We start from the raw sequence: 257,500 nt of genomic DNA on the forward strand, positions 1-257,500 counted from the left end.
GGAATAAATTCCCTTTCTTTAAGTCGTAACTTGCAAATATTAGAAGTTATGATGAAAATGACTAATATTTGTTATAATATATATGTATCAAATTTCAAACACCCCCTCCCTCAAGAAAACGACCCCAAAAAAATGAAAAGCAAAAAAAAAAAAATTGATTCGATGGAAAAATTACCGAGCACCCAAACCACTAGGCCACTCAGGCATGTAAGTTTAAAGGTTTAACGTTTGACAGGCTGCTAAATCTCAGGGTAAATATTTTATCCATTTTCAACAAGAGGGCCACCTTAAACCAAATTTCCTCAAACGGACTTATATACAGTCATAATCAAGTAACACAATTTCAGTGTTTTATTTCTGGTTTAGGGTGGCCTTTTGCAACAGTTTGCAATTTTGTAGGCCCATTGCGTTACATCTACTATATACTCTATATAATCACAGTGATGTTTATGCTTATCAAATAAAGAAACTATCAACATATAGATATCTTTATAAAGTAATTTGGGTAAACACTAGTATAAACTGACATTGTATAGTAGAATATTTGTAAAAATGATGTTCAAGAAAAAGGTATTTATGTAGGCGAAATTGCATACCAAGTGCGCTATACCCCTTTATACCTCCATTACACCAAGCATATTACGGAAACGCTTTTGAAATATCAAAAACGGCTTGGAAATCTATTTAGGAACAAAAAATCTTATCCAGAAGAGACAGAAGTATATCAGAATTTAATTATGAATTGTTAAATAACCTATTATGTAACAGAGAATTGCTGAAGAAATGGAAATTAGTAGAAAATGATTTTTGTGTTTTTTGCAGAGATGTTAAAGAAAACAATGAACATCTTATCTTAAAATGTAAAAATGTTTCTCATATATGGGGCATTGTTAAACAAGTTTTAGAATTTGATATATCATGAAAAACAATTGTGATAGGATTTTACTATGAAAACAATGAAAAGACACTCTTTTTGAATAGCATAATATCTCTCATTGCCTGTAAAATATACAAGTATAAAATGTACTGCAGGTATGACTTTTTCTGATATGAAACCTCTAAAAAATATCTGTATATGCACATTTTTAATTATGCTTCGATGTGAATTTATTTTTAACAATTTGAATTGATTACAAACAACTATATTTCTATATCAAATAAAATTTGTAATAAACCTTTTATATACTGGTACTTTGCAAAAAGTTCCCACTATGAGGAGGGGTCCTGTCCTCCTGTAGTGCTGCCATGGGGGTTGTAATATGAACTTTTGAATTGGTTAACCTCTCATATGGCAGTTTCAGGTTCTGTATGTACATATACTGTTGTGTTGTTGTTTTTTCCCATAAAAATAACAACCTTTTTTGCTATAACATGTTAATGAATTTTGTTATATAACAGATGCATATATTATATGGTGTGTGTTTGTATAAGTGTGAGTATGTATATATGTTTGTGTTTGTATATGTAGATATCTATATGTAAAAATTTATATATATGTATATGTATGCCTATGCCTATATACATCTAATCCAGGGGCCCCCTGGTACCCTAGGTAAAGATTATAAGGGGGTCTCAGCGGAGACTTTACCCTGAAATATTAATGTATTTTGGAATTAATGACTGGTATGGGGAAAAAATATGTTGACAGAGTTCACAATCAGTGGTCAAGGACATTTCTTCACATAATTTTTACATGACTATGCATTAAAATGGCTACAGCTCCCCGGTGTTAATTATATTTGTGTGTCATGCAGTCTTTACAAATACTGCAAAACTGAAATATTGCTCATTTTAAAAGAATAGAAAAAATAATTCTACCACATAAATGAATGTGCGCATATTTATTCAATTATTGCGCACAGTAGTTGATTTCATGCATGCGACAATTCAATTATTGCGTGCAATATAACTGAATTGATGATATCTTCAAATAATTAAAGATATGTTCAGTTATCTGAGTTTATGTTAATCTGGCGCTCCATTGGTATTCATTGTGTAAAATGCATTTGTAAAAGCCACGTCATTTAGCGATATACATATGTACCAGGTTTCTTCTCTATGATCTAAAATAAAATTCTGATGAAATTTTTAAACCAAACATGTCAAAAATACTGTAGCGGAGTGCAGAATGTCTTAAATGCATGCACGGTGCAGTTAGGTGCTTGGATAATCCCAAGATACTCACCGTACGTAGTATAGAGTTGTAGGACTCGGAGACGGAGAACGTCGTCTCTGGCCGGGGTCCGTGTCACAACTGATTGCAGGGTGCCTGGGATACTGGGATGACCAGTACTCATATATTGATCACAAGGTCAGATTACTGACCTCTGCTTAGTATTAAAATACACAGGTAATTTGAAGTTATAGCCTGTTTCTGAAAAATCACGATATATTTAGCTATACTACAATACCAATAATTAGTATGCCAAATTGAAGATTCTATTTAATAAGAGAAGTGGACGGAGACATACATGTAGCTTACATCAGAGATACATTGTATTTATATGTCTTTGCCTACATCAGAGATACATTGCATTTATATGTCTTTGCCTACATCAGAGATACATTGTATTTATGTCTTTGCCTACATCAGAGATACATTGTATTTATGTCTTTGCCTACATCAGAGATACATTGTATTTATGTCTTTGCCTACATCAGAGATACATTGTATTTATGTCTTTGCCTACATCAGAGATACATTGTATTTATGTCTTTGCCTACATCAGAGATACATTGTATTTAGGTGTATTTGCCTACATCAGAGATACATTGTATTTATATGTCTTTGCCTACATCAGAGATGCATTGTATTTAGGTGTATTTGCCTACATCAGAGATACATTGTGTTTATATGTCTTTGCCTACATCAGCGATACATTGTATTTACATGTCTTTGCCTATATCCACTAGCCTGTCCACTATAGGATGTAAGCTGCGCCTGTCGACTTCTCTAAAGAGAATAAGGAGATCCTTGATTCAGTTTTATTATTTATTTATTTTTAATTTAGCTGTTGTCTCTATTTTCCGGACTTCTGTAACTACTTGCTCTAGAAACAAAAAATTAAAACTAATCGTGTATATACATACACATACATGTATGATACATGTCACGGAGTGACGGATATAACATTCTTAAATAGGCCTAGACATTCAACGGAACCGTCTTTTATTAGGTATACGGACGGAAAGTCACAGGATAAAAAGTCACAAAATCGGTAGGACAAAAAGTCGCAGGACAAAAAAATTACTTTTGATCAGAAAAGAAAAAAAAGACAAATTCATTCTGTTATGAAATATAGAATGCTGATATTCATACCAATCTTTGTAAATGCATGAATAAAATGATGGTTTTCTTGTTCTTTGACTTCACCATTTATCTAATATTCACAGATTACCAAAACTTGTTTTTACACCATAACTTTGAACCACCTTTATTACCCTGCACGAGTCCCATTTTTGGAATGATGATTGGCTTAGCAAATGAGACTCCATATATACTTTTACGCTAACAATTACTGGTACATAGAACCCAAATGCATGTATAGTTTCTTAAACTTTACAAAAAGAACAGATTCAAATATACATGTATATCAAAATCAATATTTTCTTATAAACTGACTTTTTGTCCTGTGATATTTTGTCCTACTTTCATAAAATTTCTTATTGTGACTTTTTGTCCATGGTCATTTTGTCCATGATCTTTTGTCTGTGACTTTTTGTCCTGTGACTTTCTGTCCTACATTCTTTTATTATATCGTCCTTTCCTTTGCGATAGGTGCGATGTCGCGTCTTGAAGCATGACTTCCGTACCGCATTTTCAAATACATAATGTAGAATATAGACCCATGGAGACAAATTATGATGGAAAATGATAAATGATATTGCATTAGAATGTTTTATCGTTTAAAAAACAATGATAATTTCCTACGACCCCTATGTTTGACTAGACATGATAAGAGTGAGATATGGACCCAATGTGCAGGTATACATTGGCAGTGGCGGATTTAGGGGGTGGGGAGGGGGGTCGTGGTTTCTTGTTTAGAAAAAACGATAAAAGAAGCAATAATTTCTACCACTCCCGGAGAAATCAATGACAAAATCTTTTGATTTCTTGAATTACTTTATTGGGAGAACTTATTAATTTTTTCCAAAAACCCTTAAAATTTGCGTCATTTTACAAGTTTCACCTTATCAAAATGATAGAAAATAGTACAAATGACTCAAAAATAGGATACTTATTTCAAGTCCTATAAAATCTGTAAAATCCAGGAGCTTTCGCCCCCTGGGCCCCCACCCCACTGGGGGCCTCAAGGCGGTAACAGGTCGTTCCGGCCCCAAAACTAATCCGTCCCCTAGTCGTTCCGTCCTCAAGTCGTTCCGTCCCTAGTTGATCCGGCCCCAGTCAATCCGGCCCCCAGGTTTATAAAGCTTTTACTGTCTTCTTATTTACAGTTAATGCTATAATTTTCATCCAAACATCAATATGATTATATTGTTTGTAGTGATTATAATCATGATTTAGATTAAAGATTTGTTTGTAACATGTACATGTGCGTGACGTGTACGTTATCTGTTTGGAACACTACGGATGCAGACACTTAAGAGTTCTAGAATTCGTATTTCTTTATATCTTTTTTTTTTTCAATTTGTAAGTGATAATTGCTATATGTTAAAGCAATACAAGCTGTAATTAACTGGCGGTACTTTAAACTAACACAATAGTCTGCACCAATATTAACACCTATCGGTATGACTAATATAATACAACAATTATTGACTAATATAATCCTCATGCCTACACATTTCATTTGTTTTAAAATATTACATCATGTAAATTTTGAGTATTAAAAGTATGAGGAAATAATAAATAGCAAACGTGCCACTCAAATGAAATTTTGATAATGAATTAATTGTGAATAAAATTGTCTATGTTATTCTATTTGATCTTTTATTTTGAATTAATTTAACTTGTATTGCTTTAAATGAAATTTGATGAATTGATACATTTTTTATTCATCATATTAAACAATGTTTCATCATTTATAAAACATAAATGTACTTCCCACCCCATTACATAGATTATAAACAGAAAATATCTATAAAACGTATATGGGGACGGACTGACTACGGTAATTGTGGCCGGAATGACTTGTGGCCGGAATGACTTGGGGCCGGATCGACAGGGGCCGGATTGACCTTAGGGCCGGATTGACCGACATTCCCTCAAGGCGGTCCCCACATTCCCTGCCTCATAAAGTGCCCCCCCCCCCCCCCCCCCCCCCTCTCGTAACCGCAATTCCTGGATCCGCCCCTGATTGGGGCCAGCATGTCAAGTTAAACATTGACTGATGAATGTCCAGGCCCTGAGATTTGCTCATATTGTGTCAAACCCTGTGCTGAGATTAGTCTGGCTGCGCCAGACTAGTAGTGCTGAGTGCCAACATTAAAATCCGGAATTGCAAAGCGTAAAATGAATATCATTTTCACATTTATAACAACCATACGTCTTTCCGGTGTGAAGTTTCGTTTGGTTTGTAATGTTTAGTTGACTAACAATGATTTCTTGTTCAGATTGCCCACCAATTGTTTTAAACAAAATGATTGATCACTGGAAAGCAAGGAAATGGAGTATAGAACAATTATCTAGTCAAATCACAAAGAAGTTATCGTGCAAGCTTTGCCCAAAGAAAAATCAAAGTATATACACAATTCAACAATCTAATGAAGTTTTAAAATCAATCATTCAATGTTAAATCTTAGGTGACCTGCCTGTCAAGAAATTAAAAGAGTATGTCTTAATATGTTTTACGACACAACTGTCAGATCGAGCCAAATACAACTTGTCGAAGTTAACTTCAAACCCTAATCATGCTGACCATTTTTAAATTAATGGATAATATTAAGGGGCAGTTGAAATATTTCTCCACCCCGCATTAGCTAAAAATAGACGCTACTAAGATTAAATATCAGTCTAGTGTCTTGCAGTTTCTTTCCTCTCATTATGCCTCGACCTTTAACTGACAGATGTATATTTAAATAGAAGAAAGAGAGGGAAAAAAAGCAAATTTCAGAATTGAAATGCCCTTTGGGGTTTTAAGTCACCCGAATCGTTTGATATTGTGACTGATGGTAGTCCATTGTCAACTTCTTTGAAAGTACATGGCCACTTTTCATTTGGTACGGAGCATCTTTTGGATAAGGAGAACTAAAATTGTGAATTTCAGTTATTGCATCTTTTAGGCCTGAGGGGTGCAGGGCTCGAAATTAACATATGCCTGTCAGTCTGTGACTTGTTAAAAGTCTGACGGACTGACTGACATTTGTTTTAGTCAGTCCGATGGGACTGGTTAATTTTCTAAAGTATCATTTTGGAAAATATACTTAATATGAAATTTTATACACATTTGGCATGCTTCGATCTGTTGATATCAGACGAATCTGATTCGTAAATATAAATCCCACATTTAAGTGTTACAACATTGTCTGAGGCATATTGAGTTAAATTTCATTTTAATAACATTAACGAAATATGTTTAATTATTTCTTGAAAACTCTGTTGGACCACCTAACCAGAGTTTCAGGGGTTATTATTACTAAGGTTTGAATTGTTGCATTTTTTCCCTTTCTGGTACCATATTTTTGAAAAAGCAGAGAGAGATTATCTAACAACTCCATACAGCTGCATAATTCTAATATTATTGCAAAAAAAAAAAATAGAGATGGGGGTTTATGAGGCTAAACTTCCACTGAAGCCATTTATGCAAGGGGTATCATCCTCACATGCCAAACATTGACATTGTAGATTTATTTGAGACACAGTGTCCTCATGAAAACATCACACTGGAAGAATTCTTTTCATGGAGACAAAATGATGTTGATAATAACAATCCACTTCGTAATTATAAACCCGAGGAATTCTCATGCTACATAGATTACAAATACATGAAAGACATATCACCGATGGAACATATGAAGGTTAGGAAATATAGAATACTAAATACAAGATGAATAGGTGGGGAGAATCCTGTCAAGAATCAGAAATACTTTTTTTCAGAATTGAGAAAATAAAAGCTAAAATGCTTGAACTTCAAATTTTCTGAAAACACATTTGACTTTTTCTTGACAATGTGTGGACTTTATTCTTTTAGTTAAAGATTTAAATATTGGAAAATTGATTTTACATTCAATGTTTATGTATCTGAATAATCGGGTTACTTCTACAAATTCTCGGTTTCCAGACATCACAGTGGAAATGTAAATAAATTTTTTTGTAGGCTGTGGACTGGGGAGTGTTCGGATTTCCAGATCGAGATGGAAGAGATAGCACTATCTGGATCGGAACAGAAGGATGTTATACAAATTGTCACTATGACTCGTACGGATTTAATCTAGTAGCACAAATTCAGGGAAAGTATGTATGTTAACCAATGGTATAGGTAATGCCCAAATTTTTCCAACTTTTAGAATTTATTTTCTTCAAAATGATGTATCTCTCTGTCTTAGCCTCTCAATGTCTTCTACTCTTAGGAAGAGATGGATTTTGTATCCTCCTTGGGAAAGTTCCTATCTGTATCCTACCAGAATTCCATATGAAGAATCCAGTGTTTTCAGTGAAGTGAATGTTAAAAATCCAGATTTTGAACGACATCCTCTGTTCAAGGTATTTTATGAAGCAAGAAATCTATTAACGATGATCTAATAACCATAAAATTTAACATTCTGCTCCTTTGACAGAGTTTTTTTCCTTGGCATCTGTTTGTCTGGAGAAAATTTCACATTATCTTTTTTTTCAGAAACTACGAAATAATTTTATTCCTAACATGGCACAAAGCATTTTATGTTAAGGGAATTGTGGTATATACGATGCCTTTTCCAAGTGAAGATGATTAAGAAATAATTAATGGAAATTATGTTTGGTGTTTAAAAAAAGCACTGAATCAGAAAAAACCCTAATATTTGTATTAAATTCGTCATACAATGATAATTCAAGATTATTTTTATGCCCCCTTTCAAAGAAGAGGGGCATACTGTGGAATCATTAGAATTCGTGGTGGCTCAATTTTCGTGGAATTCATGGGTATCCCTCACCCACAAATTTACATCCTCAATGAATAAAGACAAAGCAAACACTCCAGAGTTATTTTTCTTACAAATATATATAAATCCACGAAATTACGTCCCTACGAACCTGTAAAAATTCATAAATCCACGAAAATTGGCCCCCACAAATTTAAATGATTCTACAGTATTGGTTTTCACCTGTCGGTCGGTCGGTAGATCACATGTTGTCCGCTCAATATCTTGAGAACCATTTAATTGATGATAATGATATTTCATATGTGGGTTGGTTATGAGTAGAAGAGTACCCCTATTGATTTTGAGGTCACATGGTCAAAGGTCAAACTGGACATAGGAATATACTGACCACTCAATGTCTAGAGAACCCTTTGCTTGACAGATCTCAAACTTGGTATACTGGTACATCTTCAGGAGAAGATGACCCCTATTGATTTTGAGGTCACATGGTCAAAGGTCAAGAGTCAAACTGGACATAGGAATATACTGTCCGTTCAATATCTTGAGAACCCTGTGCTTGACAGACATCAAACTTGGTACACTGGTACATCTTCAGGAGAAGATGACCCCTATAGATTTTGAGGTCACATGTTTAAAGGTCAAGGGTCAAACTGGACATTGGAATATACTGTCCGCTCAATATCTTAAGAACCCTTTGTTTGACAGATATAAAACTTGCTACAATGGTACATCTTCAGGCGAAAATGACCCTTATTGATTTTGAGGTCACATGGTCAAAGGTCAAGGGTCAAACTGGACATAGGAATATACTGTCCATTCAATATCTTGAGAACCCTGTGCTTGACAGACATCAAACTTGGTACACTGGTACATCTTCAGGAGAAGATGACCCCTATTGACTTTGAGGTCAAAGGTCAAGGGTCAAACTGGACATAGTAATATACTGTCCACTCAATATCTTGAGAACCCTTTGCTTGATAGACACCAAACTTGGTTCACTGGTACAGCATAAGGAGTAGATGACCCCTATTGATTTTTAGGTCACATGGTCAATCCACTCTTGACATAGGAAGATATTGTTTGCTCAATATTTTGAATTGATGATGCTACTATCAATTAAATGGTGTGTGTGTATAACCCTTTTCAATTTTGCATCATGGGGGGGCATATGTGTTTTCCAAAATCTCTTGTTATCATAAGTTCCAGGACCAGGACAGAACCATAATGGGGGTTCAGATACATATTTATGCCCCCTTCAAAGAAGAAGGGCAGATTGCTTTGCACCTGTCGATCGGTAGACCAGATGTTGTCCGCTCAATATCTTGAGAACCATTCACTTCATTGTAATGATATTTCATACGTGGGTTGGTTATGAGTAGAAGAGAACCCCTATTGATTTTTCAGGTCAAAAGGTCAATCTACTCTGGACATAGGAAGACACTGTCCGCTCAATATCTTGAGTACCCTTTGCTTGACAGACATCAAACTTGGTACACTGGTGCATCTTCAGGAGAAGATGACCCCTAATGATTTTGAGGTCACATGGTCAAAGGTCAAGGGTTAAAGTGGACATAGGAATATACAGTCCGCTCTATATCTTGAGAACCCTTTGCTTGACAGACATCAAACTTGGTACACTGGTACACCGTAAGGAGTAGATTACCCCTATTGATTTTGAAGTCACTTGGTCAAAGGTCAAGGGTTAAACTGGACATAGTAATATATTGTCTCCTATGTTTTAAGAATCATTTGCTTGATTGACACCAAACTTGGTACACTGGTACAGCATAAGGAGTAGATAACCCCTATTGATTTTTAGGTCACATGGTCAATCCACTCTTGACACAGGAAGATATTGTCTGCTCAATATTTTGAAATGGTTTGGCACTACTATCATTTACTAAATGATGCATGTGTATAACCCTATTTAATTTTGCAGCATGGGGGGCTACATTTTTACAAACATTTCGTGTAAAATTAGATGTTGCAGGAACAACAAGCAGGTCTTCCGTTCAATTCACCAATAGAAGACAAAGTGCAAACAGAGGGAATATGGTCTTTTTGAACATTAAAAGTGGTTTAAAGGGCCCATGGGATCATTTCCTCTTCAGTAAAGCTTATTGCAAGAAAATGTACGTTTTTTTTTTTGTTCTGTTGAAGACCCAAGTCAGTATGAAGCAATTACTAAGGTATATGATTAAAACTTTCTACAAAACAACAATATAGTTTTGAATCTGACCGATATCTTTTAACCTTGATCATGTAATTTCCAGCCATTATAAGCATCACTATAATAAATAACATCATTAACACCGATACTCAGATAGGAATCTTTTTTATGGGCCATTTTACATGAAAAGTTCATTTTAATCACCAATTGATTGTTTTCGTCAGCCAATTGCTGACGGCCAACTTCAACCTAAATCACTGCAAACCACTAGGGTGCAGTATGTCAGATGAGTATGGAAGTATCCCTATGTAGTGTACATTCAGTTTTATACAACCTGGGGTTAGAGCAGGATCACAATATGAAATGTTTTACACGGAATAAAGCAACTGATCAGGAGAGTCATGTGACCCGTGGGCCTGCTGTGTGGTGTATATGTACTTTACACTAAAACTTTTTGATGAGACTACAAATATATGCAGGTGTATGGATGACTGTCCAACCGTAACATTTCCTTATAGTATGGTTTCTCTGAAAGTGTATGTCATTACAAATTCCAAAGATCTTATTGGGACCTACTGATTTTGATATTTGGACCCAAAAATTTATATAGGATTTACATTTTCAGTAAAAGATAATTATGATGAAGTTCTGGGAACGAACAATTTTGATTCATTTATAAATGTGATTCATTATATCTATGAAGTTGATAAAATGATGCTTCACGCTGGTATACTTCATGAAGCGCAGAATTTATTTTTTGATTAGCTTTGTCTCTCAGTGTGGTTTCATCATCAGGTTTTTGACAAAGGACTAAGACCATGTTTAGCTATATCGGCCCTGTGGTGTGTTAAAAAATAAAGCAGAATTAATTGAAATAAAATTGTTATCATTTGATAATATAATCTTTATACCATCGCGACGTGCCAAGATTTCCCCGCCAAAACGTCAGCTTGTGGAATTCTATACAAGACAAAACCGGTATCGGTCTGGTTTTCTGCAGAAATCTCCACTTTTTTCAAATTTAGTCATATAATTCATATAAAACACGACCTTCGATCCAGAAACTGACTGTAGTCTATCAAAATCTATCAATACAAATAAATTTTGCACGAACGATTTTTTGGATCGAAAGGTGTGCTGTTGATGAATATCAACTTTGAATTAAATCGAGAGCAATACGGAATTATTTATTTTTGTGAGAGTTGTGGGTATTTTATTAATTATGTTGCTTTGAAAAATTAAAACAACATACTTATGTGGAGTCTACATCATTTCCATGCAGAATACACCCCTATGTGGTGTTTTTATCAAAAGCTATAGAATTTTGATGCGTAAACAAACGAATCTGCTGTCCGACAAATCGGACCTTCAATGCTATAGAACGTTTTTATTTAGACGACACCAACAGAATTACTAAGATCAAAATGAAAAGAATTTATAGAACATGCATTGATATAACTAAAACTATTGCCAATATATCGAAAGTATAACGTTAACTAGGGCAAGTAAAAATATAAAAGATTTTTAAGGGTGTGACGTCATAGATGTGGCTTAGTGGTAGTGAGCCCGTCCTTCAATCGGGAGATCCGGGTTCAATTCCTACCCGTGTCAAATTTTTTTTTTTTTAAATCATACTGTTAACTACATTTTTCTTGGCGTTATTGAAAAATTAATTTCTTTCAAGACACTGAAGATGAAATTATACCTGAATACAAATAAAAATAACAATCACAGAACACCAAGGAAATATGCAAGGATTACAGATTACATTTTTAAAATTCATTGAAAAAAAACAAACCAAAATACTTTATTTTCGGACTTGATTTTATTTCAAAGAATGAACCAGCAAAAGATAATGGAAAGGAAAGTTTTTCCAATGCATCTAATGTACAGAAGAAAAGTCAGAAAAAATGTTAATCCATTAGCTATTCTGTCATTTCCTGCAGAGTAAGAACTTTCTTGTTGAAACCACCACATGCTATATTGTGTAGCAAGTGTAGACATGTGTGTCAGTAAATTCACATCCAACAAAATTGTCACAATCAATCTCGGCCACTTCCTGAGACAAAGTCTCTACAGAGAATTTCAATACCTCTCGACAGAACCAGGCCTGGGGTAATGGTAATTAAATGACAACCAGTTTCAATGTAATGGGGGTGTAATGGACCATTTTTGCATTACAAGTAATGGTAATGTAATGCATACTGTACTGTACATTATTTTTCATTACATTTACACTACTTCAAATATTTGATGATATTTCGAAGATTTAGAATAATTCATTTTATTAGTGATTGACTGAAGCATTTGAAACATTGATGACAATCAAATGCAATGAATAACTTAATAGATATGTTTCCTAACATTGCTGAATATTTTGTGTTCTTATGTTAATGTATAATTAAAAATCATAATACAGAAATAATTTTTCTGCCATTTCTTTAATATCTGACAGTATGTTATGTAAATGTGTAATGTAAATTCACTCTCAAGTAATGTAATACATTATATTTCAAAATAGGAGTAATGGTAATGTGAAATTTTCTAGGTAATGTAAGGCGTTACATTGCTATGTAATTGACCTCAAGCCTGGATAGAACACCTTCTCATGCATATATGCAAGTGCCTTGGACCCAACTTGTCATTTCCTCTTTTGCAAGATTTTCAGCATTTCTTCATAGAGATCATAATTCCAACTGCAAGGTGTCCAAGATGATGAATTCAGACCTGACCAGTGTTTTTGACAATTTGATAACTTTTGACTCTACACTTTTCATCATTCAAAAAGTACATTATGACATTCATAATTCAACCTGCAGATTTTCATTTGAATCATCAAATATGAATTCTTCCAAATAATAACCAACCCCCCCCCCCCCAAAAAAAACCACTTTAAAAACCTCCACAGGTATATTTCAAATGACATAGAAGTGCCATGGGTTAATAAGGGTTAAACTTTAGAGTCGACATGTTTCTTCCAAGCAATATAGTCTTGTTTGGATCCAGTTTTTCCAGTTCTGATATAACTGCCTGATACTGTACAATGTAGGTGTCAATCTGGTCCCCCTATTGTGGGAATCTGTTTCCACATAACTGCTGTATAATCTGGTACCTTGCTATTGGCAGGCACAACAAGGAAGCTATTCCTTCAGTGATGTCCAACACTTATCCGCATGTGTCACTGATGCCACTATCATTGATGAGTAGGAATATGGATTCTTGTCAATCTGATTCATGTCACCCTTGCCATCAATTTTTGCTGTACATATTATATCATCCTGAAATTCAAATTACTCCAGTATTATATCATTATCAAAACTATATCATAAATGAAAGGTGAAGATAACAAACAGTGATCAATCTCATAACTCCTACAAGCAATACAAAATAGATAGTTGGGCAAACACGAACCCCTGTATTATAATAATATTCATATAAAAGTTGTACTTTCATGCCCTCATGTATTTTCATTGATACAGAATTCAGAAAAATTACATTTATGTATTCGGTGGGAGATTGACATGTCTCCAACTAAACAATAGAGGACAGTTTAGTTACATGTACATTTCTGCATAAATAATTATATACACAAACATTTCATTTCAATTTGATTCCCCATCTAATAATTTTTGTTGTAGCTAATTTTGATATATTACATGTATCTTACTTCACAATTATCAGCAAATTCACAAAATATTTTTATCTTTCATGCTCTTTCTTGTGGTAGATGTATGGAAAAATTTAATATTCAATAATATAAAGGAGATAAGCTAACAAAAAAATATATGCTTAAATCATGGTAGTACCCATGAAATTCAACATTCTCTGAGTGATTCTATATCTAATCCCAATGCAGGCATGTAAGTTGTAAGTGTAATTGTTGAAATTAAGTTTGACATGTTTACAATTTATCTTGAAATAAGGCATATTTAAATTATAAAACCAAACTGTTCTTATGATTTTCCTGGCTTAATGGTGCTTTTAAGTATTTAAAAATTATTGAATGTAAAAATCATTCCGACTTTTCTAATCCATGTTTCTGCGTAAGGCCAAAAAATATTTTTTTGTTAATATTGGTTTCCACTTTCCCGACTACCCTAATTAAAACTTTCTGTTGACCCTAACACAATTTTTTCTATTCTCACAGATTTTGCAAATGTCATCACTACAACAAGAATATATTTATTGACTAATATGAAGTTATTTATTATGCACTAATACCAGACAGATTCCAAACCACAGAAACAGTTTTTGTTTACAGTAAATTGAAGAAATGTATCGATTCATCATATAACTTTTATTTGATTACTAAATAATCACTAAGTTAAGTTTAAACATAGTAGAATACTCATTCGAAAATTATTCAACCTATAACCCCCCACAGGCCTACATGTTACCCCAGAGACATATACCATTATGGAAATATACATCTATATACAATTATATGTCTCTTTAACCTATACAAATACTTTTTAGACCATACAATGATACATGGAAAGTTCAAAGTGTGAAGTGAGTCAAACATCATGTAAGAAAATTCAAATAGACCCGAGAAGGTCATGCACTTGGAATTGAAAATGGCATGATCGTGAAACAGCTGATTTTTCTGATCAGCTGATATACATACAATTTTAAATCTTAACAATATATAATTATAATAGATAAACAATAAATATATGTTGACAACAGTTAACAGATTTGTTGTGGGATTTCCAACAGCCCAATGCGTGAATATTATGAGTTTATGTCAACACACCACAGGCGCACCATACTATTCGTTCCATGCGACTTGTTTATTATTTTTAAGAGCAATTGGTACACCTATTTGGTTATACAGTTTAACGAGTAGAGGTGAAGTATATTCATATTTCTAAAACTTACGTTGAAATGCGATGAGTACATCCTCTGCAACTTCCACGAACAGCACAAACAGGCTAACGGCGCGGCGTGTGAAAATGGCCGAATGAAGGCAGGATTGAAAAATATGGTGTGCCATTCGGGCTATAAGTAAAATAACCTTATTGCGTATTTTGAAAGAAAATTTCTTTTTCAAGATCTTATTATATATTAAACAGCTCATTGCATAATTATGTTTTACAATACGTTACCACTTCTAATAATATATAGCGACGTTGTATGACGCAATCTTACAAAGTAGAGCAAATTATAGGATTTATACTAGTAATGTAAACCTAAAAATAGTGTTCTTTCACGAACTCTACATATAAAAACCAGTACATTATAGGAAAAGAACATGTTAGAGAATATTTCTAACAAAAAATTATTCACTTTGGACGTTAGGCCGAATTTTGATAAACATGGTCTTAGTCCTTTGGTTCTACAATACACAATCATTTAGTGTTCCAACCAAGTATGCTGGTGGATCTCTAGATTTTTGTAGATTATTCCAGTATATTTTTATATACTCAGAGATTTCATATATAAAGAGTCATATTAGTCATACAGATGTTTTATTGAAGTAAATTCGTATAACAATTACAGAAAGCAAACCCGTACATAGTGACACTGGATCCGGGACAAGTATTGTATGTTCCTCCTCAATGGTGGCACTATGTGGAAAGTCTGGAGGATTCCATCAGCATCAACACATGGATCGATATAGTAAGAATACAACACATGGATTATCATTGATATAGTAAGAATACAACACATGGATTGAGAGATAGTAAAAATACAACACACGGATTGAGAGATAGTAAAAATACAACACATGGATTGATATAGTAAGAATACAACACATGGATTATCATTGAGATAGTAGAAAAACACATGGGTTGAGATATAGTAAGGAAACACATGAATTGAGAGATAGTAAGGAAACACATGGATTGAGATATAGTAAGGAAACATGGATTGAGAGATAGTAAGGAAACACATGAATTGAGAGATAGTAAGAAAACACAGGATTGAGATATAGTAAGGAAACATGGATTGAGAGATAGTAAGAAAATACATGGATTGAGAGATAGTAAAAATAAAACATGACTTGATATAGTAAGAATACAACACATGGATTAAGAGATAGTAAAAATACAACACATGGATTGAGAGATGGTAAGAAAACATGGATTGAGAGATAGTAAAAATAAAACACATGACTTGATATAGTAAGAATAAAATACATGGATTGAGAGATAGTAAGAAAACAACACATGGATTGAGAGATAGTAAGAATACAACACATGGATTGAGAGATAGTAAGAATACAACACATGGATTGAGAGATAGTAAGAATAAAACACATGGATTGGGATGGGAAGAGTAGTGGTCACATTGCACTCATTTTATCAATAGCATTACTCTATTTCAACAAGACATGTCCTCTGAGATTGAATATTTATATAGCACAGTTTCACTAAATTCAATCTGAAAACTTATCACATTGTTTTGGAAATAATATATGAATCATATGTGAAGTTGTGTTCATAGCAATTTCCTAATCCGGTTATGTAAAATGTTATGAAGAATTAACTGTATTTGTGGTAAAAATTCACTAAAGTGCATGATGCATTGCAGTCGGAGGACTCAGAGAGCCGCGTCTCCGAGGCTGTGACAAGGTGTCTCGTTTCATTACTGCTGGAGGCCAGACAACAGCTGAATCAAGTCCCTACAGCAGATGACACCTGGATAAACCCAGGAGAAGTCAGTCGATTCAATTTTGATCAAGTTATTTTGATTCTTTAAAATGTTTCACAAACTTACGAGGACAATGTTTCACAAACTTACGAGGACAATCGTTACAGATTGACAAGTGCACAACCATTCATTTGCTAAAAAATTATCTACAGCAAAAGTAAGCAGTTGTCCAGATCATGTAACAAACTCCGACTTCCATTTATAAGTCAAAATTTCAATCACCTGTAAGATGTTCATTACTTTTGAACTGAAACTCTTAACTTGGAGACACTAGAGATTTAATGAAACAAAATTGAATGACAATTCTTATCTTGGTATGATTGACTGCTCAATCATTTCTTTGCAATATTCAGATTTTGACTTAAGCTTAAGATGTTTCATGATCCTGGGACCAGATTTATGGTGTATTATGGGCACGGCTAAGTAAAAGTAATTTTTTTCCCCAGGAAATTCTGCCTCTTGATGCAAACATCCAGCTCCTTCAATTCGCTCTGACAAGTAGTTACCATAGAGATGCAGACAAAGAGACAAATAACCAGGAGAAGTTGTGTAAAGCTCTTCAGAACATACCTGTTAGAAACAAAGACACAACTCTCAAAGGGAAAAGAAAATGGATTGGAAATACGGAAACTGAGAATTGTAAATCAACCAGAATGTGTGTACATGATAAGGGAGACAATTCAGACACTGTAAACTTCAAGGAGAAATTGTGTTCGCATGATGTGGATGTACAGAGCAGCCAAGGTGAAGACATTCCTTACATTGTTATGGTTGAAAGAGAAAACAAAGACGAAGAGAAAGAGACAAGCGTGAAACATCAAACCACCGACTTGTGTAGGTCCTCTTTGGAGACGTGCTCAAGTCATTCTACTGCAACATTGTTTGAAAAACTTGTCAAAAGTGTATTACATCCAAAAGTGATAGAAGCAACAGTAAAAGAGCTAAATCAGTAATAATACCTTTGTTTTTTTGTTCCAGTAATTTCCTGTTTATAATACAAGAGGTCCATGTGCCACAAAATTTGCCCTAGTCACTTCACTGTTAATATTAAATGACCCTTCACCAAGAGAAGTTTCATATTGCACTCATCTCATGATGAATGCATGTTATGACAAAATAATTTGTTAATTTGAACACTTCCTGCAAGAAATCTGTAGATCTATTTTTAGATCTTTAAATCTGGCTTGAACATAAATGTCCAAACAAACTGGAGGCTATCCTAAATATAGATTGTTAAAGATTGTTAAATGAGCAGTAGCTTTTTTTTTTTTTAGAATACTTTTACCAATTTTCATTGCATCTTCTTTCTTATATGAAATTTCTGTTCTCTGCCTCATCCTGGTCCCAAAGTTCAAACAAATCTGACAAAGAGCAGACACTCAGTCGGTAACCTTTTAGAGCTCATCGAACTGAAAACGAATGAGCTTTTCCGATTAATTTGTGTATTGTTTATTGTGGGCATCAGTGTCAACGTTTTACCAAATGTTGCTCAAAGCATCCTTTAGGATTCAAGTTTGTTCAAATATAGAACCATGTCTTTTTTCAAGAGAAAATAGTTAGGAAATATTGTGGAAATGGGGTGGGCTTCTCTTGAACACTAGATCTAGAATTACATAGCTCACACCAAGACATCATCTTATAACATGGATTCAAGTTTTTTCAAAATGATGGCTCCATGGGAAACCACTTTTCTCAGGAACAGCAACCTTAGACAGCTGAAATTTAATATGTGGTCAATCTCAGTATAGATACAAATTTAGTTTCACTGTCATCACGGTTGACTTATTCAACAAAAATTTTACAACTGGTTTATTGAACTTCTTTAATTCTTATACTTTGTTTCGTCTGTAGTCCTGTGTATTCTTTTTATTGTCAATGCTCCATATAATTGTGATCAAGTTCAACTTTTGTCATGTGCAAGACTGAGCTTGTAGATACTCTATGGGCCACATCTTTTGTTTGATTTGATACTTCACATGTAGCTTTGTTATTAAGAGAGGAAGAATCCTATTAATTGAGGGGTCAAAATGGGACTCCATAGAAAAATCTTGTAGACACTCATTGCAAGGCCATATGCCTTGTCTTGTGCAGCTCTAGTTTAGTATTTTTTACCTTCATATGTAAATGAAACAAGCACTTTGTATAAATATTGCCTAGCATTCCCAACTAACCCCAAGCCCACGGGTCATTACACGAACACAGGTCATCACATTAACAATCACATGAACACAGGTCATCATACGAACACAGGTCATCACACCAACAGGTCATCACATGAACAAACACAGGTCATCACACGAACATGATTCATCACACAAACACAGGTAATTACATGAACACGGGTCATCACACGAACACAGGTCATCACATGAACAATCACACGAACACGGGTCATCATACGAACACGGGTCATCACACCAACAGGTCATCACATGAACAAACACAGGTCATCACACGAACACGGGTCATCACATGAACAATCACATGAACACAGGTCATCACACAAACACAGGTCATCATACGAACACGGGTCATTACACGAACACGGGTCATTACACGAACACGGGTCATCATATGAATAATCACACGAACACAGGTCATCACATGAACAATCACACGAACACGGGTCATCACACCAACAATCATATGAACAATCACACGAACAGTCCCGTTACTGTATCCCCTCTCAAAATGAATGGCGAGGGAATACTGAAAACTTTTTTGTACCACGTAACTAATCTCGGGTACATTTGACATGAGCATCCTTGGGTAAATGTGAACCAATGTTCAAATGAAGGGCAACTAATGCTTCTCGAGGTTTTATGATGAATTGAAACGCAACTTGATCTCAGTGGACATGGCATTGGTAAATGTATGGGAATATATAACATAAGATAAATCAGGATAAATCTTGAAACCATTTACTGGCAGAGATTGATAATTTATAAGCTTAATATTACAATCATTATATTAGGTACACTTCAGAAATAGCTTTCTATTTTGAAAATGTATACCAGGGTATGAACTACAGTGTTACCACTTTATGAAAAGTACGCCGCCACGACATGTTGCATTTCATACCCTCGTGTATTTTCAAAAACGAAATTCATTTTCTTACGTTTACATTCTACTTTCATTGCTGTCAGAATTCTCAGCTGTTAGGATAGAAATATATTTATTTAATAATTCCGTATTCATTTCCACATGGCTTTCCCATTGCTGCACATCCATCAGGAAATGCCCATTATTACAATTTGTAAGAAAACATCAAAGGCAAAATCATTGGAAATGTAGATATTGTACAATACACAGATATTCCTTCTGACATACCAACCTTCACTTCCTATATTCATTTAACAAGAGGTCAATGAGCCACAACACTTCCCGGTACCTTACTCATACAGATCACAGGATGCTTAAACTGAAAAGCTTCAAACATCGTGGCTAAACAATTTTCACAAACCTTGTGGCTCTTGAGAAAATTTTCAAAAATAATTCTTGCATGAGACTTTAAATCTCTCCCTGCCCTTTACCTTTTTGTCAAAATATGGTGCAGCTTTAGTTCAAATTTTGGTCATGGGAGCCTCAACAAGGGTTCTTAAGATTATATATAAGAAAACAAGCAATAAAAGTTTGTCTGTATTTTTGGAAATACTTTCAATAGCATTAAAACTACAATATAGAAAAACAATATTTAAGCATAACCCTACACATACACGAGATCTGTCAGAATGTTTAAGACAGCCACAAAGTCATTCTAAACAGAGTTGGAATAGTGTACAAGCATTCTGAAACATTTTTATACAACTTGTAGCTGCATAATGGCAGGTTTTAAACAACATGACTATTGAAGGTGAGTCGGGTGTGTTGTGACCATAGACCTTTCTCATTGATATAAATAAATTTAGAGAAATCATTTCCTATCAAACTGTAGTAAAATAAAGAAAATGCACACCCAAAATATGAAATACTCATGCATGGAAATGATACAATGAATAGGTTGGTAACAAAGACTGTCAGTAAGTTTAAAACCTTTTAACAATTTCCACCAATCTCTGTTGTCACTGACATCTTACAACTAGAGAGTGGTTGTCTAGGGTTACAGGAAGTAAAAGACTGTCAATAGTTATACAATTGATCTGTGTATCAAACAAAGCTGGGTTGAAATAAAAGCCTGAGGATCAGGTGTCCTTATGAGGTGAGTTTTTTTTATGTGAAGTGTGACATTGGGTCCTCAGTCCTCCTCTGTGTCCTTATGAGGTGAGTTTTTTTATGTGAAGTGTGACATTGGGTCCTCAGTCCTCCTCTGTGTCCTTATGAGGTGAGTTTTTTTATGTGAAGTGTGACATTGGGTCCTTAGTCCTCCTCTGTGTCCTTATGAGGTGAGTTTTTTTATGTGAAGTGTGACATTGGGTCCTCAGTTCTCCTCTGTGTCCTTATGAGGTGAGTTTTTTTATGTGAAGTGTGACATTGGGTCCTCAGTCCTCCTCTGTTTTAACCTCCAGGCTTCCATCTCCTCCTCGGTAGGTGCCACATTTTCATACATACTGTTGTAGGGTCGCTTGCGCTCGTCCAGAGATAGTAGGTGATTTGCTCGCTTCTGGTGCTCTTCTTCTTTTATTAGTGCCTGAAAAACCAATGTAACATTATTAAAAACAAACGAAAGGATTTTACCAATAAAACCCATGTGTATGTATATCAAATTCCGAAATAAGGTCACCATGACCTACTTTTGGTTCAGGACACAAACATTTATTGCATCTACAAATTTCATGTTCCCAGGTCCAATAGAATGATCCAGTGGAAACACTAATGCAAGAATTTGTTTTTCTGAGAAAATTCTTATTACCTTATTACAAACTTACCTCTCTCAGTTTCCTCTCTTTAACCTTCTCTTCGTCCTCAGATTCTGAGTCACTACTACTGCTACTTTTGCTTTTCTTTTTGTGTTTCCTCTTCTTCTTCTTCTTTTTCTTCTTTTTCTTTTCACTTGAAAGTTTTTCTTGATATTCCTGTAATAAAAGGAAAATGTTCAGTGAGCATCATTTCAAATCTCAAAGACTCTGATCATGCTAATGATAAAAATTCTGCAGATTTTCACAGCCAAACTCTGACACAGATGAACCTCGGTATCTCGAACATCGATATCTCGAATACCATGGATATGTTCAGGTTAGTTGGAAATCCCAATTATATTTTCTTTATGTAGTTTCACCTCGATATCTCGAACCCTCATCAATCTCGACGTTTTTTCTTGGCCCCATTGAGTCTGAGATGACGAGGTTTGACTGTACATAAAATTTTAATGATATTTCTGAACATGATTCTGAAATCATATACCTAAAACTTCATAAAGAACCCTGAAACCAGAAACTATTACATGGAAACTCAATCCACTATATTTTGTTTAATTGTATTTAATAGTGTAAGGCCTGATTAAAATCAATTTCCCTTAGGGAACATTATTTATAAAGTTTTGATTTTTTTTTTAATGAGAGGGATATCTATTTACCCTAACAAAAAAGTAGAATTACAAGGCTACTTCATTAAATGTACACTGTACTTGGCTTGAATATACATGTACATGTATCATTCAGAATACCAGTGGATCTTTTAACAAGATTTCCATGAGCCACATCATTCAGCTGAGTAGTAGCATCTTCCAACTGGAAACCTTTAAATCTCCATCATGACTTAACTATGGGTCCAGGAAATTGCTTCAACTAAGATTATTGGTGGCTCTAAAGAGAGCTTTTATAGAAATTTCCATCCATTTCTTCATCAAAACTCGGGAATCTATGTAATGGTTGTCCAATTGCCCGTAGCAAGTGAAATCTCGTTTCTAGCAAATAAAACTCCAGACATACATGCCTGATTGTGCAAGTGAACATCTAAGTTAGAAATTAAAATGACATCTTACAAATTCAATTCTTTATTCTATAATTTCATCATATGTTTGTGCTTTGGAAAATCCATGGTAGCATTTCCACCTAAGTGATTAAGTCATACCAAATATAATCGGCCCTCCCACACACGACTTATCCTAACCATGGCTTCATAACATTATTAAGACTGAAGAAGCATGGTTTCTCTCTTTCATCTTTGTGTATGTATATTAGAAGAAAAATCAGACTGAAAATAACAACAAACATTAAACTTACGAAATAGGTAGTATTCAGTCACATATTTTTCTCTGATAAGTTTTGAGTAATATTCATTTTCTAAAGTTTACGAATTTTGGGTAACCTGTATATTTGACATTTACAGTTTGAATTCACTTGCCCTTGAAAATTAACGTCTATCCCAGAAAGATTTATACCCTGCTGTTACAGCAGGGGATAAATCTTTCTGGGATAGACGTTAATTGTATTTAATAGTGTAAGGCCTGATTAAAATGATCTAACACTGGGGAATTCTATTTAGAAATTTTTTTACAACTGACTCATTTTTGACACTATACTGTAACTTTCATATAGTCTCATTGCTTTTACAAGGTCATTGTTATTGGACGAAGTCAAATGGAAAGGAAATTCTGATATTCCCTGTGAGCATATGTTACCCAATTTAATTGACACATGTAGGGACACTGTCTTGTGAGTATGTGGTAAACAATTTCACTGTTACATGTAGGAATACTGTCTTGTGAGTATGTGGTAAACAATTTCACTGTCACATGTAGTAATATTGTCTTGTGAGTATGTGGTAAACAATATCACTGTCACATGTAGTAATATTGTCTTGTAAGCATGTGGTAAACAATTTCAGTGACACATGTAGGGACAATCGGATCACGTGCTCACCCTTTTCCATAAACAGTAAGAAGACTTTGACGTGGATTGGCGAAGGGTTACATCAAATTGATGCATTTCTTCGCTGGAAGCGTGCCTGTGGATGAGGTTAAAAGGCCAAAACCGAAACCCTGTGGTAAACAATTTCCCTGTCACATGTAGGGACACTCTTGTGAGTATGTGGTAAACAATTTCACTGTCACACGTAGGAATACTGTCTTGTGAGTATGTGGTAAACAATTTCATTGTCACATGTAGGAATACTGTCTTGTGAGTATGTGGTAAACAATTTTAAACACACATAGGGATACTTTCTTTTGAGCATGTGGTAAACAATTTCACTGTCACATGTAGGGATACTGTCTTGCGCAAATGTCACTGGAGAGAACAATGAAAGTTCTGCTTTATATTAGACCCCTACCTGTATAGGTGAAGATAATGAACAGTAATCAATCTCGTACCTGTAACAGTGATTTGGGGGGTTCCTCCTCTTCCTCCTCTCTCTCCTCCTCGCCATTCGTTATTGATGGGATGATGTCTGTGCTAGAGGCCTCTATACCCGCTACTCCTGTGCAATAGGACTCCTTCACTAAGTTGTGGCAACATTTATAGCCCCACCGACCATGTTTCCAATAGGAGCCCCAAACAGACTGAATTCAAATAATTATTTAACACATCGTTATCTTCATTATCATGACAAGTTTAAATTAATGAAACATGCAAAGCTTTCGAAATGGTAATAAGTTTTAAATCAATTGAAATATACCAGCCGATATACACCCTAAATTTCTTGTATGAAAGCAATATTAATTTGCCCGAAAATTGGTTGGAAATAATATCATTGTTTGTCAAACAAGAATGCATTTCAAAGTCCACAATTGACCTAAAATTTCCCCATTTTATTATACTTTATTTAACATGTTCTCACTGTGTGGTTATTTATGTACACATCCTCTTCATACTTAGATCTGACCACTGGTTTTTCATTCCCTTTAATTACGGAGCCATGTCGGGAATATTCCACATAATCTTCCTACAAAACAAGACACATTACAAGTTACTTAATGTACAGATATGTAATACTCCAAGCTAATCACATTACAAGTTACTTAATGTACAGATATGTAATACTCCAAGCTAATCACATTACAAGTTACTTAATGTACAGATATGTAATACTCCAAGCTAATCACAATACAAGTTACTTAATGTACAGATATGTAATACTCCAAGCTAATCACAATACAAGTTACTTAATGTACAGATATGTAATACTCCAAGCTAATCACATTACAAGTTACTTAATGTACAGATATGTAATACTCCAAGCTAATCACATTACAAGTTACTTAATGTACAGATATGTAATACTCCAAGCTAATCACAATACAAGTTACTTAATGTACAGATATGTAATACTCCAAGCTAATCACAATACAAGTTACTTAATGTACAGATATGTAATACTCCAAGCTAATCACATTACAAGTTACTTAATGTACAGATATGTAATACTCCAAGCTAATCACAATACAAGTTACTTAATGTACAGATATGTAATACTCCAAGCTAATCACATTACAAGTTACTTAATGTACATATATGTAATACTCCAAGCTAATCACAATACAAGTTACTTAATGTACAGATATGTAATACTCCAAGCTAATCACATTACAAGTTACTTAATGTACAGATATGTAATACTCCAAGCTAATCTGATATAAAAATCTCCATTTGATCCTCCCACTGAAATTCAATACCTTTATCAGCAGGTTTGATAATCTAAAAACATTTTTCAAAACGCTGGGTTAAACCTTAAAATGAATGATTTTTCACATAGAGGTGTGAAAAGACAAAATATCTACTTCTCATCAATTAGTTTTGTCTTGTGTCAACACAATACAAATACTCTTTAGTGATTAATTTCATTCATTTTCTCTAACACCAGAAATCACTTTCATAAATTTACAATTTCAATTTGGAGCTGGTTTGGAACAAATCAATCTCCAAAGTAGACTTTAAACTTTATTGTAAAACCTTCAAACAAAATGAAAAGCTGTGTACCAATATTTAGTTCAAAGACAGAGCCAGTGCTTGCAGTTGATTTGAATTTTTCTAGATGCTGTGCATCTGCATTTGAATGTGCCAAGCTTAACATGGCCAATGCAAACCACACAAATTTTAAACATGTCACTCTTTTCTTTGAGGGCATATTAATCCAAAAGCCTAAGTTTGCCTTAGAAAGATCATAAAGTTCATGATAAGTAATTTCAAATAAAAGATTCACAATGCACCAAAATTTTGGGGTGACTGTTTGTATCATAACCCCAATTGAAGCTTTGTAATTTTAATTGATCACACGTTTTTCACTGTAAACAATTTAGTTCTCACAATCTTGCAATTTTGATTGCATGTATTTTTCAAAATTTGCGATGTGTAACAGGTCTGTGCAAGAGAATTTTAATGTGACACTGAAAAGGGTTTGTGAACGAGAGAATGGAAACAAGAAAACGTACTGTCTGTGCCAGTAACAGCTGTTTGGGTGGAGCTTGTAAGTGTTCCTCTCCTCCATACTTGTCCAGAATACTATCTTTAGCACTAGATTTAAAGTCCTCTTTCCTCTTCCGTACTTCCTTTGACAGTAATTCCAATTTGGTTGGATCTGCTTGCAAGTGGACATCAGTTCCATGTTCATATGCTTCCCAGGCAAAAACTGGAATGGTGAATAAATATGGATTACAGTTCACAAATCCAATGGGATATGAGAGTTCACTGGTCTCCCTAAATGAAAGACCTGAATCATCTCGAGATGTGCAGCATGTTTCTTACAATTTAATTCTGCATTTGATTGATACAGATTTTGAATCATATATTAGTATTACCGTATAAGTATAACCATTAACTAGAATAATCTTACCATGATGAGGTTTAAAAGTAACATTCTTTTTGATACTGACTGATGACATTTATGTACACGAAATACTTGTACCACTATAATAATAATGTTAAAGCAACTCTAAAACATACTGTATACAAATAATCCTGTCATATATCTGATAAATAATCAAACATTAGCGAACTGCTAAAGGACTGCATGTCAGAAATTTAATTACATGGCTTTTGATATGATGAATATCTATGGCCAGTTGTATGTGAGGGGGTATTCCCTGTGTTTGTTGACAGTACACTTTTAAACAATGATTGATGTCTGGTTTTCAGGGGTGGCCAGCATTATGAGAATTTTTGTATAAGAAATACATAAAACTTTTGTGGAGACTAAAAATCAGCTGATTTCAAGGGTTACTGGTTTCAGAGATTCCAAGACACTAGTAATTATCTCTCAACAGATATAGTACACAATTACTGACATTTTTAGGTCAATGTAATGCTTTCGCTACCTGAGAAGTATTCTGGGCTCAGTGAATATTGTATTTCAAGGGTAGCTAAAGCATCGTATTGACCGAGAAAATGTCAACAACTGTTTTATTATATGATTAAATAATTCAGAGCATCAAAACCGGCTAGTAGAGCTTACAAATTGATACTTTGTATGCCATCTTTGTTTACAGCTGAAGTGCAAGATCTATTCCAAAGTGACTATTTGAGACAAAAGTTTTCATCTGACAAACATAAAATACAATTGTAATAATTAATTACTGTATGTCAATATGGGAATTCCAGATTAATTAATTACATAGTGGTCTTCTAGAATCTGTATTCTTTTACTAAGGTTTACCTTGCTTTGTCGCAAATTTATGTGCGTCTCCTGAGAATCTGACAAAGTTGTCTCCAGCATACTTTTGTCTGTAAAATTAAATAACATCCAAAATCAGGAGAATCTTTTTAAAAGAGTTCCTTTAAAACTTTACAAAAATAACAGCTACAAATTCAAAGAAAATACAATTACAAAAGGTAATCAATGTACTACTTTATAATATTACATGTACTAAAAGCTACTACATGTCAACCCAATAATAAATTTGGTCTTTGACAGAAAATGTCTTATAAAGAGCACTGCTACAACATGATACATCTGTTAAGAAGTGTACCTTGAAACAACAGTCTGAATGCTAGCTACTACATGTACTTGTGAATTTTAAAAACAATAGAGGGAGCATTGTTACACCACAACCTACATTTGTACACTGTATACAGTGGGAAATATGTCACTGGGCAAATCCAAGAGACTGGGCAAAACTGTTTTCTCATTTAAATTTTTTTTAAAAACAAATGTGTCTGGGCAAATTTAAAACAGGGACCCAGACAAAACTATCTGCGCGTGTAGAAGGACAAAAATAACACAGGGCAAAAATAGCACGGCAAAAATAACACAGGGCAAAAATAACCCTGTAGTACACTAGACGAAATGATTTACTCAACTTAAGATTGATTAATTTCATCAATAAAGTATTCAACAAGGCACAAATTTAAAGCTGTATACATGATGTATTCTAGAATACATATGTCTTCAAGCTGATAAAAGTATAAAATTGATATGCAGGCCAATATCCTTTACTTTTGTATAAATGAGGGGCAATGATTAACTGACAAGTCAAACAAATGATGATAAAATATAAATGAGGGACAATGATTAACTCACAAGTTAGACAACTGATGATACAATATAATATTAGTGAGGTCAGAACCCCTACCCCAGGGATCATGAAATTTACAATTTTGGTAGAGGCCTTCCTGTTCTACATCACTAGACATTTAGTTTCTTTTACATGTGTGTGGTTTTTGAAAACTGGTCAATTTTGGGCAGTTTTTGCCCTGCCCTTAAGGCCCCAGGGGTGCAGGAATCCTGAAATTCAATTCATGTCCCCCTTGTTCCAAATATATTTCATACCAAATTTGAAAAGAATTGGAATGATAATTATCAAGAAGTTAAAAATGTCTATTGTTCACACATTTCATAACTGACCATTTTGGCCCCACTCTGATACCAAAACCCCTACCCTTGGGATCACCAAATTTAGAATTATGGTAAAGGACTACCTGTTCTTTCTAAATATCTATTTACTTTCAATTTAGTATCAATAGCACTAAAAAAGATAAGTGTTTTTCACATAAACACTATATAGTGTACAATATAAATGAGGGACAATGATTAACTGACAGGTCAGACAACTGATGATACAGAGGGACAATGATTAACTGACAGGTCAGACAACTGATGATACAGAGGGACAATGATTAACTGACAAGTCAGACAACTGATGATACAGAGGGACAATGATTAACTGACAGGTCAGACAACTGATGATACAGAGGGACAATGATTAACTGACAGGTCAGACAACTGATGATACAGAGGGACAATGATTAACTGACAAGTCAGACAACTGATGATACAGAGGGACAATGATTCACTGACAGGTCAGACAACTGATGATACAGAGGGACAATGATTAACTGACAGGTCAGACAACTGATGTTACAGAGGGACAATGATTAACTGACAGGTCAGACAACTGATGATACAGAGGGACAATGATTAACTGACAGGTCAGACAACTGATGTTACAGAGGGACAATGATTAACTGACAGGTCAGACAACTGATATTACAGAGGGACAATGATTAACTGACAGGTCAGACAACTGATGATACAGAGGGACAATGATTAACTGACAGGACAGACAACTGATGATACAATATAAATGGAATATATTTGTACACTTACTCCATCTCTATGTTTCCTGTGTTTTTGTACGGATTCTCCCTCATAGATCGGGTTTTGGGATCATAGAAAGCTGAATTAGGATCCAAGTTGTACAGGTACTGTAGGCAAAAGAAACACAGTCACATACTCTAGAAACACAGTCACATAAACATAGGCTAGAAACAGTCACATAAACATAGGCTAGAAACAATGTCACATAAACATAGGCTAGAAACACAGTCACATAAAAACATAGGCTAGAAACACAGTCACATAAACATAGGCTAGAAACACAGTCACAGAAACATTGGCAAGAAAAACAGTCACACATTCTTTGCTTTTATTATTGCAGCATATGTCTACTTTTTGGACGTTAAACTCAAAATCAGAATATTCTTAAATTACTCTGACAAACATAATTTAACTACTATATGTTTCACACTATATCAATAATATGGAATTGCCTTTTCTGCTCAATATATGAATGACTTACTTTGGTTGTGTGTTCTCTGATTAAAGCGAGATAAATATTTGAATGTGTATGCATGACTTACTTTGGCTGTGTCTTCTCTGATTCGAAGATTCCTGACTGTAATTCGCTGTTTTGTCTCAAATTTCTGACCAGGCATGTCTACATCATCTGCATATTTATCTTCATCTTCACTGTCACCTTGTGACTGTAAAAGTCAAGGACGAAATCATCGTTAACAACAAGAGGCCCATAGTCATAGCCCAAGTACCAGGGAAATATTCACCCAAATATAGGCCTTAGTCATAGTCCAAGTACCAGGGAACTATTTACCTAAATATAGGCCTTAGTCATAGCCCAAGTACCAAGGAACTATTTACCCAAATATAGGCCTTAGTCATAGCCCAAGTACCAGGGAACTATTTACCTAAATATAGGCCTTAGCCATAGCCCAAGTACCAAGGAACTATTTACCCAAATATAGGCCTTAGTCATAGCCCAAGTACCAGGAAACTATTTACCCAAATATAGGCCTTAATTATATCCCAATTACCAGGGAACTATTTAATACCCAAATATAGGCCTTAGTCATAGTCCAATTACCAAGAAACTATTTTCCTAAATATAGGCCTTAGTCATAGTCCAAGTACCAGGGAACTATGTATCCAACTAACTAAAATCAATGACAGCAATATATTTGTGTTGTAAAAGTTTACTATATTACAAATTATTCATAATTGTATTGAGATAAATTAGACATGTCTTTCCTTTCAATATTTACAGGTACATCTTAATCTTTTAATCTTTATTTTGCAAAATATACCACTACTTTTTGTTCATCACATGAGCAATTCATAATCCAACAAGAAAAGTCAATGAATTTTGTTCCACTCCTCTGGGCCTTTTGTAGTGGGAGAATGTTTCAAATACTACTTCATGAATTATATGCATGTTAAATTGTAATCCAAGAATAATTCACACGTACATGTACATACAAGTGACTAGAGAAAACTTGAAATCCATAGGACAAACAATAAAACTTCGAAAGTTTGAGTTTTTTGAAAATCTGGAAATCAGTGCTTCTATCGAGCAACGTTAGGTTTTAATGTATAATATGATATAATAACTCTGTTTATACCAAGGGAGGATAATAAAATTTAGAATTTTGGCTCACAGAGTAATATTCACTGTACTTAGTGTTAAGATTTTATTGAATTCGTCTGATATATGAATAAAGAAATTAAATATTTTCCTTTGCATTTATCTATTTTGCTACTTCTGGGTTATTGTAGTTCATAGTAAACAGAGAATCTAATTCGTGACAAATAAAATTGTATTGTAAACATTTTGAAGGTGTCCAATTATAATACAGCATGAGAGGGGTGAGCTTCTCACTCCTAAAGTTCTCAATACAAACTGAAAAAGTAGTAATTCTAGGTGATTCCCCACACAAATCAGTAAAGCCATAAAGCATGATGTCAATTGTGTACAATTCCACTACACTAAATCAAACAAAGTAAAATAACGGTTAATCAAAACAGCATCAACCAGTAACTGAATAGTCATAATCTGAGAATTCTTTAATATTTATTCAAATTTGTATCTCAGCAGTTAAATCCTTGTACCAGTAATGGTGAAAGTGAAGGTGGGGGGGGGGGGGGGGGGGGGGGGGGGGGGAATAGACATACCTTTTCAGCAGATTCTTTTCCTTCCAAAAAGTTTGCTTCTTTTAACATTCGCTTTGCCTTAAAACAAAATTACATGTGCATTACTTACTGTATAACATTTCCCATAATAACCCAAACATGTTATATCTTGGACAGTACATTTTATTTATATAATGTTCAATCTACATTAATACTACTAATAATTTAGGCAACTTACCAAAATGACAAGGTTATCTATGTCAAATTTCCATAATAATTATGAGTTTAGACTTGTACATTTCCAACTAGACACAAACTCAGCAGATGCAGAAAGCAGACCCTAAGTTTACTTTGTGTTTGCTCTATCAAAATTTGGTTCTGCTTTGTTTTTGAAGTCTGCTATAGACCAAATTCAGCAGACCCAGTCATGTCTGTTTTGTGCAGTGTCAGATAGGAGATGAATAATAGTTTTTAGAAAAACTGACAGAAACATTGCAAATGACCTTTTAGAAATGCTCTTCCTATCCCCACTAACCTCCTCCAGACGACTGTATTCTTCATGGACCTTCCTCTGGTGATCTTCCACATCAACACCTGCTGCATGATCTCGTTTACCCTCATAATCAAAATTCAAAGTCGGGGTTATGTGCTCATCTGGAGCTATGTTGTCTCCTGTAAATTTTGCACCGACCTTCCTTGGCCTCTGAAAGACAAGAGTATCGCTCATGCTACAAAATATGGTCGTCTAATACATTCAGAAATCCAACAGTAATCAAAGAAAGATCAAATCCAAACAAAAAATTCTTTGGTTAAAAATGGTCTGGACAGTAGACACTTTCTCTAACATTAGAAAGTGTTGATAAAATCTTAGTTTTAAGATGGCTTTGTTGAATATCAAGATGAAAAATTTCTATCAAATAAAGTATAACTTGAGAAGAAGATTCATCTATATCTATGCAGTACAACAATATACTGTGTTAATATTATTACAGGTTAATTTCTTTACCTCTAAACAGTCTTTCTTTTTGTGAGTCATAGCTCCACAATTTTCACAAGCTCCTTTCCTGAATTTTGTTGCTATGGGACCCTATAATGTACAGTATGAATTTTACACAAAAATGCATGGAACATACCTTTCACGGCGTTTGAATTGTTGAGATGAGGGTATATCTTTTATTAAGAAATACTGTGGAATTATCATATTTCTCGGTTGTAGCACCTGAGAAATATGATAATTATTGTAAATTCTGTGGGTACCCCCATCCAATGAATTTAAAACCCCGGGAAAAAATACTTAGATGTGCATAAAATGTTTCAAATTGCATCCCCCTCCCTGAAAAATACAGTAAAATTTTCACAATCCTTAAAAACTGACTACCATAGAATTGAATGAATTTCAAAGAAAAGCTTTACAAAATGCAACAAATCTTACCTCCTTGAGACCTTTTTTGTACCATGTGTTTCTATCTTCATATGTTTTCAATTTATCTTCTTGTATTCTTTGATGCTTTAGTGTTGCATGTGTTGCTTGGTAATACCAAGGTGCCTGCATTATATACTGAGGAATATGGGGGTTGATTTCTCTGCAGAAAACAAATGTATAATATGATATGTTATATGATATTATGGAATATACTGTAACTGTATCAGTTTTAGTGTGAACGATATTTCGAGGAATTTAAGACTTTGCTTGTTTATCTTGGATTCGATTTAACGATTTTTGCAACTATACCAAACATTTTGCAATGTATTTGATTTAGTGAAAAGTCTCTTCCACTAAAAGAACTGATAAAATACACAACATGTGTATTTAATGCATTTAGCCAATTACAGTATCATATAATTTTTTTCATCATAAATTTTTGCATATTTTGACTTATCATATTTCTCAAACTTTGAGAAATTGATTTGAATTTAACTGATTTTATGATTCATCAAATTCAGAACAATGTAACAGTTCTGTATTTTTAACTTTTAGGTTAACTTTGTTATTTTTGGTGAAGAGCGTGGATGTTACTGACTTTCCCTCCTCATCAGTCATAGCTGGCGCTGTTCCAGCTTTCCTCATCTCCTCCAGTTCCTTCTGTTTACGCCAGTCCTCCCGCGACTTCTTCTTCGGTTCATCCTGTTCCTCCGATTTTGTCTTTTTGGCAACCACCGAGGGTGGTAAGTTGATTGAAAACGACATGATGCTAGGTAAGGATCCTATTTCAATAAGAATAGAGAGTATAAAATTTGAACATTAATATGAAATTCTTGTCATCATGAAATCTAAACTTACAACTTCCCCCTCCTTCAAACTGGGTCATAACAGAGTTGTTATTAATAGTATTGATATGTTGAATGGCAAATTTTTTTTTAATGAAAATCAAAAATCTATTTAGTTTTTGTATTAACTTATCAGATTAAAGAATCAATACCACAAGTTTTCAATTTAATTTCACTTACATGAAATTATGCATGATTTTTACAAAAACCCATCGTGAATATTTAATGTTATTATATTGACTTAATTTGATTACATATTGCATATACTAAATATCCATTAAAGCTATCCTGATAATGTACATGCAATACTGAGAAAACAAACAATATTTTTTAAATGTCTTCTGAGCAAGGTCATACACTAGATGAATTGAGACGATCATAGTGTGAGAATAAGCAGATGTTGTTACTGCTGCACGAATGTTACCAGTTTATTGCATTAAAGGGACTGACTCACGATTTTACCCAAAATTTTGTTTTTCACTTTCAATGATCAAAATCTACTGTCTAATGTGTTTGAAAGATTTTACATGAAAATTAAGGTTATACATCATCACAGAAGCTCATTTTAGAGAGTTTATTATTTGTTTTGTAAACAAAGATTGCGGTATGCTATTGTTTACAAAATTTCAAAAGAAATGGATATTGATCTAAGTATTATTATATCTTTCACATTTCAAGCATTTTTGGGGTGAAATGTGTCATCTAAAAGTTAAAATTTGTTACTATGCAAAATTAAGATGCATTATATTGCAAAATCAATATTTCACTTGTTTGTTTGTTTACATAAAAAGACTCGAGTCTTTGTTTACATAACACATATTCAAGGCTAAAATATTACTTTTATTCTTGCATTCAGAAGGTCAAAATTTTGGCTGTCAACATTAAATGAGCTATATTTCTAATGTTTAACATCAAAAATGAAAAATATTTTTATCAAAAATCGTGAACCAGTCCCTTTAATAATGATTCAAATATTTCTAGTGTAATAATCAACAAAATGCACAGACTTGTATCATTTTCTTTAATATTAAGATCAAACAAGGCCATGCACAGAATTTGCACAGCAATAACATGTGCATTTAATTCCACCCAATCTTATAAAAGAATCACAGAAAAATTCTGAGTGCATGACCTTGTGCAAGATCATTTTAAGTGTAAATTTGATATTCACAGTCCATGTGACATCATCATTATGACATTATGTAGTGCATCTACTTAAATCATTCGACATCTGTGTTAACCCTATCAAATAAAATAAAACAAAGACCACACAAAGTACAGGCTATACGAACGCAAGACCTGTGACATTAGCATATGAAACATTATTCTCTTTAGAGAAGTCGAGAGGCATAGCCTTCATCGACTTCTCTTCGCAAGCATTCATGTTTTGATTCTGGAAAACGTGTAAATGCCGGAGTCGGTGACGGTTTATACTTCGACCGACGTTTCGACTCTGATGTGCCTGGATTTACGCAATAGACAACTTGTTTTCAAACATTTAACAGTAATGCACAAAACTGTCACAAGGAAATCAAAACTTACTTGCTTTTAATCCATTTTCATCATGTCCCCTGTCCCGGGTTTACGTTAACTGGTCTTGGGAGCTGTCACAATAGGGGACCAGTTAAGAGAAAAGCAGGTAACTTGACGTAATCAGAGTTGTGATTCAAACTCGGGACAGGGGCATGTTAAAAATGGATTAAAAGCAAGTAAGTTTTGATTTCCTTGTGACAGTTTTGTGTAATTACTGTTAAATGTTTGAATGCAAGTTGTCTATTGCGTAAATCCAGACACACTTGAGTCGAAACGTCGGTCGAAGCATAAACCGTCACCAACTCCGGCATTTACACGTTTTCCAGAATCAAAACATGAATGCTTGCGAAGAGAAGTCGATGAAGGCTATGCCTCTCGACTTCTCTATAGAGAATAATGAAACATATATGTCTTATAGTGCTACAGACCTCCCCCTCATCATTCACTTCTTTTCAAAGTCAGGGTTACAGAAAAAACCAGAGTTTTGAGGGGAATAACTACTGTTTTCTAGTGTAACCTGGTTGCGACATTACTCTTGTAACCCTGATTCTGAGTAGTTGTATCTTTACTACAGTAACCTTGTATTCTAGTGTAACCTGATTACAAAATTGTCACTCTGGGAAAATGAGGGTTTAGCCAGATTGTGTCAAAACCCTGTGCTCCTTGGCCCATATCCATGTTATTAAATTAGAAAGAACTATGAATTACAAGACTATTTGAAATTTCCAATTGCGAAAGTAGTACGCTCTAGATTAACAAAACTAAGAATATCTGCCCACCCTTTAGAAATTGAAACTGGTAGATATTCAAAACCATGTATTCCAAAAGAATGTCGTTTTTGTCAGTTTTGTAAAACTACTGTTGAAGATGAGTTACATTTTTTATATGACTGCTTCATGTATAAAGATATAAGAAAGAAATATTACCCTTTGAACATCTACAATTCAGACGATGATATATCAAAGGAAAACCATTGTAAAGTACTATGCAATCCTGTCAATGTAGTTCATGCTAGAAGGTTTTGTGAATTTTTACATGAATGTTTTGAATTGCGCACCAAAAGTAGAGTGCTATAACTACATTTAATTTATGTAATATGCAATACTATATTGCATACATAGTCTAATATCACAGGTACATATCAAATATATACTTGTATTTACATATATGTAAATGAACTGTTAGTAATTAGTTTATTGCCATTATATATCTCATATTGTGTAACATGATTGTATGACAACATGCTTGGTGAATCAATAAATAATTGAATTGAATTGAAAGTTATAAATATTCCAGTATATGTGCATTCTGTATACCTATATACCTGTATCTTTCACACTCTTAAAAATCAGAATGTAAGATCCTGGTTCTGTTTAATTCATAAATCCTTTTTCTGTTATCTCACGTCGTTTTAAAGACGACATGTAATATTATTTTTGTTTTTCGAGACCGCTTATAGCATTGATAAACTATTTCCGCTCAAATTAATTTACAAAACGTAAAAAGAATATTTAAATTCACATACGTATAATCGTAAAATTTCTTTAAAAACTTACAATTTTAGTATTAGTTACATTTACGCTAAAAATTCAATAGAAAATAGAATACTTTTGTGCAGATATTAGATATTCGTTTTGTTTCGAGAGATACCGTATTCTCAAAACTAGTATGCACTGTTTATGGTTACAGCCAGGTGAAAACGTCGACTTTTGAGAAAATATTTAATTTTTTAATAATTATTCACGAAGCAATTGCTTCTAAGGTAAGGAAACACGAATATAAGATAACTATTTATTTATAGATGAGATATGGTGTTTAATGTTTCTTCACTAAACTGGTTTGCTGGTAGGAAATTTGTGGTGTTTACTTGCTCTGACAAGTTCTTCACACAGCGCAGAGAGGCCCTGAAGATAAATGACAAAAAATTGAAAATTTATCTGGTAAAGTGTGTCTTAATATCTCATTATATGAATGCTTGACTTATCAGTTTTTTCCCAACTGAGATCAATTACAATTCTAGATTTTAAAAAATCAAATTAGAGATCTATTTGTTCACTGCAGCACGGGTGCATACAATAACCGGAATGACACTATAAAAACCGGAATGACGCCTTTATTATTATGTTTAAGTGTCAGTTGCACTGAAAATGATATATAAGAATATGTGGAGTAGTTTTAATAAAATATTGAATCCATATAAAAATAACAGATATATTAGATTTAAAATGTGTGATAGGCACCCTGTGAATTTTTATGCCCCCACCACAAAGTGGTTGGGGTTTTACCCTTCTCCATCCTTCCATAGACACTTAGTTTTCTGGACCTTTTTCTAAATGCCTTGAGATAGTGAATCGATTTTTATATGCAGGTGCATATTGATGAGTTACAAATCAAGTTTGAGTTTTGTTCCAGTTCATTGATTTTTGATGGAGTTGTGTCCCTTTAGCGTAGAAAAATTACTGTCCTAATGCGACTCAGTTTTCCAGACTTTTTTTTCTAAACACCTTGAGATATTGATTTGATTTTTTTAGTATTCAGGTGTGTATTGATGAATTACAGATCAAGTTTGAATTTTGTTCTAGTTAATTGATTTTTTATGGAGTTGTGCACCTATTATGAAGTATGTATTTATTTTATGGCTGTTAAAACATGTAAAGGATTGTTGTGGAGTAAAATTCTTCTCATTGTACTCAATGCATGTGACATGCAGTCTGAATACCGCATTCAATGCTATACTTTGATGGATTAAATTTCCTACATTTGACTTTAATACAGGCGGGGGCATCCGTTTTGTGCTGACACATCTAGCTTTTATTTCTATTTGTTAATTAAACAAATTGATTTTTATTTCATTCCTGTTACAAATTGGAATCAAACTTAATAAGTTTTTAAATAATTTCATGAATAGCTATTTGCCAAGAAATAGACAAGCAAGAAACAAGGCATCTCTACAAACCAAGAGGTTTCCGTCCATTCTGCTCCCCACAAGGACTCTTTAGGAGTACTGGCTTGTGAAAATGAAAACAAGGAAACGAAATTGAAATGAAACCAATCATTTGCAACTCATGATCAATCTAATTAAAATCAGATCCTATTATATGCTCGCAATAGCTACAATAGGATCTGACATAACCCCATAGGGGATTATACATCCACAGGAATTTTCGCTTGGAATATTCATGAGAACTATCAGCCAGTCAGATTGTGCAATACAGACAATGATGGCTATTTAGGCAGTTCCCAACAATTTGTAAACGAGTTGCAGTAATACCTCCCCCACGAAGTTAATTCCACACTATGAAATTGTATGTAATCTCACATAAAGAATTTTAAACTTTCGCAACAATGCCTAATCTATTCCATTCATACAAACAACAAAATGTAAAATATGAAATACACCCAAATTAAATTAATTTGTGAATTGCAATTTATGTACGAATATAAAGTTCACATAAACACACCCTTAGTCGGGTTACGTCAGATCTTTCGCAGAGTATACGGCACAGATTGAACTCGTGACCTTTATTCTTAGGCATTTATAAGTATCTTTTGTTTAATGCTGTCTACTGCAATTTGCACACAGACATTGTAAAATGGATGAAGTGGACTCACCTTTCCTACGAAAGAAGAAATCACAGCAGAAGCAGTCAGACAATCGCTTCCAATCAGAATTACAGATGAAACTTCAACAGCGCCGAAGTGATGGTTTAACATATGGTCTGACTAGTGAAGAAAGCGACAGCCTTGTGGATGATGATGATGGTGATAGTGATGAAGGTAGGCAGGTTTATATTGGACCTATATCTAATCTATATAATTCATTGAAATTAATGTCTGGTGATAGTATGGAAATCAACATGTGATGGTAGGATGAAAAGTAGTACCAATGTGTATGTATGTATATATACAGGGATTTATCTAGCTTTTATATGTTATTACCCATTTCATATTTAAGGGGAATTTCAGAGAATTCAATCATGATCTTCCTCCAGGGGAGGGGAGGGGGACATTCTCAGATCATAATATCTAAAAATAGACACATCAATTGATTGATTACTGAATCTTGTCTATATTGCAAGAATTTGATAATTATAGAAAAATACTTAGAATATACATGTATAAAATGATTTTTGTTAAAATTCCCATACATTTTAATGTAGTTTCTACATTTCAAGGGGAATTTTTACCTGTGGAAGGGGAAATATTCATTTGTTTTCAGAGGGGGAAAGGTACCCTTTACCGGTAGTAAAAAGAATCTCAATAAATCCCTGGTATATATATATATATATATAAAATCAAAAAATAAACTTTTATCTATTCTAGGTATCGGGATAGAATAAAGTCAAAAAATAAAATCCAATACTCAAACTTTTATCTATAGATAAAAGTTTGAGTATTGGATTTTATTTTTTTACTTTATTTTACCCCGATACCAAGAAAAAAGAATTTATTGAATATATATATATATACATATATATATATATATATATATATATATACACACACATGTATATATGTATATATACTAAAGCCAACTTTTTAAAGATGTCAGACATATGAAATCAACATCAGAAAATTGTGAATTTTTATTAAACAGCATGATAAAAATACATGAAAACTGGTTAGAATGACAAAGTTTTAGTTTCAACAGTTTCTGAAACTGATGCTTTATAAATATATAAAAATTGATTTGCGGATATCAAGTAGTATAGATAATCAAGTATTTATAGAAAATATAAACCTTTTCCATATCAAATAATTATCAGATTTCTTATTATAACAAGTGAATAAAATTCCTCCAAATGATTCATTTCTATCATGCACAATGAAATAAAGATTTTGCAAAAATCTGTCATCACATGAGGATGGAGCTACCTTCCATGTCCATGCATCCTTTGAATAACAACAAACGTCACATGATTTGGACATATTTGTATTGAGGAGCCCCCTCTACTATAAGTTTACTAAGTATGAGGAAAATTCACTGACTTTGTAGTATTACAACTCTCATTGCTTTCCATCTAGTTTTATTTTTTACATAATCTGCTGTCATTCATGTCAGAGCCATTTTGGACCAAGGAATGGTTTCTTTGGATGACATTCCTTTCTTTGGTTACTGAATACATTGGATAAGTGTATTTTTGCAGTGTGAACATTGCATGTGCTCTTGTTAGTTTCAAGAAATTGAATTCTTATATTTTTTTTATAGCAACAAATGAGCGATGAATGGTACATGTAAAACGGCATCAATAATGCTTCAATATCACGAAAATAAAAAAAAATTCTCATTTACAGTAAAGTTACACTAAACATTGAAGAATAGATATTCTTAGTCTATACTTTATATACTGTTTGTATGTTAGTGATGTAATTAAATTTGTATTTCACAGAAATTCTTGCACAACACAGAAGAAATTTGTCTAACCGAAAACAAACAAACAGGCCAGGTTCTGCAAAAAGAAGAACTCCTACATTTCAAGACACTAATGATATAAGTTTGGGTGATACTATTAGGCCTGGACAAAGTGGGAACAGGTTTATGAAACAGCAAGGACAGCAGCATCAAAATGAGAGTATTCCTGCCCTCAACACGAGCGGGAAAGGAAGAACCTCCCCAGGGATGCCGTCATTAACATCTCCCAAGCTTTCTCCAAAAGACAGCAGAAGTCTAACTGATGCTTTTGGTGGGAAAAGGTCACCAAGTCCCAAGTATGGAGCCCAACCCATGTCTCAAGAGGATATCATATTTGGCAGGAAGACTCCAACTAATGACCCAAGGTAAATCTGTTCTGTTGTTGTTTAAAAGCACAAATTTTCACATGGGGCATTTATTGGCCCAGTGAATTTGAAAAAATTCATAGTGGATGATTTTCAATTTTTGGCAAATAAAGTGCTAGGAATGTGCAACATTGAGTACAGGTCTGTGATTATGTCCTAAGTTTTATTAGGAGTTTTTACATTATGACATCACAAATTAGATCATTATAGCCATTTGTCAAATCTTCTCTCAATACATGCATGTACATGTATATAGGCAAATGGTAAAATAGTTTTCAGAATTTTGTATCTAGAGTACAACAGGCAGTCGGATATTTAGATATGCCTATTGTAAGAATTGTAATTTATACTTGATACAGAGCATCGAGAACTGCACTCATATCTAAATTCTTGTAATGTAATATCAATATTCAATTACCATAAAATTATGAACTTTACAATTTTCATGACCTAGCTGGCCTGGATTTCTCAAATGAAACTTAAGTCAAAACTTAAGTCTGAGATTTTGCTCAAATAAAAGAAAACTCATTGACAAACTTAAGTTTAAGATTTTTTTCGAGAAATCCAGGCCTGCTCTTCCATATATGAACTCCTGTGAAAAAATACTCCATAGGGAATATCTAATTTATATCTATAATTAAAATTTGGGACAAGTGGACATACATTTGAAATGGAAATTAACTATTATTTGCTATTTTAAACATATTAAATGTTTGCAAAAAATTTCAAAATATATTTTGAAATTCTGGTTCAAGTTTAAGAAGTTATGATAGTGCCTGTAACAGTTTTGTATATAGAGGGTGGGGGGGTATCCTGCCTTCCCTTTGGATGAAAATTTGTAACGAAAAAGTCATTTGTGTCATTTTGGTGTTTTCAACCCCCTCTCCTTGCGCAGAAAAGATATCTAGTGTTGCGCCCTCTATCTGTGAATATTTTCTGGATGCACCCTGGCTTGCTTGTATATACCTGTATGCATTCTGAATGTACAAGTTATCATAGTTATAAGAAAACATCTGGTTTCTGATATTTTAGTTTAATCAATTTGTGTGACTTTTCTCATTAACATATGAACATAGTACATGTTATTTATATTATTGTTAATTTCATGTGTAGACGTCAGAGTCCCACAGACAATAAGCCATGGCAGCCACCAAATTTTCGTAAAACCCCAGCCACAGAGCAGTTAGAAAACAGATCCCCATCTCCAGGTGAGTGAGGGCATCTTCCTCAGGAACAGATTTCTAAATTTATTTCTAAAAGAGAAAAATTTATATGAATTTCTTTATATTAAATTTATTTATCAACAACACAACAGGTTTACAAGGTAGGAGAACCCCATCTCAAGAGCCATTTCTCCAGAGTATAGATGAGAAGGAGAAGACACCAAGAAAGGGCAGGTTCCCGAGCCCTAAAGAACGCAGTCCCAAAGGTGGTCTACCCAGTCCAAAGGAACGATTCTCCAAATCAGACAGGAAATCACCAAAGTAGAGATATATTACACTAATCTTATACCATAGTAGCGTGTATTAATATTCAATTCACTGATAAATTGTTATCAGTTTATAGTGTAACAGTTTACCATTAATCAATATAGTTTAAATGCATCTGTACTATCCCCCTAAACGATACTGGTGCCGGTGGCCTAGTGGTTCGGCTGTCAGACTCTCGACCGAAAGGTCGTGGGTTCAAGTCCTGGCCGCAGCAGGGCCGACGTGTCCTTGGGAAAGGCACTTCACACGAATTTCCTCACTCCACCCAAGTGTAAAAGGGGTACCTGGCTATAGACAGTGAAAGATATTGTTAGAATGTTAGTGCTCTAGCGCCTGTAATGGCAGCTTGAACTGTAAGCTTCCCAGGAGGCTGAGTAAGTTCTAGATTGATATAAGGTCTGCCGGGGTAATAATGTATTGTAAAGCGCTTTGAGCAGCATATGCTGGAAAAGCGCTATAGACTGATCACTTCAATATCTTTCAGACCAGACTTCACTGCCCAACCTTGAAATAATCAGATGTGTTTTATACACACATTGATCAAGTTTCATTCATCAGATCTGAGACTTCACTGCCCAACCTTGAAATAATCAGATGTGTTTTATACACACACTGATCAAGTTTCATTCATCAGATCTGAGACTTCACTGCCCAACCTTAAAGGAATCAGATGTATTTTGTGCAATGTCTTGCATTAAAGGGACATGGACACAATTTTGGTACCAAAAATTATTTCGATATTTCGTTAATAGTATGATAGTACCTTGTATTTGATTCGTGTAAAACATACCAACAAACCTATAAATTTCAAAAACTGACACAAAAGTGTATTTCAGACATCTAAAGTTTTCATTTTCAAAACAAGACACAGGCCCTGTTTATCTTTGTATGTCATGTGACTCAACTACAAAGCTTCAGTGAAAAAATTTTTACAATGAAAATGTTTTCTTCTTTATTCTTTGTACTTGCTCTCTAAATTGATTTATCGTTAATGTATGATATAAGAAAATGAACTATAAACTGAATATTTGTTAAATTTATTTTTAAAAAACAATATGTAATAGGGGCCTCTCTATAGACGATTCTCCTCGACTGGATGATGTACCTAAAGCCCGACCAAGACACAAGACCGACATATTTGGGAAAACAGACCCGGTAGATGTGGATCTGGAGACGGATTCCCCGTCTGTTAGCAGATTTCACAGGGGGGCTCCAGGTGGCAGAAAATCCCCCTCACAAGTAAGACATGATGATAAGAGTGCTGCTCAAAGAAAATATTTACATCCCCAATGTTTTTGTCTTTGATATCTTTACAAATTGTAATGTTATCCTTGTGCATTTCCTCGTGAATGTGCTGCAGTTGTAAACAATGCACATATGATTCTTGATAAATAAGTGAAGTACGTCTATTTTAATGACTGGGAATTTTAACAGAAATTAAAGTAGAATGTAAATATAAGAACAAATCTCACGAGCATACAGTGCAACACTTCATGCCGGCATACTTTTCATTAAGCACCATTGTGTTACAGGAAGTGTGCTGTGAAATGTTGCCATTCATACTCTCATGTGTTTTCAAAAACGAATTTTATTTCGTAAGCATATCTTGTTACAAATGAGTAGATTCCTAATTATGGCTTCAAACCCAATGCTTTTTAGCTCACCTTACTAATGTGAGCTCTTCTAATCAAAAATTTTCTGCTCAACCATTTGGCCCTCAGATTTAAACATTCTTCTATTTCTATGAATTCAGCTAATTTCCAATTTGATAAGTTGAAGATTTTTCACACTTTCTTTAAAGTTATAATAGCTCTCAATCTGAAAATTTTATTTTGTTATAAAAATGTGCTATTACAATAGTTTTGTATGTAACATTAATCATAGTCATAAATCAAAATTAAGTTTAAGATTTTATCAAAATAAAGATTTAGGTTTTATTGAATATATAGCATTATAAAGAAATCAATTTTTGTATGGGAAGACAATAATGTAATTTTACTTCATTCAGAGCCTCTGGATAGGTTTATTAACACAAATATTATTGTGGATTTACAGTAAGTGTGAACGAAACATATCAGCAAGTACATGACCTGCTCCAGATATAGTTCATTGGAAAGTCCCCGAGTGATTTTAAAGAGCTCTTTTGATTGGTCGATTAAATTATAGGTAGGCGTTCCTAAGTATTTGGCATTATATTATCTCGTGCTTAACAAGTGTAAGTTTCACTATTTGATTTCGATGTAAGTTGCACCATACGTAACATGAGATTCAATATCGGTTTTGATTTGACATAAAGTGAAAGTAATGGGATATCTTATAAAGAAAAAAATATAAGATGTCTTATAAAAGATACAAGATATCTTGTAAACTTTAGAAGATATAACTTTTATCAGATACCTTATAAATTTTATCTTTTAAACAGGAATAAGTGTGCCATACTTATAATCCATCGCAGTATTGATAGGTATGGGAGGGGGCATGAAAGGAATTTGAAATAAAAAGGCGGGATACAGGGTTAAAAAGGCAGGCTCCGATATGTAAAGAAAAGACAGGATAGCAGTATCCCAGAATTCAAATAGTGTTGAATATTTGGGGGGGGGGGACTGGATCGAAAATGCTGCGAGAAAAGACAGGATCCACAGTTGCCTCTATATCCCAATAAAAATTGAAAGGATACTCCCTTAAATTCCTGTAGATACTTGTCAGTTTTAAGTGATCAGAAATTTCAGTACATGTTTCTATAGGCAATTTTGTCCGTTTAAGAACAATGCTTTTGTTTTGTTGAGACAACATTCGCAGTTTCCATATCATTATTTTTAAATAAATCTCTCAGAGGATATTTTCGAAATCTTACAAAGCATTGGATAAGGGCGAGATCAAAAGATTGATGTCAGAAAAATTTCTAAATTCAAATAGTTAGGGGGAAGAGGGGTTAAAAACTGGTAAGTTTCTGTCATCCGACATCGATTACACTTTAGTGGGAAAAAAAGACAACTGACTTTAAAACCACATAATAATACATTTTAATAAACATTTTATAGTTTCAATGTACACTTTCATTTGTTTTACTTGTTAATCAATTAGTTTCAACATACTTCATATTTAGTTTTGTATTGGGGGGGGGGGGGGGGGTGTGTCTTGGTGAGAACTATGCGACTTCAGTTTTCTCAAACATTGAACATTTGATCTCGCCCCTAAAATAATTTGACAGATTAAGTAATATGATCAATAGATATTCTACTTGGAGAAAACATTTATTTTCAACACATGGCAATTGGATGCTTTGATGTCTTTTATTATTATATATACCCACATTTTCATAAGAAATTCGGAAGTAACCATCGATCGCTAGATACTGTTAATTGAATGAACAACTGCAAGTTCTGTGAATTCTAGCAAAACCTATATTCCCCAAACCATCCCTTTCCTGTAACACATTTGATATTAAAGAAATTCAGCATTTCGTTAGCATTAGACGCGCCTTCTATAACGTCATAATAAACCACAGCAAAGGTTGATTGTTAGTGTTGCGTTACTGGCGTACCTTTGAACCTATATCGCTGGTCCACCCCTAACTGCATGTCCATGATTGCGATTACCCGTTGTACGAATGACACTCGCTTCGTCTAAAAAATATATACAGTATATAAATATAGATATATATAACTGACTCGGCCTAAATTGTAATAAAATCAGTAGCAAAGAAGTATTCCAAAACTTCGTTCGTGTTCAGACCACAGGGGCTCGTCATGAATTGACCCTCTCTATTCTATATTTACATTTATTTGTAAATATAGAATAGACGATGTCAAATTTTAAAAAGACAAAAATTTCGTGACGAGCCCCTGTGTTCAGATGAAATATGCTTCTCTTGGGTTTTGTTTGCAGTTTCTTAAAGTCGTTTCCCAAAAAATTTCTTGCAGCTCTACAAATTAAAGACACCGATGGTACATTGTCAGGGGTACAAATATTTCTTCTTAATAAATTTTGTCTGATTTCTCTATTAGATACACTTGATTTCTTTTTAATTTCATACTCGATAAACAGAAGTACATCCGGTGTGAGCTTCGTTGGCGACACTTTCAGTGCAAGAGTTCCATGATTGACAATTTTATAACGTGGCCTTTGTGACGCCTAATTTCTTACTGATTTTACCATAAAATAAACTCTCGGCATGTAATTTTAAAATCAACGTCATTGTTTTAGTTGGTATTGGTTTTCCCTTTTCGCAGAGTCTCTTCCATTGTGCTAAAAGATTATGCAATGACACATTAGTGTAAAGACACGTATGCCCATCTAAAATTATTTTTATTCCCGCCCCTTAAAATATTGGTCCAATCGCAGTGATTGCTCTTTCCTTGATGCATCATCATTGACAGATTTGTTTTGAAATCAACTATCCCAGACGGAGAATGAACTTGAGAAGCTGAGTCGTTCACACTTAATGTAAATTCACAGTAATATTATTTTCAACAAAAGTTTATAAACCTTATTTTTTCTCTCATTGAAATAGTAAATCACAATTTTGCAACAAAAATTTTCGACACTAAAAATGAGAGCTAATATTACTTTAAAAATTGTCAAAAGTGTCATCTTTTAGGCAGTTTATCACCTTGAAATTATAAGCATAATCTTGTGGGGAAAATATTCGTGATATTTGTGCAAAAATTTGTTGCCTCAAACCTGTCACAATGTTTATGCATAAATTGTATATGTTGGCAAATTGAATTCACAAATGCAATCATGTTTTGTTTTTTCTTGATGTAAATTCTTTCATCATACATGCATAAAATCAGTTGCCATTGAACGTTGGTCTACAACATGCATGTATTATTGTACATAATTTATGTATATATTTTAATTCCAGATTGGGAGAAAAACTCCAACAAATTTAGATGACAGGAAAACTCCAACAAACTTTGATGGTAGGAAGACTCCAACAAACTTCGATGGCAGGAAGACTCCAACAAAATTTGATGGCAGGAAGACTCCAACAAAATTAGATGGAAGAAAAACACCAACAGATAGAGATTCTTACAGAAATCATGAGAGAGAGACAAAACCACAACCCACAAGGAACACATCACTTCTGGATATGCTCAACGACGATTTCGATTCCTCAAAAAGTAAAAAGAAAGAAGAACGGAAACCAAAACTATTGTCACAGACCCCCCAAGAACCTCAAGAGAGGGAGGATAGTATTAGGGATGATATTCTAGGGGATAAAATAAACAGGGCCAAGCACAGACAGACCAAATCAGCCAATCTGGACAATAGAGACATTGGAAATAGAGACACCATGACTGCAGGAAAGAAAAGGACGGACAAGGAGAAAATGATACCTGATGATAGTTCATTGTGTGAAGAGTTTGACAAAGATCCTCTGGGAAGGTCGTTTACTGAACCAGAAAAACAAGCTAAGCAAGTGTCACTTTCTGTTTCTAATGTAGATAGTGATTGGACAATTTGTCTCTCTCTGTTTCTATTGTAGATTGTGATTGGACAATTTGTCTCTCTCTGTTTCTATTGTAGATAGTGATTGGACAATTTGTCTCTCTCTCTGTTTCTATTGTAGATAGTGATTGGACAATTTGTCACTCTCTGTTTCTAATGTAGATAGTGATTGGACAATTTGTCTCTCTCTGTTTCTAATGTAGATAGTAATTGGACAATTTGTCGCTCTCTGTTTCTAATGTAGATAGTGGTTGGACAATTTGTCACTTTTTGATTCTAATGTAGATAGTGACTGGACAATTTGTCACTCTATGTTTCTAATGTAGATAGTGATTGGACAATTTGTCTCTCTCTGTTTCTATTGTAGATAGTGACTGGACAATTTGTCACTCTCTGTTTCTATTGTAGATAGTGACTGGACAATTTGTCACTCTCTGTTTCTATTGTAGGTAGTGATTGGACAATTTGTCACTCTCTGTTTCTAATGTAGATAGTGATTGGACAATTCGTCACTCTCTGTTTCTTATGTAGATAGTGATTGGACAATTCGTCACTCTCTGTTTCTTATGTAGATAGTGATTAGACAATTTGTCTCTCTCTCTGTTTCTAATGTAGATAGTGATTGGACAATTTGTCACTCTGTTTCGAATGTAGATAGTGATTGGACAATTTGTCACTCTCTGTTTCTAATGTAGATAGTGATTGGACAAGCTAAATCCTACATATATTTTAAAGTACATTCAAACAAGATACATCTAAATCTATAAATTCACAAAAATAAAGTTTATGAAATTTGTTATGTGTAAACAAAAGGAACAGGGGATCGATATTGTTCTTTGTCATTTCCAGTCAACAATAATTCTAGGTTATTAAAGTGTTCAGATGTCTGCAAGCCATTTTTTAAATGATGCATTTTACTTTTATAGGCCAGGTAAACGTTCAACAGAAAGCAAAAAGTCAAATGATATAATAGATAAGGTGGCTCAAGAACAAAACAAACCTGACTCAGGCACGATGAAGTCCACAGATACCAACAGATCTCTCAGAAAGTAAGTCCTGCAAGTGTGGAAAATGTTTATGGAGAGGCAAGCACAGATATGCATCAATATTTTCAATGTTATTTTGTACAATTGTTTTGATGGGACAAAAATAAAGGTGAACGAGAATTTACACATCAATAAATCCAAAAACTTGATGAATTCATATTCGCCTGAAAACAAATAATGTAGTGTGGGAAAACTGTTAAAATTTCTGAAATTGTTAATTTAGTGAATGAATTGGAATTATAAGAATCTAACATTCTTTTTGAAGAATTTATTAATGGGTAAACTCTGGATATTTTACACAGTTAGTGAGTAAAATGTCCAGAGTGTACACATCAATAAATTTTTCAGAAAGAATCATCCTATATCAAATGAAACAAGTTGCATTGGAATGAAATTATTTTGAATGTGTAGATAATTGTGTAGCGTTTTTTTAGTACATGCATTACAATGAATCCCATGAAGGCTCTTGTGAGTTAAAGGAATGGTAACTTAATTTCTTTGCCAGAACTGACAAGGAACACCGCCCCAAGCCACGATACACAATTCCTGGTACCCCCACTAGTCAGGGCACCCTCTCAGAAATGTCATTCAATGACACCATGTCCATCCGCCAAGCGGTGTATGAGGAGTGGAGGAAAGAGAAGATGAAATCAGCGAAGAAAGAGAAAGCAGAGCACGAAAAGAAAAAGCAGGAAGAAGTGAAGAAAAAGGAAGAGGTCATTAATTTCTGTTGTCATTAAAAAAAAAAATTCTTAATTACAATATATGTAACTGCAAAATTACTCATTACTACTTACTGGGTGAAAAGATTGCATTTCTCCAAATAATTACTTATAGATTAGACTGATCATTGGAATAAGCTGACTCCCTTAGGCTACATTTCACTGCAAAGTTATATATTCTAGGTAAAAACAATGCATAATTTTCTTCAAATAAAAAGTAATTCATGATGAATTCTTTCATAAGCATTGTAGGTGGAACAGTAATGATATGTAACTTTGAGGACATTGTGTATGGTTTGAGTGAATAAACTACTCATTCTATAACTGTATATTTATCATACTGAGTTGGTCATATCACTCATACTGGTTACATGTACTGCTTAATTCATAGGCTTAGGGAGGGAACACTTTGTTTAAAAAAAAAAGATGAGACAGAGATGGGGAGAGTCTATGGAATTACATATATGATTAACATTTTACAAGTATGTTTAGTCAATATCAGTTAAAATTTCTTATGGGAAGATCTTTTCATTGGTACAAAGTTTTGACCATGTAACCTTGAAATTGACCTCTGATCTATTTGAAATAATTCACTAAAATGAATTCCACTTTGTTGTAATCTGGGAGCATCAGTGTTTAACAAACATATCTTGTTTCTTGCCCATTTAGGTTTTGTATAACTTTGTTCTACTGATATACATGATTTATGTCATACTGTTTTACTAAATTATATATTGGTGGTTGTATTTTTAGGAGAAAAAAGAAAAGAAGCTTGAAAATGAGAGTTCCTACAAGACATGGAAGGAATCAAAAGAGGACACATATGTCAAAAAAATCAGAGAGGATAGACAGAAAGAAAGAGAAAAGAAGGAAAAGGAGGAGGAAGAAATCCAGAAGAAAAAAAGAGATGCTGAAAAGGTATATTGTTTGGGTTAACAGAATTCCTCTTATGGAATTGTGGTATATACATGTAGTATATTTCACAAAGATTAGATGAAGTAGATGTAAAATCATGTTGTTTAACATGAAGGTAGTGAGGTATTTTCCTTTTATAAATACCTTCATGTTAAAAAATACATGTATGTCTGAGAAACAAAGGTTGTTAACTTAAAATGTTGTAATTGTCTTCGACCATTGAATACTTGCTTGTTTGATTCAAGGTCATGACACACCTTTCAGTTTTAGATAACAACATACCAAGTTTGAAGTTATTTCAAGCATAGAAAGCAAAGTTATGCCCCTGACATGATTTAATCTTCTTCCTTTGTAACATTACTTTGTTGACCGGTCACAGTGGTTTGCTTCATGAGTGGGGAGACTGTGTGTTGTTATGGGTCAGAATATACCCTGTGACCAGCAGAAATCAATCACAAAAAGTCAAAAGATTTAACGATTTATATACATTTATTGGAAGAAAAATATATCAATAAACAAATCACTAATTTAGAATAGGTATACAAAATCAGAGTATGGTGCTGGTTTAAAGCCGAGCTGAACTCCCAAACAAAAATGTAAACTGTCACAAATTGGCTGTTAAATTATCAATCCAATCAGTCCCCAGATGTAAATTTCAGTCTTATAGAATGCTTAACGAGTCTGAACATGTGCTTATGAGTGCCAATATCACAAAATTTACAGTGTATTTATACAAAATTGAAGTTCCCAGAGCTTTTGTTTTTATGACTCAAATAATCAGTGACAAACATCATTCTAAAAATAGAACATCTCAAATCTTTTCTAGGTGTTAATCAAGTACAAATTATTAGACAACAGTGTTCAAGGCCTACACGTACCTTATCCGCATCAAGCCTAAGACATTAAAATAAGTGTTGGCTGCTCCTTTGCCAAACTCTTGGCATCTAGAAATGAGTTACAGCCTTGAGCCCCATGCATAGGTTTATTTGTGGCACTTCACTTACAAACTGGTGGCACCCTGATATAAGTGAAAAATTCTGTAAGGGACATAAAACAATACATATGTAGTAGGCATATAGACATTTGTATAATGCATGTAGTTCTCAAAACAAAACTATTTCTTACTCTGAATAGGAGCTAGTATATCAAATGTAACACAGTTATTCACATCATTATGTAACACATTGTCATGCTCTTCAAAAAGAAAACTGAATGAGGATGCATTTTATTACTTTTTATTAAAGACTTTTCAAATATGGAAAGAGGAGAAGGATGAAGAAATAAAAGAAAAGCTGAGGAGGAAGAGAGAAGAGGAAAGAGAAAAGCAGTATGAAGAAGAAGAAAAGAAAAGAGAGAAAGAAAAGGAAAACCAGACAGCTTTAAGAGGATGGTATGTTTGTCTTTGTTATATAGCCCAGCAGAAGTCAGTTAAGAGATCTACTAGTGGGAAAACACTCACTGTTTAAAAACTGAAAGGAGAATACCGGTACATTTATTTGCGATGACTTTATTTTGTGATTTACCAGTGATAAACTGGTTTGGAGTGACAAATGTTCACAACCAAGATAATCTTAAACAAATGTAGAAAAACATTAAAGAACTGGGTCATGGCGAGAAATATTCGCTCACAACCAAGATAATCTTAAACAAATGAAGAAAAACATTAAAGAACTGGGTCATGGCAAGAAATATTCGCGACGACCCGGTTCTCTTGAACCTTTTGAAAATTTCTAGTACATGAATAAGAGATGGCTTACAGTATCAATAGGGACAGTGAGAATACTTACGGACAATTATAAATTTGTAGAAAATAAAACCACCATACACAGAATATCTATGGGCAATGAGAAATCTGTAGACAATGGTAATTTCTATGGATAATTATAGACTGTAAATGTATCATATTTAGTATGTACGATATTTGGTGGAAATTGATTTTTCAACAAGGAAGCCAAGATTTGATTTAGAGTTTTTTAAAACTGCTATAAGAATATATATGTACACAAGGCATTTAGTGATGCACTTTATTTACGAAAGGTGCTAGATAGAATACACAGCCAAATGTAATTTATTATAATACATTTACGGTATTAGGAACAAAGGGAAAGCCATACAGACAATATCTATGAATAATGAGAAATTTATAGAGATAAAGAGAAAACTGTATGATATAGAATATAAAAGAAAATGATAAAACATTAAAGAGAGTAACTAGAGAATGTATGAAAACCATATACAAAATCATGCACATGAGAAAATAATTTAGAAGATTTGTAGGGACCCAAAGAAACTATACAGATATTCTAACTATACAGACAGCGAGGAATACTCTGAACAATGAGAAATTGTGTAGGGGTTTATCTAAGGAAACTTGTACAGATATTATCCTGGAACAAATGAAATGTCAAATTCTTCAACCAGTAGAGTCAGTGAAAAACACAGCTCACGGGAAATTCTGGTATCATATCAAACCTTCTAGTTTGTTCCTAGATGGACTTTAACTATGTGGATAAATGTTAATTGCTACAAATGAGACTTAATTTCTAGACAACTGATACAAATCAGCTTTATATTCCAAGAACTTGGATTATGATTGTACATGTAAGTCAGATCATGAACACAGCTTTCAAACAGTCATTGTCAGTGTACATCTGGTGAATATAGTCCAATCCTCAAAATTTAGCTTTATTTGAATTGAAATTATGACATTTGTGAACAGGAAAAACAAGAAAGAAGTGGTGTTAAAAGAAAAGGAGAAGGAGGAGAAAAAGAAAAAACTTTCCACTCTTACTGAACAGGAGAAATTGAAAAGAGAGCAGGAAAGAGAGGCAGAGAAACTGTACGAAAAATGGCTGAGGAGAAAGGTAAGACTATATTGAAGCTATCATGGTGCTATTCCAGTTGAAAGAATTGTGTGTATATGATTGGCTGAATACTCAAGTAACACTGGCCAATGGGGTCCATTCTTCTGTTGTGTTTTAATGTGGTCTTGTGTGTTATAAGAATCTTTAAAACACATTTTTTTTGTAGGATGATCAGAAAAGAAAAGATAAAAGTCGGAGATATGGATCAACAGAGGACATTGAATTCCGTCCAGCATGGAGTCCAGCGAGTAAAACGATACCTTTCGGAAGATAAAATCACACAACCATGATGAAATCATTGATTTGTCACCAGTTGAAATGAATAATAGCTTGTCAGAGGAAGTGCTGATGACCCATTTGTAGTCTAGAATTCAGAAATAGTTGGAAAATACCTGTATCTACATGTACTAAACTAGATATGTAGAGGGTAGGATTGAATGGAGCTAAAAACAATTTACATTGCTCATGCACCCAATATTTCCAAAACTTGTGAATGCTGTCCGTCCTAATTGGATTTTTAATAGTTGTTTTGTTTCCTTCTGTTATATGCCATATTTGTATTGTGCATACATTGTATTTATTAGTCATAGTTCATGCATGCCATAAGAACTACACATGCATTTTCCTGATCAAAATTTGGACATGTATTGAAATCACCATGACCTGAATTCAACTGATCAATATGCCCTGAATTCAACTGATCATAATGCCCTGAATTCAATTGATCACCGTGCCCTGAATTTAACTGATCAATATGCCCTGAATTCAACTGATCACCATGTTTTGAATTCAACTGATCATCATGTTTTGAATTCAACTAATAAAGTTTCCGTCTCTAAATGATATGTGTTAAGTATTCTCATACAGCATTGTATTGTTCACCTTTTGGTCCCAGGAGCAGTGTAGGGACTGCACTATAGGACTGCAAAATATATTCCAAAATAATTTTGTTTAAAAGAATACAAGACTACAGTTTGCCAAAACAGAATGCAAAACTTCCCATCTGTACATTTGAATTGATTCATAACATGTCCTCACATAGTTGGACTAAAAGGGTCACAGAATTTTACAGATGTTGTAGGAAAGTATTTTCTGCATCTTTTTCTCAAGAGAGCTATACATGCTAACATCTTTGTGTAACTTTGATTCAAGGGGTTTTTTTTATGCCATGGTCCCAGGAGGCCAGTTAATGGAGTCCCTATAGGGGTGTAAGGATTTACCTGAGGAACATAGGTACACAATCTTCTAAAGAACAACAGAAGAGATAACAAAGGCTACATTCTGCAACTTAGCAGACATCCTTTTTGGTTTTTTTACTGGTATAACATGATGAAAGGCTTATTTAGGTATCCTCTGTGTTTCTAGTATAACATGATGAAGGGCTTATTTAGGTATCCTCTGTGTTTCTAGTATAACATGATGAAAGGCTTATTTAGGTATCCTCTGTGTTTCTAGTATAACATGATGAAAGGCTAATTTAGGTATCCTCTGTGTTTCTAGTATAACATGATGAAGGGCTTATTTAGGTATCATCAATGTTACTGGTATAACATGATGAAGGGCTTATTTAGGTGTCCTCAATGTTACTGGTATAACATGATGAAGGGCTTATTTAGGTATCCTCTTTGGGTTTTTTTTACTGGTATAACATGATGAAGGGGCTTATTTTAAGGACTCCAAATCTTTGATGAATGATATCTTTGTGAGCATTGTGGCCTGTTTGTGTCATGAGGCAAAGGTTAGGAATTTCATTTTTAAAAACTTTTAAGAATTTATAGTTTTACCCAATAATTCTCATAATGTGTTGTATGTTGAATTGTGATATCATACATATTAAACAGTTCATTTGAGAGTCGGAAAAGTTTGTAGAGAATAAATGTAAGAAAAAATTTATTACATGTACTTCATTTTTTTTTTTTTACTTTTGAGTTATGTACATAATTTTTTTAATGATCAAATTGTTATTATGAAAATATTGTAAGCATTGAATAGATGTTTAAAGATGTTTTTTGTTTCACATCCCTTATTTTTGAGATGACATGCCACAAATTTAGTCAGAGGCTTCCTCTCCGAGGAATACAAGTTCAGCTAGTTTGTATTTCAGCTGGATTAGTGCACCTCAACCTACTTTAGAGCTAAAAGTAGGTCCAATAGTTTTACTGATTTTTTGGTGTTATCGATACAGGTATTACCCTGAAATATAGTCACAACCTTCCTCCCAGAGAAATACAGATTCAGTTTGCATGTTGAACTCTGGGTAAACCAGTCGCATTTAAGCAAGCTTCACTTACACCTCTGTCAATGCCTGGAATCATGTAACAATATATACTACTCCAAATTTGATAAGGATCACTAGGTTATATGTGTGTAATTTACCACTAACATAACAAAAGACATAAATTTGACTCAGAAACGTGTTTACTCAGGTTATGAATGAAAATTCATGAACGGCATGAACTTTTATCAATACGGAATGCTTGAAATCTGATAACAACACCAAAAGGCATTTCATTACAAAAAGTTAACAGCAAACCAGAGAAAGAATTACACAGTTTTGGGGGATAGTCCATCATTACACTTAGTCAATGAAGTGTCAATACCGGGTATGTCCTCCCCTTGCATCAATGACGGCTTGACAACGTCGAGCCATGCTGTCAATAAGCACCCGGATGTTTCCAGTGGGAAGGTTCTTCCACGAGGGCGTTTCCGAGCTCTGCCAAAGTCGTGGGTTGCACTACGGCGTGAAAGGGCAACCTGCAGCATGTTCCAGACATGCTCAATCGGGTTCAAGTCCGGCGAGCGCGCTGGCCAGTCCATACGGACAAGTGTCTCCTGCTGAAGGTACTGCTCCACCACCCTGGCGCGATGAGGACGGGCGTTATCATCCATCAGGATGAACTCAGGTCCAACAGCACCAGCGTAGTGTCTGGCGTAAACATCGAGGATCTCATCCTCTCTCCAGGACATGAAGATCTGTTCTTCCATCCCTGCTGATTCCACCCCAGACCATGATGGAACCACCACCATAACGGTCATGTTCACTGGTGTTGGCATCATGGAAACGTTCACGTTGTCGTCGCCACACTCGGTGCCTCCTGTCTGTAAAGTCCAAACAATACCTGGACTCATCGGTGAACAGAACTTGAACCCAATCGTTCTGTGTGCAAGTGACATGATCTTCAGCCCAGTCCAATCGCTCCCGCCGGTGTCGAACAGTCAGAGGGACTCAAACACATGCCCTTCTCAAGTTGAGGCCTGCATTGTGAAGCCGATTCCGTATCGTCTGAGTGGACACATTCACCCCCGGGTTATACTCTTCACCCCCTGAAGAGCCACAAATAGTCTTGGCATTGGGTTGTCGACCTCTGACGACCACCCCCATGTCGGTGTGCTGCTTTACCAAAAGTTTGCTGTCGGTTCCAGGTCCTGTTTACAACACTCTGGCTGACGTTTAGTGCATTTGCAACGTCACGTTGTGAATAGCCAGCGTCAAACATTCCAATACATCTGCCCAGTTGTTCTGTCGTCAGGCGACGCCTTACACGTTGAGGGGGCATTGTGTTGATAAACGTAGTGTAAACACTCAAGTGAGTTTGAAATTTTAGAAAGAATCAGACACCGATGCCCGAGTGAAAATCATGCAATGGTAGCAAAAGCATAAACTGTGATGAGAAACGCATTTCCCATGGCATGAAATGCACGTGCAAGTTTGTTGAGGACGTTTTTGATTTCACTTGGTCACAATATTGCCAGTTATGCAGTTATTAATTTTTAAACAGAAAAATATCTATGATCCTTATCAAATTTTGAGTAGTATACATGTATAATCACATGATATAAACAGTCATTCTCATTTCCTTTCCCTTTAAAAGTTCTGGCAACAGGTGATATATCAGGCTCTATTCATATCCCACTGGCACTTTGTTCAGCACATTTTTACCATTTAGCTGTTTGTCTCTTATTTTACAAGTTTTATCATATTTTGTACAGCCTTTCTTACTTTTGATTCCACGTGTATGTCCTACATTCATACATATAGTACCAAGTAGTTCCAAATTTAGGATTAGAAAACAGCGATTTTAAACAATTTACAGTAAGCATCAATTTAAATGCACCAAAAACATTTCATAATATGACTAAATATTTAGTCCAAAACATAAATGTTGGATATTAGAAACTTTTACAAGATTTCTGTAAATTGAGCGTTGACAAAGGTGTAGTGTGAGTAGTGCACATAACTCGAGGTAGAGAAAGGGTCAAGTGACTTCAGTGACCAGTCTCACTATAAATCAGGTATAACTTTAGAACCAAAACTGATAGACACGGAGTCTTCAGAAATGCTAAAAGGATGTTTTGACCTACAAACTAGTATCTCCAGTGATCTTGACCTTGATCTTTTTTGATCTACTGATAGAGAGATGAAATCTTTAGATGTGATAAAAGAACTCGACCTTGATTATAAATGCTTGTATTTCTTTAGAACTGGGACTGATGGGGACATGGGATCATCAGAAATGATGAGAGGATGTTGTGACCTACAAACTAGGATCAAGGTCAGCGACAGGAAACAAGGGATTTTTTAAAATCAATTAAGGTCTTTGTGATCCAGATTTTTTAAATGAACTTAAAATTGGCAATTAAGCGAGAAAAATAGTAGTACTGAGAAAAAAAACCCTTTTATACAGCCATTACTTCGTTTGGGAAACTTTATAATCAGTATACATGTATTATAATCATATGCTGTTTATTCGAGAAATCAAAGAATTTTGTAACCCATATTATGACCCCACGTAAGCCAAACGGTGTCACAGCTTAACCCAACTTGAATCAACACAACACAGGGATGCTATATATTTCTTAATACATGTATATTCATACCTTATCTCAAATTTTAACCCTACACTAATCCCATGGTACATATTTTTTCTTCTAAAAAACAGATTTTCAAATTTTGGCCCTTACAATTTCTCATGTAAAAGTTTGAATATGTGTTATGACCCAAACCTACCCCAGGGTTGATTTGAAGAAACTTTAATCGGCACTACATGGGGATGCTGGGTGCTTGCAATTTTAACTACCCGGGGATGCTGGATGCTTGCAATTATAATGAATAATGATATAAGACTAATGATGACCCAACTACCTTTAAAGGTTTATTCTCATCTTAATCTTTGATCCCTTAAATCATTGAGCCCCAGCCCCCCCCCCCCCCTTGAAGGCCAGAATTTGAATCAAAATGAGACAGTACTACCTAAGGATTCCTGCATACCTATCAATGTTGACTGATTATGACATGGCTATATTCATAAATTCCCATCTATAATCCAATGTGCATGGCATGTACTATTTAAGGAGAGAAGCTAGTTAGCAGAAAGGCCTAGTCTCCAGTCCGTTTGATTATAATTCAATAAAAAATATGATTAAAACAAACAAATGCGCGTCTGAATCTTGATAAATACGGTTGGGGATATCTGACAGAAATGAAAGAATGTAACTATGTATAAGAAATGTTACTTTTGAAAATACATAAAGGTGTGAACTGCAATGTTTCACGCTGGGATACTTTTCAATGCGCTTAATTTGTAAAAAGTAATTAAGCTGGTGTGACGTGTTACAGCAGAACATGATTGTTTCTTTATTAAATGACAAGCACACAAACACACACACACCACACACACACAAACACACACATGCATCTTCTCATAATTATATGTCATACAAAATAGTGATTTTTCCTCATTTTATATTCATTAAATACTTGAAAGATTTTGTTTTGTGCACACCTCAGGTACACCATTTGTTAACTAAATTAAGATGAATGTGCTGATGTCATAATGCTTCACAGTAAAACGCATGGAGAAGGATAATTCATACCCTCATCAAGTAGGACCCAGGGTCACCCCATTTTAGTATGACCCCAGCTAGGTCACCCTATTTTCTACACAGTTTACTGCGCTATAAAAATAGTCCAACATAAAAGTGAAAGTACAATGCAAATAATGTGTAAACTGCACACTACCAAAGGAAATTGAATATTGAGCAAGTCATTATTGATCATAATGTCATCAATTCTTAACAAAAAAAGTCTAATTCTAAAAATGATAATTCACTGTTATCTGCATCCCCCAATTTTTTCCAAGTACAAGAATATGGTATAAACCTAGCTTATAATAAATACAATGCAGTGAAATTGAACTTGGAATATCATATCGTTTTATTTATTTGCAATTTATTTACAGGTAATTATAAGCTAATGTTGTACCTGGAGGGTGACCTCTGGTCATCGAATGATTTCAAACATGAAAATTATGTTACTATGTATTATCTTTCATGATGCTAGTACAACAGTGTCAATGTGAAATGTTTAGCTCACCTGAGCCAAAAAATAAAATGAGCGTTTTTGATCATTTGTCTATCCGTTTGTTGAATCTTCTTATTTACTGGGCATATTTTCACCAAACCTTAAGTAAGGATCAAATTTATGTTCAGATGGTCCATGGGTATTTTTGGACATAGAAGGAGATTGGTCATTTGGTCACTCTACCTCTTACTTGGCTATGTATTTGAAATAAAAAGTAGAAATATAAACAAGGGTGACCTAAGGTCATCCATACTCCGAGATGTCGGTTACCTCAAAACACCTTCCTATCATTTTTTTCATTAGTGACCAGAGGGAACTCTTGCATGACCATTTTAACAATGGGTGACCAGAAGTAACTCTTATATGACCATTACATCAATAGGTGACAAGAGGAATTGCTTATATGATCATTACATCAATAGTCGACCAGAAGAATAACCTTTATTTGACCATTACATCAATGGGTGACCAGAGAGAACTCTTATACGATTATTACACCAATGGGTGACCAGGCATAACCATTATTACCATTACATCTATGGGTGACCAGAGGTAACCCTTATTTGACCATTATATCAATGGGTGACCCGTGGTAACCATTATAGGATCATAATATTATAATGGTGACCACAGTTAACCTTTGCAGAACCATTAATCATTGGGTTGGGAACAATTCCCCATCGATATGGTTTCACTAAAGCATATTTTTTTTTAGGTTTTACATAATGAATTTATTCGTATTCAAACAAAGAAAATCATTCCGCCAGGAAAAGAAATATACACTGTACATTGATAATAATGATAGTAATTATCAAACATGAGAAAAACACAGAAAAGTAGAAAAAATCTAATAAAAGGATTCATAATAGAATGTAAATTGGACCATGTCTACCTGCCGAAAGATTTGTGCTTCGACAATGACAAAGTCATGCAGAAAGTAGGCAAATTTACTCCAGGTCCTAGTTGACATATAGAGTGAGAATGAGGACAATCAAGAGGTATAAGAGTTTGAAAACAAATTTAATCCATATCAGAACACCATGAACATACATAATACGTTTGTAAAGTACAAAAAAAACACCTTTAATATCACATTTCTATCTTCATAATTTACAGAATGTCTATCTTTTAAATCCCATAAATCTGAGAATGCGGTCCCTCCATGTTCTCCGCGGTCTCACCACACGGGATTCTTCTGCAGGAGAAAGTCCCGTGTTGCAGAGGAAACTACACGGTAAAGGCCTTGGTTTCACGGGCTTGGTCTTCTCTTCTTTGTTCTTGGTGGAATCCTGGGTATCGGGTGCAAGTTTAAAGGTTTCTATACTCGATAGAAACAGCTTTCGGGGAATAAACTTTTGTATTTTCCCTATTTCTAATGCTGTACGCTCCCCAGGTTTATCCAGTCCACTTTTGACTGGCTTGGTTTTCTGTTTTAACTCTTGTAATTTAACAGGATTCTGTAAACACTAATTTTTCATTTCCTGGTTCGCATCTGAAGTGTTCACATTTTTTGTTTCTACCAGAAGACTGCCGCCATCCTGGTCTAGTTTCTGGACTGTTACATCTTGAAGAACTATTGCACATGCCTTTTCGACAATGCTCAGGATATATGCTGCAACATCCTCTGATTTTATATCAAGTTCGTCGCCATTGATCTCGGGAACAGAATGTGTGATTTGTCCATTCTCTGCATTCGGTATTACCCGTCAGCTCTCAATGGTTGTTTTGACTTCAGACTCTTTCTCCAGCACTGCCTCTTCAGTTCCCATGCTTGTTTCGAACACACTCTTCTTTATTTTCATCGGTTTGTGTAACTGTGTGAAATATTCATCATCAGCCCATGACGGCAGGAATGATGAAACATTTGCATTAGCAGCTTTTAGGATTTCAATTTTCGCGATGGTGTCCTTAACCTGTTCATAAGGTACAAAGTCATTTTTCAAACCATTGTCGTCTGCCAAAGAACGGAAACCATTTCCAGAAATCTTTTGATTTTCCATTTGCATCACTCTTAGAGGTACTCCAAGCAAGCTCACAGTATGTTTATGTTTAGTCGCAAGGGTGAATGAGTTACGTCGTACGCATTATGACGTGTTGTATATTGTGACGTTATAATTCGGTGACATTTAAGAAATCAGATTTACTCTGAAAGATGAACATACACTTTCACCCCTTTCTTGCCCTGCTTTTCACTCACAAAGCACATCCTTAGTGTTATTTGTAATTACGGTAAATGTTTAATATCAACCATTCTAATTTTTCATTTCATGTAAGTTGCTTAGAGACACCCTGGACATTGCAAAGGATATAACGAAGTTGATTAAAGAATCTCCAAGAAGGATGATTTTTAATACATTAAAAAATGCCCAAAATCTAGAGAAAACGTGAGCGGGAATAAGGGTTTTGTGTCCCACAAGATGGACAATAAAAGCCGACACATTTTTGAACAGTTTGTCAAACTATGAAATTCTAAGAAATGTTTGGGATGAAAGCCTCCAATACGTGCGTGAGGTAGAAATGAGAAACAGAATTAGGGGAGTGGCTGCTTATACATGTATGTGCAGGTTTGATTTCTTCTTTGGGTGTTTACTGAGTGAAAAACATTTACGTTATAGTGATAATTTGGCAAGGGCTCTGCAGGCTCCAAATCTCTCGGCGAGTGATGGTCAAAAACTGGCATCAACGACAATGAGTGCTTTGCAAAGTCTCCGAGATGAGACAATCATCACTCAGTTTTACGGGGAAGTTGTTGAAAAAGCAAAACAGATGAACATCGATGATCCTGTTCTTCCTAAAAAACGCAAAATTCCTCGTAAACTTGATTATGGGACAGCAACACATACTTTTTCATCGTGTTCAGATATGTATAGGAAAGATTTCTACGATGAATTAGATCTGCTTTTAGCTAGATTTGACCAACCAGGTTACAAAGCTTATGTTAATCTTGAAAACCTCGTAATTAAGGCTTACACAGGTCAAACGTTTGAAGAAGAATTCAATTTTGTCACGACCCTATATGATACAGATTTGAAGCCAAAGGATTTTCACTGCCAGCTTATAATGTCAAAGACTGTTTTGCCAAAAGACTTTATGCCAGATATACCAAGTGTGGTTGAATTTTTCAGACATTCAAATGAAAAAAGTCTGTTTGCCGAGATCCTCAAAATTCTCAAACTAATTTTGGTACTTCCTGCAACTAACGCTACCAGTGAGCGCTCATTCAGCGCCTTGAAAGGATTGAAAATATCACTGAGATCAACAATGAGCCAAATACGAACAAACAATTTGCTTTTATTGCATGTTCATAAAAATGAGACTGATGAAATGAATCCAGAAAAAATAGTTGAGGAGTTCGTAAGTGAAAGTGAACACAGACTGGCGATTTTTGGAAAGTTTACCGAGTACTAAATACATTATGACTCAGAAATGATTGATAACGAAATGATAAAGATATAAAAAAAAAAAAAAAAAAAAAAAAAAAGAGTTTTAAAAATCCTTAACCCCCCCCTCCAAAAAAAAAAACCCAAACAAAACTTAAAATTAAAGTTGAGGGGTTTTCTGGGAAACTAATTAGATTCTATGTACATAATTAGATTTATGTACATGACGTACACCTCAATGCTTGCACATATTTATGCAGTTATCTTTTTACTAATGGTTTTGTCGATATCACTTTTTTGTCGTAAATTACTTTGGTGTGGTGCCCCCCAAAATGAAATTGCTTCCTACGGGCCTGCAAAGCACATCCTTAGTGTTATTTGTAATTACGGTAAATGTTTAATATCAAACATTCTAATTTTTCATCTCATGAAAATGAATTCTTGAATTAAAGTAATGACCATTGGGATAAAAAAGCACTAAATACTAAAGCAGCACCCATATCACATGAGCTTTCACCTCGGGTGAGCTTTAAATAAAAGAGAGTAAAGGGTTTGTTCACGAACGCCCCATGCTTATTGATAAAATCTCAAGATCTAAATTCTTCATATGAACATTTAATTTTTTGTAGGACTTGAAAGTTTGTTGTGAAAGGGAGAAATTGGGAATCTAGTGAAGGCTTCATCTAACAACGCATTTAATTTCTCTCAGGTGAAAATAACCAAAACAAATGTTCAATATAATAATAATTTTTTCTTTGTATGAGAATACGAAAAACAATACATGTTTACTTATACACACGGGTGCAAATTTTGCATACATGCAAAATTTGCACCCTGCGAGTAAATCAGCGCATGTAAACGGGGCTTTAGTCAATAAAATTTCCGGCATGTAGACGATTATATTGCGATGACGATGACAAGTTGTAAAGAAGACGAGGAAATGTTAATTTCATGAGTACAGCAAATGAAATAAGTATAAATGATATCTTTTCTTGAATTCAACAAAAGCAAAATGAGTTTCTGATCTAAAAAAATTAATGTGATTTTTAGCTCTTCTGAGCCGAAGGCTCAAAGAGCTAATCATATGGCCATATGTCTGGCGTGCGGTGTGGTCAACTTTTTTGGGAAAAGGGCTATATCTCAAGAACCCCTTGGACAATTTTTGTCAAATTTGTCACAGGGTATTCTTGCCCCAAGGGCTTTCATTTGTACTAAAACTAGGGTTGTGACCCTTTAACAAGGGGAGATAATTAGGAAAATGCAAACAAAAGTAGTGGTTGCTAAAAAATCTTCGTCTGAAGAACCACTGGGCAAATTATCACCAAACTTATGCATAAGGATGAGGATAGGTTGTAGATAAAAAAAAATTGTTCAAGGCATCATCCTGGAGCAAAGGGTGTGGTCTCAAGGTCACTTCAAAGTTGACCTTAAATTTTGTTTTGTTAAAACTTTGATATTTTGCTTAGTATAAGGACTAGGATCATCAAATTTTGTCAGTTGATGCATCTTAGGACCTAATATCATGTTGTCTCAAAAGTAGGTCATGGTGACCTACTTTTTGAATTTCTCAGGTAATTATTATTAAATGGATTTTGATGCATATCTTGGACACTTTTGAACCTATGATCATCAAAAGTTGTCAGTTGATGGATCATGGGACTTTAAAGTGCGTCATGTAAAAAGTATGTCACCATGACCTACTTTCTGAATTTTATGGCTAATCATTTATGAATACCTTTTAGGTTGTTATTTCAGATACTGAGAGGTTTAGAATCATCAAACCTTGTAAGTTGATGCATCTAGAGGCCTCGAAATATATATATATATATATATATATATATATATATATATATATATATATAAAAGGTAGGTCACAGTGACCTACTTTTTGAATTTTGCAGACATTAAAATTTCACATTTTCAATTTTAGATGCATATTTTGGACACTATGAAAGCTAGGTTCATCAAACTTTGTCAGTGATGCATCTTGAATCTTCATAGTTTGTTGACCAAAAAGTAGGTCACCGTGATCTACTTTTGGAATTTGACGGCTATATTTTGATATTTCTGAAACTATTTGACTTACAATTATCAAACTTTGTCAGTTGATGCATGTTGAGTCTTCAGAGTGTGTTGACTAAAAAGTAGGTCATCGTGACCTATTTTTGGATTTTGACGGCTATATTTGAATATTTCAGATACTATTTGACTTACAATCATCAAACTTTGTCAGTTGATGGGTCTTGAGTCTTCAGAGTGTGTCGACCAAAAAGTAGGTCACTGTGACCTACTTTTGGAATTTGATGTTTATATCTGAATATTTCAGATACTATTTGACTTCAGTTATCAAACTTTGTCGGTTGATGCATCTCGAGTCTTTGGAGTGTGTCGACCAAAAAGTACATGTAGGTCACTGTGGCCTTCTTTTGGAATTTGACGGCTATATTTTAATACTATTTGACTTGTCAGTTGATGCATCTTGAGTCTTCGGTGTGTCGACCAAAAGTAGGTCACCGTGACCTATTTTTGGACAGTTACATTTAAATTTTCAGGTACTATTTGACTTAACATCATCAAACTTTGTTAATTGATGAATCTTGGTTAGTGAGAATGTTTGCCTGTTCTACAATGTATCCGAAGAGCGATTTAGGCCCATGGGCCTCTTGTTATTTATCGTTTTATAATACATGAATGTAGGTAGTCTAATTGTAAAACAATGGTTGTTCAAAATTTCATAGCTAAATCGGTATAAAAATTGAGCGAATAGACCAGTCAGGCTTGGTACAAATTCTATCGAGAATAGATATATAAAGGGGGCGGGTTCATGTATTGAAATTAGGGGGCGCCACTTCATCAGGGAGGGGGTCTGGGACAACCTTAATCAAGACCCAAAAGCTCAGGCCGGACTGCATGGATTTTATAAGGCTCTAAATATGTCTCTTATGTACGTCATTTTTACTATTTTCTGTATCTTTTGAAACGAAATATAAGTTCTCCCAATAAAAGTAACAGTACATCAAAACATCTTATCATTTTGTCTCCCAGAGAGTGGGGAAAATGGTTGCTTCTTTTATCGTTTATTATTTTTCCTATAAATAGAGTCCTTAAGATTTAGAATTCAATAATCAGGTTAATTAGCAAGATTTGACTCCAGCGCTTTGACTTTTTTCTATTGATCATAATGAAACACTAGTACTAATTGTAACGGGGGCCGTCACATGTGTCCCCCAAACGTCCCCATTACACTTTGTTTGATGGAGTTCTATTGAAAATTGCAATATACACAGCATTACTTTCACTTGATACTATGCCGTCAATTTAGCTTTCTTTTTTCTTTCTTTTTGTTTTGTTTTCTTTTTTGTTTTGTCAAACACTGAACTTTTCATCGCACCTCTTAGCAATAAACGATGTAAATTCGTTTGTCATTTAAATTAATTCCTTTTGAAGGGGTGTTTTTTCTTGGTAGTTATCCTATAAAACTTAATGCAGACGATTAAAATATACTAAATACATTTTCTAGATCCGCGCCTGGACAATGTCAATTACATGTACATGTATATTGAATCTGTATCTTATGTAATTTTTCTGTTGAAATCTGGGTTGGTTTTTGTTTTTATTTTATTTTTTCTGTGTGATTCAATATTTTGAAAGTATTTTTTTATTTATTAAAATCAAACTTTTAATGTATTATTAAACAGCTCGACCTGCATTGGGTTACGTAGCATTACGGGGTGAAGGTGGGAACTAACCCCACACTTTTTTCGACATCGTTCTTTTCCCGCTATCATTACTGGGAAAGTTGTATGGAGCGCCAAATTAACATAAACTCAAACAATTGAAGATATCTTCAATTATTTGAAGATATCATCAATTCACATATTGCTCTCTTTAATTGAATTAATGCGCGCATTAAATCAATTATTGCTCTCATCAATTGAATTAATGCGCGCATCAATGGAATTAATGAGAGCAATAATTGATTTAATGCGCGCATTAATTCAATTATTGCTCTCTTCAATTCAATTGATGAGAGCACCAATTGAATTAATGAGAGCAATAATAGATTTGATGCGCGCATTAATTCAATTATTGCTCTCTTCAATTCAATTGATGAGAGCATCAATTTCGTAGAAATATTGCTCGCAATAATTGATTTAGAGCTCGGTATAAATAATTTGATGATCTCTTTAATTCAATTGAAGATATCTTTAATTATTTACAATGCTTTTGTGTAAGGAATTGATGCGCGCATCAATTCTTTTAAAGAGAGCAACAATTCAATTAAAGAGATCATTAATTCAATTGTGGATATGTTGAATTGAAGATATCTTTAATTATTTAGTTGCTCTCTCTAAAAGAATTATTGCTCTCTTCAAATGAATTAAAGATATCATTAATTCAATTGAAGAAAGCAATAATTGAATTAATGCGCGCATTAAATCCATTATTGCTCTCATCAAATGAATTAATGCGAGCATCAATTCAATTATTGCTCTCATCAATTGATTTAATGCGCGCATTATATCAATTATTGCTCTCTTTAATTGAATTGTAGCGCGCATCAATTCAATTGTTGATATCATTAATTCATTTGAAGAGATCATTAATTCAATTAAAGCGCGCATCAATTCAGCAGAAGAATTAATGCTATCATCAATTCATTTAATGCACGCAATAATTCAGAATTGAAGATATCATTAATTATTTTAAGAGATCGTTAATTAAATTGTTGCGCGCATCAAATGAATTGATGATATCTTCAAATAATTGAAGATATCTTCAATTATTTGAGTTTATGTTAATTTGGCGCTCCATAAAGTTGGCCATTCTTAAAGTTCAATTTATAGGCTGGTTCCTGACCCTTTTTAAATAGTAGTAGTATAGTGTAAATATGATCATCAGATTAACCGATGTAGTGGAAATATGATCATCAGATTAACCGATGTAGTGGAAATATGATCATCAGATTAACCGATGAATTGAAATAAAGGATCAACCCTTCTCCCCTTTCCACAAAAACTTAGGATTTAAAAAGGTTTTATTTCATTTCTAAATTTTGCAAGTTAAGAATTTTTAGACAATTGTGAAACCCACTTCTTCTCCGGCTGCCCCCCCCCCCCCTCCCCAAAGATGCAATACAACGTGTCTGATTATATATCATCACATGATTTCTCCGGGTGTCTATCTGTTGTTGTTTTTATAGATTGCTTCTAAAATTCTCGGGATTCATTGTATTACAACTTGGACAGAAATAATCATTAAATACGGCTCTAATCCGCCCCCTTTCCCCAACCCTACCACATGACGAAATTCTTGACAACATTTTACGATACTCAATGTAATGATCAAGTTTGACATTAGTTCTGGTGCAATCCATGTACGTACAGCTTGATGGCGTGGCACACACCGCATTTTTTGTCTTCTAATTATAGAATGCCTCACAATGCGAAATGAATAGTGCAAAGGTCTCGACATTTAAAATTATAGTCGGAAATTTTACATACACCATGGGTGGTCATAAAAATATAACTGATAAACTCTTGTCAAAAAAATGAATAGATCAAAAAAAGACGTCACTTTTTATTAGAACATACACCTGTCCCGCAAAAACGCATGCGACTTCTTCAGTCTTATATCATAGAATGCTCGTGCCAGCCCATAATCAAGTTATAATTCGTATATAGAATAGGATTTATTTCCAAATTAGGGCGCTCTCGGGCATACAGCATACGTGATTGTTAACACTTCAATGTGCAATGTTTATTTTTAAAAAATGATGATAAAAAGAAAACAAACAAGAGCAAAATATGCACTATTAGTATGAGCAATGTTCGTACATGAGACGTTTGAACATGATAATACTTATTTGTATTACATGCAAGTACCACCGTGTATCCTAATGCAAAGCAGTCAGAAATACACAAAGGGGGAAAATAAATTAATTTTTTTTTTATATATATATATACTCAGTACAACAGTGTATCACTCTTGTCATCAATGTAGTTTATCGATACTTGTCGTTATTGCGTATTATTTGTTTATGTAATATATGTCTCTTGCGTCGAAAATTCGAGTTTTAAATAACCAACAGTGTCGTGGCCTTTTCGGTGCTTTTATATATATATATATATATATATATATATATATATATACATGTAGATATATAACAACACTACATGTAATAATAGTAAAGGTAGTATAAGTACATATAATACTCCACTGTAATGCAAAAGATACCACGGGACGGTGCATTGGTACTAGGTCAACATGTCATGTTTATAATGAGTGTATATGTGCAAATATGGTTTCATATGGTTCACACATAATATACAGTAATACTTGTAGTATGAGCTTAGACAATGTACATAACATGAGACATTACTTGATGTAATATATGTAAGTACTACCGTGTATCCTAATGCAAAACGCAAAACAGTCAGAAATGTACACAGGAAGAAAATAATAACAATATATGCAATGACACATACTAATAGTAAAAGGCACGTTGTACAAGTACATATGATTGACTGTAATGCAAAAGATACTACGGGACGGTGCATTGGTACTAAGTCAACATGTCATGTTTACAAGGAGTGCATAATTATGTATAAACATATTGGTTTGAACTTTCACATGCTTCATTTTATATTGCTTCTTTAATCAAATCGCAACGGGCTACAAGTACATCAGTATTTTCACAATTGAGTAACCATATTAATCTATTCATGTTGTAAAGACTGGGAAAATGTTCACATTGTTGTTTTATAATTTTATACATGTTCTGCCTGAGTGAGTTATAAGTTGAACATTCAAAAATTAGATGAATTTCATCACCAATTTTAGAAGAAGAACACTTTGTACAAAATCTTAAATGTCTAGGGATTCCTGAATAACGACCTCGTTCTACTGGTAAATTGTGCGCTGATGTACGTAATCTTGCAAGTGCTTTACGTTGTGCAGGTGGTAAGAGAGTGTTAAGTAGTTTTCAAAAACAAAATTAGTAACATAAGTTTCAAGTTTTCCATATTGTAAACTTCTGATATATCCCCATTCTTTCAAATAATGATGGCATAACAATTCCTTACATTTTTTCTCAAAAATTGATAGGTTACTGATTGCAATATGATTGTTTCTAATTCCAACAATTCCAAATAACTTTTGTACCACACCATACCACGACTACGATTTTAATGTACAAGCATTATGCTTACTTTGCATGTATGCAGCATTTAGTAGAGGAAAAGAAGTACCCAGATTTTCTAATCTGTTTACTTATTTTATTATATTTTTCACTACATCAAAATGTAGTGGAAACCTGCCAAGTTCGGATAGTGTTGCAAAGTTTGAGCTTTTTCTATGAAGACCTAGAATAAATTTACAGAATTTCACATGGAGGTTTTCACATTTTAATTTAGAGTAAAAATCATAAAAGGAGATATCATTGCGATTGAAAAAAGAAGGGCGATTAAAAATTCCCCAAATCTCACTGCCATAGAGTAAAATTGGCTTGATTGTGTGATCAAAGACATGAAGGGATGTTTTAATGCTAGGTTGTAATGATAAAAAATCTTTTTGTAATTTGAAATACGCTTTCATTGCCTTTTTGTACAGATCCTCTTGAGCATTAGAAAAATTTCCAGCTGTATTGAAATATATTCCCAAATATTTGTAAGAGGGGACACACTGTATTTCCCTTTTCTCCAAAATAAAATTTTGCTTGAGAAATCTTCCTGCCTTGTTAAAAATTAAAACTTTAGTTTTATCAATATTGACTTTCAAGCACCAATCAGAACAAATTTTTTGCAAGGTTACATTGTAAGCCAACTGCTGAGTGTGACAGTAATATTACATCATCTGCATACATTAAACAGTGTATTATTTTATTGTTTAGAACTATTGGGTCACTTGCATTTTTCAAGTACTCTGGTAAGTCATTGATAAATATATTAAACAAGTTGGGACTGAGGTTGTCTCCCTGTTTTACACCGAGTTTAATTTTGAAAAAGTCTGTATGATGACTTTTTATCTTAATGTATGATTTACTATTATTGTACATATTTTTAATAAGCATATAAAATTGGGTTCCAACACATAATTTGAGTAGTTTGTATTTGATACCCGAGTGTATGACAGTATCAAATGCTTTCTAAAATCTACAAAACAAGCATATACTCGCCCCTCTTTATCATGGAAATAAGTTTCAATGATATTTTTAAGAACAAACATGTGGTCTGATGTCCTTGCAGATTTTGTGAAACCAATTCATTAATTATTTTATGCTTTTCAAGAAATTTGTCTAGCCTCCTATTGAGGATACCATTTAATAATTTACCTAATGCACTAGTTATGGTTATTCCACGATAATTGTTTGGGTCGTGAGCATCACCAGACTTATGTAGTAAAGTTATAATACCAGATGACCATCGATTAGGATAAATACCTCCCAATAAACAGCTATCAAATAGTTTATGCAAGCTATCGATAAGTGCGGTTTGTCCATGTTTCAGAATGTGATTACCGTAGTTATTCTATCTAATCCCGGAGTTTTGTTACATTTTAATTTACATATTGTTTCAGAGATTTCTGTTTTAGAAATCCGAAAGTCTAATTCATTAAAGCATGCTTTATATTCAAGTTTAGATACTTGTTCATCCAAACTAGCAATACGAGATTTGAAAGAATCTGTAACAGTATTTAACATAATAAAATGGTGTAGCCAATCTTTAAAAGATATTTGGGATCCTTTGTCATCCACTTTCTCATCTGAGAGTTTATAATATCAAAGGCACACACACACGCATACATCTTATCATATGTCATATAAAAATAGTGTTTTTCCTCATTTTATATACATTAAATACTTGGAAGGTTTTGTTTTGTGCACGCCTTGGGTACACCATTTGTAAACCAAATCAAGATGAATGTGCTGACGTCATGATGCTTCACAGTATCTAGAGTGAGAATGAGGACAATCAAGAAGTATAACAGTTTGAAAACAAATTTAATCCATATCAGAACACCATCAACATACATAATACACATCAGAAACACCGTGAACATACATAATACACATCAGAAACACCATGAACATACATAATACACATCAGAACACCATGAACATGCATAATACACACCAGAACACCATGAACATACATAATACATTTGTAAAGTACCAACATATCAGAACACCATGAACATACATAATACACATCAGAACACCATGAACATACATAATACGTTTGTAAAGTACCGAAAAATCCTTTAAAATCACGTTTCTATCTTCTTCTTTTTTTTAGAATGTCTATTTTTTAAATCCCAAAAATCTGAGAATGCGGTCCCTCCATGTTCTCTGCGGTCTCACCACTCGGGGTTCTTCCGCAGGAGAAAGTCCCGTGGCGCAGAGAAAACTACACGGTAAAGGCCTTGGTTTCACGGGCTTGGTCTTCTCTTCTTTGTTCTTGGTGGGATCCTGGGATTCTGGTGCAAGTTTAAAGGTTTCTATACTGGATAGAAACAGCTTTCGGGGAATAAACTTTTGTATTTTCCCTGTTTCTAATGCAGTAAGCTCCCCAGGTTTGTTCAGTCCACTTTTGACTGGCTTGGTTTTATCTTTTAACTCTAGTAATTTAACAGTTTTCTGTAAACGCTCATTTTCCATTTCCTGGCTCGCATCTGAAGTGTTCACATTTTTTGTTTCTGTCATAACACCGCCGTCATCCTGGTCTAGTTTCTGAACTGTATCTTGAAAAACTATTGCACATGCCTTTTCGACAATGTTCCGGATATATGCTGCAACATCCTCTGATTTTATATCAAGTTCTTTGCCACTGATCTCAGGAACAGAATGTGTGATTTGTCCATTCTCTGCATTCGGTATTGCCCGTCCGCTCTCAACGGTTGCCTTGTCTTCTGACTCTTTCTCCGGCACTGCCTCTCCAGTTTCCATGCTTGTGTCAAATATATTTCTCTTCTTTATTTTCTTCGGTTTGTGTAACTGTATGAAATATTCATCATCAGCCCATGACGGCAGGAATGATGAAACATTTGCATTAGCAGCTTTTAGGATTTCAATTTTCGCGATGGTGTCCTTAACTTGTTCATAAGGTACAGAGTCATTTTTAAAATCATTGTCGTCTGTCATAGAACGGAAAACATTTCCAGAAATCATCTTCTTTTGATTTTCCATTTGCATCACTCTTAGAGGTACTTCAAGCAAGCTCACAGTATGTTTATGTTTAGTCGCAAGGGTGAATGAGTTACGTCGTACACATTATGACGTGCTGTACATTGTGACGCAAACTCCCCGTCGAGGCCTCATTACGTCATCTACGAATATACCTCTCCTATGTGACGCACCACAATATACAGATTTGTATATTGTGAGTCCACGATTATCACGCAGACAAATTACACTAAAGAAGTAGTTCGCAGTTAAAAGTTTGAAGATAATAATATTAAGAGCATTAATATAAAAGTATGGATTTTATTTTAAACATAAAATGATCAAAATATCATTAAAAAGTAAGGAGACTTTGTTCAAATTATTGTGTAAAGTAATGAACTTGATGTTTACGTTCTTGTTTTGAGAGTTGTTTACGTTTGACGTTATGTTTTTTCGTCATTCTACAGTGACGTCACAGTATACGCGGCCTAAGAAATCGCTATCCCATAATGCCTAAGTGGAAGAGTTTGGTTTGTGAGCAAACGAACTCTGGTGGAAGTTTGCATTGTGACGTTATAATTCGGTGACGTTCAAGAAATCGGATAATCTCTGAAAGATGAACATACACTTTCACCCCTTTCTTGCCCTGCTTTTCAATCACAAAGCACATCCTTAGTGTTATTTGTAATTACGGTAAATGTTTGATATCAACCTAGCCTGCAGTCCGAGGCCTTCCGATGTTCAAAGACTTCTTTGAACATCGGAAGGCCTCTGGTACCAGGCTCATGAAAATGAAGTAATGACCATTGAAATTAAAAAAGAAAAAAAGGTACTAAATACTAAAGCAGCACACATAGCACATGGGCTTTCACCTCAATTGAGCTTTTAAAAAAAAAACGAGGGTCAAGGGTTTGTTCACGAACGCGCCATAGAACAAGTTTATTGATAAATTTTCATAAGAAATAAAGTATTTATATGAATACAAATTCAAATGGTTTATTGACTTTTAAAAAACACGAGGCGTACATCATAATACATGTATTTAATTTTCTATAGGACTTGAAAGTGTGTTGTAAAGGGAGAAATTGGGTATCTAGTGTAGGGTTCTAGATATCTAAAAACGCATTTGATTCAAGAACTGTCAGGTAAAATTAACGAAAACAAATGTTTGATATAATATAAAACCAATACAAAGTTTGCAAATGGTCTCAGTAAAGCATTTAAGAGATTTTTTTTTTCCGTGTTCGTATCTATGAAAACGCTAAAGGATCTCTTCTTCCCAAACATTCAACAGAACGATTAGAAATTATTCAAACTGCCAAAAATGAAGTCAATAAAATTTCCGGCATCTAGACGATTATTTACGATGACTATTAAGACTGTTAGCTGTCGTAAAGAAGACGAGAAAGTGTTCATTTCTTGAATTCAACCAAAAATAAATTGAGTTTCCACACTAAAAAAATTAACGTGATTTTTATTTATCGTTTTATAATACATGTATGTAGCTAGTCTAATTGTAAAATAATGGGTTTTCAAAATTTTATAGCTAAGGCGGTATGAAAATTGAGCGAAAAGGCCGGTCAGGCTTACTAGGTACATGTACCTATCGAGAATAAAGATGTACAAGGGCAATCAATTAATAGTGTAGCGATCTAAGTGAGCGGATCTCAGGATCTGGTTTTAATCAGATTGGTACAAGGGGCGGGTTCAGGAATTGAAATTAGTGCACGTAGTTTTTTTTTACCCTGTCAGTCCGATTTTCAATGGCGGATTTAAGGGGGGTGCACCCCCCCCCCCTTAAATTAAAAAATGAAGATAAATTGTGGTCTCTTGTTTAGAAGAATGTAAACGATAAAAGAAGCCATAATTTCTTCCACTCTCGGAGAAATAAATGACAAAACCTTTTGATTTCTTGAATAACTTTTATTGAGAGAACTTGCATTTTTTTTTTAAACCCTTAAAATTTGTCATTTTATTAATTTCACCTTATTAAAAATGACAGAAAATATATGGTAAAAATGACTACGTAGCAGACATATTTCAAGCCATATAAAATCTGTAAAATCTAGGAGCTTTCGGGGGCTTCGCCCCCTGGGCTCCCACACAGGCACTCAACGTTTTAAATATCTATAATAAAAAATTGTCTTCCTGTAAACAAGATATTATGTTTACAGGTAGATATTTTTTTTATTAGAGATATTTAAAACGTCGAGTGTCTGTGGGCTCCCACCAGGGCTTCGCCCCCCCCCCCCCCCCCACACACACCTCATAAACGTACGTGCGCCCCATACCGCATTTCCTGAATCCACCCCTGATTTTGTTTGCCGAGTACTCGATAATCGCTCGAATAAAGCCTACGAGTATTCGACTAGGCTATGCGAGTAAAATTGCCACCCCTACTTTATACACACAACAGTAATCAAACGCTTGACTGTTGTTCTTTAGTCCGTATTTTTTACACTATCACAGGTAATTAATCGTTAAGATGGCTGGCTGATGATACAGTATATAAAAAATACTACCCCTCTCCCGATTTAAAAAAAAATATTACACTAGATAAATGTTACCTTTCCATTGATTGGAATCTACTGGAATTTACCACTGAAATCACCTATTTTTGTGCATAGAAACAGGGTCCCCCCCCCCCCCTCTCTCTCATGATGTGTACACAGAACTTACGTATCTATAGACAGACCTTGACGCAAAGACAAAAACTGATGTAGATACTTCGATCTTTATAGCTGTTGCTTACAAATTTTTATAAATCACATCTCGTCAAAGCATTCGGCGAATAAAAAAAGTATCCCCCCTTCTCTAAATTATGTTTACACTTAACAAAGTATATGATACAGAGAGAAAATTTTAGATGTGAATGTAAGGGGCAAATTTACGTCAAGTTAAACTAAATTTATGGTAGTGATATTTCTTAAGTTTCCCTTTATGCATGCTGTATAAATAGGAAGTTGCACACGCATGAAATGTGCGTGTGTTGACTTGAATAGTATACAAGGGGTGAATATAACTTGCAAGTAATGTACAGGAAATAATTGGAGATATTTATAAAAAAAGAAGAAGAAAAAAAAGACCAAGTAAAAAGTGATTATATAGGAATAAAGGCACACTTAATTATCAATGGCCGCCAAGAGGCGGACGATATGTGTTATGGATTTAGAAAGACGACTGTGGTTTACAGCGGGTCTACATTTTAAAATAAGATACTTAATTATATATATACAAAACCATCATTGTAATTTAATTATTCATAAATTGAATTACGGTATATACATAAATTTAATTATGATGTTGGTGATTAACGTGATTTTATACCCCCCCCCCTTGCGAATCTGATTAGAACCGTGAATAACGAAAGAAAACTATTTAAATACTGTCCAAAATATCACCCATTTCAGAAAGATCAACGCTTTCCACGTCTGTTTATTTTCCCACTGAAAGAGAGAATTTGACTCTATAGTTTTATTTCGAGTAATCAGATTTGTAGTATATCCCTTTGTTACACGCAAATAATTTATTAATTTCCCCCTCTACTCATTCATTCATTCATACCTTACTTTTGAAAAATAATATTTATTAAGTAAAAATTGAAATAACTATTTCTTATAGTTAAATACATAGTTCTAGATTGCACAATGAAAGGGAGATGACTCAGAAATCCGTTTTATCCGATCAAGTAAATTTAGTCATGCTGGTTGGACCGTTGATAAAAATTAATGATAATATTACCCAATTTTATTATTTATACCAGTTTTATGACTCATTTCATATTTAAATAAATTTACACTGTCCATTTTTAATCATATGTCGTATGCTTGAAATCACGTTTAAACGAGATTATGTCATTATACATCTTGTACCGTAGTCGCAGCAGTGAAGTTCGATGCATAGGACATCGAATCCAAAAATTTTAATTTTAAAAGATCTTGCAAATGATTTGAAGAACTTTAAAGCGTATGAAAGTTAGTGTGTCATATTGAATTCCCAAAGGTAAATGAGCTTTGCTGTAAGTAACTTCTCTATAAGAAAGTTGTAATAGTCGGCCATGTTAATATGGATCCGGTATTTCCTATACCAAAATAAACGCAATTGTCAAATATAGAAAACCATAATTGGCATCTGAGTACATATAGAATAATCTGGAATATATTTTTTGTATGGAAAGTGTATTACTGTCAAGAAATCAACGACTTTCTTTACAATACGGTTTACGTTTTCAGTCTCCAAGGTTGTTTTGAAGAAGTTTCGGATGAGTAGTTGATTGTCATGTAGAACAGTTGTTGACAATTGCGTTTACTCTCAATACAATGCCAGTTTAGATATTAGGTTGTATTTGTGTTAGGACAGTAGAAGTACAATATAGCATTGCAGGTAAGCCATGATGCACTGAATTTATATGCACTATGTATACATAACTGTGTGCAAGCGTTGCCTCTGTTAGAGACTTTTGAACGCTCTGCAGATGACAGGCATGTTAAATGCTGATTTTAAGGGTGGATTTTTTTTTACCTCCTTTATAGTGCACTGAAGATTAATGTGTCAGATGGGTGTATGTTCAACATGTCCTGTCCTTGCGCATACTTCTAGTCACAACAACATAGTATGATATGGCTAAAATATTTAAATAGTTTCAAAATTTGAAATTGAATTAGCAGTAGTTAATTAACTTGTTTAAAAATCCTGGTGTGGTTGAAGTTTGAAACCATGGGATATTACTGGTATTCAACAGGGACTTGAACAAAAACAACAAGAAAACAGTGGATTTAGGTCTGATTATTGGGACTTATCTGCAAACCTGTCCAATTTTAAAAGGGTTTGGGAAAGACTACATTTTGTAATGGAAGGATTCTTCAATTTCCCCAAAAAAATCTAAATTTGCACGATTTTACATGTTTTATGCAACATATCATCAATAACCCCATACCCCTAGGCATGTATTTTATGATACAAGCAGTAAAGACTTTGAACTACTTTCAAATTTTGTAAATTCATTAATTTGATATACATGTTTTTGTAAATAGAATGTAAATTCTTTAAAACATTTACAGTGAAACTTCTCTGAACTGGCCAGCTCTCGAACCAACCAACCCCCCAATCTCTCAAAAAAAAACCCAACCCAAACCAACCGGACGGTTTAGAGGGATGGCCAGTTTATCAGGAACTTGCATTTAGAGATATTTTATCTCAATATTCTCATTAGATATTTCTTCTTCATACCACAAACCATATAATATAGTGTTCAAGGACTTATTTCACTCTTGGGAATAAAATAAAAGACTAACGTGTTTATTTCCAACATAAGCCATATGATTGTTGCAATTCATACACAAAGTAGGTACTCTTCCCTTTGATCTGGTGATCTAGTTAATTGTCGGTGGAGATTAAATTAATCCGCTTGTACCAGAAATATTCTCGCTTAAATCATAAAGTTTTGAATTGAAAATCTAATACAGAATACATTATTGGCATTCTTCTTACTATAAAAACTCTGTTAATGTCCATTGCTTAGGTCTTTAGCAAATTTATTTTGACATTTGTGGAAAGTACAGTAGTAGATATGAAATTGTAATTTGGATATTTCTTAGAAATTTTAAATCTCTGGAAACCAAGAAAATTAATTTAACTTATCTTTTGATAATTATCATTAACAGTCATGGGTTTGTTCTTAATTCACTTCCCCTTATATTTATATGATAGTATGGTGCAACAACACATCCATATGATGAATTTTTCAATATATTATTAAGTGCAAAAGGTCTACTAGTATTGAACTTCTTTGTATCTATATTGCTACAAGACATGAGTGGGTATTTGTTGTGATGATTGAACACTCTATACTTGAAAACAAGCACTATGGCATCAGTTTAAAGTTTCATAATTCTCTTTCAATAATATACTTCCCGAAAAATTGACAGTGCTATAAAATTCAGGAGCAAACTTCTTTAAAAGCATTTTAGCGAGTGTGAATATATCCTTGACCTTCAAGGTGTACGCCTTCGATGTTTTTGAAAATAAACATAGTGAAGCGAACAGGGAAGAAATTATGGAGAGAAACACACTAAGCACAAGAAATATGAGGGGAAGAGGAAAACACTTGTTGAATTTGAAATTGAAGCAGAATAGAATGATGGAACATAGATTTTGATTTTTTTTTTAATTTCCTGGGCTATTAAAAATTTCATTGTGCTACTAAAAGTGTCAAATCCATTAGCCCTAATGCTAGTTGGTCAGAATTTTTTTTTGTGAAGACTGGTTAAGTACTCGGGGTGAAAGTATTTTTCTTATGTTCCTACTTTTTGTGATACCATAGTATATCGCCCATGTTTTTTTATCAACAAATACAAAAACATTTTTTAGGGAGAAAATTGGAATAAAGTACCTCATTAAGGGTTTAATTGTTTACATTTCACCATATCAACCAGCTGACACTGCATTCATGTTTATTACAGATTTGGTCAAGTGACCATGACAATTGTAATGAAAGGGGGTCAATCTGGGGGAGATGCCCCTCAAGACACTCCATCACACCAAGGAACAAGCCAGGTTTCCCCCTCAGCCTCCCAGAGCACTGCTGGACCGCAGACAACTGCAGCACAGATGATGGCAGAAGAAGTAGCTCCAGCAGATGTGTCCATTGATTTGGTGGAATTAAGAGATGACCAAGAGCCAGACTTTCCTGTGGTAGAGTTGGGACGACTGGATGAAATGATTAATAGACCTAGATGGGTGGTTCCTGTACTGCCAAAGGGAGAACTAGAGGTTTTATTGGACACTACCATTAAGCTCTGTAAAGAAGGTATATCAACAGTTACATACTCAAAGACTTTGTTTGAATCAATAATGCATGTATTTATATTCCATTGTGATTTAGTTTTGAAAAACTGAAAATATGTTGGGGGGGATTCATTTGACAATAATTCACAATGACATCACAATTTGTACTAAACAGTAATGTTGACACACTGCCAATTCAATCAATTACATCAACGAAAGAATCCTAGCTATTCTATGGTTTTAATTTGTTGACAGAGAAGCACAGAAAAGTCTGAAAATGGGATATTACATCTAAATTGAATGTGAATAGAAGTATTGAATATTATTTTTTAACATCTTTTGTGCTGAGACTGCAGATTTGTTTTGTTCTTTTATCCATTATACATGTACGTCCCTTTGAAAATATTTCACTCTTATTGAGACATCACAAGCTGTAGGTAAAGTAACACAAATTTAGACCCATGCTTGGGGCAGAGACAGTACCATAGGCCTGCTGCAATATGGGACTTCCATTTTTAAGTCATATCTGAAAGACCTGTGACTCTCACTTCTAAATGACGAGCTTTTGGTGATAGAGCAATCGCTACCTAATTTTACTTAAGGTTTGACACAGCCATGACAGGAGTGGGGCTCATACTCCCGACCTTCCGGTCACAAGCGTCTTCTAATAACTGAGCTAAATTGATTTTTCAATTGCAGACGGGCTCAAAATAATTGATGGTCTAGGGCCAGGCCAGTAAATTATGGTTTTGGACTAGCGCTTTTTAAAGAGCATGTGCCTTTGGGACTAGTTAATTTGAATACTAATCAAAATTCCTCAATGATCAGGCTAATGAATTAGGTGTGTGTGCATCCAGGTTTTTATAGGATGCAAAATAATTTTTTGATATCACTTTTGTTAAGTTGTACTGTGAAATAACATTATGTAATTTATAAATTCATGAATATTTCTAAGAACAAGTTGTCCTAAGTGAAGTATTGCTAAGAATGTCTTCATGTTTCTGATGTCTAATTGTGTAATCCCATGACACTTTCCACAAACAACAAATACAAAGATGACACCAACTTTTGTCTAAGTTTACATAAAAAACATGGATTAGAATAGTAAGATTACGATGTTTTTAAAACCCGCATGTGATGCTAGTTTGAATAAACAAAAGATTAATCATGAGAGTATTTCATTATTATTCAATTATGGAATTTGGGCCCGTCATTTTCATATCCACTGGTCCACGTGACAGTAAATAAAGTTCTCAATTGAGAAGAAAAAATTTGATTTGATAGCCTTTGATAGACCAGTGAATAAAAATAGTTATTTTTAGCCCTGATGGCGCAAGTAGGTGTTGCAATTTTATTTATGGTTTTTGTCTTTAACAGGTTTAGATACAAGAAGTGAACCTTGCCAAAGATTCTTTAGAGAAGGATTAACAATATCATTCACAAAAATAATGACTGATGAGGCAGTTAGTGGCTGGAAGTATGAAATCCATGTAAGTACATCTGTGGTGATATGAACTAAACTGAATTTCTATATATACTGCAATTCTTGAGTGTGTATTGTAATGTACAGTACCAACCAGACACTGCCTAATGTCATAGCAGGTGCAGAAAGCAGTCTCCATTACTCGCTTTGTCTGCCATGTTCAGTTAGTCTCCATTACTCGCTTTGTCTGCCATGTTCAGGCAGGTTTAACTGCATTTACTACTTAATCATTTTAATTCTTGGAGTTCACAAAACTGTTGGAAAAAGTCTTCAGTCATAGCTGACAATAATATTACATGTTGTGACTAATGTAAATTGGTATATAATTTGATGTTGTTTGTGTTAGGTTGTGAATAAAGACTTTCTGACAATTTTGTAAATTCCAAGAATTAGAATGATTTCAGAATCCAATAATACACTGTTATAATTTAAAGACCTACACTCAATGCAGATAGCCTGTGTCACTAGTCTAGATACATGTATATCACGATATTGGTTTTGACAATGCATTTACTGCAGGGCTGTCGCTACAGGTTTTGGGACAGGGTCCTTATCCTTAGGATTGGGAAATTCATCACATTTTGTTCAGATTGGGAATTTTTTAGTTATAGCTTAGATTCACCCTGGCTTTTGTTTTGATTAAAGAGTTTTTGTATTTTTTTTTTTAAAGTAAACACCAAGACAGACTGTCACTCAGTTACATTCATTGAGTAAACTCAGGTGACCTATTGCAATACGCAATTTCCGAGTTGCCCAATAGTTCTTTCCCTTTGTGGAACTCTTATGCACAGTGAGACGCAAAACATACTATCGTCCACATGCGGTGGTACAAATGCTTATCGCTGCCTTCATATATTGCCTTAAGACCGATTATCAGACATCATGCAACCACCCAATCTGCAGGGACACACAATATTAGTAAGTTTATTAGTATTTAATAATAAATTAGCTCCAACAAAAATCGATAATCACAGTTTTTCTTTGATTAAAATACCACTCGTGCAGAGGAGGAAATAAAAAATAAGTTCATATTTAATTTAATGGCCTAATTCAAACAAATATCATTCTTGATATGGTCAGTTTAATGTATACCAATGGCTGATATAAACAAAATTTACACTTTCATTACTTTTATCCGTATTGACATACATGTAGCTAGTCTATAGTATATGTATACATCTTGTACCCACCTAAGCGTCCAACAGAACACTGAATGTACCTCCATCACAGAAGAGCTGATATCTCGGAAGTTGCGTATTGGCTGTTGTCATGCGTTAACAATTGAACATTCTTAACTTCTTCTTGGGGTTTGTGTGTAAAACACTTAAATACATCTTCTTTAGTGCTATTGATACTAAATTGAAACTAAATGGATATTTAGAAAGAACAGGTAGTCCTTTACCAAAATTGTGAATTTGATGATCCGAGGGATTGGTTTTGGTATTGGGGTGGGGCCAAAATGGTCACTTATTAGATGTGTGAACAATAGAAATTTTGAACTTCTTGATAACTACCATTCCAATTCTTTTCAAATTTGGTATGAAGCGTTTTTTTAACAAGGGGGACATAAATTGTAAATTTCAGGATTCTGCACCCCTGGGACTTTAGGGGCGGGGCAAAAATTGACCCAATTTTCAAAACTTCTCTAGAACCACACATGTTTAAGAAAAACTAAATGCATAGTGATGTAGAGCAAGAAGACCTCTACTAAAAATTTTAATTTCATGATACCCGTAGTAGGGTTTCTGATCCCAGGGTGGGGCCAAACTTACTATATAGTGTCTATGTGTGGAAACAAATCACATCTTCTTTAGTGTTATTGATACTAAATTAAAACTAAATGGATATCTAGAAAGAGCAGGTAGTCCTTTACAAAAATTGTAAATTTGATGATAGGGTTTTGACCCCAGGGTGGGCCCAAACTTAGTATATAGTACTTATGTGTAAGTTTGCTGATACTGATAAAATCTAAATGCATACTTAGCAATAGCAGAAAAGGATGTACTAAAAATAGTGAATTTCACAACCCAGGGTTTTGACTCTAGGATGGGTGCAATTAGTCATATCTTTTAATGTTTTAATGTTAATACACCTATTATATTATGTAAAGCCTTTCATCAGTGCATGCACTTTTGAGGACAGTGAAGTTTTAAGAACACATCTTGATTTATACTGTTCCTGAACATTAGAATTTAGCTTAGATATTCAGAACAGGAAATTTTTTCTAGATTTCATAGCCCTTTGGAGTAGTGATACTTTTTCACTAGTACTCATGTGACCGATAAGGCCTGTGGACCTTTTGTTAAAGAACACAGGAAGGAAGTTCATTTTGTAATTTCTCAGTATGAGCAAGTGGACTTAAGTGAAGGTCAATATGTGGTTTTTTTTATTTTAGCGATGTATACTGAAAAACGCAGAAAAGCTGATTGAATTGGTTGTCACAAAACTGTCTCAAGACTGGTTTCCTTTACTGGAACTGTTAGCTATGGTTTTGAATCCACATTGCAAGTAAGCAAAATTCAATATTTATTGTTAAATTTTACATATATTTTCTTATCTTACTGTCATATGAATGAATTTTTCCATAACCTTTTGTTTTATAAGGTTTCATATATACAATGGAAGCCGCACATCAGAAAGTGTTCAGGCTGGTACTGAAAATGTGGAGGGTGTGTGTGCTCTTCCCCCTGATCCTAGGAATCCTAAAGTAAGTGTTTATTTACTTCATTTAAGATAATCTAATGCATTCCAGGGGGTGTACAATTCAAAAAAATCTCTTGATTTCTTGAAACTTTCAATCTGTGTAATATAAGTTCCATCAATCTGTGTCATATAAGTCCCATCAATCTGTGTAATATAAGTCCCATCAATCTGCATAATATACACTGTAAGTCCCATCAATCTGTATAGATTGTATAATATAAGTCCCATCAATCTGTATAATATAAGTCCCATCAATCTGTATAATATAAGTCCCATCAATCTGTGTAATATAACTCCCATCAATCTGTGTAATATAAGTTCCATCAATCTGTGTAATATAAGTCCCATCAATCTGTGTAATATAAGTCCCATCAATCTGTATAACTCCCATTAATCTGTGTAATATAAGTCCCATTATATGAAATCATTTAAAATTTACTGTACATACTTGGAAGTGCTAATGTGGTAAATACAAGAAGGTAGTCGTCTGTGACCAAATCATTACCACAGGGACCAAATCTGAGAGATGAAAACTTGGCTTGAGAGCTTAGTAGGGTCTATCTAGCAATGACATACCACTAGTTAATCCAACCTGGGAAGTAATTAGCCTGCCAAGTGATTGACTTCAATTATCAATTAAACTAATTAAATTTTCAAAGTTGATAATTATAGACACAACACTCATTTTTATACCTATTTATTGCTGCAAAAGAAATAAAAAGAATATCAAAACAAAAACAAATAATATTTGGTTTCTTTAATAATATTTCAGATGAAATGAATTTTGAAGATTAAGTATATAACTTGGAAAATAGTAAAACAAAATTAATAATTTTACCACACTTGCGTGATGTAAACAGAGTTATATCTGTGCAGATTTCTGGACTCTCTTTAAAAATTCAAACCCTTGATCTCTCGAAGATTCATTGTGGTCCTGTGGATTTAGAGTTTACGATAGTCACTTGTTTTTATAGCACAGGCAGGAATGTATAATGTATATTTGCTCAGACTTTGTTCATTATTTTATCAAAACATTGCAGGGATGGCTGGTGGACCTGGTAAATAAGTTTGGAAAGTTGGGTGGATTTCAGATTTTGCTGGACAGATTTAAAGATGGTCCTCAGCTCTCTGTGCCAGTTGTAGCAGCATTAATTAAGTAAGTTTACCGAAAAAGAGATTTCTTAAAATGCCAATGTTCAGAGGTTGCAAAGGATATGTAAAGTTTTAATGACAGAATTCCCGTGTTCGATTGAGTGAAATGATGCATGTCTTTTTCAGACCATTTGGTCAGTGTGCTGAGGTTCTCACTCCCCAGACCGTGGAACAATACTTCTTACCTATTGTTGTAAGTACTTATCTTCATATTTTTAGGTCACCAGAGGTACTCTTATGTATTTGGAGATTTTTGCATCCAGTAGTTTTTGAACAAGTTAACAAAATCCTCTACATTTGTTTTACCTAATGGGGCTATTTTGAATGTGACAACAATTATACTGGGGTTAATTTTAAGATTTTGATATCTGAATATGATTTAATGAGAAATGCCGTAACATCACTGTGGATGAACTAGATGTAAGTGAGTTGGGGTTAGATATGGTGAGTTCCTGTTTGGTGTGTACAGTAGTTACATATATGAGGCTGATCTAGCTGTTATAATGTAGCGCTCTCCGATCTATTTTTATTCAGATGTTTTCAGAAAGAAAGAAAAAAAAGGTCAGATAGGGCTGCTTTATTGCAGCTAGTGGCTGATCATGTTGTAAGAAGAATTCTCTACAGTATGAAATTGCTGTATACGTGTAGTTAGTTAAATAATATGCAAGTATCTTTATGTCCATTTTGGATGATGCCACAATGAGGGTTCCTAAGTTTTATATGAAAATTGTTTATGATGGGTGCTGTTATGATGTGATGCAGTGAATCTGTGCATCTGTTCGTCCATTAGCACCTTGTGGATCAGAGGCCAAGATTATCAAACTTTGTACATTTGTTACACATGGGGCGACTTCGGTTCGTACCCGTGTACGAACTCGGCCTACCCGAGTTGCAAGCGAATGGAGAGAGTTTCAACTCTTATATGACATATTGTGACATTTGAACTCTACTCAACTAACCCTGCCTTCTATGAGGGTTAGTGTGGTAGCAATATGTCAGTCTTGGAATAATACTGCGCATGTGCCAGTTTTCAAACAATGGATGTGATTGGCTGGAGTATTATACATGGGAGAAAGAAAGAACATTGGAATATTTACCTTACTAACTCGGGTATGAACCGAAGTTGCCCATGATTAGAGAAAGAAGCATGGTGTTTTTAAAGGTCAAGGTCAAATGTACAGAGCAAGGGTAATTTTAAATACACTAATAAACAAGATAGAAACAGCTGGGGTAATCAAACATGATACACATTTATTCAAACATGTCTGTCTGTCATTGGGTCAGATAAAAACAATATTAGTAAGACTGGCATAATTGACCTTGATACACATTTTTCCATTGATTAGAGGAAGGAACCTTTATGTTGTTTTAAGGTCATAGGTCAAGGTCAGACTTGTAAGGGTAATTTATAGGTATAAAACATGATAGAAACAGGACTAATAAGGTTATAATTGTATGATGTTTTTTTTTTGTCTGTCTGTTCAGCATCTAGTGCAAGGATTATTGATGCCTTCTCAGGGGCTGAAATGCTGCCCCATTCTCAATTGGATATAGCCTCAATTTTTCTTGTAACAACAACTGATTCAGAATTATTTTTTTGTAATAACAAAGTCCATGTAAGCATCTCAGAATTTCAAAAACAATGTAATTTGGTTTTTCTTGCTGCACACCTACATATATTTAAACATCTGTTTCAGCATGATGATGATTTAGTAAAAAAATGATTGAAAATCTTAAGAAAATTATTAAATAATATACTGTAAATTAACTTTTGATCTCTGTGGACAAATGTCAGATGGCACAGTTCATTACATGACCATATTGACTTAATCTCGTCATACTCTGTCAAGTCTGAAACAAAATCAACTTTCTAATCTAATTAGTTAAATGTACAAGTGAAATTTGAAGTACTGATGTACCTATGAAGCAGAAGTGAAAACTTAAACAAAGAATAATGAAATGTAAGGATGGGATTGAAGTAAAGTCTGTGTGAAAGTATTAAGGCTAGCAGACATGCTATTGCTGTGCATGGCATTAGTTTTCCGTGAGTATGTTCTGAGTAAGTCGCGCCAGTATTGTCGATGGAACCTAGAAAAGGCTAAAACTTAGCAACAACACTGCTGAAACATACACCTTTAATACTGCGTTTAAGTTGCTTATGTGCTTTGTTTATGAAAATCTGGGATGAGACATATGTCTTATTTAGAATTGTGTTCTGACTATCTTTTATGATTAGCATACCTTGAGATATTGACAGATAAATGATAAAATCTAAGGAAACTATTAGTAACTGCAAACATTTATACATTATCTTTTCTTACATTGCAGGAAGTAGTTCCAAAATTTCTGAATGAATTAACAGATGAGGAGCTGAAAAAGGAATCAAAAAATGAAGCCAAAAATGATGCACTGTCATCTATCATCAAAGGACTGAAGCAGCTCGTAAATAGACTACCAAATCAAGATGATACTATAAAAAGCCTGGAGGGTTTCAGGCTCAAAATGATTCTTAGGTGGGTCAAAATGAAATCATTGAAGCATATAGCTTCAACTTGCAAATTGTATTCAAGTAACAATAATTGATTTCAAAATGAGAGATATTTCAAAATCACCGATTTCAATATAAGCTGTGTAAGCTATACAAACTAGAAAACTTTTAATATTAGGTAGTACTTTAAGGTATGAGAGAGATGGCTTTGATTCATAACATTAAAGTTAACATTTGACACACTCATTGAATTTTGTTGGAAATTTTCTATTATACACTGCTTTTGCTAGGGGAGTTCATGTTTTGTAAACACATTGTTTTTATTTTAGGTTACTACAAATCTCTTCCTTCAATGGGAAGATGAATGCCTTGAATGAAGTTAACAAGGTCATTTCTAATGTCTCGTTCCAATCCAGTCGTCACTCCCAGATGGAAGAGGATGAGTGGCTTACAGCAGACAAAATGGCTGTAAGTAAAGATAGGGTGGTATAAGTTATGATTTGAAACTCTCTATCAGCTACTGAGAATATTGTAGAAATCTCACAGGAAAGGCATATTTAAAAGTAAACATGTCTGGTGTTTAATACTGAGTTGTGAGAGAGCAAACAAATGTTTTTAAATGTGGCCCAAAGTATATATTGTATATGTTGAATAATTTAAATTTTGGTCCTATTCTTCAAAAGATGAACTACTTTTTACAGAAATTACAAACAGAACGTGAAATTTTTATTAGCTCTTACAAATCAATTTCAATCAGTCAAGGTTATTAGGGAACAAAAGCCTTGAAATTCCGGTATTGTGAGATACATGTGTATCGGAACCCCAAACTACAGATTGCACAGTGTTTGCTTTGTTACTTAAGAGTTTTAGTGACTATAAACAGGAATGGATTCAGAAAAATGGAGTATTGACCATTGTTTTACGAGACAGTCTCCACCAACCCCAGTATGTGGAGAAATTGGAGAAGATACTAAGATTTATGATCAAGGAGAAAGCCTTGACCTCAGACGACCTTGACAAACTCTGGGAAGCACAGGTACATTAATTGCAATGTCAATAAAAAAATCATCTACACTAATTGAAATGTTGACTGATTGTTTAACACTTATTGTAACATTTCATTTTAGTCAGGGAAACATGATGCCATAGTGAAGAATGTGCATGACCTGCTGGCAAAACTAGCATGGGATTTCTCACCAGAACAGCTAGATCACCTCTTTGAGTGTTTTCAGGTAAAGCAAAGTCCAAAGTTTTGTGTGAATGCAATATTTCCACCGAACTTGCCATAAAGCATCCTTGGGATTCAAATTTGTTCAAATTTAGGGTCACATTCTTTTGAAAGGGGAGATAATTAAGAAATAGTGAAAATATGGAGGCATCTTTAAAAAATCTTCTAAAGAACCACTGGATCAGAATAAACAAAATTCAGTGTTCTCCATCATCTGAAAGCATGTACAAGTAGATAAGATTTTTTTGTATTCATGACATTTTGTCATGATCAAATCAACAAGAGCATTAAACATCACATATACATGTAGTATTTAACTGTGCACAAACAACTTGCACATTGATTTGTCTAGATTTAATGTTGTTTCAAATTGTGACAACTTTTTCAAAAGAAATTTCTTCAGCATCAGGCTCCTAAAATGTATGTATAGAGAAAATTTATAAAACAGTTCAACACTTTATTACTGAGCCTGTTCCTTGAAAGGTCCTTTATTATACCCCCCGCAACAAGTTGTGGGGGGGGGGTATACTGGAATCGGGTTGTCCGTCTGTCCGTCCGTCCGTCTGTAGACGCAATGGTTTCCGGGCTCTAAAGCGTTATCTTTTCCACCTACAGTCACCATATCATACATATGGACTACCCATGGGATGAAGATGTTCCCTATCGATTTTGGGGTCAAAAGGTCAAAGGTCACGCGCACTGGACATCGAAGTAGCAATATGGTTCGGTTTGTCATGCCATTTGTTTTTTACACTCAGAAAAGAGGTAGTTTATACTTATTACCAACACCCTTTGGGAGATTGGGGTAAGCGGGGGGTATTCTTAGTGAGCATTGCTCACAGTACCTCTTGTTTATTTTCATTGAACCCAACCTTCTCGCTAAATCTGCAAAACATTAATTGATATATAATACAGTATTAAAATGGCTGATACAAAGCTCTGAAGTTGACTTAGAGTTTTCACATGGATACATGTTTATGTGGCTGTAGTTAGACCACTTGTTGACCATATGTTTAAGGCTGCAGACATTCCTCTTCTTATAACATGATGTGCCTGTTTGAGAACTCCATAGAAGCTGTCTCCTCTTACAGAACATTGTGGTAATGCTCCATGAGACTCTACAATGGATTAAGATGTGTGAATATATGTTCCAGTTGTTTAACCATAAAAATACATAAACATTGGTTTAATAGATATAGTGTATACATGTAGCTATTCGACTGCAATTTGTTTTAATAAATCTTGTCAACATTTCGTAATCTACAGGTAGGTCTAATTGCTATATCAAAATTCACCTGATGAAATAAAATATGGAAGTAAAATTAAAACCAGCTTATATTCTTCATACTTAGACAATGGTTACTGAACAATTACTAATATTTCCTCCACGAGCAATTAGAGTAATTATGTACTCCCCAAGCTCCAATAGAAAAAAGATGTCCATCTCCAATACACTTTATTAATTAGGTTAATCTCTCTGGACTTGATGTAAAGTGTCTCAGGTTTCAGATATTTAGTCTTGTTTAGACAGTTGTGTTGTAAGTGAGAAAGGTACAATACCAATGATTGATTCCAGTATAAATTGAAAAGGCATTATAATGGTAATTTGACCAATTCTGTACAGTCTTGGTACTGAGTATCAGTGTCCAACCCAAGTGGTGTCCAGCAAATATGTCAGATATGTTTGTCTAGATGTCCAGTAAAATTATTTGCCCACATCAAACCAATTTTGGCAGGATTTTTTTTAAATGTGAGGACACTTATGTTCAGTGAAAAGAATTGCTTAAATGTTTTGCTAAAAAGATAAATTTCTGATATTGCAGACTTGAAAAAATAAATTCACTATTATTGATTTAGTTCTTATTTTGGTATTAGGTGAGCTGGACTCATGCATCAAAGAAGCAGAGAGAGAAATTGCTGGAGCTGATACGCAGATTGGCAGAGGATGACAAAGAAGGGGTCATGGCACATAAGGTACACGTAATTCTGTACAATTATTGTTTCTGTATTAAAATGTGACTTTCTGGGTTTACAAGTACCGTTTCCTGTTACAGTAGTAAACTTTCTATTAGGTTTGTAAAATTGTATAGAAATATGTGTTATCCTGGTTAGTAACTTGGATGGAAGGGCCGGTGTTTGTATCAGATATGTTTTTTTTCAGGTCCTGGGGTTATTGTGGAACTTGGCACACAGTGAAGATGTTCCAACAGAAATTATGGATCAGGCTCTGACTGCCCATATCAAAATCCTAGACTACAGTTGCTCTCAGGTAAAACAGTGACAATAATGCATATCTATATTTCCATTTAAAAAAATGATGAGAACCATATTCAGATATACGATGTAGGAATGGTCATTTAAAGCTAAAGAAAATGATCTGATCAATGATTTTAGTCCTGTCTTCATTCATACCTCATTGTGATTGGATGATGAGTCACTTGTAATTCAGTAAGTTAGTATGTTGTTTTAAATGAATCAGACTACTTTTGGATGGCAGTTTGTACTCAATAAACATCATCCACAGAAACTTGTTATATGCATTTCAAGGAATTAATATTGTTGATATATAGCTTCTGTAACAGTAATTACAAGTTCTACAAATTTATTGTCTAAGATAACAAAAGACATGAAAAAACAAAGACAGCATATCTCCAGACCAGGAAAGATAGGCCACTATCACCAAATGCAATTAGAATGATTATAATTACAAAACTAATGCATAATTATGTAATATTATGAAATATACACTAGTGATCGTAAAAATTACAAAACTTGCCATTGTTATTCAGTGGCAATATAGTAGATTATATGGAAATAAAGACATGACATGTTTTGAACAGTGCTGTAGTGATGCTTTTAACTAATGTTAGAACCAACAATTTTTATTTATTTATTTGTTTATTTTTTTGCAGGACCGTGATGCCCAGAAGATGACCTGGATAACAAAATTTGTGGAAGAGTTGAAAAATGACAAATGGGTTTTGCCAGCATTAAAGCAAATTCGTGAAATTTGTCAGCTATTTCCAGAGGTAATTGAGTTTGATTAATGTGGACGTGTGATAAAAAAGTTAAACATGTACATTAGTTTCTGTAAACATCCTTTTATCAAAAACAGCAATATATCAATGTCACATTGATGTGAAAGCATCCTCAGGTAGTGTTGATTCTAATTTATTGATGAGTAACTGGTTTTCAGGGCCAAAGTTTATGTGACTTTGAAGTTTTATATAAAAATACCGTGGGAGAATCTTTATGAGAATGCTACATTGTCAAATAAAAGTAAAAGCATTCTCATATTATTATGGTTTAATTCTTGGGCAGGGTTGAAATACAATAAGGGTTACATTATTACATGTATATGGGAAAAAATCTTTATGATGTGAAAAAATAGTATTCAAGCATTTAGAGGGAAATGTAATGCAAGTTTAGATTTGTTTGCTGTAATAAAGGTCCAAAGATTTTCCTTGGAAATTTGTGCGAAATTGTTCCATAGCAGGGAAGTAATGATTACAGTTTGTTTAAGAAATATGCAAGCATCCTTAGATGTGTAGTGTATATATTTATCCAATAACAGGTCTAGCTATAGGAGTAATTATGAGTCACTATTAGAGTTCTTTACAGGTTTTATCCCTACAATGTATATGAGCTAGTTGGCTCGGGTGAACACTATGGTCCATGGGGCACCATTTCCTGTTTATATTTTAAATCTTAATTCCTAAACATTGATTCTTTTTGCAGTCTCCACAGAATTTTCCCCATGCCCCTCAGAGAGCCTCTCATGTATACTATCGCAACACTGTTATAGCACAGCTTCAGAGTAACCATTCCATAGTCATGTTAGTGGCTACAAATCTCTCCAATTACATGAAGAAAGCCAGAGAACTGGCCAGAGGTAAGTAGTTTTAATGTGATGTATCAATTTGTGTTCTTCGTTAAATTCTCAGGCAACTAGAGAGCTTGCTAGAGGTAACATGTTCTTTGTTGAACTCTCAAGTTACTAGAGAGCTTGAAATTTTTAAGGAATTTATTTCATCAAGTCTTCATTGTTATTTTGTTTTCTAAGCTTTGTTTCATTTTGAGTAGCATTTGAAAAGCTCTATTATATGACAGTAATTCGTTGTGATATTGACGATGCAACTGAGGTTCTTGTTTTGAAATTAACAATTTAACAAAATTTTAATGAAATGTAGTTTTTAAAAAACTGAATTTATGGTGTGTCAACCTACATGTATTTCTGTCTTAAGCTTTTATTCTACGTTGTGCTACAGATCACCCAGCACTAGATTCCAGCAATATTTTACCAGATGGAAGATTTAATCATGTACAACAAATACAGGAACGGCTCAGGTTTTTAAGGTAAGTGTAATACGGATGTAGAAATCTGGCAGGTTGTTTCAGAAAAACAAAATGATAAAAGTATAGGAAAGCAACGGAATACCACTGATTCCTAATATCAATATGATTTGTTACGTATATTTATAGATCAATACATTAAACAGGTCATTGACTCTCTCTTTTTTTTCTTTTTTTTTTTTAGGTTTTTGCTAAAAGATGGTCAGCTATGGTTATGTGAATCTCAAGCAAGACAGGTAAAACTTGTAGAATTCATTGTACATTAGTATGTAAAACTTGGCTAACAGATACTATTCTTCAGGGTCATATTTGTTTGATTTTAGATATGGCAATGCCTAGCAGAGAGTGCAATTTATCCCTCAGACAGAGAATCTTGTTTTAAATGGTTTGCTAAGGTAGGTAACATAGCATAATACTGACTCAGAGGCAACATCTTTTTTTTTGACAAGCGTATGATTTTGATTGTTTTTTGTACAATTTCCAGTTGATGGGAGAAGAACCAGACTTGGATCCAGAAATAACAAAAGATTTTTTTGAGCAAAACATTTTACAACTTGACCCAAGTCTGTTGACAGAAAATGGAATGAAGTAGGTTTTTATGAGTTTTGAAACGTTTAACCATGAAAATGCATAGAACATTTTTGCATTTATTTTGTGTGTTGATATCCCTTATTGTATATGCCTATATATCTTTTTCTTTCAGTTGCTTTGAGAGATTTTTCAAGCATGTGAATCAAAAAGAGAACAAAATTATTGCCAAGAGAAGAGGAGGTCATCTGATGGATGACCTTGAACTCATTGGAATGGATTACATGTGGAGGGTAAGGTCGCTTAGTTATTACTGTTTTTATTATTATTGGTTGGAATAAAAGATGTTGAGTTCTGTTTACAAATACAGTATAATATAGTTCATAATATAAAAAGCACTGTACAAAATATAAATGATTAGTTAGTGTACAGTCATTTGATTACAATTTATAGCCCAGAGTTATATGTATGTTGAAGTGTAAATACCAAATTACTTTGACAGCAATTTTACATGTAGTCACATTTGATCAGTCAACTGTAAGGTTGCTTGACAGTCATATGATATGAAAGAACATGGTAATTGAAAAGGTATGGGAGTTAATTTTACATGATAAGTTCTGTTCTGATGAGAGGCTGGTACATGTACATGTAGGTTTTGAAACTCAGTGAAATTTGTAGATGACATTGAGTATGAAGATGATAAGGATGTATTCTTTTTCATCATATTACAGGTTGTCATGTTAAGCCCTGATGATATAGATATATTACATTTGATCATGTGACAGGTTGTGTTGTTAAGCCCTGATGATATAGATATATTACTTTTGATCACGTGACAGGTTGTGTTGTTAAGCCCTGATGATATAGATATATTACTTTTGATCATGTGACAGGTTGTGTTGTTAAGCCCTGATGATATAGATATATTGTTTTTGATCATGTGACAGGTTGTGTTGTTAAGTCCTGATGATATAGATATATTACTTTTGATCATGTGACAGGTTGTGTTGTTAAGCCCTGATAATATAGATACATGTATATTGCTTTTGATCATGTGACAGGTTGTGTTGTTAAGCCCTGATGATATAGATATATTGCTTTTGATCATGTGACAGGTTGTGTTGTTAAGCCCTGATGATATAGATATATTGTTTTTGATCATGTGACAGGTTGTGTTGTTAAGCCCTGATGATATAGATATATTGCTTTTGATCATGTGACAGGTTGTGTTGTTAAGCCCTGATGATATAGATATATTGTTTTTGATCATGTGACAGGTTGTGTTGTTAAGTCCTGATGATATAGATATTGCTTTTGATCATGTGACAGGTTGTATTGTTAAGCCCTGATGATATAGATATATTGTTTTTGATCATGTGACAGGTTGTGTTGTTAAGTCCTGATGATATAGATATATTGTTTTTGATCATGTGACAGGTTGTGATGTTAAGCTCTGATGATATAGATACATGTATATTGTTTTTGATCATGTGACAGGTTGTGTTGTTAAGCCCTGATGATGTAGCAAACAAGGCAATCATCTTACTGAAAGACATTTATACAAACCTGGGACCTCGTTTACAACAAAATCAGGTAGAAATCCATGATGATTTCATACAGTCGTGTGTGGACCGACTAAAGGCCCTGTATGACACCGTCAGTGTGCTGGAGAAGGACAAAGATAGTACAAATAGAGTGATGCAGGAGACCACCAGGATGGTACGAGTGTTGACAGTGCTCCGGGAATACGTGGCAGAGTGTGATGAGGCCTACACAGAGGAACGATCTATTCTCCCACTCAGCAGGTATGTAATTAGTAAACTAACATTTCAACAAAGGCCTGTCACTTGTCTTTAAGTACTCTTCTCTTTTTTGCATGTCATCAACATGTAAGCATTTACTCCCTCTTTATTTTATGAGTGTCCATAAATGATGTTAATTTGCTTTGTAAGGAAAACTTGACTTTAATGTTGTAGCTTTTAAAGTATTCTAGTTGTATCATGATTTTATCTTGTAGGGCATGTCGAGGAAAATTAGTGACTTTAATAATAAGGTTTCCTAGTCAAGGACGTCAGATGGATGATATAGACATTTGGTCTCATACTAATGATACTATTGGACAAGTCCGTAGACAGGTGCTGTGTAAAATTAAAGCCAGTAGCAATATTAAAATGGACTTGTATGCAAATGGTGAACTTCTTGATCCAGTGGAGGACAAGAGACTTATTTCTCAAATTCCGTTACGAGAAAAATCAGTAAGTAGACATTATACTATATATAGTCAGTTTTACAACATATGAGTAGATGTAATTACACGTAATCATGATACAAAATGTTAAATCATACTACATGCAAGTTCTTTTACAAATAATGAAGTTGCGTTACAAATCATGTTAAATGTATTTATATTACATTGAATTTGATAGGTTCTCAAAGGAACTGAAGGACATGTATTGTTATTATATTGCATAAAGTGAAGTCAATATATTTTATGGTGGCTTGATATTCTTTGATAAATTGGACTATTGTTGAAAAGTTTAAAAATGTACGATAATGCATAAGATTGTCCAATCAAAATTCAATTCATTTTCTACAATTTTTTTTGCACTACAAAAATCAGCCACCAAGAATTGACGTGATTTCACCATTATTTTATCAGTACAAGTTCTCGAGAAATTCTCGTCTCGGAGATGACACTGGCTTTTACGGAAATATGCAAGATCTCAGTTTCATCACGTGCATTAAATTGTCCTTGACTTAAACTTCTGTACACTTTACTTTGTTTAGTATTAAGGACCCCACCAAAAAATAAAAATTGGGGTATATTTATTACCAAGCATGTCTGACTTTCTCTCCTTCCCACTATATATATTTGTGTATGTCATAACTTTATAATGAAGAGACATCAAAAGCTTGCAGTAACTACAGAGGTTGCTTAGGATTAGATGAGATGTCATGTCTCTAGGTCATTTGGCAAATGTCAAGGTCACACGGGTAAAAGTTTGAAATTTTAGTCCATGTTATAACTTCTGATGGAGAGAGAATATAGTAAAAGCTCATACATGCATTTGCACAAAGGTTGTTTATGGGTAGAGGTGTGTTTTAATGCTGACTTAAAGGGACTGGTTCATGATTTTTGATAAAACTATTTTTCATTTTTGATGGTAAACATTAAAAATATAACTCATTTAATATTGACAGCCAAAATTTTGACCTTCTGAATGCAAGAATTAAAGCAATATTTTAGCCTTAAATCTGTGTTATGTAAACAAAGACTCGAGTCTTTTTATGTATACAAACAAACAAGTGAAATATTGATTTTGTAATATAAAGCATCTTTATTTTGCAGTCACAAATTTTAACTTTTAGATGACACATTTACCCCAAAACTGCTACGAAATGTGAAAGATGTAATAAACTTAGATCGATATCCATTTCTTTTGAAAATTTCATAAACAATAACATACCGCAATCTTTGTTTACAAAACAAATAATAAACTCTCTAAAATGAGCTTCTTTGATAATGTATAACCTTAATTTTTATGTGAACTCTTTTAAACACATTATAGACAGTAGATTTTGATCATTAAAAGTGAAAAAGAAAATTTTGGGGGAAATCGTTAATCAGTCCCTTTAAGTCAAAGTTACTTGTATAAAAAACAAAAGTTAAATTTTTTTTTGTCTGACCCAAAAATTTGTAATAGAGTGGTATTAAAAGCTTATACTGGGCATAATGGTTGCTTCTGGGTGGGTGGTGTGTCATGAGCAAGACCATTTGACCTACATGTAGATCAAAGCAAATCCAAATTAATAGTGTGATTTGTAATTTGTAACTGCATAATGCAGGGATTATATAAATTTGTATGAATGTGACATCTAGATATATGTTTTAAATATGCCCCACTTTGAATGAGCCCTGTGGGGGTATCAATTCTAGTATTGAGAGAGAGAGAGAGAGAGAGAGAGAGAGAGAGAGAGGAGAGAGATCATGCATACACTTCATATGCATATTTATGCCATATTCTAGCTACATTGTAGATGTACATATGTCATATGTAATGGCTTTTTACTCTTCTATCTATTTGTATGCATTGTGAATTGCTCTAAAATACATATTGGAACAAATTCTATAGATACACTCAATGGCTGACCCCTAAAAGACTTCGAATTTTATTTTGAATACAACCATATCATGCGTATATGCTTCTAAGTGAAGTAATAACAACTGATTTGTATGTTCTGTTCCTTTTTGAGATAAGAGTAAACTTTCTCAAGCACCACAAAGCACCCTTGGATATAAGAAATTCATGTTGTGTAAGTGATGGGCTATGTCCCATTCTTAAAGGAGATAATTAAGAAAAAGTGAAAGTAGGACAGGTTCATTTAAATATCATCTGTAGAGCCTCTGGATGAGAAATAAGCATGGTGATTTACAGCTGATGTTACAGGGTGCTACTACATCAGTTGTAAGGTATGGTTTGATTCTTGGATAGAACACAGCCCAATAGGACTCAGTAATAACTGCCTGTCGTGTGGAAGGTTTCCTCACTATGCAAATTAGGAGGCATAGTTTGCCTGCTCTGGTAACATTCTGATTTCTAATCAATATATTAATTTTATTCCACATGAACAAAGTTTGGGGGAGGGATTGATTTCATTCAGTCCATCTGCATATGTCCGTCTTTAGAATACATGCATTTTGTCTAGAGAACTGAGTCTGTTTATTTAATGTTTTCCAAATTTTGTGGAAATGTTGTATGGTATGAAAACCTGTGCAGCTGGTATTCTTAGATCTGTTTTATTGTGAGAAAGTTAGGGTGATTTGTAGTTATTTGTTGTGAATATCCCCCCCCCCCCCCCCCCCCAACAACTTTTGGGGGTTTGTTGGTTTCAACTTTCCTGAATCATGTCAACCATCCATCTGCTGTGGGGACAATTGATTTGTTTCACCTACAATATGTAGAGATATATTCAAGGTGGTGACCTAAGAGCTATTCTGTGTTACTCATTGATTTGGACATTAATCTTTTCTTATAATATTACTCCATCTCTGAATATATCGGACGGGTGTATTTTGCAGTTTGAGCATTGCTTTTGTTCAAGTTGCAGTTACTGTAATGCATATAATATGTAATGTATAAAAAATATATGTATTGCAGCTGATAACAGCCAAGTTGATACAAGTGGGAAGCAACATGCCGTCTAGTCCTGACAGCAGTTCAGATAGTTCTGCTGGTTCCCCTCATCACACATTTGATGGTCCTAATATAGAGGCAGAAAACTGTTTACCAGGGGTGGTAGGTGTTTGTTAATGCTCTTCATCCTGATAAAACTTTTACTGAAACATTGACATTCAAGATATAAGAAAAGAGAATGTTTAATAGGTGTTCGCTGCTTTGGTATCCGATATGATTTTAGCAAATTTCATTTTCCAGATGAAGAAATTTCAAATTGATCATATACATGTAGTTGAATTACCTGATGCATGTGACTTTATTTTCTTTGCAGATAATAGCAAATAATTACCGATATACCCAGTTTCTGTTTCAACTGTCGGATCTGGGCTGCCAGCTACAGGTACCCAGGCTCCGAGATACTGCCAGAGCCGTATTAAAGCTCATGCCAGCTGGTAGGTGTCACTGGTCAATCACTATATTCTAGATTTAATAGGAAGTTTATGAAACATGCATGTGCAGTAACACAAAGGGGATATCTTTAGGGGGCCAAAAATTGAAATTATGTGTACAGCTAAGAAAAATAGATTTTCTGACTCCTGGGCACTGTTGCATCAAGCTGAAAGATATTGCATTGCTTAATTTTATAAACATTTAATCTACTCTTGATAAATTGAAATTCATTGCACCAGCTGATTATTTTCAGTATATCATGAGTTATAAACGTACCATTCATATTTTTCACCATTATTACAGACATTCTAAATTTGAAGTTAATTCTTTTAAATATTGCCACCGGGGGTTATGTTTCTGAATCTTTTCATGTTTATCTTGGAAAATGCACCGCTTCTTGATATTTACCGCCTTGTTGATGTTGTAGATGTTCATACAATAGACCAGCTGAAGTCTGTATGTGCTGAACACAGCCGAGGAGAGACTACATACTCTCATGATTTGGAGGCTATGTTTTTTACCCCTTCAGCAACTCAAGCTCTGTATAATATTGAGGTATGAACAATGGTTTGCCTTTACAGAATTTGATATTTTTATGAAGTTAACTTATTTGAAACTGTCATTGAATGATGTTCATTTTTGGTAGGTTGCATACAGTTTGTTAATGCCAGCAACTGAAACAACATCAGATGATGCATTTGAATTCCAATTTAACTTTGTGAAAAATGGAGGTGTTCAATTAGCGATGAATATGTTAACCAAAAACAACTTTCTACCCTCAGCTGATTTACCAACTAGAAGGTAAGATTATATGAGTCTGTTTTAATGGATTTAGAATTGCTAACTGATCATATTTTTTTAGTATGAATTGTACATACATTTGTATAGATACGTGTTTATCTCAGAAGGTATTTCCCTTCATTATGATTTGAATTTGTAGACAATAGTATGAAGTTACTATAACTCCCAAAAAACTCAATAGTTCTCATTTATGAAACAGTGGCTTTGTTTAACTCAGAATGCTGCACCCTCTTTTGGTTAATAAGACAATGTACTCTATTAATGAAAGCAAAATTCGAGATTTCTTATATGATGAAGATTCAAGTTTATTCATCACACCATGAACTGAAGTGACCTCTTTCTTGTTGTCTTGCAGGGCGGCGTATATTACAGTGATGAAGATCTGTAAGCTCATGCTTACCACTGTCAGTCATGCCAAATTTCAAGTGGTGGTAGAGGCATGCAGTGCAGATCCACAGTCTCCAAACATCACTCAAGCAGAACACAGTCACGCCCTAATTCTTCAGCAGGCCCTACAATTTATACCTAACCCGGGGGCAGAGGTCATGACAAGGATGGTCGGATTAAGGCTGGGTCAACAGTTGCTTGACCAGGTAACAGAATTCGAACTTATTAACACATTTCATAGCTTTAAATGATGACATTTAACATTTCACACTCTCATCTTTTGAACCAGTGAGCCGATTCCAACCAAACACAAAATACACCTTTGAGTAAAAGGGATTCATATTGATTTAGATAACAATCATACCCATATACACTGTATATAGGGAGGTAGCAAGAAATGGTGAAAATAGGGAGTGATGTATAAAAGGTCTTTATGAAATGGAGGATCAGATAGGTTAGATCATGCATAAAAGCATCCTTTGTGAAGAGTTGATTTTTGAACAGAATGGCCTTCTATAGGTGTTTAAAACTTTACATTGTAGGAGATGTATACTGAGGTAAACATTTTGATATTTTAACAGTCTGTTAAATAGATATGTAAGCATTTCCAGTATGCATATTTAGTCTTGACTTGAGAACAAAAGTCAGTGGGTGTGTCACTGATACATTATATGAGGGAATGTCTGAAGAAGGAAACCAGCAAGACCAATGAAACAGGGATGGATAATAGGGAAAAGGTTTGGTAAATGTCAGATTGATTTTAATAATCTTCAGTTTGTTAGTGGATGATTCAGTGATCTAAAATTTGAATTACCCAGTTGTCCATTAATGGTTCTTTTTTTGAGCAAAACTATGATGCTTCCAACTCCCATCTGACCACTTAGAATCACACAGCAGTCAGTACAGCATTCTCTGAGTGTTATACCTTAGTATGACTGTCTGAATATCTCTTCTGCCCCAAGCCAAGCTAGCTACTCCATGATGGAGCAATCGAGGACTGACAGGAGGAGTCTGTTCCACACAGAACTATTCCAGAAAAGTCCCAGGATGGTCCTAGAAGTCAAATGAAGTGATTGGAAGCTGTTTCTGAAGATGAATTGTTTGCATAAAGTTGTCTTCTTGAAGTATCACAGGAATGTATGGACCTGGGATAATATTCTACGAAATCCATTTGCTGTGAACTTCTTCGTAAAGCATATGTAGTATTAGCATGCATTCCAACACTTCTTGCAATGTCATTTTCTGTGATAGACCTGCTTGCAGTATACCAATTGCATGCAACCTATTCATAACCCTTCAGCAGTGACATGTGTCTTTGGAACTTTCACTAGATAATGTATTTTCAGTTAAGTAATGATAAGTCTTCCTTCAATTGCAAAATTTCAACTACATTTTCTCTCCATGTGTCGCTTTAAACCAAAAACAGAGAAATTGTATAGAATGCATTATAGCTTGAACTGACTATCAACCCAAAATGGCTATGTAGCAGGTGAAATTCATTAAAGCTAAGAGCTTTCAGTTTGAATGAGACTCTTAACAAATGTTTTAAGGTATGTCTTGGCAAAATTGAAAGTCTTTCGGATATACATGCCTCAGTAGATGCCGTGATAAAGAACCCTCACTGCTATGGACATAAGTGCCATATATAGGTCAAAATCTGTGGCACTTTGCCCAAAGCTGGTGAGATCTCTTCATGAGTGGAAAATTCTGAAATGGAAAGTAAAACAACAAATAATATGAGTGTTGGCCTGCCCCATTTATATTCATACTCTACCCTTAACAAATTTCATCATATGATGGAATAATTCCATGCTTTCCAACGGGCTAAGATCTAATAATGTAGGAAAAATAGACGTTATGTTCATCTGCCTTTGTGGTAAATAAAACATTTTAATTTCCTCTTATTGAGCCAAAAATAAATTGGGAATTTTTGAATTGATACAATTAATTATTTATTGGTCGCTGAATGGAAACTCGTGTCTCTAATAATTTTTGACTGTCTTGCAAAGAAAAGGTAACATCTATCATGAACTGGAGTAAAAATTGACTTATAGAAACACCGAACCCAATTTAAAGATGGCCAATCAGGTTTCATGTGGTAAGTGCTACATGTTCTTGTCGCCAGTTTCGATGTTTTAAATTATTTAGTTATATAATAAGCAAAAATTCATATCTCGAATCTCTTTTGACTAGGTCTATACAAAGATGGTTGACCAGGCATTATTTGTTGGTTCCAGTAGCCAGTTTCAATGTTTAGAATTATTCAATCATACAACAATTTTTGACATTTTCTTGGTCTATACAATACTTTAGCCACCCTCAAAGTACAATATTCACTGAATTTGGAAGACGAGGTGAGATTTGTACATCTCAGGTAGCAAAAGCATCATATTGACCTAAAAAAAAATGTCAGTAATTGTATAATGTAGGTAATAATATTTCACTACTGCAAATACATGGTGTGATGTCATGTATGTGTTTATTTCCAGCTGTGTTATAAGAATTTTATGTTTACTCCAGGCTGCCAAGTTTGCCCCAGATATGTCTGTGATAAAAGCCATACAGAGGATTGCCTGGGCTTCCAGCAGCAGTTCTCTACATTTAGTCCATGCCACTAATGAGGAAATCCACAAAGCACTTGAGAAGGTATAGTATAAAGCTACACAGTGTATAGAATGTATAGTATAAAACTGTATACAAATTAAGGCTGTGTATTGGTTATAAAAAAGAAGAAAAAAAACCCAATAAATACGATACAATATTTAATCAAACAATACACAATATGTTTATTTTCATTTTTATTATACCCCTGCCTTATTTTCATTTTTAGTATACCCCTGCCTTATTTTCATTTTTATTATACTCCTGCCTTATTTTCATTTTTAGTATACCCCTGCCATGAAATGTCTGGGGCATGTATAGCATTATCATTTTCTGTCATTCGGTCATAATATTATCTTTGCTATGAATACACATATTTAACTGAAATTTCATGGAAATATTTGCTTGTGGTTGAATAACTTTTGACATAGTTGTGCCCCATGGACTTAGAAAATTTCATACCATACATGGATGGACATTTGGAATAGAAATTCCGAATATACATATGTCACAAGAACACACAGATCAAGTCCATGTTTGGGTCAGGTTAAAAGTTTGGCAGAGTTATGCCCCTTGGACTTAGAAAACTTTCAAACAATTCAGTTTCTACTCATTATTTCAGTCATTCAAGGACAGTCATACTGGGAATTGGGATATAGATATTTCATGAGAATATGCAGGTCAGATGTAGTTCCAGTCAGATAATTTTTGGCAGAGTTATGCCCCTTGGACTTAGAAAATTTGAAACAATTTGGTTTCTGCTGATTATCTCAGTCATGCATGGATATTTAGGATATAGAAACATCCTTAAAATAGTCAAGTTCATGATGGATTCATGATGGATAGCAAATTAGTTTGGAAAGAGTTAAGCCAGTTGGACTTCGAAAATTTCTAACATATCACAGTTTCTAGTCAAATTTCTAACATATCACAGTTTCTGCTCATTATCTCAATCATACATGGACATTTTGAACTAAAGTTTGGGATAAAGATATAGCATGAGAATATGCAGGTGAAGTACTTACAAATGGATCTGGTTGGATAACTTTTGGCAGAGTTGTGGCCCTTGGATGGGTTTCTTCATATCGTTTTGACTTGTCTAGAAATTCTGTGAATTCAACAAAAACAGAAAATAAGATATTGATAGAAAACAGACTGGTTTCATTTCTTCTCCAGGACAAGAACATTCGGAGGTAAATTTGGGGGGGTTGGGTGGTGGTTTCCACAAAATGATGTCATTTGTTTATAAGAAGTGTGTTTCCCTATAATCCTAACCTTTGATTTAAAGGTTAGACATTGCAAGAAGACTTTATTTTGACAGTTTTCCAAATTATATTCCATAGACAGTTTTGATTGAGGTTTCTACCTCAGAGTTTGCCAGCTATGGACATTTGTATGGTTGTTTTGGTTCTTAACTATGGTGTCGTTACAGAGACAGGATCATGTCGAGATGGAGGATCTGACTGTGGCGAGGGAATCCCTGGAAGTCCTGACGGTCTGTCTGATGTTGTGTCCGCCCGCCCTGGAGGCCCTGAACAAGGACAAATCATGGCAAACATTTATCAAGGATCTTTTACTGCACTGTAAAAACAGGTATAATCACTGGGGTCGCTGTAGTGTATACATGTATGCTAAAATGCAAAGTGTACAAAATCAAATTCAGCATGGAGGCCACTATTAAATCCATGGGGGAGGCTCTAAGGTAGGGTTATATGGATCAAATTGTGGAAATACATTAAATATTGAAATTTATATACTTCTGACCATCTGGGAAACGAAAACAAACTAAGTATAAAGTACATACTCATATTGGGTCTCTGCCAAAATTGTAAAACTTATGGCCCATGTATTAGATATTCTGGCTCCAGGGTAGGGCAGTAAGGATCATTAGTCAAAATGCAGTTATTTAAGTCATTTAAAAATCGTTCTCCCTCTTGAATGTCAACTACAAGATCTGGATGTTTAGTGATAATGAGTACAGAGGCATTTACTAAAATTGTGAAAGTCATTGGCCCTGTAGCAGGGATCCGTCACCTTGAAAAGATCACATAGGGAAAATGCATAAATGTATTCTTTTTTAATTCTAAACATCTAGCACATGAACTAATGTATAGTTCTAATGAACTTTTTTTGCACAATGTTTGTTGCTTAACACCAGAATAAGAGGAATTTAAAAACATACTTTGACCCCAAAGATATTTGATTATTGGAGTATGAAAGATGCACCATTTACAGATTTCTAACATATGTTCTACATTGTGATTAGATATTGAACTAAATTTTTTTTTAAAGATTTAGAAATTGAATCATTTTTAATGTATGTACATGTCCAAAATAGAATTAAATTAGTCTGTGTTAAGAATTTAATGAGGCTTTTTATGATATATGGTCCTTTGAGAAATTTGCATTTTGTCATCAAACTGCAGTGAATGTTATTGTTCACATTTCAGACCTGTCCGAGTTGCTGCTGCAGAACAATTCTGTTTGATGGCCACTCGATGTTGTGGGGGAACACGCCCAATGGTTTTCTTCATCACCCTTCTCTTCTGTGAACTTAGTGTAAGACATGAACTATGCTAACTTGACAGCGGTGTATTGCAATTACACTCCATGCAAATGTATATGTATCATACTATCTTGGATCCAAACCAGAGGATTGGTTCCAAAATACAGGAAATTGGGGGGTCAACTAAACTTTTTTTCTTCAACAAAATGTGAAGAAATCAGAACAGCCATATTCAACCCTAGTTTCTTATTGGTTTGTTGGGTGTTTTTTTTTTGTGGTTTTTTTTTACTTTAAAAAAAAGAAAAGAAACACAATTTTACTATTTTTTCATTCAATATGATCATAATAAATGCTGTTCACTAATAATCATATGAAATGCCAGTGTTAGCATTGAATGATGCATACTTTACAATCAACTCTCATTTGTATATACATGTGTGCATGTAGGTTAAAAAAATTGCTATTTTGTGACATTACATATATTCATTGTGACATTTAATGAATTCAAATTTTTTTTTTTACAGGAAACTGTGAAGGAGAATGCAAAGCAAGCCCATGAATACTTTAATTTATTGTGGAAGTAAGTACATGCTGTCACAGGCTATATAATGTTATAGTTACATTCTCTGAATCTTTTCTCTTATTAGCTCACCTGAGCTGAAAGCTCAAGTGAGCTTTTCTCATCGCCTGATGTCCGTCATCTGTCTGTAAACTTTTTTCATTTTCGGCTTACGCAGGTTATGCATTTTTTCTGCAATGCTAGCTACCTTCATCACCCAATGAAACAACAAAGAAAGCATTTTATTGTTTGAATAACTGTCATTAGATACAATGTTATAACTGTCATGAGATACTATCAAATATTGATTGATTTTTCATTCCAGATTGCTAAATTATGCGTCAGCCTCGGAGGTCAAGCTACCAAATGCTGAAAAACAGTTAAATAATGAAATACAGTGGATAAAAAAAACAAAAGTAGGTTGTGTAGAATTCATTTACTGTTTACTAACTCAGAAAGCTGTATATATTTGTCATGTTGAGTTGTAATATGTAAATAACTGCTTGTAATGAAGCAGGCATGTTGACTCTCCTGGCCTTTACAGGACACTTGTGGTGTCGTAACTCTATTTCCCAGTTACCAGTACACATCTAGATAATATTTTTTGAATTTTAAAGTATTACATGTTCTTTGGTGGTTGAAGTCAATTACCAGAAAAATTTGAAGGGAAAGTGTGTCAAAACAATCCAAAGATTTTGTAAATATACACTTCTGGTTTCTGTGAAATCTGAACCTTTCTCATATGATCTTAAGGTCCCTTGAATGTTGAGTTATGGTATTGAAACATTTCATGGTACTATATGTATTTTTATTTGTTATTGAATTGTCTCAGGAAGTTTGTAAATCTAAAGGCTGAGCATTATACTCTGAGATGAATATTTTCAGGATCACGTTATTAACTCAGAGGAAGTGATAGTAGAGGATGCGCTGTTAGAAGGGCACCTGGGAATTACTCGTGAATTGTTAGCATTCCAGTCACCGGAAAAGAAGTTTCACATCGGGTCTGAAAAGGGAGGATCCAATCTCATAAAGGTACGCAATACACTGGAGAATTTATTGTCAATTGATATGATTGAAGCTTTTACAATTATATATTCACTACACAGCATTCTTGTGTCTCTTGTGAACAAGTTTATAGAAGAAGGACTTTGACATTAACAGCTAATACATGTACAGGTGTATGTGCAGTAATGTAGGATCTTCTACTAAGAAGACTTGAGATTTACTAATACTTATGGTCCTATACAAACACGTCAAGTATTAATCAGCTGATCACAGATTATTGTTTATTCCAAAGGAGCCCTGTGGCTCATAGGTGCACATTGTGCATTACAGGCAAATGGCAGAGGATTCAGAAATACAACAATATGTAAAAATATAATTATCAAAAGAAAAAAGTTTGGACAGAAATTTCAGTAACCAAAATTGAAACGTCATTAATGACAGTTTAATACATGTGACAAATTAGTGCGTTTCTTTGTTTTGTAGCCTTCAAATACTGAAAAAGCTTATTGGAAGAAAAAAATATTCTTATTGACTGGGTTATGTATAGATGCATGTATAATCCAGTCAATCAAAATAATTGGTTGTCAGGCTTCCGTTTCCTTGAGAAATGACCTTAATCATTTTTAATTTGAAGACATTTTTTTTTATGATCGGTTGTAGAATTCTCCTGGCCATTTCAGGAAATAATAACGTGTGAGGCAAATGTAGCTCATTGTTAAATGCTTTTCTTTTTTATCAGATATTCTTTAATATTGCATTTGAGTTATGTAGCTTTATATTCTGATTCCTATAGGAACTGGTAGAAGATTTTCTCTTTCCTGCATCAAAGATAGTTTTACAGAGCAGAAAGACAGGTGGTGAATTTCCGTTAGTGACCGCTGTTCCTGTGTGTGCCATGCCCCCGACTGTGATAGCTGCCTTTGATCTTTTAGTTGCACTCTGTACAAATTGTGTGCCAAACTTAAAGTGTGTAGCTCACATGCTGTTAGAGATGTTTTATCATGGTAAGTTGAAGTAAAGATTCCATTTTGCTTTACAGAGTTTCTTTTATTTACTTTATCGTTGGGCCATATACACCCTCCCCCAATATTTTCTTCAGTAAGGCCATAGTATCATTGATATTGAAACATCCTTAAGTTCTATAGATATCGAGTTTGTTTAAGTCATGATCCCATGGGACTAGGATGGGGTCATAATATGGGTAAAAAAAATTATGGAAATAAAAAGGATCAAATATCTTTTAAAAATGTTCTGATGAAGAACAGAGCCTGGGGGTCTTTTCCTTTTTTGTTTTTCTTGTTTTTTAAAGTTTGAAATAAAAGAACTGTTATGTATATTATATACAGGTGAGCCCCCGTTAACTGAATGGGAATACCTACCCCCAGTTGGTCCTAGGCCACTGAAAGGTTTTGTGGGCTTGAAAAATGCAGGAGCAACATGTTACATGAATTCAGTGTTACAACAAGTAAGTATCGTATTAGATCAAAGACTATTTTACATGTTCCTCCCAAAAAAGTTTGTCTATGTAATCTTTGCCCAAAGTGGATACCAAGACCACCTAGATGTAAATCTTGCTTATCATACAAACAGCAGGAGTATGTACTTTTTCCCAAGCCACCCATGCCAAACCATGATGAAATTCACACTGCTGGTGTTCACATTGAATCTGCATTGATTGACCTGTAATGCGCAAATATCTCTACGAAAAAAAAAAGCTCAGTTTAAACCTTGACTCTTAAGGCAATGTTGCATATTTTTACATTTTTTTTTTTTAAGATTAAAAGAGCTGCAGTTCATCAAAATTGTATTTAAACATGTGCTGTAGAATCCCTTACTTAGGATCAAATTGTCTTGGTTTAAGGATAATAAGCTTGTTGGTGGGAAGTTGCTGTGTTTTCTTGTAGTCTCTAATGTTTATTGAGTATTTGAATGAGGGAGTTAATGCCTCTACCACAAAAAGATGATTAAACCCACATGAGAATTAAGTGATTGTACGGCATAGTCTTTCTGGACCACTACCATCAGCAGCCACTCCCAGATTTGACTGATCACCTTTAATATTAAGATCTGAAGTTCTTTTGTGCCATTTTCATATTGAATGCTTTAATTTTTCCTCTCGCATTACACAGCGTAGTGAGTCAGCTTTTTAGCTCACCTGAGCTTAAAACTCAAGTGAGCTTTCCTGATCACCACCATCTGTCCATCTGTAAACTTTACTGATCACCCATTGTCAGTCTGTCCGTCCATCCAGCTGTCTGTAAACATTTTTACATTTTCTACTCCTCCAGAACCACTGGGCCAAATCTTTTTCTCAAGAACCACTGGGCTAGAAAAGTTTACATTTACTGAGAGCTTCCTGTCATAGTGCAGATTCAAGTTTTGATAAAATCATGGCCCCTGGGGGCAGAGTTTTCCATGTAAATATATTGGGAAAATCTTTAGATATCATCTTCTCAAGAATCATGGGGCCGAAGAAATTTACATGAAAGCTTCCTGACATAGTGCAGATTCAAGTTTGTAAAAATCATGGCCCCTAGGGGTAGGATGGGACCACAATAGGGATCAAAGTTTTAGATGCGAATATATAGGTAAAATCTTTAAATATGGGCCACAGTGACTCAGGTGAGGGATGTGGCCCATGGACCTCTTGTTTTGTGAAGTTGTGTGTAGTTAGGACTTGCAATTGAGACCATAGGATTCTAGAATTCTTTATTCCCTTGCAACATTTGTCAAAGTTTATGCAAACATCATTTTAGTTTACAGTCATCCATTGATGGGGTTTGGTTTAGTGTGGTGTCATAGTATCTCTGTGATAGCAAGATGACTGAGGTAAACATGGTAGCTGATGGATCTCTGTATTTTGTAGCTCTTCATGATTGAAGAAATCCGTAATGGGATTCTGTCAGTAGAGGGAGTTGCTGAAGATGTGATTGATGAAGAGTATGGAGAAGAGAAAACAGAGAATGAAGTAAGAATTATCTATCTCAGAATTCCACATGCATGTCATGTCCATAATATAAGATAATATGATTTTATTCTTAAATACAAAAGAAATTCTCAATTTGACATTAAAATGTCACTACAATTGCCTGGATCATCTACACCAGTCTCTACTCTATCAAAATATTGGACACTATACAAACGTTATCTAAAAGGTGTCTAATTCATCAAAGCACAAACAGGATCCTCACGGACATCGATTATTATCCCCTCGCAACGAAGTGGCAGGTGATATCGTTACTTCCCCAATATGTTTGAGTTTGCCTGCACATATCAGGAAAAATGTGTTGGACACCACATAAAGGATATCGTTTAGATTTTGATCTAAAGGTCAAAGTAATTCAATACACAGTCACAGTATTTAATCATATGATGAACACTATACATAACATACCATTTCAGTCTTACACTCACTACAGGGGTGACAGATAGAAGGAACAAGATCCCTATCTGTTTTGGGGTCAAAAGTTCATAGAGTCGTAATTAGGACATCCAGAGAAGTATCCACATAATGTACATTTCACATTTACTTACATACTTGCTTCAGAGAAGGCCTAATGAGAAAAATGGATAATGTGAAGGGGAGGTTGTGATGTACACATCATGACCAACGGTAATTATAAAGGAGAATTTTTACTTCGCGGAGGAAATTTACACAGATTTCGCGGTAACTTGATAAGCGCTTAAATTTCCTCCATGTGTACAGTTATAAGCACTTGACATAATATATATCATATTCAGTTACCACGTATCCCCCCCCCCCCCCCCCCCCCCAACCGCGTAACGTTGGATGTTTGAAAATGTGTACTCAACCCCCAGCATAAATAACCACTCTTACAGTACCTTGATATTTCAATTTTTCATGTTGTAAGTGGCACTCAGAGGGACCAGTTGTTTCAGAAAGACATGAACTCCGACTATTCATAATGTCATTTATAATACCTTACATTTCACCCACTCACTGGATATACATTAAAAGGGTTAAATCATGGCTTTATTGAATCTTGACGTTTCAGTCCAATGTTGACATGGGTGAGGAGGAAAGAAAAGATGAAGAGAAGCCTGTGGCTATCAACAGAGATGAGGAGAGGAAGGAGTACAATCTCGGGGTTCTCAAGAGGATACAGCTCATCTTTGGTCATCTAGCGTCAAGCAAACTTCAGTACTATGTGCCAAAGGGGTTTTGGAAACATTTTAAGTAAGAAATCAGTTATTCTCTGTGTTTGATGTTTTGTATGATGTATTATCTTGCAGTTTGGTATCTCAATATACGTGACAAATCAATATTTCCTTCTTTTTATACAGGTTATGGGGAGAACCTGTCAATTTAAGGGAACAGCATGATGCACTAGAGTTTTTCAACAGTTTAGTAGATAGTTTGGATGAGTCGTTAAAAGCTCTGGGACAACCACCAGTCCTGTCAAAGGTCATGGGAGGATCATTTGCAGACCAGAAAATTTGCAAAGATTGTCCTCACAGGTAATGATGATGAAGGAAGTGGGTATCCCCCACTTGTTAAGTGAATCATTTATTCCTTCTGATGGTATTTCCCTAAAGACTTTAAGCAAAGGGACTGCTGATTTGAGATGTTATCTCCCTTTGATGTCAGCACCTTATTGGGATGCAGAGAAAACAACATTTTGTTATGATACTGCATTTAGGAAAAGATATTTTTTGGTATGGCAGTATGCCACAATTCTCCTGGGAAAACAGCATGTTCAAGAAGTGTTTTAGCTATTTCAACTCCCTCTAAGTATTTGAACTGTTACAGAAGTTTGAGGAATATATTGCCTTAAGGAGGAGAGTGTATCATATTAGTTGTTTGGGTTATTTGGAATCACTTTTGGAAAAAAACAACAACAAAAAACAACAAACAGCTGATTTATTCATGAATAAAGAACTGAAATGTTTTGATTAATGAAAAAAAAGTCTACCACTAAATGGAGCTAAATTTCAGTATCTCAGACATCAATATTTTCGTCAGATATCACAGATATGTTCTAGTGAACCCACTATCCAGCTGTTCTTCACTATAAAAATTACTATAGAAATACCTTTTGATGTCACACAATACCCCAGTTATCTCTAAGTATCATAACAGCCCCAAGTGCTAAATTTACTCGGTTTATGTCAAAGTCATCCCTATTTTCCATTTTGTTAAACATAACAGTCGAGGACTACCTCGTGTGTCTTGTTGTCAGAAATTCTCTGCTTACAAAACCCGATTCATCCAATAGTGATGGTTACATAGCTTTATTTGTAAACGCCAAGGACATATCTAATTAAAGAACAGCCGGGGTATAAACTGCACAAGTTACATTATATAAGATCAAGAGCTAGATGGATAGATTAAGGTGAATCAGTTGTCCTTATTAGTCCCCTAGCGTGTCACTATGTCAGTCTGGCAAATCAGTTTTTTGCACTTTTTTCGGCATGCTTGCAGGTATTCATTTGATGTTTGTTGGTACATTCCTTTACCATGACAAGTTACAAAGTTTGAATTTTGTTCTGGTCCATTGATTATTTGCTGAGTTATGGCCCTTGGACATAAGAAAATATGGAAGTTGAATCTGCTTTATAATACTTACAAAATGCTTGTTTTATTTAATGACTTTTCACTTCTGTAGTTTCAAAATCTGAAACAAATTTTATTGAGGAATTTTTCAGTCAGTATTTGGATTTCATTGCAGAAATTTATCTGTCCTTATGGCATACTTTTAGTTCACTTGAAATTATTTGATGTAATTGGAAATTGCTGTGAATGTGTGATAAATGTTTGGATTTTTTTTTTTAACTGTACAGGTACCAAAGAGAGGAGCCCTTCACTACACTGAATGTAGATATCCGTAATCACCAGAACCTGCTGGAGTCTCTGGAACAGTATGTTAAGGGTGACCTTCTAGAGGCTGCTAATGCTTATCATTGTGAAAAGTGCAACAAGAAGGTGAGTGTCTGCAAACAAATGTAATTAGAAAAGTTATAGGGATCCGGAAAAAATTTCACAAAGGAAAGATTTGTATTGATGATTGAAATTTTTTAGAGAGGGATGATGGGGCTTTAAATGAATACATGAATGTCTAAATTTCCTGAATTTGAACCCCAATCTTGCTTATGCGATTCTGATCTTGATCAATTAAAAATCAATCAGTGTACTTAAAACAATTTGAGGATCATACAGCTGCAGTGATTGACTGTGACATCACCAGGCTCATTTGTACAAAATCCAGAGCATTTGGAGACAGACTGTAAAAATTTTCATTTATCCAAATGACCACCACAACAATGGACAGGGGCCCTTGCTGAATGGAAAGCTCTCTACTGTGAAAGCATTCTCATCTTCACAACATAAGCTACAATACGTCAAATTTATTTGCAGGCATCTCCATGTAGTGTAGATTCATTTCTTGTCAAACTGGGGGCACCAGAGTCTACAGTTGGGATGCAGAGTTTTGCATAAATTTTGATTTTGAGGACATTTAGATAATTGCCAAATTTTTCATGTGACCATGTTACTTAAAGTTATTAAGTTGTTGCATGTGTACTTAGTTCCCAGCACACCAAATAATTGAATTATCATTTTACCCAAAAAAAATTCTTTTGCAGGTTGACACGGTGAAGAGATTAGTCATTAAAAAGCTTCCCAAAGTTTTAGCAATTCAACTAAAGAGATTTGATTATGACTGGGAAAGAGAAAGTGCTATAAAGTTCAATGATTATTTCGAATTTCCGAGAGAATTTGACATGGAACCTTACACTGTACAAGGACTTGCAAAAATTGAAGGTATCAAGTTAGGGGAAAATATGCTTAGTCAAGTTTTCATGAAATAAAGATATATATTGGGAAAACATTTTATGATAAAAATTGAATATATTGGGATTATCATGCCTCTGAGAAAGAGGATGAGAGTACATATTGTTTTGGTATGCCAAGAATTTAATTTTGTTCATTGCTTTTAAACTCTGTAAGATAGAAACTTCATAATTGGTGAACTGAACTGTAAAGGTGTAAGCTACATATATGTATGTGATTGTAAAGGTCAAGGTCATTCAATAAGATAAAAAAATAATGGTAAAATTTATGATATATGAATGCTCATGCTCAGGGGTGTAGTGGATATATGTGGGCTTATTTGTTATTACAAAGGGAAATAGATATTAGGAGACATTTTGTAGATTTTAACATTGTTGTTCATTTATCTTTTTCTGATTTGTTAGGTGAAATCATAGACGATGACATAGAGAACAAAGAACAGAGCACAAAGTACAAGTTGTTTGGAGTTGTAGTACACAGTGGACAAGCCAGTGGGGGACATTACTATTCCTATATCTTTCACAGGTAAGTGAAAACAATCTAGTATGTAGAGAAGAACCCAGATGAGTGGATTGAGACTTGTGTTCTACAAATAATTATATGTCGAGGAGGGCAGATTACAGTTAATATTACTGCAAATTATTTGAGCATTGTGATTAGAAATTCTTTTTTTCTAAAATGCTGATAGTTGCTGTCCAAATCAATAACTGTTTGACGGACTATTCTTGTGTCCATATAACTATTTATTGACTATTGTTAAGGTTGATGTGGGGTTCTATCATCTGACAAAGCCAATGTTATATATCTTGGATTGATAGATTTTTGTATCAGCCACAATGGGATATAGACATTCAGAAATCTCAAGAACACACAATAGCTACAATTTTTCAAATCAGTATGACTTTTTTTAGCTCACCCGAGCTAAAGTTTGTTCAGATAATCAAGAAAAGGTAAAAATGGAGTAGGGTCATTAAAAAATCTTCTTCTCAAGAACCACTGGGCCAGAAAAGATGAAATTTATAGATAAGCTTTATTAGGTAGTGCAGATTCTAAATTGTTCAAATCATGGCCCCCGGGGGTAGGTTGGGGCCACAAGGGGGGATCAAAGTTTTACATACAAATATATAGGAAAAATCTTTAAAAATCTTCTTCTCAAGAACCACTGAGCCAGAAAAGCTGATATTTACATGAAAGCTTTCTGACATAGTGTAGATTCAAGTTTGCAAAAATCATGGCCTCCAGGGGTAGGTTAGGGCCATAATAGGGACTAAGATTTCACATGCAAATATATATGGAAAGTCTTCAGATATGGGCCAAGGTGACTCAGGTGAGCGATGTGGCCCATGGGCCTCTTGTTTAATTATTGCATATCATGTCACCATTGGTTTGATCAGAGTTCAGAATTTTACTAATCTGTGCACTTCGATGAGTGCTGTCGTAGGGAGCATCCATAGTTGAAACATGTAGAGATGAAAAGAACAGTGATATAATTACTATAAAGAATACAAAATTTAGAGTAGGGCAAACAGGGACACCTGACACACACCACATTACTGAACAAACTTAACCACTCATTCATACAATCTTGCACACTTGTACTCGTTTGGCTATGCACACCAGTAGGATTTAAGAATAGCACTCACTGCAAAACAACTTTATAAATAGCATCTGTGACATATATATGTGTAACCGCACATTGGAGTTGTGGAGATCATCAAAACATGAAAAACTGTGTTACATTGTCTAGTTGTGCCTGTTACTTGGTTACACGTAAACTGTATTATAATTCTTAAAGGAAACAGGAAATTCTGTTGGGTTGATGGGGTTTTTTCCAATGAAATTATGACATGAATCCATTTGTTGTGCTCTAAATTATTCTTTTAAGTGCTAGGATTTTATGGGAGCTTTGACTTATATGTCCTCCCTTTCCCAGTGGCTTTGTTTTGGTGTTTTGAATAGGAGGATTTACTATCAGACTCCTAGTCACCAATGATCTTCTGTCTTACTGAAGATGGCAGTTATAGAAAAATCCACTTGTTGCATCTTCCTACAATTAATGCCTTGTTTGGTATTTGTGTGACTATTCATTTTTATGTGCCTGTTGTTAATGAATTTTTGGAGTTAATGCTTATATTATCCATGATGATTTTGATTTGTAGAGAGGACAATCAACCCAAGTGGTACAAGTTTGATGATGGTGATGTTACAGAATGTAAAATGGAAGATGATGAGGTTTGTTTACTTTTCACAAGCAGCTGAAAATTCTGGGTTGTTTTTTGTTGTTGTTATTTTGTGCTTGTGAAGAGAAGTGACTTCTGTGAAATCAGATTATTATAAAGAGCTCACTCTATTAACAGGAGATGAAAAACCAGTGTTTTGGAGGAGAATACCTCGGAGAAGTGTTTGATCACATGCTGAAAAGGTACAGTAGTCTCGGAATAGTTTTCGATTAAAGACAATTACCCAAAAGTAATGGGGGGGGGGGGGGGGGGGGGGGGGGGGGGGTGATACATATACACATCATGAACATGAAAAAATTAACTACAGTAAAGAATGAATGTTCAAAATTGAAATTAAGCATATGTATGTTAACCTCTGAGACTTTCTTAGATGGTGAGTTCCTTCTTTCATTTAGAGGAAGAATTATATTATTAATGCATGGTGGTTTTAGGATCATGAGCAGATCAAATACAGTAAAGTATATATATGGTATATTAAAAGAGACTTGCAGTATGATTATTGATACTATATATGATGGAAATTATAGGGAAAACATGTCATGATTTGGTATATAACTTGGAATGCTACCCTCCATTAATAAACTAATGTAAACAGAAATTTGCAGCTAAATTCAAGATTTTTATAAACTGGGACATTTAGAGGGAGAAGAATGCTTTGGCAGGAGATTAACTTGTTAACTTGAAACTAATTATGTTTAAATATCAAGTATTTTAATTTTGCATGCAGAATGGCATACAGACGACAAAAGAGATGGTGGAATGCATACATACTTTTCTACGAGCGACAGGATGAGAGAGACGAGAAGGATATCTACAAAACCCTCCAGGACTTATCGATAGGTATGGGAAACGTAGAGATCAAAGTTTGATGATGACTAAAATCAGCCCTTGAGAATGTGATTTATTATATACCCATCAATGTATCATTCTTTGATACTGTGGATTTCACAGCGTGTGATCCGGTTTTCCGGATCACCACACTGTGGTTTTCTGATTCCGTATCAGTATCCTCTGAAACTGATGCCGTCACAATGACGTTACAATGTATCCACGCTACGTTATTTGTGGAAAATATTGACTGCGTCATAACAAAACTGCGTACACAAAATAGAATTTCATGGTATGTCTGTGTTTTAAATAATTTGGATTACATTTATTATCTTATAAATGTGGATTTAAAATACATAAGGGGGTATATAATAAATTTATCATTACTACAGTAACTTGATCTGAAGAGTTGGATCACGTCTCGTTGACAGGCGCGGATCATCAGATCAAACTCGACGCTTCGCGTCTCGTGTGATCTGATGATCCTCGCCTGTCAACTCGACGTGATCCGACTCTTCGGATCAAGTTTCTGTAGTAATAATATATATGTATTCTAATGTGCAAGTTTCAAGATGCATCAGAGTTATTTCCCTTTAAAGAACTCTTGTACACAGCAAGTCATGAAACAGTTTGTTTACATGCGAGATGTTGAACAATTGCCCGTCATTACGATTACTTGTTGAAGGAATCTCTTGAAGCATACTTACTAATGAAATTTCATTGTTGAAAGAATAATTTTCATCTATTTCCACATACAAATACAATTATTTTTTACAAATTGAAACTTTCATTTGCATGTTACTGATTTTTAACAGTATTTGGAATGGAAGCACAAATGCTGTATGCTATCAGTAAAATAACTATATGAAATTAAGAGGAATCGGGGGGGGGGGGGGGGGGGGGGGGGGGTTAAAAAAACCAGGGGTAGTAGGTTTATTAGATAGCACATTGTTCCAAACCTGCATTTATATGTACATGTGTATTGTGCATTTTTTTTCAGTAAACAAGCCTTCCCAAATTAAAATGCCAAGCTGTATAGAAAAGTGTGTACGGAAGCAGAACATCATGTTTATGCATGAGAGGAGTCAGTTCTGCCCCGAGTACTTTCAATTTATGAAAAAATTACTCAACTGTAATCCAGTGTTTACTCACGGAACACAGGATAAACTTGTAAGTTTCATATTGTTTGTGTTTCTTTAAAATACATGTATTAGGTTTTGTACTTGTGACACAAGATTTTCAGAAATTAATATTAACAGTTACTTATGTACATAAATTTTGCTATTTTAGTCACAAGATATGGAGAATCTAGCAATGATAAGCACAGAGCTGGCATCGAAGTTCCTGTTCAGTGTGGGATTTCACACCAAAAAAACCTTAAGGTACCTACAAGCACATGCTAGATTTCTGTTTGTATATAAAACATGATTAATATTGGTATTAATTTTGTGATTATGATAAGTATGGTATGATTATTTTCGTGTGTTGTAGGGGTGCAGCGAATGAGTGGTATGAAGCGTTAAACTGTCACCTAAGGTCCAGTAAAAAGGTCAGGAATTGGTTTGCGCATAATGTGTTGTTCTCCCACACGAACCGATTTGCAGAGTATTTACTGGAGTGCCCTTCATCAGAGGTAAGCAAGAAAGATGTGTACATAGTACAGGGCTACCTCATTTTAGTGTAAATTTTTGTTCTGTAGCAACTTTGTCAGGGATGGGTTCAGTTAATTTATAATGTAATTCAATACTTTCTATTACAATGCAATTACAGTTTATCACAAATGTAATTGATAACTAATTGATTGTCTTAAATTAATGAAATACTTTTTAATTACTAGGAAATTTAGTTTTAAACTTGCTCCCTGTAAGACAGCATACTTGTACATGTAAAGATTTTAGTGTACAATAACAAACAGCTTGTCACGAGTATCTTATAAACTTGAATTAAGTTTTATCAATCATAAGATTTTAAATAGTCCCACCACTCAGATGACATCTTCTTGCATTTGACTTAAAAATCTCAGGAACATAAAATTTTCCCACTATGCTAGAATGTATGCTTAAAGCTGTACCTTAAATTTTCTAATCAAATGTTGTCACATGTTCTCTTAGATATTGATTCCTGGGTAGACACATGTATTCACACTTCAACTAAATATCCCCGGGTTGAAAATTCTGGACATTTCAAAACAAACCTCTCAATTAAATGTCAAAGCTTAAAGCAGTATTTAATGACAGGGGTACACCATAGAGTTATTTTCGAGATTATTATCTTTTGAAGTAAGTCTATACTGAGCAAGTACAATATCTAGACTTGTACATTAGCAATTAAAAATGAAAATACACTGCACAATAAAACAAAAACAAAAATTGTTAAAAATATTTTGCACACAACATGAAGAGGAATTAACACATTGGGTTAGTTAGTCCATAGTGTTGTGATTTTTGCAGACATTTTATCAAAAACTGGTGGTGGGAAGTTTGAATTGTTATAACTATTGGATTTAGAAAATTTTAAGGTTGTAATGGGTGTAGTTTATTTCCTACTGTATGAAGTAAAAATGGGATCAAGGATAATGTTTTTCAATTCATAATTATTTTATTTACAATGAATTCCTTTTCCTATCAGTATTTTTATTTTTAGCATGATAAAGGGCATATAATTTAAAAGAATGTAATTGAAAAGTAATTACAATTGCACACATTTTTAGATGTGTATTTGAATACATTTAATTACTTGTAAATGAAAATAAACTCATTACAAATACATGTACATTCAATTTCATTGAAAGAAAGTACTTCATTACAGACAATTACAGTTGCTGATTTCAATTAGCTCATCCCTGAGCTTTGAATTGTAGCAAGGGTAGATTTATCATTAGATTTGTGTTCATAGCCAATGCATGTACTAGTGCAAATATGAGATATTAAAAATTTATTCAATTATATTCAATATTTATTACAGGTTAGGAATGCCTTTTCAAAGATCATTGTTTGTTTAGCACATTTTGCCCTGAAGGATGGACCGTGTCCGCCACCTCTGGTTCAAGGTCTCTATGGTAGGAAAAACAAGTCTTTCATATGCTATAAAAAGTCTATAGTGTATTGGAAATTTAAGTGAGGTTGTTACTGTTTAGGAAGATAGTATATCTGTGTAATTTTCTGCAGGTCCAGGACAGCAAGCAGATCCCAATGCGACACTGAGTGACCACTTACTGCTAGCCGTCCTGCAGTTACTGAGGAAGGAAGTATCCGACCATGGTCGCCATCTACAGCAGTACTTCCACCTCTTCCTCATGTATGCCAATCTTGGGGAACAGGAGGTCAGTGTCAGCTGTCAGATTTACGTGTGTCTCTGTTGTAAGAATTCTTGATTCTACTGAGAGTGTTTTCCTTTTGTGTTACAGAAAGTACAGCTGCTGAAGCTGAATGTGCCGTCCTTGTTTATGCTGGTAGCATTAGATGAGGGTCCTGGACCTCCCATAAAATACCAGTATGCTGAGCTGAATCGACTGTATTCTGTAGTCTCAGTTCTGGTGCGATGCTGTGATGTTTCATCCCGATGTCTTTCATCGAATGTAAGATTTTGCATAATTACTGCAATGGATTGGTTTAGGTCAGCAAGACTGACACTTTTGCCAAATTGAAAGACTTGATACTTTGTTGTGGATGCGCAGGTGACCATTAAGGCCTTGCCTTTTGTGTATCCAGTTTTTTAACACATTATGAAAGATGAGCAAAAATTAATGGGTGTTTGGCATTGGAATCCAGATTGTTACTAAAACATCGACTAGTCTTAAAAATATCCAAAAATCCTCTCATTAATCTAATTTGTAATTGTATGACATAATTAACTGCAGTTAATTAAGATACGTGAATTTATAGCAAGGGGATCCTCCTAAATCAAACCCATACGGAGATCCCTCAATTAGCCAGCCTCTGATGCCGCTCCAGCCCCAAGTGGCAGATCTTCTGTACGGCAAAACAGGATATGTCAAGAAGCTGATAGAAGATTGCAACAATTCTGAGGACACTTGTAAACTTTTAAGGGTAAGTCAAAGTTCAGTCTGAATAAATTCTGAGTGTTTGAATACTAGAGATATACAGCTTTATGTGATGTGAGAATTGTATTGTGCTTGTATTACAGTTCTGTAGCTGGGAAAATCCTCATTTCTCATCCACTGTTCTGAGCGAACTCCTATGGCAGGTAAGTAGAATATTATTGATATATTTGAATTTGGTAACTTGAGCATTGTGATGCATAAGAATGTTGATTGCAAATTTTAGTCTAGAGGAAGTTTTTTCTGAATTCTTTTTTTCAGGTGGCCTATTCTTACACCTATGAGTTAAGACCTTACTTAGATCTGTTGCTGCAGATGTTGTTGTTAGAGGATTCCTGGCAGAATCACAGAATCCATAATGCTCTCAAAGGTAAGAAATATTCATTTTGTTCCCCACTTTGGCAAAGGAGAAGGAAAATGAAATATGGTTAGTGTGTCATAAAATCTTGAACCTGGTATGTAGCTTTGGATATGCTTTTACATTTGTTTTTGGCAAATGTATTTCTTGAAACAACATCTGTCCAATACTGAAAGGTACTGATGCCTCATATAAAAATTATAAGGCAGGGCCCACAGTGCCTTGAATGTGATTGTAACTTTGTTACTGTTTCACTACCAGTTACACAAGTTAAACAAAATTTGGAAATGCTTTTATGGCTTAAACTGTTCTTAATGGTGTTATCACCCAAAATTTGTTTTATTTAGTGATTTCTATGGAGAAATGTGAAGTTTTATATAAGAAACTTAACATGATGTGAATTCTTATGAATTGTAGGAATACCGGATGATAGAGATGGTTTGTTTGATACCATTCAACGATCCAAAAATCACTATCAGAAGCGAGCCTACCAATGTATCAAAATGATGGTGTCTTTATTTACTCTGTAAGTAAAACAAAGTGCAGTGTCTGTTTTTTTATGTGTCGAGCTTTGCTTGATAGTCTTTTAACGATGATGCAGGCTTTACCTCAGTACTGCCAAAATCTGAAGTGTTGAAACAAATTGATACTTTCTTGTGTACATAGCAGCTTAAAAAAATTTCCTTTATTATTGAATCTCGCAAAGCTGACCTCTTTGGCATTGTTGATGAACTAATACAGAACATTGGTTTTGCTAAATATTTCAATCTTTCAAAAGTGTATTCACTTATAGGACTATTTTATGGTAATGATTTCATAGGAATATGGTAGTTTAATTGCATTTTGGTTGAGATGAATTTACAAGCTTTGTGTTTTCAATATACAGTGTACATGTATTATTCATGTATACATGTATATCATATACATGTATTAAGCATTAAAATTGTATGATAAAATGCAAACATTGTAAAATTCTTTTCAAAATAAGTGTATTTTTTCCAAGAATCTCAATGCAACTCCGTTGTTATTTTCAATTTCATTAAAATGATATAGAACTGGAATTATGACATCACAAACAATGTTTTGCCAATATTTTCGGTACTCTGACAAAATGGCTCTTTCTCATGCAGTTTTTCTTCAAAAACCACGAGCACAGGCTTTGACAAACTTCATATTCATCTATCCAATGCATATACATGTATATGATTGAAAAATTATGTATGTCTAAAGTTGCACTCTGTTTTCTGAAAGAAAAGTGTTTACAAAAGTGAGGTTTTTAACTAAATTTCATTAGCATATAGAAATTACTTTTTTTATTCCAGTTGACCGTAAATATCAGAAACGTGGAATTGTTTTGAATATGATCTCTTTAATGAAATAAAGAAGATTAAGTCTTCTTTTAAAGCTTTTATATGGGCCTGGAACAGCAGTAATCATACACCATCCTTTGTTTATAGCTGTGCACCTGCTACAGAGATGTTGCAGAGCAATGGTGATGTGAAAAGAAAATGGAGCTGGGCAGTGGAATGGTTGAATGACGAGCTGGAGCGCCGACCTTACCCGGGAAATGCCCAGTATACCTACAACAACTGGTCCCCACCAGCCCAGTCAAATGAGACTTCTAATGGGTAAGTCAACTTGTCCCCACCAGCCCAGTTTAATGAGACTTCTAATGGGTAAGTCAACTGGTCCCCACTAGTCCAGTCTAATGAGACTTCTAATGGTTAAGTCAACTGGTCCCCACTAGTCCAGTCTAATGAGACTTCTAATGGGTAAGTCAACTGTTCCTCACCAGCCCAGTCTAATGAGACTTCTAATGGGTAAGTCAACTGGTCCCCACCAGCCCAGTCTAATGAGACTTCTAATGGGTAAGTCAACTGGTCCCCACCAGCCCAGTCTAATGAGACTTCTAATGGTTAAGTCAACTGGTCCCCACCAGCCCAGTCTAATGAGATTTCTAATGGGTAAGTCAACTGGTCCTCACCAATCCAGTGTAATGAGATTTCTAATGGGTAAGTCAACTGGTCCTCACCAGTCCAGTTTAATGAGATTTCTAATGGGTAATGACAACCACTGGTACTAATGAGACTTGTAATGGATATTTACAATAAATGTTCCCTACCAGTCCAATCAGATAATCATCCTCTCTCTCTCATCCTCTCTTTCTCATTCTCTCTCATACATACTGTACATACATATACACACACACATGGTCCACCTTGCACTTTCATGTCCTTAAAGTCTAGACAAGTGTATTTATTTCAGTTCTTTTCACAACTGATTCAAGAAAACAAAGCACCAATATGATTGTCTATTTTTGTTTCATTTGCATCCAATGTTATTCTCACATCCTTGGATTGTCTAGTATTTCTGACTTGAATGTCTGCAGGGCATTGTGTCATACTCGCTCACCTTGTCTGAATATGTATGTTATACTGTCAATCGATATTTGCAAAATAAATTTTGGATTAGGCTATTTGTTTAGATCACAGATTAGTGAAAATTGAGAGATATTAGCAGCTCATATTTATTTCAAAGGTGAATCAGAAGAATTGAACTTTTCTTTTTTTTTGTTTTGTTTATGAGGACACCCAATTTTCAATTTTTTTTTAAAGATGTACACTTGCACCATCTTTTTAACACTTCCAATTTGTGTTTAATTTTTGTGCGATACCCGGGTGCCTGTTAAGGTCCATGGACCTCTTTGATGCCTAATATTTCTTTAATAAGGAATTTTAAGAAGCAGTAAGGATGAGAAAATGATAATTTAAATGTTTTGAAGCAGTACCACATATTTATTAGTCCCTTACCCCTTCCACTCCATCAGTCCCTTACCCCTTCCACTCCATCAGTCCCTTACTCCCCTTCCACTCCGTCAGTCCCTTACCCTTTCCACTCCATCTGTCCCTTACCCCTTCCACTCCATCAGTCCCTTACCCCTTCCACTCCATCTGTCAGCACCTTTTATGGCACATGATAACTTTTCTTCGGAAGATTTTCATAATTTTTATATGAACATTTTGATTAGGCAGAGGGTCTTAAGACCTCTTGCAATTTTCAGATTTATTGGCTTTGTTGTTACAGACTTATGGGACTTTAAAAAAATTATATTATAAAGATATTTATTGTGGAGCTCTTTTTGACTTGTCAGTTTTCTAGTTTACCCTAATGATATGCAAACAATTCTTAAATGCCTACATTCTCATTTTCTACCCATCTTTGCAGGAATTTCATCTAAAAGTATCCTGCCTCAGTTTGTCTTGATATTTACAACAAAGAGGTATTATAATGATATGCTTTCTATTTTCCAGCTATTTCTTGGAGAGGTCTCACAGTGCTAGAGTGACCTTGTCAAAAGCCTATGAACTTTGTCCAGATGAGGTAAGGATTATTCCATTTAAGATTTCCTTGGGAGAGGGGAGTGCCAATTTTCAGGTTACATAAGTTGGAAACTCGAGCAACATTTTCTGATAGAATGTTTTTTTTCTATCAATTGTCTGTTGTCTTAAAAAAATTTCACATTGTTGTTTCCTTCTCTAGAACCATGAGATTTCATTATGTCAGATTAGTATGCAAGCATCCTGATGTAGTGTAGATTCCTGTCTGTTCACACTATGATCCCTGGATCTAGGGTGGCATCACAAAGGGGATTCAAACGGATTTGTAAGAAAATTCTTTGACAATCATCTTTTCGGATATAGCTACATTAACTTTTTTTTCACCATGGCCCCAGAATGGGACCACAATAGGGATTCTAAGTTTCGAAAATTTTCTTGAAATCTGCTCAAGGACCGCAACAGTACAAATTAGTATGCAAGCATCATCTTCATGTTGTGTAGATGCATTTTTTTTTTTACACCCTGACCCAGTGATCTTGGTGGAGTAGTTTTAAATTAAAGTCCCCAGGTTGGTTGTAATTAACTGGTGACAATGACATGACAGCCAAAATAATCTTGACAACTTTATCTTGTTTACAATTTCATTTTACTGTCCATCCAGTTCAAACACAGTAAAAATACCCAGTTCCAAGAGGACAGTTTTGGATACCACATCCACTCCCAGTAATGGTGAAATTGAATTCAACCTCCATACAAAATCCACAGATTCTCAAATTTATGATACCATTCACAAGGCACTAAAACTTGAAGGACATGGTAGTCAGGACAAAGACTGGATAACACTCTGCCAAATAGGGTTTCCAAACACGTTCAGAAAAAAAGATACATTCTCTGCTAAAATATTTGGAGGCACATCTTGCTGCACACACAACTGCATCTACCCCTTCAGCTTTTGTTCATTAATGTGGTTTTCATTTTATTATTTACAAAATCATTCATTTTCCATCATAGGGTGGGAAAGGAAAATATTTCAAAAATTAATTGTTTATTTTTTTTTTTTTTTTAGAATGACTTTGTTTGATTGGGATAAATAGGTATGCAAGTACAACTGTATATATTTATTAGTTCTTTGTGACAGGAGGGGTGAAATGGAATGTGAGAGAAAACTCGGGGGACTATCTCTAGCCCTGTCCTTTTAGATATGGTCCAACGTCTTTAAAACGATTGAGATTCCCACCCTTAAATCCCATATTTTCTGTTTCCTTGTTACAAGATGAGTTCAAAGGTAAACAACAGATGGGGAAGGCAAAGGATTTTTTTAAACCCAATTTTTGAGAAATTATCATTTTACTTGTGAATCGTTCAATACAATTACAGTGGTAAGTGTTGTGGTCCATGGGCCTCTTGTTCAACATATTTTGATAATTTGCCCTATTGAAATATGGTAGTGTTGGTTTTAAATGGTCTTATCTGTTAAAAAGAAGTGCTGAACAAATTGTTTTTATTTTGTTAAGGAACCTGATGATGCTGAGCTGTCAGATGAACAAGAAACACCACCCTCGGATGAAAATCCACCTGGTTACCAAGCCAAGAAATCTCCACAACAAGGGACATCAAGCAAATCAGAAATGGGCACCAGTCAACAGAAACAAGATGGATCCACCAATCAACAGTTTCAGAACAATCATATGAACTCTTCCCATAATTCACAGCAGCCAGTTGTCCCACATGATCAGATTGTCAATCAGTTAAACAACCAGAACAACTCCCAGACAGGAGAGAATCCTGATACTGGGGAGGAGGAAAACAAGACAAACAAGGACTGAGTCCCCTCTGACAGTGTTAGAGGAGACGCTTGTCTTGTAAAGTGTACAAAGACTTAGTGTTTATGATATATTTATAAAATTTGTTAAACAGACATCATTGGACCTTGCAGAAGTGGTCATATACAACAGGTGGCCATTGATTCCTGACTGTGCATAAGAGAGCCTCTTCAAGTCATTGTGGAAACCCAAGTTGAGATTTTATGCTCGTTTTCTTGGCCAGTGTAAATCAAAGATGCATGTCTTTAGGGATTTCATTCATTTTCAGATCAAAACTCAAAAGTCCCCTTTACTGTTTGGATACATTGAATGATGGCCAAATTTTTATTTCCTGGACTTCTTGATGCTTGTGTGAAAAATTATTTTATCATTATGATATTGAGAATCTGATGGTGGAAATGGACATGAAGTGGCCTCTTAAGGAGATGGCTGCATAGACAGATTTAACTATGCTTTATTAAATTTTGAACTGTTTGATTCTTTAATTGCTTTTATTACAATTCTTTCTCCTCTTATTAAAGCATGTCACTGCCAAATAAAGGCAGAGTTTTAAGTTTGTTTTTGGATTTTTCAGTACTTCTTATCGTAACAGGATACTGAATTAACTCGCATTCATTACTGTCATGTGACAAGCAATTCTGTATTAGGAGACTGAAATCCAGCTTTTCCAAGTATAGCAGGCTATAATACAAGAAATCCAGCAACTGTTTGAAATATCTTGTTGTGTTATAGCAGCATTGTGAAAAGTGTGATGCAGACAATGTAGAGAGTTGTAAAGTCATGTCTGAATTTTTACTTTCTGTTAACCATTGATTGGATTATTGTAATACCAAGTTACCATGTGTTGGTTCAATGTTAAGAAAGTTGTATATTCAGAACTAGTTGATTGCACATGTGTTGTACAGTTGTTTATAAACAGGTTGAAATCATAAGCTGTAGATTCACTCCAGTGTATATTCCCCTCGAGATAGAAGTGGGTTTTCTCTCCTAAGATATGAAATAGTCAACCTAACTGTCAGTACTACAGAAACATTGGTAATCATATGCATCAGGAATACTATATCATTATGTGTACTTATTTTAGTGGATTTGAAATTCAGTGCAATCAGAGCTTGTGCACACAATTTGACAAAAATCATGAATTGGTCCTTCTCTGGATAAGTAAACAATTTCTCATTGTAGCACAACTATGAATTGTCACTTTTGTTTCAGCACTAAATCCTGCTATAATAAGCAGTATGTATACATCTTTGACTTGATCTGGAAGAATAAAATGCTCCGGTGTTGAAGTATTTAATTGGAGTTACCTCTCTTTTATGACTGAACACAATGTAAAATAATTGAGTTAAGTAAAGATGTGATTATTTATTTTACAGGTCAACACAACTGACTTCCATTGGAAGCATTGCAAGTCTGCAATGATTTTGCCAATTTTTTTTTGGCCATATGACATATTTATTATGCTGTCTATAGAGTGTCATTAGAAATGACATATTGTCATGGAAACTGTATAGGAAAACACAGCAATTGTGATATTTTGTATCTACAGATAGTAGCTTGACCAGTCCTGGCGTTATTTGTGTGGGTCTATAGAGAGCTCATTGTGTATGTGTTTTATTATCAGCCTTGTTTTAGGTACATCACTCAACACAATGCCATTCTTGTCATGTGTATGTGTTGACATATGAATGTGGAGTAGATAATATTGAGAGAGTACTAGATTTAGCAGGTATTAAGTAGTACTGTGCTAAAATCTTAATATTACCGAGTGTCAAAGGTATGTTTTACCTGATATTTGTTACACCACTGTTTTATGTCATTGCTGTATATAAATCTGTATATATAGAGGTCGAGTACATGTATTTTAACTTACACACTGTTCATATGTTTTGACATGTTCTTCATTGAGCCTTTTGGTAACACAATAAAATGTCAATTTTTCCCCGATTCTGTTTGCAAGTCCAGCATCATTGTTCTTGTGAATTCTTTATTGAATTTTACATGAGTTCAGTATACATGTAAAAGTATTGCAGTTCTTATCAGTTTTTCAATGAAGAAAATGTTGAATACGACCTAGGTATTTGATATTGTTGCTTAAATTATTTTTATTGTGGATACAACTTGTGTTGATGTCTTTGACATTGTTTAAACAAATTCATAATAAAATTGTTCACAGAAGACACCATATTCTTAATTTTATTTTTGGCATTGCCTTGAAGGTCTTAGGGCAAGCCTCACTGAGTTACCTTCTTTTTACTGAGAATGAATTGCAGATTGTCATGATGGCAGACTTCCGTTCAAAACACACTAAGGAAATGGATAACAGCAACAAACTCCTGGTACTTTTCAGTTTCCTTGGTAGCTAGAGGGTTGTGGTTAAATGTCCAAGCCTCCTTCCCCTTTGAAGAAAAGATCAATAACCCTGATGTAATTTGCATGCGTGAGTGCACATCCCGAATATTTTTAAGCCCCCCCCCCCCCCCCCCCCCCTTGAAAAAGGTAGCATATTAGTTTGCACCTCTCGGTCAATCATTGATAGACAAAGTGTTGTCCATTCAATATTATGAGAAATCTTTAGGCTTACTTGACAAACATGGAGTTTGGTAGCTCCTACAGGGTAGATTACCCCTTTTTATACGCCAGCATAAAAATGCGGGCGTATTATGCTATACAGTACTGCTGTTGACCGTCTGTCCCTATAACTTTGTCTTCGCAACTCTTCTTAATGAAACTTGGTACAAAGAAAGATTACAATGTGAAGCTGTGCATGGGGAATGCTGTCCAATGTTTTTAGCTCACCTGAACCTAAGGTTCAAGTGAGCTATTCTGATCACATTTTGTCCGTCTGTCTGTAAACTTTTCACATTTTCGACTTCTCCAGAACCACTGGGCCAATTTCAACCTAACTTGGCCAAAAGCATCCTTGGGTGAAGGGCTTTCAAGTTTGTTCAAATGAAGGGCCATGTCCCTTTCAAAGGGGAGATAATCACAAAAATAGGGTGGGGTCATTTAAAAATCTTCTTCTCAAGAACCACTGGGCCAGAAGAGCTGAAATTTACCTGAAAGCTTCCTGACATATTGCAGATTCAAGTTTGTTCAAATCATGGCCCCCGGTGGTAGGATGGGGCCACAAGGGGGGATCAAAGTTTTACATACAAATATATAGGGAAAAACTTTAAAAATCTTCTTCTCAAGAACCGCTAAGCCAGAAAAGCTGAGATTTACATGAAAGCTTCCTGACATAATGCAGATTCAAGTTTGTTCAAATCATGGGCCCCTGGGGTTGGATGGGGCCACAATAGGGGATCAAAGTTTTACATACAAATATATAGGAAAAATCTTTAAAAATCTTCTTCTCAAGAACCACTAAGCCAGAAAAGCTGATTTTTACATGAAAACTTTCTGACATAGTGCAGATTCAAGTTTGTTCAAATCATGGCCCCCGGGGATAAGATGGGGCCCCAAGGGGTGGATCAAAGTTTTACACACAAATATATAGGGAAAAACTTTAAAAATCTTCTTCTCAAGAACCACTAAGCCAGAAAAGCTGAGATTTTCATGAAAGCTTCCTGACATAATGCAGATTCAAGTTTGTTCAAATCATGGCCCCCGGGGATAAGATGGGGCCCCAAGGGGTGGATCAAAGTTTTACACACAAATATATAGGGAAAAACTTTAAAAATCTTCTTCCCAAGAACCACTGAGCCAGAAAAGCTGAGATTTATATGAAAGCTTCCTTATATAATGCAGATTCTAAATTGTTAAAATCATTGCCCCCTGGGGTAGGATGGGGCCACAATAGGGGATCAAAGTTTTACATACAAATATATAGGAAAAATCTTTAAAAATCTTCTTCTCAAGAACCACTGAGCCAGAAAAGCTGAGATTTATATGAAAGCTTCCTGATATAGTGTAGATTATAAATTGTTAAAATCATGGCCACCGGGGGTCGGATGGGGCCACAATAGGGGGTCAAAGTTTTACATACAAATATATATAGGAAAAATCTTTAAAAATCTTCTTCCCAAGAACCACTGAGCCAGAAAAGCTGAGATTTATATGAAAGCTTTATGATATAGTACAGATTCTAAATTGTTAAAATCATGGCCCCTGGGGGTCGGATGGGGCCACAATAGGGGTTCAAAATTTTACATACAAATATATAGGAAAAATCTTTAAAAATCTTCTTCCCAAGAACCACTGAGCCAGAAAAGCCGAGATTTATATGAAAGCTTCCTGATATAGTACAGATTCTAAATTGTTAAAATCATGGCCCCCGGGGATCGGATTGGGCCACAATAGGGGGTCAAAGTTGGTTTTTTTTGTTTTTTTGTTTTTTTCGTTTTGTTGTTGTTGTTGATATAGTGCAGATTCAAGTTTGTTAAAATCATGGACCCCGGGGATTGGATGGGGCCTCAAGGGGGGCATCAAAGTTTTACATACAAATTTATAGGAAAAATCTTTTAAAATCTTCTTCTCAAGAACCACTGAGCCAGAAAAGCTGAGATTTATATGAAAGCTTCCTGATATAGTGCAGATTATAAATTGTTAAGATCATGGCCCCCGGGGGTCGGATGGGGCCACAATAGGGGGTCAAAGTTTTACATACAAATATATAGGAAAAATCTTCTTCCCAGAACCACTAAGCCAGAAAAGCTGAGATTTATATGAAAGCTTTCTGATATAGTGCAGATTCAGGTTTGTTAAAATCATGGCCCCCTGGGATAGGATGGGGCCACAATAGGGGATCAAAGTTTTACATACAAATATATAGGAAAAATCTTTAAAAATCTTCTTCTCAAGAACCATTGGGCCAAAGAAGTTCACATTTACATGAAAGCTTTCTGACATAGTGTAGATTCAAGTTTGCAAAAACCAAGGCCTCCAGGGGTAGGTTTGGGGCCATAATAGGGACTACGGTTTTACATGCAAATAGATATGGAAAATCTTCTGATATGGACCAAGGTGACTCAGGTGAGCGATGTGGCCCATGGGCCTCTTGTTTAAAGGAGTTGTGGCCCTTGAACTTAATTTTTCTATTCAAAATACTTTGCCTTCTCAACTTCTCCTAAAACCTTTGGGGGATTTTAATGAATGGTACAAAGAAAGATTACAATGTGGAGGTGCGCATACTGCAAGGGGAATGTTTTTAAAAGGAGCTACGGCACTTTCTCCTAAATCTTATGGGGGATTTTATGAAACTTGGTACAAAGAAAGATCACAATGTGGAGATATGCATATTATAAGGGGAATACTGCACCACTACTTTTGAAGGAGTTGGGGCCCATGGATTTAGATTGATTTTATGCAAGTACCATGTCTTCGCAACTCTCTTAAACTGTTTGGGGGTTTTCAATGAAACTTAGTACAAAGGAAGATAACAATGTGTAGATTTGCATATCACAAGGGGAATGCTGTCCCACTATTTTTGAAGGAGTTACAGCCCTTGAATAGATTTATTTTTAATGCAAATAACATTTTTATTGCAACTCCGACGAAATCCATTTGTGGATAATCCTTTCTTACTTGTTTAAATTCCTGGGTCAATAATGTATGCGGGCGTATCATGTACCGGTTTAGCGGTGCCCTATTATTATTTTGAGATGTTGTCTACCATCCTTCAATTCTTGATTTCATTGTTGCTTTCTCTCACAAAATTATACTTTTTAAAGCGTTATAGGTTAGCGCTTTCTTGTCGCCATTTGGATTTTGCTTTCGTCATCACGTTTCCGGTTTATCGCCACCTATGGGCAAATTCATGCATCGCTGTAGTAAACAAGTTGTGTTTAAAGTAGTCGTAAGTTTGCAACCGATCTAGTACGGGGATAACATTCATATCCGCAGGGGCATTTTTTTTCTTCTTTCGGAAATATAGTTCGTTGGACAGTTGATAAAATATGTATAAAAACGTAACATTTTTGTCCTCATTCTGGGGGAAAGTGGGACACAGAAGCAGATCAATACAATTCTTCACACTAAGCGCACGGTACTGGTGTCACTTTACGTTACACTTGTAACGTCATAAATTGTGGCAAAGCAACGTCACATTTTAAACAAATTCATTATCTCCAAGCTGTAATATCATAACTAAAGCACATGCATGATTTAATGTTTAAAAATTGAAAATAAATCTTTGTACGTGTATAGTGTACATTCATAAAAATTATGAATTCTTAGAAATACTCCAAAGTATACGTACTGTATTTATTTCCCCGTGCCTACAACAGCAGGCATGTCGTATGAAATAAGAGTACCCGTTTCGGTAGGTTTCGTTTTGCTTCGGTAGATTTCGTTTCCTTTCGATTTCGTTTTGCATTTTACAGGTAACCATCCCATGAAATAAGGCTTGCAATTCTTATGAATATGACCTCTGAGAAATTTGAACACAGTAAAAAAAAAATCAGTTTTGGTTTTTTCTAGGATGTATATAGACTTGCTCAAGTCTCTATGTTTAATAATCATTGCTCTCTTTAATACTTTTTATTAATGCCAAACACGGAAGGAGGGGGGGGGGGTTAAAAACTCCCGTACGTTTCTGTCATCGATCACGCTCTAGTGGGGAAAAAACAACAACCAGCGCATAGAAAGTATATGTAGTTTTGCGCTTTATAAATGAATAATAATAATAACCACGGTGAGTTGAAGTGAGAGTTAAAAACTTCCAAATAATATTACATTTTAACGTTTTAATGTTCACTTTCATTTCTGAATAAACAGTAGAAAAGGTATACAGAGTGTTATTTATACTCGTATGTTTTACTTGCGAATCGGTTAGTTTCAATATATATCATATTTAGTTTTGAGGGGGTGGTCTCGTGAAAACCGTGTGACTTTAGATTTTTTTGTCAGATGTTGAACTTTTGATCTAATGATATTGTTATTCATATGCGGAAATCTTGATTTGTATTCGATAATCTTGATATCTATATGCGGACGGAAATTTTGATTTATATGTGAGAAATCTTGATATTCATGTGCGAATTTATTTTATTTTACTCTACGAGAGAGAGAGAGAGAGAGAGAGAGAGGGGGGGGGGCTTCCTCTACTCTTCTGGAGTACCAACGCATGTGGGCGAAATATTCCAGGGGCAAAGGGGCAATCGCTCACACCCGCCAGAGATCACCTGGGTCCTAAATACAACAGTGAGGTTGTTCAACACGTCACTGATACTCTAACAAGATTTTGACATTCAATTCATTTAATATGTGACTTATGTATATATCTTTCATTCATTGGAGGGGGGGGGGGGGTACATAAGATCTAACACGCTATATATATCCACCGTTCTGGTGCCTGTGCTCACATCCACCTCCTAGGGAATGCTACAGGCTGGTGCATGTTGGAAACTGTAGGAGGGTCCACAGTTTGCTCTGTACTTGCTCTTTAAACCAGGTAGCACGCAGGAGACAGGTGAGTTGCGCAGAGATCTCTTCCCCCTTAGAACGTGACCACCCGTTCAGGTCCAGGCACCTATGTCCACATAGGGCCCCCTGTGTTGCCCCTACGTTGGTAGTCAAACTGGCCGCCTCCCCAGTTCCCCACAAAAAATTGCACGCGACCCTTTCCGCCATATATGTAAATTTGCACCCTGTTCCTGATTACGATTAATAAATATTCAAATTTGTATCACTCTTGTTAATCCAGCTAGCTAAGCAGCCTATGGGGGATTACAGGGCAGCCACCCAAGCTTCGACATAGCTACTGGGTTTATTCAGCATATTAGGGCAAGGTCAACTATTCAATTCAGGCCAAATGTCTCACGGCTGGTAGTGCTGTATATTTATTAAAGTTTAATTTTAGCAGAGTAGCTCCTCTAGTTAAATTTAAGACATCCGAGGTCAGGTCATGGTCAATGAAGCTAATTCTTTTATCAATTTTTGAAATTATGCATTTCACCTACAATCAATAATGACTAAATCCATGCGTACATCTAGCATGTGTACATCAACATTATCAAATACGAATCAAATATTATGGAATATAAATCGAGATTTATATAATTATCGAATATAAATAACAAGGTTACCAAATGTAAATAAATAACAAGATTATCGAATATAAATCAAAATTTTCGCATATAAATATTAAGATTATCGAATATAATTAAAATTTTCTCATATATGAATAACAAGATTATCGAATATGATTAAAGAGTTTCGTATATAAATCAAGATTTGTATAATATTGCAACGTTTTACACACCGTAAGTGTATCTGTTCAATGCTGAATTTTTATATGCATACATACAGTACATCGTCGCAAACCACGGGTTTTTTTTTCATTCTATTTCACAAACGTTTGTGAAACAGAATGAAACAATAACCCGTGGTTTGCGACGATGACATACAGTAGTACATGCAACAAAATGTAGTCTGTACAATTGTCATTTGATAAAGTCAATTAAAGTATATGTACCAGATCTAGAGCAAAACATATCTATGAGATACACATGCTATAGCTTAAATACCTTGTATACTATTTTTAAAAATCATTTTAATTTAGATCATTCAAAAATAATAAAAGCAACATTTTACGTTTTAGCTAGACGTAGGTTGTGTACATTGACGTCGCGTCATTGCGCGACAAAATCACATGGGACATTTATTTGGACATTAAGTATCTTTTCCTTTTCCTAAATGGACGCGGGATAAAAAGAAATGTTGTATATTCTATATAGTAAATTTTATGTACTTTCTGTAAGTTATATTCATTAAAATATTCGCGTTGGGATAATGCTTAGAAATAAGACATAAAATGGTAGAATTGTTTAAAAAGCTCGGTATTTGTAGAATAAGGACATTTCACTGGACACCGATAAAATCAATCTACTTCATGGATATACTCAGAATTTTATAATACTGGTATACATTGTGCTCTACGATACATGTCATTATAAATGTAACAAGGATAGTCAACTTCCCCCTGTATTAGGCGTGCTACTGGTCATGATGATTTGCATATGCAGTCTATCTACAAACACGGGACACCACTGACAGGCACTGTATTTGCCATTTTTAAGGTCGCTATATCAATTCTATGAACTAAATGTTTAAAATAATTGGTTTATGGTTTTTAGATAAGGACGTCACAATCATACACCAATTCTTACGTTATTTGGGACAAAATCAATCATTTTATTAATCTGTGGATAAAGCGTATGCGTATTTCATGTAACGCGGGACAACGAAAAATGACGACATCTGCGTGTATTTATTGCTAATGAAATGCGTGTAAATTATATTTTATATAAGCTATTATCATTATTTATATATTTTCCTTGCCATTGATGTATAAGACTTTAATAATCCACAAAATATACAACTGTGTAAACATAGCGGAAACATTTTCTAATGCACGTATGAAAGTAACACCAGTACCGTGCGCGACGTCTCAGTAAAAATTCCCGTTTGAATCTGCGTCTGTAATAATTAAAGTGATTATTAAGTAATTCAAAATCTACAATGAATTAGAATCTGTACATGAAACTTTTTTGGCCAGGGTGTCTTTGCATTGTTACCTTCGCATAGCGCTTCTAAAGGGGTAAAGAAAATCAATACTTTTGCATGATGCAATCTATAATTAGAAGCCACGTCATGAAGGCTTTTTATCCATTTTGTTCTCAATAAGTTCCCCTTTGATTAAGCTATGCACGAGTCATGAGGGCTTTCCATTTGTGTTTTGACTGCTGTTCCGACTCAGTAAAAAATTTGTCCGACACAGCAAAAATGTGTGCAATACAGTAATAAAAAAATAATAACTGATCCGCGTCGATCGTGAATGAAAAAGAACTTGTGCACGATTATATTTTGACAGCGAAGGACAGAGATCAGTGTCTCAGAGGGACGATATTGTGTAACTACTTACACCTCCCTCGATCATATATGTAAGTAGGTCATGCAGGAATTTAGAGGATGCAACGGTGTAACTTAGGTTTACCTTACTATTTCTAAACGACCAAGATATTCTTCAGAATCATCGTCAACACAATCAGGTTATTTAGTTTCAAAAATGAGATTAAAAATAATGATCTTAGGGGAGGGGAAAGACAAAAGGTACAAAATTATAGGTCTGCTTTTACGGAAGACAATGCCCCGGTTTCAAGTCTTCAAAACACCGCCTGGAATTTTACGAGGGAATACATATGGTTAGAACAAGTGATAGATAAACATTGCCATTGTGTAAAGCATGAATGTAAAATGGTTTTCGGTCCACAGCACGCTACACACAATGAAAAGTAATCGTGTTTTCAATTTGTTTGTACTTCAAACAAACAATTGACAATGACAGGTATATGCTATATGTATTTCCGAACGTACAAAGGATGAAGGAAGGGAAGGGGGCATGGTTTTACTGTCGTTCCCTGTCCCCACATTTTGTTTTCGTTGAACGATCTTTTCATATAAAAAATGCATTTAGTTTTTCGGCGAGATGCCTCTTCATTATTTCTAACAGCGGTTTGAACATTACCGTTTGAAAATTACTTTTGTAACTTTTAAGTGCCTAGCTTGGGATTCTCATTGAGATTATACATTTACAAATGTTGTAAATATTATATATTTATTGCGAGCCACTTCTGTTACGGTTTTTTTTTTCACATTAGAACTCCTACACAAGCTGCGAATCTTATGCTTTGTTGCTAAAGTTATTTTCATTTTCATGTATTAAAGAACTGTTTTATAAAATTCAAACAATAGCAATGTGCATTATGTCTCATTCAGACAAACAGGTGAGTTTCCTTTGCAATATGAATATGGGCTTTTACACAAGGAGTGTAATACACACATGTTGATGAGTACAGTGTTTAATGTACCTGTGTACAAACTTTTGGAGTGTTTTTAAGATTGACATATAACAAACAATCACTACAATGCTTAAATGTAAATCCATATGCATATATGTTAGTCTAATTTATCATATTCGATTTAGTATATCCTCTTGCACTAACTTTCATGTTAAAAGTGAGCTCTTTCCACTCTTGTTGATAACACAGCATTCAGTATCAAAGTTATCAATATTGCACATGTATGATGAGCATCTTTTTTTAAATAACTTCCTAAATTTTGTTTTCAGTTATACATGTATTTATCTGACTTATTTGGATTCACATTCTCCCCAACCTGATTTTGAATTGAAATCAACTTCATTATTGATTACAAAAAATAATTCCACTTTCATGGTTTGATTGCTATATACAGATAATCATGCAGTGGATTCTCTAGTACAAGTCATACAGATGCATGTTTATGTATGTATTTAAATGATTTCTGGTGAGGTGATGAAATGGATGTAAAGTGTTTCATAGACCTGCATTATTGGTGTGTTTTGACATGAATATCTGTGGTATTTATTAGTTGGTGTATGTAGTTATATGTATTTTTCTTTTCTGTCCAGTTGTTTGTTCCTTTCTATTATTATTTGACATACATGTATGTATCGAACTATTGATTTGTTTCATTTTAGTTGTATTCTAAAAATATTTCATACACTATTAAACTGGAACACAACAGTAAGTTAGTTGCGTAATAACAATTGGACACCTTAAGGCTTTGAAGGAAAACTACCATTACAACTGTTTTCACATTTTCTACCAAAACTTAACATTTCCAAAAATATTCTTCTCTACAACATCACATCTGTAAGAATAAAAATTGCATAGTCATGTAGAGCATTTCATGATCCAGGGTGGGGGCCGGAGCGGATCGGATCAGAAACTCTTGACCTTGGAAGATGGGTGGGGGCCAAACTGGGTATAAAATGTTTATGTGTAAAATATTTGAATAGCATAGCCTTAAATTTTATTGATTGATTGCATCTTGTTTAACGTTCCTCTCGATAATTTTTAATTCATATGGAGATGTGACCAAGACCGGTGAAGGGCTGCAAAATTTAGACCTTTGTTCGACGTAACGACGATTGAGCAATGAGGGTTCTTTAGTTTTCTGTACCTACTGTGACACGGGACATCCGTTTTTAAGGCCATCACCGAGGACCCGTGACATTCACACCTGATTCCGAGGGTTTGGCGATGGAATTGTCACCATCTGTTTTAACGACCTAGGTCTGTCGCGGCCGGGATTCGAACCCCGACCGTCCGCATACAGGGCGAACACTCTACCTTTAAACCACTGCAGCGGTGGTAATGCTATTGATACTAAATTCTGATTATTGATATTTAAAAAGAGCAGGTGTCCTTTACCAAAACTGTAAATTTCATGATCTAAGGACATGGTTTTAGTTCCAGGTGGGACCAAAATTATTATAGTGACCATTGTTTTTAACAACATCATATAAAGTTTATATTTCAACATGTTGAAAAGTTTCAAGACATTGTTTCCCATCCATATTTGTTATTTCCTTACAGAAAATGTATTATTCAGTTGTGCGAAAATAAAGAATAACGCATGAACTTTTTTTTTCTTTACGGTTGTTCTTGCTCATTAACAGTACAGACAGAATTCATGAAGTCAGCTTAGCGCTTTTCAGTACTTTCAGTACTTTTATTTATTTTGTCAACAAATGTACACTACTGATGTTTGTTTTGTTGTACCTCCCGGTGAAGACGGAGGGGAGTGCAGATATTCATTTTATATTTGGTACATTACTTTACCATGAGAAGTTACAGATCAATCCGATCCATGGATGTTGCTGAGCTATGACCCTTGGACATAAAAACAAGATGTGTTTTTGAAACACGAATACTCCCGATAATGGCCAATTCCAAAGATGGCCAACGTCACAACGACAAATATCTTGGTACCAGTAGAAAGATCCTGTCACAAGAAATGCTCATGTACAATATGAAAGCTCTAATATTTACCATTTAGAAGTTATGACCAATGTCAATTTTTTTAAAAGTAGGTCAAATGTCAAGGTCAAAAGGTTTAGTACCCACGGAAAGGTCTTGTCACAAGGAATACTCATGTGAAATATCAAATCTCTAGCTCTTACTGTTCAAAAGTTATTAGCAAGGTTAAAGTTTTCAAAATGTAGGTCAAACTCCAAGGTCACAGGGTCAAAAATGTTGGTACCCACGGAAAGGTCTTGTCATAAGGAATATTCATGTGAAATATCAAAGCTCTATCACTTACTGTTCAAAAGTTATTAGCAAGGTTAAAGTTTCAGACAGAATTACCGAATTACAGAATGACAGACAGGACAAAAACAATATGCTCCCCGATCTTCGATCTCGGGGGCATAAAAATATGGAATTTGAATCTGCCATATGAACCTGATTATTCTTGTGCATAATCAGTAGACGTATGGTTATTCAAGCAGAATATTATTCAGACGACTTGACTTGGGGCCAGAAGAGGACATGTATTGCTAAGCAATACTTACAGAATGCTTGTTGAGAAAGATCTGGGCTCGAAATCGATACTGACACGGTTCACACCTGCTCAATTGCATAACAAGAGGTTATGTATAGAAATCAAAAGAGATCGATTTACGGTTATGCAATCGATACCCAAATTTCACATACATAGATGGTAAGTTAGTCTCGATGCAAGCAATTGTTGAGATTTTCATTAAAATGTAAGAATGTGATTCGATGAGTAATTCTATTTTCTATTGTTTTACACTCTTATAAAATGCAAGGGTCATCGATTAGCAACGATTTTGTTCTGAAGCGAGGGTCGGTGGAGCGAAAACGTCAGGAAATCGTATTTACCACAGGAATTTGTGTTTATTTCATTTTAAACATAATCGTCAATTTTCACCATTAGTTCACAACATTTGCGACCTTTGCAGCAAAATTTGGACTTTGATTTGTGTATTATTTAGCAAATATACGATTAAAATGACGTCCCCTATGCAAGCGATCCAAAAGTTATGAGGGAGAATTTAGGTTATGCATGAGAGTAAGAAAAAAAGTTTCAAAAGTCATAATTTAAGTAAAAAAGCACCTGTTCATGTTTTTATGAACTTACCTTCAGAGATTTTTCGAATCAATGTACAAGAAATTGATATACGAGTTGAACGTGTGAAAAATTGAAAGAAAAAGAAGATTCATCAATTATTGAAGTAATTCCGCTTTTATTGTGTGTACTTTTTCAGTCCATCGGTTCAAAGTATATTGTGTACAATGAAAGCAACATACATGTACTTTATTCATTTACTTTTTACTTCATAAACTGTATTTATTTTTGGTAAAGAACCCTATGAAATTTAATGTGTATTCAGGAGACTCGGGCATGGTATGCAGTTAGTGTTAGCCTTTAACCTCTTTGATCATCATTAACAGCCCAGGTAGTATTAGCAATTAGCATATGAAAGAAAAAAGATCGCGATCACGATGCACATAAAAGGTGAAAAAACTTCGATTATAAGATTTTTTTTTTACCTTTGGGGTTAAGATGTGAATCTACTAGTTTATAAGCAATACAAAATCCTTTTGCGGTTTCTACATGTTGGGCTACTGTTAAAGTTTGTTACATGAAAAGTTTAGAATTAAAGAAATCTAGACTTTCTAAAATAATATAAATTGTTATTAAGTTTAAAATTCTTAAATTTAGCAGTATGATTTAGCTCCCCCCATCTTAGTACTAGTGTTACAGCTACAAAAGAAACCTGCTTTTTGGGAAATTTAATATAGTAACACATAAATACTGGTGCCGAAAAAATGAAATGAATTTTCATTGTTCGAGTTTAATTTTTTTCAGAACAGAAAAAAAAAAGATATGAGAGTCTTTAAAGGGAAGCGGAGTCGAGGCTTGAGGTTAACCTTGTCGAAGAGATACTAGAAAAAAGTGATTGCCAATACTTAGATAGTCTCAGAAATGATTAAAACTTTTTTTCTTACTCTCATTCATAACCTAAATTCTCCTTCACAACGTTTGGATCACTTGCACAGGCAACGTAATTTACCTCGTATATTTGCTAAATAATACACGAATCAAAGTCCAAATTTTGCTGCAAAGGTCGCAAATATTGTGAACTAATGGTAAGTATTGACAATTATGTTTAAAATGAAATAAACACAAATTCCTGTCGGTAAATACGATTTTCTGACAGCGTTTTCGCTCCACCGACCCTCGCTTCAGAACAAAATTGTTGCTAATCGATGACCATTGCATTTTATAAGAGTGTAAAACAATAGAAAATAGAATTACTCATCGAATCACATTCTTACATTTTAATTAAAATCTCAACAATTGCTTGCATCGAGACAACTTACCATCTAGGCATGTGAAATTTGGGTATCGATTGCATAACCGAAAATCGATCTCTTTTGATTTCTAAACATAACCTCTTGTTATGCAATTGATCGATTAGCAGGCGTGCGGGTTATAAATCCCAAATATTCTGTGATTTGATGAGTAACGACCTACAATATAAACAGCACCTCATGATATAGTATTACATCCGTTTATATTTTGGAATTTGTACCTATCATTTAATGTATTATTTAACTAGATGTAGCCAACTGGTAAAACTTGTAGAGAGATAGAAAACCACATAGGGGAAAAATGGTGTATGGATGGTTTTACTCATTACATACAATCTACACGAAGTCCTAATAAAAGCATATACATTGTATCTTGTTTCAATAGTAAACGCTATTTCATTGGGGAAATTGTGAAAGTCAGTATTATGTGTAGACAAGTGCAAATTGATTATTTTTATATTAATTTCCAATTTTGTCAGAACGTGATTGTCTTGGTATTTTTCGGATGTAGTTATAGTGCAGACGAGGGTTGACGTCATTCTTACTTCACGCTGCAGCATAGACCACACCGCTACTCTGCCTTTTTCTTTATACCATGTTATACTATTAAGAACCTTTGCTTTTATACAGATCACTGCTGTCTTTTGGCATAATAAATTAAAGAAACGGACAAAAGTCTTGTCACTTGGCTACAAGTGGCGTCGCCGGTAGGATTCTTCATGGTAGGATACCAAAGACGCAAGAGGCAGTAGTTATTGTCATTGACCAATCATGGAAGAGCTGAAACAGGAGCTCGATGCATAAAAGTTGCAGCTTGGTGCGATAAAGAAGGAAGAGTCTGGACAGAAGTTTGTGTTTACACCTAAGCAGAGGAAGGTTGAGAAGTTTTCAGGACGGAAAGATGAGGGACAAACGGTGTACGAGTTTATTGATGACATTTCCCGTGTACTGAAGACGCGTCCAACTTCAGATGAAGAAAAGGTGGACTATTTGATAAGTCATCTAGACGGCCCGGCAAAGGAAGAGATTCGCTATCGTGCCCCATCTTCAAAAAAGAATCCTCAACAAGTGTTGAATATTTTACGGGAGACTTTTGGTGAAAAGTCGACCGCTTCAGAGCTTACTGCAGACTTTTACAGTACAAAACAGGAGGAAGGACAGTCTCTGCAAGACTTTTCACATGTGTTGATGAAAAAATTAGACAAAATTGGACAAGTCAACCACCACTTTATCTCCGAACCAGAACAAACACTTAGAAATCAGTTTGCTGAGAATGTGTTGGACAAATGGCTTCGTCGGGAACTGAAAAAGTCACTAAGGTCTAAGCCATCCCTAACCTTTAACGAATTGAGAGAAGAGGCAGTTGTTCTCTCCCTTGATAGAGAGGTAAATACTGACAGTCCTAAGCGCACACCCAAGAGAGATGCAACGGTTTACGCTGAAGCAGCTTCAGTTGACAGTGCAATGAAGACTATGGTGAAAGAAATGAGGGAAGAGCTGTCTTCTTTACGATCTGAAGTTCAGGAGTTAAGGAAAACTAAGTCATCAGCTAAAGAATGGACACATAGCAAAGAAAGAAAGTGTTTCCAGTGTCATGAACTAGGACACATAAAGAGAAATTGCCCTAAGACAAAGACTGTCACTTTAAACACAGATTGCCTATTGTCGAGAGCCGGCCAATAGGGAGTGAATTGGAGAATGGCTCACTGATAGGAAGTTGTCCGACTACAGACATAGAAATTGGAGGTCAGAGGATTTTGTGCCTTCTAGACACAGGATCTATGGTCAGCACCATTACAGAATCTTTTTACAACAGCTACCTTCATGACATTCCAGTATTAAACGATAAATTCATTACTCTTAGAGCAGCGAATGGAATTGATATTCCATATGTGGGATACATAGAGACAGATATTACTGTGAAACCCTTGAATCGTACCATGTGTGGGATTGGTATACTGATTGTGAAGGACACTCAGGACAGAAAAGAAGTCCCTGGACTACTTGGTATGAATGTAATAAGGGAGTGTCGAGAGTTGTTCCTGCAAAATTTTGGTCCAACATTCGCTCGCCGCACAGAGAACGGAGAAGCAATCCAGAACTGGATAAAGGCTTTCAAGAGGAGCAATCATTCTGAAATGAAAGGATTTGCAAGAGTAGCTGGTAGAGAAGATGTGTGTATCACTGCAAATTCTATATCTGTGGTCAGTCATTGGACCTTTGCAAGACATTTGTGGTTTACAAGGGAAAAGTGTGTGTATTGAACCTTTGACTACAAGACAAGACGCCATACTTATTAACAGTGTTTCGTCAGCATCAAAATCGGGTGTATATCCTGTCCAAGTTGCTAACTTGGGTAACAAAGATGTCTGGATTAAAGCAAACAGCAGGCTCGGAATTGTCAGTGAGTGAGTGATGGAGCCTCAACAGGACTCCAAAGTTACATTCTTAGAAACTGCCCCTAGGGAAAAGACAATAGTGTTGAATGAAGACATAGAAGAGGTTGACACATCACCCAACTTCAATGTAGAATCACTTATTCCTGATAACCTTGATTGTTCAGAGGAACAACACCAAAAGATAATGAATTTATTCAGGAAATATTCAAGTGTTTTCATCCAAAATGACCTGGATTTGGGCTACTCTACAACGGTTACTCATAGGATAAACACTACTGATGATATACCTGTTACATTTCCTTACCGCCGTATCCCGCCTAACCAATACCAGGAGGTTAAGAAACACATACAAGACTTGCTAGACAAAGGTGTTATTTGTAAGAGCTCAAGTCAATATGCGTCCCCAGTCGTTATTGTTAGGAAGAAGGATGGCTCCATTCGACTATGTGTCGACTATCGAAGGCTCAACTTGAAGATTGTTCGAGATGCCTTCCCTCTCCCCCGCATCGACGAATCCCTTGATGTCTTACATGGATCCACTTTGTTTAGCACATGCGACTTAGCCAGTGGATTCCATCAGATCGCTATGGATCATAGTCATCAACACAAAACTGCTTTTACCACCTCATTTGGCTTGTACGAGTATACCAGAATGCCCTTTGGGCTTTGTAATTCTCCAGCGTCCTTCCAAAGGCTGATGCAACACATATTTAATGATGCCATATTCCAGATACTTCTGGTTTACTTGGGCGACATAATTGTCTACTCGAAGACACTGGATGAAAACTTAAAGCGACTGGATGTTGTGTTTTCAAAACTTGGTGAACACGGGTTGAAGTTAAAACCCCAAAAATGTCACTTTTTTCAAGAAGAGATAAGTTATCTTGGATATGTTGTATCAGCTAAAGGGATTTCCACTTCATCAGAGAAAATAAGGGTAGTGAGAGACTGGCGAAAATCCAAGAGACTGGCGAAAATCCAAGACCCTGAAAGATCTTCGTTCTTTTTTAGGCTTTGCCAGCTACTATAGGCGTTTTGTGCGACATTTTGCCCAGGTTGCCAAGCCACTTTATGAACTTATTGCAGATGCCAATAAGGAGAAGGGAAGTAAAGCTAATGAGAAGTTACAGACTTTATAGAATTCTAAGTCTGAAGATGCTTTTCTGGAACTCAAAGATCGGTTGACTTCTGGGTTATGCAGACTTCACTAAGCCTTTTGTGTTGGAGACAGATGCAAGCCTCCTTGGACTTGGAGCAGTGTTGATGCAAAATCAGGAGGGGGGTAAAAAGGTTATTGCATATGCAAGTCGCACCTTGCGGAAGTCGGAAAGAAATGATGCTAACTACAGTTCGGCGAAATTAGAGCTGCTGGCAGTCAAGTGGGCCGTAACAGAAAAATTTAAGGATTATTTGCTGGGGTCAAAATTTGAAATTATCACAGACAACAACCCACTTAGTTATATCCAGGCGAGTGGTAAACTTGGCGCAACTGAACAGCGATGGGTTTCTCAGCTTGCTCAATAAGATTTTACAGTCAAGTACAGGCCCGGAAGGCAGAATTCAGCGGCAGATGCCTTGTCACGAATGCCAATATGTAGTGTTCAGTTTGCAGACGTTGGCCAGATAGACACCAAGATTGATGAAGACCTCCGTGTTGAAGCCTTGAAGTCAGCAATCTGCAACATTCAAGAGAAAAGGACTCTCAGTTGTCACTTGTTACAATTCCATTTCATTCCCAAAATATGATGGAAGTGACATATCACAAATGCAACAGAATGACCCAATCCTTGGAAGATTCTTGTACTATTTCACTAGTAGTAGGAAACCAAACAAGAAGGAACGTTCATCAGAAAGCAAGCTAGTTATACAGATGCTCCGCCAGAGAGACCGGATGATTTTGGATAAAAGCCGAGTCTTATATCGAGTAGTTAAAGATCCACAGGCTGGAGAGTTGAAACAACTTGTACTTCCTGTTTGTCTCAGGGAACAGGTGATGGATGCATTACATACACAGTCTGGTCACCAAGGGATCGAAAGAACCATAGGACTTATTCGTGCCAGATTTTTTTGGACTGGTATGTACAGCGATATTACAAAATTCTGTAAGACCTGTGAACGATGCTGTATTTCGAAACTACCACAACCGAAAATCAGTCTCCCCATCAACCACTTACTAGCAAGTGAGCCTAATCAGATTGTAGCTTAGTACTTCGTTACTAGCTTGAAAATACGGATGTATATTTAATTGCTGTTATAAAATTTAGAAATTCATTTCAAAATTAAGGATTATCTCCCTCGTGCATAGCTCTTATCCTTGGACGAATTTGGCTCCACTTTTTTTGTCACGCTGTTTTTGGCTATATTTAGCTCTAAAATTTCATAGTTATTTCGGATTTCAAACATTTCGGTTGAGCATCACTGAAGAGACATTATTTGTCGAAATGCGCATCTGGTGCATCAAAATTGGTACCATATAAGTTTTACATTTTACTGTCCTGGAAAAGGCATCCGATGGCCGTGAAAACGTCTTAGTTATGACTGATGTGTTTTCTAAATTTACGGTGGCAATTCCAACTAGAGACCAAACTGCAAGCACTACAGCAAACGTTCTGGTTAGAGAGTGGTTCTTGAGATATGGAGTACCCCAACGTCTGCATTCAGACCAAAGTAGAAACTTTGAGGGACAGGTAATCGCAGAACTGTGCAAGATATATCAGATAAAGAAGAGCCGCACAACAGCATACCACCCAGAGGGGAATTGCCAGTGCGAACGCTTCAACAGAACCTTACATGATTTGTTGAGAACGCTTACCCCAAAACAGAAACGGAGATGGCCTGATCACCTTCCAGAACTTCTCTTCTGGTACAATTCAACCACCCACGCCTCAACTGGATTTAGCCCATTCTATCTTATGATGGGAAGACATCCAAAGTTACCTATAGATACCATAATAAATCTAGAGGAGTGTGAGTCTTTCATCCCAGTCACCGACTTTGTGGAACAACATGTGGAACGTCTAAAGGAGGCGTATAGAAAAGCAGGGGAGCAACTTGAGAGAGCTGCACACGCAAGGGAGAAAATGGTGAAGATATCAAGAGATTCGGATTTCCTTGAACCTGGAACTTCTGTGTTATTGCATAATCGGGTAATTGGCAGGGATAAAATTCAGGATGCCTGGAACGAACATGAGTATGTTGTGTTACGACGTATTGACCCCGAGAAGCATGTCTATGAAATCTACCGTAAGGATACTCCTGATGACAGACGGATTGTGAATAGGGTACACCTTAGGATCAAACCAAGAACATCCGATACTGTGACACAACAGGCCAGAGGCCATGCAGACAGACAGGACTCTATCACGCAAGTGTGTACTCGTGTTGATAGTGATGGTTCTAGTGACAGCTCATCTGACGATGAATTCCTGTTGATGAATGATTCTGTTGTATCTGCACCTTCGCCTGCAAAACCTCGTCGAAGTACTCGTGTTACAGCAGGGAAGCACAGTAATATTAATCACTTGCCAAAAAGTTCTGTACGTCTTTAGATACTCCATGTGAACTACAGTTACAAACGTGTACATATGTCTTGATTATAACGTTTTACTAGTCATTTTCTTAAAATGCAAAGTATTTGTATGTTTATTTTCTTGTGTAACAAGGGACGTTACTCCTGTAGCAGGGGAGAATGTAGACAAGTGCAAATTGATTATTTTTATATTAATTTCCAATTTTGTCAGAACGTGATTGTCTTGGTATTTTTCGGATGTAGTTATAGTGTAGACGAGGGCTGACGTCATTCTTACTTCACGCTGTAGCATAGACCACACCGCTACTCTGCCTTTTTCTTTATACCATGTTATACTATTAACCTTTGCTGTTATACAGATCACTGCTGCCTTTTGGCATAATAAATTAAAGAAATGGACAAAAGTCTTGTCACTTGGCTACATAAGGGTAAGATTACGATAGCATGGTTACTCTCTCTCTCTCTCTCTCTCTCTCTCTCTCTCTCTCTCTCTCTCTCTCTCTCTCTCTCTCTCTCCCCGAAATTCTAAATTCTTTGTAAATATACTTTAAAATTTCAACATACCTGTAATTTTTATGTTAATTCTCTTAGTTACGCTGGTACATATATATGGAGCGTCACATTAACATAAACTCATATAATTGAAGTTATCTTGAATTATTTGAAGATATCATCAATTCAATTATTGCTCTCTTTAATTGAATTAATGCGCACATTAAATCAATTATTGCTCTCATCAAATGAATTAATGCGCACTTCAATTATTCTCTCATCAATTGAATTAATGCGCGCATCAATTGAATTAATGAGAGCAATAATTGATTTAATGCTCGCATTAATTCAATTACTGCTCTCTTCAATTCAATGGATGAGAGCATCAATTTCGTAGAAATATTGCTCGCAATAATTAATTTAGAGCTCGTTATAAATAATATATTGATCTCTTTAATTCAATTGAAGATATCTTTAATTATTTACAATGCTTTTGTATAAGGAATTAATGCGCGCATCAGTTCTTTTAAAGAGAGCAATAATTCAATTAAAGGGATCATTAATTCAATTGTGGATATGTTGAATTGAAGATATCTTTAATTATATAGTTGCCCTCTCTAAGAGAATTATTGCTCTCTTCAAATGAATTAAAGATATCATTAATTCAATTGAAGAGAGCAATAATTGAATTAATGCGCGCATTAAATCAATTATTGCTCCCATCAAATGAATTAATGCGAGCATCAATTCAAATATTGCTCTCATCAATTGATTTAATGCTCTCTTCAATTGAATTGTAGCGCGCATCAATTCAATTGTTGATATCATTTGAATAGATCATTAATTCAATTAAAGCGCGCAATAATTCAGAATTGAAGATATCATTAATTATTTGAAGAGATCTTTAATTAAATTGTTGTGCGCATCAAATGAATTGATGATATCTTCGAATAATTGAAGATATCTTCAATTATTTGAGTTTATGTTAATTTGACGCTCCATACATATACGAGTCAGATACACAGGGGCTCGGTTGTCAGAAATTGTATTATTTGTTCCCAAATAAATTGAAGTTTTGCATTATGTCCGAAAAACAAATTATATATATAAAATCCACCACCAAAATCCGCTTTTACCGTCGTTTTAAAAAGGGTGTATCATATGTACATTACAAAATACAGTATTATTCGGGAACAAATAATCCAAAACTTCAATATCTGACAACCGAGTCCCTGTGGTCAGATATACACATACCACACACAAATTAACTCTCTCTCTCTCTCTCTCTCTCTCTCTCTCTCTCTCTCTCTCTCTCTCTCTCTCTCTTCATTTTCAGTGAAAGAAAATCAAAGTTTTTCATGTATCAATTCAAAATGAAGTTAACTGTACATGTAGTACTAGTTTTCAAATACAGGGTAAATCATGGTCTCTTGTTTACAGAAGAAAAAATGATAAACGATAAAAGAAGCAACCATTTTCCCCACTCTCTGGGAGACAAAATGAAAAGATGTTTTGATGTATTGTTACTTTTATTGGGAGAACTTATGTTTCGTTTCAAAAGATACAGAAAATAGTAAAAATGACGTACATATGAGACATATTTCAAGCCTTATAAAATCCAGTCCTGCCCGAGCTTTATGGGTCTTTGCCAGAGCTGGACAGAGCTGGACCCTTTGGGGGCCTTAATTAAGGCTGTCCCAGCCCTCTCTCTGCCTGGTGAAGTGGTGCCCCCCAATTTCAATTCCTGAATCCGCCCTTGTACATCGTTATTCTCGATATAATTTGTACATAGCCTGACCGGTCTTTTCGCTCAAGTTTTATACCGTCTTAGCTATGAAATTTGAAAAACCATTGTTCTACATACATGTATTATAAAACGATAAATAGATATCCCGTTAATATTTGAAAACGGAATCTCGGTTTGTTTGTTGTTGTATTTTTAATTCAAGAAAAGATATCATTATGTTTGACGCATGAAATGAACATTTTCTCGTCTTCTTATCTTGATAGTCGTCGTAAAATAATCGTCTAGAAGCAATCTCTACCCGAGTTGTCGTTCCTTGCTCTCACTTACACTGTAAGGAACGATAACTCTGGGTAGAGATTGATCTAGCCTGGTACCCGAGGCCTTCCGATGTTCAAAGAACGAAGGCCAGGCATCGGATGTCGAATGGATTCTTCCACTGATCAAAATCCAATATGGCGGACTCAATGGTAAGTAATGGGAATGTACGTAAATGAGCGTATCATGGCTTAATTAGCTGTGTCACTTTCGATTTTATGTCATTAGTTGCCAGAGACAGACCTTAGGAAATGTATAATACTTGGTTTTCCATGTGACACGCTTGTTTGATATAGTCTTATCCCTTTGTTTTCAAGTAAGTATGTGATGATCAACTCGCATATTTTTCACGTGTGTTAAATTAAATCTAACCGTGTCACTTCGTTTTTTCTACTATTGTTGGGTTGTATTGGGTTGCTGGCGAAGATACATTCTGAGTTTTATAGATGACACGCACCAGTTTTCTTATTTTAAACCGACAATTTCAGATCGAATTTCCTCGATTCATTTTTGGATAATTTTTTATTACATATAGATCTAATGACGTGCTTTACTTTGATAAGACTATAGGCTATAGCTGAAGTTTATATGATGACTTTCTTGTGCGATGATAGGGGTGTTTTAAGCTTTTATTGGACTTACAGTGTACAATTTTACAGATTCTCAATATTATGTATATTAATCGTTTTAATTTCAGATGAATTTCCATACATATGGAAAGAAGAAACACTTGATAGTAGATGAAAAAACACCCTCATATATAATGCTTCATAAATATGCAAAACCATGCCAACAGGTATAATAAGATATATATATTGCTTGTGTAGCAGATAAGCCTATTTATGCATTTTATAATTCAGTAACATGGTGTCTGACAATGTAAATATTTAATTCTTATGTTGACCTGCCAACTTTATCCTTGATCCAATAGGCTTGATTTAAAGTTTCTGTTGTTACTTTGGTTTACTTTGAATATTCTTCAGATTTCAGAAGGGGTCACTAACAATTTCATTGTCAACAGTTACTATTCCTCACTGATTCACTGTCCTGTTTGTCTAAAATTATATTTGTGGGTCGGTCCACAATTTTTATATATTGCCAAAAGTTATACATTGAGGTATTCTATTTTTGTGTTAGCATTATATTTTGCATTTGTTTGTAACTCAAATTCTTTGTCTTCTTTATGAGAGAACTGAGTTCATACACTTCAATTTAAAAATCTTAGGCTGTAGAAGCCAGGAATTCTGTATCACAACAAAAACAAATTTTACATAATGTGAAGTACACAATATGGCACTATAGTAACATTTCTTGTTATGCTTTTGCACAAACTCATTGTACTGCTTGGATTTGATAATAAAATCACACCTGCTAAAGCTTCAAAGAAAAAATGTAGAAGATCACAATCTGGAGAAACCCAAGACATTCATCCTCCAAAACAAAGTTTTGCGTTTCTGTTTCTCTCACTGTTTTCAATACATTAAATTTGTGGTACTTGTGTACCAAATTAATGACTCTTAATATAGTTTTGTGGAAAAAGAAAAAGAAAGATAACCAGGTCGATCTCTTGATTTTACCATGTAGTCTACAGACTCCAGATGGAAAAAGACAGAGAAAGAAATTCTAAAGGGGTATTCAAGGACCCATCCTCCTCGAAACCAATTCATATCGGAAGGAATTAACATCCAACTTGAATGAAGAATTACAGACTTCCAGAACAGGTTAACAACTAAATCAATTTGTTACAGTCTGTTATTTCAAGTTTCCCACCTCTTACAGCAATAACAAAAACAATTATTTCTGGCATCTAAAGGTGTGAGAAGTTTATCATGTTCTAAAATATGTTCTATTTGTTAGTGGAAGAAATTCAATCCCAAATTGATTATATTAGATACTGACAATTTCTGTATTGATAAAACACAATAGTGAAAAATGCATGATTTTTTGTATGGAATGAACTGACCTACCTTGTTTTATTTCATGTGATCATGCAGACCCTTTAAAAAAGGAGAAACCAGATCTTCAGAAGACTTCCTTGAAAATGAGAATTTTTTGAGTGGAAGTGAAGAATATGGCATGCATACAAGCATTCTCTCCCTCTTGTTTGTGTAAGTAAAACCTGCATGAATATAAAACTTTAGATGAAAAGGGAAATATATTGACATTCAAAATTCACAGTTGGTTGTTCATCTTCTGCAAAAATTACAGACTTGTTTCATTATTTAGCTATGGTAAAATACATGTAACGACATAATTAATATTTATGATGTATGTGCATTGTGTATTTACTACTATTCCTGATCCATATCAATGCAAATCTTTACTGATTATACTGATGTTTTGTGACATTGTTTTTAATTTTTAGATCAGAGGTGAGCTTTTTGAGAAAGACTTATGGAGGAACTTTGAGAGTGTCAGTTCTCAGATCAAGAAGTTTGTTAACAGTAGGAGGAGTAGTAATTCATTCCACTGTATGGCCAGAGAAATATATGACATAAAAGACCTGGAAAAGGAGATTTGGCATTGTTTCATGTGGAAATTGAAGAATCTTTGAAATGGATACATGCAACACAGACATGTTTCAGTTACTTGGGGATAAAACTTATGAGGAATTTTGCTAACTTTCAGATGGGAATGTGTTGCACAAGAAATGCTTGATCACAACCTTCTTTTATTAGAAACCTTTTCTATGCAAATAATTATTTTAAATGAAATTTAGCTATTTCATTAGACTAGTAAACATGTTTTCTGTGCAAGTGTGTGTCTTTGACATTAAATGCTATGATATATTGAAGTATTCTTAAACAATGGAAGATCTCTACTAGTTCTTTCAAAGGAAAGCCAACAACAGGAATCGAACCTGTTCCTCAATCGTACAGATACGAAAGTGTGCACCAGTACACCATGTTGGCATATATTAAGAACTAGTAGCCTTGGAGGGTAAATATTGTATTATTCTTGTACAGTTGATACTGGTTGGTGATATATATATATATATATATATATATATATATATATATATATATATGTGTGTGTGTGTGTATATAATATACATACAGCTTAGTATATATAATGTATGCCTCATGTTTGCTAGTCGTCAATAAAGCATTTGAATTGAATATATTCCTTGTTCATGAAGAAAGTCTAATATCCTGAAATTTAGATAAATCTAGCATTTCTTTTTGTGAAATACCTTTAAATCTAGCTGAGAGAAATGTCTTTGTAATCCAGTGATTATCTGGGTCAGAATAGGTCCTCTGCACCTGATTGCATATTATGAGAAAAGAGTTAACGTAGAGTGATCATTGAATAAGATTGTTAACTGAAATCTTGTGGCACAATTAATTAAGAACAGTCTGATCCTCACTGCTCAAAAGGCCAAAGTATCAAGTATAGGTCTAAATACAGGCAATTGATGGTGACCCTTGAATATGAATGAATTTTAAACAATAGAGAATCAAACAATGACTGTAACTGACATATATACATTGAAATATTCTCGAGAGGGACGTTAAACAATATACAACTATACAGGCAATCAATCTTGAGGCCAAAACTTATTTCCACATTGTGTTTACATAATTAGTGCATGTAGGTTTAACTTGTATCTTTCTAGAATAAAATGTTATCTTTCTTAATATCAATTATTTACAAAATGCAAGGGTGGCTCATAAACAGCTAGCAGTTGCAATAATATTTATACTGCTTAACAAGAATAACCTGTCAAAATGAGTCGAAGAAATTCGATCTGAAATTGTCGGTTTAAAATAAGAAAACTGGTGCGTGTCATCTATAAAACTCAGTATATATCTTCGCCAGCAACCCAATGCAACCCATCAATAGTAGAAAAAACGAAGTGACAGGGTTAGATTTAATTTAACACACGTGAAAAATATGCGAGTTGATCATCACCTACTTACTTGAAAACAAAAGGATAAGACTATATCAAACAAGCGTGTCACATGGAAAACCAAGTATTATACATTTCCTAAGGTCTGTCTCTGGCAATTAATGACATAAAATCGAAAGTGACACAGCTAATTAAGCCACGATACGCTCATTTACGTACATTCCCATTACTTACCATTGAGTCCGCCATATTGGACTTTGATCAGTGGAAGAATCCATTCGACATCCGGTGCCTGGCCTTCGTTCTTTGAACATCGGAAGGCCTCGGGTACCAGGCTAAGATTGATCTAGAAGCCGGAAGTTTTATTGATTTGATTTTTGGCAGTTTGAATAATTTCTAATCGTTCTGTTGAATGTTTGGGATGAAGAAATCCGTTAGGGCTTCCACAGATAGGAACACGAAAAAATCTTTTAATGCTTTACTGAGTCCATTTGCAAACTTTGTATCGGTTTTCATATTCTCATACAAAGAAGGAAAATAATTATATTAAACATTCGTTTTGGTTATTTTTTCCCGACAGTAAATTAAATGCGCATATAGATAGAATCTTACACTATAATTATAGATCTAACAACCCCCCCCCCTTCACAACAAACTTTCAAATCCTATGAAAATTAAATATTCGTTATTCATATGTCAATCTTCATATGTATGCTTTATATCTTACGAAAATAAAAATGTATCAATAACCATGGGGCGTTCGTGAACAAATCCTTCACCCTTGTTTTTTTTTTTAAAGCTCACCTGACTGGGTAAAAGCTCATGTGATGTGGGTGCTGCTCTAGGGCTTCCTTTTTTTTTTTATCCCAATGGTCATTGATTTAGTTCAAGAATTCATTTTCATGAAATGAAAAATTAAAATGGTTGATATTAAACATTTACCGTAATTACGACTAGGGATATGCGCTTTGTGAGTGAAAAGCAGGACAAAAAAGGGGCGAAGTGTCAAACTTCCGCCAGAATTCGTTTGATCACTGTTCGTAGGTGACGTAATGAGGCCTCGACGAGGAATTTGGCGAAAGTGTATGCTAATATCCGATTTCTTAAACGTCACCGAATACGCAATTTCCGAGCTGCCCAATAGTTCTTTCCTTTTGTGGAACTCTTACACACATTGAGACGCAAAACATACTCTCTTCCACACGCGGTGGATACAAATGCTTATCGCTGCCTTCATATATTGCCTAAAGGCCGATCATCAGACATTATGCAGCCACCCAAACTGCAGGGACACTCAATATTAGTAAGTTTATTAGTATTTGATAATAAAATGGCTCAAACAAAAATCGATAATCACCATTTTTCTTTGATTAAAATATCACTCGTGCAGAGGAGGAAATAAAAAATAATTTCATATTCAATTTGATGGCCTAATTCAAACAAATATTGTTCTTGATATGGTCAGTTTAATGTATACCAACGGCTGATGTAAACAAAATTTACACTTTCATTACTTTTATCCGTATTTACATAGCTAGTCTATAGTATATGTATACATCTTGTACCCACTCAAGCGTTCAACAGAACACTGAATGTACCCCCCATCACAGAAGTTGCGTATTACAACGTCACAATGTACAGCACGTCGTAATGTGTACGACGTAACACATTCACCCTTGCAACTAAACCTAAACATACTGTGAGCTTGCTTGGAGTACGTTAGATTAGAGTAATGCCAATGGAAAACCAAAAGAAGATGATTTCTGGAAATGTTTTCCGTTCTATGGCAGACGACAATGATTTGAAAAATGACTTTGTACCTTATGAACAGGTTAAGGACACCATCTCAAAAATTGACATCCTAAAAGCTGCTAATGCAAATGTTTCATCATTCCTGCCGTCATGGGCTGATGATGAATATTTCATGCAGTTACACAAACCGAAAAAAATAAAGAAGGGAAAGGTGTTTGAGACAAACATGGAAATTGGAGAGGCAGTGCTGGAGAAAGAGTCAGAAGACAAGGCAATCATTGAGAGCGGACGGGCAATACCGAATGCAGAGAGCGGACAAATCACACATTCTGTTCATGAGATCAGTGGCAAAGAACTTTATATAAAATCATAGGATGTTGCAGCATATATCCGGAACATTGTCGAAAAGGCATGTGCAATAGTTTTTCAAGATATAACCGTCCAGAAACTAGATCAGGGTGACGGCAGTGTTATGGTAGAAACAAAAAATGTGAACACTTCAGACGCATGTCAGGAAATGGAAAATGAGTGTTTACAGGAACCTGTTAAATTAGAAGAGTTAAAACAGAAAACCAAGCCAGTCAAAAGTGGACTGGACAAACCTGGGGAACTTACTGCATTAGAAACAGGGAAAATACAAAAGTTTATTCCCCGAAAGCTGTTTCTATCGAGTATAGAAACCTTTAAACTTGCACCCGATACCCAAGATTGTACCAAGAACAAAGAAGAGAAGACCAAGCCATTTGAAACCAAGGCTTTTACCGTGTAGTTACCTCTGCACCACGGGACTTTCTCCTGCGGAAAAACCCTGTGTGGTGAGACCGCGGAGAACATGGAGGGATCGCATTCTCAGATTTTAGGGATTTGAAAGATAGACATTCTGAAAAATATGAAGATAGAAACGTGATTTTAAAGGATTTTTTGGTACTTTACAAACGTATTATGTATGTTCATGGTGTTCTGATATGTTGGTACTTTACAAACGTATTATGTATGTTCATGGTGTTCTGATGTGTATTATGTATGTTCGTGGTGTTCTGATGTGTATTATGTATGTTCATGGTGTTCTGATGTGTATTATGTATGTTCATGGTGTTCTGATATATATTATGTATGTTCATGGTGTTCTTATGTGTATTATGCATGTTGATGGTGTTCTGATGTGTATTATGTATGTTCATGGTGTTCTGATGTGTATTATGTATGTTCATGGTGTTCTAATGTGTATTATGTATGTTCATGGTGTTCTGATATGTATTATGTATGTTCATGGTGTTCTGATGTGTATTATGTATGTTCATGGTGTTCTGATATGTATTATGTACATGTATGTTCATGGTGTTCTGATGTGTATTATGTATGTTCACAGTGTTCTGATTTGGATTAAAGTTGTTTTCACACTGTTATACCTCTTAATTGTCCTCATTCTCACTCTAAATACTGTGAAGCATTATGACGTCAGCACATTCATATTAATTTAGTTAAGAAATGGTGTATCGAAGGCGTGCACAAAACAAAACCTTCCAAGTAATTAATAAATATAGAACGAGCAAAAATCACTATTTTGTGTATGACATAAGGTGTGTGTGTGTGTGTGTGTGTGTGTGTGTGTGCGCGCACAAATATTTATCTGTATGTATGTTGATATGTTATTCAGCTTAAAGATCAGCTACATTTCTTTACTTGGACATATGAGGTGGAGTGACTCCGCCCTTCTTCGTAAAGAAAATAGCCAACCAGGTGTTGTGTTATAGCCTCTAGTAGCTAGTTTCCATGTTAAAATGATTCAGTTAAATAATGAAACAATTATTAACAATTAATTTTTCGATCAACACTATACTTTAGTTACCCTTGACATACAATGTATAACTATGTGACGTTAATTTAACATGCATGTTCTATACATAGACGAATGATTATATTCAAATATCAATTACATCCAAATAAAGCAATGTGGACAGAATTCTCTCAACTTAAAATTACATTCCTTCACGTCACGTGTTTAAGATAAATCAGCTAAATTGGCTTGTGCTTTTGAACGCGTGACAAAGACTGAAACTGACATTTTTCTCATTGTCACCTGCAAAACAAATGGATGAATGTAGCCATTATGAATGTTTATAAAGGAAAAACAAAAATACAACCAATTTCAGTGAAGATAACAGAAATCAGTATCCTTGAACAAGTGAATGTCTGGTCTATTACAAACGCCACTTTTCATAATCATTACATAGCACGCACAGTTCACCAAACAGTGGGTGAAAATTTAAAGTTTTCCATTCTTGATAGATCTTGGAAATTTTAGCTTCCAATCTGTTATAATAAACAACATGCATAGTTTATGAAACAGTTATTTGAAAATTGACTTGGGTGTTTGAGAATTATTGAAGTTAGTTTTTCAAGTTTCCTCCAAAAGATGAGGTTCTTGATGTTCATGGGGTTCCTTGGTTAGAGCGTTTCCATGGTGATCAAGAAATCGTGGGTCCCGTTTTCGCTCCTACCTAGGCCGTGGCGTATGTAATGGGATAGCGCTAAGACTATCCCACTTCTGACACCAAAAATTGTAATGGAATAAAATAGATAAAGATGTAGATTTGGCAAATGAAACAGAAAGATTAAAATAACTTGAGATGATGGTTTATTCAGAGTATTGATAAATTAATACCATTATTTACAATAAGAGAAAAATTTCACAATCTTATAAATATTATCTTAGATGAAAAACACCAAAAGTATATAATAGCTTAGAAAAATGCTGCAGATATCCCCTAAAATTATACTAGAAATAAATAAGTTAAAGAAGTAGATTCTTGAAGAAGGGAAATTCAAAAATAAGATCGATTAATTAATTAATGAATCAGAGATAAAACCTACGTCTAATCAAAAATCTGAAAAATTCCCAAGTCCCCGTCAGCCGACGCTGACGAGCTTATATAGTCCCGTTTAGGCCGGTACTAAACGGTCCGTTACAATACAACGGAATCCGTTCTAAATCAACGGATAAACGGACCGTTGAAAATCAACGGAAAATAGTTCTGATAACTATTAACAAGAAAACATTACGTTACTTTCATAAAACATATTAAAATAATACAAGTTTGATTCATTCGTAACTGTAAAATAAATTAATTACCTTAAAACTCATTATTCTTTCTGTCTGTGAATGCAAGAATATCTCTTGGCGGATCAAAGAAGTAAAGCGGAAATAGACCATAATGCAATGCGCCGACATTAAAAATAGAACGAAAACTGTCTGCAGCCTAACAACATGTGTTTACAAGAAACAGGTAAAATAACAATGAATACGTAACGAGATTAAAATCCCTGAATAGATTAAGCATACATTATAATATCTGTGCAAGTATTTCAATAAAAGACATCGTAAAATTTTGAGACATTCAATGTAAATCACACGTGTGGGTCTACTTTCATTTTGCCTACGATCGTATGTTCCAAAACAATACAAAGCAGTAGCACACTGCCGCTGAATATTAACATGCTGAAAAATATTCATCTTTAGCAAAGATAAATTACTCGTAAGGGCTACACTAGTAAATACAATATTCATTAAAATTGTAACAGACAAAACTTTACATTTACCCCCTCGTTTGAAGCATTCATGTCCCCATGAATAATAACTTAGCATAATATTAATAAAATCATAAATTCTGTAACAATAACATAACAAAATATCAATTCAATATACATACACATTTAAACATCAACAATACAACTTTTCATAAGTACTAATATATACCTTAAGTACTTGATAACTAGAGCACCTGTAACAGGTAGTCCTACATGTACACACATATATATACACTTTAAAAACAAACCCCCAATCCTCCTAACTGGCCTAATATAACTTTACCCATAATAACTAAATCCTAATTATCTCCTTCTGTCAAATGGTCTCTTGGAATTAGTTTGATGCTGTGGATAAGTCCTCTTTCCATTGGAGTTAAATCTTCCTGTATAAGGTGACCGTGTCCTTCTCTCATCTCTACTCTGCTGCTCACCTTGACATCTAATAGATCTTAATATATCAGTTTGTACCTGTATCTCGTGGTGGATATTCTGTAGAGTACTCTGAATATGGAACATGTGGCTCATCATGTCGTACATCAGTCGCGTTGGCGATTTGGACGTTCCTCTCTTGCGTTCTCCTGGCGACTCGGATCTTCCTCTTTGCTCAGCTGAAGTTTTCTCACTGGATACACCTCCAGCCTCAGGTTGCTTGAGATCACCTGCCTTTGAATTCTCTCCGTGTTTCCCAGATTCTGGCTTCTTTGGTTCTGGAATTACTGCTACCTCCACAAGAAGACTGGAAGGGGACGTAATAGCTGAAGTTCCTCCCTCTGTCTCCTAATCCAGAAAACCATAGTACTGCACGGGATCTTGAAGTTCCAGTAAATCTGGAAAGGTAAAGATGTTGCTGGGGGAAGACATGGGCAGCTCAAAGGAATGGTTCAGATGGACGGCTGGAGCAGATACAGGAACAGGTACTGAACCAAGTGGAACGGAAATCTGCTGAACAGGTTTGGGCGAATACCTACTATTAACAATAGAGACAGTGGGAGTTGAGCAGGGAGTAGAAGTAGGAGCAACTGATGAAATCGGCTGGAATGCTGAAGAAACCCCCGACTTCCCTGAGTGGAGTCCAGAGGGCAGGGGCGAAGCCTTATTTTTCCCTGCAGCTTCCTCTCGAAGTCGTCCGAGCCAAACCTGGTGAGACTCCTCTTTGCTCAACCGTTCAAAGTGAACATCCTCTACAGCCTTAACTCCATCCCTGTTTCTGTGAAGATATTTTGCATCTGGTTCAGGATTCTTCCCATACTTAAGCAGGGACTCCCTTGCCTCTCTGTGCTTTGTATAATTCTTCACATGCTCCTCTAGTTTTTCTTCCTCATCTGTCTGAAAATGACAAAGGGAGCAGTAATAAGGAATGACATCCAGAGGGATATGGTATTTGTAGACATGACTGATCACATATCGTTTTTCTCCAACTTGCTTATTACACAACAGGCACTTGTATGCTCTCCCTCTTTTCAGCAACTCTCTGTTGATCAAAGGGCTTAAACTCAAAGCTGAAAAATATTAAGGAAAGTTAAATTCTTCAGAGAATTTTCTCGGGTTCTTCTTGGATCTTCTTGTAAACAAATGACCGATATCAGTCAAATACACCAGTGGCGTAGCTTCCATTGAGGCAACCGAGGCAGCTGCCTCGGTAAAAAAAAACACCACCTTTTACGTTGTTAAAATGTCGATAGCTTCGGGGGGCACAGCCCCCCAGACCCCCCTGCCCCGGTAATATTCGAACCCAAGCTACGTCTATGTACACTGTAGGTAATTTCTAAATATGAAGTAAATAACAACATAGCAACAGTTATGCATAATATAAATGCATATTTAAGGGTATTCAACATCATTATTTTTACGCTTGCAGAAGAGTGTTTAATCCATCGTGTGATGTTCATACGTCTATGATAGAAATTTTCAAAGATCATTCAGCCAATGAAAGGTTTCATCTTGTCATGATGTATGACCTTTTGTTTATGACTGCTAAGGCTCTTTACTTTGTAAGTGAGATCTGAGAGTCTCTGTAATACAATGCATAGGCCCCAATACCAATTACTGAGTTTCCCTGGATCTGATTCATTGAGAACCCATACTTTGTCTCCTGACTTGTACTGGTTGAGAAAAGTTTTCATATTGTAGAAGTGTCTTTGTCTTTCAGTAGAAGTTTTTAAGTGCTTCCTAGCTATTTCATGAGCTTGTTGTAAATGATTTCTGAGGGTCTCAATATATTCCACATAATCTGCCACAGGGTTATCATCCTTGGTTATACTGCCAAAAATGATTTCACTTGGAATACGAACTTCATGGCCTAGCATCAAGAGATTGGGAGAAACACCTGTAGATTCATGAACACTAGATCTGTAAGCTGCACCAAGGCATCCTAAGTACAAGTCCCATTCTGTTCTGTCTTCTTTGATATAACTCTTTATCATTTTTATTAATGTTCTATTAAATCTTTCTGTTTTACCATTACACTGGGGATGCCGAGGTGTAGTCCTAGTTTTCCTTATTTCAAGAAGTTCACACAACTCATGAAAAATACTGTAAACGTATTATATTTGGCGTGTACGATATTTGGCGGAAATCGTTTTTTCAACAAGTTAGCGTAGATTTGATTTAGCGCATTCCTGAATTACTTTAAACATCTAGATTTACGGATGGCATTTAGCGATGCACTTGATTTAACGGAAGCTACGTTCCGCCAAAGGCGCTAAATAGAATACACAGCCAAATGTAATACATTTACAGTATTGCTTTCATAATTGCGACCTTGGTCTGAATGTATAGACTCTGGACATCCATAACGACCTATTACCTCATTAAATAGGATCCTAGCTGTCGTAGCTGCTGTTTGATCTGGGAGAGGAAAAATCTCAACCCAATTAGTAAAATGATCTGTTGCTGTTAAAATATATCTGTTTCCTCTGGGAGTCTCTGGCAATGGACCCAATATATCAGTGGACAACCTGTCCAGAGGGGCCCCTACAGTCATATGTCCTAAACCTGCCCTTGGTTTGTGATAAGGTTTCCTGTTTTTCTCGCAGACCTCACAACCTGACACATGAGCTGCAATATCTTCTTTCATTTCGAACCAGAAGAAATTCCTAGAAACTTTGTCTTGAGTCTTTTTCCTACCCAGATGTCCACTTAGTAAATTTTCATGGTTACTTCTTTTATTAATTTCTTGGGGGTAACAAATTAAAGTAAGACCCAGAGTTGTCTTTCTTGCGAAATTCTTTTAGTAAGAGTCCATCTTTAATTTGAAAAGTATTAAAGATATGCCAGTAGTATCTAACGGCTGGTGTTTGCATGGCAAGTTCTGACACATCAGGCCTAGTCTGGCTCTTCACCCAATCATATACTGGACCTATGTTGGGATCATTAAGCTGCTCTTTCCGTAACTGATGCGTACTGTATTTTGTCCAAAATGTGACATGACCCTCTTTGTCTTTGTTTATTTGCTGTATTGTCGTAACTGCTCTTATTTGTTGACTTTGTCTAGGATCGCATGTTTCCAAACTGTGGCCATGAGTTAGGAAACAGGGATCTTGTTGTATGCTAGGTTTCTGCAAGAAAGAACTGCACATTTCGAAAGATCTCTTTTGACATTTATTACAGGGTCCACATTTTAAATACTCTAAATTGTCTGTTTCAGGACAAGTACAATCCGCAGGGTTCTTGCACCTGCTCAAAGCATCCGCATTTCCATGCTTATGACCCGGGCGATAGTGAACTGAAAAATTAAAGTAGGAAAGAATTTCTAACCAACGTGCAATTCGACCCTTGGGTTCCTTGAGTTTAAACAACCAGACCAGTGCCTTATGGTCAGTTCGCACTGTAAACCTGCGTTCCAGTAAATATTGTCTGAAATACTCTACAAAATAACGCAGAGCAAGCAATTCTTTATCAGTAATACAGTAGTTTTTCTCAGACTTGTTTAATGACCTACTCCCATATGCAATTACTCTTTCAGTGCCATTTTGTATTTGTGACAAGACACCTCCAATTGACACATCACTAGCATCAGTGTCTAAAATATATTCTCCCTCATCTAAAGGGTAAGCTAAACTATTAGGACTAGAAAAAGATTCTTTTAATTTAGTGAAGACTTCTTCACATTCATCAGACCAGAGGAATTGTCTCCCCTTTTTAGTCAACTCGACTAGAGGTCTAACCAGCTTGGCAAAATCTCTTATGAATTTCCTATAATAACTTCCCATCCCAAGGAGTTGTCTAACTTCTGTAACTGTGGTAGGACGAGGCCACTGCATACTTTTTGAAATATTATCAGGGTTTGGAAGTATTCCTTCCGATGAGACAACATGGCCTAAAAAAGTTACTTTCGTCTGAAAAAGGTTACATTTCTCTGGCTTCAGCTTCATCCCAGAGCCATGTATTCTTTCTAGGACTTCTTCTACTCGTTGCAGATGCTCCTGAAAAGAGGAACCAAACACGACAATATCATCTAGATATATGATACAAGTCTGCCAATTCAGACCTTGAAGAATAAGTTCCATGAGTCTCTGAAAAGTGGCACATGCTGTACTCAAACCCATCGGCATAGTTGTAAATTCACATAGACCATACTTCGTTATAAAAGCAGTTTTAGGAATATCATCTTCCTTCACGGGTACCTGATGGTAACCAGAAGTCAAGACAAAGGTTGAGAAGAAAATAGATCCACGAACTGTGTCTAGACAGTCCTGAACTCTTGGAAGAGGAAAAGCGTCCTGACGAGTCACAGTATTAAGTCTCCTGTAGTCAATACAACATCTAGCCTTTCCATTTTTCTTTTTGACTAACACAACAGGACTAGCCCATGGGGAGCTTGACTTTCTGATAATGCCCTGGGCCTCCATTTGCTGAACAACTTTATGTTCTTCATTTGCAAAAGCCAGAGGTACACGCCTTGGAGGCTGTTTAATGGGCCTAGCATCCCCTGTGTCTATTTCGTGTTCAACCATGTTTGTAACCCCAAGATCAGTTTCATTTTTTGAGAATGTAGACTGAAATTTGTGAAGAAGCTGTGAAATTTCTTTTTGCTCTACCAGAGTTTTATCCTGTATAGCCCTACAATACAAATCTGATAAATGAGGAGGGACACATGTACTTGTTGACTGATCATTCTCCTCCATGTCTTTAGATGTTTATGTTTTGGAGAGTTACCCCCCCTTTTCGGAACTTTTGTCAAGCAGTATTCTAACGGATTGCCAGTTTTGTTCTAAAGCACTTTCTGAAGATAGAACAACTTCAATATTATTAGGGTCTACAAGCTCAGCTCCTCCTAATTCATCATCCTGTCTTACAGTAGCATCTGTTTTGAAAGGATTCATGACCCTACTTTTTGCAGTGACTTTGTCCACTAAGTCTATCAGACAAGATGCCATAAGAAGAGAGTATTTATTGTTAAAATCTTTAGATGGTTCAACACACAGTATTTTGTGTGGCAGATCCTTTTCTCCTTCAAATCTATCAATAAATACATCAATCAATTTTTCAGAATTTGCTGGAATAATGTAATTGTCAGCGGCTATAACTCTCCTAGTCTTGTCCACCATTTGCTTGATGTGAATTTTCTTTCCCTTGAAAGTAATGAAATTCTCATGTAATTTAATATCAACAGGCCCATTTTCTTCTTTTAACAGTATGTCCAAGCCTAAAAGAGCATCATCTTCTATTTCGGCCACAATAATTTCTTCCTCAATTTTTTCTTGACCCAATTGAACCTCAAAAATGCTTTTCCCTAATTCCTTCAATGGTTCTCCATTAACATTTGTAAGTGATTTAGATTCTTCTAATTTAGGTCTCAAATGTTCTGGAATTCTTTCCAAAACTTGTTTTGAAATAATTGACTTAGTGGCTCCTGTATCAGTAGTCCACTCTACAGGTACCCCCTGTACTGACCCACTAACATATATACCTGGACATCCAGTAATTTGTCTCAGAAACATGATATTGAGAAGTTCCAAATTTATCACCAGTAATCACCATACTGGAATTTTCTTGATCAAGATCAGGGTTCAATCCTTGCTCTGTAAAATTGGAGTCAAGTTTCTCACTTAAACTCCTGCAAAAATCTCCACCGCAGCGATCACTGCTGTTATGAAGTATTTCAATATTTGATCTCAAATAGTCTACCAGACTATCCCTGAGTCTATCAGAATTTGGTTCCACCCTACAGTCTACCCGACTGATTCCAAGACTGCTCACATCTACCATTCCACAGTCTAACCGACTGTCTCCATCACTATTTGACACAGGTACCACCCCAATCGGCCCCTCACTGAGCATCTGTTCAGTAGTAATACCATCACCATTGAACTCAAAATCATCCAATGTCTTGCAAGTTTCATTGTCCCTTTGATCATCAAAATTCTTTAATTTATTGTCAACATCTTGTTCCGTGTGCTGTATCAGTAAATCATTAGACTTGCTATTAAAAGAACAAAAATCATCACGTTGATGAATAAGGTCACTATCGGGGTTCAACTGGGTCATTTCTTGGCCTATAGAACTGACCCCTTCTAGTTTAAAGCTGGCTTAAAAACTTGGGCATTTGGGCTTTACAGAAACCTGTTAAATTAGAAGAGTTAAAACAGAAAACCAAGCTAGTCAAAAGTGGACTGGACAAACCTGGGGAGCTTACTGCATTAGAAACAGGGGAAGTACAAAAGTTTATTCCCCGAAAGCTGTTTCTATCGAGTATAGAAACCTTTAAACTTGCACCCGATACCCAGGATTCCACCAAGAACAAAGAAGAGAAGACCAAACCCGTGAAACCTTTACCGTGTAGTTTCCTCTGCACCACGGGACTTTCTCCTGCGAAAGAACCCTGTGTGGTGAGACCGTGGAGAATATGGAGGGATCGCATTCTCAGTTTTTTGGGATTTGAAAGATAGACATTCTGAAAAATATGAAGATAGAAACGTGATTTTAAAGGATTTTTTGTACTTTACAAACGTATTATGTGTGTTCATGGTGTTCTGATATGTTGGTACTTTACAAACGTATTATGTATGTTCATGGTGTTCTGATATGTATTATTCAAGGTGTTCTGATATGTATTATGTATGTACATGGTATTCTGATGTGTATTATGTATGTTGATGGTATTCTGATATGTATTATGTATGTTGATGGTGTTCTGATGTGTATAATGTATGTTCATGGTGTTCTGATGTGTATTATGTATGTTGATGGTGTTTTGATGTGTAGTATGTATGTTCATGGTGTTCTGATGTGTATTATGTCTGTTCATAGTGTTCTGATGTGTATTATGTATGTTCATAGTGTTCTGATGTGTATTATGTATGTTCATGGTGTTCTGATATGTATTATGTATGTTCATGGTGTTCTGATTTGGATTAAAGTTGTTTTCACACTGTTATACCTCTTGATTGTCCTCATTCTCACTCTAAAAACTGTGAAGCATTATGACGTCAGCACATTCATCTTAATCTAGTTAAGAAATGGTGTATCGGAGGCGTGCACAAAACAAAACCTTCCAAGTGATTAATAAATATAGAACGAGCAAAAATCACTATTTTGTGTATGACATAATGTGTGTGTGTGTGTGTGTGTGTTTGTGTGCGCGCACGCACAAATATTTATCTATGTGTATGTTAATATGTTATTCAGCTTAAAGATCAGCTACATTTCTTTACTTGGACATATGAGGTACAGTAACTCCGTCCTTCTTCATAAAAAGATAGCCAACCAGGTGTTGTGCTATAGCCTCTACTAGCTAGTTTCCATATTAAAATGATTCAGTTAAATAATGAAACAATTATTAACAATTAATTTTTTGATCAACACTATACTTTAGTTACCCTTGACGTACAATATATAACTATGTGACGTTAATTTAACATGCATGTTCTATACATAGACGAATGATTATATTCAAATATCAATTACATCCAAAGAAAGCAATTGGGACAGAATTCTCTCAACTTAAAATTACATTCCTTTACGTCACGTGTTTAAGATAAATCAGCTAAATTGGCTTATGCTTTTGAACGCGTAACAAAGACTGAAACTGACCTTTTTCTCAAGGTCACCTGCAAAACAAATGGATGAATGTAGCTATTATGAATGTTTATAAAGGAAAAACAAAAATACAACCAATTTCAGTGAAGATAACAGAAATCAGTATCCTTGAACAAGTGAATGTCTGGTCTATTACAAACGCCACTTTTCATAATCATTACATAACACGCAGAGTTCACCAATCAGTGGGTGAAAATTTAAAGTTTTTCATTCTTGATAGATTTTGGAAATTTTAGCTTCCGATCTGTTATAATAAACAACATGCATAGTTTATGAAACAGTTATTTCAAAATTGACTTAGGTGTTTGAGAATTATTGAAGTTAGTTTTTCAAGTTTCCTCCAAAAGATGAGGTTCTTGATGCTCATGGGGTTCCTTGGTTAGAGCGTTTCCATGGTGATCAAGAAATCGTGGGTCCCGTTTTCACCCCTACCTAGGCCGTGGCATAAATGAGATAGTGACTGCACTTTCGCATAATTAAAGTGTCGAATTCTCATTTTTCCCCACATAAATCTTCCAAACCGAGTTACTTTGTTGCACCAGGCATTCAAAAAAAATTATTGATAAAGAGGTAAAATATAATACAACATTTTCTCGTCGCCTTCACATTCAGGGGTCTTTATTTTCAACGATCGTTTTCTTAGCGCATTCCACACACACACACACACATATATATATATATATATATATGTATATGTATATATATATATATATATATATATATATATATATGTGTGTGTGTGTGTGTGTGTGTGTGTGTGTGTGTGTGTGTGTGTGTAATTTGTTATTAAATGTCAAGTAATGAAGGAAGACTTTAAAAAAAAAAACCAACGTTGTAATAACGTTTGGTTTATTTTACAGATATGTAGTATCTGGGGAGTCTTCCACAGTACGACTTGTTTATTCCCCGATTTGCAGAGGAGATACTTCCGGCAGCACGGGGAGATTTCCCGCGGTTATGGACTATGTCAGACGTGTAGAGGACCTACCCGAAGCTGAGACCGACAGCAGGCAGAACTGTTAAGTCCGCGGCATCCATGTTTTATGTAGATACACTGTAATAAATATTATAGATACTTTATTGGCGCCCAACTCGAGGCCGCGGACTTACCTGGGTGGGTTATTGCATTTTTTTGCTTTTCCCAGTCACGTTGTTAGGTCGCTATATTGGCGGGTAGTGTCAGATGTGGGATTTTTCTTTTTTCTACTCGGGAATAGATTTGGATTTTTGTTATTAACAGGGATTTTTTTTATATTAATTACTGAATGAATTTAGACATTCCTTGATTGTATTTTTGATACATTTTTTGTGGATTGTTTACATGTGAGATGGATATGTCTATAGATGACGTGTTATGCGGGTTGGTCTTGTGCCCTCACCCGGACAAACCTGTGGTCACACGGAATGTACCCGCGTACTCCCAGGTATCCCCAGGCTGTGGCGAACGTTATTTCACGCCGTCGTTGCCTTCCTGTTTGAGGGAGGGGGGGGGGGGTAGGTTAAGGGATGCCACAGGTGGGGAAGTGAGGTTTACTGGCATGCAGTTTAGCTCTAGGGAGGGTGACAGGTTTTCTGGCACGCAGTTTTGCTCTGAGGAAGGTTATAGCTTGGATTAGGATATACAACGTAGGTGTGACTTCCCTGGGAATTTAATGGGATTAGATTCGCCCAAGAAAGGGTCTGGACATGACACCCCAGGGTTTAGCGATTGGGATAGGTGGGAGGAGGATTTCTTGTCCCTTGGTGGGGGCTCAGTTATTCCTGATGTCCCGGTAAGGCCTACTCCAGTCAAGGGGGGTGGTCATGTACCCAGCTCTGGGAGTCTCCCGGAATATCATACCCCTGCTCTGCATTCCTACACTCCAGTGGCAAGGAGGTCAGCCCCACTCCCTCATTCATGGGTTGATGATCACGCCCTTGGCCAGCTTAGTCAGGGTTTGCCCCAGCTGGGCTTGGGTTCACGCTTGCAACACCCCACTCCTGGACCGTATTCCACAGTTGCTCCATTTTCGGAGCCAGGGATTACTACGGAAATTGCCAGTCCCCACAGCCCAGCCAGGGCTATGATATGCTTACAGGTTCCCCAGTCTCGCATGCCTACCCATCCCATGTGCAATACCCTTGGGTTGGGGGGAATGCCCCCCCCCCCCCCCAGCCTTTGATACCTCCCATGCCTGGTGGTTACGCTAGCACACATATGCGCTACCCTACCATGATGACTCCTCCCTATCAACAGCAGGGGCCTTTCACTTAACCTGGTACCACGGGTTGGGGGATGAGAGGGTAGCGTAGCGCACATTCAACCCCAGTTAGGTGAACCAGAACGACACACACCATTCTCTGGGCATTCTGCCCAGGGACTAGCTCCAGCATCTCGCACCATGTACCAGGTCCCCCAGTACTCTTGTATAGGGGAGCAGTCGATGAGCTTCAGTAGAAACGCACCCCCAGTACAAGGATTTGCGGTACGATGGAAATTCTAGCTGGAAATCCTTCCTGCACAAGTTTATTCGCCTGGTCCGCAGCCGAAAGTGGACTGAGATGGAACAACACGATCAGTTCTGCCTTTCATTGGAGGGAAAGCAAGCGACTACTGCACCCTGTTGATGGAAACAGACCAGTCTCTCTTTGGCTGACATCATTGGGCGGTTTGAGAAACGTTTTGGGTCATCGGCACCAGGTTTCACGCACCAGTTGAACTTTCAGTCAGCATCACAGGATGTGGGCGAGTCATTGCGACATTGGGCTGACAGGGTGCTTACCCTGGCTACCCAGGCTTTCCCGTCTGTGCCGGATTCTCATGTGTATGCCATCCCACGGTTGTGCTACGGTGCTGAGGATGGAGACGCAGGACTTTATGCCCTGGATGGCCAGCCCAAGACAGTAGCGGAAGCAGTCGACCGAATGCAGAAATATCAGCATTCACGACAGATGAAGTCATCCAATCCCATGAGGGATGTGAGGCAGGTAGCTCAGGTTGAAGCTCTCAATCCTGACAAGGAGGTCAAGGAGATGCGTCAGCGCCTTGAGGAGCTAGAGAAGGAAATCCGAGGGCGGACCCTCTCTCTGAGACCTTCATCACCATCATCAAACGGCAAGCGACAGCCAGCAGGCTGCTTCAAATGTGCGGCCATGGGACATTTTAAGTGGGAATGCCCGGAATGGCGGGGGAAAACTGAGGCGAACCAGGGCCAGGGGACCAAGGTCAAGCCCAGGGACGGTCAAGACACACAACCGCGTTCATCAGAACCAAGGGGGCGGGGAGCCAAGACCCACCAGCCACAGTTTAGTAGTGGAGGACCTACGCAGCGGGAAGTCAGAATGTTGACTCCAGAGCGCTCCCCAGTTAGGCCGGGGCCGTGCGATGATCGCACGGGGACAAGTCGGTTTGCAGGAGGACACAGGCAGGAGCCCTCCTGCATGCGCCGCTCCAGTAGGGGCACACTCCAAGTGAGGTTCAGGGAGGCACCCGAGGAGGAATCCGAGGACTGGGTAATAGGCTGGGAGGAGGACATGTACGAACCCTCTCCCAGGGAGATGTCCCCAGGATTCAGGCTCCCTGCGGATATCATGGTGCCGGAACTGCCGGGATTTGGAGCAGTGAACCAGGGGAATAGGGAGGACTTTCCACAGAATTCGGAGGACTTGTCGGATCTGGAGCCCTCGCCTGTTCAGGAAGAGGAGGCCTGCGTGGATTTCGCGCCCAAGCCTAGTGAGTGCCCGTAGCCAGTTATGGCACAGGATCAGCCCAAGGAGGAATGTGGGCTGGGGGTGGTCAGCGGCCGAGCCGAGAGCGGAACAGTGGACATGCCATTCCGGCATGCGGGAGAATCCCGTGAAGAATCGCCTGTGTCAATAGGGCAGATACGCCCAACCACCGGACTCATGGTTGAAATGGTAGTCCAGGGAGTGAGACTACAGGCAGTGGTTGACGCTGGGGCAGAGATGAGTGTGTTGTCCACCCGGGTCTACGAGGAGCTTGACTCCAAGCCTCTCATCAAACAGCACGTGACCTTGGTTCAGGCAGGGGGAAATTCCAGGATGAGGGGCTTCATCATTGGCCCTGTGGAAGTCCGCCTTGGAGACACATAATATAATGTTGATCTGTATGCGTGCCCCCTGCAGGACGATATGTTGCTAGGCATGGGTTTTCTCCATCAGCAGAAGGCTCATTTAGACCTGGAGCATGTCACCATGACCTTGGGAGAGGAGAAGGTCCCTTTGACGTTCCGCCGCCCAGGAGGGGTACAGCAGGCCCAAGTTTCAGTAACGAAGTATATCTGGGTCCCAGTTGCTTCAGTCGTCCTATGCCCTTGTCCTTTGGATAAGGAGTTGGAAGACTTTGTAGTCAGCCCTCAGATCAAGCAGATCTCGGACGTCTTATTGGTGCCGCACACTTCTGCTAGGGAGAGAACGTTGTTGACCAGCATTGTCAATACCTCAGATGAGGAAGTGTCTATCTCCGGAGGCAGTGCGATAGGATCAGCATTGGAGGCCGAACCATGGGTGCTGGCACCTGACTTGGTCATTGAGAACGTGTACAGTGTGGACCCCCACACTGAGGCAGGGACTAAGCTTAGCACATTTACAGCAAGAGTTGATGTTGCTCCCGTAGCTTGCCCTGGAACTTGGTCGAATTCCAAGGAGGCCACATTAGATGGTGGGGGAGATTTCCCTCTGGAGCCGACTAACATTGCTGAGGAAATCAGTGTGGTTGAATCCCCAGCTGTTGGCCTTACTCGATGTGCGCTTGGCGAAGGTGTTCCGGATGGTTACAGTGGCCCTGTTAGCGATGCGTCATGGAACTATGTCTCCCGAGAACTTCTCGGGTTCCCAGGTTGGACTCGTGGGGCGAAGTTTTACCTCAAAATGGATCTTGTGGGACATGGCCCTTTCAGAACCGGAGTCCGTCAATTCAGAGGTATCAGGTTGCCTTGGCCCCCACCTGGATTTAGAGCTGTTGGGAGGATTTATTGATCCTTTTCAGCTAGGGGTGTGCGACCCAGGGCTCGCCCTGACCCACACCGGTTGGGAGTAGATTAGTCCCAGTCAGTTTTCTTCGGGGCATTTATCCGGAGCTTTCCTACCAGAACCCTTTCCGGCGTCCTCGGACAGTTCCTCCGAGGGGGCGTGTCGCGCCCACCTTGACCATTGGTTGGACCTGTTTCTCCGTCCTTCAGAGAAAATGGGGGGGGGGGGGGTTAGTATCTGGGGTCTTCCCCAGTACGACTTGTGTATTCCCCGAATTGCAGAGGAGCAACTTCCGGCAGCACAAGGAGATTTCCCGCGGTTATGGTACATGCCAGACGCACAGCAGGACCTACCCGAAGTTAGAGACCGACAACAGGCAGATAAGTTAAGTCCGTGGGACTTGTTTCTGTAAATGACTTATGACATCTGTATACTAATAACAACACAAGGTACATAGCTTCAAATGACACAGAATGGCACCCCCTGAGAATGTCGGCCTTTTGAGTTTCCGGGGAATATGCTATGTAAATGCACTTAGTACCGTTCTCTTGTACAATCATTCAACTAAAAAAACCATGTATGGCATGACTGCATTTATTGCCTATTATCTCCGAAAACTGCAACAAATCATGGGTCTACAGCTCGATTTTCCGTTTTATACCACGAAGTGCTATGTACTGATACCGCACAGAATGAAAAATTATATATTTGTTGTGTTGAAAAATAAAGTCTCATTGTTTTATTATCACAATAAATTGATACGATGTTTATTACCAAAAAATCTTGAAAATATTGCTTTGTTAACAAATTAAAAATTTTGAATTGAAGACGCTGTACGCTATTTTTAGTTACTCAAAAAAAAACCCCAAAGCTGTTCGTACGTTTCGGGATTTTACATGTCATCAGAAGACATAAGCTAAGAATTCCCGAGTGGAGATTTAAAAAATATTTTCATGTCGGAATCATGAAGATAATAATGAAATTATGACTTACTGTAAATAAAACTTCGTTAACAAGTATGAGAAATATTTCTGCCAATTGCATGTTTCATGCAGATCTATGAAAAATCAAGGAAAATACAGATAAAAGATTATTTGGAAGTATGCAAAAATAGAGCAAGGAAAGTTTTTTAGTGATGTGTTATTGTGGTACATGTGTGTATTGATGTGACAAGTAACTGTTGTTACATTGAAGTTTTATGAAACCCACCATAAGTACCAAGAACGCTGCAGGCATATATCAATGTTTTTCGGAGGCGACTGGCCAACCTTTTTAATACGGGACTTTCGAGATACGGATCCACTCTGACTTTTATCGCGCGTTGAACGTAATTTGTAGGGCATGTCACTTCCGGATTACAATAACAACTACATGCAAGTAAACAAGCATGGAATACTTCATTTACTAATATGTTTTACGGCGTGACCGTGTTTGAGGGCGAAGCAAACAAGTTTTGGCATTAGTATCTATATCCAAAACAGAACAAAAACAATCCGAAGTTAGCACGAGGACGGAACTGTATCAAAGCATCCTAATTTTGGATATTTGATCCGCCTATATATTGAACGCGGGAAATATAACGCAATTGATGTAAACAGTACATTGTGACGTCACATTCAGCGTCGTATTTTAGCAAATTTACAAACATAGCGTCTGAACCACAACAACAAACATGGCGTTAATGGTGGAGTGATTATATATGATTAAGAAAATAAGATTTACATGCTTTTACGAATTTTTGTAACATCTCAGAACGACGTGAACTAGGGTAGACGAGATTCAAAATGGAGAAATACATGTCCACGCGATAGTATTCGAATCGACGCCATTAGTACCAAACTTTTCAAGTTCCATAGGTATGGTTTAATTTTTCATTGTTTTCCTATATTTTCCTTTTAAACATATATATACGTGTTACCTATAGGGAGAGCTCCGCTCTCACGGCCCTTCGGGCCGTGAGAGGGCTTCGCCCTCTATCAAATTCCTGCATTTAAATGCTATCTTTGAAAGTAAGGAATCACTACAACCATTTTATCGGAAAATGCATTTGATTAAATAATGCGAGTTGGCGAGGGAAATAAATATAGGGAATATCTTGAGGATGTCGGTAAAACTTCACGCCTTGCATCCAGTCATACGCGTCTATACACGCCTTTCCCCTTCCATCTAACTTACTCCCAGGTACTAAGCACCAATAGTGACTTGGATCGTCATCGTAGGACAGTGCTTAGCTCTTTACGGGCTGTCCGCTAGCGAAACACCATTTGTATCAATGTCAACTTTGCCCTACAATTGGTTATTATCACGTGACCGTGATGTATAAACGTCAAATATAATCGGTCGTTCCGGCACATCCCGAAAGTTCCGTATTGCCAATGAACATTAACTGTTATTTTCATTAAATAAATCATTAAATAATCTCGATTTATGTAATCGTGAACATGCTTTTTGTAAGCCTTATACTTGCCTTATACTGTTTATAATAAGTATATTTTATTATACCAGTCCAGTAGTTCTAAGGTCAATCTTTAAAGCTTGTGGAAAGCGTGAAACGACTTCATCAATCGAAATTGGGATGAGAGAGACAAGGAATCCACACATTTTGGAGGAATTGTCACCGCAAAAAAAATAATTTAAAAATCAGAAAGGGGGGGGGGGGGTATAGTGGTATAGGCCTATATATCAGGTGTCTGTGGAAAAAAATATTGGGGAATGGAGTCCCCTTTATTTTTTGTAGCATTTCCCCCATAATTTTAGTAACTAAATTATATAAGATAAGATCAATTGTGGTTTAATAATGGTCACCATTCAAATCATCCCTTTTAAAGAATTCCAAACGTAATTTTAGAAGAGTGTGCTAGCCAGTCAAAATTGCTCACGTATTCTGCGCAGTATCAGTACATGTATAGCACTTCGTGTTATAAAACGGAAAATCGAGCTGTAGAACCATGTTTTGTTGCAGTTTTCGGCGATAAGAGGCAATGAATGCAGTCATGTCATACATGGTTTTTAAGTTGAATGATTGTACAGTACAACGGTAGTAAATGCATTTGCATCGCATATTCCATGGAAGCTCAAAAGGCCGACATTCACAGAGGGGGCCATTCTGTGTCATTTGAAGCTAGGTACCTTGTGTTGTTATTAGTATACAGATGTCATAAGTCATTTACAGAAACAAGTGCCTGTGCGTGGGACCCATGTTTTATGTACATACACTGTAATAAATACTACAGATTACTTTAGATATAATCCCCGTGAACAATGGGTATGATAATTCTGATAACAGCTTTTTTGGTGTACTTATCGACGAACATGTCTTCTAGGTGACCAAGAGCAAAAATGACTTATAGACCTTATGAAATTACAATATGCCATAATTCACAAATTTCGAGGTTTCAACCCAATAGGAGTTCATTTCATCATTGTTATATCGGGGGGATTATCGTAGGTATCGTGCCTTCTGGATGTACACGGCATTTCAAAACGTGATAAGAGATTTCGGTTACATCCCTGACTCTTGTTGCGCCCGTGAGATACATTTTATTAAGATGATTACGATATGAGATACATTTTATTAGGATGATTACGATATGAGATACATTTTATTAGGATGATTACGATATAATTTAAGTCTGATATCACTTAAAAGTGATAGAAATTCTCTTTTGTTTATTACCTGGATGTCATTAGATGTACAGACGGGAAATGCTTTTCGCACGATAATTTCAGAATCCGTATGATAGAGAAGGATATTTTCCGGATTTAGGAATGACACGTCGACACGTCAATAGTTTTAGAAATAAAACTTTATAAATAAAATGCTTTGATTACCTTAAAAATCATAGATAAATTAACAAGTTATCTATGAATTATTCTAGTAAGTCAGAAGATCTCACTTTATTGAGAAAAGCATGGTTTAGGAGTTTTATGTACAGTACATGACGTAATGAGCTGCACCATTGCGTCAAGATATAAAACTTAAAAAGCCTCGAATCATAGTCCGCGGCGACAGAGTTCTGCATTATATTCCATTACGAAGAAGTTTGGCACCGACCAGGCCCGTAGGAAGCAATTTCACTTGGGGGGGGGGGGGGGGCACCAAAGTAATTTACGACAAAAAAGTGATATCGACAAAACCATTAGTAAAAAGATAACTGCATAAATATGTGCAAGCATTGAGGTGTACGTCATGTACATAAATCTAATTATGTACATAGAATCTAATTAGTTTCCCAGAAAACTCCTCAACTTTAATTTTAAGTTTTGATTGGGTTTTAAGGATTTTTTTTTATTTTTTTTTTTTTTTTTTTTTTATCTTTATCATTTTGTTATCAATCATTTCTGAGTCATAAGGTATTTAGTACTCGGTAAACTTTCCAAAAATCGCCAGTCTGTGTTCACTTTCACTTACGAACTCCTCAACTATTTTTTCTGGATTCAGTTCATCAGTCTCATTTTATGAACATGCAATAAAAGCAAATTGTTTGTTCGTATTTGGCTCATTGTTAATCTCAGTGATGTTTTCAATCTTTTCAAGGCGCTGAATGAGCGCTCATTGGTAGCGTTAGTTGCAGCAAGTACGAAAATTAGTTTGAGAATTTTGAGGATCTCGGCAAACAGACTTTTTTCATTTGAATGTCTGAAAAATTCAACCACACTTGGTACATCTGGCGTAAAGTCTTTTGGCAAAACAGTATTTAACATTATACGCTGGCAGTGAAGATCCTTTGGCTTCAAATCTGTATCATATAGGGTCGTGACAAAATTGTATTCTTCTTCAAACGTTTGACCTGTGTAAGCCTTAATTACGAGGTTTTCAAGATTAACATAAGCTTTGTAACCTGGTTGGTCAAATCTAGATTTTATGCCAGCTAAAACCAGATCTAATGCCTCGTAGAAATCTTTCCTATACATATCTGCACACGATGAAAAAGTATGTGCTGCTGTCCCATAATCAAGTTTACGAGGAATTTTGTGTTTTCTAGGAAGAACAGGATCATCGATGTTCATCTGTTTTGCTTTTTCAACAACTTTCTCGTAAAACTGAGTGAAGATTGTCTCATCTCGGAGACTTTGCAAAGCACTCATTGTCGTTGATGCAATTTTTTGACCATCACTCGCCGAGAGATTTGGAGCCTGCAGAGCCTTTGCCAAATTATCACTATAACGTAAAAGTTTTTCACTCAGTAAACACCCAAAGAAGAAATCAAACCTGCACATATAAGCACTCCCCTAATTCTGTTTCTCATTTCTACCTCACGCACGTATAGGAGGCTTTTATCCCAAACATTTCTTAGAATTTCATAGTTTGACAAAATGCTCAAAAATGTGTCGGCTTTTATTGTCCATATTGTGGGACACAAAACCATTATTCCCGCTGATGTTTTCTCTAGATTTTGGGCATTTTTTAATGTATTGAAAATCATCTCCCTTCTTGGAGATTCTTTAATCAACTTTGTTATATCCTTTGCAATGTCCAGGGTATCTCTAAGCAACTTACATCCCTTAATAGAATCACTGCAAGCTAGGTTAAGAGCATGACCATAACAGTGTATGTAAAGGGCTCTGGGTTCAAGTGCATGAATTTGTGTTGCAACACCTGTCTTTGAACCAGCCATAGAAGCAGCCATGTCATAACACTGGCCTCATACTTTGTTGATAGGCAGATCGAACTTCAAAAGGGCATCTTTAATTGCTAGGGTTATTGAATTAGCCCCAATGTCAGAAAGACAGTATATCCCTAATAAATTTTCATGAACAGTAAAACTTTGATCAACCCATCGAATGCATAAAACAAGTTGCTCTTTGTTGGAAATATTTCGTGTTTCGTCTGCCATTATTGAAAAGAATTCAGACGATTTGATGAAAGCAACAATTTGTCGCAAAACCTGCAACCCCATCACCTGCAAAATTTGATTTTGTATATCTGGAGCAACATACTTATTTGTCTTGCGTTGTAGCCATTCCTGAAGCTGGGGATCGCGTTTAGCCTCTAGCATGAGAAGTTGATTAAAGTTCGAGTTTTTCTCGTCTTTGTCACCCTGAAGAGCAATTCCGTGTCGAGCAAGAAACTTCAAAATGTTTGTGATTTTAGGAAAATTCTCTCTGTTAGACTTCTTCTCGACTTCGTGCGTCTTTGAAAGACATTCTCCAACATCTTTAACCTCCTCCTTTATCGTAAACCCCCTTACCATTGCCTCTTTATGGCAATCACTGTTCTCGTGTGCGGCGAATTTTGTGGTTGCTTTTTTCCAGTTTTTAAAACCACTTGATATGAAAGCTTTTTCTTTCTTGTGACAACTGAGAGTCTTCTTCTGAAATGATTTTATGCAAGGAAAACAGAATACAACATCTTTGATTTCTACATAATGTAACCAAGACCACCGATCAAACCACGGGGCATTGAAAGATCTCATCTTTTATCAAACTTTTTTGCTGGAAAGAAAATATTCCGTGGCTGATTTGGGGTACTACCGATCTCTTGTGTATGCCATTTTTCATGTACAACCTGGGCCTTTTGAACTGGTATTTCTGAGATATCATCTTCTGAAGAAGAAGAATCAATAAAGGAAGCAACCTTAACATGTTTGTCTGTTTCTTTGTTTGGAGTTTCCCCCAATTTACCTGTTTCAATAGACTCCTCATTTGTGTTAGACTCCAAGAGTGGGGAACGACTATCTTGTGATTGTTTTGGTTCAAATGAGCGATGAGGTTCAGAATCCTCAAAGGATAACCTCGAACGCTTTGAAAGAGGCTTCTCATGCTTGTGAATACAGGCAAAAAAAAAATGATTAGGTTTCCAACCATCTATTTTTGTAGCAATTGTTTGAGTCCACATGATGTGGATAGCATCCTGATATTCTTAGCATCAGCACGGTCAAGAGGAACAATAAGCTGATTATGATCTTGTCTGTTTACACCAGGGTTTTGCACCTCGGGGAAAATCGACATGGTTGGTTTCTGCAAAACGTTAGAAGCCACGAACATATGTAAAAGGCTTGAATAGTAACCGTTCTGGGTTGTTTTTATTGTTTTCTTTTGTAACGAAGCAATCAAATCACCAGTAATTAAACACTCTTCTGACAGGGAACTTTCAAAGACATATTGAAGTGAACTTTTGTTTGTGGACATGGTCACAAAAGTGTTTTCATTCGTGTAGCGCTTCAGGTTTGAAACAATTCGTACCCTCATTTCCTTAAAATTGTCCTCATGTCCAAACAAAAATAGAGAGAGTTCTGAATAAACAATTCCCATCACCATATATCTGAATCAGGATAAGCTCAGAAGGAGCATCATTTGGATAAAGCTCTGAGGAAACAGCATCTTTTCGAATATTCGAAGTTGGAATATTAGGTATGCTTGTTGGAAGATGATATTTCTTAAAAATTTGCCCTTTGAGTCTAACAAGAAATTTTAGTGCTCCCCATCCCTTTTTTCCTTGCTTCTTGGTGCACTTTTTCGAAAAATGCCTTTCTTTCGTCCGTCTGGGCATACATTGTGAAATATAATCAAAGTTAAAACTGTGCGGAAGGTCGATCTTACACTGATACGATAGTGTCTACTCTTGGACCAAGAATGAAACAGGTCTTGACAGCCTGAGACTTTACAAGCTTTGAAAAAGTTGTTACACGTCATGACCTATGTCACATTGGGGGTGTTACGTCACTAATAAATAGTACTTCACACATTGTCGGGTTTACCTTTACCATAAAAACTGTGATGATAAAAAAGTCAACAATTCATCATATTAGCTTTACAAAAAGATTTTAAATATATACAAACGTTGAACTCGCATTAGGGCAGTTGGGCATAGACATTTTTGTATCAAGACGAAGTTTCTATGAACAAGCTATCTAATGAATTATTAGACCTTGAAAGTTTGTCAAGGTCACACATATTAGATACCTTTTGATCAGTCGTCCCTTGCGAGATTTTTTCACTCGTATGAGTCGTCAACAAATACCGGTACAGGACTTTAAACGACACTAGTGCCGGGCACTTGGCAAAGGAACAGTCACTACATTTCATAGGTTTGACGCCAGATGCGGAGCTGGGAACGAGAACCGAACCATTACCTCATGATTACGACCTTTTGGATGATGCCCTAAGAAATGTTAAGTCATTAAGTGCTTTTCATAATATTTTTTTTTTATTTAAGCTAAAGGACAGTCACACTGACTGACTCTGAGTCTCATCGAATTAAATGAACTTTCTGCTTAAAAATAATTATACATTACACTATATGTGAATTTTACTATGTGATTTTTTTTTGGGGGGGGGGATATTGGGGGGGGGGCACCCCCCCTCCCCCGTGCCCCCCGGTTCCTACGGCCATGCCGACTACTGCACCGAAGTTGAGGGATTTCCTTTACTTTAGCAAATACTTTAAGTATTAAATTACGTAGCAGATTTAAATTATCTAGATAGTACAAGAAAGGGAATTTTAGAGAACTAAAGTATAGTAAATTTATTGAGTACTTAGAAATTCAATATTAATTCTTGACGTGAATTTTGATAGTCGGTGCACTCGGGGTTCTGTCCCTGGGAGACACGCAAGGTCTCTCCTAGTTAGTTAAGATTTATAGTTTATAGTTAGTATTGAAGTTATTGTTATTTCAACGGATCTAGTTGGATCTAATAAATTAGAAAACTTAGATAATTTTATAGTTAGGTGCAAAGTTGCACCGTCACCGCACATTTCAGGTGCGTTGAATTTAGAATTGATTAATTATATCTTCTGTATGAATGTATGCTGGGTAGCGGTAGATTTGCATGACATGCGTATGCTATATATCCCCATTTCATTGAATATATAGTCTATGACGGTGTTATAGATTTAGGGTGGTGGACTTTAGTATATTACGCACGGAGTAGTTTTAGAGTCGGTGCACAAGCACCTTGCACCGAGTTACTTAGATATCGTACTTAGTTTAACAATGTTCTATATGCATGGTATGCTAGAGATGTGGGGGGTGGGGGGTGGGGGTGGTGGATTTTACGTATAATTAGTTCAGGATGTAATCCTGATCATAGAATCGGAGATCCAGACTTTGCCATTATAATCTAGGAGTATACTAGACTAGTCGTAGTGTTCGAGAACGACTATACCTGTAGCACCTAACACCGGACACCTAGTTACACCGGACACCTAGTAGCACCGGACACCTAGTATCACCGGGCACCGATCAACACCGGATTCCCATCAGTGTTTTATTACTAAGACATTTTAGCCGAGCAATTGAACTGTGACTGTACTTGTGTTTTTTATACTATCAATAAATTATTGTATTAACTACTATACATTTTCTTCATTGATATACATAGGTACCTTCGAACCCTATTATTGTAACGAGCCTCATAGGTACTGGGTAGATACCTTATTGGTGTCATACCATAGATTATATAATATACAACCAACAGTCGTTACACTCTTTATCGAGATTTTCCCTTTATATCTACAATAATTATTCCCAATATCATAATTGTTCTGTGTATGATCTAGGCCTAGACAGACGGTTAGAATATCTATCGTAATTGTAAAGCAGGAGACCTGGTTCAATTCCAGGAACACCAATATATATTTCTCTCTCTCTAGTGTCGCTTCTAAAAATGATGGTTTTATGACAAAAGCTATTGTTTTACATGATTATCCAATATTTGATATTTCCAAATAAGCGCCACCACTGCAGCCTTATATCACGACTTTGCCATTATAATCTAGGAGTATACTAGTATACTAGACTAGTCGTAGTGTTCGAGAACGACTATACCTGTAATATAGCATATGTGTTAGATAAAAACCTTTGACAGAGATATCATATCCAGTATCGCCCCATAACTGACTTGAACTTCGTAATAGCTCATATAACAAGTTTGGGGAAGAAGTATTTTTAAGTCAGCTATGGCGCAAAGCGTGATATGCTAATATTTGCTAGGTACCAGTGACCCTCGGGATCTTTGTGTTCACAGGCTGAACGGAGTAGCTCTCTCTCGTTCAACCTGTATAAATGAAAGGCCAAAGACAAAGTTCTGTTCAGCTGCTCTTTTTTATTAAAGAAACAGTTCACCATTATAATTATTGATTACAATCCAACAATAATAATTACAAACATTATTATAAAAGTTCACACAAAAATTAACGAAGCCATCTGAAAAATTGAAAAGTTATTTCAGAAATGCGCAAGTATACTCAATATCTTATCTGTATAAATGAAAGACCAAAGACAAAGTTCTGTTCAGCTACTGAAGAACACACACACACACACACACACACACTCTCTCTCTCTCTCTCTCTCTCTCTCTCTCTCTCTGTTCCTTGCATTTATACCCCCGTACATCCTCCAAAATTCCTTACCATATTTGTTATATCTTAATGATCTGTAATATTGACATTGGCTTTTAATTCAAACTCAAAGCCAACACAATTATTTCCTTAAAAAATCTATAATTTAGCATTGCATACTCAACTTCACTTCTAAGGTTTTGCATAATTTTTTAAAAAAAAATGTGAATAATATATACAAATGCTTGACCTCTGTTGACTTGCACTCCGATTGGTTACGTTTCCTCTGGACAAAATCGATTTCACCCTCATGATCTTGTAAACAAGCTATAAACATGCATACTAATAATCTCCGTCACCTCACCTCACGGTGAAAAGTTCAGACATTTTTGTTCTGCATCTTACTGTTGTTTTTGTCCCACATTGTTTTGCCAATTCATTACTCCATTCATTACTCTTCTCCCCTATTTCATAATTCTATCATCTATTTTATACATCGTAATTTTCGTTATGATAGAACTAAGAAAAACTTGTGAAAGATTGACAATTTCTACTGTTATATCACTGGAAATTTATCTGTTTATATACTTCAAACTCACTACATCATCCTATTGTACATATTCCTGGATGATCGCTATATTCACATAATTTATTGTACATTGTATATACATGTATACAAAGAGATGTGATTTTGTTGCCATTATCGGTTAAGAGCATTGCACATGTAGAGTTTGCATGACGCAACAAATTTTTTTTTTTGTATAATACATGTATATTATTCGATGCTTTTTGAATATTTTATTTTGTCAAGTTTTTAATTTTAGTTGTATAACAGGGGAGATCACGTTATCATATTCAGGGATTTTTATAGAAGTAACGTGTGCTGTCAGTATTGTCTAGATCTCCCCTTATCTTGTTTTTGTTATTTTATAGAATGATAATATTTGTTTATTGTCATCTAATAAATGACAATATCTCACACAATAACGGTGTTATGTTATGTTGTTGTTCCATCATTATATGGAACTTTGCCAAAGCACCAATATTACATCAAAATATTTCATATTTTAATAACCACAGTACTGATGTCGTATTTTGACAATTGCAGTCGGTGAGTGAAAAAAGATGGATATGTTTTCAATGGTTTAAATAATTTAGTTTTACAAACTACACACATTTAAATCAATTCTTACTATATTTTTGCATTCTCAGATATTCCTTAAAGTAACCCTCTTAAGCATTTCAAAATATATGCATTTACATTGTTGTGACTATGCAATATTGTTGGTAACGAAGTGCATTACCTGAGATCCAGAGGGGAGGATTTCTTTTCACTTTCTGTGACCTGTTGTAACTGAAAGCTAAGTAGAATTGTCAAATGAAAACTAAAAGGTTACTCCGCCCTCTAAGGTTAAATCACGATTGCTTCCAATGAGTACGCGTCTTAATTGTGACGTTTTCAATTCTAGCTTATATAAGAAGCACCCCGGCAAACAACGCGTAACAGATTGTCCGTAGACTAATCATCGAGACAAGATGAAGTTCTCAGTCTGTCTTCTTGTGGCTCTCTTCGGACTTGCCTGTACATCTACAGTAAGTTCATCATTTAATTACAACCTCGAAATATTATGATGTTTATAGTAATTTTCTATTTAAAATTGATCTTTATGAAATAATCAAATTTATGACAAATGGGATGACTTCAGCTTCTCTACTGTCAACTTCCAATATTTATGTAGCAATATTCCATTATTACGTGGATATGGTGTTGATGTCTGTTAACAGATGCGATACATACCATTAGAATATACACATAGCTGATTGCCTTTTCTAAAGATTGATATGATAATGAGATACCAACATTTTAGGTGTGTAGCCCTGACTCATTCACACATTGTACAGAAACACGCATTTCGTTCAAGTTTTCATTTAAAACGTGATATTCAAGGGAGCCTTCCAGCAAATTGCTTACGCAATAGATTTCCTTTAGCATTATGTATGTAATACGACGGAATATTAAGATGGTTAAACTTCTCTGAATACAATATTTTTATGTTTAATCTATATCTCATTTAATATTGACAGCCAAAATTTTGACCTTCTGAATGCAAGAATAAAAGCAATATTCAACCCTTAAATCTGCGTGATGTAGTCAAAGACTCGAGTCTTTTTATGTTTACAAACAAACCAGTGGAATGTTAAGTTTGTAATTTAATGCATCTTACTTTTGCACAGTCAAAAATGTTACCTAAAGTATCTTAAAATATGGTAGATATAACAAACTTATATCGATATCCATTTCTTTTGGAAACTTCATAAACAATAACATACCGCAATATTTGTTTACAAAACAAATAATAAATTCTCTAAACGGAGTTTCTATGATAATATATAACCTTAATTTTTAATAAAACGTATTAAACATATCAGACAGTAGATTTTGACAAAGTCAAAAACAAAATTTGGGAGGGTGAATCGTGAATCAGTCCCTTTGAAAGATCTGAGGGAAAGATGAAGATTACAAACAGTGATCAATCTCACAACTCCTATAACTAAAACAAAATAGAGAGTTGGGCAAACACGGACCCCTGGACACACCAGAGGTGGGATCAGGTGCTTAGGAGGAGTAAGCATCCCCTGTCGACCAGTCACACCCGCCGTGCATATAATACAAATGCCCAGCTACTTTAGAAATTGAAGGAAATTTGAATTTTAAAGACATTTACCTCAAAATATACTGTATAAATACCTGACTACCTTAAGCGTGATATCTGAAAATTGATTGCATACTGAAATATCAGAATGACTCATTGCCATTTATAAAACCCAGACTTAATTATTTATAAAATGCAAAGGCGGAAGTACTTGATATTTTCAACAAAAACTTAAAATTAAGTGTACTTTCCGTCATGAGATTGATCACTGTTCGTTATCTTCACCTTTATAGGAGTTATGAGATTGATCACTGTTTGTTATCTTCACCTTTATAGGCAATCTGATTAAAATCAGATCCTCGATCCGCTCCTTTATTTCTTTTGATTTGTCGCTACTAAGCGACAAATCAAAAGAAATAAAGGAGCGGATCGAGGATCTGATTTTAATCAGATTGCTTTATAGGAGTTATGAGATTGATCACTGTTCGTTATCTTCCTTCACCTTTATAGGAGTCATGAAATTGATCACTGCTCGTTATCTTCACCTATATAGGAGTTATGAGATTGATCATTGTTTGTTATCTTCACCTTTCAGGTATAAGTAACTGATTTTCTTAAGCGTGGTATCTGAGAGCTAATTGCATTTTCAATTATCAAAATCACTTCATATCATTTCTATAACCCGGAATTAATCATAAATAAAATGAAAACATGTAGCTACTTAAGGTTTGCAAGAAACACTTGAGAGATAATTGAATTCAAACCCAGTCACTTAGTTGTTTCTCGAAGTTAGCTATCAGTAGTTAAAGTCTTTATTCAATTTAGTACATCTAGCTAACTATCAGTAGCTAACATTTTACACTTTTTAAAAGTACATATAGCTGGCTATAAGTAGCTAACATTTTACACTTTAAGAACATGCAGCTGACAGTTAGTAGCTAACATTTTACACTTTAAGTACATATAGCTGGCTATTAGTAGCTAACATTTTATACCTTAAGAACATGCAGCTGACAATTAGTAGCTAACTTTTTACTTTTACACTTTAAGTACATATAACTGGCAATTAGTAGCTAACCTTTTACACTTTAAGTACTTGTAGCTGGCAATTAGTAGCTAACTTTCACAATTTAAGTACATATAGCTGGCTATTAGTAGCTAACATATTACACTTTAAGAACATGCAGCTGGCAATTCTTAGCTAGCCTTTTACACTTTAAGAACATGCAACTGACAATTAGTAGCTAACATTTTACACTTTAAGAACATGCAGCTGGCAATTAGTAGCTAACTTTTTACACTTTAAATACATGTAGCTGGCTATTAGTAGCTAACATTTTACACTTTAAGTACTTGTAGCTGACAATTAGTAGCTAACTTTTTACACTTTAAATACATGTAGCTGGCTATTAGTAGCTAACATTTTACACTTTAAGTACTTGTAGCTGACAATTAGTAGCTAACTTTTTACACTTTAAATACATGTAGCTGGCTATTAGTAGCTAACATTTTACACTTTAAGTACTTGTAGCTGACAATTAGTAGCTAACTTTTTACACTTTAAATACATGTAGCTGGCTATTTTACACTTTAATTATATGTAGCTAGTTGCTGGTATGTGATTTCAAGTAGCTTACTTTTCCCATTTCGAGTAGCAAACTAACAGTAGTCAGTCAGTTACTAGTACTTGGTTACTTGTAGCTAGCTTTATGTGTACTTGCACGAGTTAACTATCGAATGTTAAACAGTACTTTACGTTATGTTTTAATGAATATTATTACATGCATTAAGGTAACTCCATACTCGCAGTTTTATCTGATACAAGTTTAAAATGTGTATTTATTTCCATTCATTAGAGTTAAAACTAACAAATTATCAAATAGAATATATAGGTCATCACACTTTTTAAGATGTGAGACGTACATAAACAGAATCATATATCACCATCAGAAAATTGCAATTTCCCTTAAACAGCGTTATTAAAATTCCATACAAACTGGTTATAACGATATAGTAGCATTCATAACAATTTCATGAAACTGTATCTTCACAAAAAGATATAAAATTTCTGTAAAAACTAAAGGAAATCATCGCATAATGGACTTGATAAAGAAATCAATAGAAACAGAGTTATTGCCCTTGGATTCAATATTTTGAAACTATCATTGATTATTCATCTCTAACTTACACTTTTGAAATATTTTATTTTTAACAAGATTTTTTACAATAGCTATAGGAAAAGACTCCAACAAAATTTATGTTCCTATCATGCATAAATCTAAATAAATCATTGATTTTGCAAAATCTGATGACATCACAGGAGGGTGGAGTTACTTTAAGTACCAGAGTACATGTATCAAATTCTGCTTATCCTCATTTCGAATTTTTGATGTAGGTAATTTTTGTTAAGTATCATTACCACTAATGTGTTCACTGACATGTGTGAAAGTTTTCTTATTATTCATTTCAGGTAAGGGAAGAAAAGTTGCTTGAGAAACTCAAAGACGAAATGCAGAAAGCGGAAACGGGTGCAATAGAAAAGTGGTTGAATGGAGGTGGCAAAATTGAGATGATTGAAAACTACATAAATCATCGTAGTTTACCCTTGCAAGAAGAATTTAAAGACGATGGAGATCAAGATAGGGAACGGAAACAACGACCAAAGCAAAAGCGACTAAGGCAATCTGGTTAACACGATAAAATGAAAGATGAGATACAAGCATGTATGATCAAGATGAAGCAGTTTCTACGCATTTCAAAATATATATCTCCGATATCATTGACAATTATTTTTTTTGTATCTTCAATATTTTTATGCAATTCTATAAATGAATATTGCTGCGTAGTCCAAATACTATTCCTATATACCTATCATAGTCCCTTTATCTCATGTACACCTTATATGCCGTGTAATATATCATAATATGATTTTGTCTTGTGCCATATTCATGCATTCAAATCACTGATTGTATTTTGAATATTATTGTTTCTATGATATAATCTATGATATGTGCCTTTGCCAGTAATTGTTATTGTGCAAATAAATCATTGTCATTGTATAGTAGATTTGTTTATTGACACAAATAATCTAGTTTTAAGCCTCTGGAAGTGGATTATATTCTATTTGGGAACGTACAGATGTAAATAAGTGACCTGTTAATGATTTGAATAGAACTCTCTAGAATTAAGTTTTCGTCTCAATTGTATGGTAAAAAGCACTCTGCAGAAAGGCATTGTGCGTTACATTCCTGGGGGATAGGACTTAATGACCAATTTCAACGAAGCTATTAATAATTTTCACTAGTGTAAATTCAGCTCTACTGTGAACAAACAATAAACCCTGCTTTCTGAACTTTGATTACCGTAATTTAGTATTTTTGTATTCTACTGTAAAGTAATGGAAATAAATTGGTAGATCTTTAAATTGTGTCGTTGATTTTTTAGTGAACTTGGGTTATTTTGACCTATGATAATTTTGACATTGTGTCTGGCTATGTCCTTGTGTGCCTACTCTGACAGAAAACAGTTTGTTTTGTTTATACCTCGTTTTTGTTCCACCAGAAAGTGTGTTTGTTTCAAGAGAGACGTCACAAGATGTAGGTGGCGTGCCACAAATGTTGATTTCACGGCGGTGTGTCCAGTCGAGAGGGGATGTTTACTCCTCTTAGACACCTGATCCCACCTCTGGTATATCTATAGGGGTCCGTGTTCGCCCAACTCTTAAATTTATATTCCTTATAGGAGTTATGAGATTGATCACTGTTCGTTATTTTCACCATTCATGCATGGCTCTTGCAGCCGCAGCAGTGATGTACTTCATGTGAAACAATATATCAAAAAATGTAATAAATTGATTCTTAAAGTACAGAGATAACTTTTCTCTTTACAAATTGTACATATAAGTTGGTACATATATAATTAGCTTTAAAAAAACCTGACTAAGTCAACCAGGGCGCGCTAGATTTGCATTATTAAATTTGCTGACTTATAAAATTGCTTGAATTAAACAGAATTTTGGCATGTGGCCTTCACCTTTGAATAAATGACCTTCAAATTTAAAGCCGTCTTCCTTTATATATCAGATAAACATACTCAAAATATAAATGTAATGTGTTGAAACTTAATTTGAATATTCATGAAATGTTTATATGAATTAACATTTTGACCTTGACTTTTGAAAAATTGACCTAAAATGCCTTTCTCTATCCGAAAAATTGCCTGCATTTGAAGTATGGATTGATTGATTGAATATTGTTTAACGTCCCGCTCAAGAATATTTCACTCATATGGAGACGTCACCACTGCCGGTGAAGGGCTACAAAATTTAGGCCTATGCTCGGAGCCCATGGCCATTGAGCAGGAAGGGATCTTTATCGTGCCACACCTGTTGTGACACGGGACCTCGGTTTTTGCAGTCTCATCCGAAAGACCGCCCCATTTAGTCGCCTCTTACGACAACCAAGGGGGTACTGCTCGGGACCTATTCTAACCCGGATCCCCACGGGACTTGAAGTATGGAAGTTCTGCATCAAGAATTACTCAAGATTTCGTGGAAGGGAAATATACACTATCATTGGATTACATGTTTTGGTAAAGGCACCCTTGCTGATTATAACCATGTATTCAGTTTGTCTGCTAGATGCTCAGGAGTAGAGAGATTGTATCAATATTTAAAGTTTTTACCCAAAATTCATGGCCCCTGGATTTTGGGATCATTCCCCACTTCGTCCATGTACAAAGTTAGTATAGAGTTTTCCCTTGGGTGGAAAAACCGCCCTGGTATAGAATCCCCTCCCCCCTCCTGTTTCCGGATTTCATTGTTAGATTGCCGTTAGCATCTATTTTCAATAGAATAACTGCGTGTTGTCTTTTATTTCGAGTTCACTGGGATATATCGAATCGACATATGAATGATAATGATCATTGTTGATAGATAAAACGTCGTCGATACACGTACACATCAAGATATATTTTCTTCTCCTGTAGAAGCTTTTGAATAAATATAGAATGAAGCAAACCCATGCAACTGTAGATAACAATCAATGAAATTTGTTTTTATTGCTATAAAGAAGTACATGTTATTTTAAAAAGTTACAAAAAAGAAACATATATATGTGCTGTTAAATTGTTATAGTTTAATTGAATATATATGCGCTCATTAATATTACTATATTCATATAATAAAGGAATATTTTTTTGAGATGTTGAAGTTGGGTTTACACGTTGAAAACTTTGAATTGCATATAATATAGTAAATACAATATGCTTCCCAAACGACTTTAACGATGGTCAATATCATTAGGATTTTTCGTAAAAAGTCGACCAAAAGATATACAATTAAAATATGTGGAAAGTAAAATAGATGTACTGAATAGATAAAAGTAATTTGATTTTCCCATTTATTTAAATTCTAAATTAAATACCATTAACTTCTTCACAGCTTGACTATTTCAAATGTTAGACTAGTACATAACGGGGAAGACTTGAGATATCTGAATGAATTTTGATCTACCATTTGAATAATTTCCTTTTAAAAAAGAAACATAAGATGATGATTGTGATACACAAGACCCTGCTTAAAATATAAAAAAAAATAAGAAGAATTCCTGGGTCTACTTGAAAAGGATACATAGCTAAAATGTAAGAAGGGGGGGGGGGGCGTACTGTCATTTAGAGGGAAATTCTATACTGGGGTGGTTTTTCCTAGGGGAGGATTGGGCCCGGGTTAATTCTTCCTAGGAGGAAATTCTATGCCAGGCCCATCTTTCCGGGGGGAATGTCTATCCCGGGCCCATCTTTCCGGGGGGGGGGGGGGGTCTATGCTACAACACCGGAAAAAACAAAAACCAACCAAGATTTCAACAGAAAGATTACATAAGGTACGGATTCAAAATACACGTATATGTCATTGTCCAGGCAAGGATCTAGAAAATGTTAGGGAGGGGGGGTTAAAATAGGGTGTCTGGGTAGCGCTTCTCACCGCCGCAACTTGAGTTCGATCCCCGTGATCGGCAGTGGTTGTATGTGAAATGGTATGGCGGTCGCCCGCTAGGACACGTGGGTTTCTTCCGGGTACTCCGGTTTCCTCCCACATAAATAACCCCCTAGCGCAAACATCCGTGCATCAAAGGACCCCTTTGGAAATAAGCTTTCGAGCTTTCATGGGTTTTCCTTGGTATGTATGTATGTATGTATATACCGAATAAACATTTATTTTCATTTATTTTTAATGTTGAAATTGTGATGTGTATATTGCAATTTTTTGTCGTCTGCATTGGGTTTTATAGGCTAACTACCAAATAAAAACACTCTATCAAAAAGAATTTTAAATGACAAACGAATTTACAACGTTATCATTTATTGCTACTAAAAGTTCAATGTTTGACCCCCCCCCCAAAAAAAAAAAAATCACGGCATAGTTTTCACATCAACACCCACTTAAAATTTTTATGAACGTTGAAAATAATAATCAGTGTGTTAAAATCGATGTCGGATAACATACTAGTAAACTGACAGGAGTTTTACCCCTATATATAAATACTATAGTCTGATACCCCTCTCTCCTTCTCTCTTTTTAAAACCAAAATCAAAGGGGCATATGTGTTGCAATCCCCGTACCCCCTCTAGATCCGCCAATGTATAGTGCATGCGTTGGTTGCGCATGTAATTTATGCATATCTAATTCCGTTTTGGTCGTCCAAAATATTAATTAAAGTTCATAATTAATTGATGATATGCTAAAGATATCTTGATCCTGATCTAAATAACTAGAGGACTTATAAAAGTTACAGATTTTGAACATCATGACCCAACATTATTGCCTGCGAAAAAAACAATCACACAATGGACATATAAATGAAATCATTGACTAGAATTATTTTGAAGTCACATTATTTTTCATTAATTACAGAAAAACCCTTAAATGGCACTTAATCACAATCAGATATATACGGTATAATTGATATAATAAATTCTTATATACATGTAGACGTTATGAATTGTGGACAGCAACCTGTATTCAGGGAGAAATAACTCGAGCTGCATTGTGAAAATGTATCCCATTAGAGGTCTTTTTATTTAAATACAAGAATTTTTACCATGTGACTTTACGGAAACTGCCAAGATCAGAAATTTTCACGTGCAACGTCACGGAAAAGAAATTTAGTCGAGGCGAAGCATATTGATTGATCAGACAAACGCATTTTCCTATCGATCGATCGGACAGGCGTAAACTGTTTATGACTTTGCTCTTGACTTTGGTAAATTGCGAATTAAGTTAAAATCTTATAATATAAGACTAGATGCTGTATTGAGCTACCAATAAATTGTTACATCCTATAATTAACGATTCTTTTCACTTAGTTCGTTCATCTCCGGATTTGATAAAAAATTCTTTAAATATGTTACCAGCCTTCGTGTTGTAATTTTCTCGCCATTTCAGACACCTTTTCTAAAGTTATTTAGTTGTTACACTTCCCAAAGTTTTTTCGGACCATAAATTTGGTGCTTGCACCAATGTCTCTTGTTAATTAATGTTTTAATTAACATGCATATAGCTCTCAAGGAAATCAAGAAAAAGTAATTGATCTAAATACATGGTGTATTGAAAGTTTCAATAGAACTCCATCAAACAAAGTGTAATGGGGACATTTGGGGGACACATGTGACGACCCCCGTTACAGTTAGTACTAGTGTTTCATTATGATCAATAAAAAAAAAGTCAAGGTACTGGAGTCAAATCTTGCTAATTAATCTGATTATTGAATTCTAAATCTTAAGGACGCTATTTTCCTCTCAGTAACCTATGCGCAGAACTGGTCAGATCTCTTTCTCTCTCTCTCTCTCTCTCTCTCTCTCTCTCTCTCTCTCTCTCTCTCTCCACTTTCAGTGAAAGAAAATCAAAGTATTTCATGCAATAATTCAAAATGAAGTACACTGTACATGGCGTACTAGTTTTCAAATACAAGGTAAATCATGGTATCTTGCTTACAGAAAAAATAATAAACGATAAAAGAAGCAATTATTTTTCCCTACTCTCTGGGAGATAATATGATAAGATGTTTTGATGTATTGTTACTTTTATTGGGAGAACTTATATTATTATTATAAAACGATAAATAAAAAACACACTAATTTTTTTTAGATCATAAACTCATTTTGTTTTTGTTGAATTCATTACTTATTTCATTTGTTTTACTTACGAAATGAACATTTTCTCGTCTTCTTTATGACAACTGACTTGTCATCGCAGTTTGAATAATTTCTAATCGTTCTGTTGAATGTTTGGGATGAAGAGATCCTTTAGCGCTTCCACAGATAGGAACACAGATAACAAACAAAGCTTTACTGAGTCCATTTGCAAACTTTGTATTGGTTTTCGTATTCTCATACAAAGATGCGTTTTTAGATAGAACTCTACACTAAATTCCCAAATTCCCCCACCACAACGAACTTTCAAGTCCTATAAGAAATAAAATATTCATATGAATATTTTACATCTTTCTTTTTTTTTTTATCAATTCGTGAACAAACCCTTTACTCTCTCTTTTTTTAAAGCTCACCTCAGGTGAAAGCTCATGTGATAAGGGTGCTAGGGAGCTACTTTAGTATTTGGGGCTCTTTTTTTTTTTATCCCATTGGTCATTAATTTAATTCAAGAATTCATTTTCATGAAATGAAAAATTAGAATGGTTGATATTAAACATTTACCGTAATTACAAATAACACTAAGGATGTGCTTTGTGAGTGAAAAGCAGGGCAAGAAAGGGGTGAAAGTGTATGCTCATCTTTCAGAGAAAATCCCATTCGGATGAGACCGCAAAAACCGAGGTCCCGTGTCACAGCAGGTGTGGCACGATAAAGATTGCTCCCTGCTCAATGACCACAAGCGCCGAGCATAGGCCTAAATTTTGCAACCCTTCACCGGCAGTGGTGACGTCTCCATATGTGTGAAATATTCTCGAGCGGGACGTTAAACAATATTCAATCAATCAATCATAAGGCCAATTTTTTTGTTTAAATTGGTTTACGGATTTCAAAATTTTCAAATCCGTTTGGAGGAGGTAAAAAAAAAAGTTGACAAAATGTTAAGTAATAAAAATGAACTTGATTTGAGGTCAATGTTTTATCATCAACTTTAATATTCTCTTCACAGTCAACTTCAGGCTGTGGTATATAGTGACTATTGTGCACCTTGGCAACAATGCTGTTTCCTTCAAAAATGTTATTTGTTTATCAAATTAACTTTCTATCATTATCAAATATCCATTGTTTACCGTTTAGTTATGTAAATCCCAAAATAAAAGAACCACATCGTTTTTCCATTCAAAAGATGGCATCCATGACGTATATAGGGATGCACTAATCACCTGAAGTACTAAAATCCTGACTGACCTTACCAAGCATATATTTTGTCTAAAAATTTACTATTTAGTTTTAAAGTCTTATTTATGAAGTCAAGTAAAGTTATAAATAAAATTCATGAACCCTATAAACATTTATTTAAAAATTCTGAATTTTATATAGGTCAGATAAATTCATTGTTCAATGGTAGTAAACAAATTTTATACAAAGAATGAATTCATGAATTCAATAATGTTAAATATGTTTTCAACCTCCTTCAATATATGAAGAATTACACATATTAATTATGAAGAATATTTCTTTAAAATTCATTAATAAGAATTTAAAAGTGTATCCTCGGCAAAATGTATGCATGGTAAAGTCAGGTAGGGTTATACTTGTTTAGGTGATTAGTGCAACCCAACGTACATCATGGATGCCATCTAAAAACAAGTGTTTGTTTTTATTTTGGGATTTACATTATCTAAACAGTATGTAATACATAACTAATGCTAATCAGAAGTTAGTTTCAAAAACAGATAATTTATTGGAAGCAAAAAGCATTGTTACTAAGGTGCTGAAGTTGACTGATATTCCACACAATGACACATGAATATTATGGACATTATGGATTTCGACGGAGGCGTCTGTCCAAATATCCAGTCCAGCGGAATCTTTTTTTCCCCTGTCTTTTCTTCTTTCTTTTTTTTTTGTGAAAAGGAAAAACAACAGTGTCGGAAATATAAAAAGGAGTGAAAAACCATTTTATTTTTTTTCCAACATTCCAAAAAATCAGTGCGGCGGATCCGTAAACCAACTCAATAAAAATAAAAGGTCTAAAAGTCACCGAATTATTACGTCACAATGTACAGCACGTCATAATGTGTACGACGTAACACATCCACCCTTGCGACTAAACATAAACATACTGTGAGCTTGCTTGGAGTACGTTAGATAAGAGTAATGCCAATGGAAAATCAAAAGAAGATTTCTGGAAATGTTTTCCATTCTGTGGCAGACGACAATGATTTGAAAAATGGCTTTGTACCTTATGAACAGGTTAAGGACACCATCGCGAAAATTGAAATCCTAAAAACTGCTAATGCAAATGTTTCATCATTCCTGCCGTCATGGGCTGATGATGAATATTTCATACAGTTACACAAACCGAAGAACATAAAGAAGGGAAAGGTGTTTGAGACAAACGTGGAAACTGGAGAGGCAGTGCTGGAGAAAGAGTCACAAGTTAAGACAACCATTGAGAGCGGACGGGCAATACTGAATGCAGAGAGCGGACAAATCACACATTCTGTTCCTGAGATCCATGGCGAAAACCTTGATGTGAAATCAGAGAATGTTGCAGCATATATCTTGAGCATTGTCGAGAAGGCATGTGCAATAGTTCTCCAAGATATAACAGTCCAGAAACTAGATCAGGATGACGGCAGTGTTGTGGTAGAAACAAAAATTGTGAACACTTCGGATGCAAACCAGGAAATGGAAAATTGGTGTTTACAGAAACCTGTTCAATTACATGTACAAGAGTTAAAACGTAAAACCAAGCCAGTCAAAAGTGGACTGGACAAACCTGGGAAGCTTACTGCATTAGAAACAGGGAAAATACAAAAGTTTATACCCCGAAAGCTGTTTCTATCGAGTATAGAAACCTTTAAACTTGTACCAGATACCCAGGATTTCACCAAGAGCAAAGAAGAGGAGACAAAGCCCGTGAAACCAAGGCCTTTACCGTGTAGTTTCTGTAGTGTCGGACTATTACATGTACGAATTGTTTAATATGCATGTATGTTCGAGTACGAGTTAATAAAATCCTAGTTAGTGTTGTGAGAACACGTGTGTGTACTGTTTTGATTAAATTCGGGATTACACAGAAAATCCAACGATTCTACATCTGGCGACGAGGATCAAAAAAAAACTTTACATGACTGTTTAGCGAAATGGCAACGGTCATAATGACGGATTTAGGTGGAATACCTACATTTGATTGCCACGGGGATCAAACTACAGTCGGTGTGCGATGGACAAAATGGCGGCGCGCATTCGAACTTTTCATAGCAGGAAAAGGCGTGAAGGATGCTGCACAGAAGAAAGCATTACTGTTACATTGTGGTGGGATGGAGATGCAGGACATTTTCTTTACGTTTACACTGGAAGATCCAGGGGAAAATCAGACTGTGTACGATGTCGCGATGAAGAAATTAGACGCCCATTTCAAACCACAGGTAAATGATGCATATGAGAGACATTTATTTCGCGCTATGAAACAGTCCCAAAATGAAACAATAGATCAATTTGTTACAAGACTGAGACAAAAAGCTGAATTTTGTGGATATGGCACGAAAACGGATGAGAGTATCAGAGACCAAGTCATTGAAAAATGTAGCTCCTCTGTTCTGAGACGTAAACTTTTAGAAAGGGGTGAGGATCTCACACTCGAAAAATTACAAGCAATCGCTAGAGCTCTTGAAGCAAGTGAAACACAGGCGTTTACCATGGAAAACATAAAATCTGAAGTGAATCACGTGCAAGTTAAGGGGTCACGTTCATGTAAAGCGTCAGTAACAAAGAAACCAAGTTCAGATAAACGATGCTATAGATGCGATCGAGAAGGACATAACCAATCAAGTGACAGATGTCCAGCAAAAGGGAAAGAGTGTCACAAGTGTGGACGTACAGGTCATTTTGCCAAATGTTGTAAGTCTGGAACTGTGAATAAACCAACTAAGGGGCGCAGTAGGGACCACAATCAAAGGAATTCACACGTTAGATTTGTAGACACTGCTGGGAACCAGGAAGATGACCATGATGATGAATACGCATTTTCGGTGACAGAATTTTCAAAGCAGCCAAGTATCACTGTACAGCTGGGAGGAGTGAGTGCAGAAATGATTATAGACTCAGGCGCAAGCTGTAACGTTATAGACAAGTCTACATGGGAAATCCTGAAAAACAAAAGAATCCAGTGTCAATCACAGCGATCAAGTAAGAGATTATTTTCCTATGGGAGTCAAACACCGATGAATGTCATTGGAACTTTTCTTGCAACTATCTCTGTGGGGTCTAAGTCCGAAGCGGAGTTCATTGTCGTTGAAGAGAAACTAGGACCAGATGTTCAAGTGAATACAGTGAGTGACAGTATATTTACAGAGTACAGCGATGTATTTCAGGGATTAGGAAAATTGAAAGATTTCCAATTAGAAATACCGATTGACAAAGAAGTCACACCAGTAGCACAACCTTTGAGGAGAGCACCTTTCAATCTGAGGAGTCTCATAGAGAAGAAACTGGATGAATTGGAGAACCTGGATGTGATCGAGAAAGCAAGCGGACCTACTCCATGGATATCACCTGTAGTCGTGGTACCTAAGAAGAATGACATCAGACTTTGCATTGATATGAGGCAAGCCAATTCTGCGATCATTCGTGAGAGACACCCGATTCCTACAGTCGATGAGGTTCTTCATGTTTTGAATCAGAGTACCATTTTCTCGAAACTGGACATAAAATGGGCGTTCCATCAAGTAGAGCTCTGTAAAGAATCGAGACCAATCACAACTTTTGTAACACATAAAGGATTGTATCGATATAAGAGACTCATGTTTGGAATAAGTTGTGCTCCTGAAATGTACCAAAGAGTGATACAACAAGCTCTCGAATAATGCGAAGGAGTTAGAAATATATTTGACGACATTGTTGTGCACGGAACATCTGTGGAGGAACATGACGCTAGGCTTAGAAAACTTCTGGACAGGATTAGGGAGAAGGGACTCACCTTAAACAAAGAAAAGTGTAAATTTCGGATGTCAGTTTGTGTTCATGGGACATTTACTGTCTGCCAGAGGTATAGGACCTGCGAAATCGAAGGTGACAGCTGTAAACGATGCTAGACAACCGGAAACAGCATCTGAAATTCGAGGATTTCTGGGGCTAGTCAATTACAGCTCGAGATTCATCCCAGATCTGGCAACGTTATCCGAGCCGTTGCGTAGGTTAACGAGGAAGGGAGTTCACTTCAATTGGGGCCAGGAACAGGAACATGCTTTCGAGGAATTGAAACGCAGACTCACAAATGCACAGACTTTAGGATACTATGATCCAAAGGCAGAAACAATAGTTATCACCGACGCAAGTCCTGTTGGCTTAGGCGCAGTCCTCGTACAGAAACAAAATGGAGATGAGCGTGTGATATGTTACGCAAGTAGGACTCTATCGGATGTTGAAAAAAGATACTCGCAAACGGAAAAGGAGGCATTGGGCATAGTCTGGACATGCGAGAGATTTCACATGTACTTATATGGAACAGAATTCGAATTACGCACTGACCATAAACCTTTGGAATTCATCTATTCCAAGAAGTCAAAACCTTGTGCTAGAATTGAAAGATGGGTGTTGAGACTACAAACCTATACCTTCAAAGTGAAGCACATACCTGGAAAACAGAACATCGCAGATTGTTTGTCTCGTATGCCATCCAAAGAAGTTGATCCATTTTTTGTTGAAGACTCTGAGACACATGTAAAATTTGTTGCGGAGACATCTACACCAAATACAATGTCTACAAGACAAATCGAGCGGGAATCGGATAAGGATCCAGAACTGGTAGATGTTCGCGAGTGTATTCAGACTGGCAAATGGCATAACATACAGGAAAAATTGTATTTGACTGTGCGTGAAGAATTGTGTTGCATTGGAAAACTAATTCTCCGAGGGACCCGAATTGTTATTCCGACTGAATTGCGAACACACGTTTTGGAATTAGCTCACGAAGGTCACCCAGGCATTGTAGTCATGAAGAGGAGATTACGAGCGAAAGTTTGGTGGCCAGGCATAGATCGTGAAGTGGAGAAGTTTGTCAAAACCTGTCATTCATGTCAACTGGTTAGTCAACCACAAGCACCTGAACCGATCAAAACTACGGAATTACCAAATGGACCATGGCAACATATTGCTGTTGACCTCATGACACCATCGTTACCATCAGGAGATCATCTTTTTGTTGCAGTGGACTATTACAGCAGATACATTGAGGTGGAACACATGAAAAGTACAACTACAGACAAGATCATAAGGAGTCTGAAGAGGATGTTCTTAACGCATGGACTACCGTTAAGCATCTCAAGTGATAATGGTCCTCAGTTCATATCTCATGAATTCAAGGAGTTTATGACTGAAAATGATATCTATCACCGGAAAACCACACCTCTTTGGCCACAAGCTAACGGGGAGATTGAACGGCAGAACCGCTCATTGTTAAAACGTATCAAAATCGCGCAAATCGAGAAGAAGGATTGGAAGGAGGAATTATCGTCCTACCTAATGATGTACAGAACAACACCACACAGTATAACAGGAGTCAGTCCTTCGGAACTTCTATTTCGACGGAAAATTCGTACTCGTCTTCCAGGCATTGAAGATTATTCAACTATGACAGACGACCAGGATGTTCGGGATCGCGACTCCGAGAAAAAGGAGAAAGGGAAAATGTATATAGACAATAAACGTGGAGCTAAGGAGAGTGACATAGCTGTTGGAGATTCTGTGTTGTTGAAACAGAAGCCAGGAAACAAGCTCACACCTACGTTTGAAGCAGAACCGTACCATGTTACAGAGAAAACAGGAAACAGTGTGACCGTTGAATCACCAAGTGGAGTTTGCTACAAGAGGAATACCACTCATCTTAAGAAATTTCACGAGCGAGCGAATACGTTTACGAAATCCACAGTTGACGATAAAATTGATGGAAAACGGATCGAAACAAACATTCCGAACTGTGAAACGGCGAAAAGAATTTGTGACACCAGTGCTTATACTACGCGTCCGACCGAAGTTCGTGACACAAGTGTTCAAATTACGCGTCCGATCCGAGAACGCAAACTTCCAGACAGGCTTAAAGAATACGAAGTGTCATTTCAGTGAATAGTGATCAAGTGTATTGATGATTCATTGATGTGTACATATGTTTTGCTATTATGTGTTTTCATAACATTTTACAAGTGTTTACAATGTAAATGAAATCAAGTTTCTTTTGACTGTTTTGGTAATTATACAATTTGAAACTATCTCAGTAAGTGGAGAACTGTTTTGACTTTGAGATAATATTTTCTAGTCAGTTCTAGTCAATTGTTTGTGTACTTTCATTCCAAAGAAAAGGAGGGATGTAGTGTCGGACTATTACATGTACGAATTGTTTAATATGCATGTATGTTCGAGTACGAGTTAATAAAATCCTAGTTAGTGTTGTGAGAACACGTGTGTGTACTGTTTTGATTAAATTCGGGATTACACAGAAAATCCAACGATTCTACAGTTTCCTCTGCACCACGGGACTTTCTCCTGCGGAAGAACCCCATGTGGTGAGACCGCGAAGAACATGGAGGGATCGCATTCGCAGATTTTTGGGATTTAAAAGATAGACATTCTGTAAATTATGAAGATAGAAACGTGATTTTTAAGGATTTTTGGTACTTTACAAACGTATTATGTATGTTCATGGTGTTCTGATATGTTGGTACTTTACAAACGTATTATGTATGTTCATGGTGTTCTGATATGTTGGTACTTTACAAACGTTTCATGTATGTTGATAGTGTTCTGATATGTTGGTACTTTACAAACGTATTATGTATGTTCATGGTGTTCTGATATGTATTATGTATGTTCATGGTAATAATAATAATAATAATATAATAATAAGACCTTTATTTAACCAGGATTACATATTTAGCGATAACGCTAGTTTTCAATATGGTCCTGCATATAACATACATACAGACAGATATTAGTAAAATAAACACAGATTAAAAGAAGTAGAATACATATAAACTTAAGAAATAATTATGAATGTAAGATAAATAGAATACAAAATGAAGTTTAAAAAGTATGGTGATAATCTCTAAGATAATTTCTCTTAAAACACGCAACACTCGTTGAGTTTCTTATGTTTTGATTCAAGGCATTCCACACTGTGCTCCCTGAAATGCTGAAAGATCTTCTATAATATTCTGTTTTTGCCCTGGGTATATACAAAATATTTGAATAAGAATTTCTAGTTTGCCTCTGACTGACTTCTGATACATATTTAAAAACATTTAAATAATCTGGCATTAAACCATGTAAAACTTTATACACTAAAATGACTTTTCTATAGACAAAGTAATCTGATAGAGGCAACCAGTTAAGTTCTGTAAACATGACATTAGATGGTGTTTCAAAATTTCTGATGTTAAGAATTACCCTTGCAGCTCGTTTTTGCAATATATGGTGTTCTGATATGGAATAAATTAATTTTGTTTTCAAACTGTTATACCTCTTGATTGTCCTCATTTTTCACTCTAAATACTGTGACATCAGTACATTCATCTTGATTTAGTTAACAAATGTGTACCCGAGGCGTGCACAAAACAAAACCTTCCCAGAATTCAATGTATATAAAACGAGCAAAAATCACTATGTTTGTATAACATATGGTAAGATACATGTGTGTGTATGTGTGCACATGTGTGTGTGTGTATGCGCGCGTTTGTAAGCCCTGTCAATTGAACCAGTGAATAAGGCACATGTGTAAATTAACACGTGGTCGGCCAAAAGGAACACGAAAATGGTGGTGTTCAGTTGGATTTTTATAAAAATCAGCATAAAATCTTTAAATAATTCATCTACCATCAAAATCCTGAAGTGTTTACTTAACAGGATTTATGAGATGTGTGTAACAGGTGTGTAAAGATTTAGCACTCATCCATCTTTTTTTCTTGCGAGCATGGCTTACACACAATCGAAGTGCGCATGCTCTGTTTTAAATGACAGATAATGAGTATGGGGTCTGATTACACGACACGAATATTATACGTGTTCCACGCAACGCGGTGGAAAAAATTTGCCCCAAACACGGTGGACCTTTAAAGTTGTTGGCACCTTTGAAGTCCTATTTTTTCCGCGCGAGCTAGACATTGAAGTCTACGGAGGATCTCCGTGGATGCCACCGCGCATCTCCGTGGATGTCGCCTGTACCTCCGTGTGATAAAACAAAAAAATAGTAATGTATTAAGAAAAATATTTCCGAAATGATTCACCCAAAAAAAACCCGTTTCGCTTGGCCAGCATTCATGCCCCTACCCCATTCATTATTTAGAAATTAGCTATAAATTATTCAATTCTTTGTAATTGTTCATTATAATGATACATTGGTGTTTTCGGTATACATATCCGTATGTAGACTTCCCTGCAAACGTTCCCACCTTTTTATGAAACGCCCAAATTCTCGACATCCTGTATACAAACACCTGTGTTATTCCCACCACTCTTCGGTACATTGTTTCACGGCACGTGCAACACAAGTTCGCCAAATAAAAGAAGCGTCATGAACAATGACAAATAGCAGCTCAAAGAAATGTGCACCATAAGCAGTGGGTTTTTAACGTAACAATAATTGCGTAATAAGGAAATTATGTCGTTCACACGAGATAATAAGTCGTGCGAACGAGAAAATAAGTCGTGCGAACGAGAAAGTAAGTCGTACGAACGAGATAGTATTTCCAAAATAAGAAGTAAAAAAAAATATTTGTATGTCCTAAATATACCACCGTAATACGGTAGTGTTTAAAAATGACTGCACAAAATAAAAGCTTAAAAAAATAACAAGGAAATTATGTCGTTTGCACGAGATAACAAGTCGTGTGAACGAGAAAAGAAGTCGTGCGAACGAGATAATTATCTCGTGCGAACGAGATCATAAGTCGTGCGAACCAGATATTATCTCGTGCGAACGAGATATTATGTCGTGTGAACGAGATATTATATCGTGCAAACTAGCTGCAGAACTGTAGCTCTCTGAAAAAATATTGTGACGGACAGAGAGCTACAGGTCCATCCCTTATAAAAACCTTCGATTTACGGCGCACAAAAAGCTGCGCACGGTTGAGCTTTGATATCGTTGTATTCTTGTGTTGTTCGAAGTAGTTTTATAATGTATAGAAATCTTTATGCCCCCGTAATCCGGCGGAAATTTGGGGGCATATATTTTTATGAAAATACATGACGAGATGATAAGATGAAGATAACTCCTATAAGTAGTACAATATAGAGAGCTTTGCAAACAAGGATATCTGGATATACTAGAAGTGAGATCAGATGCCTAGGAGGAGTAAGCATCCCATGTCAACCTGTATAAGATAAACGAAGTAATCCGTCGTCAAAATATGTGTATCAAGTCAAGAACAACCTAACGATCGGTATGAAACAAGTCTCAGACAGCATTTGAGCCAGTGATAGCTTGTATTGGCAAACTATAGACCAATTATACAACGACCATAGAATTTGTCAAATGCTGACTTTAAACGAGACTGTTGAAACTCCTGTTACCATCTTGCATGTCAATAGCTCATCTGATTTAAAAATTGATCATATGCAGAACGAACTCTTTCGTGTCAGTATAAATTGCGGCGTTTTACGCCAGCATACTTCATGAAGCCGCGTAGCTTGCAGGCGTGAAACATTGCTCCCCATAAGCACCGGCCCTCTTGTGTTTTCATTTAAATATCTTCATTTCTGACGAAATATTTCTAGCTGTTAAAATATAGTCGGACTATATTTTTTCAATATTCATACACACATTGTTCACATTCATGAGGAAAGAGTTAAATCACGATATCGAAGGTAAAACATTGGAAATGGAAATTGGTTGATAACACCGCAGATATGTGAAAATTCCGGTGAAATTGTGCCTTTGATGATACAAGCATGAAATTTGGCACACATTTAGGGCATACCATTACAACGAATTTTGGAGGTAGGGACATTCCATATTCCTCAAAGGGCTAAAATGGCGGCCATTTTACAAAATGGCGGCTATGAATTGCATATTTTGCCTCATAGTTCAGCCCTGTCATGTGTACTGAATATGAAATACAATGCAGTGAGCATATTATCAACTGTTATGTACATACTATGCAATAACGTTTTAACTTCATTGGCTGGTAACAACTTACTAATATACCTATGTCATTTTGTTTCCTGTTTTCAAGTGATAATCCTAGTGCACAGTACCTTCTCTCATACACTGTACTTGCTTGGTGTTGGTTTCCAATTTGTATATTGACTAAATGTAGGTGGTGCATATTGCCTGAATGACAATGACCAATAAGCATTTGAAGCTTTTAGTCCCCAACAGCCCAGTACATCTGCAACAAACTTGTCTTACATGACAGATTGAAACAAGTGTGTGTTATGTCAGGAAGACACTGCTGAGATCCTTTCCTGTCCACTTGATTCCAAGCGAAATACAGTCTAGATTCTTGAAGACAATATCCACAACTTCAGTCAGATCGGCTGCCTGCCAAAATCCGTAGAAAAGTCCCTCTGGACGATGGTGGGGTTATACAGTCCGAGTCCATCTTCCAGAACCAAAACGCTAAGTTGCATGATTCATGCAGACTGAAGCATAACAAACCTGCACTGCATCGGACACAGATATGTAAACTAGTGAAGAATTGGAAAGTGTCTCAAAACATCAGAGTGTACATGTACACAGTTACTTCCTGGAAAGTGTTTCTTTTGTGACAAGCCAGTAAGTAACGATTCTCTGCGCAAAGCTTCCACCTTCCATCTTGATAAACTTGTCAGGGCAGCTGCTCTGAAATTAGGAAACAAGGCAGGGTTAAGGCTAACCCAAACCCTCTTGCTAAACTGAGACCTTATAGCACACGGTACCTAGTGTCGAGTGACGTGTCTGTTCCCCTTGTATAACATAGCTAAGGTCACAAAGACAACAGTGGATGGTCAAGATGACATCAATCATGGTATAACACATGGAAAACTGGTGGCCTACATTGATGATGCCTGCATGGATGCTCTTATGGCAAGCTGGTAAACCTGAAAAGACTGTACACCACTAGACTGGAACAACTTGGTACAGTCTCGACCAAACTCAAAGATCGAATCATGACATATTTCAAGACCTGAAGGAGCACATGTCCGGGCAATATATTCTGTTTGCTGTCAACCAGGATGTTGACTCAGCCCTGCAGAGGACATATAAGCACGACGCTGACAGTGATAATTTGTCTTCCTAGAGCCGTAAACATAGTCCAAATAGGCATGTTGAAAATGATGACACCTTTTGTGATTCATTTGAAACCCACTGCTAAGAAATGCCGGTTTCTTCTTCTCCTCTACCACTAGGTGGTATGATCTTGAATGGTCCTAACATCCAAGTATTGAAGAGAAGTCAAGCCACTCATCTGTATCAACACCTACTCCCATAGTCTCACAACTTCTCATTTTCGACAGCTACGCACGCAGCCGAGAGAGTACCAGTAGTATCGAGTCTATCAGACACAGCCACAATTGGAAGACCCCCATGCATGTGTACCTGGACACTCTAATGCACATAACAACTCGGAAATGAAACATGGTTGATGCTTTGTTCCACCTGGGTCTCTCGATCTCTTATAATAGGGTGCTGAGCATCTCCATGGATTTGGTGCGCAGGCTACCGCTTCGTCCAGAAGGAGGGTCCATTTTGCCCCCCTGGGCTGGGGAGATCAATTCACAAATGGGGCAATAAATAACTTTTGATCATAACCACAGTTCAAGAAGTGCTTGTTGAAGTCTCTGAGTATACATAATATTCTTACCGTACATCACATCTCAGCTACAGCATTCAAACATGGTAGATATTGTTTGCAACTTCCCAGACAGTTGGAAATAGACACCAGAAAGAGGGGTAAAGCATCAGGAGACGAGTTGAGCCATCTAGTTCCACCCCAGGGAACTGACAGGCCTTCCTCCGCATACATGAAAACAAGATAGAATTATTTGCCTTCCTAGCAACTAGGATAGCAACCATGAAAACAGAGAAGCAAATCATCAGAACAAGCCACAAAGACATGCTTTGTATGCAACCATGAGGTGTTGCTGTAGGCTCCCTGTGCAGTCAGGAGGAGGCAGATACGAGAATACTACTCCATGCCCAAGATGCAGTGAGGCGGGGCTATACTAAGGTGTCAATCTTCACATTGGACACATGTATTTGATCCTTGCAGTAACAACAGCTGGACATCGATAAACTTTGGGTTGCTTTGCCACAGGAAAGAATTTCTTGGCTGCCCGCAAAATGGCTATAGCACTGAACAAGTGCCGATAGTTGTCATTATTGCACACCTTCGCTGGGTATGATACCGTGGGAGGAGAAAACAATATGGGAAACATGGAAACCCTGTACTGATGTCACTACAGCTTTCTGTGCATTAGTTGTTATGCCAAACCATTGCAGTTGTAAATGACCACATGGATTCACTGGAGTTTTTTGTTGGCCTGATCTACGATCGAACCAGCAGCCTAGAACATGTCAATGAGGCTTGCAAGCATCTCTTCAACCAGAGTGGCAGATCAATAGAGGCCATCCCACGAACTCGAGAAGCTCTCAGTATATCAGAGAGCTGTCTACGAAACCGGCTTCTGTTGGGTACATGTACCGGTCAGTTGACGATTTCCATACCAGAGATCCCTTCGCCAAGTAAATAGGATTGTGTTCAGATTAATAATTACTGGGGTGTGTATAGGACAATCCTCCTGCAGACAACTGGGGCATACCGGCAATTTATTTTTAACATGTGAATGCAAGATGAGTTTCAGAGAACAGTGCGTTAAGGCCACATTCCAGTGTAGAGCTCTGTGCTACTGTGGAAGGGAGTATACAAGATTATTTACAGGAGAGATTACAAACTTGTACACAATCATGTAGAATACTATATCACTTGGATCCAAGCCTTTTCTGTGCACTATATTTTATGTTAAAGTGACATATCCCGTTCATTTTCTTCGCGTTTCCTAAGTTTGTTTTTAAAAATTCAAAACTATTTTTGGTAAGAATGGCCAAATGAATGGTGTGTAAGCTTTGACACATTTAACTGGTTATGTGGAAAAAAGTCATTGATGTGACAAGTAAATATAGTTATATTGACATGGATCCTGTGTCGCATATTACTCGAAAATGGCCATTTTAACAGAATGACCGCCATTTTGGCCCAAGGAGAAATTTGGAATGTCCCTATATCCAAAACTCTTCCTAGCAGAATGCTCTATCAGTGTACCAAGTTTCATACTTGTATCACTAATAGCACAATCTTCCCACATATCTGCTGGGCTATGATACATGCCTGACTTTTTAAACATTATATAGTTAGATTCTGTATATTTACCATGGAGATCTTTTTAAACATTATAATTGTTAGATTCTGTTTATTTATCATGGAGATCTACTTTTTAAACACTATATAGTTAGATTTTGTATATCATAGAGATCTAATTATGCTTGTTATTTGAAACAACAAGATATCGAGTGTAAAAGTAAGTGTAAAAAAGTCAATTTCGACGAGATCTTGATAATTGATAAGCACATCAGCTATATTTCTCTCTGATTTTGTACAAATATCCTTTGCAAATATTTTATTTATGTTGATTGTGCGAGACATCCGAGGAGTTCCGACCGGGATACTTGGAAATGCCCGAGAGGTTGCGACTGGAAAATCCGGTTTTGTCCGAAGAATATATTTCTTGTTATTCAGAAGCGAATGAAAATGGCAACTTTACGACTGCGGGGATCATTCCGATTATGCACTGCACATGCAGTTAGACCAGCATGTCAGGTAAGCATATCACAGTTTTTGGATTAACGAATCATATTCTTATATATCTAATTTATAATTTCCACACATTTGAAATGCAAATGTTTTGAAACCTGCACTCGAATATACCGTGACAACGTCCTTCAACTCCAAAAAAGACTCACTTGTATTTTTTGGATAGAATTTAGAAAGATAGGCCTAAGAGTAGATGCATTAGCCACATATGATCAGATTATGCGTTATGACCCTGAACTAAATGCATTACCGGCACTGCTATTTGACATTTTAACATGAACAACAAGTGGACAGAGGCCGGTTTGACTTCAACTTGACCCCAATACATGCGCGGATCTAATGGGAATGGGTGGGAGTCCAGAGCCCCCCCCCCCCCGCCCGCTTTGGAATTTGTAAAGTATATGCCATTTATATATATATATATATATATGATAAAATGATTTATTTCTTTTGTGCACTAAGTAATGAATACAGAACTATAAATCACAAAAGTATCTGGGAAATAATTCAAAGTGTTCTCAGCCAAAGCCAGGCAAAGGAATGTATTCCAGAGCGATTTGTTAGATATCCTTCTTTCATTTACATTTCTTCTTGATACTTCCTCACGTTTATTATTTAACCATAGATTAGGTTTTGACGTATTGATGTTTACTCCATAGTTCATCTGTATTTTTAATAGATATAGGTGCATTACGTCAAAACATTTTGTAGTGGTTTTGAAATGTTGCAATGTATTGTCCATTACTACCGTTAATCCTAAAATCAATAACATTTGATTCTTTTGTATGATATAGCCTGCTGGATATAAGAGATGTATTTATACAACAGCACCAAAGCTTAAGAACATCTACTGGAATGACAAGTACAATGACGGAGAAGAGGTAAGTGTCTATTGATGTTGTAAATCTAGAAATCTGTAAATGATGTATGTGTCCTCCGCCCTCCGGTATTTGAAAAATAAATGCATTTAAAAAAAAAAAATTCATTCGAATTTAAATTTAATGATTTTAGCAATCTGTGTACATTTCTAGGTTTTTGAGAAGATACTCATCGCTAATCGTGGCGAGATAGCATGTCGTGTAATTCACACATGCAAAAGACTGGGCATAAAGACTGTTGCAGTTCATAGTGAGGCTGACTCATTGTCAGTAAGTATGCACATACTATATTTTTATAAGTTTTTGATAAAACATTTTAATGTGTCTACACCCATAGCTGTGCATTTGCAGTGTGTGTTTCACACATCTGTTAATGGACAAATGGTTGTTGCTTTTGTTTTTAGCTCATTTGAGCCAAAGATGGATTTTATATGTCTTCTGGCAAACTTTACACATTTTTAATTTCTTTTTAAATAGATTACAGAGTAGTTAGATATATTAGTCTTTCACGAAACCTATGTCCCATAATGAAACTAACGAGGTTCCGGGGACTTTGTCATCCCACAGACATTTCTTATGTTTACATTTTAATTGCATTTTGATAATAAACCTGTGTTGTAATCTCAATTGTAGATTAGTTAGGTCAAATGCATTTATATGCAGTGGCTAACCTATTTCAAAAGTTGAAAGTTTATGAGATATTAGCCTTTAGTTTGACTTTTAAATTAGTAAAAATGTAAAGACGAAAATGAAATGAATTTAGACGTAAAGAAATATGTCAATCTAAGCTTTTAGAGTTACTGCACTTTACATGTCTTTTAAGATACTTACACATTATTAAAAACTGGGTGCCACCAGATAACTGAAAAATTGTTAAGTGTGGCGGAAAACATCCATCAATCAATCAATTAAGGTCATGCATGGAAAATGTAGAAATGGTGTAGGAATCCTGTTATCTGTCGATCCATCTATCTGGTCGTCTGCTTGTCGTGCATCACTTATACTGCATTCAGAGGTAGTTGATCCTGCAGTTGAGGATGGAAGTGTAGATTTGGGGAAAAGAACACAATCACTCCTCTCTGTCATTACAAACATTAACCCTTCCTTCATAATGACGCCTTTGGACGCCTACTGTGATTTTCATGGAGACGCCTTTGGATGCCTTTAAGACTTTTCACATTCGATCACTTATATGATAAAAAATAATGACTGTCAGCGAGATCCAAAGTCAACACACGATCCAAAATATCCTTTTCTTTCTAGATCTCTTGTATAAAAGAATGTCCCTACAGCTGAACCAGCCAGTCCTGCAGGGAATGACACAGAAATTTGAATTCTGTGTCATTAGTACATGTAATACAGATTTCCTGCAGGACTGGCTGGTTCAGCTGTAGAAACATTCTTTTATACATCTTTTTCTTACAAAACACAAGGATACTATAATGTCAAGTTAATATGCAAACATCCGTATGTAGTGTAGATTCAAGTTTTGTTCTCACCTTGTGGCTAAGGTTGAATCAAAAGACACAAGAGGGCTTCAATACTTAGATAAGAATATATGGAACAATTCTTTGAAAGTCTGATGACGAAGAACCACAAAAGTAAAATTTGGAGGTATCCACATGAAGTGCAGATTTATGTTTGTGTCAAGGTGGGACCAGATTAGGGGCTATAAGAACATTCTGTAAAATTTTACTTAAAGTACGTAGGAACCACAATGACACGATTTGTCAGATTGATACAGTGTATGCAAAAAGCCCTCCTGTAATTTATTAGTAGACTCAAATTTAGAATTTTTAAAAATACCATTTAAGCAATGTGGACCATGGGTCTTTTGTCATTTTATTGTACTGATATGACCTTGTTTATTTCCCATTGTGACCATTTTAGCTTCACACACGGTTGGCAGATGAAGCAATTTGTGTGGGGCCTCCCCCAACCAGTCAAAGTTATCTCAATATGGATGCTATTCTTAAAGCTGTCAAGGATACAGGAGCTCAAGCTGTGAGTAGCTGCATGCTTTGTTTTGGTTGCTATTCAAGGGTTTCATAATAGATGAAAATTTTCATATTGAAAAATAAAAGTGATGTTACATGGAAGACTAAATTTCCATGCCTTTTTATCACAATTTATTTTATTCAGAATTTTCTATATACATCTATAGAGTCATGTTTCTAGAAGTCATTGTCAATAAAGCTTTAAAAAAATTGTTTTTTGCTTGTGCTTGTGCTTACCTACTTTTCAATGATGGAGTTGGGAGAGGGCAACAATAGGTGGCCGAATTCTTTCTTCTTCTTCTCTTTGAACCTCAATATTAGCTTTGTTATTTTAGGTACATCCTGGCTATGGTTTCCTGTCAGAAAATACAGTGTTTGCTGCCAAACTGGTAAGTTTTTGCAACTCGCCTAAACTGGATGCAAGTGTTTCTGATAAAAGTTTGTCAGTGGTCAACGTTTCACAGTTTTGACTTTTAAGTGCTACAAGGTCAATTTCATCCAAGTTTGGCACAGGTTTTAGTAAAGTAACTCAAGTTTATTTCAAGGGAAGATAACTAAAGTATATTAAGTGAAAATACAGTACGGCCAACGCGGATCCCGTATTTTCCGCGCTCCCCCCGCGGGATAGAGCTACCGCGGTATATCTCAGGTAACCCTGCATATCCCGCGCTACCCCCGCGGTCCCGCTGTCCTCGCCGCGGTCTTACCTGTAGATGATTAATGCCATCAACAAACGCGAGTTATCTCCCGTTAACGTAAAAATAAATACTGATCATCAACTGAAAACAGATCGTTTGTTCAGCAATACTATAAATAAATCAATTGCCATATACATGTGCATGCACCGCTTGTAAAAACACATTTTACAAAAAATCTCATGTTACCTTTATTGAACCATACATTCAATATAAGGGTAGATTACCATATACCAATGTCGGAAGATGACCATATACAAGTGCATATATATACGCTTTATCCGTAAACCGGCAAAGGTAACTTCACGAAAACTGATTATTCCTGTCAGTATCAATCACATATTTGTGGTTTCATAAATTGTTTTTCAGGAATTTAATTCTATACAATGTATTTGTACAAATATTTAAAAACAAAACAAATCATGGATAACATAAATTTATATCAAAGTAGGGGAAAGAAAACCTTGCATCAGCAAATTCTAATCTTTATAAAATTTGAGAGAGAGAGAGAGAGAGAGAGAGAGAGAGAGTACTATTTAACATAGCTGACTGGACTGTGAAGAAACGGTCATGGGTATGTGTATATCTATTACATAACACGTCCTGTCTGCTTCAACGCCTCAGACATCGATCGGCGCATGCTTTACCCGTGAAACAGCAAAAGTAACTTCACGAAAACTGGTTATCCCTGTTAGTATCAATCACAGAGTGGTGGTTTCATAAATTATTTTTCAGGAATATAAGTCTATACATGTATTTGTACAAATATAAAAAAAAACATGTATCACGCAAATATTAAAGTAGGGAAAGGAAAGCCTAGCATCATTAAACTCAATATAAAATTTGAGAGGGGGAGATAAAACGTGTAAAGTGGGGACAATTTTTAACGATTTGACAAAAATCTTCCCAAATTACGTCTCCATAAACGTGACCCGCAGCATAAGAAAGATGTAGATACAAAATGTTAGATTAGAGGGGACAAATGGTGTGAGGATATGTTCTAATTAATATTCTCTCAAAACCATTTTTTTCCCAATTCGAAAGAGAGTATTAGATAGGTGTCCCTATAGCTATATAAACACAGTACATATTTGCCTTTACATCAACATGCGTGTATTCTCTTCTAGACATTGTGAAGACGTCCTAACTTAATAGGTTTCATTGTGTAGAGAACGTCTCGGGTATGTGTATATCTGTTACATAACACTTCCTGTCTGCTTCAACGCTCCAGACCTCGATCAGCGCACGCTCTACCCGTGAATCTGCTAAGACAACATTAGACTAGCCACACAAACACCGCTTGGTAATCAATACAAATAAAGCATCAATCTAATTAAGTTGGATCCAAATTCTCAAATTTTAATTAAATTTTTGGGGCTTTGAATATAAGAGAGAGAGGAAAAAAACCGCAATGCATATTTTAAGGGATATAATATAATACCAAAAAGTAGATAACAAGTAAAACGCAGTTTTGGGGTATACACCACCCCTGTCGTATATGTGTGGCCTTAATCTACAGCGTATATTAAATTTTGATTTAACATGCAATTAGAGAGTAATTTTGATGATACTGACATTCATATGTACCGTAATAAAAAGGAATTAGTAAGTTGTAAGCGAGGAAACCAGCACATGATGAAGGAATTAAAAACAAACACCCTAGTTTAATTACTGGTAAAATTTGTTGCGTATAGGTAATTGTAAGCTGATAAGTAGATCCCATGCCCTGGAGTAGAGACATTACAATTTTGACATCCTGTATTCGACGCGTTGAACATATACACACAGGGTCTTCTCCCCCGTGTGTTGTTTTAAGAACACGGTCAGAAGGGACCTAACAGGTGTACATATAAACGATGTCGAACAGGTGAACATATAAACGATGTTCGATTGAAATGAGAAAACAAAAATCTTTCTTTTAGTATAATATAAAATTTACATTTTTTTTATTCATAAAACATACAAAATAATATTTTGTTATTAATAAATTTTTGAACCAATTCTCGAAGTCTACACAAACGCCATTAAAACAGAAACAGGCAGAACATATTAATCTTGCACTCGTATACGGTCATTTGTAGATCTATTTGTATTATTTTTTCACTGTAAAAAATATTAGGACACAGCTCCTAATCCTTATCATCAAATGTAGCATAAATTAAATGTTTTGTTTTGGGTTTTTTTAGAATAAAAAAATCGGAGGTGTATTAAATATGCTAAATCCTAAGTATATCTGGTTTTAGTAGGTCCCTGATTTTCTTTCTTTTTTTTTTTTTTTTCTAAAATGATTTATTTAATATACCGGTATATAATGCGAAATAGCTGGCCATAAGCAAGCCGTACTAATTTTCTGCCGACGAATAAAATAGCTATCATACAGTTAGTTTGTCCTAACAGGTAAATAACGGTACTTCACACCGCGGCGGTGTAAATCTGCCCCGCGATGAAATCCTGCGGAGGGTTAGCTCGGGAAGGATTAACATACCGCGGGGGGAGCGCGGTCTAATACGGGATCCGCGATTGCCGTACTGTAGGCTATAGTGTTAAAAAATGACCTTCTTTGTTAGAGCAGTAAGAACCAGAAAATGTATGTCTAAACTTAAATGAAAGTGTCTTATTAAGGAAGTCAGCCCTCAGATTTTGTTGTAAATCCATTCCTTTGGTTGACATGTTTTTCCAAACAGAACACTGATTCTTAAAACCATCAATATTAATTTACTCAAAATATTGTATGAAAATTTAGGACTTTTTGGTCCAATGATAAAAAAAAATTGATCTAGAACCTCCATGTTTTAAATTTTGAAGCAAGACATTCAACTTATGTGCAGTTTTAAAACTGACAATAATACTAGTACTATATGTTCTTTTAAACTCTGACAAATTCTATCTGATAAATCTTTCCATATTTTAAGTTACTGCATGGTGTCAAGTCCCTATTTATTCCTATATTTTCCTATAAACTTGAAGGTTCCTATATTTTCCCATTAAGTCATTATAATCCCTATAAAGCCATATATATCCAAACAAAATGACTGTTCTATTTTCAAAATGATAAAAAAAAGAGAAAAAAACCACAAAAAAATCCAGGAGCTGATGCTAGATTGATATTTAATTAGATTGTTATGAAGAGAATAACTATGATGATTGTATAAGAACTGTCTATTGGATGGAAAACTGTCCACATCTGAAAGGATTTTGTCTTTGTTTATGTTAAATATGACAAAGCATATTCTGTGTTACTGAAGAAGATGTTTATTATTTAATCTGAATGTAGGCAGAGATAGGAGTAGAATTCATAGGACCAACAAGTGACTCCATCAAGGCCATGGGCGATAAGATACAGAGTAAAAGAATAGCCAGCAAAGCCAAGGTTAACATGATCCCTGGTCATGATGGTGTGGTGGAAGATGCAGATCACTGTGTTAAACTGGCCAATGAAATTGGTATGTAATGTGTATTCTGTGTGTGTACTTATTTTAGAGTATTTAGAATTGGAGTGCAATTGGATCCGGTGTAATCATGACGTAGAGCTGGGTGTGTGTTTAATAATAGATAAATAAAGTCTTTTGTTGTCCTTGGTGTGTTTGAAGTTAAGTCGATGTTTTCAGTGAATGATGGAGTGGAATACCTACATGTGTAGTGATGGTGGATTTTATGTCAGTTTTTAGTTCACCTCAGCTGAAAACTCAAGTGTCAGAGCTTTTTTGATCACCTGTTGTATGTCATCTGTCCGTCTGTAAACTTTTCACATTTTTGACTTCTTCTCCAGAACTACTGAGCCAATTTCAACCAAATTTGGCAAAAAGCATCCTTGGGTGAAGGGCTCTTTAGTTTGTTCAAATGAAGGGCCATGCTAAAGGGGAGATAATTTCAAAAATGCAAAAAATAGGGTGGGGTCATTTAAAAATCTTCTTAAGAATCACTGAGCCAGAAGAGATGAAATTCATACAAAAGCTTTCTGACATAGTGCAGATTCAAGTTTGTGAAAACCATGCCCCCCTGGGGTATGATGGGGCGACAATAGGAGATCAAAGATTTATATGGAAATATATATGGAAAATCTTTAAAAATCTTCTTTTCAAGAACCACTGAATCAGAAAAGTTTACATTTACATGAAAGCTTCCTGACATAGTGCAGTTTCAAGTTTGTTAAAACCATGGCCCCCAGGATAGAGTGGGGCCACTATAGGGGATTAAAGTTTTACATAGAAATATATAGGGAAAATCTTCTCAAGAACCACTGGGCCAGAAAAGTTTATATCATGACATAGTGCAGATTCAAAATTTGCAAAAATCATGGCCCCTGGGGTTAAGGTGGGGACAATAGGGGATCAAAGTTTTACATACAAATGTATAGGGAAAATCTTTGAATATCTTCTTCTCGAGAGCCAGTGGGCTAGGAAAGTTTATATGAAAGCTTCATAACATAGTTATGTGCAGATTCAAATTTGTAATAATCATGCTCCCGGAGCAGTCTTCACGAAAACATTTAAAACTTGCTGGCCAATCGGACCAGTGAACTGTCTGAATTTACTGGCCCACAGTGAAATTTACTTGCCTCCCAAATTTTCATAGTACATGTTTATCACATACATTATGGAATGCAAATTTGTAAAATTGTACACTTAATTTACTGAAACTATGCTTATTATTCATATTCATACCCACCCTAAGACATCCTTTCTGTCGATACCAGAAAAACAACACCATACACGGTATTTTCTTTCTCTCTCTCTTCGCCCGCAACAACAAGACTAAAAATTTACATATTTTTCACAAACAAGTGCACCTTAGGAAGTAGCCTTCTCTACCAATATCAAATGTAAACGAGTTATTAATTCTATAAACTATAGAAATTGCATAAAATCAGAGATAACTGCAATTGATGAAGTTCATTTTAATACGCAAGTTCCAAGTTACACAAAAATTATTTCCCTTTGTCGAACTCTTTCGCATTTTATGACGTATGGTGGCTACACAATGTATACATTATATCGTAGACTGGCATTGTACATAATGATTACGTACGATTAATGTAATAAAAGCGTAACTTTTGTTTATATCAATCACTGGTATGTATATTCTGGCCATATCAAGCATAATCTGTTTGAATAAGATCATCAGATTGGCTATTAAATCATTATTCGTTTCCTCTTCTACATAAGTGACGCTTTTATCAAAGAAAGATGGCTGAGCCATTTTGTTATCCAATACTCATAAACTCGCTAAAGTTGCCTTTCCCCTTAGATAGGATGGTCTCAGAAACTCTGGATATCATCTTTTAAGAAATAATACAACAACAGTAATTATACCCCCCGCAACAAGTTGTGGGGGGGTATACTGGAATCAGGTTGTCCGTCTGTCTGTCCGTCCGTCTGTAGATGCAATGGTTTCCAGGCTCTAAAGCATTATCCTTTCCACCTACCGTCACCATATCATACATATGGACTACCCATGGGATGAAGATGTTCCCTATCGGTTTTGGGATCAAAAGGTCAAAGGTCACACACACTGGACATCGAAGTAGCAATATGGTTTCCGGGCTCTAAAGCGTTATCCTTTCCACCTACAGTCACCATATCATACATATGGACTACCCATGGGATGAAGATGTTCCCTATCGATTTTGGGGTCAAAAGGTCAAAGGTCACACGCACTGGACATCGAAGTAGCAATATGGTTCGGTTTGTCATGCCATTTGTTTTTTACACTCAGAAAAGAGGTAGTTTATACCTATTACCAACACCCTTTGGGAGATTGGGGTAAGAGGGGGGTATTCTTAGTGAGCATTGCTCACAGTACCTCTTGTTAGCAAATGTACCCACTGTCATCATATTTTACGTCATAATTTACAGAAGAGTTCGACAAAGGGAAATAACTCTTGGGGAACTCGGAACTTCCGTATTGGACAATGCAATAAAGCAGCAGTTACCGTGATACAGAACGTGGCCATTTTTGTTGTTTCAATAAGTTGTTCGTTGAATATTCACGTGATCAACGTATAAGTTATCTTGACAATTACAAGTATAGTTATCGTTCTTTACTTTAAAGAAATAAACAAACCACGATGTCAAAACACTTACCTGGTAGTTACTTTATGTGCTATTTATGGTTTTATTTTGATGGTAATTTTTAAGTAAATAAGACGTTTAGAATATCTAAATCCAACATTATATTTAATGTGACTTACAGAAAGTCTACAAGCCCATCGGACTACCTGATTTTTTATTTTCAGTGACCCGACCCTAAAATTCACTGACCTCTGTCTTCAAACCACTGAGTTTTCGTGAAGACTGCCGGAGGGAGGTTGGGGCCACAATAGGGATGAAAGTTTTACATGTGATTATGTAGAGAAAATCTTTAGATATTGGCCAAGGGTGGCTCAGGTGAGTGATGTGGCCCATGGGCCTCTTGTTTCAGTGGTTGATGGAATGCATTATATTGGTTGTGTTTCAGGGTACCCTGTCATGATCAAAGCATCAGCTGGAGGCGGAGGAAAGGGAATGCGAATAGCATGGAATGACAAAGAAGCAAGGTCTGTAATCTACAAATCTTTATATTGTGTAGACATTTGTCATATCTTTATATTGTGTAGACATTTGTCATATCTTTATGCTATGTAGACATTTGTCATAACTTTATGCTATGTAGACATTTGTCATATCTTTATATTATGTAGACATTTGTCATATCCTTATATTATGTAGACATTTGTCATATCTTTATATTGTGTAGACATTTGTCATATCTTTATGCTAAGTAGACATTTGTCATATCTTTATATTATGTAGACATTTGTCAAATTGAAGGCATAGATATTTCACATAGATGACTGTAACATAAAAAGACTCAAAAAGAAAGTATTTTGATATTGAAAGTATAACTGGTTCTAGAACATGCAGATATTTGCAAGAATTTGTTACAGTAAAACTCATTTACAATGAACTCATATTTAGCGAATTGAGAGTTTTACAAAATATTTAATAATCCTGAACCCTAGCTGGGAAACGAATTTCAAAGTAGATTTGATATCTATTTTGAAAATGTATATTCTTTGATTTGATTGATTTTATTTGAACATATTTTATTTTATAAGTGCATATTATGCAATAAGATATGTTCAAATCAAATCAAAGACTTGGGAAATATTGCTTGTTTTTATCTTCAACACAAAGAATAAATTTCTAAGGTTGATGTTGCTCATGATTTGAAATGAAATATAGTAGATAGTAATAATGAATATAATATTGAAATAAGAAATGTCATTTGGAAATAAATTCTTTACAAAGGCAAGGGAGTATTTTGCAAAGTCTGGATAAATTTTTATTATATATTTTGTTTTTATCATATATAATATAGATATTGAAATTCAATTATTTTCCCACCAAAACATAGCTTCAGTTTGCTTCTGTGTCCAATTTTGTGGTGTTGCATTTTACAATAAGACATTTAGTGGTAGGGTAAAATGATTCCGCTGGAATGTATTAAATCTGTTAATAAATTATAACAAATATTTGACAGAAATTATAGAGATACTCTTGGAAATTCTTTGTTGCAGATTTGAATTTCTATTTGTGGTTCATGATGATCTTATCTAACTGTACTGAGGTGCTTGCAGATGTATAATATTAAAATGGAACTTTTCAATAATCTTGCAGAGATTCCTACCGCTTATCCAAACAAGAGGCGGCTTCGAGTTTTGGAGATGACAGGATGTTGATAGAGAAATACATTGACAACCCTAGACATATTGAAATGCAGGTGAAGAAGAAAAGAACATTTGAATATGTTGTGATACACTGCCAACATAATGACATCATTTTAATGATGTTAATTTCATCTCACAAATAAAATCCATACCTTTTTCAATTCTGAACTGTGTAATTACAGCCTACATGTATGTGTAAAGGTCACTGTTGAAGTGCCACATGTGTAAACAACCAGATAATAGTACACACTGCAACTGTAGATTTTACAGAGGAAAGTTCATGCATTTGAAATTAATTACACTTTTGATTGACAACTTGTATACACATTGGGCAGTGGCAGATCCAGGATTCCCCCCCCCCCTCCCCCAAAAAAAGGGGGGGGGGGTCACATGTGAAAGTAAAGTATTAGCCACAATACCATTTTGGATGCCAAATCTTGAGGTTTTACTCACATTATTTTTAAATTTGTAGTGAAAAAAAGGGGGGGGGGGGGGGGGCTCTAAATATGCCACTGGTTGGTACTTTCAGAGTGAAATGTTATGAAATGGGTATAATGAGACCCATGTTTTACTTTAGAGATCAAAAGTTCGAGAGATTGAAATTTGAGTCATCGAGAGTTGCCTTAAACATATGGTACATGTATTTTCCAAACAATTAATGTTTGGAGAATGATATGTGTATATTAAATTTTAAGTTTTGTTCCAGGTGTTGTGTGATAAGCACGGAAATGCTCTCTGGTTAAATGAAAGAGAATGCTCCATACAGAGGAGAAACCAGAAAGTGATCGAAGAGGCTCCAAGGTGAGTACACAACAGGCCACCACTCACAGGATCTATCACAATCTGTTAACAGGCCACCAAAGGCACTCACAGGATCTATCGCAATCTGTTAACAGGCCACCAGAGGTACTCACAAGATCTATCAAACAGGCCATCAAAGGCACTCACAGGATCTATCAAAATCTGTTAACAGGCCACCAGAGGCACTCATAGGATCTATCAGAATCTGTTGGTGCCCTTTGTTGTGCATCATGTGTTAACTTTTTCTCAGATATTTCCTGTTGCATTGTCTCACAATCATCGCTTTCACTTCTTCAATGTCTGTTCCAGCCTGTTTGAAATTATTTTCATTTTACAACCTTGGCATGGAAAGTTGCCTCTTAATTGAGATTTTTTGAATTTGTTGATTTGTCACTTTGTCACCCTTTGTATTGCTTTTGAATATATTAAGAATCAAAGGATTGGAGATGCAGGTAGTGACCTTGACCTTGGACATACTGACTTATCGGGCAATAGGAATTGTGTGTACATAAACATGGATCAGCCTACCATTAGTATGGAATCTGAGAAGCAAAGCATTCTTTACTTATTTGTAAAACAGAATCCATTTAAAATATAAACATGAAATCTATCAAACCTGGAGACAACCTGCACCTTAGACATACTGACCTACCTTACAATAGACGATTGCGTACATTTCATGGTGTGACACTCGGATACCTTTCAAAGTATCAAAACTGCTGGTTTAGAATATTTTGATGGTTAAAGCTGTTAAGATGCATGTTAAATCACGTCTCCTTGACCTCAATAGGTAAAAGTGTTAAAATTTGTTCCAGTCATTGTGTAGAAGATTTCATGTGTGAGGATTCATTCCTCTTAAGTTTAATGCTCCGGATATCTGCGGTCAGTTGAGATGATGTTGTTGATTGTTTGCAGCACCTTTGTGGACCCCGACATGAGAAAGAGGATGGGAGAGCAGGCCACAGCCCTGGCCAAACAAGTCAAGTATTCCTCTGCAGGTAGCACCATCAATTTGTTTATTTTGTGGTCGATAATTTTCTTGATTTTGGTGATCGTTAGAATGAAAAATAGATCTGTGAAGTTCTTATCTTATTATTCATTGCTATTCTTTGATACATGTATTACTATGCTCTAGATATTGATTCTAGTGAAATCATTACACTACGATGTTATCGCAATTCACCTTTGAATTAGAACGCTTTACCCGATATAGTATTGCGTTGTGTGACGACACAATTGAATGAGACGATTGAACAATTTGAATGACATGTTTGATGTAATACAACAAGAGTTTTCATTGGCCGATTACAGCCCGCCCACTTTCTCGAGCGGATTCAGTGTAGCTGGAGAACTGTACATAGCTCTCTGAAAAGATCCACCTCTTATGAAAACCTTCGATTTACGGGTCACAAAAAGCTGCGGACGGTTGAGGCCTGAAATCGGTGTATTCTTGTGTTGCTGTCTCATAAACTCAATATAAAAAAATCTTAACATATTTTCCTACTATATACTTGCGTCCAAACATACCTTCAAATATTCATTAAAGCCACACACCACCCGAAAACTCGCAGCTTCAAATGATTTTGTTTGTTGACGTAGCCATCTTAGGTAGCCGGTCAATTCGAACTCTTGCTATTGGTATCTATTCATAAAATCGGTTGTAAGTTATGTATTCGCTCTTCATTTATTATCAACACGAATAATTAATAGAAATTAAAACATTTTTGTACCAGTTTTTGTAATTAGGTAAAATAATCTCTAGATGAACGAAAATGCTACATAAGCCCATTAGATGGAGATCGGCCGACGCGGCCGCTCATGACTAATGAAAGCCGCACTGCCGTGAGTTTAGCTTTTTGAATAATTATCATTTAATAGGACTGGGGTGGTATATTATTTAAACAATTTAGCTAAAATATTTGTGGGGAATTAGTACACATCTAGACGCTATTGTGCCAATATGGAAATGAACCGGGATTCGAATTGACTGGCTACCTAACATGGCTATGTCTACGAACGAAATCATCAAAAGCTGTGATCGAGTTTTTGGGTCGTATGGGGCTTTAATAAATATTTGAAGGTATGTTTGGACACAAGTATAGTAGGAAAATATGTTAGGAATTTTTTTTATATTAAATTTATGAGACAACAACACAAGAATACAACTTTTTCTCTTTCTTCCTTTGAAGTTTTTTTCCATCTAGCATCTGGCCGTCATGTTTTCAAATGCTGACTACTCCCGTATAAGGGAATTTGGGCGGACTTATACATATGGACCAATGAGAGTTTCTGTTGCATTTCGCAATTGTATTACAAACAGATTCAATTGTGTCGTCACACAACGCAATACTATATCGGCCAAAGCGTTCTAATTCAAAGGTGAATTGCGATAAGGGTATATTCTAACATGTATATAATCATTATAGGCACAGTGGAGTTTTTGGTGGATTCACAGAAGAACTTTTATTTCCTGGAAATGAATACACGTTTACAGGTGGAGCATCCCATCACTGAGTGTATCACAGGGATAGATATAGTCCATCAGATGATCCGCTCCGCTAAAGGTATGTATAAAGTCCATCAAATGATTCACTCAGCTAAATGTGTATATAGTCCATCAGATGATTCGCTCAGCTAAAGGTGTGTATAAAGTCCATCAGATGATTCGCTCAGCTAAATGTGTATATAGTCCATCAGATGATTCGCTCAGCTAAAGGTGTGTATAAAGTCCATCAGGTGATTCACTCCACCAAAGGTGTGTATATAGTCCATCAGACGATTCGCTCAGCTAAAGGTGTGTATATAGTCCATCAGATGATTTGCTCCACTAAAGGTGTGTATAAAGTCCATCAGATGATCCGCTCAGCTAAAGGTGTGTATATAGTCCATCAGATGATTCACTCAGCTAAAGGTGTGTATATAGTCCATCAGATGATTCACTCAGCTAAAGGTGTGTATAAAGTCCATCAGGTGATTCACTCCACCAAAGGTGTGTATATAGTCTATCAGACGATTCGCTCAGCTAAAGGTGTGTATAAAGTCCATCAGATGATTTACTCCACTAAAGGTGTGTATAAAGTCCATCAGATGATCCGCTCAGCTAAAGGTGTGTATATAGTCCATCAGATGATTCACTCAGCTAAAGGTGTGTATATAGTCCATCAGATGATTCACTCAGCTAAAGGTGTGTATAAAGTCCATCAGGTGATTCACTCCACCAAAGGTGTGTATATAGTCCATCAGACGATTCGCTCAGCTAAAGGTGTGTATAAAGTCCATCAGATGATTCACTCAACTAAAGGTGTGTATATAGTCCATCAGATGATTCGCTCCGCTAAAGGTGTGAATAAAGTCCATCAGATGATTCACTCCGCTAAAGGTGTGTATAAAGTCCATCAGATGATTCACTCCGCTAAAGGTGTGTATAAAGTCCATCAGATGATTCACTCCGCTAAAGGTGTGTATAAAGTCCATCAGATGATTCACTCAGCTAAAGGTGTGTATAAAGTCCATCAGATGATTCGCTCAGCTAAAGGTGTGTATAAAGTCCATCAGATGATTTACTCCACTAAAGGTGTGTATAAAGTCCATCAGATGATTTACTCCACTAAAGGTGTGTATAAAGTCCATCAGATGATTCGCTCAGCTAAAGGTGTGTATAAAGTCCATCAGACGATTCGCTCAGCTAAAGGTGTGTATAAAGTCCATCAGATGATTCACTCAGCTAAACATATGAATAAAGTCCACTAAATCATTGCTTAGTTTAAGATTTGTATACAAGAGATAGATACATGTATAGTCCACAAAATGAAAATGAATCACTCAACTACAGGTGTGAACATGTATGTAATAGACCAATGTAGTCCACCAAATTAGGTTTCACAGGAATCAGTTCAGTACCATACGAATGGGAATAAAACAGAAATCAAATTTTTTTTTCAGTATACTATCCACCCCTATAACCTGACCGTTTTCTTCAGTTTGACAGCTATAGATATTAACATTTATCTGAAATACAAAACTCTGAATGTCTAAAGATTTGGTACCTACAAAAATTGTATGGAAAGTGAAGTGTAAGAATTGTTCATGTACCCTTTTAGACTACCACAATATTTACTTTTTTCTAAATTAGTATAGAATTGTCCATGGATTGATTTTCATTACAGAGATAATTAGTGGATGTTAATTTTTTAAATGAGATGTGATTTGGTGTATATATACAATTATACAATGGAAACAGGTACTCTGTAATGTTATTCATAAAATGTATCACCCTTGTATCACAAATACCCCTCTGTTGACAATTATGGTTTTTTCAGGGTGAAATATTTCAATGTTACCCTCAACTGCATGCAATATTTGTTTTATTATTCTGAATGTTATATAAAAAACAAAGCAGAAAAAACTTATGTCTGTTTACATTTGATCAATCACTATCAGGTGATATCTCGTATATTGATACAGGTATTCATGTTTATTACAAACACTCAAATGACGTGGTCTAACAATCTACGGCGAACCGTACGCGCATAAATTTGACGCATGTGATGATTTTTTATAATATCACCCGTTGTCAAGTACTGTTACCCGTTGCTAGATACTATCGCCCTGGAGCGCATGCTTTCTGTTCTCGGAGGGTAACAATATGTTTTTTCAAATGCTTGTCAACCAATCAGATTCGAGTATTTTACATGAAAGTATAATAAATACATTTAACATCTGTGTATCATAAATACATTTAACACCTGTGTATTATAAATACATTTAACACCTGTGTACTGTAAATACCTTTAACACCTGTGTACTGTAAATACCTTTAACACATGTGTACTGTAAATACATTTAACACCTGTGTACTGTAAATACATTTAGCATCTGTGTATTGTAGATACATTTAAAACTGTCTTGTTATTTCAGGTCACAAGCTGCTTCATTCTCAGTCAGACATTCCAATAGATGGCTGGGCCTTTGAGTGTAGAGTGTACGCGGAGGTAAATTTAATTCTGTAGAAGCTGATGATGTATAAACCAATTTTTCCTCTAAACTTTGTGATTATTGAAAACAACCTTATTTTAACAGGATAACAGAATAATTTAGTTCTCTCTAATAAAAAGATAAGATCACAGCATTTCAGTGTAAAAAATTAAATGCATCTATGGTCATTAAAATTATTTATCTTTCTATATCTTAATTTTCTTATTTTATGTTTGTTTGCTTGCAGAAATAAATGCCATTATTATATTTATCTAACTTTCTACATGTCAAAGCATCATAATCTGTGTTTTCCCCCTCATAACTTTGAAATATTGTTTATGCAAAATATAAAAGATTTCATGTCTAATTAAGTTTTGAACTTTCCTATAATGGTAAATCTGTAGACAATTTTGGAAGTAAAAAAGAGATGATGCGTTTTGTGTGCATATAATCATAGTATAATGATATTACATGTTTTGTAGGGTATACATGTGAAATTGTCACTGAGACAAAGGAATGGTTTTTCAAGGGGTGACAATTTCACATGTTAGTTACCCTACAAAACATGTCATATTTTTTTGTATACTGAATGTGAACCAAACGCGCAAACATTCTGTGCAGTTAACAATTTTTATACTCTTACCCATCGTTATGCATTGTCAACCGTTGCTATGTACTGTTACTCAGAGGGCGTGGTTTATGCACACAGTGGGGTAACATTACTTGTTAACAGATGTTCTAAACCAATCAGATTCGTCTGAATTACATGAAAGTAAAACAATGAAAATTGTTCATTATTGAAGTCTTGAGAAAGAGAGAATGTTTGGCATTGATTTCTTTTTATTTCTGGAGCTTAAGACTGTTTAGGTAAAATTCTAAAATGTCAACTAAGTATTTCAATCATATACACAAAGCAAACATCAATTAAGCAGTGAGTTACAACACGGAAATGTGGCACTACAAATCTTAGAAATAGCTAGGCGCTTAGTAATGAAAGAAATCGTCAGATCATTTCTTTTTAATTCACCAGGACAAATTCTGGAGAGCTATTGTCATGACCCAGGTGTCAGCATCACATTTTAAGGGGAAAACTTTAACCTTGGCTATATGTTTTAAACCAAGGGGGATAGGGCTTTGGTATTTCACATGACCAGGTGTTTCTTTTGGTACCAGGAATTTTGACCTAATAACTTTCACCTTGGACTGACCCACTTTTCAAAAACTTTAACCCTGACTATATCTTTTGGACTAAGGGGGTAAGAGATTTTAAATATTTCACAGATAGATTCCTCGCGACATTTGACGTAGTGACCTTGGACTTTGACCTACTTTTCTAAAAAAAACATTAACCTTGACTATAATACTAAACTATATCTTTAGAACCAAGGGGAACAGGATAAATAGAGTCACACATCCCAGTGAGCTATGTTGTCTTTTTGTTTGTAATGTGTGTAAATATAGATTTATCAAACGGAATATTTCAAAGGGGGGGGGGGGGTCATCAAATGATTGAAAGATGTGCAGATTTACTAACTTTAGCATGTAGACGAAAAAAATGTGTGATATGTACGTAAACACAATGTCAAACTTGCATATCATGCAGTTTAAAGAAATGATTTGAATAGCATTAAAATACCAAAATTTTGTTTTTGCAGGATCCTTACAAGAGTTTTGGCATGCCTTCTATTGGGCGACTACAGAAATATATTGAACCAAGTCATATTAGTCAGGTGTGTATTGCCTTCAAAGAAATGAATCATCCTTTTGTAACAGTTTTAACACCGTTATGTATGAACGAAAAGCCCATTAGAAATAAGTACCGGTTATTCAACTGATGTTATAGAAGTGATAATATAGCATGTTTAGGACACTTAGGTCACTCAAGTGACCAATTGTAATCTGGCTTTTCAGACGTAGTGTATTGTAAACTTTTAAACTTCAGTCTGATGAAATAGTAATGGATTATTCACCAAAATCTGTCTGTCACATCTATTGGGTATAGAGAACAAAAATTATTATTATGTAGTGAACCTCCATAAATACACCGTAGTATGTTTTTCAACATCATCATATTTGACATAGAACACATCCTCTGCAGTGTTTGCAGATTCAGGGACTGCCTTAACTGTTTGGTTATCATACCTGTTTGGATTGGAGGCACCTCTTTGATTTGTGCTCAATAAATGCATCTGTATTGCTGGATCACTGGTTTTTTGCTTCTTTTTATGTTGAGGAAGAATTCATTTGCAATTGTTGAATTTTTTCCTTGAGTATGTTTTAAAAGTGTATCATGTTAAGTTGGACTATTTTAGTAAGAATATATTGGGAAATTTAGATCCTTCTCAGAATGAATTTACATTTCAAATGAATGATCACAAACATACACATAGACAAACACTCAGTCTAGTCAAAGGCTTATTTATTATGAACTTTTCTGGTTTTGAATTCTTCCATTATTGTCTTTCTGGATTAAAATTTTCCCAAAAGTGATTTCTTATCGAGGTATGCAAGTTTTCCCAAGTTTTATTTGTATGGAGACCAGAAATGAATTTCTTGAAAAAATCTCAAACTTCAAGTTTTGAGTTTTCTTTTATTTGAGCAGTCAAAATTTGAGTAAAATTTCATTCCAAGTTTCAACTAAAGTTCATTTTGAGAAATCTGGACCAGGTCAGTTGAAGTTATTATTATAGTCTCAACAGAGACTTCAGGGTATAGTTAAATGGATGAAACTTACAACAGTTTAGTCCACTTTTGAGAAATCATACAAGTGGAAACAGTATAAGCTGCATGTCTTCCTTTAGGTCCGATGTGATAGCGGTATTCGAGAGGGCAGTGAAATCAGTGTGTACTATGACCCAATGATCTGCAAGGTAAGAGTTCCTTCGTTCAATAAATATCAAACAAATTTGTATCATGCACAGACTTTTCTGAAGTCAATTTCGATTTTCAATGAAAGATTTGATCTGAAGTGTATGTTTTGGACTACACTTTACTTGTAGTTGATGTTATCTGATGTGTATTTTTGGACTATGCTTTACTTTTAGTTGATTTTATCTGAAACTTTGTATTTTTGGACTACGCTTTACTTGTAGTTAATTTTATCTGAAGTGTATTTTTGGACTACGCTTTACTTGTAGTTGATTTAATCTGAAGTGTATTTTTGGACTACGCTTTACTTGTAGTTGATTTTATCTGAAATGTATGTTTTGGACTACGCTTTACTTGTAGTTGGTAACGTATGGCAGCAGTAGAATGGAAGCCCTCTCAGTGATGGTCAAAGCTTTAGACTCCTATGTTATCAAGGGTAAGTTCTATTGGACTGCATTGAGTGAATTATACATGTGTGTTTCTCCTATTAATCAGCATTGATCATTATTTATTTGATATTATGGAGAATGAATTCTGGAATTTGATTGCAAATTCAAGTCTTAGAACAATATTTTACTAGTGATGTATTGTATCTAAATCATGAAAAGATTGAAAAATGATGCAAATTTAAGACATTTCAATTTATTGCTGAATATTTTCATTGATTTAAAAATTTTTAAAATAAATTGAAAAATATTTTTTGACAACTTGGGGTATTTTAGACCATGATGCGTATTTGAATAGCTGTAGCTGTAAGGACATAAAAAACACCAAGGGAACACACTAAGAATGTGCACTTTTACAGCTTCTCCATCAGTCTCCTTATGCTTGTCCTCTAAATGTGTAGTATGTCATAAGATCAATAATTCATTATATGACAGGTCTGTAAATGTGTAGTATGTCATTAGATAAGTCAATAATTCATTACATGACAGGTATGTAAATGTGTAGTATGTCATTAGATCAATAATTCATTATATGACAGGTATGTAAATGTGTAGTATGTCATTAGATAAGTCAATAATTCATTATATGACAGGTATGTAAATGTGTAGTATGTCATTAGATAAGTCAATAATTCATTATATGACAGGTATGTAAATGTGTAGTATGTCATTAGATAAGTCAATAATTCATTATATGACAGGTATGTAAATGTGTAGTATGTCATTAGATAAGTCAATAATTCATTATATGACAGGTATGTAAATGTGTAGTATGTCATTAGATAAGTCAGTAATTCATTATATGACAGGTATGTAAATGTGTAGTATGTCATTAGATAAGTCAGTAATTCATTATATGACAGGTATGTAAATGTGTAGTATGTCATTAGATAAGTCAGTAATTCATTATATGACAGGTATGTAAATGTGTAGTATGTCATTAGATAAGTCAGTAATTCATTATTTGACAGGTACGTACACGTAATAAATACAGACCACCAATGCATGATTGACATCTGTGAATGTTAAAGTAAATCAAAACAAAATTAATACAAGTTTCAAATTAATTACAAACAAAATTATAAGTCTTCTTTCAAAATTGAAAATGAATATTGAAAAATCAAAGCAACAATGTAAATCAAATCCAAAGCATACATGTATCATTTCATCCACGAAGTCGGCAAAAATGATTATTCCATTTGTTTTTGTCCACAAAATGTGCCGAAATCATACCATTTTGTCTGCAAAGTATACATTTCTGTTCTTCTATAGAAAACATACTCCTCTATCTCCAGATCATGTGACTGGTGTAGTTGTACATTTCAGGGTGTGCATTTTACGGTTGTAGAGCATCACTCATATTGATAACCCCGAGCTGACAAAAAATTTGAATAATTCTTTAAAAGAAAAGAAAGATTTACTTCTGTATAGATGTTTTGCACACTCTAACGTCATGCTAGGTCAAAAGGTCATAGGGGAAAAAAATCTTACATCCGGGTCCTTTGTCAATGTGAAACAGCGAATGACGACGGCTGCTCACCAACATTTTACGGGTGAGACATACTTTGTTTAAGCATGTAAGATGATAAAAATATAACATCCGTAAAAAATACACTTTAAAGTTACCACTAAGAGTTGCAGATTAGAATGTTTCATTCACATTTGTTTAATTTGAGCTGGTGAAGTATAGGTTGTTTATGTCTGCTCGCTACTTTCACTTGCGATGTTTTCTATCGAATTACAGTCATTAGCTCTCTAAAATTAACCCAGTGAAGTAGTACATTGCATAGAGAAGTGATAACAGTTCAATAATTTTATTGACAATGTGTCTTTTTTCTTTTAAAATGACAAAGTGGTTTGATTTATCGGCATACCCCCCCCCCCCCTCTTCTCTCTCTCTTCTGTGGTATGCAGTACCAGTACTGAGTAGTAATTAAGTTTGAACCTATGGATTAAAGTCACCCCTCACACAATTAAGGATTTTGAAGTTTGGATTGAAGTGAGTTTTGCGAGTTGTTTGGTTGGTGATTTTTTTAAAGTGTCTATCAGCATCATTGTCGTGCCAATCATTTTCAATATTCGCACGACGGTCGCGCTTATATTAGAGCTCCTATCCGCACGATATTCTTTTCCCAATTATAAATTTCTTCTACTTGCCCATGAGACAGAGTGAGAGATATATTTCATTCGTATGATTTTAAATCTTATAAGCTTCTGACAATTTAAAAAAAAAAACTGAGATGTCTACACAATTATTTAATTTATCTCTAACTTTGACAAATGACCAGTTCAAAGTTCACTTTTAGGTATAACATATGTAGGCCTATATATACTGTATTAAAGCTAGAAACTTTATTGCAAATAATAAGGATACTAATTATAAACCAGGCAATTTAAGTTCACCACCCAATACCCAACTGTTAGTCAATCCATTTTCAGCAATCTGATTTAAACAACCGACTTCTCTTTGCGAATGTAAGGAGAGAGGGGTGTGTAAGACAAGTGTAAGGAAAAGGAGGGGGGATTTGACGATTCTAAGAAAGGAGGGTTTGTATTAGACGAATGTAAAGAGATGGAGGTATATTTGACGAGTGTAAGGAGAGAAGGGGGTTGGAAAAGCCCTGAATTATTCCTGACTTTCACTAACTATATAGACTACAAGTGATTTTCAAAATATGTCGTCTTGGGTATAATCTGGCCCCCCCCCCCCCCCCTTTTTTTTTGTAAAATTTCCTTTTTAAAAATATTATCTATATAGATCGTAGTAGTTGTCAATATTTATATTTTGTACCCCCCCCCCCTCCCCTTGATAAGGGACGCTATGATGTGCCTGGATAATACTGCCGTGATTTTTTGTAATGCATTATAATCTATTTTCTTTGTAAAATTACCATTAATAATGAATACCCCCCTGTCCCTAAAAACATCACAATACAATGGGTCCAGTAGTCGGTAGAGGGGTAGACTCTATTATCGAAATTTTACATTTTTGTACAATTCAGAATTAAGATTTTTAGTGTAAAAATGATTGTTTATTATGAAATGGAATCTTCAAACATGGGTATGAAAAGCAACTTTAGTGCCAATAAATAGTTTCTCATAGAAATTCTAGAAAGGAACTTTTCCATAAAAGATATGCTAAAGTAAACCTTTGGTCCTCTTTATCTATTATGTAAACAAATTCTATCATAATATAAGAGATAAATCATTAAAAACTTTGGGGGGAAAAGCATACATTGTTGATTTGTCAAAAGGCTGCCTCCATGATTACGTCGTTTTTTCCCTTATGACCTTTGACACGCATATATAATTAGGTAATTAAATATGACGGCACCGAGTGTGCAAAACATCTATTATACTAATATTCTTGCAGTTGGAAGTTTCCCTCAGGGTGGCTCCATGTCTTATGTTGGAGATTTCACATGTACATGTATGCTGTTAAGGTTTGTCATTGTTGATTTCTCTCTTTCCAGGTGTGACTCACAACATCCCTCTGTTGAGGGACATCGTGACAGAGGAAAGGTTTGTGGCTGGAAACATCAGTACCAATTACCTTCCCACCGTATACCCTGATGGCTTCAAAGGTGAACAGCCTTCCCTAACATTCTAGACATAAACATAAAGTTGATTTACAGGGAGCAGACCTCAGTATGTACTGAGTAGTGTTTTAGGTCACTTGAGTCACTCAGATGACCGATTGCAATTGATCTACATCCGTTGTCATACATTAACAATTGAACATTTTTTACCTTCTTGATAACTACCATTCCAATTCTTTTCAAATTTGGTATGAAGCATCATTGGGATGAGGGGGGAGGGGGTTTAAATTATAAATTTCAGGACTCTTGGGGCCTAAGGGGTGGGACAAAAACTGCCAAAAATTGACCAATTTTCAAAAATCTTCATCTCTACAACCGCACATGTGTAAGAAAAATTAAATGATATAGTGCAGGAAGGCCACTACCAAAATTGTAAATTTCATGATCCAAACTTGTGAATTATCCAACCACAGAGTATTGACTCTAGGATGGGTCCAAATTAATCATATTGTGTTAATGTTACATATATTATATTATGTAAAGCCATTCATCACTACAGGCACTTTCGAGGGCATTTAAAAGAAAGATGTAATCTGAAACTTACACATGTACCCTTTTTTAATATTAGTATTCAAAACAGGAATTTTTTTTCTAGATTTCATTGGCCTTGGGACTAGTGATACTTATAACTAATACTCAGGTGACTGATAAGGCCTGTGGGCCTCTTGTTTTATCATGAAGTTTTAGGATAATTTTATTGAAATTTATTTATATTAACATTGTGGGAGAGAAATTGATGTCTTAAATTGGAGCTTTTAAAACAGAGAATCACATTTTTGAAAGTGAGATGTAATATTGATATTTATAGAAATTGATAACTATGTATTTCTCGTTGCAGGTCGAGTGTTGTCTGCTGTTGAGAGCCTTGAACTGGTTGCTATGGCAGCAGTGATTTACGTTAAGGATCAACTTGCATCCAGGAATTTCAAAAATCAGACCAGGTACAGATTAATTGATATTGCAACAAATTGAGCCAAATAACATGATATTGCAAGAACCAAAAATTGTGCTAATGATCTTCATTTTGTACTACAAGATGAATGAGGATGAAAATAAATATACGTTACTTTCTCAAGCACAACAGCTGTTTCTGTTTAATGGAGAGAGTGTGCAGAGTTATATGATGTAAATGTACCCTATTAAGTCTCTTAAGTGTCACATCATCTCGTCATTCATAATTATGATGGAAATATCTTCTAGAAAGAGGAGATTCAAAGGAGTACTTAATATTTATGAACATATTTCAGTAAGTTACATTGTATGTCATGAGAACTTTGGTTTTCTCTTGAGAAAAAAAAGATCACCCATAGGCATTTTTGAAGTTGAATACATGGATTCAACCCATCCATTTCGGAAATGACTACCTGCAAATTATGTTTCACCAATCAGCTTGATCAGGCACCTCAAACAATCACTCCACAATACAATGTCAATTATTCATGTCATGGTGACTGTCCTGTAGCTAAAAACTGCTCTACTGTAGAAAAAGATTCAAAAGAGATAAACATAGCACAGTGACTTAGATCTTGCTTGTACATAAAGGTTTTTCCAAATATAAAAAGTGTACAAAGAAAAAAATAACCTTCATGTCATGAGATTTTGGGTGCACACCCGTGGTTGGGAGATGCTTTTGAAACTGTAAGTTGCTTTGTTAGACTGTGAAGGTAAACACGTCCAATCGTTTGACTCTTTGATGAGATACAAAATGTACATACTAGCCAAAAATGTCTGGTTGACAAAAAACTATTAACATTATGAATGGATTAGGTCCTAGCTATTTTGAAAAATAAATTGCCTCCATTGTTAAAAAGTTTTGTTATGTCTCTGTTCTAGGATCCCTCTTGCCAACAATCTTCCTACTAGCTGGTCTCTAAATATAATGTTGAATGAAGAGAATTTCCCTCTAGAAGTCAACTTAGCTGGCAATGAACTTACTGTAAGTGTTTATAATTTTTGTGGTATTCTGATGATTTTTTTTAAATCTGCACATTTTTTGTATTTGTTGAAGATTATCAAGTGCCAGGAACGTTTAAAACTTATGTTACCTGCACTAGTTGAAGTCTTCATATACAATTATTTCATTTAAAAAGAAAGTTTTTCATTAATCCATTATGCAAGTTGTTAATATCAAAATGTAATAAATCTGATCAAGTTGTTAGAAATTCATTGACCAGTAGAGTTACATTCTCTGCAGTGATTTCTAGTTTCACTTACTGACCAGAAAACATGCTCTTCAATGAAACAGGTTTTGGTCCAAGACCAGACAATGAATATTCCGATCGACGTTGATGTATCAACGTCCCTCATCAACATGACAATGAATGGACAAAGTAAACTGTTACAGGTAAGGCAGACAGATTTATAAAAGTGATTTCAGACTTCTTGGAATAATTTTTGGAAATTTAATCAGCTGGTGAAAAATATCCCTGCAAAAACACTCTTGATATCAGGTTTTGAGGTAGTAATGCACCTTCTAATTCCAGTTATCAAAAAGACTTGGAGCAGGACTGTACAATCTCCGATTCTTTGGAACAGTGGTATATATGCAAATGGATATTTAATCATTAGAGCTTTAAATTGTGATTTGAAATGAAATGTAGGACACATTTTCTTTTAAATGGAAGAATATTTGAAAGGCTAGTTGTTTTGCAGTACCAGCTGAAGGTCCTGGAAGAGTTCGCCAATCAGATGTCCAAACTGATGCCTGTTAAACAGGAAGTGGACACGTCATCATTAATCCTTGCTCCTATGCCAGGCGTCTTAAAATCTGTTGCTGTCAAACCAGGCGATATGGTAAGCTAAATGAGCTATTCCAACAACATTCATGGGGCTTATCACAATTCACCTTTGAATTAGAACGCTTTACCTGATATAGTAATGCATTGTGTGACGACACAATTGAATGAGACGATCGAACAGTTTGAATGACATGTTTGATGTAATACAAGAGCTTTGATTGGCCGATTACAGCCCGCCCACTTTCTCGAGCTGATTCAGGTACCGGTGATAATATAAGATGGACGGACTAGAAAATTACCAGTGCTTCCCAAGGTCTTCTGTTACTTACTGGACATTTGGTCCAGGAATGGTCGAGTTATTACTGGACCAAATCACATTTTACCAGACCAAAATTTTATCTGCAAATTAATCCCCTATTGTGGCCCCACCTTACCCTTGGGGGCCATGGTTTTGACAAACTTGAATTTACACTATATCAGGAAGCTTTAAAATATTTCATGTAAATTTGAACTTTCTGGCCCAGTGGTTCTTGAGAAGATTTTTAAAGATGTCCCCTATATATTCCCATGTTAACCTTTGATCCCCTATTGTCGCCCTACCCTACCCCTGGGGGCCATGATTTTAACAAAATGTCAGGAAGCTTTCTTGTAAATTTGAATTTCTGTCCCAGAATGGCATCGGCGACGTACTTAATTATTAGCCCAAGCATTCACTTCAGATTCATCAGTGGAGTAAACTTTTCCAACCCGTGTTCAACACCAGTGTTGTGAAATATACGTTTTTTTAAAACTCGAGCAATTCGCGTAACTCAAATCAAACATGTCCATGTTGTTCAAGTACTTCTTGTCATTTTAAACGCTTTATTTACTTGTTATTTATTACCTAATTCAAATGCTTCAAAGACGTCAGTAATTTCACAGGATATTGCTCAATTATATCATCACCCTCTCGGGGGGAATTGAAGATGATTACAAGTTTGATAAATATTTTGAGTTAAACGTAAACAGGTTTTCTGTTTGCATTGACTAAAAAACAGAGTAAATTTGGGACATGCTGCTAGAAATTGAAAATTTATCTGATCATGTATTTCATTGGGGGGAAAAATCATCGGACACTTGATCAGGCCAACAACTGATATTGATCGGACCAAAACAAAAATTACCGGACATTTGCCAATGTCCGACGGACCTTCGGAATCACTGAATTACTACCTGGAGAACTGTAGCTCTCTGAAAAAATATTGTGACAGAACAGAGCTACAGATCCAACTCTTATAAAAACCTTCGATTTACGGGGCACAAAAAGCTGCGCACGCTGAGGCCTGATATCGCGTTATCGTTGTATTCTTATGTTGCTGTCTCATAAATTCAATATAAAAAAATCTTAACATATTTCCTACTTTACTTGTGTCCAAACATATCTTCAAATATTCATTAAAGCCACACACGACCCGAAAACTCGCAGCTTCAAATGATTTCGTTTGTTGATGTAGCCATGTTAGGTAGCCGGTCAATTCGAACTCTGTTGCTATTGGTTGTAAGTTATGTATTCACTCTTCATTAATTATCAACACGAATAATTAATAGAAATTAAAAGCTATAGTTTTTGTAAAGGTAAAATAAGCTCTTGATTAACGAAAATGTTACATAAGCCCATTATGGTCCTTAACACTCGTGTGACAGAGATGGAGACTGGCCCAGACTAATGAAAACCGCATTGCCGTGAGTTTAGCTATTTGAATAATTATCATTTAATGGAACTGGGATAATATATTGTTTAAAATATTTAGCTAAAATATTGGAATTGACTGGCTACCTAACATGTCTACGTCAACGAACGAAATCATCAAAAGCTGTGAGTTTTTGGGCGTATGGGGCTTTAATAAATATTTGAAGGTATGTTTGGACACAAGTATAGTAGAAAAATGTGTTAGGAATTTTTTGATATTAAATTTATGAGACAACAACACAAGAATACAACTTTTTCTCTTTCTTCCTTTGAAGTTTGTTTCCATCTGGCCGTTGTTTTCAAATGCCGACTACTCCCGTATAAGGGAATTTGGGCGGACTTATACACCAATGAGTTTCTGTTACATTTCGCAGTTGTATTACAAACAGATTCAATTGTGTCGTCACACAACTCAATACTATATCGGCCAAAGCGTTCTAATTCAAAGGTGAATTGTGATAATGGTCATCATATTCAAAAACCTTTCATGTGTATAGAAAATGTTGGAGTATTGAGTACATGTACATTTCGAAACCCAGTGAACGGAACAGGCATCTGATTTTGTTATCTATCAGTACACATCATCCACCAATAAGCCAAGTTTGTGCCATGTATGAGCTTTTAATGTTGCCTAAATGTGAAGTGGGAAGGATGGACAGAAGAAGGACATGTATGTAAACAAACTTGGTGATTTCTCTAGAACAATTAAACCTGGACTTTGTTCAGGAATAAAGTAGAAAATTAAATAATTTCTCTAAATGACCCACAAGGCTCTATCCTTGACCGGAAATGTCAGTTTGGCTCTTAACCATTGTAACCATGAAGTCATTCTCTGTGCTAGGTGTTCAGTTTAGTTGTTTATGCTATCTTAGTTCCTATTGGAGAATATTTTACTTGGCTTTAGATGATGTGCCACAGATTTTTTACCATAGGCTTACTGAAAGCCTGGGTATCCTTATGTGTCTAATAAAGTAAGACAAGAAACCCTTATTACAGATTATCCAATTTCGATAAATTAAAAATGAATTAGATTTAAATAAATTAAATAATTAGATATTAGGAAGTTTTATGTACTGCATTCTGTAGATTTCAATTTTCATATATCTCATCTAGATTGTCAGCAAATTTCATCTAAAAAATTGAAGTATTACTTGAGATATTTAAGAATCAGTTAAAACATTTGGATCTCTTTATTTCAGTAGACATTTAGCTTCAGCCTGCTGTTCACTCCTTAATTTCACAAATACAGTGATGATATTTACAAAGCAGTTGACAAATGCATCCTATAATTTTTGTTAATTTAATAACATTTTGAAATTGAAAAACTCAATCAGACTTAGAAAATGCATGTGTCAAATAGTTCCTATCAAGAAAATACTCAGCTATACTATATATGCGAATGACGACCATTTTCAAACATTTATAAAGAATGGTATGATTTATAGATCATACAGATGTTTATTTTGTTGTGAAGGTCCATTAATAGGTCTGCTATTTTCATATCTTTTATTTGTTCAAAACAGTTGTGAACTGCCTGACACACTTTACAGGTAAATAGCAATGGGGATTAATTAAAACCACATAGTCGTGACAAAAATACATGTATCTATGTAAGACCACACAAGTGATTTGATAAAACAGACACTACACAATATTGTTTTACAATTATGATGAATTAAAAATTGAACTGCACAGATTAATATTTTGGAATATATGACTAAAACTGTTGCCTAGTAGAGTCTGAGATGGACTGTAATTCCTCAAGTGAGCAAAGTGGCCCATGAGCCACTTGTTTGATTCCCTATAAGGGTTGTCATATTCTCTATTTTCTTCTGTTTGGAATGCAAGACCTTTAGAATAAGTTTATTTAACCTTGAAGATAGAGCTATTGTATTTGTGTTCTTAATATTCATTTGTAGTATGAGCTTTGTGAGATCCACTATTTCATTGTAGGTGGCTGAGGGACAAGAAGTCTGTGTGTTGGAGGCTATGAAGATGCAGAACAGTCTGGCTTCAGCTCGAGTGGCTAAAGTGAGTCATCCATACAGTTTTTCTAAATTAAAATCATCGACAAATAAACAAGAGCGTTTTTAAAAATGTGTATCCTACCTCCACTAAGGTTCCCCAAACATTCTGTACAAAGTGAAGCATCAATTAACCGAAGACTATAATCACACTCAGTCGCTCACTAGTGTTTAATTGGCATGATTGATATCAACCACTTTACATCATAGTCAGTAAAGTTAGTTCTCTAATGTCTCCCTATATACTACAGTAAAACACGGGTACAGCAAAACCTCCAGGGCCAGCAAAAACAGTTCGTTATAACCAAACTTCATTATATCCAATAAGATATTTTCATTACTTTTCTCTCATAGGGGAATTTCAGAAAAATTTGGTTTCTGGATAACTCAGAAAGTTTAAATCCGAATCAAATGATACTTAAAGATATTGTTATGTACCAGGTAAGGAAGACCCCTATTGATTTTGGAGAGAAAAGGTCAAAGGTCAAGGTCACAGTGACCGAAAATAGATGAAAAACTTCAGACAAATATGGTTTCTGGACAGCAACTCGAAAAGTTTAAAACTGAATCAAATGAAACTTGTAGTTATATTGTTGGATAGCAGGTTAGGAAGACTCCTGGAGATACAACACCAATTCATTTACCTGTTTTTAAAATTCATTGGCATTCATATAAGAGTATTAGAAGAGGTAATATACAACAATGAAGGATGCCCATTTCCAAACTCCTTTTAAAAATGTATTCACAAGAAGTATTACATTATATCCAACAATTAGTTCTTCACAATTATAAATACATGTATACCACATCATTCCTGACTTTACAATGTATCCCATGCAACTCGGCTCATGCACCCGTGGGTGCATATATTGATTTTTTATGTATTTCATACCATTGCAATTGTTAAATGATTGCTTTTGGTATGATTACTCCTAGTCAAGACAGGGATCATGGCGGGTGTGACCTGTCAACAGGGGATGTTTACTCCTCCTAGACACCTGATCCTACTTCTGATAGGGTTCACGGCGGGTGTGACCTGTCAACAGGGGATGTTTACTCATCCTAGACACCTGACCCCACCTCTGATGTTTCCAGGGGTTTTTGTGTTAATGATTTCTTGATTCTATGTAGGAATTATGAGACTGATCACCTTTTTATATCTATTTATATTTACAACTGTTTCTAGGTGCAGGTTCCTCGCAAAAGTTAATCACCTCTTGTCACCAAAAGAGTATTTGTGATAAGGACTCTTAGTGTTTGCTTTCCACAATTAACAATTATGTGTATTTTGTGCAAAAATCCTGCTGCAGTTTTTCTCAATTTGATGAACTGTATTAATGATGCCGTGTCTGGTCATATTCATTGCTCATGGCTCATATAACTTTAGATAGATGGAAAGATAAATCTAATGGCAAAAACAGAAACTCCAGATGTTTTCTAGAAGAAAACTGTATGAAAAGTAGCTATTTTAGCCAAATGTTTTATCCATTCATTCCAACTGTACATATGATAGGGGGAAAATGTTCAAAAGGTGAGTATTGAGTAAAATTGAGAAATTGCACCACTTTCTGTGGTTGCAAATATACCTATATATACCTATATGCATGTATATATATTTTGTGATTGTAATTTTTGTGGATTATTTTCCTATCCGCGAAATTCCGCAACAAATGGACAACAGCAGAAAATGCCTATTATGTATATCCATAGATGAATACACGCAAACAAACCGAAAACTTGCCCTCTTGATGGAGGTTGTCAATGAATAACTGAAATAAGTTTTAAAAAATAATAGAGATTAATTGATTTTTCAGGTTAAAAAAGTCAATTTCCAGCAAGGACAAACATTGGACGAAGGGGATGTGATTGTTGAGTTTGAGTGAGAAGAGGATGAGAGATTAACCATTTCAGAAACTTTATATTGATATTCTGGGGAAATCTAGTGCTGCCATAACCATGAGCTTAAACAGTATTCCACCAGTTGCCTTAGTTACCCAATCTTCTGCTTACTTATACATGCGCTAAGGCTTTTTACTGTAGGGAGTACTGGTTTTCATATATACACTGTATCAAACGAAACAGTTGCCTTCCCACTCTGCAGTTCAGTTCTTGAAGTTTCTGAAGTTTTATCATACATGAAGAGATTTACATTTTTTAGTACTCAAAGTCCTACAATATTTTGCAAGTTGTATTGAAATCTGCTGGGAATTTTTCAAATATTATTTTTCATTAACAGTATTTCTGACAGTGTCAGAATAGAGGTTGTGAAAATGACACTTCCTCTCGGGCAATGTGAAGGATACCTCTCAGATATAGACTCAATGTTGTAAGCGTTGATATTGTTGACATTTTAAGAAAGGGAGGATGTTTGAAAAGCATCCCTATTTACATCAATTTATGAGAAAGTTGTTATGGACGAAACTTTTTGATGTTGTATATTGGGTTTTTTTTATTGTTTAGCCATCCATGGTTCTTAGAAATTAGATTTGATTTGTTCCATTGAAACATCTTCAGCTTGATATGCATGTATTCTTTGCCAAATGATATTAAAAATTTTACAATTAAAACCTAGATGATGCAATTCCTGTTAATATGCAAAAAAAATGCCAAGATATGAATTTTCAACGGAACTCTGATGTACGACATTTCCTATAAGTGGAGATACTGTGTGACCTTTGTTTTCTGCATATAATTGTTTTTTGCTTAATTTTTTAGTATTTCTTCAATTGCATAAATAAATTGCATAATATATTGTTTTACTTTCCAATTGTAATTCAGATAGATATATGAAACCAAAGTCACAATGATTTGCTATATTTCTAGTATGACGGTTCCCATAACTAAGGTGCCAACATACATAGTTTGTAACCCTGACCCCTGTCAATGTGAAGTAGGAAATAGTATAGACTAAAAACTACCCAACGGCTATTGAAACTTCATGAGGTCAAAACTGCCCGACATGTTTCATACCAATTGTTAGGCCGTTCTTTATATATTGATTTTGACCACGGATTACTCCATTTACTTGATCAAGAGAGGGCTCACAGTGGTGTGACCAGTCAACAGGGGATACTTACTCCTCCTAGGCACCTAGTCCTACCACTTGTGTTTCTAGTGGTCTGTGCTTGCCCTACTCTCCATTTTGTATTCTTTATAGTATTTATGAGATTGATCACTGTTCGATATCTTTACCCTTTTGTTGTCGACAACAAGAATTTTAACTTGTCATTTCATGAGTTGAAACATAGACCAAAGTTCCATATATATACTCCAAATCAAACCCCATAGGAAAATATATATACTCCAAATCAAACCCCATAGGAAAATATTTATTCATTTTCGATTCGTAACTTCTTGGATAATATGACAGTATTTGTTTAAGTAATGGTGGGTGAATTATGTTGTTATGTTGGCAATCTTGATGCTGCAGCTGTATGCCCATGAGGGGATGCCCTGTGTTGTATCAATCTAATTAAAATCTGACTTCATAGATCCACGCCGTATACTCTGCGTAAAGTAGATCTGACATAACCCGATTAGGGGTCATGTTCAGATGAACTTTATGTCAGCCAATCAGCGCGTCAGCTTTGAAATCGGTGGTGTTCACAATTCAAAGAAAATGGCTGCAATTGTTTGCAACTTTCGTTTGAAAGAAAACACACACAGCTAGATGCGACGTCACAGTGCACCGTTTACGTCGACTGGCGTTATATTCCTCGCGTTATTGAAGTAAACCATCCAAACTCCCCGTCGAGGCCTCATTACGTCACCTACGAATAGACCTCTCCTATGTGACGCACCACAATATACAGATTTGTATATTGTGAGTCCGCGATTATCACGCAGACAAATTACACTAAAGAAGTAGTTCGCAGTTAAAAGTTTGAAGATATTAATATTAAGAGCATTAATATAAAAGTATGGATTTTATTTTAAACATAAAATGATTAAAAGATCATTAAAAATTAGGGAGACTCTGTTCAAATTATTGTGTAAAGTAATGAACTTGATGTTTACGTTCTTGTTTTGAAAGTTGTTTACGTTTGACGTTATGTTTTTTCGTCATTCTACAGTGACGTCACAGTATACGCGGCCTAAGAAATCGCTATCCCATAATGCCTAAGTGGAAGAGTTTGGTTTGTGAGCAAACGAACTCTGGTGGAAGTTTGGTAAACCATCTTGAAATCTATTCAAATCGTACCCATCCCTATTCATACATAAATCGGAATTCACAATTAATTTAATTTGGGTGTATTTCATATCGTACGTTTTGTTGTTTGTATAAACAGAATAGATTAGGCATATTGCGAAAGTTTAAAATTCGTTAAGCGAGAATATATAATTTTACAGTGTGGAATAAACTTTGTGGGAGAGAGATTACAGCAATTTGTTTACGAATTGCCAGGAACCGCCTAAGTAGCCATCATTGTCTGTATGGCACAATCTGACTGGCTGATGGTTCTCATGAATATTCCAAGCGAAAGGTCATGCGGACATGACCCCCTATGGGGTTATGTCAGATCCTATTGTAGCGATTGTGAGTGTATTTTAGGATCTGATTTTAATTAGATTGTGTGTTGTATAGTGCTCATTGAGAGTGTACTAATATAAACCAGGCTGAAGCTAGCAGCCACTAACTGTCAGCCAATAAGCCTGTAGAAGTTAGCAGCCACTAAGGAAAATCATCTGTAACAGGAAGAGAGAAAATGCAACGGACCAGACTGGGATTTGAACACAGGCCCCCTGAATCTCTAGTCAGGTGCTCTACCAACTGAGCTATCTAGCCACTGGCGATCGAACCTGGCTGACCGCTACACATCAAAGGACAGAGAGTACTCATTGAAAAATATTTTGTTGAATTAAATTCATGTTTTGAACTAATAAGTATAATCGCAACTTAGCTCACATGAGAGGTTGCACATTAAGGAGGTACTCTACATCATCATAATGGCTGACTTCCTTTTAAAACATGAATGAAAATATAAATATCAGCGATATTTGTCAATTCATTTCAAATAATGTTGCCTAGCTAAGTAGCTCAGTAGGTTGACACGTCGACTGCTGAACTGTAGATCGTGGGTTCAAGTCCAGCAGAGGTTCTAAATTCTTTTCAAATTGCTTTCTACTAAAACTCATTTTTGGACTAAAAGTAAGTTGAAAGTTTTCAATTTCAAAATATTGTTGCACATATCCTCCACTTTTCATTCATATCAAATTTCTTTGGTGTAGCATTCCTCCTTAATGGTGAATTAAATTTATATTGGTAATTTGTAATGGAAGCGAATAAAATTGACCACACCATTCATTTTCGGATCTTTTTGAACAATTAATTTTGCCACCTTACACGCATGAAAGTAAATTTAATGCATATTAATAATTTAGCTCAACAGAATATTGCAATCGTAGTCATTAAGTATGAATGATTAGATTTATATGGGAACAACTATATGATGTGGGGTGCTTTATTATTTCAAGATTGATCCTATTTTCATGTGCCAGTCCATTTAAAATTATACTGCATTCAAAAACCTTTTCTGTAAATTAGCTCACCAGAAGAGTGATATGCATTGCCTTCTAATGAAAAAAATCTTTTGAGAAAGTGCTGTAAGAAAAAAGGATTAACACTTCCTCTGTAATATCTGGGGAGTAATATCTCCGTCCGGCCAGTGTCATCATAAACTGTGAATTAGTTCACCTGAACTTTGACATTGTGCATGACTTACTGAAATCAGGAGTTTCACGATGGCCTCTAATGCTGCTATGTTTGATGACAAGAGAGACCTGAAAAACTTAACAAAATGGGGGACCCCTAGGTCTATCATTTCTTGCTTTCAGTTTGAGGCTGCAGGAGTACATGTACCACCAAGTGACTCCTGGGGGTTTGGACAGATTTAGAGTCCCCATTTCTACTTTGAAGTGTAAGGAAGGAACAAAGTATCCACTGGTTTGAGTGGGAGATGTAAAGGGTACACCATGCCATGTAGACAAGAGGTCTGCCATGCCATGAAGGGTTGTGTAGTTTGCCTGAACTATGAGATATTTTTCATATTTCTTTGAGTATAAAGGTGTTGAATGACTGCTTTTAGCGCTGTAATCTTTGAAGACAAGGTGGAAGGAACATCGAGGCAAGGTAGAGGACCCCAAGGACGATCATTTGCCACTTTCAGTTTGGGGCTGAAGTGGTACATCCAGGTGGCTCCTGGTGGTCAGAACAGATTTGGAGTCCCTATTTCTACTCTGTAAGGGGATACAGGGACGAAGTGTCCACTTGTTGAAGTAGGGGATCCTGAGGGGGTATTGATGGCATGCACAGAAGAGCTCTTAGGACTATCATTTTCTGCTTTCAGTTTGGTGTTGTAGTGGTACCACCCAGTGGCTCCTGGGGGAGGGGACATGTTTGGAGTCTGTATTTCTACTTGAGAGGGGGAAAATGGATATAGTTTCCACAGAGTAGAGTAGAGATTCCTAAGGGGTACTCAATGCAATGCAGGCAAGATGTCTGATACCCAGAAGTGTTATTTAGCTCGGTTGAACTTTGACATTTTAATCTCCTATAGAATAAAGGGGTTGAAAGACAGTGACTGCCTCTTTAGCTGTAATTTAAGAAGACAAGGTGGAAAGAACATCAGGTCAAGGTACAAGACCTCTATCGAATTCCTGCTTTTTGTTTGGGGTTGTAGTGTTTCCATCTGTTGGCTATTGGGGGGGGGGGGGGGGGGGGTCACCACAGATTTGGATCTACAAAGAGTAGAAGAGAGAAAGTGTCCACTGGTTGGAGCAGGGAACCCTAATGGGTACTCGATACCATGGAGACAAAATGTCTGTAATACCCAGAAATATTTACTTTGCCTGAACTTTTGATATTTTTCGTATCTCATAGGGAATAAAGGGGTTTTATGACTGCTTTTAGAGCTGCAATCTTTGAAGACAATGCGGAAAGAACATGGTAAGGTACAGGACCCCTAAGGCTATGAGTTCTCACTTTGAATTAGTGCTGTAGTGGTACCACTCAGTGGCTCCCAAGGATCAGAACAGATTTGGAGTCCCCATTTTCTACTCTGGTGTAAAAATGAGACAAAGTGTCCACTGTTTGGAGGAGAGAATCCCAAGGGGTACTCAATGGCATGCAGACAAGAGGTCTGCGATACCCGGAAGTATTCTTTTGCTTGCTGAACTATGACATTTTACGTATTTCATACTAGAGAATAAAAAGATTTGAAGACTGCTTTTAGAGCTGTAATCTATGAGGAATCATGGTCCTTTTGTTTTTGACAAAAATATTCTAAAATATTTCACTATATTAGATCCTCTATTGTGGCCCTACCTTACCCTCGGGGGTCACGATTTGAACAAAATTAAATCTATTCTATATGGGGAAGATTTCATGTAAATTTCAACTTTTCTGGTCCAGTGATTCTTGAGGAGAGGAGTTTCAAAGATTTTTCCAATATATTTTGATATACCCAATTGTGGCCCCACCTTATCCCTGGGGGACATGATTTGAACAAACTTGAATTTTCTGCGTCAGAAAGTTTTCATGTTTTCAACTTTTCTGGCCAAGTGCTTCTTGAGAAGATTTTTAAATATAACTCCACCCTATTTTCAGCTTTTCTTGAATACCTCCCCTTTGAAGACATGGACATTCATTAAACAAACTTGACTTTCCTTCACCCAAGGATGATTTGTACCGAGTTTGACTGAAATAGACCCAAAGGCCCTGGAGAATATGAAAACAGCAACGACGACAACAGACTCCGGACGGATATCAAACAGAAAAGCTCAATTGAACCTTTGACTCGGGTGATCTAAACAAGGGGGCTGATCAGCCAATATGTACCTTACTTTGTCAATCTAAAGAAAAATCCGATCTTCTCTAACCGTTACACCGGAGAAGGCTTCAATGTAACGGTTAGAGAAGATCTGATTTTAATTGGATTGCTTACTTTGCATGTGAAATAACTGTCTTTGCATGTAAAATAACGGGAAATCAGGGCCGTAAATTAACCTTCAATTTGGAGGAGGCAGGAAATTAGGCGGGGGGCCTGGGCGCCCAGGCCCCCAGACGCTGAGCACATTTTGTGCACACTGAACACGTTTCGTGCAAAATCCTTGATTCTAGGGCCTTCTAAGATGTTACTTGACTAACTCATTCTAAAAGAAAGATTTGGAATGCTTTTTAAGGGAGGTTTCATGTTCTTAGTTATTGGAAACAACATAAATTCTAATGAACTTTAAATTTTAATTTTTTTTGGCTCAAAAGTTGGAGGAGGCAGCTGCCTCCTCCGCCTCCATGTAATTTACGGCCCTGGAAATTAACATTGTCAAAAGAAGTGTAGTGGTTGGGGTCGACTTTTTAAATTAACCGCAAGTTCGACAAACAACAATGCCCTTAATTGTAAAACGCACACACAATTGCTACCTGTAATCAATAATTTACAAAGTCATACGAATGTTCTTGATATCAACTGACGAACGAGACCAAATATATGTGTTGTCTGTCAGCCTTCTGTCCATCAAACTTTTCACTATTTCATCTTCTCTAGAACCGTTGGTTCAATTTCAACGAAACTTAGCACACAGTATCCTTATGTATACGAGATTCAAGTTTGTACAAACGAACGAGTACCTTCCCTTCCAAAGGGAAATATTCAAGGAAAGGAAAAATTGTGGAAGGTAATCTAAAGAACCACTGGACCAGAAAATACAAAACTTATGTGAAAGATTCCTTAAATATTGGGGGGGGGGGGGTTAAAAAATTTCACGAATTAATTAGTTTGTTTCTGTGTGTGTTTTACGTCCCGTAGAGAATTATTTCCTCATATTGAGACATCTGATGATCACCAGTTGTAAATGAAGTACTACAAATTTATATCTATGCTTAGTGCTTAGTGCTCAAGGTCGTAGCAGTGAGGGTTCTTTAACGGTACCAACGCCTACTGTGACATATGGAACCTCCGTTTAAAGGTCATATCAGAAAGACCCGTGAATTTCCACTTCTAAAGGCCGAGTGTTTGACGAAGGAGCAACATCTTCTAATGTTTACATCTTAGGTTTGACGCGGCCATGGCATGAGCATGGCTCGAACTCACGACCTCTTGGTTACGAGGCGAATGCCCTATCGTTGAGCTACCACGACCGACCAGGGTAAGTATTATTGATTTACAAACATCCATAGGTAGTGTAGATTCAAATTTGCTCAAATTATTGGGTAATGATCGATACTGTCACTTCATTTATATAGTATCAAACAGTGGATGTACTGTGTAACAGTATTTTATAAAAATCAAAGTATTAAAAGTACTACTCAAGGAAAAAATCATTACCTTAGATTGGTCAATACAACATTTTACAGGTCATTCATGACCTCGATAGATATTCTGTCTAGATTTCGTTACCAAAAACTTTTGAATAATGGAATGATCAAAACGATAATTAAATATCTTCGACGAATGATGATAACTTCGAAAATTTTGAACTATTGGCAAATTATAGCATGCCATAGATTATCATATATGTATATGTATAGTATACCTAACTCACAAAACAATGCTTATCAACCGAGTTTTTCTCTTCATTAGAAAACATCTATTTTTGGAAGAAATCATTATATTTCCCACGTGAACTCTGATTTTAGAGTGCATAAATAAAAGTAAGCAAATTAAAAATCGGTAATTTTCGATGCAAAGTGAAGATAACGAACAGTGATCAATCTCATAACTCCTACAAGCAATACAAAATAGATAGTTGGGCAAACACGGACCCCTGGACACACCAGAGGCGGGATCAGGTTCCTAAGAGGAGTAAGGATTTTGAAAATTTACAGAGGCAAATTCATACCAGATCTCAGTATAATGAAGTAGGTTTTCATTAACCGGTTATAGAACTTTTAATGTTCAAGAAAATTTATAAAATGAAAATTCTAGTAAATCGGCGGACAATCATCTTGAATTGAACGCTGATTAAACGAAGTTTGATACGGCACCTCGTAAAAAAAAAAACAACAAAGATATGCATTTTTTCTTTATTTTTGTTTTTGCTACTAAAGGGTTGTGCAAACATAAGATATTTAGTTCAATTGAGCTGAGAGTTGAAGTAGACTTTTCTGAACGCCTGTTGTCCATATAGTTCGTCTGTCCGCCTTTCTGTAAACTTTTCACATTTTTGACTTCTCGAAGAGCATTGGGCCAATTTCAACCAAACTTGCCTATAAGCATCCCTTGAAGGGCATTCACAACTGGCAAATCAAGGTTCCTCATCCAAAGGACAATTAAGAATAAATGAAAATAGGGTTGGGGCATTTGAAAATCTTCTTGATAGCCAAGTAACTTATTTGAAGCGAACAGCAGCGTCACCTAAGTGCATATTAATTTCTAGAACCGACCGAAGCTGAAAGTAATCCAGACATGAATTAAGAAGGACTGCTCAGAGATTCGGTGAAGGCGTCAGTCCAAATATTCAGCTAAGCCGAATATCAGCCGAGAGTAATAAAACCCGAGAAAAGAATATCAGCAAAAATAATCAAAAGAAGTACCATGACAGCCTTGGGTGTTTATAACGAACGATTTAAGAAAGTACAAAGTGTTATTCACAATACCAAAAAAGTCAGTCAAAAAGGTGGACAAGAAATGGCTGGGACCATATACCAGATTATTCATGTGAAAGTTCAGAAAAATAACGTATGCATTTACACTTCAAGAATGGCTTGAAAGGGGCTATCAAAGGAGGAGGATTGAAGAAATATAGATCCTCTAATTCCAAATGTAAAAAAGAGAGTCCTTAAATGATACTAATAACACCATCCTGTATTTCAAAGATGAAGAAAATCAAGGTCACTTAAAAGATACGCCAGAGGATGACGAGGGTTTCTCTAATGATATATGTACTAGATAATGGAAAAAAAGTTAACGCAAGACTGTTCCAATGCTGCGTCAGATGGTGGAAGAACCTCAAGGACTGTTAAGGATGGGTCAGATGGTAGATACAATAACATTCACAATAGAAGAACTCAAATCCTCAAAACAATAATTTTTGTGCGTTGATAGTACATGTAAGTGGTAGATTAAACATGCAAAAGTTTTGGTGTTAATGTAAAGGACTTCCTCGGACAGTCTAGAATACGTGAAGCGGCTTGTGACGCCAAACCTTCCACAGTGATCCCGAGGAGAGGAGATGGTAAGTCTCTCTTTAGACTCTTAGTTATACAATTATTGATTTACAAACATACCTATATAGTTCGAGACTACCCTTTGGATGATATGAAATATCAAAACGCAGAATTTTCTTCCCTCGCTGAGAAAAGAAGTGTAAACCAGTGTATTGAACAAGTCTGCACTTGGGGAACGGAAATAGAAATAACTAGAAGAGGTCTCGTTGCGCACAACGAGTAGGTCTTCCGTCAAAATTCAGAAAAGCTGAGACATGACGGTAAAGCAAAATTCATGCACTAAGATTTCTAGTTACAGCATTTGACGAGAAAATTCTAGTAAGATGACTAGTATTCTGGCCAACAAAATCACAAATTACACAATATACGCCTTTAATTCTGGCAATAAGGAAATGAAGATGTAGATGAACACGTCCGCTTCTATGACTTATTACAAAATATTAATAGTTTCTGAGATATTCTCTTAAACCTTTGGACCCTTCTGGGCCCCTAATTTAAAGGGCCAGCCCCTTTTGCTTGATATCGTAAGAAAGGCCTTGTCATTTTAAACATTTTTTGTTCAACAAGTATTTAGAAATTCTTTACCGTTCTCGAGTTATCTCTACAAGAAATTTTTAGGGGCCGATCTGTAGCTCCCTAACGGGGCCACATACGGAAAAAACGAAATGTACATATTGTTTAGATCATCATTCTGAACAACTTTTGTTCAATAATGCTTTTCAAAAAATATGTCGTTTTAAAGATATGAGGCGTCAAATATTTACGATTTTGGCCCTTAAAATCTCTAATTACGTAACATATGACCTACTTTTTGATTTGATAAGATCAAGCTCGTTGAGATGAACATTTCCGCTTCTACAACTTATTATAAAATATTAATAGTTTCTGAGATATTCTCAAAAACATTTGGACCCTTCTGAACCCCTAATTTAAAGGGCCAGCCCGTTTTGCTTGATATCGTAAGAAAGGCCTTGTCATTTTAAACATTTTTTGCTCAACAAGTATTTAGAAATTCTTTACCGTTCTCGAGTTATCTCTACAAGAAATATTTAGGGGCCAAACTGTAGCTCCCTAACGGGGCCACCTAGGGAAAAAACGAAATGTACATATTGTTTAGATTATCATTCTGAACAACTTTTGTTCAATAATGCTTTTCAAAATATTTGTCGTTTTCAAGATATGAGGCGTCAATTATTTATGATTTTGGCCCTTAAAATCCCTTATTACGTAACATATGACCTACTTTTTGATTCAATGACTTATTACAAAATATTAATAGTTTCTGAGATATTCTCATAAACCTTTGGACCCTTCTGGGCCCCTAATTTAAAGGGTCAGCCCCTTTTGCTTGATATCGGAAGAAAGGTCATGACATTTCAAACATTTTTTGTTCAACAAGTATTTAAACTGTAGCTCCCTAACGGGGCCACATAGGGTAAAAACGAAATATGCATATTGTTCAGATCATCATTCTGAACAACTTTTGTTCTTTATTGCTTTTCAAAATATTTGTCGTTTTCGAGATACAAGGGGTCAAAAATTTATGGTTTTGGCCCTTAAAATCCCTTATTACGTAACATATGACCTAAATTTTTATATGAATAGATTTGGATTGTTGAGATAAACATTTTTTGTTCTTTGACTTATACCAAAATATTAACGATTTTTGAGATATTTGATCTAGAGTTTGAGCCCTTCTAGATCCCTAATTTAAGGGGCTAGCCCCTAAATCTTGATATTTTCGAAAAGATCTCGTAAATGTGCACAACTTTTGTTCTACGTGTCTTAACAAAATATTTGCAAGAAAAAAGATATTGGAGATCAAAGGTCAAAAATCGCCGAAATCGGCGAAAAATTTTGGCATCCATTTTTTCAGGTCCAGGCGAGCGTTTAGGCAAATCGCCTCCGGTAAAATCGAATCCCCCACAAATCTTCTAAAATGTTTACTCTATCTTGTGTAGAAATTTCAAGACTCTAGCTTCAAAACTAACGGAGGAGATGTGTGGACAACAAGGCCCTTCAAAAAGTCACTAAAAGAGAGATAACTCCTGACCGGAAGTGACGTCAAGCACGAAATTTTGCAAGCAAAGTCTCGTCACCAAAAGACATCTTTCCTGAAAATTTCGTGAAAATAGATCGAGAAATGGCTGAGAAAAACGCGTGTACTACCAAGGAAAATAATAATAATGAAGAAGAAGAACGCGAACAATAATAGTAAGGTCTTCCGCAGGAGACGGAAGACCTTAATAATGAAGAAGAAGAACGCAAACAATAATAGTAAGGTCTTCCGCAGGAGACGGAAGACCTTAATGAAGAAGAAGAACGCGAACAATAATAGTAAGGTCTTCCGCAGGAGACGGAAGACCTTAATAATAATAATGAAGAAGAAGAACGCGAACAATAATAGTAAGGTCTTCCGCAGGAGACGGAAGACCTTAATTACCTTTGCCACAATGATGGACATCTGTATATATACGTGTATTGCCAACAGGGCACATACGAAAAATTACCCCCCAAAAATGGGATGATCTTACTTCTCTCCTCTTAGGAAACCATGTACGGCAAACTCAGAATGTAGAGTTTATCTACAAAATGTCCATATTCATACTGAACCGGATGTGGAAGTAGAAAATAAGATGTACATTTTTGTAAATAACCATATTTTACCATAAAGAACTACCTTTCCGAAAATACCTCAGATAGTTTGCCAAAGACCCGTTGGATGTACCCTTTGTAGTTGGTTTTAGTTCTTCACACATGACAAAGATTCCGAAAATAACGTGGAGTCAAATTTCATTTTTTTAACATGTACATGTATACAGACTTTACTGCAACATAATGGATGAAAATGGATTTCCCTCTCCAAGAAGCCCTGGTGAAGGATCTAATCTCTTCTACTCTTTACGAAGGGCTCTTAGACAATCACTAGATATTCAACATTGCAAATCTAATGTATTATCATTAAAGCAGAACGGTTGCTATACAGATTGCACCTCCGTCTACAAACATTGGTATGAAATGTATAGAGCTTAAAATTGATATGACTGATCGAAATCAATGAAAGCAGCATAGTACGGTCGCGATTCATACTTAAAATAAAATGACTGCTTTTTATATTTTTTCCAAAGAAATATCGTTCAAAATGCATATGTACTTGGGTTTTTTTTTTAAATGTTAAACCTTCGGGATCTTGTGTTCTCCGGCTGAACGGATTAGCCCTATCACATCCAACCTGTATAAATGAAAAGGCAGATACAAAGTTGCTCTATTGTCACGAATGTCCTGAAATTTATGTCTATCTCCTGAACGTCAGTCGAGCCCTGCCCGTTGTGTGCGTCTCCTGAACGTCAGTCGAGCCCTGCCCGTTGTGTGCGTCTCCTGAACGTCAGACCTGCCCGTTGTGTGCGTCTCCTGAACGTCAGACGAGCCCTGCCCGTTGTGTGCGTCTCCTGAACGTCAGTCGAGCCCTGCCCGTTGTGTGCGTCTCCTGAACATCAGACGAGCCCTGCCCGTTGTGTGCGTCTCCTGAACGTCAGACGAGCCCTGTCCGTTGTGTGCGTATTGAGCGTTGTTTTGGGCCTCGATCGTTGAGTTGATCCTGGGCGGTGTCTGAACCACATGCTTATCACCTCTCATTTAGTCACTGCCACTTTTCCTGTTTGATTTCTGTATTTTCTATTTAACTCAATATTTTTGTTTTGATTTGCTAACTGAAAATGAAGTTGAAAATTAGCGTTTTCAGTTTGAACGCAAAGGTATAATCCTCCAACGTCAAGAGAGATCTGTCTAACAAAATCATTACAGACCTATTTGCAGAAGGCCAAAGGAAACACTTAATCGTTCGAATCATCCTTCTGCTAAATTCATTTGCGTGGATATCAGAAAATATTCAATGAAAATTATCGCTTTTGTATTGTCAATCCCGAATTCAATTTGCTCTTCAATTTCGATCAAGCTAGGAACTTGTAAATGGTTAAACGAATTGAACAATGAAAGAGCATCTTCTATTTTATGTGATTGGGAAAAGGTTCCTGTGGTTCAAAACCGACAGAATACGCATTGCTTCTACATAATACTATATTATATTGCTGGTGCAAACATATGGCGTGTAAAACGTTGCACTATTATACTAATCTTGTTATTCATATTCGAAAACTTGTAATTTATATTCTAAAGCATATCATTCATATTCGAAAAGTTGTTATTGATATTCGATAATTTTATCATTCATATTCAAAAACATGTTATTCTTATTCTAAAACGTGTTACATTATGTATTCATATTCAAAAACATGTCATTCTTATTCAATAAATTGTTATTCATATTCTAAACTTTTCATTCATATTCAAAAACATGTGATTCATGTTCGATAATCTTATCATTCATATTCAAAAACATGTGATTCATATTCGATAATCTTATCATTCATATTCGATAATCATGTCATTTATATTCGATAATTATGTTATTTATATTCGACAATCATGTCATTCATATTCGATAATTTTGCTATTCATATTCAAAAGCATGTAATTCATATTAGGATATGATCCAGTTCACGGGCCTGATTCTAACATTAATTAGGATGTGATTGAGTTCACGGGCCTGATTCTAACACTAATCAAAAATGTGATCCAGTTCACGGGTCTAACTCTAACACTAATTAGGATATGATCCAGTTTACGGGCCTGATTCTAATACTAATTAGCATGTGATTGAGTTCACGAGCCTGATTTTAACACTAATTAGGATATGATCCAGTTCACGGGCCTGATTCTAATACTAATTAGCATTTGATTGAGTTCACGGGCCTGATTCTAATACTAATTAGCATGTGATTGAGTACACGGGCCTTATGCTAACACTAATTAGGATATGGTCCATTTTACGGGCCTGATTCTAACACTAATCAAAAATGTGATCCAGTTCACGGGCCTGATTCTAACACAAATTAGGATATGATCAAGTTCACGGGCCTGATTCTAACACTAATTAAGATGTGATTGAGTTCACGGGCCTGACTTTAACACTAATTAGGATATGATCCAGTTCACGTGCATCTAACCCAATCCTTGTAAACCCTAACCCAGTCCTTGTAGAGCATAGCCCAGTCCCTGTAGAGCATAACCTATTCCCTGTAGAGCATAACCTAGTCCCTATAGAGGATAACCTATTCCCTGTAAAGTATAACCCAGTCCCTGTAGAGTATAACCTAGTCCCTGTAGAGCCTAACCTAGTCCCTGTAGAGTATAACCCAGTCCCTGTAGGGCCTAACCTAGTCCCTGTAGAGTATAACCCAGTCCCTGTAGGGCCTAACCTAGTCCCTGTAGAGCCTAACCTAGTCCCTGTAGAGCCTTACACTGTCTTAGTCTATAAAATGTAACTTTGTCTCTTTACAACAGTATCGTATTTCACTGATAATAAATTTTCCATACATGTTTATTATTAGTTTAATCATCAGGCACAATTGAATAGTCTCGTGGGGATTCGGGTTAGAATAGATCCTCAGCACCCCCTTGCTTGTCGTAAGAGGCGACTAAATGGGGCGGTCCTTCGGATGAGATTGCAAAAACAGAGGTCCCGTGTCACAGCAGGTGTGGGACAATAAAGATCCCTCCCTGCTCAATGGCTATAAGCGCCGAGCATAGGCCTAAATTTTACAGCCCTTCACCGGCAGTGGTGACGTCTCAATATGAGTGAAATATTCTCGAGAGGGACGTTAAACAATATTCAATCAATCAATCACAATTGAATAAATACCCAGTCTCTCTGTGTTATAGACTTTACCAGTCATCTTGAGCTAAATCAACATTTTTGTGCCAGACCCATTTTTGTGTGCATCATAACTCAGTATCTCTATAAATAGTTGAATCTGCAACTACTACATGTAAGAGCTTGACGTATTTGACAGACATTTTCCCCCACAATTTCCTCTGGTATTTAGTCTTGATTTTAAGAAGAAAAGGTTGAAAAGATAACAGTTTTACTATCAAGACCTTAGACATACAATGATTACATTATCACATTATTGTAACCTTTGATATTGAAATATTTTTCAGATACATGTACTTACGAAAGAGCTGGCACGCATTCTACCTCATGCTCCAAGATTGCTATAGCAATTTATAGTAACACATAATGGCTATGTTAGACAGATTGATAATGATGGGTAATCAGATCAAACATCCGTAATATAAATCAAATTTATATAATCTGTTAAGAATGGATTATATATTACTGGGTAATTAAGGGGTCTTTCATGAAAAGAAATGAAACATCTTTAAGTTTTCATAAAACACATGAAACAACAATTTTATCTTTCTTTCAGTGATTAATTGGTAAACGCATTAAACGTTTCAATGTTCCATGGGAAATACAACATAACTATTTATTCTATATGTTGAACAAGAGGCCCATGGGCCACATCGCTCACTTGAGCCACCTTGGCTCATATCTAAAGATGTTTCCTAAATAATTGTATGTAAAACTTTGATCCTCTATTGTGGCCCCATACAACCCCTGAAGGCCATGATTTCAATAAACTTGAATCTTTGCCATGTCAGGAAGCTTTCATGTACATTTCAGCTCTTCTGGCCCAGTGGTTCTGATAAAAAATTTAAATGACCCACCCTATTTTTGTGATCATTTCCCCTTTGAAGAGGGCATGGCCCTTCATTTGAACAAACTCGAAAGCCCTTCACCCAATGATACTTTTGGCTAAGTTTGGTTATTATTGGCCCAATGCTTCTGGAGAAGTCGAAAATATAAAAAAGTTTAATCACGAACAGACAGACAGACAGACAATGAACAACAGGAGATCAGAAAAGCTCACTTGAGCTAAAAAATATTTACGTATGGAATAATTTTCTTCATATGTGTCTTTTTTCATCCAATGTTTATTCTCCCCACTTTTAAATTAACGTTCAGATTTAAAATACATCAGAGTTTCTTGTAAATATGCATATCGATCCTTATCAACTACAGAGTCTCATAATACTGCCTGGCATGTGAGTTAAAAC

At 35.6% G+C, this 257,500-nt stretch overlaps 7 protein-coding genes and 2 long non-coding RNA genes across 15 annotated transcripts; 7 read left to right on the top strand and 2 right to left on the bottom strand.

Moving 5' to 3' along the window:
* Positions 1-5,497: 5,497 nt before the first annotated feature.
* Positions 5,498-17,823, top strand: LOC125659118 (HSPB1-associated protein 1 homolog). Its single transcript, XM_048890672.2, has 7 exons — positions 5,498-5,700; positions 6,806-6,978; positions 7,278-7,414; positions 7,531-7,663; positions 15,713-15,832; positions 16,748-16,873; positions 17,314-17,823. Exons 1-7 carry the CDS (start codon positions 5,559-5,561, stop codon positions 17,818-17,820), a joined length of 1,338 nt encoding a protein of 445 aa, XP_048746629.2. The 5' UTR covers positions 5,498-5,558; the 3' UTR covers positions 17,821-17,823.
* Positions 12,017-15,538, bottom strand: LOC125667148 (uncharacterized). Its single transcript, XR_008798632.1, has 2 exons — positions 15,092-15,538; positions 12,017-13,488 (listed from the first exon to the last, which is right to left on the bottom strand). It is a non-coding gene; the product is annotated as an uncharacterized LOC125667148 (long non-coding RNA).
* Positions 17,824-19,772: 1,949 nt separating the features above from the next.
* Positions 19,773-36,720, bottom strand: LOC125659117 (pre-mRNA-splicing factor SLU7-like). Of its 2 annotated transcripts, none has more exons than XM_048890671.2 (14): positions 36,564-36,720; positions 33,460-33,643; positions 32,871-33,021; positions 32,445-32,525; positions 31,974-32,141; positions 31,481-31,537; positions 29,878-30,000; positions 29,345-29,442; positions 27,395-27,462; positions 26,175-26,371; positions 24,584-24,688; positions 24,117-24,305; positions 21,733-21,879; positions 19,773-21,494 (listed from the first exon to the last, which is right to left on the bottom strand). In XM_048890671.2, the coding sequence occupies exons 2-14, from the start codon at positions 33,624-33,626 to the stop codon at positions 21,321-21,323; spliced, it is 1,725 nt and encodes a 574-aa protein (XP_048746628.1). In that variant the 5' UTR covers positions 33,627-33,643; positions 36,564-36,720; the 3' UTR covers positions 19,773-21,320. The 2 variants fall into 2 exon arrangements, with proteins under 2 accessions (XP_048746628.1, XP_056005473.1); XM_056149498.1 differs by having other exon boundaries at positions 36,556-36,716.
* Positions 36,721-36,885: 165 nt separating this feature from the next.
* LOC125659116 (ABC transporter F family member 4-like) lies at positions 36,886-55,515 on the top strand. The gene is made up of 13 exons (XM_048890670.2): positions 36,886-37,001; positions 38,823-39,016; positions 40,630-41,017; positions 42,131-42,225; positions 42,333-42,501; positions 43,572-43,746; positions 47,375-47,928; positions 48,888-49,010; positions 49,513-49,723; positions 50,483-50,647; positions 51,889-52,034; positions 53,364-53,508; positions 53,675-55,515. The coding sequence occupies exons 2-13, from the start codon at positions 38,833-38,835 to the stop codon at positions 53,780-53,782; spliced, it is 2,463 nt and encodes an 820-aa protein (XP_048746627.2). The 5' UTR covers positions 36,886-37,001; positions 38,823-38,832; the 3' UTR covers positions 53,783-55,515.
* Positions 55,516-77,206: 21,691 nt separating this feature from the next.
* On the top strand, positions 77,207-129,258 carry LOC125659115 (probable ubiquitin carboxyl-terminal hydrolase FAF-X). Of its 5 annotated transcripts, none has more exons than XM_048890665.2 (58): positions 77,207-77,413; positions 79,873-80,219; positions 81,575-81,687; positions 84,076-84,188; positions 84,285-84,387; positions 85,424-85,539; positions 85,662-85,728; positions 87,864-88,048; positions 88,353-88,491; positions 88,907-89,059; positions 89,151-89,255; positions 91,127-91,225; positions 91,413-91,520; positions 92,164-92,280; positions 92,990-93,143; positions 93,520-93,607; positions 93,789-93,840; positions 93,928-93,999; positions 94,089-94,192; positions 94,308-94,425; positions 95,630-95,937; positions 96,150-96,387; positions 99,292-99,429; positions 99,641-99,761; positions 100,187-100,314; positions 100,406-100,560; positions 100,916-101,153; positions 101,490-101,504; positions 103,468-103,593; positions 104,981-105,141; positions 105,999-106,107; positions 106,579-106,634; positions 106,939-107,029; positions 107,499-107,645; positions 108,412-108,622; positions 108,965-109,083; positions 110,485-110,586; positions 111,635-111,816; positions 111,924-112,097; positions 113,421-113,562; positions 114,222-114,399; positions 114,834-114,954; positions 116,589-116,661; positions 116,787-116,851; positions 117,397-117,509; positions 118,498-118,667; positions 118,788-118,879; positions 118,989-119,130; positions 120,462-120,555; positions 120,665-120,819; positions 120,904-121,074; positions 121,382-121,546; positions 121,644-121,703; positions 121,819-121,927; positions 122,333-122,441; positions 123,373-123,543; positions 125,227-125,296; positions 126,768-129,258. In XM_048890665.2, exons 2-58 carry the CDS (start codon positions 79,889-79,891, stop codon positions 127,077-127,079), a joined length of 7,668 nt encoding a protein of 2,555 aa, XP_048746622.2. In that variant the 5' UTR covers positions 77,207-77,413; positions 79,873-79,888; the 3' UTR covers positions 127,080-129,258. The 5 variants fall into 5 exon arrangements, with proteins under 5 accessions (XP_048746622.2, XP_048746625.2, XP_048746624.2 ...); XM_048890667.2 differs by having other exon boundaries at positions 77,247-77,429; XM_048890669.2 differs by having other exon boundaries at positions 77,262-77,413; positions 96,150-96,267.
* A 21,456-nt stretch (positions 129,259-150,714) lies between these two features.
* LOC125659122 (uncharacterized) lies at positions 150,715-153,844 on the top strand. The gene is made up of 5 exons (XR_007363933.2): positions 150,715-150,877; positions 151,423-151,521; positions 152,310-152,446; positions 152,720-152,833; positions 153,091-153,844. It is a non-coding gene; the product is annotated as an uncharacterized LOC125659122 (long non-coding RNA).
* A 5,682-nt stretch (positions 153,845-159,526) lies between these two features.
* Positions 159,527-170,016, top strand: LOC125659119 (uncharacterized). Of its 2 annotated transcripts, none has more exons than XR_007363932.2 (2): positions 159,527-159,614; positions 168,816-170,016. XR_007363932.2 is itself a non-coding variant. In XM_048890673.2 (2 exons), exons 1-2 carry the CDS (start codon positions 159,543-159,545, stop codon positions 166,803-166,805), a joined length of 402 nt encoding a protein of 133 aa, XP_048746630.2. In that variant the 5' UTR covers positions 159,527-159,542; the 3' UTR covers positions 166,806-167,293. The 2 variants fall into 2 exon arrangements, 1 of the variants encoding a protein (XP_048746630.2); XM_048890673.2 differs by lacking the exon at positions 168,816-170,016 and adding an exon at positions 166,476-167,293.
* Positions 170,017-197,174: 27,158 nt separating this feature from the next.
* LOC130050559 (uncharacterized protein K02A2.6-like) lies at positions 197,175-198,881 on the top strand. The gene has a single exon (XM_056150780.1). It carries the CDS (start codon positions 197,175-197,177, stop codon positions 198,879-198,881), a length of 1,707 nt encoding a protein of 568 aa, XP_056006755.1.
* Positions 198,882-208,714: 9,833 nt separating this feature from the next.
* LOC125658767 (propionyl-CoA carboxylase alpha chain, mitochondrial-like) lies at positions 208,715-242,070 on the top strand. The gene is made up of 23 exons (XM_048890162.2): positions 208,715-208,865; positions 209,654-209,740; positions 209,891-210,007; positions 211,628-211,741; positions 212,070-212,123; positions 215,704-215,872; positions 218,886-218,964; positions 220,088-220,190; positions 220,844-220,938; positions 221,854-221,936; positions 223,365-223,502; positions 225,856-225,929; positions 227,568-227,642; positions 228,714-228,782; positions 229,141-229,216; positions 232,700-232,810; positions 233,664-233,766; positions 234,659-234,761; positions 235,071-235,169; positions 235,309-235,362; positions 235,478-235,618; positions 239,246-239,323; positions 241,131-242,070. The coding sequence occupies exons 1-23, from the start codon at positions 208,791-208,793 to the stop codon at positions 241,197-241,199; spliced, it is 2,166 nt and encodes a 721-aa protein (XP_048746119.1). The 5' UTR covers positions 208,715-208,790; the 3' UTR covers positions 241,200-242,070.
* The last annotated feature ends 15,430 nt before the right edge of the window (positions 242,071-257,500 follow it).

This window comes from Ostrea edulis, chromosome 9 (genome assembly GCF_947568905.1).
Source record: "Ostrea edulis chromosome 9, xbOstEdul1.1, whole genome shotgun sequence".
NCBI lineage: Eukaryota > Metazoa > Mollusca > Bivalvia > Ostreida > Ostreidae > Ostrea > Ostrea edulis.

Coding starts and splice junctions, on each gene's coding strand:
- LOC125659119 (XM_048890673.2), top strand. CDS start 159,543: ATGCAATGCGCCGACATTAAAAATAGAACGAAAACTGTCTGCAGCCTA. Junction 159,615..166,475: donor CATGTGTTTACAAGAAACAG/GTAAAATAACAA, acceptor TGGGCTTTACAG/AAACCTGTTAAATTAGAAGA.
- LOC125658767 (XM_048890162.2), top strand. CDS start 208,791: ATGAAAATGGCAACTTTACGACTGCGGGGATCATTCCGATTATGCACT. Junction 218,965..220,087: donor TGGAATGACAAAGAAGCAAG/GTCTGTAATCTA, acceptor ATAATCTTGCAG/AGATTCCTACCGCTTATCCA. Junction 220,939..221,853: donor GTGATCGAAGAGGCTCCAAG/GTGAGTACACAA, acceptor GATTGTTTGCAG/CACCTTTGTGGACCCCGACA.
- LOC125659116 (XM_048890670.2), top strand. CDS start 38,833: ATGGATGAAGTGGACTCACCTTTCCTACGAAAGAAGAAATCACAGCAG. Junction 52,035..53,363: donor CAGACAGCTTTAAGAGGATG/GTATGTTTGTCT, acceptor ATTTGTGAACAG/GAAAAACAAGAAAGAAGTGG. Junction 53,509..53,674: donor AAAAATGGCTGAGGAGAAAG/GTAAGACTATAT, acceptor TTTTTTTTGTAG/GATGATCAGAAAAGAAAAGA.
- LOC130050559 (XM_056150780.1), top strand. CDS start 197,175: ATGACGGATTTAGGTGGAATACCTACATTTGATTGCCACGGGGATCAA.
- LOC125659118 (XM_048890672.2), top strand. CDS start 5,559: ATGATTTCTTGTTCAGATTGCCCACCAATTGTTTTAAACAAAATGATT. Junction 5,701..6,805: donor TTGCCCAAAGAAAAATCAAA/GTATATACACAA, acceptor TTGACATTGTAG/ATTTATTTGAGACACAGTGT. Junction 6,979..7,277: donor CACCGATGGAACATATGAAG/GTTAGGAAATAT, acceptor ATTTTTTTGTAG/GCTGTGGACTGGGGAGTGTT.
- LOC125659117 (XM_048890671.2), bottom strand. CDS start 33,626: ATGTCGTTTTCAATCAACTTACCACCCTCGGTGGTTGCCAAAAAGACA. Junction 26,372..27,394: donor TAAATTTGCGACAAAGCAAG/GTAAACCTTAGT, acceptor TCACCATTCCAG/TTTTTGCCTGGGAAGCATAT. Junction 24,306..24,583: donor TGTACATAAATAACCACACA/GTGAGAACATGT, acceptor ATTTGAATTCAG/TCTGTTTGGGGCTCCTATTG.
- LOC125659115 (XM_048890665.2), top strand. CDS start 79,889: ATGACAATTGTAATGAAAGGGGGTCAATCTGGGGGAGATGCCCCTCAA. Junction 84,388..85,423: donor CTGATCCTAGGAATCCTAAA/GTAAGTGTTTAT, acceptor AAAACATTGCAG/GGATGGCTGGTGGACCTGGT. Junction 114,955..116,588: donor TATTCCTATATCTTTCACAG/GTAAGTGAAAAC, acceptor TTTGATTTGTAG/AGAGGACAATCAACCCAAGT.